General features: G+C 36.2%; 1 protein-coding gene and 1 pseudogene across 9 annotated transcripts; both read left to right on the forward strand.

Moving 5' to 3' along the window:
• Positions 1-6,084: 6,084 nt before the first annotated feature.
• Positions 6,085-243,439, forward strand: NEK1 (NIMA related kinase 1). 9 transcript variants are annotated; one of them, XM_086703869.1, is made up of 36 exons: positions 6,085-6,240; positions 6,548-6,671; positions 17,031-17,179; positions 17,606-17,702; positions 34,339-34,436; positions 42,840-42,923; positions 45,809-45,876; positions 45,993-46,079; positions 49,651-49,705; positions 52,242-52,442; positions 58,736-58,796; positions 61,068-61,219; positions 75,836-75,895; positions 76,149-76,208; positions 76,303-76,350; positions 76,513-76,587; positions 81,907-82,070; positions 108,156-108,258; positions 143,109-143,192; positions 143,621-143,708; positions 144,174-144,247; positions 144,822-144,917; positions 158,856-158,987; positions 160,890-160,955; positions 161,035-161,263; positions 177,123-177,275; positions 191,408-191,596; positions 194,940-195,060; positions 202,365-202,453; positions 203,351-203,598; positions 211,751-211,902; positions 215,093-215,301; positions 217,020-217,150; positions 217,428-217,560; positions 232,988-233,042; positions 242,218-243,439. In XM_086703869.1, the coding sequence occupies exons 3-36, from the start codon at positions 17,063-17,065 to the stop codon at positions 242,219-242,221; spliced, it is 3,783 nt and encodes a 1,260-aa protein (XP_086559995.1). In that variant the 5' UTR covers positions 6,085-6,240; positions 6,548-6,671; positions 17,031-17,062; the 3' UTR covers positions 242,222-243,439. The 9 variants fall into 9 exon arrangements, with proteins under 9 accessions (XP_086559995.1, XP_086559996.1, XP_086559991.1 ...); XM_086703870.1 differs by lacking the exon at positions 232,988-233,042; XM_086703865.1 differs by lacking the exons at positions 232,988-233,042; positions 242,218-243,439 and adding an exon at positions 226,959-227,071.
• LOC112858204 (cytochrome c oxidase subunit 5A, mitochondrial pseudogene) lies at positions 65,815-69,381 on the forward strand (annotated as a pseudogene).
• Positions 243,440-260,144: the final 16,705 nt, after the last annotated feature.

Raw genomic sequence — 260,144 nt, forward strand, 5'->3', positions numbered from 1 at the left:
TGTTTTATTGCAACACGTCTCTGTTTTCTTACTCACTATTGACCAGAATTGCTCTCTGCTCCTAGAGACCATCCTCAAGTCCTAACTCCATGACCTTCTCACCACATAGTAGTTTACCTCTTCGAAACCAGCAGGAGAATTTCTCTCACTTCTTTTTTAGGGGTCACTTAATTAAGTCAAGCCCATCCATCATAATCTCATTTTCTTATTAATTCACAGTCAATTGATTAATAACCTTATAATGGAAGTGAAATCCCTATATTCACAGTCTGGCCCACAGTGAAGGAGAGGCAATGATATTTTTGCATGTACTTCAGGGCATGGGAATCTTGGGGCCATCTCAGAATTTACCTCCCACAGTCTGCCCTCTAGCCCCTGATGATTTATAGATAAAATAGAATACATTCACCCTTTTCCAAGGTTCTGAAAGGGCTCATCCCAACACAGCATCAACTTGAAGTTCAAAACTTCCTCTTAATCTAAATATCATCAGCTAAAAGTCTAAAATTTCTTCCAAATCAAATGAAGATGATGTTCCTGCCTATAATCTATTAATTCTTCATCTGTGGACCTGTGAAACTAAAGAGGCAAGTTATCCACTCCCAACACTCCCAAAATACCGTGGTGGGATGGGCATAAGATAACAGTTGTAGGCATTCCAGTTCAAAAACAAAAAAGAGAGATAGGAGTCACTATTCTCAAATGCACAGCCACCTACCCAAAAGTGGTAAAAGAGTGCTCCTTCCTTCCCTGATACACTAGTTGGCTTGGGGTTTTTGTTTGTTTTGCTTGTGTTTGATTTTTTTGTTGTTGTTTTGAGAAAAGGAAATCCTCTTTGTATAACCCTCACCCAAAAGGGTTTTATGCCTTAATAGGCTTAAGCACCAGATTTTTTGGCTCATATATCTGTTTGTACCAGCTGACAACCTCACAGACTCAAATCACTATTTACATTGACTTCCTGATTCAGTGCGGGCATCAACCCACAAATCACATTTCTCTCAGTGTAACTTTTTTTCAAACCCCCCTTTGCCCTTCCCTTGTCTCTAGGTCTTACATGAAGTTATAGCTAAAAGATTACACATATTTCCACGAGTCTGAATTTCAGACTATACCACTTAAAGAAACAGGCAAAAAATTCCAAAAGTTCTTGCTATCTAATCCTGGAACAGTGAGGTCTAGTCACCCAGCATATGTAGTAATCAGTGGGCCACTCGAGTGACTTTGTAGGATCAAGAAATTTAGCTTCCTCCAATTAAAGTAAACTCTACTAAAATAAATATTCCAAAAATTGTTAATCTGGTTTATTTGGAAAATTTAAAAGATTAAAAATTCTTCTAAGGACATATCTTAGGACCTACCAAAATTAAGGATTCTTCCCTTGTTGCCAGCAAAGTCTGGAATTTTTTTGAGTGCAGAGTTAAAAATTATAGGATATTAGGCAAAAGAGTTGCACTCTTTTGAAATTCTTTATAACATACAATTCCAAGTAATATCCAGATAGTACCTGCTTGGTGTTGTGTGGGAAATTACATTCATACAATGATACCCCCCAAATATACTACCAGATAAGCTATCTCAGGGGTCACAAAGGCTAACATACCATGAGAAGCAAGAGGGAAAAATTAACACACTTCAGATAAGGTACAAGTCGAGAGGAAAGACACATGATTTGAAACATGTGGTTATGCAATGCTAATATGTCTTGTCTCTCTTTTTGGCATATTAACCTTTCTGTTCATGGTTAGGTAATTAGGACCAGAGTTGATATTTGAGCAAGGGTTCAGAGATGGAAGGTGCCTAAGCCAATGACACTCTGGATATTTTAAAGAGCTGCAGGGGCAAGAGTACCTGAGCACCTCTGTAGCTTGCCAGTTAACCCGGTGAGCAGGTACAGGTTTTGCACTTTTGGAGCAGGTCATGTGGGACACAGTGTGAATGTCACACAGGGCGACAGAATTGAGACCTGTGAATGTTGAGTGTTTCATGTATATTGAGTACGTCATGAGTATATTAGTGCTTAATGATTAGATGCCTCTCATATGTTTAGTGCCTCATTAATATTAGGCATCTCGTGGTCTTTCCAGACTTTTCTACCTATGTTCAAAAGTATATGTCCTGTTAACTTTACCTGTCCACCATATAACACAGGTTAGTAACTTATCTGCTTAACACGTGAGTGTTATTTCTTATACCATTTCTTTTTTTTTTTTACCAGGGCAGAATTGAATATTCTCAAATAATACAATTCTGGGCTACACAGTTTGTATTGTGCCCATGGTGGTAGTGGGAGTGCTCACAATACAGTCAAACTTCTCATGACTCTTTCATTTCTTTTATCAAGGTCAAATTCATGGCACTGTGATAATATCCAAGAACACTTTTATGTAACTTGGAACACTGTTGGACAAGTCTTACAAGAGATTTACAGACATTAGACGTTTTCTTCTGTGAATGCAGATATGTAGCCTAATTTTGGGAAGAAGCACATAGACTCTGAGAATAGTAGAGAATAGTCAGAGGCTATTAATCAATCATATCTGCTTTCTATGATCCTTTTATAAATAAATCCTAAATCCTTTTATGGTAGTGTATTAGTTTCTACATGGGGGATTATCCCAAGGATCTCTGTAAGTGGGCAACAATGAGTCTATTTGCACATTTGGTTTTCTGTAATATTGTTTATACTACACACTACCTTACTTTTTTGCAAGAACATGTTTATTTTAAAATCCATTTCTGACACACAACCAGCTTGTCAGTAGTTTTCAACCTTCACTCTGCATCAGAGCCACCTAGGGAGCTTCAAAAAAATACTCTTGCTTGGAATCCACTCTCAGAAATTGTTTTAATTATTCCAAGTTTGGGCCTCAGTATCCATATTCATAATTATTCCCAGTTAATAAGCAGCATTAAGTTAGAAGCACTACATTAGACATGCGCGATCTATCTAAACAATATGCTATGTGATATTTTGTGATAGAACAACAGATTCTATCCAGGGAAGAACCTTTTCTGTAATTCCTCTAGTATTTGTGTTAGAAGAATCTAGTGGTGTTAAACCTCCTCTTCAACAGACTTGGGTGTTTTACATGGTAAGGGCTATAACCAGATCCCTTGAACATTTTCTTTATGTGTTCTAATGTGAATACTTCCAGCTTGATTTTATTCCTTCTCAGCAAGTGTTCCAGAAGGGATTCTGTCTGGTTGGAGTTCTTACCAGATACTTTATGAAGCTGTGGGCTTTTCATATGCAATAAAAAGAATTTACCAGTCAGCCTGATCTACTCTGCTCCTGGAACCTTAAAAGAATATGAGTTTGTATTAGTATGCTATTACAACAGATTCCCAGAAATTTAGTGTCTTGAAACAACACAGGTTTATTATCTTAGAGTTCTGTAGCTTAGAAGTCCAATACAAATCTCACCGGCTAAAATTAAGATGGTAGCAGTGTTGTGTTTACTTCTAGAAGCTCTAGGGGAGAATCCATTTCTGTGCCTTTTGCAGCTTCTAGAGACCACTTGAATTGCCCCCTCCTCCATGTTCAAATCCAGCAGCAGTGGTTTGAATCTTTCTCATTCTGTTCTTCCTCTAAAGAGAAGTTCTCATTCTGAACTTCCTCTAAAGTAACATTTCCTTCTGATTCTGACTCTCTTGCCTTCCTCTTTCACTTTTAAGGACTCTTGTGATTACATTGGGTCCACCTGGATAATCCAGGCTCATCTCCCTATTTTAAGGTCAGCTGATTAGTAATTTTAATTCCATCTGCACCTTTAATTCCCCCTTGCCATGTAACCTAATATATTCACAGATTCCAGGGATTGGGGGGCAGGGAAATCACTGGGTGGCCTTTATTCTGCCTACTATAGGTTGTTTAATTTATCTTTTGACTACAGGTCTTAGTATCCATTTTTAAAAGCCCTTAGTAGGGTGGAGTGTGTGTGTTGGGGGGGGGGGGATTTGATAAGGTGTCAAAAGCTACAAACTTACAGTTATAATTAAGTACTGAGGATGTAATGTACAACATGATGTCTATAATAACAGTGCTATATAGTATATTTGAAAGTTGGTAAAAGAATAAATCTTAGAAGTTCTTGTTATTTTTTTACTTTTTCCATAAAAGTTCTCACAAGAGAAAAACAACTTTTTCTCTTTCTTCTTTATATGAGATAATGAGTATCAGCTAAACTAATAACTATTAAGGATAATCAGTTTATAATATATAAGTTAAATGTTTAGACTGTACACCTTAAATTTATATAGTACTGTATGTCACTTATATCTTAATAAAACTGGAAAAAAAAACCCAAACAAAAATTAATAAGAAGCCCTCAGTACATAGGAAATATTAGGAGGTATAGAATAAGTTATGTGAGTAAAATCAGTTTCTTGTACTGGAAATCATATTTTCTTTTGATTAAAACTGAGTTGATGCATTAGTAACAAAAACTCTACCAATACTCAAATTAGCTTTATTCCCTCCTCAGTAAGCAGCCAATAAAATCTTTAAGCCCTCAGGAAAGGGGAAAACATAATTACTCACAGTGGTAAGAGTTTATCTATTCAAAGCAGATCTAGAACTGCTACCCTGGCAGATACAGAGAAACAAATTGTAGAGCTTATCAGCGAGTGGAGGTTGTGTAAACCATTTCTTTCTGCCAGCAATTCTACCATTCTGGGCGGGGGGGGGGGGGGGGTGGGGGGGGTGGTGGTGGGGGGGGGGCATGTTGTATGGTGTTATTTTACACACTTAACAAAATAAGTCAAAAGGATATGCATATTGCTAGCACGGCTTCTACAAAGACGGTAGCAGTTTATATTCCAACAGTTTATGATAAGAGCCTGAAGAGTTATCTAAGGAGGTATCCGACTAGCCATTCTTCATGAATGCAGCAAAAGAGAATTTACTTAGATTAGCAATTGGCAACATTCTATGCTGCTTTGCTGTATAAAGGTACGTGGGTAGAACTGTCGTTATTGTGCATTCAGACACCAAAATTCCTGCTAACTGAGGGTGGGAGGGGCCAAAGGAGGTTAGCCTAGAAATGAGAAAATGAGGAAAACAAGTCTTTTGAATGGATGGAGATTGAAGAGGAGATAAACCAAAGCAGAGTCTCTCCAATTTGCCAGCTTGGATGACTTGCAGTGCCATCTTCTGGCAAAGAAGCCAAAAACTTTCAATTTCCTTGCCAGTAATAGTCTTGTCTTGTTTTGTCTTTTCTTCCTTTTAGTATTTCTTATAAGCCTGGCTAAACCACAGATTGGGAAAACTCACAGGGGTCTTGGGTGTTGATGTATTAGAGTATGAGAGAGAAGGAAGGCTATTTCTTTGAAGCACTGATCCGAATCTTTGACCTCTGTGGTCTCTGGCAAAATCTGTAAACTTTCCACCAGGCTACATACATCACATGTCCAACAGATACAACCTGGAATGTAGCTTACGTAGTAGACAAGCCACCGTCCTCCTTCGGCTTCAAGTTTGGATTCTCCAGCATCTCAGGAATACTCTAGATAAGGCAACTTAGCCATAGAGCTACTCATGACGATGATAGACTTGATCCCTTATTACAAGAAAATCTCTTCCTGTCTTTGAAAGTCCTGCCATAAAGAAGGGTACTTCAACCACCTTTGAATATACCGGCAAGTAATTTATACACACATTAGATGTAAATGTGTAGAAAACTACATTATAGCCTTAAAAAAAAAAGTCAAGGCTTAAAAATACTTTCTTGCTGTAATCATCCAAGATATACTAGAAACAAGCTTGCTTTCTAAAGCAAAATTACTTTAAAACATGTGGTATCCCTAAGGAACAACCTTCACGTTAACAGCAAAAAAAAGTGCCATTCTCTGTGTAGTATATGTGGGAAAAATGTATAATATGCTTTAATCAAAATTAGCTTCTATTTGTGAGTTCTAGCCCTCATCTCTGGCTCACTCTTTTCTTTCCCTTTCATCTCCTTTGCCTCCTTTTCCCATCCTCTCTCACCTGCTGTGCCTTTGCCCCGCCCTGCCACGCCGCGCCACTCCTTCCCCCCCACCCCCAATGCGCGCCAGCTTCCGCGTGCTGACGTCACACGCCAGCGCCAGTGACGCGCTGGCCGCTCCCCCTTCCTCTGCATTCGCGCTAGGGGTTGGGGGCGCTAGGGTGCATAGTCGTCCGCTCGGAGTCCTAAGCAGTTGTCCGCGTATCCCCGAGTCCAGAACAAGCGTCGCGAAACAGAAGGACGTGGCAGGCAGGTAGCCTCCCTGTCCCAGATGCCATCTCCCCACCCCCATCCCGTCGAGGCCACTAGCAACCACCTCTGTGAAGTTGCAGGGGCGGTAACCCGGGCACTCCCCCTGCAGCCGCCCGCCGTTTCCAAGGGGGCTCAGAAACCAATCCGTTTGCTCTGAGTAGTGTGGACCTGTTTCATGGGGCGTTGCCGGAGGCGGCAAGGAGGCAACACTGAGGGGTCAGCCAAAGTCTGGTGTCGGAGTCTCAGTGCACCCCTTTCAAGTGGTCTGTGAGCTGCTGCAGGTTAGACAGACTTGGTTTCTCTTTCAGGATGTCATTTTCAAAATGCGGGATGATGCCTCTGCCTCATTAATTGCCAAAGGAAGGTTGCTACACCTAGACCGATGCTTGTCGATCATCACCGTTATTTCGGCTAACGCCCTGTGTCATTGAGGTGAGTTGCACTTGGGGGAAGCAATGATATGCAAAATAGTAAAATCGTATTGGGAATGAGGAGATCTTGCTTCGACTTGCTTATGTAGAGCTTGCAGGGATACTAACTTTAAGTACATGGAAAATAATACCTTCATTTCATTAAAATTTTAATTCTCTCAAGAACAGTATGTAATACAAAGCAGTCCTCAGACATTAGTTAAACAGTTATAGTGATAACGGAGTTAAAATAATAATAGAAATCTTGGTATGGATAAACAGTCATTTACATTGCGTATATGTTGCCTCTGATTTTAAAGCACCTATATATTTTAATAAAAAATGAGTGAGAATTAACTGGTAGCTTATAGTTTTCTATTTCAATTTATGTAATTTGAAACAATCTCCTATGTAAGGCATTAAAAGTTATACTACTTTTGGAGTTCATCATAACTTTTTTTATACAGGCCTAATTTTTATTCTCTAAGCTCCACCCACAAGAAGCAGAAATTTTTTTTTGCCATGATGAGTAATAGAAATATTTATGAAGGATTAAAAGTAATATCCAATATAATAATAGTCTTTTCATGTGATGCAGCAGTATTGTAGAGATGATGGAGGGGAGCCAAATATGGAGAGAAGTAGTGTTTTGTTTCTAGTTTAGATTTGTTTGGTATTAGAGAGTCCACAGATCTATTTCATTTCAAATTGCTCTTTGTTCTAGGTGAAAGGTAAGGAGCATCTTTTGTGGGAAAACAGGTTTTTGCACAATAAGAGTCAGCATTAGGAGTTTAGTAAGGGTTATGGAACTTGGCCACAGAAGTTCTGTTGAGGTAATTTTAATACGGTGACATTGTATTCCTAGTACATTTTACTCCAATCTCTACCCTCTAAGTTGTGGACATGACACCATTTCATGAATATAAATTCTTTACTTACGTGTTGGTGGTTTCCATTAGGGAAGCCAGTAATTGTTGTCTGTATAGACTTACAGAGAAGAAAAATGTTTTGAAAGAAGTCTAATGGAATCCCATTTTTGCTGTCTGCTTTTTTGACTAATAGGAAATAGATCAGGGACTTGACTCACTGAGAAGGTAAATTGTCCTTCTCCCACCGTTCAAAATGTTATTTAATATTTGGAAAACCATATGTATGGATTGTAGCTGCAGACAGAACCATAAGGACTTCGTGAACTCAGTTGACATTCCTCTACCAGTGTTACTCTTAGTGAAAATTTGTCCATCAGATAGCTAAAAAAGAGCTGAAGAGATTTAAAATTTCCAGATTGGTGAAGATCTAGTTTTCGTTCATGTACTCTGGCATTTTTCATATTTGGTGCACAAATTTTATTTTGTTAAACACTCCCTATTGTGGCTTAAAAAAGTCTTAGTTAAATGTGAGAAAAGGTGTCTAATTTGACTAGAGGCTAAGATGTTTTTTTGGAACATAGTTGACATACTTGAAAAGTATGCCATGTAGGAGAACTTTGAATGTCAACGTTAAATGTTTGGAAATGGGTACTGTCTAAGGATTTTAACTGGAGAAATTGATTTAGCTAGCATTCTTCTTTCTGTCGGCATTTATTATTGTTTTTAAATTTTATTTATTGTTTTGAATAAATAATATATTCATATGGTTAAAATTTAGAAGGTACAAAAGACTGAAAAAAATCTTCCTCTTAATTACTCAGTTCCTGTCCCTAAAGGCAGCCAACAGTATACCAGTTCATTGTGTATCCCTTCGGAGGTATTACACATGCAAGGAATTATGTGTGTGTATACATGTAAGGATTTTATATATATATATGTATACTCACATATATAAGTAAGTATAAACATACATACATATATTTCCTTTTAATACACAAATGGTAGTATGTCATATTTATAATTTATAATTCTGGTACCTAGAAAATAATTCTTATCGGGGCATGTGGGTGGCTCAGTCAGTTAAATGTACGACTCTTGATTTCGGCTCAGGTCATGATCTCATGGTCCTGAGATTGAGCCCCCTTGCTTCTTTTTGATTTGCTTGTGGATATTTACATTTTATCATTTCAAACAGTGTTGCAGAGGATAAGTTTGTGTATGTGTCATTTTCATACATTTGGAAATACTTGTAGGGTAGATTCCTAAAAATGGAATTTCTGGATCAAAGTGGTAGATATTGTGGGATTTTATTTTTCTTTATTAATTTTTTTAATGTTTTATTTATTTTTGAGAGAGAGAGAGCGTGAGCAGGGGAGAGGCAGAGAGAGAGGGAGACATCCCAAGCAGGCTCCAGGCTGTGAGCTGTCAGCCCAGGGCCCGATGCCGGGCTCAAACTCACAAACCGTGAGATCGTGACCCGAGCCCAAGTCGGACACTTAACTGACTGAGCCACCCAGGCACTGCGATATTGTGGAATTTTATATTCCTTAGTATTTGTATCGATTTGTATTCACACCATATTCTGTTTTTTTATATTCCCCCCCAACATAGTACGGTAATAAACTTCCTGAATTTTGCCATTCTGATGGGTGAAAAATGCTAAGGCTTATACTTTTTTAAATTAAAATATACATAACAAAATTTATCTCTTGTATTATTATTATTATTATTATTATTATTATTATTATTATTATTTTAGGTAGGCTCCACACTGGGCATGGAGCCCAGGGTGGGGCTTGTACTCATGACCCTGAAATCTAGACCTAAGCTGAGATCAAGAGTCAGATACATGGGGAACCTGGGTGGCTCAGTCAGCCCAGGTCATGATCTCACCCTACCTGGGATAGAGCCTCCCCTCAGGCTCCCATGCTGGGTTTGGAGCTGCTTAAGATTCTCTTTCTCCTTCTTCCTCTGCTCCTCACCGTGTGTACTTGCATGTTCTCTCTTTAAAAACAGACAAAGGGGTGCCTGGGTGACTCAGTCGGTTAAGTGTCCGACTTTGGCTCAGGTCACCATCTCGCAGTTCGTGAGTTCCAGCCTCGCATCAGGCTCTCTGCTGACAGCTCAGAGCCTGGAGCCTGCTTCAGATTCTGTGTCTCCTTCTCTGTTCCTCCCCTACTCATGCTCTGTCTCTCTCTCTCAAAAATAAATAAAGATTAAAAAAAATTAAAAAAACAATCAAAAGTCATCCTATTTTTTTTTTAACATTTAAGTAGTTTATCATCTGGAATTTGCATTGATGTAAAGTGAAGAAAATGAATGTAAGCTTTGTGTTTTCCACACATTACTACCTAATTGTCTAAATATTATTTATTTCAAAATTTAATTTTTCACCACCGAGTTGAAATGTCACCATGCTCCTCCATCAAGTTAAAAAAAAATGTTTTTGATAGGTTTCTGGACTTTCTATGATTTGCCTGTCAATTTCATAGTTACTGTAATATATGTGTGTGTTATTGTAATATAATGTGTCCTTTTTTAAAAAAAGTTTTTTTTTTTTTTTTGAGAGAGAGAGAGTGGGGTGAAGAGCAGAGAGAGAGGTGGGGGAGAGAGAATCCCAAGCAGGATATGCACTGTCAGTGCATAACCTCACCCAGGGCTTGATCTCATTAACTGTGAGATCATGACCTGAGCCAAAATCGAGAGTTGGATGCCTAACCTACTGAGCGACTCAGATGCCCCTAAAAATGTGTCTTGATATCAAGTAGAAAAGTCTTCCTTCATTGGTGTTTTTTGTTTTGTTTTGTTTTCAGTATTTCTCTGGCTGTTCTTGCTTTTTTCTCATATTGACTTCAAATCAGCTTGTCTAATCACTGTGACCCATAAAGCTTGTGTTTTTATTAGGGCAGAATTAAATGTAGGGACTAAGAATTAAAAGTTTTCTGATTTGGGGTGCCTGAGTAGCTCAGTTGGTTAAACATCCAACTTCAGCTCAGGTCATGATCTCACATTTCATGAGTTCAAGCCCTGCATGAGGCTCTCTGCTGTTAATGCAGAGCTTGCTTTGGATCCTCTGTCCCCCCTCTCTCTCTGCCCCTCCCCCATTCATATTCTCTCTCTCTCTCTCTCTCTCTCTCTCTCAAACTTTAAAAATTAAAAAACAAATCTTTTTTTTTTTTAATTTTTTTTTTTTTTCAACGTTTATTTATTTTTGGGACAGAGAGAGACAGAGCATGAACGGGGGAGGGGCAGAGAGAGAGGGAGACACAGAATCGGAAACAGGCTCCAGGCTCCGAGCCATCAGCCCAGAGCCTGACGCGGGGCTCGAACTCACGGACCGCGAGATCGTGACCTGGCTGAAGTCGGACGCTCAACTGACTGCGCCACCCAGGCGCCCCAACAAACAAATCTTTTAATATTAAGTCTTCCCCCCTATTTTTCTTTTGTGTGCTTGTGTTTTCTTTCTATTTTCCTTTTTTTTTTTTTTTTTTAGTTTTATTCATTTATTTTGAGGGAGAGAGATCCAGTAAGTGGGGAGGGGGGTGCAGCGCTGAGAGAGAGGGAGGAAAAGGGAGAGAGAGGATTCCAAGCATGCTCCTTGCAGTTAGCACGGAGCCTGACGTGGGGCTCAGAAATCACAAACTGTGAGTTCATGACCTGAGCCGAAATAAAGAGTCAGACACTTAATCAACTGAGCTACTCAGGTGCTCCTTGAATATTTTCTGTTGATTCATTTTCCAGGTTAAAAACCTGTCTTCTACTATATCCTATCCTGTGTAAAAGCCATGTGATGCCTTCTTAATTTCAGATATCTTCTATTTTGGTTCTGGAATGTTCATTTACTTTTAAAAAATAAATTTTAGTTCTTTGTTGAAATTCTCCATCTTTAAAAAAAAATCACTTTTGTTCATCTTTTCCTCTTATTTTCTTGAACATACTATTCACGGTTATTTAAAATCCTCTATGATATGTCCATATTTGAGTCATTTGTAATTCTAATTCTATTGTTTATTTCTTTTGGTTTTGGTTATTTGGTTCTTTTTTTTTTTTTTTTTATGTAGGCCTCATAAGTTTTTAAAAATATTTGTTTGAGAGGGAGAGAACAGGAGTGAGAGTGGGGAGGGGGTACAGAGAGAGAGAGGGAGAGAGAGAATCCCAAGCAGGCTCCACACTGTCAGCGCAGAGCCGAACTCAGGACTGTATACCAAGAGTGTGAAATCATGGCCTGAGCCGAAATCAAGAGTTGGATACTTAACCCCACTGAGTCACCCAGGCTCCCCAGGCTCGCTTGCTTGCTTTCTTTTTCTTTCTTTCTTTTTCTTTCTTTCTTTTCTTTCTTTCTTTCTTTCTTTCTTTCTTTCTTTCTTTCTTTCTTTCTTTCTTTCTAGAACACAAGTGGAGGAGAGGGAGGAGGGGAGAGAGAGAGAGAGAGAGAGAGAGTCGTAAGCAGGCTCCATGCTCTGCATAAGCATGGAGCCTGATGCGGAGCTCCATCCCACAACCCTGGGATCATGAGCTGAACTGAAATCAAGAGTCAGCTCTTCAACCCACTAAGCCACATAGGTGTCCCACGCCTCATAATTTTTGACTGGGTACTGGATGTTGTGAATGAAAAGTCATAGAAACTCTGGAACATGTATCTTCCAAAAAATTTGTTATGTTTTCTGACAGGCTGATGGGAGTATTAGCAGATTACTGTCTTTTATCCTATCAAAATTGGTGTTAGGCTTTGTTAGGACTAGTCTGTTTTTTTTTTTTTTCAACGTTTATTTATTTTTGGGACAGAGAGAGACAGAGCAGGAACGGGGGAGGGGCAGAGAGAGAGGGAGACACAGAATCGGAAACAGGCTCCAGGCTCTGAGCCATCAGCCCAGAGCCTGACGCGGGGCTCGAACTCCCGGACCGCGAGATCGTGACCTGGCTGAAGTCGGACGCTTAACCGACTGCGCCACCCAGGCGCCCCAGGACTAGTCTGTTTTAATCTTGCTCTGAGTATGCACAACTTGGGAATGGGCTAACTGACAGGAGAGGAATTTATGTGCAGAATTTGGGGCTTTTTCTATTCTTTTTCCTTCTCTCCAGGATTTTGGCAGCCTTAAACTCTGACCTCTCTTCTCCTTAGCTCAATAGGATTGGTGCTTTCTACTTAAGCTCCATGGTGCTACGTCACAGTTTGGAAAATGTCTCTAGGGAGAAGGCTGGGGTGAATGTGGAACTTATTAGCATTTTCCCACCTCTCAATGATTATAGCCCCTCAATTCCTGTCTGTTGTTTTATATATTTTACTCAGTATTTTGGTTGTTTTTGGAGGTAGGATGGTCTGATACAAGCTACAGAATCATGGCTGGTACCATTTATTATGTAGACCTTCACTTAATCTCCCACATCATGGATGGTACCATTCTCAGCTGTGTTGGTATCCCTAATCTAGAGACATCTATAGTCTTTTGCCGGCATGAGAGAGGGGTGGTCACCTGATTAGGTGAGGTGGAGGAGGCAAACTGTGTGTCTCATGCTATTACACAGCCTTTCAACCAATCCTGTTTTAGTTCTGGTATTATCTTCCCTCACAGAGGCACCTTTTTCTTCCTGTTATTGAGCTAATTTGTAGTGGAAATTGACTTCTTTCCCCCTGCTGGGTTACAGTACAACTTTCTCTAGTTTCCTAAGTTGGTTGCTGCTTGTTCATGTGTTTGTCAGCTGCCAGAAATTTATTGCTGTTATTTTCTCTCCTGTTCTGCCATTTTGATCCATTTAAAGTTGTGTTAGGTCTGGGAAAGAAGTAGAGGCAAATATGTATGTTCAGTTTGATATGTTTAACTCCAAATTGTAATTTATTTTTTGACTTTTTAAAGATACAGGCTGAAGAAATTACTCTTGTGTTTTTTGATTTCTCTGAAAGAAAGACTTTGGCTGCATTTCTCTGTCATTCCTACTGTTTGTGGCTAATGGTACAATTCTAAACAATGTTGAAGTGTACTATTTTGTGACCTACTTTTTAATTTTCTTTGAATTATAGACTAGTAAAGTTGGTAGGGCCCTTAAGGTAGTATTATCTTTAAATTGTTAGTGTTTTTATTTATCTTTTTTTAGTTTTTAAAAATGTTTATTTATTTTTGAGAGAGAGAGACAGACAGAGATGGGGAGGAGCAGAGGGAGAGGGAGGCACAGAATCTGAAACAGGCTCCAGGCTCTGAGGTGTCAGCACAGAGCCTGATGCAGGGCTTGAACTCATGAGCTGTGAGATCATGACCTGAACCAAAGTTGGACATACAACTGACTGAGCCACACCAGGTGCCCTAAATTGTTAGTGTTTTTAGATGAAGGAAACAAGTTGCAGAGAAATCAGGTGGTTTGCTTTTGGTCACATAGTTTTTCCAGATCCATCATTTTATTTGTTATATCACATAACTCTTTGGAAAGCTCAAATATCAAAAACATCTTTGATTTTATGCTTTGAATATCTTTAATATCAGGTATATATTATAGAGATTACATTGATATAATTGTTAGAGACTTTAAGAATAGTGTCAAGTTGGTATTGTGATTTTCATTTGATGTTGGAAGCTGAAGCACAGAAAGGACAAACATTTGTAATTTCGGTGTATTACAAATATGAAATTAGAACACGATTATGATGGTCCTTCAGTTATACATTATGATGATTTTGGATGTGTAAGCCTATTGTACATTTTTTAATTCTTTTTCGTTTAGTTTGAAAAATCTTTTAGGATTTTAATGCAGCCGAGAAGTCTCATGACTAGGAAATAAGTAGCTTGGTTAAATATGTTGTAAGGCACTGAAAGTAGTCTATCTTTTCATGTTTTCCCCTTCCTCCATTGTACAACAGTAGTTTAGTGTAGACTCTGCAGAAAAGAAGGAGTTGTGAGTTGCTCTGAAATCCATTGACCACAAGCCTTTTATTGTTCAGAAAGCTTTCTGCACTTGACAGTATTTGCTGGCAATTAGAATCATCGTTCTTCACTAGCAGGAGCAGCAGATTCTCCTACACTGAGTTGTCAGAACCACAGTGCTCAGGAATGTGGTAGGCAGTAGGGTGTGGTACTAGGGACTCTTGGAACTTCTGTCTCATCAGTGTGGTCCCTGGAAAGGAATTGGCAACTGAATTTTGAGGCAGAGCCAAATTGACTAATTTTGTTTCTCTTTCTTGGCAGCAGTCACAGAATAATGATGGTTGTGAAATAATCTCATTATATGGTTATTATTTAATGTAATTTGATTTGTGAAATTTAGTTTTCTAAGATGAGTTTATCTTGCTATTTTTTCCTAAATAGCATGGTAATATAATATATTCATGTCTGGGAGAAATCATTAAATTCTGGCTGGTGCCCAGATAGCCATTATATTATGCCAGTTGACCATCTTGGACTTGAGAGTATGTTTGGAGTGACTTCTTTAACTCACTGATGATACTATATAGTTATTGTAATAGTTAATTTCCTATTTTTCTTAAAGTTGCTAAACGCCTTGTCATATCTTACAGAAAGTTTGAAATGTAATGTGGTTGTAGTGTTTTCTACGATAGAAGAAGGCTCTTTCCCACAGAAGTTCCTCAGGCATAATTATCCCATTGATTTTACCAGAGGCTGGGTTCTGGACTTTAGTCTTACAGGTCCTGAATATAAATTTTGTCATTTAGGGAGATTGGATCATATTTTAGAGGCAAAGTAAAATTAAACAAATTTAGTATTGATGGATGAAATGAGAACATGGATTTGTTAATTTATCATGAGAAATATGGTAAACTGTCACAGAAATATTTATGTGGTCTTCATGACAAGACCATTTTCTCCTAGAAGGGAATCCTACATTGAAGGCCTGCTTGATGTGAATAGACATAGAAAAGAACAAGTTAGATAAATTAAGTATTTATTAGTTTTAAATTAATACAGTGAATTAATTTACTATAATTTGGGGTAATCTTGCCAATAGACTGTGCTAATGATTGTGACCATTTCACTCTCTTTCCCTCCTCCTTCCCTTTGACTTTTTTTAAGCTTTCGCCAACTAGGATTGGACTCTGGCTTCCGTCCCACCCATCACTTTCCTGAAATTACTATTACTAAAGTTACTAATGACCCTAGTCAGGTACCTTGGTATGGTAAGGGTCTAATTATGATACCAAAGGCAGAAATACGAAGATTAATAACATGTTTAATTAATATCAAAATAATATCAAAATAAATTTTTATATGTAAATAAAATAGAAAGGCAGATAGCATATAAGGAAAAAATATTTATGATGGAGAGGGCTAACATCTTCATTAAAAAGGGACTTTTACAAATTAATAAAAAGACTATTCCAGTAGAAAACGAACAAAAAACATGAATGAGTAGTTCAAAAAAGAAGAAATACAAATGTTCAATAAATGTGGAAGAATTTTTCAAATTAACTGATAAGCAGCAGAAATTCAAATAAAAATGAGACACCATTTCCCTGTTGAATGTAATGAGTAACAGTAACAACAGTGACAGTGCTCACTATGTGTCAGGCATTATTCTACAATAGAATACTGAAATTAACTAATCCTCCCAGTAGTTCTGTAAGTATGTACAATTGTTATCCACATTTTACAGATGAGCAAACTGAGACACATAAAGCTGAGTAACTTGTCCAATGTCACATAATAAAAAAGTGATAAAGTCAGGATGTAAATTCAGGCTCCCCAACTTAAAGTTTTAGTGCTCATTAACTACTATCCTTTATGGCTTCTCAGAGATTTTAATAAATAATAACCGGTGTTAAAAGGGTATCTAGGAAGAGGTACTTTTGTACACTGCTGGTTAAAATATTAGTAGGGGTGCCTGAGTGGCTCAGTCTTGAACATCCGGCTGTTGGTTTTGGCTCCAGTCATGCCTTCAGGATTGTGGTATCAAGTCCCCTGTCATACTCTGTGCTGGGCATGGAGCTTGCTTGAGATTCTCTCTCCCTTTCCACCCATCTCCTGCACTTGTGTGCTATTTCTTAGGAAAAAAAAAATAACATTTCTGTAAAACATTTAAGCTCAATGTTTCAAAATTTTAACATGTACATATTCTTTGAACTAATAATTTATCCCAAGGAAATCCTTATAATAAGTACATAAAAATGTATGTACAGAAATTTTAAAGTTTTTCTATAATAACAAACAATGTAAATAATGTCTAATAAGAGAGAATGAAATAATTTTGGGAAATGCATTCTTATTGGAGATAATAAAATAATGCTGCTAATTAACTCACATAGGAAAAATTTTGTCTCTGTACGTTAAGTATATACAGTATTTGACTTTGCAAAGCATTCTTATAACATTGAAATGTCACTGTTTTTCTCTTTTGAACTATAACTAGGTTGTATGAGTAAAATTGAGATAAAGTTAATTTAATTTTAAGATTTTAAGTATCTTTTTTTAAAGTAAGCAAGTCACTAAGGAATTAGAATTGAATTTGACATAATTGTTATGGAAGACATGCTTTATCTCTGTTAACTGTTACTTTTCTTTAATGTCTAGTATATCTGTTAAGATGCCTTAGAAAAAGAACCATGGAGAAGTATATTAGACTACAGAAGATTGGAGAAGGTTCATTTGGAAAAGCTATTCTTGTTAAATCTACAGAAGATGACAGACAATATGTTATCAAGGAAATTAACATCTCAAGAGTAAGTATTTTTTTTCTTTGGTTATTCAACTAATAGTCTGGTTTCAGTAGGGCTCACCATTAGAGAACAAAAACAAACATGGCAGTGCATAACCCAAAGTGAAAGGCTGCCATAATCCCAAAGAGAACCACTAATTTCAGAATAGTCTGTATATCCTTTCATATTTTTTTCTGTGATGTGTGCTTGTGTTTATGTGTGTGTTTAAAAAAATACAACACCTGCTGTTGTGTAACTTAACCTAGTTTGAACATCTTAAAATGTTTTTACTTGTGGATTCAACTCATTCTCTTTAACTTCTGTCTTTATTTTGTTATTTGGACTGTGCTTTATTGGTACTGTTATATTTTAACCACTCTCTTACTGATGGACTTTTAGATTGTTTATTGATGGTTTAATTTAATGTTTTCTTTTTCTCTCCCATTTAAGATGTCCAATAAAGAAAGGGAAGAGTCACGGAGAGAAGTTGCAGTGTTGGCAAACATGAAGCATCCAAATATTGTCCAGTATAGAGAATCATTTGAAGGTCAGATAAATTTTGCAAGAGTTCACAAGAACTAAGCCACGTGACAACTTTTGGATATTTTCCTTCTAACATATTTTCAGGAAGAAAAGCATATAATTTTTGCTTCCATACATATGTATATGAGTATCAGCTTGATTCTAGGATAATACTAATGTTACCAGTGGGAGAGACTGCATTGTGTGAATGGAGGTCTTGGTCCTTGGATTCCCCACAAGGAGATTTACGTGTGATACTTGCTAGAATAAAGACAGCCAGGAGGGAAGTAACAAGCACAAAACAGTTTATTAAAGCAAAAGTACACTCTACCAGGTGGGAGAGCTGGTAGAATCTACCATAGGTTGTTTTGGGATTGGATGTTATTGGGTCTCTGTGGTTTGGGAGGCGCAGTGACTTACAGTGGGGTGGTCTCTAATAGGAAACTCCTCCCACGGATTGAGAGGGGTAGTTTTTGAGCCTACTGGGATTTGTACCTGAAACTCAAGGCAGCCCTTCTCCAGGGCAGGGCAGCACATCAATGCAAATGCATTGTAATAACTCTAGGGGTTATCCTGGGCAGAGGTGGTAGAGGAAAGGAGGAGAACACCCCAAGGTCTTGGAAGCCTGAAGGTGACGTTGTTGTGCCCCAGGGCTTTTAATGTGTGGCTCATCTGTCATTGTCCTTGCCTCTAGCTCTTGTCCTTGTCTTTCTCCTTTAAGGACTTGGGACTCTGTCTCAGGGCATTACTTCCACTGCTCCTGTCTCTTCTACCTAACACTAACACCACATTGTCTGTGTGTAATTTTATATTGCCTCACTGGTACTGTGATTGCTTAAAAAGAAGCAATGTGGTTAAATTTAAGAATTTGGACAAAGCAAAAACAGTAACATGTCATTTTATTTTTTATTAAAAAAAATTTTTTTTAACGTTTATTTATTTTTGAGACAGAGAGAGACAGAGCATGAACGGGGGAGGGTCAGAGAGAGGGAGACACAGAATCTGAAACAGGCTCCAGGCTCTGAGCTGTCAGCACAGAGCCCGACACGGGGCTTGAACTCACGGGCTGCGAAATCATGACCTGAGCCGAAGTTGGCTGCTTAACCGACTGCGCCACCCAGGCGCCCCAGTAACATGTCATTTTAAACAAAGCTTCCTTTGGGGCGCCTGGGTGGCGCAGTCGGTTAAGCGTCCGACTTCAGCCAGGTCACGATCTCGCGGTCCGTGAGTTCGAGCCCGCGTCAGGCTCTGGGCTGATGGCTCAGAGCCTGGAGCCTGTTTCCGATTCTGTGTCTCCCTCTCTCTCTGCCCCTCCCCCGTTCATGCTCTGTCTCTCTCTGTCCCAAAAATAAATAAACGTTGAAAAAAAAAAAAAAAACAAAGCTTCCTTTAACTACTACCACTACTGCCACTAAGAAAATGTTGTGGCTTTAGAAAGTATCCTAATCACTTGTGTTCTAGTATACCTCATTATTGTGATACTGAGGTATGTTGACCGTGTTCTCAGGTTCTTGAAATGTCATAGCTATAATGCTGTTTTTGGAAATATATATTTGGTAGTGCAGGAGCTAAGATAAAGCAAAGCTTCTCTAAAGGCAGGTGAAGATGGTTTGTTGAAGTCCTTTGGAAGTCTTTCCCATTGTTATCATAAATCCCTATAAATTATAAAACAAAGATTATTTGTGTATATATGTATGTATTTATTTTTTAGTTAACAACACTACTGTTTATTTAAGGAAATGGGTTGAAAAGACGAAAAAAAAAAAAAGAAACCAAAAAAAGCTACTTCAGCTCCTGATTTTCTGTTGCTTGAGTCCTAAATTTATAATCATAGTTTTTTTCTCCTTCCTCAACCAATTCCTTGTCCTCCTTTGCCCTCTGCAGCATCTTGGCTGGGTGTGGTCTGTTTTGCCAAGTGGAATAACTCAAACCATGATCACTGCAGGATCTAAGTGTTTGAAAGTCCTATATTTTTTGCAGTTTTTCATTAAATATGGCTATTTGGCAAGAGAGGAAAAGAGGAACCTTAACAAATCCATTGGGTTCCAGTAATAGCCTTCCTTGCCTTTATTGTGTTTCAGAAACACAGTTTCCCCTAATCACAATTCAGCACTTCAGCCAGCACAGTGATTCTTAACAGAAAGATAATTTAGATCGAAAGTAGTAGGTAGTTTAAATGTTTGTTTCAGGGTCAAATCGCATACCAGTTTCAGAGTCTGAATTAGAGCAAAAGTATCCTTGTTCCCAAATTAACATGGTACGTACTAAAGGAGAACATACTTAAAAAGATAGGGATCAATTAACACATATCATAAGGTACTCAGTTCATTTATTTATGATGGCAGTGAAGTGAGGATTTATACAAGTGAAAGGGTACAGTGTTAACCATCTTCTCCTTCCCATGAACCTGAATTTCCTTTATCTTTATCCTTGCTTCTCCTTTAGTTTAATTTCTCTTTCATTACCAGAATTTTAATATTTCAAATAAAAGGTTTGAATATATGTCAACAAATAGTCTAGTGGGTGTTTTGTAGTTATATAGAATGCTTCACATAGAAACATCTAAATGAGTCAAGAGGTAGCACATTCTTTAAATAAGGTTGTTTTCTTCTAATACTATTTAATTTTATTTATTATTATTTGTTAATCTTTATTTATTTTTGAGAGAGAGAGAGCAAGCAGAGGAGCAACAGAGAGAGAAGGAAACACAGGATCCGAGGCAGGCTCCAGGCTCTGAGCTGTTAGCACAGAGCCTGACGTGGGGCTTGAACTCACCATCTGCAAATTCATGACCTGAGCCGAAGTCAGATGCTCTACTGACTGAGCCATCCACACATCCCTAATACTGCTATTTAATTTTAAAGGAATACATGCTCATGGTAAACATTCAAAAAGTACAGCTGGCACGAGCCTAAATTCTCTGTTCCTCTCACTCCGTCTTCTTTCCCATTCCCCTAGGGGTAAATAGTCAGTGTTATGAATTCAGTGTTTCTTTATTGTAGTTTCTGGAACAAACATATACATACAGTTTTTAACATTTAGAAACAAGTGGGATGATATTATCTATTTCTGCATCTTGCTCTTTTCACTTTATATCTCATAGATTTCTTTCCATGTCATTATGTATTGATGCACCACATTCTTTATAACTTTCTTATAACAACGGCAGCATATCCCATTGTGTGCATTGTATGGTTCTATCACAGTTTATTTAGCCAGTTTTCTGTTAGGGACACTTAGGTTGTTTTTAGTTTTTCACTATTGCAGATAATGTTGCATTGAATATCCTTGTACAGGTGTCTGTGTACTATCATAGTATTTCTGTAGGAGTGGAATTGTTAGACTAAAGGAAGTAAGAGTTCCTGTGTCTCTCTCACTTTCCAACCTTGGCTTATAATTCATTCTATAATTTATATGATACAGTTTTATCTGGTGATTCATATATATTTCTACCTTACCTGAATGATCTCATTGTAATCCATGTAGTTCTTTGAACCTCTGTAGTTTCAGTAAAAGCTTTTAGAAGCCCTAAAATACAAATGTTGTTCTCTAAAATGATTAAAAATAACTTATATATGCAAACATTTAAAATCCGTCAATTTTAGGGGCGCCTGGGTGGCTCAGTCAGTTAAGCGTCCGACTTTGGCTCAGGTCATCTCACAGTTGGTAGGTTTGGGCCCTGCATCGGGCTCTGTGCTGACAAGCTCAGAGCCTGGAGTCTGCTTTGGATTCTGTGTCTCCCTCTCTCTCTGCCCCTCCCTCACTTGCGCACGCTCTCTCTCTCTCTCTCTGTCTCTCTGTCTCAAAAATAAATAAAAAATGTTAAAAACAAAAGAGGCATCAAAGAAATGAAATATTGATGTCATTGTTAGATACCATTGTAAGTAAATCTTATAAAGTCACTTAAAAGGCAGTATGGTTCTGTTGTGACAATCATACAAATAAGACCACCAGTGTGATTTTTTTTTTTTTAAGTCCCAACATTATGCGTATGGGAATTTAGGGCATAGAAAAAATTGCATTGACATCATAAACAGATTTTAAAAATTGCTGTCTTTGGGGTGCCTGCGTGGCTCAGTCAGTTAAGCGTCTGACCTTTCATTTTGGCTCAGGTTATGATCTCATGGTTCTTGAGATCTAGCCCAGAGCCAGACTCTGTGCTGAGAATGTGGAGCCTGCTTGAGATTCTCTCTCTCCCTCCCTCTTTACCCCTCCCCTGCTCTCTCTTTCTCTCAAAATAAATAAACTTAAAAAAAAAGTGCTGTCTTCAATTTAACTTAAAAGGAAAAATGAAGGCCATGTGTATTGGAAAAACTTATAGAAGAATCAATAAAAGACGCCTATATTGAAGACAGATGTGAAATGTTTGGATAAAATTATTCTGTAAGACATGTGAGTGGGGAGAAAATAGTATTTCCAGGCATATAAATATATAACTGGATTATAATACTACGTATTATAAGTATACACTTTACATCCCTAAATTTATAAAGTAAAATTTTAATCATTGAGAAAGTGAGGGATTATTTTGTATTACTGTATATTTGGGTATCTGGATTATACATTTTACTCAGGTATTTATGTACTGCTCTGTGTTTTTGCTTGTCTGTAGCTATCACCTTTTAATTTTGTTATTTTTATTTTCCTACATTCTGTGATTTTTATCCTCAAGTTTTATGTCTTACTGTTTCTGAAGTAATTTTTATATCTTTAATGGCAGCTTTTCTTTTTTTTTTTTTTTTTTCAACATTTATTTATTTTTGGGACAGAGAGAGACAGAGCATGAACGGGGAAGGGGCAGAGAGAGAGGGAGACACAGAATCAGAAGCAGGCTCCAGGCTCTAATGGCAGCTTTTCAATATCATACTTGGTTATAGGTGTCAGCATTCAGTTTGTTCCTCATTGGTGCTGCCAAAATCTAACTTCTGTGTCTACTTGAAAAAAGCTTTTCTTTGAGGCTAAATTTGGATTACTTTTTGCTGCAGGTAATAGAGAATCTAACCAGTATTGGCTTAAGTGGAAAAGATATTTAATTAACTCACCTAACACGAAGTCTCAAACATAAGCAGTCCTATAACGGGGCATGTCTGGTAGCTTAGGAGTGTTACCAAGATTCAGGCTCTTCTCTTCTGCATTCTTAGTCTAAGTTTTTCAGCCTAATGCTTTTCACCTTGTCCCAAGATGGCTCTTGGAATTTAGGCAGATGTTTTCATCTAAGGCTGAAAGAGGGAGGCAGTACCAGCAGGTGTTCTTAAATCTGTTCATTTAATAAGGTAAACAAATGCTTTTTTAGAAGCCATTGTTCAGATTTCCTCTTACGTCTTATTGGCCAAAACTGGGTCAGTGACCACTGTAGCTGTAGGGGATACTCGAAATGAGAAAATCTGGGATTTTTTTTCAGCTTCTCAGTTGAGGAGTAATGAAGGAGAAGAGGGTTATAATTAGCTATTGAGTTAGTCAGCTAAGTGCATGCTTTGCTTGTTGGTTGTGGTTCGTATCCTCATTACTATGTTTTTGTTAAACTCTTAGTCATTTTCTAACATGCATTGAGGCTTAGTCACTTGTCTTATAGTCTTTTTGCCCCAACTTCAAGCATTTTATGTGTTGGTGGTTTTTATGAGTTTCAGAGTGTGTTTCTCCATTATTGTGTGAGCCCATTGGCGATAATGGTGGGAATTATATTTCTGTATCCCTAGCATCTTGTGCAAAGTGCCTGGCACATAGTGGACACTTGGATGTTTGAATGTTTGAAGAAATACAAAACAGATCAGTACGTCCCTTGTGGAAAAAAGGCTTTTCTGTTGACCTTACATTTTAAGTAGTATTTATCCCAAAATTAATAATAGATGTATTATAAGCAGCAGAAAATATTACAGTTTATGTCCTAGAGCTTAAACATTTTACTTCACAAGTATCTTTTAAGTTTATTTATTTATTTATTTGAAGTGGGGGGAGAGAGAGAGAGACAGAGAAGGAAAGTGGAGGAGGGGCAGAGAAGGGGCGAGAGAGAATGCTAGGCAGGCTCTGGACGGTGCAGAGCCCGATGCAGGGCTCAAGCTCACAAACTGAGATCACCATCTGAGCCGAAGTCAGAAGCTTAACTGACTGAGCCACGCAGATCACCCTAAACATTTTATTTTAGAATCGCTTCTCCTCCATCCCTTTCTCAGGGCCTGTTTAACCTTCTCTGTCTCTCACACACATATATACACATTTTCACCTTTTTTTTTTTCTTTTGATAGTTTGGTTTTTGATACATGCATCTGGCACAAAATTCCCATGTTCTGTAACAATAAAAAGTTTGCCCTTTATTCCTATCTTTGAGCCACCTGTTTTACTTCTTTGGGTTTAACCATTGTTACCACTATCTTGTATTTCAGAAATATTTGAAACATTAATATAAAGCATATACAAGTGATAGCATACTGTACATGATTTATTGCTTTTTTTATGCTATATAAATGTTAACATCCTATACATATCTCTTTACAAATAATGGATTGCACATTTTTTGGGGCTTTTGTTTTTTTATTCACATTGTGGTATCTTATATGTTTATTTGATGTCATTCATAAAGAGTTATACAGATTCTTTTATTTATTTAGTTTTAATTTTAATTGCTGTATATATAGTGTTTAATATAGTGTTGTATTAGTTTCAGGAGTGCAGTATAGTGATTCAACAATTCTCTACATTACTCAGTGCTCATCAAGATAAATGTACTCTTGCTCTCCTTTACCTGTTTCACCCATCACCCCACCCACCTCCCTTCTGGTAACCATCAATTTGTTCTCTAGTTAAGAATCTGTATTTTGGTTTGTCTCCTTCTTTTCTTTGTTTTGTTTCTTAAATTTCACATATGAGTGAAAATATGGTATTTGTTTCTCTGTGACTTATTTCACTAGCATTATACTCTCTAGATCCATCCACATTGTTGCGAATTGCAAGGTCTTATTCTTTTTTTTTTTTTTTAAGTTTATTTATTTTGAGAGAAATGGTTCACGTGTGCAAGTGGGGAAGGGGCAGAGAGAGAAGGAGAGAGAGAATCCCAAACAGATTCCGTGCTGCCAGTGCAGAGCCCAATGCAGGGCTCGATCTCATGAACCCTGAGATCACACCTGAGCTGAAATCAAGAGTTGGATGCTTAACTGACTGAACCACCCAGGCGTCCCAAAAATCTTATTCTTTTTTGTGCCTAAGTAATATTCCATCACATGGAATATGTGTGTGTGTGTGTGTGTGTGTGTGTGTGTGTATACATTTGTGTATGTATATAGAGGTTTATGTGTGTATGTGTATATATACATATGTTTGTGTATGTATGTGTATGTATACAGATATACATACATATGTGTATAGATGTATGTATATGTGTATATGTGTGTATATATATGTGTGTGTGTGTATATATATATATTTATACACACATCTTTTTTATCCATTCATCTATTGATGGACACTTGGACTGCTTCCATAATTTGGCCTATTGTACTTAATGCTGCAATAAACATAGGGGTGTATGCATCTTTTTAAATTAGTGTTTTTGTATTTTTTGGGTAAATACTCAGTAGGGGACTTACTGAATCATATGGTAGTTCTGTTTTAATTTTTTGAGGCACTTCTATACTGTTTTCCAGAGTGGCTGTACCAGTTTTCATTCCCACCAACAGTGCATGAGGGTTCCCTTTTCTCTATATCCTCACCAACACTTGTTTATTGTGTTTAAAAAAAATTTTTTTTTTATATATTTCAAGGAGAGAGAGAGCGTGAGCAGAGGAGGGGCAGAGAGAGAAGGAGACACTGAATCTGAAGCAGGCTCCTGGCTCTGAGCAGTCAGCACAGAGCCCAGTGTGGGGCTCAAACTCATGAGCCGTGAGATTGTGACCTGAGCTGAAGTCGGATGCTCAACTGACTGAGACACCCAGATGTTCCTGTGTTTTTGATTCTAGCCATTCTGACAGGTGTGAGGCGGTATCTCATTGTGGTTTTGATTTTCATATCTCTGATGATGAGTGATGTTGAGCATCTTTTCATGTGTCTGTTGGCAATCTGTATGTCTTCTTTGAAGAAAGGCCTGTTCATGTCTTCTGCCATTTTGAATTGGATTATTTGTTTTTTTTGGTGGTGAGTTATGTAAGTTCTTTATATATTTTGGATAATGTTTATCAGATATGTCATTTGCAAATATCTTCTCCCATTCTGAAGGTTGCCTTTTAGTTTTGTTGATTGTTTCCTTTGCTGTGCACCCCTATGTTTATTGCAGCATTAAATACAATTTTGATGTAGTCCCAGTCATTAATTTTTGCTTTTGTTTCCCTTGGATCAGGACACAGATCTGGAAATATGTTGCTACAGCTGGTATCAGAGAAATTACTGTCTGTGCTCTCTTCTAAGGTTTTTATGGTTTCAGGTCTCACATTTACTTCCTTAAGCCATTTTGAGTGTATTTTTGTGTATGATGTAAGAAAGTGGTTCAGTTTTATTCATTTTCATGTAGCTGTCCAGTTTTCCCATCATCTTTTGTTGAAGAGACTTTTGCCAATTGCATATTCTTGCCTCTTTTGTCAAAGAGAAATTGACCATATAATGATGGATTTATTTCTGGGCTCTCTCTTCTTTTCTTTTTTTTTTTTTTTTAATTGTTTTTAACGTTTATTTATTTTTGAGACAGAGAGAGACAGAGCATGAACGGGGGAGGGTCAGAGAGAGAGGGAGACACAGAACCGGAAGCAGGCTCCAGGCTCTGAGCCATCAGCCCAGAGCCCGACGCGGGGCTCGAACTCATGGACCGTGAGATCGTGACCTGAGCTGAAGTCGGACGCTTAACTGACTGAGCCACCCAGGCGCCCCTCTCTTCTTTTCTACTAATGTATGTGTCTGTTTTTGTGCCAGTACCATACTGTTTTGATTGCTACATCTTTGTAGTAGATCTCGAAATCTGAGATTGTGATACTTCCAGTTTTGTTCTTTTTCAAGATTGCTTTTGCCCTTTGGCATGTTTTGAGGTTTCATACAAAATTTTAGGATTGTTCTAATTCTGTGAAAAATGCTGTTGGTATTTTGATAGGGATTGCATTAAATCTGTAGATTGTTTTGGGTAGTATGTACATTTTAACAATTTTTGTTCTTCCAGTCCTTGAACATGGAATATCTTTCCATTTTTTTGTGTCTTCAAGTTTTTGTCATCAGTGCTTTGTAATTATCAGAGTATAGGTCTTTCACCCTCTTGGTTAAGTTTATTCCTAGGTACTTTATTGTTTTGGGTGCATTTGTAAATGGAATCGTTTTCTTAAGTTCTCTTTCTGCTATTTCATTATCAGTGTATATAAATGCAATGGATTTCTCTACATTGATTTTGTATCCCATGACCTTCTTGAATTCATGTATTAGTTCTAGTAGTTTTTTGGTGGTCTTTTAGGTTTTCTATGTATAGGATCCTGCTATCTACAAATAGTGAGTTTTATTTTTTCCTTACCAGTTTGGATGCCTTTTATTCCTTTATCTTGTGTGATTGCTGTAGCTAGGACTTCCAGTACTATGTTGAATAAAAGTGGTGAGAGTAGACATCCTTGTCTTCTTCTTGACCTTGGGGGAAAAGCTCTATTTTTCACCACTGAGTATTATATTAGCTGTGGGTCTTTCATATATGGCCTTTATTACGTTGCAGTATGTTCCCTCTAGACCTGCTTTGTTGAGGGTTTTATCATAAATTGATGATGTACTTTGTGAAATGCTTTTTCTGCACCTATTGAAATAATCGTATGGTTTTTATACTTTGTTGATATATCACATTACTTGATTTGCAAATGTCAAACCACTCTTGCATCCTAGGGATAATTTCCACTTGATCATGGTGAATAATTTTTCAGTGTATTGTTGGATTCAGTTTGCTAATATTTGTTGAGGACTTTTGTATCTTTGTTCATCAGATATAGTGGCCTGTAGTTTTCTCTTTTTGTAGTGTCTTTTTTTTTTTTTTAATTTTTTTAACGTTTATTTATTTTTGAGACAGAGCATGAACGGGGAGGGTCAGAGAGAGGGAGACACAGAATCCGAAGCAGGCTCCAGGCTCTGAGCTGTCAGCACAGAGCCTGACGCGGGGCTTGAACTCACAAACCGCAAGATCATGACCTGAGCCGAAGTCGGACGCTTAACTGACTGAGCCACCCAGGCGCCCCATGGTGTCTTTTTTTTTTTTTTTTTTTAAACGTTTTATTATTTATTTTTGAGACAGAGAGAGACAGAGCATGAACAGGGGAGGGGCAGAGAGAGAGGGAGTCACAGAATCTGAAACAGGCTCCAGGCTCTGAGCTGTCAGCACAGAGCCCGACGCGGGGCTCGAACCCACGGACTGTGAGATCATGACCTGATCCGAAGTCGGACGCCCAACCGACCAAGCCACCCAGGCGCCCCTCTTTTTTTTTTTTAAAGAGGTTTGTTTTTGAGAGAGTGAGCAGGGGAGGTGCGGAGAGAGGGGGGGCCAGAGGATCTGAAGCAGGCTTCACCCTGACGTCAGAAAGCCCAATGCAGGGCTCGAACCCCCAAAGCATGGGGTCATGGCCTAAGCTCAACCAGTTGAGCCATGCAGGTGCCTCTGTAGTGTCTTTATCTGGTTTTGGTGTCAGGGTAATGCTGGCCTCATAGAATGAATCTGGGTTTTCCTTCCTCTTCTCTTTTTGGAATAGTTTGGAAGCATAGGTATTCCCTCTTCCTTAAATGTTTGGTAGAATTCACCTGTGAAGCTGTCTGGTCCTGGACTTTTGTTTGCTGGGAGGTTTTTTTTTTTTTTTTTTAATTGCTGATTCAATTTCATTACTGGTAATTGGTCTGTTCAAACTTTCTGTCTCTTCCTGATTCAGTTTTGGGAGGTTATATGGTTTTAGGAATTTTTCTGTTTCTTCTGGATTGTCCATATGTTGGCATGTAATTTTTCATAATATTCTTTTACAATCCTTTGTATTTCTGTGGTGTTGGTTGTTAATTTCTCTTCTTTCATTTCTGATTTTGCCTACTTGAGCCCTCTTTTTTCGATGAGTCTGGCTAAAGGTTTATCAATTTTGTTGGTACTTTCAAAATACCAACATCTGGTTTCATTAGTCTGTTCTGTTTTTTTTTTTTTTAGTTTCTATTTCATTTATTTCTGCTCTAATCTTTATTATTTCTTTCATTCTACTGTATTTAGGTTTTGATCCTTTTTTTTCTAGCTCCTTTGGGTGTAGGGTGAGGTTGCTTATTTGAGATTATTTTTGCTTTTTGATGTAGGTCTGTATTGGTTTGAACTTCCCTCTTAGAGCAGTTTTTTGCTGCATCCCAGAGATATTGGACCATTGTGTACTAAATTTCATTTGTCTTTATGTATTTTTTGATTTCCTCTTTGATTTCTTGGTTAACCCATTCGTTGTTTAGTAGCTTGTTATTTAATCTTCATGTAGTTGTGTTCTTGCCGGATATTTTCTTTGTGGTTGATTTCTCGTTTCTTAGGTTTGTAGTCAGAATATATGAATCGTATGATTTTGATTTTTCTGAATTTGTTGAGACATGTTTTGTGGCCTAATATGTGATCTTTTCTGGAGTGTGTTCTATGGGCACTTGAACGTGTATTCTGCTGTTTGGATGGGATATTTTGAATATATCTATTAGATCCATCTGGTCCAGTGTGTCATTCAAAGCCACTGTTTCCATTTTTATTTTCTCTTTGGATGATCTGTCCATTGATTTAAGTGCAGTGTTAAAGTCCCCTACTATTTTTATATTACTATTGATTACTTCCTTTATGTTTTATATTTTATAGCTGCTTTCTGTATTTGGTTGCTTTCATGTTGAGTGCATAAATATTTACAATTGTTATGTTTTCTTGTTGGATTATTTCCTTTATGATTATGTAGTGTCCTTCTTTGTCTCTTGTTATACTCTTTGTTTTAAAAATCTAGTTTGTCTGATTAGAAGTATTGCTACCCCAGCTTTCTGTTCAGTTCCATTTGCATGATAAATGCTTTCCATTCTTTCACTTTCAATCTGCTTGTGCATTTAGGTCTTATATGAGTCTCTTGTAGGCACCATATAGATGGTTCTTACTTTTTTATCCATTCCATGACTCTGTGTTTTTGATTGGAGTGTTTAGCCCATTTACATTCAGAATAATTATTGATAGGTATATAATTATTGCCATCTTGTTACTTGTTTTATGATAGTTTTTGTAGTTCTTCTGTGTTTCTTGCTTCTGTTGCTCTCTTCTCTCATGGTTTGTTGGCTTTCTTAGTAATATACTTGGATTCCTTTCTCTTTATATTTTGCTTATCTGCTACTGGTTTTTGATTTGTGGTTACTATTATGTTTGTATATAAAATCCTGTTCATATAGCAGTCTATATTAACTTGATGGCTGCTTCAGTTTGAACACATTCTTTACTCTCCCTCTCCCCCACGTTTTAGGTATATGGTGTCATATTTTACATCCTTTTATTTTGTGAAACCTTTCACTGATTTTTACACATATATTTATTTTGCTGCTTTTTTGTGTCCATTTTTCTTACTCATAGTTAAGGTCTTTTCTTTCTACTCAGAGAGTCCCCTCTAACATTTTTTGTAGAGCTGGTTTAGTGGTTAAGACTTTCTTTAATTTTTGTTTGTCTCAGAAACTCTTCACCTGTCCTTCTATTCTGATGATAGCCTTACTGCATGGAGTATTCTTGGCTGCGGGTATTTTTCTTTCAGCACTTTGAATATATTATGCCACTCCCTTTGGCCTGCAAAGTTTCTGTTGAAAAAATGCACTGATAGCCTTATGAGGTTTCTTATGTACTTAAGTATCTTCTCTTGCTGTTTTTAAAATTCTCTTCTTATCACTACTTTTTGCCATTTTAATTACTGTCTGTCTTGGTGTGGACCTTTTTTTTTTTAATGTTTATTTATTTTTGAGAGAGAGGGAGAGAGCGCAAGCATCAGCAAGAGAAGGGCAGGAAGAGAGGGAAACAGAATCCAAAGCAGGCTCCAGGCTCCGAGCTGTCAGCACAGAGCCTGTTGTGGAGCTCGAACTCACAAACTGCGAGATCATGACCTGAGCTGAAGTCAGATGCTTAACTGACTGAGCCACCCAGGCACCCCTTGGTGTGGACCTTCTTACATTGACTTTGTTGGGGGCTGTGTCTCCTGGATGTGGATTTCTGTTTCCTTTCCCAGATTAGGGAAGTTTGCAGCTATTTTATCTTCAAATACATTTTCTGACTCCTTTTCTCTCTCTTCTGGAATCACTATGATATGAATTATTAATTATCCTTGATGGTGTCACTGAGTTCCCAAGTCTATTTAAAAAAAATTTTTTTTATGTTTATTTATTTTTGAGAGAGAGTGTGAGCAGGGGGAGGGGCAGAGAGAGACAGAGTTAAGAATCTGAACTGGGCTTCAGGCTCTGAGCTGTTGGCACAGAGCCTGACTGTGGGGTTTGAACCCACAAGCCATGAGATCATTACCTGAGCTGAAGTTGGATGCTTAACCAGCTGAGCCACCCAGGTGCCCTGAAGTCAATTTTTTATTATTTTTCCTCTCTCCCCTTCGGCTTGATTGCTCTCCATTCCTCTGTCCTCCTGGTTGCTGATCCATTCCTCTGCTTCCTTTAGTCTACTATTTATTATATCGAGTACATTTTTTATTTCAGTTATAGAGTCCTTAATCTCTGATTCATTCTTTTTTTATGTTTTTTATCTCGATGTTAGGAGTCTCACTGAGGTCCACTGTTTTCTCAAGTCCAGTGAATAATATCCTTATGGTTATTATTTACTTGTTAATTTATATTTTAGAGAGCATGCATGTGCAAGTTGGGGAGAGGGGCATTGAGAGAGAGAGAATCTTAAGCACACTGTACGCTCTGTGTGGAGCCTGATGCAGGGCTCGATCCTACAACCCTGAGATCATGACCTGATCTGAAATCAAGAGTCAGATGCTCAACCAATTGGGCCACCCAGGCGCCCCCATCCTTATGATCATTACTTTAAATTCTCTGTTAGGTATATTACTTATTTCCATGCCTCTTAGTTCTCTTGCTATGATTTTCATCCTGTTCTTTCATTTGAGACATATTCCTCTGTCTCCTCATATGTTCTAATTCTGTGTCTATTTCTTTTTTAGGAAAGTCAGCTGCATTTTTGGCTCTTGAAAGTAGTGGCTTTATGAAAAAGAGGTCTTATAGTGCCCTGTAATTCAATGTCCCCTGTTCTCCAGAACATGGCACTTCAGGGGTGTCTCCTATGTGTGATATATATGCTCTGCTATTGTGGCTGAGTGGCATTTACCTTTAATTCAGTTGTCTGCAGTGGCTCTCTTTGCCTCTCATAGGCAGGGTTTGGACTCTGTGTTGTTGGTGGGCTGGTCTGGGGCTGTCTTGGGCTTGGGTTGAGTCAGACCAGGCAGTTACTAGCAATGCAGTAACACCAAAATGCAAGGCGCTGTCCCTTTGTTTTCTCCTGAGAAGCTTTCATTGGTGGGCAGGGCCTATAGTCAGACCAGGTGTCTGCTCCCAGCCCACTGCTGGGGTGCAGTCGGACTGGCTGTCTGCCCCTCAAGCATGAGTCACTTTGGAGGGATGCTAGTCCCTTTTGGGGCTCCTTTCAGCCTGCCAGTCTTATGGTATCTCTTTGGATGGGCTCTCCCAGAGGCATATTGAAAGGTAAAGGTCCACAGGAGAATGTGGGTGCAGGGTGCAGGGTGTTAGCAAGGTGTGCATGGGTCTGCTGTTGGAGGATGACTGGTATAATGCCTGGCTGGAGAGGATATGCCTGTGGAATGTGGGGCAGGTTGCACCATTAGCAGGCTAGGTGGAGAGTATTGGCACTATACTGGTTTCTTATAAGTATCCATGTGCCTACACTGCTGGACAGGGCAGTATTGTGGTGCCTGCCAATTCTTCTGCTCCTGGAGAAGTCTCCCAACATCCTGCTTGCACAACTCTGAGATTAATAAACCACTCTTCTTTATGCCCCAGACATTTTTCAAAGTGCTGCATCTGTTTTGCATCTCTGCTGGGCTATTTGTTGTGGTCTCTGTTTAAGGGTGGTGACAGTATCCTATTGCTGTTTTGCTTTCCTAGAGCCCAGCATGCTGATTTTTAATGTTCCGGTGTTAAGCCCCACTGATTGTTAGATTGTGTGAAATTATGCCCCTATTGTTTTCAACGCCAAATGTTATGGGGGATTCATCTTCCCCGTGAGGGTTCCCTGTGCCTGGTGTAAGGGTCTGTTTCTTCCCCCTCTCCAAACCATGGGTGTCCTCCCACCACTCCACACATTAGTCAGTCCCACAGGTCCTTTTAGCTCCTGACCATGTCTTCACCTTCCTATGTGGCCTCTTCCTTACATTTAGCTGTGGAGAGTCTGTCCTGCCAGTCTTCCAGTGATTTTCTGTATTATTTACATTGATGTGGCTGTTACCTACTTCTATCCATGGGAAGAGGTGAGGCCAGGATTTCTTAGAAGTCCCCATGAATTATGCAGATTCTTTTTTTTTATTTTATTTTTTTAAAATTTATTTATTTTTGAGACAGAGCATGAACGGGGGAGGGTCAGGGAGAGAGGGAAACACAGAATCTGAAACAGGCTCCAGGCTCTGAGCAGTCAGCACAGAGCCCAATGCGGGGCTCGAACTCATGGACCGCGAGATCGTGACCTGAGCTAAAGTCGGACGCTTAACCGACTGAGCCACCCAGGCGCCCCTACAGATTTTTAATTAGCTCAGTCATATAGATTCCCAATCCATGGCACGTTAAAAACGGTTTATCAAAAGGAGGTATGGTAACAAGAACACTACCACAAGGTGCAAGATGCAAGTACTGATGGAAATAAGGCTATAAGCACAGAAGAGTAAAAGAAATGAAAACTGTTCTTTGAGTTGCAGTAGTCTCACTAGTAAGTAGTAGCTTAGTAAATGTTACAAGTGATATCAGCTACTCTCTAATCTGGGCAGAATAAGCATAGTGATACTCTTACATAAGACTAAAGATGGAGGGAAGGATGAGAAGTGTTCTTCTAGTCCTGTCTAGACTAGATGTAGGTAGAGTCACAGAAATCTCTTTTCCTGTGGACTGAGTCATAAAGGGGAATAAGATAATGCCCTATTTTCATATTCACACATTATATACAATTTTTAAAAAGAGCAATAAAATCAAAGAAAGCTCCAAGAGTGTACAATCTTACTCACTGTTGAGTCCTCAGAATTCATTGCAACATCTGATATTTAGTAAGTAATTGATTAAGTGGATGAAACAAAGCTGAAAAGTAACGGTCAATTAGAAACTAAGTTATAATCCATCTTTGACAAATTGGTAGAAAAACATGTTTTTATAGATGTTTAAGAAAATATATCTATTAAATGAAAGCAAGTATGTTTGCCTGCATTTTGTCTGTGTTCCAGAGATGTTTAGACCAACGTGGATACTGCTGTTCAGTAAGATGCTGTATTCGTAGTAGAAAATCTTTAATGGTGGAGCTGCCTGTTAACCCAGATTATTATACAATCTGTATAACCGGATTTTGCACTCCAGTTCTTTTGAAGATGGTTCTGGTTTTTAGTAGAACATTATTAATTGCTGCATTTTAGTAAACCCTTGAGTACCTTTAGCTATACTTTTGACATACATTTTAAAAAATGAAATGTAATGTTTATATTTTGTAGAAAATGGTTCTCTCTACATAGTGATGGATTACTGTGAAGGAGGCGATCTGTTTAAACGAATTAATGCTCAGAAAGGCATTTTGTTTCAAGAGGATCAGGTGAGTTAGCATGTAGGAGATTGACTCTTACTCCTGATTATTGAGAAGCAATTCGAAGTTTATTTATATGTGTATTTATTTGTAAGTACAAATGCTTAATTGTAATTATTAGGACAGTTTTGTATCAAAATTCTAATATTTCAGTCACATTTCTGTTCTAGTTTCTATTAGTTCCCTGTCTGTTCTAATTAGTTTCTATTAGTTCCCCATCTCATTTCTTGTCTATAATATTATTATTATATTTGTAATATATTTATATCCTTTGCGTGTGTGTGTATAAATGCATATATTTATGTATATAACTTAATTATTCATTATGACTATTTTATATTCTGTCAATTTGGCTTACTGCTACCAGACCATATTTTCCTACAATGTGGCTTTCCTAAGTAATTGTAGCTCTGGAGGCCTTGCATTGGCAACTACATTCAATCTAATATCTGTTTTGACCTCAGACATCTCTAAAATATGACCCTGTCCTACCTGAGCAGTCTTTTTTTTTTTTCCTAATGTTTATTCATTTTTGAGAGACAAAGCGTAAGTGGGTAAGGAGCAGAGAGAGAGGGAGACACAGAATCGGAAGCAGGCTCCAGGTTCTGAGCTGTCAGCACAGAGCGCGACGTGGGGCTCGAATCCACAAACTGTGAGATCATGACCTGAGGGGAAATCAGACGCTTAACTGACTGAGCCATGCAGGCACCCCATCTTATTTTTTTTTCTAGTATTCTCTAATATGCACCCCTTCTCATTTAACAAATATTTATTGATCATTTATTCCCTGTTTGGCACTATTTGTGTTAAGGACACGTTTATATATCTCATTTTTCCTGTGTATTTATTATTTCTTTTATTTTGGTAATACTTTCTTGCCAACTCTCTATTATTAATATTCTACCTTTTTTTTTATTACCGTTCAGCTCAAGTCCCAGCCTTTCCTTTGATTTTCCATAAGCACTCTAATCTGTGATCTTTTCCTTCTCTAAATTTCTATTGCAGTTCTCATTATCACCCATTCTTAATTTTTATTATGTGCTTTTACAAAAGGAAATGGGGAGAGCCTTGTGCTAGGAATGTTATATTTTTTGTCTCTTTTAAACTTTATAATCCCCCATGAATTGTGTAGTTTATTTACTAGATAAGAAATCTAACACGTTAAGTAGCTTGTCCCAAATTGTATAGTTAGTGTTTGAACTTACTAGTATCTAACTCCAGAGTTTATTAAATATTTGTTTACAGGCTTAAATTGTAAAATTATTAAAAGGTTCAGAAATGGAAATAATTCTTTGCCCACTGTTCCATCCCTGAAGATTACTACGTTTTTAGGTGTCTTTTTCCAAATTTTCTTTTTCATACTTGCACATGTACATATATACATCAAGACACAGATATTCAGACATGGAATATTATACATTGCATACTCTATCTTGCTTTTGTCATTTAACAATTACCTTGAGTACCCAACTTATAAACTTATAAATAGAACAAACTGCTGGTTGCCAGCAGTGGCAGCAGTGGCAAGGGGAGGGATGTTTGGCAAGATGGGTAAAAAGCAGTGGGTGATAGGGGCTTCCAGTTGTAGAATGAATAAGTTACTGCAATAAAAGGCACAACATGAGGAATAGAGTCAGTGATATTGTAATGGCAATGTATGGAGATAGATGATAGCTACGTTTGTAAACATACAAACTTATCAAATCACTATGTTGTACACCTGAAGCTAATGCAACAGTGTGTATCAACTATACTCAAATTAAAAAAATATTTAGAAAGCAAGGGAAATGTTATTTATAATACAAGGGAAAAAATACAGGCTGTGTTAAAAAATTATCTTGATTATTGTCACATGTTTGTCCATGTTGATCAATTGTATTTGTTTTAATAGCTACATTATATCCCATTCCAGCAAAGCCTATGCTTTTTTGTTTCTTTAGGCAGCTATTTCAGTATCTGTAATGAATGTCTGTCTGTATTTTTTCAAAGTGGATATCATGGTCTTATATTTTTAATTTTTTAATTTTAATTTTTTAAAATTTATTTATTGTTTAATTTACGTCCACATTAGTTAGCATATAGTGCAACAATGATTTCAGGAGTAGATTCCTTAAGCCCCTTATCCATTTAGCCCATCTCTCCCTCCCACAAGCCCTCCAGCAACCCTCTGTTCTGTATATTTAAGAGTCTCTTATGTTTTGTCCCCCTCCATGTTTCTGTATTATTTTTACTTCCCTTCCCTTATGTTCATCTGTTTAGTATCTTAAATTCCTCATATGACTGAAGTCATTTATTTGTCTTTCTTTGCCTTCACTTAGCCCCTAGTTCCATCCTAGTACCCTCTAGTTCCATCCACGTAGTTGCAAGTGGCAAGATTCCATTCTTTTTTTTTTTTTTATATATGAAATTTATTGTCAAATTGGTTTCCATACAACACCCAGTGCTCATCCCAAAAGGTGCCCTCCTCAATACCCATCACCCACCCTCTCCTCCCTCCCACCCCCCATCAACCCTTAGTTTGTTCTCAGTTCTCAACAGTCTCTTATGCTTTGGCTCTCTCCCACTCTAACCTATTTTTTTTTTTTTTCCTTCCCCTCCCCCATGGGTTCCTGTTAAGTTTCTCAGGATCCACATAAGAGTGAAACCATATGGTATCTGTCTTTCTCTGTATGGCTTATTTCACTTAGCATCACACTCTCCAGTTCCATCCACGTTGCTACAAAAGGCCATATTTCATTTTTCCTCATTGCCACGTAGTATTCCATTGTGTATATAAACCACAATTTCTTTAAGATTCCATTCTTTTTGATTGCTGTGTAATACTCCATTGTGTGTGTGTGTGTGTGTGTGTGTGTGTGTGTGTGTGTGTACACCACATAATCTTTATCCATTCATCTGTCGATGGACATTTGGGCTCTTTCCATACTTGGGCTATTGTTGATAGCGCTGCTATAAACATTGGGGTGCATGTGCCCCTTTGAAACAGCACACCTGTATCCCTTGGGTTAATACCTAGTAGTGTAGTTTCTGAGTCGTAGGGTGGTTCTATTTTTAGTTTTTTGAAGAGCCTCCATACTGTTTTCCAGAGTGACTGCACCAGTTTGCATTCTCACCAGCAGTGCAAAAGAGATCCTCTTTCTCTGCATCCTCACCAACATCTGTTGTTGCCTGAGTTGTTAATGTTAGCCATTCTGACAGGTGTAAGGTGGGATCTCATTGTGGTTTTGATTAGTATTTCCCTGATGATGAATGATGCTGAGCATTTTTTCATGCATCTGTTGGCCATCTAGATGTCTTCTTTAGAGAAGTGTCTATTCATATCCTTTGCCCATATCTACACTGAATTATTTGTTTTTTGGGTATTGAGTTTCATAAGTTCTTTTACATTTTGGGTACTAACCCATTATCTCATATGTCATTTGCAGATATCTTCTCCCATTCTGTTGGTTGCCTTTTAGTTTTGCTGACTGTTTCCTTCACTATGCAGAAGCTTTTTATTTTGATGAGGTCCCAGTGGTTCATTTTTGCTTCTGTTTCCCTTGCCTCCGGATATGTGTTGAGTAAGATGTTGCTGCGGCCAAGATCAAAGAAGTTTTTGCCTGCTTTCTCGTCGAGAATTTTGATGGCTTCCTATCTTACATTTAGGTCTTTCATCCATTTTGAGTGTCTTTTTGTGTATGGTGTGAGGAAGTGGTCCAGGTTCATTCTTCTGCATGTTGCTGTCCAGTTTTCCCAGCACCATTTGCTGAAGAGACTGTCCTTATTCCATTGGATATTCTTTCCTGCTTTGTCAAAGATTAGTTGGCCATATGTTTGTGGGTCCATTTCTGGGTCCTGTATTCTGTTCCATTGATCCGAGTGTCTGTTCTTGTGCCAGTACCATACTGTCTTGATGATTACAGTTTTGTAATATGTCTTGAAGTCTGGGATTGTGATGCCTCCTGCTTTGGTTTTCTTTTTCAAGATTGCTTTGGCTATTCAGGGTCTTTTCCGGTTCCATACAAATTTAGGATTGTTTGTTCTGGCTCTGTGAAAAATGCTAGTGTTACTTTGATAGGGATTGCATTGAATTAATAGATTGCTTTGGTTAGTGTCGACATTTTAACAATATTCTTCCAATCTAGGAGCATGGAATGTTTTTCCATTTTTGTGTGTGTGTGTCTTTTTCAGTTTCTTTCATTAGCTTTCTGTAGTTTTCAGTGTATAGATTTTTCACCTCTTTGGTTATGTTTATTCCTAGGTATTTTATGGTTTTTGGTGCAATTGTAAATGGGATTGATTTCTTGATTTCTCTTTCTGTTTTTTCATTATTGGTGTATAAGAATGCAACTAATTTCTTTGAATTGATTTTATATCCTGCGACTTTGCTGAATTCATGGATCAGTTCTAACAGATTTTTGGTAGAATATTTGGGGTTTTCCATATAGAGTATCATTTCATCTGCAAAGAGTGAAAGTTTGACTTCCTCCTGGCCGATTTGGATGCCTTTAATTCCTTTGTGTTGTCTGATTGCTGAGGCTAAGGCTTCCAATACCATGTTGAATAACAGTGGTGAGAGTGGACATCCCTGTCATGTTCCTGACCTTGGGGGGTAAGCTCTCAGTTTTTCCCCATTGAGGATGATATTAGTAGTGGGTCTTTCATACATGGCTTTTATGATCTTGAGGTATGATCCTTCTATCCCTACTTTCTTGAGGGTTTTTATCAAGAAAGGATGCTGTATTTTGTCAAATGCTTTCTCTGCACGTTGTCTTGTGTTTTTAAATGCGTACCTGTTGTGTGATACCTCATTTAGTTCTGTTTTTCCCCTAGTACTGTTTCTGATCCATTTGTTTTGCTATCTGTGCATTTGTTGCTTCTACCTGCTATGTAATGCTCCATGGTATTCGCTCAACTCTACACGTATTTTTACTGCATCATGCACCCTTAATTAATGTAGTCGGAATAATTTCACATTAGAATTATTTCTTCAACAAGGTTGTAATTTACTGTAAAACAGAGATCACAGTTTTCACTAATGTCCTCTCAGGGTACTTAGGAAAGCTGTGTCTATAAATTGGCACAACTAATCATTTGTTTGATAATACTATGTAGATGGGGACTTATTGTTTGTTGGCAGTAACTTGAAAATATGATCAGATGAGATCTTGGGTTGTATTTTATTTAAGTACTATTAAATAAGGTAATGTCCTGTTTCTTACTTTACTTATCTCCTGTTTCCACAGTTAAGTGTACTAAATAGGGCACAGAACTTGGAGTAAGAAAACTTGGGTTTCAGTCATTGTTCTACTTACCAGCTTGGTAATTGTTATGTTAACAAATGACTTAACTGTTTTGAGTTTATTTCCTCATTCATTAATAGGGATGTTCATTCCACATAGCCAACTTCACTGTTGTGGTGAAGTCAAATAGTAATGTATGTTAATGTATAGAGTGCTATTTTTTTTTTATTAGAATTGTACCTAATACATTCCATTGCTTGTGCTCATTTTTATTCATTTGTCTTTACTGAACTTTAAAATGCTTGCTATTATGTTTTGTAACATTCTATAAAATACATTGATAGTCTGTGGATTTGGTTCTGGACTTGGATAAATGTTCTTAGTACATAATGATGTATGTGTGTGTACTATATATTATGCATCTTGTCATCCTAGAAATTATTATGGAGGTCTACTCTATGTATTTTTGTCCATCTCTGAAATTATTACATAATAAACAATAAGAATTTTGCAAGTCTTTTTTTTTTAATTAATAGCATTTTTCTACCCTTCAGAATGATGTTTTGTTAGCACAAATAAGAACATTATATATTTTAGCCTGTTTGAAATGGGAATTAGTTAAACAGAAACATCTTACTCCTACTACATCCTGCCACGCCCTGGGCCTTGAAGCATAAAAACATAGGGGCCAGAGTCCATGTTTTGTTTTAGACTGCAGGGTGGCTTGAGTCTGAGATGGTTTTGTTCATTTCTAGATTGGAAGTAGGAAGAGAAAGGCCTGTCTAACAAAATGATTTAGACTGGAAGTCTGATTAATTAATTATAGTAACCAATACTAGAATAAAATTTTCTATAGGGATATTTAATAAGGGCTTGATGAATATTTTCCTTAAGTGTAAATCTGGATAGCAAAGTCATTGGCAAATGTCTAGAACTTTCCCATTTTCTGAAATATTTGTTTAATAATAATTTCCTATACAAATTTAACCCAGGAAAGGCTGAGCTTCTTTTTGATTTGGCAAGTCTTACCATGCTGCTCTTACAACAATGTTGAGCTAATTAATATATTGATAGTGTATTTACTAATAGTAGTGTATGCACCTGAAAAATAATATATGGTTACCTATTTAATCAAAGGACAAAATATTTTAAAGTAAATATAGATAGGGAGGATTCTGGGAAGATGGTGGAGTAGGAAGCAGGAGGAATCTCTCTCCCCACCTACACAACAATTACAGTGGCAGAATCTATCCTGTGAAACTATTTTGGATCTCTGGAGTCTATTGTAGGCATGCAACCTCTAGGTGAAAGCTTAAATAATAAATTTTGTTTATTTTCAGTTAATTTTAGGTCTTAGCTAGGTAACAGTGGCTGCCACCCATTTCGCACCTCCCAGCACTCAGGCATTCAGCCCTGCATACTTTCCAGAAGCAGTGTGAATACACCTTGTGGGAACCAGGGTGAGCAAAAGGTCCATGTCCTCCAAATGTCAGGGATCTGTGCTCTGATTATTTATTATTATTATCATTATTATTTTATTTTAATGAGAGAGAGAGAGAGAGAGAGAGACTGCACAAGCGGGGAAAGAGGCGGAGGGAGACAGAGAATCTTAAGCAGGTTCCATACTCAGTGCATAGCCTGACGTGGGGTTCAGTCCCATGACCCTGGATCATGACCACAGCCTAAATCAAAAGTTGGACACTCAGCTGACTGAGCTACCCAGGCACCTCTGTTCTCTGATTGTTATTTGCAATTTCTGATCTTGGAGGTGCAGACAAGGAGGTGGACAGCCATTGTTGTACCTCCCCCCTGATTGAAAGCCCCACTCTTTCATGCTGAGGTGACTTCCATAGTATTTAAAGGGCTGGTGTCCCCACCCCCTTTTTCCCATCTTCATTTCTCTTTTTTCCCCTTTAAGGAAACATGGAAGTACTTAATTCTTTTCAATGGCTGTGTATCTAGTACAGTGATATCACAATATATTTAAATGTGTATTTAGGTGTTTATATTTTTTTGCTTTGATGAACATTGCTGGGATAAACATCCTTTTACACATCCTTTTGTATTTGTGATACTGTATCTGTAGGACAAATTTGAAATTCCAATTGCTCTTTCAAATGGTATGTGAATTTAAAATTTTTACATACTTTTCCAAATGACTATAATTAACTTTCTCACAAACAAGGTATGCAAAGACTTATTTCCTCACATTCTGGCCAACCTTGTGTGTTATTTTATTTTTCTCAAGTTACAAAAGTGTCTTGTTTTATTTAGTATTATTATTAAAAAAATTTTTATTAGTATTTTGTGTGTACATTTATTGGCTTATTTTTTCCCCATCATTTGCTTTTCTAGTCTTTTCTCCACTTCTTATTTTGACTGCCAGTATTTTTCTTAGTGATTTGGATGAACTTTTGCATATTACAGAATTAGCAGTCTATCAATTATGTTGCAAGTATTTTCTTAAATAATTATTATACTCGATTATATATTTTGCCCTGCAGATGTTTTAAGTTTTATATAGTGAACATGGTCAGTCTTTATTCTTGTAACTTATGGGTTTTAAGTCAGTTTTGAAAGTCCTTCAGTCAAAGATTATAGAAAATCAACCTCTATTTTCTTTTACCATCTTATAGTTTAATTTTTGCCTGTTTAAAAAAGCCATCTACTTGGAATTCTTTTGGTGTTAGGAACGAGATAGAAATTAAGCCCTTGTACTTTTAAGTAGCCAACTTCAGAGAGTATGTTTATATATGGTGAATGTGGAAAGAGATAAAACTCAGCTATGTCTTTCAAATTTCTAGCCTGATATTTTTCCCCTCGTGATTTTTATTTATGGAGAAAAAAGATGTATTTAAATATTAAGTCATTTACCCTCATAGTATTTTCATTTTTCACTCTTTTCTGGAAGTTTCTTTCTATATTCTGATTTATAAGAGATGCTTCAGTAGCAGTCTCTTACATTTTAAAGTCAGTGTGGACCCTTGCACATAATATATCAGCTTGAATATCTACTTAATGTTAGTGACATTAATTACAGTAAAGTTAAAAATTGTAGACTAAATTTCTTTTTTTAAGGACTTAGTTCCCTTCAACCCCAGATATTCCTGAATGCTTTTTTTTGGTTAAGAAAAGAATACTGTGAGATGTAAATTTTAAAAGAAATGACAAATCTGATTTTCCCTCTTAGATTTTGGATTGGTTTGTGCAGATATGTTTGGCCTTGAAACATGTACATGATCGAAAAATTCTTCATCGAGACATAAAGTCGCAGGTATGATTATTCTGTCACTAATAACTTCTAAATGGATATGGACTTGGAGCCAGTGTTGTCATAGGCTAAAATTTTTGAAACTGATCCAGTCTGCATCGGATTATCGGTTCTCTCTTCACTGTTCTCCCTTCACTATAATACTAGATATCCTCCTTATATGCCTTCTGTTTTATAGCTCCTGCCTCCTTCCTATATCCTCCTTCTGGGTTTACTCTCATAATGATGGGAAAAAAACCAAAAAATAAATATGTGGAAGGTATATTTTGGGGGGATATTTTATGCCTGAAGATGACTTTTTTCCATTCTCTTACTTTAATGATAATTTGGATATAAAGTTCTAGGCTGGAAATTTGTTTTCCTAAAGAACTTTGAAGATATTGCTCATTTATCTCTTGGCCTCTAGTGTTGCTATTTAGGAATTTAGTCAGTGGTTTCTTACCCTGTTTTTTCTCTTTGGATGACTGTACGATATTCTGTATGTCCCCATTGTTCTGAAATTTCATAGGGTTGTGCATTAGTGAAATTGTTTTTATTATGTTGTGTAGTTGAGAATGTATATTCACCTAGAAATGTTCTGCAAAATGTTTAGCAGAATTTTTTCAGATATTATTTCTCTATCATTACCTTCATGGTCTTCTGAATTATGTTTCTAGACCTATGTTGTAGCTTCTTAATCTAGCCCTTCCAAGTACCTTATTTGTTCTTTCACATTTTATTTCTTTGTCTCTCAGTTGCCTTCTAGGTGAATTTCTCAGCCTACTTTCAAGTTACCCAAATCCTTTTTTAATTTTGTCTAAACTGATACATATCTATTTACTTTTTATAATGACTATTTTTTTTTTCTCCAAGATTTCTAAATGGTTTTTCATATACCTCTGTTCTTAATCTGATTGGTTTTTATTTCATAATGTCTTGTTCTTTTTAAACGGATTTCTTTCATTTATCTGTTTGCAATTTTCTTTCTTTTTGTTTTTTAAAGATTTTATTTTTAAGTAATCTCTATACCCAACATGGGGCTCAAACTTACAACCCTAAGATCAAGAGTCACGTGCCCTAATGACTGAGCCATCCAGGCACCCCTCTCTTAGCTAAACATACTTATTTTAAAGTTTTTGTCACTTTTATAGAATTAATTCTGTCTGGAGTGAATTCTTGTTCTGATTATTTTATTGGCTTTTTTTTTTGGAAACTCTTTGTGAGAGATGTTTTGTCCCCATAGCTCACTCATCTGTGCATAGAGTTTCTTTCATGGATGCCCCACTGGGCTTTCTCAGTCCTCAGACTAGGTAGATCAGAGGGTATTTGTCTCCTGGTGTCAAGGCCATGTGTTTGTCTTACCTTCTTACACCTGTAGCCTCTCATATAGCCTGATTGCCTCCGGATGTGTAGTAGGAAGAGAAGGATCTGTGATGGGAGCTTCATACCTCATCCTTCCTGTCCCCCAACTCTCTGCCACCTAATCCCAATTTCACCCCATTTTACTCCATCCCCCTCATCCCTGCTTTGTGTCATCTTTGACTGTGAACATGTGTCTGAGTCAAGTCTCCTAAATGATGTGGAGTTTAATTTATGTGCCACAAACTCCTGCCTTTACGGTTTGATAGAGCATTGGGGTTATATATTTATGGGGTTAGCTATTACCCAAATTAATTGGGTAAATTATTGGAAAATTTTAAGATTCTTTTGTTATATTTAGGCTAATTGGATTTTTTAGGCATTTTTTTTTTTTTAGTGGGGGAGTCTGGGTTCATTTATTTGAAGTTATATTGAGATATATTTCAAATACCTTAATATTCACCCACTGGAAATGTATTGTTCAGTGATTTTTAGTATATTCACAGAGTTTTTGAAACCATTACCATTCTCTAATTCTAGAACATTTTTTTATAACTTCAAAAAGAAACCCTATACCATTAGCAATCACTTTCCATTCCCTCTCTACCTAGACTCTGGAAACCACTAATTTACTTTCTTTCTCAATGGATTTGCCTGTTTCTGGACATTTTATATAAATGGAATCATAGTATGTGACTTTGTGTATTGTAAGTGGGTTGTCTTTTGTTGCTAATGAATTGTAAGAGTTCTTTATTCTGGATACATGATTTGCAAATATTTTCTCCAGTTGTGTGGGTTGTCTGTTCATTTTTGATATAGTGTTCTTTGAACAAAAGTTTTTAATTTTGGTGAAGTCCACTTTATATTCTCTTCTTTGCTTGTGCTTTTGGTGTTATATTTAAGAAACCATTGCCCAACCCAATAACACAAAGACATACTCCCATTATATTCCTCTAGCAGTCGTATAGTTTCAGTTCTTATATTTAGGAATCCATTTTGAGTCAATTTTTGTGTATGGTGTAAGGACCTACATTCATTCTTTTGTATGTGGATATCCAGTTATTCCAGCTTTTTAAAAAACGTTTGTTTATGGGGCGCCTGGTTGGTGGCTCAGTTGGTTGTGTCCGACTTCGGCTCAGATCATGATCTCACGGTTCATGAGTTCAAGCCCTGCGTTGGGCTTTGTGCTGACAGCTCAGAGCCTGGAGCCTGTTTCGGATTCTGTGTGTGTCTCTCTCTCCTTCAAAAATAAACACTAAAAAAATTCAAAAAAATGTTTATTTTTGAGAGAGCGAGCATGTGCGCGCAGGGGAGGGGCAGAGAGAGGGAGATAGAGGATCTGAGTGGGCTTCCATGCTGATAGCAGAGAGCCCATTGTGGGGCTCAAACTCACAAACCATGAGATCATGACGTCAGCTGAATTTGGATGCTTAACCGACTGAGCCACCCAGGCACCTCCCAGCTTTTTTTAAACTAGATTTGTTTTTGTGAAAAGAGTTGTCAGGACTGGACTGTAACAATATTTCTGGCTTTTTATATCTCTTAAACAGAACATATTTTTAACCAAAGATGGGACAATACAACTTGGAGATTTTGGAATCGCTAGAGTACTTAATAGGTAACATACTAATTTTAAACTTTGTTTTGATAAAATGTCCATGGTGGTGTATATGTTTTCATTTATAATATATTTTAGTATCTTAAGCTTCTCCAATAATTCTTTTTTTGTCGTAGTACTGTGGAACTGGCTCGAACTTGCATAGGGACCCCATACTACTTGTCACCTGAAATCTGTGAAAACAAACCTTACAATAATAAAAGGTATTTAAAATGATATTCATTACATGATATATTCCCTTTAAATCTTTCTCTTGTGCTGTATTTACTGACCTCAGGATATTATTGCAAAATCATTAATGCTTATAAAAATATATATGTAAGTATATATGTATATACATACACACACACACGCGTACACCCATTTTTTTACTATACAATGAGGGGGGATTGCAAATAAGTTATTTCACTGTCTTTCTAAAGGAACTATAGAAAGTGTCACCTTATTGTTTAAGTTATAATTGGAAATAGAGTATTTACTTTGGTCTTTGTAATAGCACTTCCTATTGAAATATCTAATAGTTAATATTTATTGAACAAATTATATGCCCGGCACTGGTTTGAATGCTTTCTATGTATTGACTCCTTTACTCTTCACAATAATCTAGTGAGTTGTAAGCATTAATTATTCCTCCTTTTCCTTGTAAGGAAGCCAAATGCAGAGAGAGAGGGAAAGCAACTTGCAAGTCCCAGGCATCTGGCTCCCAAGCCCAAATCCCTAATCATTGAGTTGTACTATGGCTAACAGATTGTAGAAGATGTGACTGGGATGAAGAATTCTGCTGCTGAATTCTATTTACCATTTATTTTCTTTCTAACTGAAATATACTAGCCAAGAAATATTGGTCTTAAATTTGAAAGCAGGCGTACTTGGGTGGCTCAGTCACTTAAGTCACTGACTTTGGCTCAGGACATGATTTCGTGGTTCATGAGTTTGAGCCTGGGTTTGGGCTCTGCACTGACAGAAATAGCATTAAAATCTAAAATTACTTAAGCTCAGGGCATGGCTCAGTTGGTTAAGCATCCAACTTCTGATTTTGGCTCAGGTCACGATGTCACAGTTCGTGAGTTCAGGTCCTGCTTTGAGTTCCATGCTTGTTTGTGTGCATGCATGCTCTTTCTCTCTCAAAATAATAAGTAAATAAACTAAAAAAAACTTTGAAAGCACTCACAGAAGTTAAAAGGAAGAAAGCGATAGCTCCTTTTTTTGAGTGGGAAGGAAGCTATGTTTGAAACCTGAGCACTTGAGACTGAGAACATTAATGTATTTTTTAAATGAATTTAAATTACAATAATCAGTCTAGTTCATGGAAAGTATTATTTAGTGTATATTCTTTTTTTTTTATTTTTTTATTTAAAAAAAAATTTTTTTTTTCAACGTTTATTTATTTTTGGGACAGAGAGAGACAGAGCATGAACGGGGGAGGGGCAGAGAGGGAGACACAGAATCGGAAACAGGCTCCAGGCTCTGAGCCATCAGCCCAGAGCCTGACGCGGGGCTCGAACTCACGGACCGCGAGATCGTGACCTGGCTGAAGTCGGACGCTTAACCGACTGCGCCACCCAGGCGCCCCTTTTTAGTGTATATTCTTAATGATACTAGCATTTTCTTTGAGCTAAAGTAATTTTTTTAAGTTTATGTATTTATTTTGAGAGAGAGGGAGTGAGGGAGGGGCAGAGAGTAGGGGAGAGAGAGAATCCCAAGCAGGCTCCTCTGCTCTCAGCATGGAGCCCAAAGCAGGGCTTGAACTCATGAACTGTGACATCATGACCTGAGCCAAAATGAGAAGCTGGATACTTAACCAGCTGACCCACGCATGTGCCCTGAACTGAAGTGATTTTAGACTTTAATGCTATTTCTGTATCTTATGAATAAGTCAACTGTGAAAAATATCAGTCTTTATCTTTAAATTAGGAATGTATTTAATCCTTTGGTGAATTAAAAAAAATTTTTTTTTAAACACTTTATTTATTTTTGAGAGACAGAGTGTGAGCATGGGAATGGGAGAGAGAGAGACAGAGACACAGAATCTGAAGCAGGCTCCAGGCTCTGAGCACAGAGCACTGTCAGCACAGAGCCCAACACTGGGCTTGAACCCACCAACCATGAGATCATGACCCAAGCTGAAGTCAGAGGCTTAACCGACTGAGCCACCCGGGCGCCCTGAGAATTTTTTATTTTATTTATTTTTGAGACAGAGAGAGGCAGAGCATGAACAGGGGAGGGGCAGAGAGAGAGGGAGACACAGAATCTGAAGTAGGCTCCAGGTTCTGAGCTGTTAGCACAGAGCGTGCCGCGGGGGCTTGAACTCATGGAGTGTGAGATCATGACCTGAGCTGAAGTCGGATGCTTAACCGACTGAGCCACCCAGGCGCCTGAGAATTTTTTATTTTAATGTTTATTTTTATTTTTGAGAGAGAGAGAGTGACCGAGTGTGAGCAGGGGAGGGGCAAGAGGGAGAATCTGAAGCAGGCTTCAGACTCCCAGCTGCAGCACAGAGCCCGACGCAGGCTCCAACTCAGGGAACCGTGAGATCATGACTTGAGCTGAAGTTGGACACTTAACCGACTAAGCCACCCAGGCACCCCTGAGTATTTTCTATAAAACTAATTTTGTGGGGAAAATAGTTTAAAAATGTCATGGATGAGCATTGTCAGTATACTTTAAAATTCATATTTTTCTAAGTATGTTTTAAAGCATTTTTAAAATAGGATCATTAGTGTAATGGTTTTGATTATACATGTTACATGTACTAACATGTACAAGTTACTAAATGGCTTAATTACTATTCACACTTTTTTGCTAGTTGATTTTGAAACTAAATAAATTTTGGGGGTTACAGATTTATATTTGTAGCTTTTTGTGAGTTTAGTTAAAGGTAACTTCGGGATTTCAGTATTGGGTTTTCTTTTTTTCCAATAAGTTCAGCTTTCAGGAGTAGTGGTTTTTGTTTTTATTGACTACTAAGGGCAACTGTTGCTCTGAACTATGAGATTTTTATTTTTTCTTTTTAAAAATGGAAGGTAGCATTTATTTAATTATAAAAATATGTATAAAAGAGAGGAAGAAACTATAAAGGAGACATTATAACTAAGTCCTTAAGTTAAGATTAAATAAATATATTTACCTTATATAATATTTCAGTTGGCTGTCCTATGTTTCAGATAAATTTGAGTAAATTAATATTTTCTTGTTCATCATGAAAATAGTATTTTGCTTTTATAAGATATAGATTTTTAATTTTATTATTTTTAAAAGATGTTTATTTTGAGAAAGAGCACACACGTGCATCTGGAGGTAGGGCAGGAGAGAGGGAGAAAGAGAATCCCGAGTAGGTCCTGTATTGTCAGCGTTATCCTGATGTGGGGTGGGGCCCGATCCCATGAACCTCGAAATCATGACTTGGGATGAAATCAAGAGTCGGATGCCCAACTGAGCCTCCCAGGTGCCCCTTATATTTTTTTAAATCATGGTATTTCATAAATAATTGAATAAAATAACTAGAATATTCATGAAATTTACTGATTTTGTTCTTTTAAATATTACATTTCTTTAATAAAACTTTAAAATAATTGCTTGGGCAACTGCTTCTTCTAATCTGGGATAGCTACTTTTATCATTTGGATATGGTTGAAATTTTGAGTTTTAAAGGATATATTTTATGGAACATATATTTTTGGAAAGCATTTTCATTTTGCTTTTGTTTCCTTTAAATAAAAAAAAAAAATTAAACTCTGATACTTAGAGAAAATTTCTCATTTTTCCCTTTTCTAGTGACATTTGGGCTCTGGGGTGTGTCCTGTACGAAATGTGCACACTTAAACATGCAGTAAGTAGAAGTTTCTGAAATATTTTAAAAATTATGTCCTGACGTACCTATAATATTTCTATATTTTAAAAATCATATGCCATCTTTCAGGGGGCCCACTTGTACTGGAAATTCTTCTCTGTCAGTTTTTAAATTTCTCATCTTTCAAGTGTAAATTTAAATAGATTTTCCTTTAATATATACATATATTACATATGTATGTTATATATTTATTATTATAATAGGTATATCATACTTTTTTACACGAAATTATTCCTAATGAGAAAAACAAATTTGCTGTCTTTTTAATGTTATATTCATATATGAATTTGGTATTTTAGCTTATTTATTTCATCTTGGTGATTTCTCTCAAAACACCCAAATTATTTGAGTTTGGAATTGAAATTGAAGAACAATTTTTTACCATATTCATTGAGGGATTTTATCAATTCAAATGCTCTTTAATTAAAATTTTTATTTTTTAGACTTTGTTGAGATGGCACATAATACTCCCAAAAGGGGGAGTTTTTGTCTTAAATAAGTTGAGTTTTAGCCACTTTCCATTTCAAAATTTTGCTCTTTAAAAATGCTCCCCCCATTAAACAGTAATGTATTTTCATTACAGAAAACTTAAGAAAATAGGTAAAAATAGAAAGAAGTGAATGAATATCAAAAGCAGTTCCTCTAATTGGTAATAAGTACTTGTAATATTTTGTTGTTTCCTTCCAGGCTTTCTTCTACATTAATTTTTAAAAGGATTTTTTTCTCTCTGTCTAAAGTGTGATTATATTGTATAAGCAGTTTTATAGCCTTGTTTGTATTTCCTGGTATTATTTGGGGGGTTTTTTTTGTTGTCTTTTTTAATGATTGCACACTCTTCTACTGTATTGTCTTAGCTGTTATTTTTCTTTCTCAAGGTAAAAAAGCATAGGCTGCCAAAGTGATGTGGAATGGTAGTTATCAGATCTGTATTTGAAAGAATTGGTCAGTTTTTCTGACATAACAGTCATTTTAGGTCTAACTCAGTGCATTTTCTTTCATTTTTCATCTACATTGTTCTGTCACCGTTGCTTCTGTATTTTGGAGCTATTTACACTTAAGTAGACACATGAAGTTAAGTAATTCACTCACCTTTATGAAAAAAGCTTGTCAGTTAAGAGATAAATGAAAATTGATTGTAGGGAAGGAATAATTTATCATTCTGCATTTAGAATTCCTTCTTAGGTACATAGATATTTCTAGATATTTCTAAATTTCTATTTGAATTGTACTCAAATTTTAATAACCTGAATATCATATTGTAATTGTCTAGGAGAATTCAACATTTAACAGAACGTTTTTATACTTGGTATAATTATCAATACCTAATTTATAGCAAGTTTTGTTTTGTTAACGTGTATGTTAAGAACATGTTACAGTGTGTAACTATTCTATACTATTTTAGCAGAGATATCAAAAGCTTAATTTTACTTTGAAAATGAAAATTAAATCTTTAGATTTTAAACTGCCCTCTTTTTTTTTTTAATTTCAGTTAGAGTTTATAGTGTGTTTACTCTTTTTTTTTAATTTTTTGTTTTTAATGTTTATTATTGAGAGATAGAGCATGGGAGGGGCAGAGACAGGAGAAGACACAGAATCCGAAGCAGGCTCCAGGCTCTGAGCTGTCAGCACAAGAGCCTGACGTGGGGCTCGAACTCACAAACTGTGAGATCATGACCTGAGCTGAAGTCAGATGCTTAACTGACTGAGCCACCCAGGCAACCCTGTTTACTCTTTTTTTTTTAGTTTAGTTATTTATTTAGAGAGAGACAGAGACAGTGCAGATGGGGAAGGGCAGAGAGATGGAGAGAGACAGTCCCAAGCATGCTGCCAGTGCAGAACCTGATGTGGGGCCTGAACCCACGAAACTACCAGATCACGACCTGAGCCAAAACCAAGAGTCCGATGCTTAACTGACTGACCCACCCAGGGGCCCCTATTGTGTTTACTCTTAAGATATATACTATTCCCATTGATATGGCTTATATTCCTCTTTGGAATATTTGCCAAATTGCTCCTTACATGGCTTTTGGAAGTATCACACAGTTCATAATAATGAGCAGTGTTTAAAAGGAAAGTAATTAGTATTTTTATTTATTATATTTTTCTCAGATACTTGTCATTTCGTAGTTAATTTCCTTTCCCAGTTACTGCAACAAGACACAGATAGGCAGGTCTTAAATGAAGACTACAAGGTTTGTTTGTTTTTGTCTTTATTATTATTCTTATGTTTTCATAAAATCTTTAATACCTTTATTCCATCTTTCAGTGTGTTGAATAAGTAAAAATTAATCTTTTAACAAGTTATGATGTTTTGAGGACTATTAATCTCTTTTAAGTATGTTTATAAATAACCAAGTGAACTTTGTTCTGAATAACATATGCTAATATATACATATATGTACATATATATATTCTGATTAAAATATTTGTAATATAGTTCTGTTCTTTAGGAAAAGAACTATTTCTCATTGTTTATTCCTATTTTCAATTTATGTATGTTTCTTCTGGATTTTAGTTTGAAGCTGGCAGTATGAAAAACCTGGTACTGAAGATAATATCTGGATCTTTTCCACCTGTGTCTTTACATTATTCTTATGATCTCCGCAATTTACTCTCTCAGTTATTTAAAAGAAATCCTAGGGATAGACCATCAGTCAACTCCATATTGGAGAAAGGTTTTATAGCCAAACGCATTGAAAAGTTTCTCTCACCTCAGGTATGTGTTTTTTGTTTTTGTTTTTACTTTAAAATAGTAAGATTATGGTGCTTAATTAGGACATGGCCTATGTTTTGTGGAGAGCACAGCACAATTATGGAAGATCGAAATAGCTTTTTCAAATTATCCTGGAGTCACCTTTCTTTCCATTTTCATACAGTTCTTCCCCTTTGTATTTGTTTTCTAGTTGTGAATCTGTGGTAGAGAAAACATTCCTCCTGTGTTCCTCTTACCAGTTAATTTTTACACTTCCAGTCACCAAATATGTGGTTGTTTCTCCCACACCAAGCAATTCTGCAACATAGCTGGGTGTCCTGAAATTTAGTTCAGTCTGGTACTGTCCACCTGGAGATGTATATCATCATATCCCACAGATTAAGGGCTCAGTTCCCCAAGACTGCCCTGCTTCTGAAGCCAATGGCAAGTTCACGTTGTCACCTGTGCTTTTGACTGGCCAGCTATAAATCAGAGGTTCCCACAACCCCCTCCTCTGGTTTGGTTACTAGAGTGGTTCACAGAATTCAGAGAAATATTTACTTAAGTTTACCAGTTTATTGTAAAGGAGTACTAACTATAAAGGATACAGATGAACAGCCAGGTGAAGGGATACATAGGGAAAGGTCTGAAAGTGTCCTGAGTGCAGGAGTTTCTCTTCAGTGAAACAGATGTGTCACCCTGCTGGCATAGTCACCAACACAGAAGCTATCTGAATCCTGTCGTTTAGATTTTTTATGGAGGCTTTATTATGTAGACATGATTGATTAAATCATTGCCCCTTAGTGTTTGATTCAACCTCTAGTCCCTTTCCTCCCCCGGAGAGGAGTAGGAATGAGAGTTCCAACACTCTAATCACGAGGCAGATTTCCCTGGCAATCAGCTTCCATTCTTAGGGGCTTTCTAGATGTCACCTCATTAACATAAATTCTGAAGTGTACTTGAAAGGGGCTTGTTAAGGGATATAGGAGTACTGATGCATAGGGGCACTTGTACCCCAATGTTTATAGTAGCACTCTCAACAATAGCCAAATTACGGAAAGAGCCTAAATGTCCATCAACTGATGAATGGATAAAGAAATTGTGGTTTATATACGCAATGGAATACTATGTGGCATTGAGAAAGAATGAAATATGGCCCTTTGTAGCAACGTGGACGGAACTGGAGAGTGTGATGCTAAGTGAAATAAGCCATACAGAGAAAGACAGATAACATATGTTTTCACTCTTATATGGATCCTGAGAAACTTAACAGGAACCCATGGGGGAGGGGAAGGAAAAAGAAAGAAAAAAGAGAGGTTAGAGTGGGAGAGAGCCAAAGCATAAGAGATTCTTAAAAAATGAGAACAAACTGAGGGTTGATGGGGGGTGGGAGGGAGGGAAGGGTGGTGATGGGTATTGAGGAGGGCATCTTTTGGGATGAGCACTGGGTGTTGTATGGAAACCAATTTGACAATAAATTTCATACATTTAAAAAAAAAAAGAAAGAAAGGGGCTTGTTAGTGGGAATGCAAGCTGGTGCAGCCACTCTGGAAAACAGTATGGAGGTTCCTCAAAAAATAGACTAAAAATAGAACTACCCTTTCTCCTCATTGAAAACTTAGGATATTTTCTTGAAGTAATATGATCAATGACATTTATATTTGTAAACCAGAAGCCTATGCTTCAGCAAAAAAAAAAAAAAAAAAAAGGAAACTGTATTATATTAAACTCATGAGCCATTCAATGTTTAAGTTCTGTGAACATTCCATGTACTTTCACATTCATGATGTTCTGCCATGCTGTTTGCGCTGTAGGATCCTACATGCCTTGTTAACATAAAATCCCCAGTGTGGCATAAAATAAATGTCTCTTGTGTTTGTGGCACAGTGTGATGAGGAAAAAAAAAAAAAAAGAACTACCCTGTGACCTAGCAATTGCACTACTAGGCATTTATCCAAGGTGTGCTGTTTCGAAGGGACACATGCACCCCCATGTTTATAGCAGCACTATCAACAATAGCCAAAGTATGGACAGAGCCCAAATGTCCATCGATGGATGAATGGATAAATAAGATGTGGTATATATATACAATGGAGTATTACTTGGCAATCAAAAAGAATGAAATCTTGCCATTTGCAACTACGTGGATGGAACTGGGGGGTATTATGCTAAGTGAAATTAGTCAGAGAAAGACAAAAATCATATGACTTCACTTGTATGAGGACTTCAAGAGACAAAATAGGTGAACATAAGGGAAGGGAAACAAAAATAATATAAAAATAGGGAGGGGGACAAAACAGAAGAGACTCATAAATATGGAGACCAAACTGAGGGCTACTGGAGAGGTTGTGGGAGGGGGGATGGGCTAAATGGGTAAGGGGCACTAAGGAATCTACTCCTGACATGATTGTTGCATTATATGCTAACTAATTTGGATTTAGTAAATTTAAAAAAATTAAAAAAAAAATGCAGTACAATATTAAAAATAAAAGAAAGGGGCTTGTTAGGCATAACAAAAGACACCTTTATCCTTTTTGGATTTTGATACCTTTATTCTTAACCACTTAGGTACTTTAAGAGTTTTAGGAGCTGTGTGCCAGGAACTGGACACCGAATATTTATTTCTTAATATAAATCACCATATCACAAAATTATCCCTCTGTCTCAGGTTTCTGTTATTGTATTTTCCAATTATTTTATCATGGTACAATGTGCATAACATAAAATGCATCATTGAATGCCCTGTTTAGTGGTATTAAATAGACTTTCACTTTGATTTAGTGCCACCATTCATCTTCACAGCTCTTCACCTTGTAGAACAAACTCATTGCCCAATAACTCCTGTTCCCCTCTTCCACAACTCCTGGCAGCTGCCTGTCTACTCTCTGTCTTCTTGGGTTTCTAGCTGTAAACTTACTATTAAAAAAAAAATTTAAATCCAGTATAGTTAACACACACAGTGTTATTATTAATTTTATGTGTATGATATAGCAATTCAATGATTCTGTACAATAGTGCTCATCAAGATGGGTGTACTCTTAATCACTTCACCTATTTCACCCACCCCCACCTACCTCCCTTCTGGTAACCGTCTCTAACTGTAAAATTATTAAACCTTTCTGTGCCTTACTTTACTGACCTGTAAACAATCGGATTACAAACATATCTGCATCATGAGGTGGTTATTTTAAAAAATCTTAATTTTTTTAAAGAATTAAAAAAATGATAATGTTTGTAAACTGCTTACTGTCTAGCATGTAGTAAGTGCTCAATATATTCAATATAAAATATCAATATATTGTTTTATTATACTAATATAAATATATTAATATCAAGTTATATGATTATATTCTATTTAATAATTCTTGGAAACCGTTCTGTGGGCATTTGTATGTATAAAAGATTGTGGACTCATGATTTTTTTCTCTATTACTCACATATAGATGCGTAATAAATACTTATTGAGTTGAACTAAAATTTTAATTTGATGGGATTTGTTAAATATTTATATCAAATCAATTAGCACAGGTTATTGATATAATTTCCTGAAACTGCAATTATTTTATATGAAGTATTCGTATGGCCTATGTTAATTTAAATGACCACTGTTAAACTCTTTTTTTTTAATGCTTATTTATTTGTTTTGGGGGGGGTGCATAACTGAGGCAGTGGCAGAGAGAATCCCAAGCAGGCTCCACACTTTCAGGGCAGAACCAGATGGTGGGGCTAGATGTCATGAACTGTGAGATGACCTGAGCTGAATTGAGTGAGATGCTTAACTGACTGAGCCACCCAGGTGCCTGTTAAAATCTTCTGTAAATCACATACCTAGCAAAGTCATAGTTTTATTACATTTTTTTAATTAAAAAAAAATTTTAAGTGTTTATTTTAGAGAGAGAGAGAGAGTGTGTGTGTGCCTGAGAAAGGGAGGAGAAGAGAGAGAGAGGGAGACAGAGAATCTGAAGCCGGCCCTGCATTGTTAGCGCAAGGCCTGATGTGGGGCTTGAACCCATAAGCTGTGAGATCATGACCTGAGCAGAAGTCAGATGCTCAACCAGCTGAACCACCCAGGCACCCCTTATTGCCTTTTTTTTTTTAAATAAGTTTATTTATGTATTTTGAGACAGAGCGAGAGAGGGGCAGAGAAAGAGGGAGAGAGAGAATCCCAAGCAGCCTCCACACTCTGAACACGAGGCTGATGGTGGGGCTCAGACTCACAAACCATGAGATTATGACCCCAGCCAAAACCAAGAGTCGGATGCTTAACCTACTGAGCCACCCAGGCACCCCTAGTTTTATTACTTTTATGTACTCATGAGATAACTATCCATATTCTCTGGCTTAATAGAACATCTGTGTGAACAAATAATTTTCAGAAAACAGGTATGGATTTAACTATTCCTACAAGGAGAATACATTAGTAATCAAGAAAGCCAGTTAAAATGTGTAGATTGAAGGTTACTTATATAGGATATAGCAAGAATCTCTGAAATGTAGGTGTCTTATAATACTCCTTTGTTATAAATAACATTTTCAAGGATGATTTATGATGCAATATACTATTGCTTTTTGCACCTACTTCATTGAATCTTGCTGCAGTTTCCCCCCACCCCCACCCCACCGCATCCCAAAACCAGTGGTTAGGACATGCAGTGTCAAGCACTAGAATTCAACTAGCCAGCAATGAAAGAAAATATTCAAGCCTAGTATGTCAAGATTTATAATATGGAAAGAAAAAAAAAAGCAGATTATGATTATTAACAAGTAGAATATTGGATAGTATGTGTTTAGTATATGTATAGCTTCTTGTTGCTATTTAGATATCACTTAGATTTCATTTTTCATGAAAGCTCTTCTTTGATTCCTAAGGTCTCTTTTCTGCTATATATCACTAGTTCAGTATTCTAGTGAGAAAGTTTATAATACATGTTTTATGGCTTAAACTTTGAAACAATTTATGAGCTTTTTTATATGAACTACAATAATATTCTGTAGGGTTTTTTTTTTTAATCTCTTCTTACTTCTCTATCTACCATCAGCCAAGGTTTAATAGGACTTAATTCTCAATCTTGCACACCCTGGAAGAAGCTTGACAAATCATGGTTAAACTCTACTTCGTTAGGAGTATAGGTGCTGTCCAATAGTGCTTTCTGTGATGGGAGTATTTTATATATGCATTGTCCATTATTGTAGCCACCAGCCATATGTGGTTATTGAACAGTTTGGATGTGCCTAGTGTGACCAATGGGTTGAGTTTTAAGTTGTATTTATTTAAATTGTTAATCTAAATAACTACATATGGGTGGCAACTATGTTGGATAGCACAGCATAGAGATTTCAGAATCTTCTCGGGTTGTATATGCCACATCTCTTAGTTCATATTGCATTCACACAAAAAAGTAAAACTCACATTCAAGCAGTGAAAGAAACTTGCCCGGTTTGGGGCAAGTTGGAGTTCATAAGTCACCCATTTTTTTTCTACGAAAAAGGAAGGGACAAAATGCAAATGTTCAGAAGAGAATATATATTTACACAGTTGCTCTGAATTGCCTATGAACCAGACCTTCACTTAATTTAATTTATCTTTTGGTGAAGTGGTTCTCAAGGTTCAGCATACATAAAAAGTCATTTGGAAGACATTGGTAGGTCCCATTGCTATAATTTCTATCTTAGTGATTCTGAGGTGGGAGAGCCTGAGGATTTCCACTATTGAATACGTCCCCAGTGGTGCCATTTCTGCCAGTATGAGATTGAAAACTGCTATATGGGAATCCTTAATGGGACAGATGACCATCTCAGTCATGGTTTTTTTGCCTGTTGGAGCTTCTGTTCCACTGCTACTGTGGAACTGTTTTCTCCAGGAGGCCTCATTTCTCTTAAAGAGAAAATTCACTTGCTCTCCCCTACCCCACCCAGTAAGAAACAAAACAGACTGAAAATTGAGTTAAATCTTTGTTGACATCATCGTTTTGCACTTAAAGAGGGAAAAAAATTTAGTGAGAGAAAATGACTTCAGGAAATGTGATTTTTGGTTCTCAAAATATGCTTATGAATGCTAGGGAATAAAGTATTAGAGTATTTTAGTAATAGTAAAAAGAGATATATGTTGAATTATGTAAGAATTTTGTAAGAGTGGAAGGGAATTAGCATGAGATGAATTTGGTGAATGGGTTACTTAGGTTTAGTAAGTATAGTTTATCTGATAGCATATTTGTGACTGAAAAAGGGAGAAAATGTAATCTGATTAATGGATAGGTTTCTTGTTTTGGCAACTTAACATCTTTTCTAACTTTTTCTTTGTCCTCTTTCAATCTAAGCTTATAGCAGAAGAATTTTGTCTAAAAACATTTTCCAAGTTTGGAGTGCAGCCTATACCAGGTAAGTGAAATTAATGTGAATCCAAACAGGTATGTTTGCAGTAATTAATACACTGATGCTAATTAGTAATTCTCTCTAATTGTATTAGAGATATACGTAGGTATAATAAGTTGGGATAATTGTAGATAACTTTAATTCAGGGGAAATGCATCTTTAAATTATTTTTGAGAGACGACAATATATAACACTTTCTGATGAATTAATAACAAAATTTCCATTTCTTGTCTGCCTTATTTAATGAAATCTATCTTGAAATTGTCCTTCTTAGCTGCTGTTCTAAGATTGTTGTAGAATGCTGTAAAATGTCTTAGGTGTACATCTTTATGTGATATATTTTTCTTTGAGAAATACTTCATATTCTAAAATTTTTAAAAAGTAAGTTAATATGAAGTTGGGTACCTTACCAGCGATAATTTTCTTTTAAATGTGGCCAACAGCAGCAGAATATTTATAAGAATATTTATAAGTGGGTGTGGTTATGTACTATGTGTATGTATATTTGTATGCAAAGGACACTGTATTTCTTCTTCATAGAATGATACCGGAATGGATTTCTAAAGTCAGTGGAAGTTATGTAAGATTTGAAGAGTATATTGTTTTTCAAACATAATGCTTTGTGTGTCTCCATTTTGAGTTTGAGTCAGTTACTAGAAAAAAATACCCTATTATAAAACTGAGCCCATGGAAGCTGGAAGTGGGATGGCAGTGTGTTCTTAGGAAGGCCAGCAATATTTGCCTCTTCCTAAAGACACTTAGACTCATCTTCTCAGGGTGCAGAGACTGTCAGTCCCTGGGAAATCAATTCACTCTAAACGAAATTCACAAGAGACAGACAAACAGCAGAATCAGCATGTCTCTCCTGGAGCTCACGCCTCATGAGAAGTCACATCTTGATCAAAAAGCTTCATTGTCACAAAGACCAAAATATTCCGTGTCAGCACATTCTTTCCATGTAGATAAGCCTACATAGGAATTAGAAAGTTAATTTGTTGTAAGAGCAGTTGGATGAATGAAATGTTTAATATCATGAGGCTCAAATAGGAGTTGTATTGCTGATGGGCCTGTAGATACTTTGTGGGCTCCAACTCCCCATATTAAGCTTTATCCTGCTGGTAGCCTTGTCACTGAGCCTGAAAAGGACCACCAAATCAGTGACGTAATTCTCCCTCTTTTCTGGGTGTGAATGGGAACTATTCAATATTTTTCTCTTGGGAATCTCCATTTTTACACTTTTGTGACTTTATCTCCTTTTCCAGTATGTATGCCAGTATGTGTACTGGTATACATAGTATTTCTTTGGTTATGTTAATACATTTAGCCAAGTTACGGTGTTGTGATGTTGTATATATGTGTTCTGATTTGATCTTACAGTTGAACTTTCAGAGGGAAATTGTTTCTTTCACTTTTCTTAGTTCCTAGTTAATGTCTCTGAGAGACATAAATAGTAGACTTTCCTCTAAATTTCTTCAATTTAAACGTTTTTCTTGAATTTATTATTGTTCTAAGATTGACTTCACCTTGTCTAGGTTTCAGTAGTAATTGAATTCATTATTGCTGTAGTACTTACCCTTTTTATATATCTCTTCTGATTATTTCTTTAAAAGTAGTCCATAAACCTTATTCTTGATACAGATTCCGCTCCAAAAAGTTTGACCATTTTATATTCCTACCATTAGTGTTTGAAGGTACCCATTCCATTAAACCCTGAGCTATAATAATTGTTTTAAAGTCTTTGTTCTTCTGTAGGTCTGTATCGTTCAGATTATATAGATGAAGAAAGTGTTAATGTTGCTCAAAATGATGGTGTTAGTGTTTAATAGTTACTCTTAAAGTTTATGTGCTAATTTTGAAAGTAATTTCTAAAACAGTAAGTGTTCTTTTACAAACATTTTTAACAGCTTTGTTAATTATTCTATACCCTTCAATTACCTATTTACAGTATATAATTCAGTGTTTTTTTAGTATATTCACAGATTTATACAGTCATCACTCACAGTCAATTTTAGGGATATGCTTTTTTTTAATATGAAATTTTCAATATCTTAGAGATGTGTGGCCTTTTGATTTTTTTTTTCCAAAAAGTGGCTTTAGAATCAAATAGTTTATAATGAAGGCATTGACATGTGCTAAGGCGTGAATAAGATGTTTAACGAAAAGTCTCAAATGTTGTCAATGATGGTAAAAATGAAAAAGTGCTATCTTGAAGAATTTTGAAAGTAAAGATTTGATATAAACAACTCTAGAAAAAACTCTTTGTATCTTTCCATGTAGCTAAAAGACCAGCTTCAGGACAAAGCTTGGCTTCTGTTGTGTCTGCTCAGAAAATTACAAAGCCTGCCGCTAAATACGGAGTACCTTTAACATATAAGAAATTTGGAGATAAAAAATTACATGAAAAGAAACCACTTCAAAAACATAAACAGGTATGATCATATTACAAACTGTGTTAGTAACAAATTAAATTTGATCTTTTTTTTTTTATTGCAGCTCAATTCAGTTATCTTGATACTTATAGGATTGTTTTCGTTAAGTTACTAAAGAACATTGCTATTCCCTGCTTCATCAGTCTTCTAAAACCGGGAAGACTTACCAAAATCACAAGGAAACATGAAGTAGATATATTAAGTAGTTGGTGCAATAAAGAGAAAGTGATGTTATCTGTGAAATCACTTTTGAACAACCTGAGCAGAGCGTTTGTTTTTGTGCCTAAAACAAGTAAATGTAATACACTTGTTGAAAATGTGGGAAAAATTTGTATTTGAGAATTCACAATCAGATAAATAAATCAAAATCATAGAGCTGGAAGGAATGTTACTGTATAGTCTGCTTTGTAGTATTTAATTATATATATATATTTTTTTCTGGGGGACAGAGCAAGAGAGAGCACATGTGTGTCCTCCCACGCACGTGCTGCCCCCTCCCTCCCCCCGCCACGTGCATGGGAGAGAGGCAGAGGGAAAGGGAAAGAGAATCTTAAGTAGGCTCGATCTCATGACTGTAAGATCATGACCTGAACCAAAATCAAGAGTTGGCACTTAACCAACTGAGCCACCAGGCACCCCTACTTGGTAATATTTCATCTGAAAAAATTAAGGCCTATAGCATTTAGGTGACATGCTTAAGAACACAGTGTTAGTTGCAGGAATTTGTCATTTTTCTTCATGTCAATAGCTGCATGCTTTGGCATATGAAACCTGTTTTGTTTTGGACTACATATGTACCTGTATGCATACATACATATATATGTGTTTAGGCACATGTGAACACATTGCTGTAAGATAAACTTCATGGTAGGAATCATCAGTCACTTTGGTTAAAATCTGTCATAAGGTAGTTCAAATGATTATTGTAAGTTAGTCTTCAAATAACTTGTATAAGTCAGCATCCAGTCAGGAGAAAAAACACATAATAATTTTATCAAGGGAAGTTTAATATAAATAATCAATAACTATTTTTAGGGAATGAACTTTAAGGGATAAAGAACTCTAAAGAATATAGGAATAGCAGATCATAGGAAGCAGCCACTCTTCCTAGGGCTGAGACAGAGTACCCAAAGAAGGAATAGACTTTGGAAGATCTCCCCAGTCCCATCCTTAAGGCTGAGATTCAAATTTTATTGCTTGTGGTATGGCTGTAAACCACTGGATGGTGGAGTTCACTGATGTGCCATAGGCCGAGGCTGGCAAACATGAAACTGTCCACTGTAGAGCTGATGAAGCTCCTGGGAACCTGCCTAGAGTGCCAGTGAAATGTACTGGGGAGCTGCTTGAAGGATCGTTGAATCTTCTGGGAAGCCTTTTGGAGTGCGGGTGGGAGTTGCTAGAGGTTGCTGAACTCTTTGGGTAGTAGGCTGGGGTGCCAGTTGGGTCACCAGCAGAATTTGGTGGGAAGCTGGCCTTGGGGTTGCTGCTAAAGTTCACAGGGAAGCTGGCAGGGGCACCAGCAGAACAATCCTGGCAGCTGCCCACAGGGTAAATGTCACTGTGTGTCCCACATGCAGCAGGAACAAGAAGAAAGGAAGCATGCTAATCAGGAATAGAGGCTGTTTTCTTCTGCATTGTCCTTCCAACATTGTCTGCTGACAAAGCTTAACATCATGATAGCAAGCAGAGAAGACGTGTTTATATTGTCCACTTTCTTCTCACAAGGAGGACAACGGAGGGCGAATTTGTGGCTGGGGGGCAATATAAGTGGCATACCAGTTTTTCTTCTTCCTTCCCTCTTCCTTCCCTTCCTCCCTCCCTTCTGCCCTTCAGTATAACATTTATCTAGGCCTAATGGACCATTTCCATCATATCTTTTATTCCTCTTCTATAATCACCAGAAGCCCTGGATTCCAGACTTTTCCCTCTGGTCATAACCTAATCTGACCCCCACCCTCTGCATACCTCCCTAAACTCTTCCAGAAAGCCCTCTTGTTGCACATTATCAGCAAAATCCCTGTGTTCTACACTTCTTCACCTTTTTTGCTCTAAAACCTGGCTTGTCCCTGCACACACTATTGTACAACTTTCTTACATAGTGACTGTTTTCTCTCTAATCCCTTAATACCGCTGGGTCTTGAACTAGGATGAGGGAGGTGTTTTCCTTGCTTCTCACTGCAAGAGTCTCCCCTGCTCCCTAACTACCCCCCAAAGGTTTCTGAGGCTTTTCCTGCCAGACTATACACCTGTTAACCTTCTATGTTAGGTTCATCTGTAGACCCTCATTTTTTGAAAAGTTTAACACTTGACTCCCTGTCACTCTTCCGAACACTGTCTTAATTCTTGGTGATTTCAGTATCCAAAACAATGATCCTTCCAATAGTACACAGTCTTTTATTTGTTCTCTTTCAGTGATTTTGTCCACCACCCTTAGAACTCTCACCTGTAGTCATACCATCACGTTTATCATTGTTGATAATAGCAACTCTTCCATAGTTTCAATTATAAGCATCCCATGACTTACCATTACTTCCTGTCTTTCCAGCTTATTCCTCAAGGACTCTACCTCCACAACTTCTTTGTCCTATTTGGATATATGGGTTTTACTAGTTGTTTTTCTTTCAGTGTCCCTCTCTTCATTTTTATTTTCCTGTTTTGGCTTAAAATCCATATACTTTCATTATAATTTACAAAGCCTCACCTCTCTTGCCCTTGTCTTTCACTATTACAAATTACCTAGCAAAAACTAACTTTGTGAAATCCAACTCTCCATCTCTTTTGTGCCTGAACTCGGGCAGTGGAATGTGGTTGGAGACAGCATACAACTATTCTGACTGGTCTCACTTTAGACTTATAACTAATAATGTCAAGTGAGCACCTTCTGGCCATCCTATTCTATTTCCTCAGTCTAATTACTCCCCCACTTTCTAGATGGTTATTTCTTAACCTTCTTGTTTTCCACTTCAAGCAAATGACCTTGCTTCCTCTTTTACTGAGAAAATAGAAGCAATTGGAAGAAAATTTTCCCATGCTCTCACTACCACTACTTGCAGTCAGTCATATCTGTTTATAAATATCTGCTTTTCATCCTGTTACTTTGAGTGATCTGTCTCTGGTATGATCTGAGTCAAACCTTCCATTTTTTTAAATATATGAAATTTATTGTCAAATTGGTTCCCATACAACACCCAGTGCTCCTCCCAAAAGGTGCCCGCCTCAATACCCATCACCCACCCTCCCCTCCCTCCCACCCCCCATCAAAACCTTCCATTTTTTTAAGGTTTTTATTTAAATTCCAGTTAGTTAACATGCATATTAGTTTCAGGTGTACAATATAGTGATTCAACACTTCCGTACAACACCCAGTGTTCATCACAGCAAGTATACTCCTTAATCCCCATTACCTATTTAACTCATCCCTCCACCCACCTCCTCTCTAGTAACCATCAGTTCTCTAAAAGTGAAGAGTCTGTTTCTAAAATAAAAGAGAATCTGTTAGTTTGTCTCTCTTTCCCTTTGCTCATTTGTTTTGTTTCTTAAATTCATCCTTGCCATTTGTATACTATTTTTATTTTTTCTTTGCCTACTAAAGAACTCATACTCTTTTCTGCATCATATTTTTCCTATTACTGAATCATTTCTGTTAGCAATCGAATATGTTGTGTCTTCCTTCTTTAAAGCAACAACAACAACAAAAAACCCCAGACCCTTTCCTTATCTCTCATATCTCTTTCCAGCTACTTCCCTATATCTCTGCTTCCTTTAACAGCATAACTTTTCCAGAACATTGTTTATGCTGTCTCCACTTCTTCTCCTCATTTTGTCTTGAACCCATCCACTCAGGGCTTTGTCATGCTGTTATAAAACCGCTCTTGCCAAGGACATCGGTGAGCTTTGTATTATTAAGTCTAGGGGTCAGTTCTCTTCTTCCTCGGCCTCAGTTTTTGACTCACTTGATTACCCCCTCCTTCTTTAAGTATTTCTTCACTTGAGTTCAAAGTATTGCACTTTTCTGATTCCCCTCCTACCTGATTGACTGCTTTTCTCAGCCTCCTTGGTAAGTTCCTCCTCATGTTTCTGACCTCTCTACATGCTGAAATGCTTAAATACTCAGTCCTTGGGTATCTTTCCTCTTGTGCCATGCTCACTTTCTAATTGACAGCATCTGAAAACTGACACCCAGATTTTTATCTGCAGCCAATACTTCTTTCCTGAACTTGAGACTTACATCTGTCTTACCACCTTTAATTGAATTTCTAATAGGCATCTCAAAATTCACATGTGTAAAACTGAACTGCTGATTGCACATCCTCCACACATCCCTTCTGAATTTGGTAAATGCTAACTTCATCCTTCCATTTGTTCTCATCAAAGACTTCTGGAGTTATCGTTGACTACCCTTCCAACATCACGTTCTGTTGACTCTGCCTTCAAAATATATGCAGTGGTCTTGACTATTCCTCATTATTTCTGTCGCCAAATTAGTCCTAGCCACCCTCACCTTTCACCTTGGTTATAATGTTTTGGCTGATCTCACACCTTCTAAAATTAACTTCAGTCTGTTCTCACTTGAGCAGCCTAATACTTCTTTTACCATGAAGGTCAGATCATTGCACTTTACTGCTTGAAACTTTGCATTGGCTTTTCATTTTACTCAATAAAAGCCAGAGTCCTTATAGTGGTCTGCAGAGCCCTCTGATGCCCTTATTACCTCTCCAAGCCTTGTTTTCTACTCCCCCATTTGCTACCTACCTACCCCCAACCCCAGCCTGCATTCTAATTAACTTTGTTGCCTTCAAACATTTCAAGCACTTATTTGAAAATGTGTTTTTACTTCCTATTCTCCTTTCCTAAAGGACTGTCCCTAAAGAAGACTGCACAGTTTTCTCCTTAACTTCCTTCAGATTTGTATTCAGAACTCAACTTATGAATAGAGCTTTCATCCTTGATCAGTCTATGTCATTTAACTGTCCCTCAACCCTACCCCCACAGTTTTATCTACTTTATTGTGCTTTATTTTTCTTCACATTATAACTATCTAATGCACTGTGTATTTCTTACTTGTTTATCGCTAGTCTTTTTTATTTCAGTGTAAGCTCCGTGAAAGCAGGAATTTCTTGCTTGTTGTTATGTTCACTGGTTCCTGGCAAATGATTCTTGGCAAGGAGTAGGCACTCAATAAATACTTACTGCATGAGTGAATAGATTAATGAATAGGAACTTAGATTTTGTCAAGTCAGTCAAATGTTAATTCTTTAAAAGAATGAATAACAACAAAAATTGTAGTAAAACTATTTACAAAAGCCTTTTTGTTACTGTTTTTAGCAAATTGATAAATAATAAAAAAATAAAACCTAGAGACGAAAACAATGGTCAACTTTCTTGAGAACACTGGAGTGTGTCTTTATTCCATGAGGTGAAGACTGGAAATAAAAAAGTTTTAATAACTGTTTTCTTTAGTTATATAAATAGTCTGCTAAGATTATTATCAATAATAGCACTAAGGATACTAACAATTAATATAATTCCTTTACCTGTCCTACCCAAGAATTCAAATCTAAGCATCATTAGACCCAGGCTTATCGACATAAAAAAAACAAAATATATTCATGTAGCAAACATTCAGTGGCAAAAAAAAGTACTGCCCTACCAAATAAATGTCATATTCACGTTTGTGTATTGAACACTTTCCAGAACCTGCATTCAATCCACCAATGTCAATAATGCTCCAAAATTGCAAGTCTGATCTAAATTGGACTTGGCATTAGTTAATGACTAGTATGTACTTTTTTCTTTCTTTTCGTTATTCATTACATATCCCTTCTTCCTTTTTAAATGTTCTTTTTTCTTTGACTCTCTTTCCTGTGTAGGTACATGTGATATCGATACTGTATTATTATGTGAGCACTTGGAGAATACAAACTAAAGACTATATTTCTTTTGCCCTCACATGTTACAGTTTAACTAGAGTCGTAGGCCTGAGAAAAGGCAAAAGGAGTAATTTGTATGGTAACTGTTCACATTGTTAGCTTGTAGGTTAAAGAATGTAATATTGGCATTATTTCCTGGAACACTACTATGCTGGCAGTGTGAATTGATGTTTATAGTTCTTGATTGTTCTAAGGGACTTAGGGAACACTAGGATAAATTTTTTTCCAGAGGCTTTCCTTGTTTCTTCCCCAGTTGTCCCTTTTACCCTCTAAAAAACAGGAAACAGGACGGTAACTCCTTTAGTACCTCATATGTATCTTCTTAATGCTGTTTTATTAGACTGTCATCTCTCTGAAGTTAGGGGCTGTGTTTTACATTTTGCACAAAGTGAGTGTTTAATAAGACTTTTTAAAAAATCAGTGAATAAATGAGTAAATGAAATGAATTCCAGCTTAGGCTGTGTGCCACCATTGCCGTCTTGCTGAGGGCCACTCTGTTGCAACAGCCACAGTCTCCTATGCCAGCCCTTGAGGCCTCCTGTACCTGGATCTGGGCCCTGGTTCCCAGCTGCACTGTCATGGGCCACTGTCCAGTCAGTTCACTGCTACTCCCCTGAGTCACATGAGACAAATGAGGAGTTTGATGCCCACTGGATAACATACTTCAACAAGCCAGATACTGATGCTTGCGAATTGAGTAAAGGGATGAGCATGCTTGTGGGCTGTGACCTGGTTCCAGAACCCAAAATCATTGGTGCCGCTTTGCAGGCATTCAGACAGCTAAAGGATTTTGCTAGTGCATATCACATCCTAGAGGTTAGGACAAAGCAGAGCCTCATAAGGAAATCTACTTCTGTGTCATCCAGGAACTTAGACCAGCTTTAAATGAACTGGAAATCTGCATTCCAGAGGAGCTGGGCCTTGACAAAGTGTAAACCCCATGGATGGCTTCTCAAGGATTTATTCATAATGCTGCCTGATTATAGAAAATACTGATGATAACATATTACTTTATTTGAACAAGTTTTCCTCTATTCAGTACCAAACGATGTCATGGTAACTAGAACTTTAATAAAAGGGAAATGAGTTTGTACTGAAAAGGAAAAAAAAAAATGAATTCCAAATCAGGAAAGTAATATTCTTTAATATTTTAACAGTACTTAATAGGGTTAAAGGCCCGATAACAAGTCTGCTTTTAGGTACAAATAAGGCCAGTGTTGTTGAGTTTTTATTCTCAGTGCTTAAAGGTGACTACTTCAGTGTGAGGTCATGAAGAGAAAGCTTTAGAGCACTGAAATCAATTTATTTATTTATTTATTTATTTATTTATTTATTTATTTTTTAACGTTTATTTATTTTTGAGACCGAGAGAGACAGAGCATGAATGGGGGGAGGGTCAGAGAGAGGGAGACACAGAATTTGAAACAGGCTCCAGGCTCTGAGCTGTCAGCACAGAGCCCGATGCGGGGCTTGAACTCATGGACCACGAGATCATGACCTGAGCTGAAGTCGGACACTTAGCTGACTGAGCCACCCAGGTTCCTCGAAATCAATTTTTTTATATACATCTGTAATTCTTGAGATGGAAACTTCATTTCTGTTACAGTTTTTGGTTCTTCAAAGTAATTTAAGCAGTATAACTTTGATTTGCAGGTTTTTTTTTCCTACAAAGTATGTATTCTAATAAACATGCTGTAGTCTTTTAGAATAGTTTTGAGAGTTAAGGAAAGTAACATTCCCATTATCCAAACACTGCATTTAATTTAAATTAATTTTGTGGTTGGCCCCTCCACATTTGTATTCAAATATACGTTGCCTGTATTTTTCATGTGTATCTGATAGTTTATAGATAACTTGTTATGTTTTAATTTAATATTATATATACTTAATGTAAATGTTTATTATTACCATCAGTGGTTGTATTATAATTCACTGATATGAAGTCAGATTGATTACATTCTTATAAACGTCTCCTTTGTTTTGATTTAATGAGATATAATTGACATATAATACTATATTGGTGTCAGGTATACCATAGACTGATTTGACATTTGTGTACATTGTGAAATGGTTACCATAATAAGTCAGTCTGTCACCTTACTAAGTTCATGCAGTGTTTATTGACTGTATTCCCCCTGTTCACATTACCAACCCATGATTTAATTATTTTATAACTGGAAGTTTGTACTTCTTAATTCTCTTCACCTAGTTTGTCCCCTACCACCCCCACCCCTTCCCTTCTGGTAACCATCAGCTTGTTCTCTCTAGCTATGAATCTGAGTTTTGTTTTTTGTTTTTTAGATTCCACATATAAGTAAAACCATGCAGTATTTGTCTTTCTCTGACTTTTTAACTTAGCATCATACCCTCTAGGTCCATCTGTGTTGTCATATATGGTAAGATTTTATTCCTTTTTTATGGCTGAGTAGTATGCCATTGTATATATACACCACCTCTTCTTTATCCATTCATTTACTCATGGACACTTGGGTCATTTCCATATCTTCACCATTGTAAATAATGCTGCAGTGAACATAGAAGTACATATATTGTTTCCAATTAATGTTTTCATTTCTTTTGGATAGATACCTACTAGTAGAATTACTGGGATCATATGGTAGCTCTAGTTCTGTTTTTTTGAGGAACCTCCATTCTGTTTTCTGTAGTGGCTGCACAAATTTACATTTCCACCAGTAGTGCTCTGAGAGTTGGTTCCCTTTTTTCCACATCCTTGTCAACACTTGTTATTTCTTGTCTTTTCGATACTGTCCTTTCTCACTAGTGTGAAGTGATAGCTCATTGTGGTTTTGATTTGTATTTCCCTGATGATAGTGATGTTAAGCATCTTTTCATGTGCCTATTTGATGAGTTTCTTTAATGTCATGTGTAGTTTTTTTTCTCATTTTCTTTTGTGCATTTACTATAAGCTCTTGCATTGTGGTATTGTGAGATTCACATTGTATCATCTTGACATGTATGAGAGCTTAGGTTGATAGCAACTTAAATTTGAACACCTTCCAAAACTACATTTTTCTTTCCCCTCCACATGTTATATTTTTAAGTCACTCTTATGTTTTTCTTATTTTATGTATCCCTTAACTAATTATTGTAGTTAATTTTACTTTTTTCTTTCAAGCTTTTTAGAATCTTTATAAGTGATTAATCCTATCTTTGCCATTTCTAGTGAGATTTTTACTTTTGATGTCTTCATGTTATTAATTATTGCCATTTCAGTTGAAAGAAATCCCTTTATTAAAACACGGGGACAGGACCCATGGCCAGAAAGAACTGCTCTGGGGTTATAAGGAGTGACTGGTTATATACTGTGGAGTTGGGGAGGAAAAGCCAAAAGGGAGGTTTCCAAAACGAATTTCATATGCTAAAGAAGACTCTTAAGATATTGGAGGCCTAGCTATTGTCAAGCTAAGGTTGTTTTTCCCTCTAGCAAAACATTAACATTAAGACTGTAGAGAGTTCCTAGAGAAATGTTTTACTCTCCCTGCCTCAAGTTTTTGCCATTGGGCAGTAAATTTAATTTTATCTACATTTTCTTTTCCATTTTGCCACATCAGCACCAGTACACTTGGGGGTGTTTTGGGGCAGCTGGAGTTGAAATAGGCATCAGCTGGGAGGTCCCATAATACCGTGCACCAGGGGTGCCCTAGTAAGCTGTCTGAAGCCAGAGTGATCTGGGCCTGGAGTGTTCCAGGGTGCTTTGCACACCTATGTCACCTTGACACAAAAGCTGGAGCTATAGTAAGTGCTGACCAAGAGTGTCGTGTTCACGGCCTGGTGGCTGCGTTGATGTGGGTTAGAGGTCCAGGGTCCACTCAGGTGGCAGACAAGCTTACTAAAGTGGAGGGGGAGTGTAAACTGTGTTGCTCACTAGCCCCTCTGTCTTGGCCCAGAAAGGATACGAGCAGCTCTCCTGCCCTTGGTAGAGTTTTAGGGCTGGCTCTTTTATGTGCTAGTTACTCTTCTGAAGCCCCAAGCCTCTGGGGGATGGTGTGGAGTAGGGACCCAGGGCATGCTGAGGCAAGTAGGCAAGTGTGGCTTTTTGTCTGTACTCCAGGGCAGACTGATTTGCTCCTAGCTCCTCAGTACTATCCGTCCCCACTGTAGTTCTCAGCATTGGGGTGGGGATTCCCTGTTTTTGTTTTTGTTTTTTTACCATGTCTTTTGTCTCTTTTGCTGTTCTGTCTTTTGCTATGCAGAAGCTGTTCAGTCAGCCCTCAGTTCTTCAGGAGGAATTGCTCCATAATAGGTATACATTTGGTGCGTTCATGGAGGAGGTGAAAGCTTCATAATGAGAAGTTTATAAGAAAAACCATAAACACTTAATGATATTGTCTATCATTTGCAGTTGTAAAAATTTAAACTAATAATGTATTAAGTTATTACTACCCAACAAATTTTGGGAATATTTTCATAGAAACTTTCTTTGCTCCAGTTCCTGTAATAATGTTATTTTTTTTTTTTAAGATTCTGTTATTGTGCCACCAGAGGGAGCTCTATGAATATGTTTTAGTGTTTTGGTTCAGATTTTTTTTTTTAATTTTTTTTTAACGTTTATTTATTTTTGAGACAGAGCATGAATGGGGGAGGGTCAGAGAGAGAGGGAGACACAGAATCTGAAACAGGCTCCAGGCTCTGAGCTGTCAGCACAGAGCCTGATGCGGGCTCGAACTCACGGACCGCGAGATCATGACCTGAGCCGAAGTCGGACGCTTAACCGACTGAGTCACCCAGGTGCCCCTGGTTCATATTTTTAAAAAGAAATACAGAACAAAACATTTGTCTTAATATGGATGTTTTATGTTACCATATTTTTCTCTTCTGTATAGATACAGTTGAAAATACCTGTGTGACAAAGAAACAGCTTGATATATATATATTTTTAAGTTTACTTATTTATTTTGAATGAGAGCAGGGGAGGGGCAGAGAGAGAGGGAGAGAGAGAATCCCAAGCAGGCTCTGCTAGCACAGAACCTGAATCGGGGTTCAAATTCACAAACTGTGAGATCATGACCTGAGCTGAAACCCAGAGTCAGAAACTTAACCGACTGAGCTACCTAGGACCCCAGCTTGATATTTTTATTTCACAAATATTTGAGTATCTTGTATATGTGGTAATGGAGCATTAAAAGATGAATATAATCGGTGTCTTCATTTAACTTACCTAAGAGTATGTAGGTGTGTTAATTAAACATTCTCTTCTTACTGCTCACTATTGGGTAATCTGTTTAAAAGCTGTTTGTTTATAGTGAGATCTGTGTTACTTGTGTTAATACATTTAATGTTTTGTTGTTGTTTTCTTTTTTAATTTTGAAAGAGAGAGAGAGAGAGAGAGAGAGAGAGAGAGAGACCTTGAGCGGGGGAGGGGCAGAGAGAGAGGGAGAGAGTGAATCCCAAGCAGATTTCACTCTCAGCAGAGAGCCTGACGCAGGGCTCTATCTCACCACCATAAGATCATGACCTGAACTGAAATCAAGAGTCAGATGCTTACCCGGCTAATCCACCCAGGTGTCCCCTTTGTTAATATTTTTAAATTGTTTGGTGTTGTGGTTCACAGATGTTGAAACCAGTGCTAGACCTGATAGATTGAGTTAACCTGTGTAACCTTTCAAAATATATAATGCAGAGCTCTATGTCCAGAAATTATGATTCTGCAACTCTTAGGGTTGTGTATATTTTTAAAATAGCTTTACTGAGATTTATTTCACATACTGTACAATCCATACATTTAAAGTTTAGAATTGAATAGTTTTAGTGAGATCAGAGTTGTGCAGCTATCACCACAATCAGTTTTAGAACATTTTCATCATCAAAAAAATTCTTTTCCCATTAGCTTTCGCTGCCCATTCTTCCCCTTAACCCCATTGCCCTAGGCAACCACTAATCTACTTCTGTCTCTGTAGATTTTCTTATTCTGGAAATTTCATGTAAATGAAATCCTATAACACATGGTCTTTTGTTACTGGCTTCTTTTACTTAGCATAATGTTTTCAAGGTTGTAGCATGTATCCATGTTGTAGCATGTATCAGTACTGCATTCCTCTTTATTGCCCAATAATATTCCTTCTTATGGAAGGAATGGAAGGAGTATGTATTTTTACAAAAATTCTGTGTAACATTTCCCACTAGTTTAAATTTTATATACACAACATGCTTTGAAATATTAACTGCGTGTTTATACTATGAAGAGCATTATCTCCAATTGTATTTTTTTCTTACACATCAATAGCAGTGGCCCCAGTGCCCTCCCTTGACTATTTTAAAATTTTGGGTTGCTTTTAGTGATGGAAAAGTCTGGTTTGGAAATAAAAAATGGGTCCTTTTTTTAGTAATAGATGGAAATAAAACCAACTATACATACTGTGTATCTTTACAGGGTCTGGATGTGAATTGTATTTCTTACTCTTGGTTACTTTCAGAAAAAATTCAAAAGTTACTTTTCTTTAAATATTTCACTATTATTGTCATTTCATTGACCCTAGTGCCATTTCTGGAGTTAAGTGCTGAGATACATGGTTAACTTAAGTGAAACTTGAAGTAACTAGCCAAAATTGGCAGTTAGGAGTTAGGACCTAATAATACGGTGAGGGGGTGGGATGATTCTGGGAATGTACCACTTGGGTCTTCTCAGGTAGTAAACTCACTGTTTGGTTACTTATGGTGTGAGATTTAGTACCACTTACTGCACTGTTTTGCAGCTTTAAGCTAACTTAGACTGTATCAATAAAATGGATTTGGTTTAGGGGCACCTAGCTGATTCAATGGTATGTAAGCATGTGACTCTTGATCTCAGGGTTGTGAGTTCATGCCCCACATTGGGCATAGAGCTTACTTAAAAGAAGAAATTAAAATGGATTTGGTTTATGATGGTCATGAATTAAACTGGCAAAGCACATTATAAAAAGAATCATTCGTATTTTATCAGGTTATCAATATGCTGGGTAGTGTAATATACTAAATAGCATTATTTTATTGTGCTCATATTAAATAATGTATCCATTAAAATAAATTAGTTGCATTTCATAAGGAGAAATTCTATATCATGTTGCTTTCTGAAGAAGAAATCAAATATCTTCTGAAATCTTACTATAAATAAAGTTTGTGTCTTCCTGGTTCTTTTTTATTAATTTTACTAACTTCATATTAATTCACAATCATTTATTTTATTTATTCTGAGTTGCCTTTTAGAATTTTAGTGCTTACCTCTGGATAATTTTATAAAATTTAGAAAACTGAAATAATGATTGGTATATACAAGTAATTTCATAACATTGGCTTTTGCTAAAAGACAGCTGCTATTGATATGGAATTGTTACCAAAAGCACTTTTTAAAAAAAAGTTTATTTATTTATTTTTGAGAGTGAGAGCACATGTGTGAGCAGGGGAGGGGGGAGGAGCAGGGAGAGAGAGAGACAGAGAGAGAGAGAGAGAGAGAGAGAGAGAGAGAATCTCAAGCAGGCTCCTTGATGTCAGCACAGAGCCTGACATAAGGCTTGATCCCACAAACTGAGATCATGACCTGAGCCAAAATCAAGAGTTGGATACTTAAATGACTGAACCACCCAGGCGCCTTCACCCAAAGACACTTTTCATGATTTAATAAGTTAAATTAATAAAATTTAATATTATTTTGATAATGCAAATGATCATTGAAGTAATTTTTTTTGAAGTAATTTTTTAAAATAACATTTTCTTTCCTTTATAATTAAAATCAACAGGGCATCTTTACGGGGGGTGCCTTGGGTGGCGCAGTCAGTTGAGTGTCTGGCTGTTGCTTTCAGCTCAGGTCATGATGTCGCAGTTTGTGAGATCGATCCCCACATTGGGCTCCGTGCTGACAATGTGGAGCCTGCTTGAGATTCTCTCTCTCCCTCTCTCTCTGCCCCTCCCCTGCTTGCTAGCCTTCTCTCTCAAAAATAAATAAACATTTAAATAAATAAATAAATAAATAAATAAATAAATAAATAAATAAAAAATAAAATCAACAGGGCATCTTTATATATAAAGTTAGGTTGTTTATTTGAGATTTTTCTTGTTTCTTGAGGTAGGCCTGTATTGCTGTAAACTTCCCTTTTAGAACAGTTTTTGCTTTATCCCAAAGATTTTGGATTGTGTTTTCATTTTCATTTGTTTCCATGTATTTTTAAATTTCTCTTTAAATTCTTGGTTGATCCTTCATTATTTAGTAGCTTATTATTTAGCCTCCATGTGTTTGTGTTCTTTCCAGATTTTTTCTTGTGATTGATTTCTAATTTCATATCATTATGGTTGGAAAGGATGCATGACATGGTTTTAATCTTTTTGAATTTATTGAAACTTGTTTTGTTGCCTAACATTCTGGAGAATGTTCCATGTGCACTTGAAAAGGATGTGTATTCTGAAGTTTTTGGTTGGAATGTTTTATGTGTATCTGTTAGGTCCATCTGGTCTAATGTGATTTTCAAAGCTACTGTTTCCTTGTTGATTTTCTGTCTGGATGATCTATCTATCCATTGATGTAAATGAGTGTTGAAGTTCCCTACTGTTGTATTACTATAGGGATAATATATTTTGAAACAGAGTCATGGCAGTATTGACTACCTTTTTCTTATTTTGAATTTCCTTAAATTTGAATTTTTCCAATGAGTACCTCAAAATCCTTATCTAATTTGTAGTTTTACTTTTTGTCCAGGCCCATCAAATTCCAGTGAAGAAAGTGAATCCTGGAGAAGAAAGGAGGAAAATGTTTGAGGTATAAAGACATCTGTCTGCTTATTTTAAAGCTTTGCAAAAACAATTATAAGAAAAGAAACAAAATCTTATAAAACCTCCAAACCTTTCCTCCTTATTTCTTTCAAACAGAAACCTTTAACTTTAATTCTTTCTTTTTTTTTTTTCCCCTAATCTCTCTGGGCATACCTCTACTATTGGTGCACTAACTTTCCTTATGAAACCAGAAAAAAGTAGCAATTATTTTTGATGAAACTGTTCTTTTTTTATTTAAGGAAGCAGCAAGAAAGAGAAGGTTGGAATTTATTGAAAAAGAAAAGAAACAAAAGGATCAGGTAGTTTTTTTGCTTTTATTTTTCTTCCCTTGCCAAGTTGTAGATGATAATAGTTTTAAGAGCTCTAAGAAGTTTGTCTTTAAAATTGTTACAGATTAGTTTAATGAAGGCTGAACAGATGAAAAGACAGGAAAAGGAAAGGGTAAGAATAATCCATTTTTCTTGGTACGTTCCACCTCCTCCTCACACACGTACTTTTTTTTCCAAAGGAATACACTGATTTCCATTGTATTAGTAAATGTATTTCATGTACTTTATATTAAATACTTGAAATTGTGTTTTGTTTGTTTCTTTTCCCCAAAAGTTGGAGAGAATAAATAGGGCCAGGGAGCAAGGATGGAGAAACGTGCTAAGTGCTGGTGGAAGTGGTGAAGTAAAGGTAGGCATTTGATATCAGTATGGTTACACTATTGCAGTGTTTTCTCCAGTTTCACCATGCTCTTTGAAATGTATATAATGGGCTTTTTTGGTGGGGAAAGGATTAACTTCATACCTAAAATTCTTCATCTATTATGAATTCTTAGTTTTCCTGCATGTACTTCATATATAACTTGTATTGATAACTAATATCTGACACAGTTAAAATTGCTTAAAAAGTTTGGTGTGGAGGCTATGATATACCTTTTTTTCCAGAAGAATCTTTTTTAAATCAAATAAAGTTTGTCACACCTCTGCCTTAAATCCTTCTGTTGCTTCATCTAGCCTTAAGGATTAAGTTTTCGTAAGATCCTTTTTACTCTGGACCCTGCCAGTCTTTCCAAGCTCATCTCCATCCCTTCCCTACCACACACTGTGTGCTCAAGTGAGGCTGAACTAAAGACCATATTTTGTAGTTTTCTTATTCTGTGTAGTCTGCCTGATTTCTGTCTTTGTACTGTGTTTCTTTTTACTTGATAGCATGCCTCCCTGCCTCCTCACTCTTAGTCCAACATCCAACCATTTACCTAGGTAACAAATTACCTAGCTAGCTAGTTACCTAGGTATGTTAATTCAAACATTTCTTTTGGGTAGATCCATACTATATAACAAATGGCAAGTTACTTTTCTGAGACTTCTTCATTTAAAAATAAAGAAAAAATTCAAGAATAATGCCTGGAGTGTGATTAGCAAGGATTCATAGGTTAACTTCTTGTTTCTTTCTTTGTTGTGCTTATCTGAATCCTATTATTTCCTCTTTTGCTCTTGTAGCATTCTTTACATATCTATGATAGGCCAAATTCTAAGATGGCCCTCCAAATTTCTGATGCCTAGTGTAGATACCTTGTATTCCCTCCCCTTACGTGTGGGTGGAACCTGTGAATATTGTGGTGTTATAGCTCCATTGATTAGGTTATGTTACATGGTAAACGGTAATAGGATAGTCACTCCTGTGATTACCATTGACATTTGATGAGATTCCTTTATAGAAGACTAGAGAGGAGAAGAAAGTCTGAGAGACATGCTTCTGCTGGCCTGGAAAAAAAGCATTCACATGGCAGGGAAGTATAGGTGGCCTTTAGGAGTTGATAGTGGCCTCTGGCTAACAGCTAGCAAGAAAGTGGTGACCTTAGCTATTACAGCCACAAGGAAGCGAATTCTGCCAGGAACTAGTGAACTTGGAAGAGGATCCTGAGCTTCAGATGAGAATTGTCCTGGCTGACACCTTGATTGCTTCCTTGTGAGATCCTGAGCAGGGGACCCAGCTAACTAAGTCCAGACTCATGAGCCAGGGAAACAGTGAGATAATAAATGGGTATTGTCTGAAACTACTAAGTTTGTAGTGATTTGTTACACAGCAATGAAAAATGGATAAACTTTTTTTCCTCAGTATTATAATTTTAACATATGTTACCCAGTCAACTTTTAGTTAACGATGTTATTTAGGTGCCCAATAGAGTTATCAAATTGACTTGATTACCATTTTTACTTCTTTTCTCCAAAGGTTATGATTTGAATAAAAGTTTTATGTAGATATGTGTGTTCTGTCCTGGTTTTCTTGATTTTTCATATTACATATTAATAATTCAATAAGTTTTTCTAATTCTGTATTAATATATTACAGGTTGTAGTAATATAATTTTATCTTTAAAATTATACTTTACCATTTTTGTACTGCACTATCTACTTTACTCTGAAGTAGAACTTCTGAATGATAAGGAATGACTCCGAATTCAGCCCATTCTAAAATGACTAACTCTGTATCTTACCCAGTTGGAAAGCAAAACTTAACAGTTGAAGTGTGGGCCCTCACATTTTGTCAAGCATTTTATATCAAGTCCATGACTAGTGTTGAGAATTTGATTATTTTTTCTTTTCCTTTTGAATATATTTTCTGATATGCAATAAAATATCTTTTTTCCTGTGATGTTTAATATTTAATCCTAAAGTCCTATCAATGTTGTTTGATAACTGATTGAGACAGTTTTTCAACAGTATTAGATAGTATGTATTTAATAGGTTTCTGCTTTACTTTATAAATTTCTATGATGCTTTCATTAAGGATTAATAAAATTATTTCCCATGACTTAAAGCAAATTCTGTTAGTTTCTGTACTTATTTCCCATGGGGTTTGAAATATTTAACTTCTTAGGCTGTTTCATTTCTGTGCAGGTGATAAGGACCTGGAGGCTCAGTATTATGTCAGTCAACTTAAAGAGATCCCTTAAATAAAGATAAAACAGAAACTAAAGGATATATTTCAAAATTAATACTATTATTATAAACTGCTAAATAATAAGGCATTATTCACGGTATAATCAGTTGTCTTTGATTATTTACTATCTGTAAAATCTGGGACTTACTGCTTCCAGTAATGGATGATATGGATATCATCCATATCTGATTTATTTCTTATGAATGTGTTTTTTTTTTAATTAGGAAATGTTCCACATACATAATTACATCATATGGTAATCATAATGTGTAAGAGGCATATCAGTGGTTTGAAAATATATTGCAGGAAAAACACATTGGAATACTACTCAGCAATAAAAATGAATAGCCTGTTAATACACGCAACAACATGGATCAATCAAAAACATTATGCTGAGTTAAAGAAGCCAGACAGAAGAGTACATATTGTAGGATTTCATTTATATGAAATTATACAAAAGGCAGTCTAGTCTATAACAGAGAGCAGATCAGTGGTTGTTGGAATGAGGGGACATTGACTGCAAAGGAACAGAGATCATTTAGGGTGACAGATATGCTTTTTATTGTGGTAGTGGTTATACAAGTGTATATATTTGTCAAAACTCATTAACATATGCTTATAATTAGGGAAGAAGGTGATTTTTGAAAGACAATATTGCATCAGTATTCTAGTACAGTATTTTCAGCATTGTTTTCAATATAAACATCTTCAGAGATGTTAGCATACTTTTCATTTTTGCTAAAGAGAAACATTAGAAGACTCAAATTCAGGTCAAGGTGATATTAGCACTAGACTAAACACAGAGAGTAGCCAATCTCATAGGAGATGCAACTGCCTTTTATCAGAATTCTGATTCTGATTCTTGCCTTGGGATGCACTTTTGAAGATATGTGTGAGGACTGCTTTAATGGAGTTTCCTGCCTAATTAGTTATCTTCCTATTTCTGACAACTTTCATCTCTTGCTACTCAAACATCTTATCTGTAGTCATCTTAGGCTGGTTTTTAAAAAACTCATGCTTTCTTATAATGTATGCAACTTACCGTGTCAAAATGTTGACACAAATTTTATCTCATTGGGTACACTGAAATTTTTTGTTATTTGATTCCAGTAGTTTTCTTTGCATCATTTCTTTGCCAGATTTCTTCCTTAAGAAATTATCACTTAGAAGTTCTTCTTTTACTTTACTTGTCAGTGTTCTGACTTCTATTCTCATCACTTCACACACAAGAAAGGTTTTTATTTTTTTAACTTTTTTTTTTTTTTTCAATGCGAGAGAATGTGTACACTCACACTCACGCCTGAGCGGGGAAGGGTGAGAGGGAGAGAGAATCTTAACCTTAACCAGTGTGGGGCTCCATCCCATGACCCTGGGATCATGACCTGAGCTGAAATCAAGAGTCGGTCACTCAACTGACTGAGCGAGCCATCCAGGCGCCCCCAAAACAGGTTTTTATTTATTTAAAAAAAATATTTTTTTAATGTTTATTTTTGAGAGAGACAGAATGCGAGTGGGTCAGGGGCTGAGAGAGAGGGAGACACAGAATCTGAAGCAGGCTCCAGGCTCCGAGCTGTCAGCACAGAGCCCGATGTGGGGCTTGAACTCACGAGCCATCAGATCATGACCTGAGCTGAAGTCGGACGCTCAACTGACTGAGCCACCCAGGCACCCCCAAAATGGGTTTTTAAATGCTACCACTCAACTTCAGTCCTTTGAGTTTTATTTTCAGTATTGTTGACCTGTGCATTTCCTCTTGGTAGTGAAATTTTTTCACCATGACTTATGCAGCATTACACATTTACTTTTAACTCTTATCCTTGTCTGACATCTGTTTTCTGAGTTTTCCACATGCTTAAGTTCTTATGTCTCAGTGGTTGTGGCCTTATAAATCTGCCCTTACCCTGTGTTATTCCTGTAGAGAATCCACAAGTCCCTCCCCTTTTTCACTAATTGCCTTTCTTTGCTCCTAGGTTTGTGGCTTGGTGTCAGTGTAGTAAGCCTTCTGATTAGTTCCTCTACCTTCTTCTCTCTCCCATTCCTCTTTATCATGCACAATATGACTCACCTTCTTAAAAACAGTTTTCATATTCTACACCTGTCAGAAAATTTATAAACGCTTTCTGTTGTTGTTTATTATATGAACTCAAACACCCAGGCTTGATAGCAGTTAGAGATACCAGCCTCTTGTGACTGATGCCTGCCTTCTAATCCTATTTGTTTGCATACTTCCTTCCTCCTCCTGCTGTCAACACTCAAATATTATACATACATAGCTCATTTTTACTTTAGTACCCTGGTTCATATTGAATCATTTAATCTCTCTGTTGTATTGCTTTCAAGGCTGGATTGAACAGTATCTTTCTCCAGTGCCATTTTTTTTTTTTTTTGAGAAATTTTTACTTCTGATAAGCTTTTTCTGTTTTGTGAAAGTCAGTTTCAATACTTAACTACTTTAAAGTGTGCCTGCTACCATTCATTTACCACAGGCAGGACATCGTTTTCTAGTTTTGTGCTTTGTTTCCCAACGTGTTTATAAACTGATTAAGGATAGATAAAATGTTTTGACTAGTATGTTTCTAGACTATGTTTCAGTGGTGTTTATGTCTTTACTGTTTGTTGAGGGATTTGAGATCTATTAAATGCCATATGTAAATGTTTTTGTTAAGTATACTTTTGAGTGTTATAAAGGTAGGCTCTACCTTACATATGAGCTATACATATTTTAAACTTAATAGAATGGTACCATAAAATGTGTACTAGAAACTTGTTTCAAAACTAATTAAGACCAGACTTTTCAATATTTATGTAACTTTAATGGCTTTTTATATTTTTGTTTGTTAAATTATGCTTTATTCTTAGTAACAAGGGATGCTACTTTTTGATTGTCAATGGTTATAACACAGTAGGAAAACATTTTGCTTTAAGCTGTATGTTTATTAATATGTTCAAATTAGGTAATTGCTTTTTAAAAGTCAAGTGTTGAAATAATTTTTTTCTTTTGAAGGTAGTACAGATCTTTTGGGTCTTATGAGATAAACATGTGAGAGCTGTTTGTTTAATTCCTAGGCTCCCTTTTTTGGCAGTGGAGGGGCTGTGGCTCCATCACCTTTTTCTTCTAGAGGACAGTATGAACATTATCATGCTATTTTTGATCAAATGCAACAGCAAAGAGCAGAAGATAATCAAACTAAATGGAAAGGAGAAATATATGGCCGAAGACATCCAGAAAGGTATGGCTATGTTCTGCAGAAGTTGCTTATGCTTTGCTTCAGAGAAAATAATAAAAGTCATTGTGATGTGGAAAATTGTTGGGGTTTGGAGCCAAAGGCCAAGAAAGAATTCTTGAGAAGTCTTCGGTAAAAAGAGTTGGTTTTATTAAAGCACGGGAATAGGACCGCTGGGCAGAAAAAGCTCCCTTGGGATTGTGAGGAGAGATTGATTACATACCTGGAAGTTGGAGGAGGTAAAGGCAAGGGGAGGTTTCCAAAAGGATTTTCATACGTTAAGGAAGACTTATAGAATACTGAAGCGCTAGCTATTGTGAAGCTAAAGTTGTTTTCCCCTCTAGCAAAGCATTAACATTAATGGGGGGTGGGAGAGAGGGGAAAGTGGGTGATGGGCATTGAGGAGGGCACTTGTTGGCATGAGCACTGGGTGTTGTATGGAAACCAATTTGACAATAAATTTCATATAAAAAAAAGTCAGTTGGGAGTTCATGGAGGAATGTCCTACTCTGCCTGTCTCAAGTATTTGTCAGTGGGCTGCAGGTTATAAGGAAATTTAATTTTATCTATCATTTCCTTCTGCCTATGTTTCCCACACCAACTGTGCATGTTTATCTACAGAGGAATTTCACCTGGACTACATCTAGGATTTCCTAATGGGGCTATAGGTCATCACCATTTCCCAAATCCTGATGCTATTAGAAAATCTTTGAAAAGATTGAAGATTGTATCTAAACAAGCCAATACAAACAGGCTGAACTATGATGATCCATAAATTCATCCTCATGTGTAATTTTGTTTTATGTCATGTATAGCTTAGTACTTATACTTTTCAGATGTTTTCTGTATTGATTATACAGAATATGTCTTTGCCTTTTAGATGCAGTAATTTTCTTAGGTACAAATTTGGCCTTTGACTGCATGTGGCAAACATGCAGCTTTTTCATTTCAGCCTAATTTTTGTAGCTTATTTATATGTTATAGTCTGAGCATATGTAAAAGAACGTGATAACTTTGAGCCAACATATGGTTGTAATAATTTCACCCACTTGCTTTAAATAAATCTGAATATATTTAAACGGAATCACACTTTATGCAAAATTCCAAAGTATGCTTTTTTTGTCTTTTTTTCCCATATCACTTAGAATCCCACTTTTTTCTCTTTGTTGTTTGTGCTTGTTTTCTCTTTATATTCATCTCTGATTTATGGCTTTCTGTGATACTGTTCATCAGATTTTTCTTTTTCATCCATTGAATTAACTTAATGTGATAGCAGTCAGTAATTTTAATTTGCATGGTTCCTTTTGTCTTAAGAACGCACACATGTTTGTGGGGCATCTTGGTGGTTCACTCAGTTAAGCATCTGGCCCTTGGTTTCGGGTCAGGTCATGATCTCGCAGTTTGTGAGTTCACGCCCCATATTGGGCTCTGTGCTGGCAGCATGGAGCCTGTTTGGGATTCTCTCTCTCTCCCTCTCTCTCTGCTTTTCCCCTACACATGCTTATACACAAAGGATTTCTCTCTCTCTCTCTCTCTCTCTCTCTCTCTCTCTCTCTCTCTCCCCCAAAATAAATAAATAAAAAGATGCATATGTGTTTCCTTAGATATTCCCATTTCTTCTATAAAATGTCTGTTTAAAAAGGAGCAGATACTGGGGCACTTGGGTGGCATAGTCAGTTAAGCATCTGCTCTTAGGCTCGACTCAGGTCATGATCTCACGGTTTGTGAGCTCGAGCGCTGCATCAGGCTTTGTGCTAATGCTGTGGAGCCTGCTTGTGATTTTGTCTGTCCCTCTCTCTGCCCCTCCCCAGCTTGTGCTCGCTCTGTCTCTCAAAATAAATAAACTTTAAAAGATGTAAAAAAAAAAAAAAAAAAAAAAAAAAAAATAGAACATGTATATAAAAAAGAGCAGATACCATTTTGTGAAAATTTAGTTATATTGCCTTCTTCTTGTCATTTTAAGGAGAATCCTTTCGAATGTAATAAAAATCTTTATGATCCCCCCCAATTATAGAAGATGATTTAAATGTAGGTGAGCAGAGGTAAATAATTGAGGTGAGGCTCAGTCGGTTAAGCGTCCGACTTCGCCTCAGGTCATGATCTCGTGGTCTGTGAGTTCGAGCCCCGAATCAGGCTCTGTGCTGATGGCTCAGAGCCTGGAGCTTGCTTCAGATTCTGTGTCTCCCTCTCTCTCTGCCCCTCCCCCATTCATGCTCTGTCTCTCTCTCTGTCAAAAATAAATAAACATTAATAATTGAGGTGAATATAAATTAATTTTATGAATTATATACGCTAGCCTGAAGTATTAAGCTAATCGTAGATTCTGTTTTTGAGAGAGGAAGGCTACTTACTGACTCACAAATATGCATTTTTTTTTTTTTTATGAAATGAGAAAGCAAATTTTGTTCATGGCTTTTATCCTGTGGTGTTATTTATCTTTATAGTATAAAATTTGGCTTTATTTAGTTTTATATTAATCAAATCTAAAATAAATATGTATAGTATGATGTAGAAAATGTTGGGATTCTGAGCTGATGGCTAAGAAAGAATTCTTGAGACATCTTCAGTGTAAAAAGGTGGTTTTATTAAAATATGGAAATAGGACCTGTGAGCAGAAAGATCTGCACTGGGGTTGTGACAAGTGGGATTAGGAATAGTGTAAATCTAAGGTATTTTGGAAACAAGGTGTCTAGGACCTTGAGAGGGGTAGCTGATGTTAGGAAAAGGTCATTTATTACTGTTTAATAAAAACTCAGTCATGAGACCTTTCAGATTTATATCAGGGGGCCATAAGCTTCGAGTATGATTGCCAACATATATGTTGGGAGGGTGGTTGAGATAAAAAGTTTCCAAAGGAATTTTTATATGTTAAAGTAGACTTACAGGATCCTGGAGGTCAGGATAATGTTAAGCTAAGATTGCCTTTCACCCTTAGCAAAGTGTCATCATCAAGGCAGCTGAGTTCCTAGAGGAATGTTACTCTGCCTGTTTCAAGGACTTGTCAATGGACTATAAGCTGTAAGGAAATTTAATTTTTCATTTGCCTTTGTTTCCCACATGATAGTATAAAGAAAATAGAGAAAACTATGTTATGTTTCTTCACACTGTTCATCTTCCACAATGTTTCTTGATTCTGCACACTTGGAATGACAAACTGCACTATGTTGGGCCATTTGCATCAAATTCCTATTATAACCTTGAAATGTTTGCATATATTTGAGTTTCAAATTGTCTTAAATGGCTCTGTTTCTCAGTTGCCTTTTCCAATATGCCACATCTTCCATTCAATCTTTGTTTTGCATTAGATATATTGTCACTATTTTAATTTTCAGTTTTTAAATCATTTGTGGTTATAAGATCATTTTTATTTCATTTGTGTCAACTCTGTTGGCTTAGTGGTATTCAGATATATAGTATGCATTTTCTTATGTTGCATGAATTTATTGTTATTGATGGTAGGTATTATTGAACTCTTATTGTATATCAAGTTGTATTTATTCATTACAGCAACCCTATGGATTAGTTATTATTCTTTTAGTAAAAATGAAGAAATTAGAATTTATAGAGATTTAAAACTTATGCATGGTCAGGCATCTAGTAAGTGGTAGAGTTCGGATTTAAACTAAATCCATCTGACTGTAGAATTCTTCTTAAACACTCTGTTATGAAGATACTACTCAAGATACTACTAGTGAATAAGGTAAAAAGTTATTGCTTTGGTTGGTTATAAAATTTTAAAATATTGGGTTAACATTAATGATGATGCCAAGGATTGCATGAAGTTTTATATATACTCAGTGAATTTATTTTGGTTTTGTTTGAGGATATGGAAAACAGAAGAATTGGCAGACAACCAAAGATCATCAAGTATCATATAATTTTCAAAAAACATAGTCTGTAAACTAGACCAGTTTTCTTTGTGTTGATCCCTGGCAAGGTTAAAAGTGATGCCTGCAAACGTCTTAGGAGGAAGTAGCAATCACTTGGACAAAGTATAAATTCACACAGAATATATTATGTCAAATTTTTTTGTTTTGTTTTGCTTTTTAGGATTATAGGCTAGAACTTTAGTTCTCAAACTGTGTGGTGAGGCAAACTGGAGCATCGTAGTGCCATGGATATTTTATAATTTTGAAGGGAAACACAACTACATCTGTTGGACAAAGCACAGACCACTACTCAAACAGTTTGGTAGTAATTAATTAGTAAATAGAACTACTAGGTATTTCTGTTGGTCTAGAAGCATTGTGAAAAAATTAGATACCTCGTAGAGTAGATAAACCAAAGCAATTTATTGTTGCCAGGGTGTCTCAATGTAGATAAGGTGAAGAAATATAAATAAAGATTGTTAGGTGGGTTAGTAACTGGTTAAAGAATTATATGCAGAGGCTGCTGGTCGGTATTTTCATGTCATCCAAATAAAAATATGTAGAAGCTTGTCCTCCTCAAACTAACCTTCATTTTTAAGGGGTGCATTAAAAAACATTTAAAGGATACAGTCATCACATTTCCAGAAGATGTAAAGTGGAAAGAAATAGTAAATATGTGGTATGATTGATCAGGAAACAAAATAATCTCAGTAGACCATAGCTACTATGAACCTGAATTAGATATAATTTAACAGGAATAAATTTGATGAACTTTTGAGTCTGAAAAATTATCTGACCAAAAAATTTATACCTAGAAAAAAAAATTTATACCTAGAAAAGGTTTATAAATAGCACACATTGAGAGAAATTGAGCTAATGACCCTTCCTTGGCCCCTGGATCAAATAATAGCCTTTAAATGGCCTACAAGGTCTCATAGAGGCCTGTATACTTATTATTTTTGTGCTCCCTCTTTCTGTACTTCTGGGAGTGGAGAAGTAAAAGACATGTGTTTTCTCATCCTTGTTCCTTTGCATCTCCTGCTCCCTCTGCCTAGCATGACTTTGCCTCTGCCCATTTTGCCAAAATAAAATAAAATAAAATAAAATAAAATAAAATAAAATAAAATAAAATAAAATAAAATAAAATAAAATAAAATGAAAATAAAGGACCTGCTTGAGGAATTCAACTACCTTTTAATTTTGCCAAGTTCATTTTATTTTTTTTTTTTTTTTTTTTTTTTTTAATTTTTTTTTTCAACGTTTATTTATTTTTGGGACAGAGAGAGACACAGAGCATGAACGGGGGAGGGGCAGAGAGAGAGGGAGACACAGAATCGGAAACAGGCTCCAGGCTCCGAGCCATCAGCCCAGAGCCTGACGCGGGGCTCGAACTCACGGAGTGCGAGATCGTGACCTGGCTGAAGTCGGACGCTTAACCGACTGCGCCACCCAGGCGCCCCTGCCAAGTTCATTTTAAAAAATTTATCAGCCCTAATTCCATCCTTTGATAAAAGAATGGACATTTTGATGTGAAAAATGTAGATTGATGCCATCTTAGAATATAGATTATCCTTTTGGATTAAATAAATTTGGATTTGTAGAAAATATGTAGTCATTTCTTTATATTGTTGACAACTATTAAAAATTGGTGATAGAATACCACTGCTCAGAGAATGAACACTCGCTAGTCACAACTGCTGTTCTGAGCCTGAATTAGTTGGTCCTTTGGGGTGCTCTCACATCTTGACATATGAGTCTGTATAGTAGAAATAGGCCTGTATGAAGAGGTCTCGAGGCTGAGTTGAGCATCTCCTCCCTTGGTCATTGTTTGGATGGTTGCAGGGGGAGCTTTTTGGGCATCCTTCATCTCTCTCACCATTACTTTTGCATCTAATACTATCATCTCAAGTTTTTTTTTTTTTTTTTTTTTGTACATATTAATGCAATTGGGTCTCAACAAAAACCTTGCCTTTGTCTCACAATAGGGTAGCTTTACAGCTCCCCCACCTTTTATTAGTGTGTTGATTTTACAGTTTAATACTGAGTTGTCCAATTTATTTCTTTCAATTTCAGATCCTGTAGAGGATATATTCACAATAGGTTAAATTAGGGGAAAAGAAGCAAGTTTAAACATGTTTCAAAGGTTTGCTTCTCTCTTGCAAACTCCTTGTAAATGAAAAAGAAAAATAATAGAAAAGCCTTCAAGCTGGTATAATTGTGCTATAAGAATTTATTTTTTCAACTTTTTTTTTTTTTTAATTTATTTTTGGGACAGAGAGAGACAGAGCATGAATGGGGGAGGGGCAGAGAGAGAGGGGGACACAGAATCGGAAACAGGCTCCAGGCTCTGAGCCATCAGCCCAGAGCCCGACGCAGGGCTCGAACTCACGGACCGCGAGATCGTGACCTGGCTGAAGTCGGACGCTTAACTGACTGCGCCACCCAGGCGCCCCTGTGCTATAAGAATTTAAATGCCCTTATTTTTGGGGACACCTGGGTGGCTCAGTTGGTTGAGTGGCTGGCTCTTGATTTCAGCTCAGGTCATGATCTTGCAGTTTGTGAGATCAAGGCTTGCATGGAACTAGGGATTCTCCCTTTCTTTCTCCCCTCCCCTGCTCATGTGCTCTCTCTTTCAAAATAAATAAACTTAAAAAAAACAAAGGCCCTTATCTTTTTTCTTTTTCTTTTTCTTTCTTTCTTCTTTTCTTGTCTTTGCCCTTATCTTTTATAGCTAGTCATCATTGGTAAGGAGAAGATTTAACTACTGTGTGTGTGATATTCTCCTAATTCCATGCTTACTAATACCCAGTGTCTCATATTTACATATATATCCTATTAAATGGATCAACAACTTTTACTCCTCCCTCATACTTAAGCTGTTGTCTTTGCCCCTCAATGTTTTGCTTTACTCAAAGGCATTTACTCCTTTTTTTCCTTGTTATCCTCAAGTCCCCCTTTAATACTGCTTCCTTTGCTTAGTTCAGAGCTGCTCACATATTTCCTGTTTTAAAAATACTAGAAGCTAACCATCTTGTCACATCCCTTTTATAGGATTCTTAACCAAACATTCATCCCTCTTTTCTCCCCTGTTTGCTCATGGGAAAAGGAAAGTCACAAGTGGCTTTTTTGTCTAGCCTTTCTGCTTGCCGAAGTGATACAGGTGTTTTGGAAAAACTGTGAAGTATAGCAGGGTTTTAGGAAGCAGGAATGGAAATCACTACTGCTGTCTACAGAGGCAGTTACTGTGAAGACTTTGATCTTTTTTTCTTGCACTTTTTCTTCATATATTTTTCCTTAGTCACTGGAGATCAAGTCATGTATACAAATTTGTATCTGGTGGGGTTTTTTTTTTAATCTAACATTTTTTACTATAACATTTTCCCATGCTGAAATCATTTGCAAGGGAATTTTTATGTCTGTAAGATTCCAGTGCCTGAATTACCATAATTTATCCATCTTTTGTAATTTTTCACTTTTTTGGAATATTTTTTGCCAAACTTTATGTTTCTCATTTCTATATAATAGAATCTTAGAAGGGCAGTTAGTGGGTTAAAGGAGTTGGTCAGTTATGTTCTTGGTAAAGATCCTAGAAATAAACATTAATACATTTATCAAATTTATTTAACTAAATGCATTTATTAACTAAATATTATTAAATTTCTGGCTGGAAAAACTACCAATTTATGTTCATTCTAACAGTATATGATAGTGTCCCTTCCAGTACCAGTAGCTTTTTAAGAGCTGAAGTGTTTTTTTGTTTTGTTTTTTAATGTTTATTTATTTATTTTATTTATTTATTTATTTTTTTAATTTATATATGAAATTTATTGTCAAATTGGTTTCCATACAACACCCAGTGCTCATCCCAAAAGGTGCCCTCCTCAGTACCCATCACCCACCCTCTCCTCCCTCCCACCCCCCATCAACCCTTAGTTTGTTCTCAGTTCTCAACAGTCTCTTATGCTTTGGCTCTCTCCCACTCTAACCTCTTTTTTTTTTTTTTTTTTTTGTTCCCCTCCCCCATGGGTTTCTCTTAAGTTTGTCAGGATCCACATAAGAGTGAAACCATATGGTATCTGTCTTTCTCTGTATGGCTTATTTCACTTAGCATCACACTCTCCAGTTCCATCCACGTTGCTACAAAAGGCCATATTTCATTTTTTCTCATTGCCACGTAGTACTCCATTGTGTATATAAACCACAATTTCTTTATCCATTCATCAGTTGATGGACATTTAGGCTCTTTCCATAATTTGGCTATTGTTGAGAGTGCTGCTATGAACATTGGGGTACAAGTGCCCCTATGCATCAGTACTCCTGTGTCCCTTGGATAAATTCCTAGCAGTGCTATTGCTGGGTCATAGGGTAGGTCTATTTTTAATTTTCTGAGGAACCTCCACACTGCTTTCCAGAGCGGCTGCACCAATTTGCATTCCCACCAACAGTGCAAGAGGGTTCCCGTTTCTCCACATCCTCTCCAGCATCTATAGTCTCCTGATTTGTTCATTTTGGCCACTCTGACTGGCGTGAGGTGATATCTGAGTGTGGTTTTGATTTGTATTTCCCTGATAAGGAGCGACGCTGAACATCTTTTCATGTGCCTGTTGGCCATCCGGATGTCTTCTTTAGAGAAGTGTCTATTCATGTTTTCTGCCCATTTCTTCACTGGGTTATTTGCTTTTCGGGTGTGGAGTTTGGTGAGCTCTTTATAGATTTTGGAGACTAGCCCTTTGTCCGATATGTCATTTGCAAATATCTTTTCCCATTCCGTTGGTTGCCTTTTAGTTTTGTTGGTTGTTTCCTTTGCTGTGCAGAAGCTTTTTATCTTCATAAGGTCCCAGTAATTCACTTTTGCTTTTAATTCCCTTGCCTTTGGGGATGTGTCGAGTAAGAGATTGCTACGGCTGAGGTCAGAGAGGTCTTTTCCTGCTTTCTCCTCTAAGGTTTTGATGGTTTCCTGTCTCACATTCAGGTCCTTTATCCATTTGGAGTTTATTTTTGTGAATGGTGTGAGAAAGTGGTCTAGTTTCAACCTTCTGCATGTTGCTGTCCAGTTCTCCCAGCACCATTTGTTGAAGAGACTGTCTTTTTTCCATTGGATGTTCTTTCCTGCTTTGTCAAAGATGAGTTGGCCGTACGTTTGTGGGTCTAGTTCCGGGGTTTCTATTCTATTCCATTGGTCTATGTGTCTGTTTTGGTGCCAATACCATGCTGTCTTGATGATGACAGCTTTGTAGTAGAGGCTAAAGTCTGGGATTGTGATGCCTCCTGCTTTGGTCTTCTTCTTCAAAATTACTTTGGCTATTCGGGGCCTTTTGTGGTTCCATATGAATTTTAGGATTGCTTGTTCTAGTTTCGAGAAGAATGCTGGTGCCATTTTGATTGGGATTGCATTGAATGTGTAGATAGCTTTGGGTAGTATTGACATTTTGACAATATTTATTCTTCCAATCCATGAGCAGGGAATGTCTTTCCATTTCTTTAAATCTTCTTCAATTACCTTCATAAGCTTTCTATAGTTTTCAGCATACAGATCCTTTACATCTTTGGTTAGATTGATTCCTAGGTATTTTATGCTTCTTGGTGCAATTGTGAATGGGATCAGTTTCTTTATTTGTCTTTCTGTTGCTTCATTGTTAGTGTATAAGAATGCAACTGATTTCTGTACATTGATTTTGTATCCTGCAACTTTGCTGAATTCATGTATCAGTTCTAGCAGACTTTTGGTGGAGTCTATCGGATTTTCCATGTATAATATCATGTCATCTGCAAAGAGCGAAAGCTTGACTTCATCTTTGCCAATTTTGACGCCTTTGATTTCCTTTTGTTGTCTGATTGCTGATGCTAGAACTTCCAGCACTATGTTAAACAACAGCGGTGACAGTGGGCATCCCTGTCGTGTTCCTGATCTCAGGGAAAAAGCTCTCAGTTTTTCCCCGTTGAGGATGATGTTAGCTGTGGGCTTTTCATAAATGGCTTTTATGATCTTTAAGTATGTTCCTTCTATCCCGACTTTCTCAAGAGTTTTTATTAAGAAAGGGTGCTGGATTTTGTCAAAGGCCTTTTCTGCATCGATTGACAGGATCATATGGTTTTTCTCTTTTTTTTTGTTAATGTGATGTATCACGTTGATTGATTTGCGAATGTTGAACCAGCCCTGCATCCCAGGAATGAATCCCACTTGATCATGGTGAATAATTCTTTTTATATGCCGTTGAATTCGATTTGCTAGTATCTTATTGAGAATTTTTGCATCCATATTCATCAGGGATATTGGCCGGTAGTTCTCTTTTTTTACTGGGTCTCTGTCTGGTTTAGGAATCAAAGTAATACTGGCTTCATAGAATGAGTCTGGGAGTTTTCCTTCCCTTTCTATTTCTTGGAATAGCTTGAGAAGGATAGGTATTATCTCTGCTTTAAACGTCTGGTAGAACTCCCCTGGGAAGCCATCTGGTCCTGGACTCTTATTTGTTGGGAGATTTTTGATAACCGATTCAATTTCTTCGCTGGTGATGGGTCTGTTCAAGCTTTCTATTTCCTCCTGATTGAGTTTTGGAAGAGTGTGGGTGTTCAGGAATTTGTCCATTTCTTCTAGGTTGTCCAATTTGTTGGCATATAATTTTTCATAGTATTCCCTGATAATTGTTTGTATCTCTGAGGGATTGGTTGTAATAATTCCATTTTCGTTCATGATTTTATCTATTTGGGTCATCTCCCTTTTCTTTTTGAGAAGCCTGGCTAGAGGTTTGTCAATTTTGTTTATTTTTTCAAAAAACCAACTCTTGGTTTCGTTGATCTGCTCTACAGTTTTTTTAGATTCTATATTGTTTATTTCTGCTCTGATCTTTATTATTTCTCTTCTTCTGCTGGGTTTAGGCTGCCTTTGCTGTTCTGCTTCTATTTCCTTTAGGTGTGCTGTTAGATTTTGTATTTGGGATTTTTCCTGTTTCTTGAGATAGGCCTGGATTGCAATGTATTTTCCTCTCAGGACTGCCTTTGCTGCGTCCCAAAGCGTTTGGATTGTTGTATTTTCATTTTCGTTTGTTTCCATATATTTTTTAATTTCTTCTCTAATTGCCTGGTTGACCCACTCATTCGTTAGTAGGGTGTTCTTTAACCTCCATGCTTTTGGAGGTTTTCCAGACTTTTTTCTGTGGTTGATTTCAAGCTTCATAGCGTTGTGGTCTGAAAGTATGCATGGTATGATTTCAATTCTTGTAAACTTATGAAGGGCTGTTTTGTGACCCAGTATATGATCTATCTTGGAGAATGTTCCATGTGCACTCGAGAAGAAAGTATATTCTGTTGCTTTGGGATGCAGAGTTCTAAATATATCTGTCAAGTCCATCTGATCCAATGTCTCATTCAGGGCCCTTGTTTCTTTATTGACCGTGTGTCTAGATGATCTATCCATTTCTGTAAGTGGGGTGTTAAAGTCCCCTGCAGTTACCACATTCTTATCAATAAGGTTGCTTGTGTTTATGAGTAATTGTTTTATATATTTGGGCGCTCCGGTATTCGGCGCATAGACATTTATAATTGTTAGCTCTTCCTGATGGATAGACCCTGTCACTATTATATAATGTCCTTCTTTATCTCTTGTTACAGCCTTTAATTTAAAGTCTAGTTTGTCTGATATAAGGATGGCTACTCCAGCTTTCTTTTGGCTCCCATCGCATGATAAATAGTTCTCCATCCCCTCACTCTCAATCTAAAGGTGTCCTCAGGTCTAAAATGAGTCTCTTGTAGACAGCAAATAGATGGGTCTTGTTTTTTTATCCATTCTGATACCCTGTGTCTTTTGGTTGGCGCATTTAGTCCATTTACATTCAGTGTTATTATAGAAAGATATGGGTTTAGAGTCATTGTGATGTCTGTATGTTTTATGCTTGTAGTGATGTCTCTGGTACTTTGTCTCACAGGGTCCCCCTTAGGATCTCTTGGAGGGCTGGTTTAGTGGTGACAAATTCCTTCAGTTTTTGTTTGTTTGGGAAGACCTTTATCTCTCCTTCTATTCTAAATGACAGACTTGCTGGATAAAGGATTCTCGGCTGCATATTTTTTCTGTCTAGCACACTGAAAATCTCGTGCCAATTCTTTCTGGCCTGCCAAGTTTCAAAAGAGAGATCAGTCACGAGTCTTATAGGTCTCCCTTTATATGTGAGGGCACGTTTACCCCTTGCTGCTTTCAGAATTTTCTCTTTATCCTTGTATTTTGCCAGTTTCACTATGATATGTCGTGCAGAAGATCGATTCAAGTTACGTCTGAAGGGAGTTCTCTGTGCCTCTTGGATTTCAATGCCTTTTTCCTTCCCCAGTTCAGGGAAGTTCTCAGCTATTATTTCTTCAAGTACCCCTTCAGCACCTTTCCCTCTCTCTTCCTCCTCTGGGATACCAGTGATGCGTATATTATTTCTTTTTAGTGTATCACTTAGTTCTCTAATTTTCCCCTCATATTCCTGGATTTTTTTATCCCTCTTTTTCTCAGCTTCCTCTTTTTCCATAACTTTGTCTTCTAGTTCACCTATTCTCTCCTCTGCCTCTTCAATCCGAGCCGTGGTGGTTTCCATTTTGTTATGCATTTCGTTTAAAGCGTTTTTCAGCTCCTCGTGACTGTTCCTTAGTCCCTTGATCTCTGTAGCAAGAGATTCTCTGCTGTCAGCTATACTGTTTTCAAGCCCAGCGATTAATTTTATGACTATTATTCTAAATTCACTTTCTGTTATATTATTTAAATCCTTTTTGATCAGCTCATTAGCTGTTGTTATTTCCTGGAGATTCTTCTGAGGGGAATTCTTCCGCTTGGTCATTTTGGATAGTCCCTGGCGTGGTGAGGACCTGCAGGGCACTTCCCCTGTGCTGTGGTGTATAACTGGAGTTGGTGGGCGGAGCCGCAGTCAGACCTGATGTCTGCTCCCAGCCCACCGCTGGGGCCACAGTCAGACTGGTGCGTGCCTTCTCTTCCCCTCTCCTAGGGGCGGGATTCACTGTGGGGTGGGGTGGTCTGTCTGGGCTACTTGCACACTGCCAGGCTTGTGATGCTGGGGATCTGGCGTCTTAGCTGGGGTGGGTAGGCAAGGTGCACAGGGGCAGGAGGGGCAGGCTTAGCTTGCTTCTCCTTAGGTGATCCACTTCAGGAGGGGCCCTGTGGCAGCAGGAGGGAGTCAGATCCGCTGCCGGAGGTTTGGCTCCGCAGAAGCGCAGAGTTGGGTGTTTGCGCGGAGCGAGCAAGTTCCCTGGCAGGAACTGGTTCTCTTTGGGATTTTGGCTGGGGGATGGGCGGGGAAGATGGCGCTGGCGAGCGCCTTTGTTCCCCACCAAACTGAGCTCTGTCGTCCGGGGGCTCAGCAGCTCTCCTTCCCTTTGTCCTCCAGCCTTCCCGCTTTCTGAGCAGAGCTGTTAACTTATGATTTCCCAGACGCTAAGTCGCGCTTGCTGTCGGAACACAGTCCGTCAGGCCCCTCCGCTTTTTGCAAGCCAGACTCGGGGGCTCTGCTTGGCCGGCGAGCCGCCCCTCCGCCCCGGCTCCCTCCTGCCAGTCCGTGGAGCGCGCACCGCCTCGCCGCCCTTCCTACCCTCTTCCGTGGGCCTCTCGTCTGCGCTTGGCTCCGGCGACTCCGTTCTGCTAATCCTCTGGTGGTTTTCTGGGTTATTTAGGCAGGTGTAGGTGGAATCTAAGTGATCAGCAGGACGCGCGGTGAGCCCAGCGTCCTCCTACGCTGCCATCTTCCTATTTATTTATTTTAGAGAGAGGAGGAAAGAAAGAGGAGCACCAGTGAGCCAGTGGGGGAGGGGCAGAGAGTGAGAGGGAGAGAGAGAATCCCAAGCAGGTTCTGTGCTGGCAGCACAGAGCCCGACACAGGGCTCGAACTCAAGAACTGTGAGATTATGACCTGAGACGAAACCAAGAGTCGGATGCTTAACCAACTGAGCCATCCAGGTGCCCCAAGAAGTTTTCTTTTTTAAATGTTTACTTTTGAGAGAGAGAGAGAGAGCACAAAGAGAGGAGGGACAGAGAGATAGAGGGACAGAGGATCAGAAGCACGCTCTGTGCTGACAGCAGAGAGCCTGACGCTGGGCTCAAACTCACAAATTGTGAGATCATGACCTGAGACGAAGTCAGACGCTCAACTGACTGAGCCACCCAGGCACGCCAAGAAGTTTTTAAAATATATAAAATTAAAGTAGTAGAGGAGTTGAAGTTTTCACTGTATTCTATACTGGTTCCACAAAAGGGTATTGACACACTAGATACCTATAAAAATAGTGATTTGTAAGGATAACGATAATAAAAATAGGAGCTAATATTTAATTGGACACTTCCTTCCAGGACCACTTTCAAGTAATTTACATATATAGTGAATTCTTATTACTTATGGATTGCGTGTTTGTGAATTAGACTACTTGCTAAAATTTATGCATAACCCCACAATCAATACTCCCAGTGCTTTCATGGTCATTCATGGACACGCACAGAGCAGCAAAAATTTGAGGCACCCAATGCACGTATTCCAAGCTCAGGTTGAAAAGACAATGTTCTGCTTTCTTGTTTCAGCACTCATACACAAATGTGTTTTTTGTGTTGTATTCACATTTTTTTTTTTTTTACACTTGTGTGCATATTCTTGGTGATTTCACTGTTTAAAATGGTCCTCAAACACAGTGTTGAAGTGTTGTCTGGTGTTCCTACGTGCAGAAAGGTTATGATGTGCCTTGTGGAGGAATTATTTGTGTCAAATGAGCTTTGCTCCAATGTGAGTTATAGTGTTATTGGCTGAGAATTCAGGCTATATACATTGAATAAAGTGTCTTTAAATAGAAACACACATAAAACAATGTTATATATCAATCCATTGTCAAAGATGTTGTAATAAGAGGCTAGCAGGAACATAACCCTGTATTTCTCCTAGGGGATAATGATTTAGTATTCTCTAATTCAGTACTCATGGTGACTTTTTAGAACATAACTACTATGAATAATGGCAAGTGCCTATGGTATTTACTTATTTATTTATCACCAATGCTATGGAACAGGTATTATTATTCTCCCTATTTTACAGATGGAGAAATTGAGGCACTGCATAAACAAATAATATGTTGGAGGCCACATAACTGTTTATTAGTAAAACTAGCATTTGAAAGTGGACAGTTTGTTTCCAGAGTTCACTCATTTAACTGTTGTGCCATGTTGACTTTAGTGAGGATTATTTATTAGGAAAATTAAAGGAGCTGGGAGAATCCAGCCACCACTAAAGAAAATATACTTAAAGGAGGAAGCTTGGAAGAATTGGATGGCTTTTCACGTAGAAGAAGAATCAGACTTATTTATATATTTCCACAGTGTAGAATTACTATGACTAGGAGAAGTAGACAAACAGATTTTAGCTAATTATGAGGGCTGTTCAATGGGTGGACCATCATGCGATTTAGTGAATGTCCTCAAGCTGAACCTATTAAACTAGAGCTTTGAATGGCCATGTGCCAGGTATATCCAGGTGGGACTAGAGGAATGGTTTATTCAGCAAGAAGTTAGACTAGTTAATACTTAAGGTCTCCTCCAATTTAAATATTATGATTCTTTTGCCTTGTACTTTTTAGTGGTCATTGGCATTAAAGAACATTGTCAAAGCATCTGGTTTTATTAAAATTTGTATGTCATTGTTGTTCCTGGTCAGTTCTTTTCCCTAATTCAAACTGAATCAGCAAACTGAAATTTATACACAACTAACTCTTTCACATTCTCTTTTTCTTATATTTTGCAATGCCCACATTTGCCTGCTCTTTTATGACTTCACTTATCTTTCCTCTTCCCTTCTTATCAGCAACTCTGGCCAGTCTGACTTTGCTTATATCTGTGTCTTACGTCTTAACATACCTCTTCAATTAGATTTTTTAAAAAAGACTTTCTTATTTTAGAGCAATTTTAGGTTCACAGCAAAACTGAGGGAGAAGGTACAGAGATTTCCTATATATTATCCCTGTCCCCCCATATGCATAGCCTTCCCCCTTATCACCATCCCCCACCAGAGTGGTACATTTGTTGCAAAGGATGAACTTCCATTCAATTAACTTTTTAATATTAGAGCTTCAGCCATGTAAGACCATTTTATAAAACTATTGAGCGCCTCTTAACATTTGTGTTTTATAGATGCTTTTACTTTTCCAAGTCTTTTTCTCTGTATTGTATCATTTAATTTGAGTAAAGCTCACACCAATTCCATTCCATCAGATAGACGTTATGCCACCGAACAGAGGAGGAAACTTAATGAATAAACTCCATATATTCTTTTCCTATCTCATTAACTCTGTGCCATCCTAGCTCTTCTACCTTAAACCACACTGACTCGTTTTTTATTTCTCTGATTATTTCTTCTACCTAGATTGTTACATGTTTTTGTGTTATTATTGCCTCTTAAAATAATCACTCATAATCATCCCTCCAAAATTTTAAATACCTCTTACCTGTAAAAGATTTGAGCTGTGGATGTGAAGTAACCTTGGCACTTATTCATGCCTTTGTATGAATAAGAAAAGGATGTAAAAGAATGTATAAGAAAAGGAAACGAAAAAACTTACTCCTTTTTTCCCTCCCCTCTTTTCAAGATGGAAAAAAATGAGTTTGTCTTAGAATAATTACTTCCTTTTAACCCATTTTAATGTCTCTGCATTTTCCCCAAATTCCTAGTTTATTACTATATAATTGTGGTTTATACAGTATTTATATTATCATTGCTATACTATGAATCTAGAATACTGTTTTACTTATTTTAGGCGGTATAATTTTGGAACTCAAAAGATAGAGTGTTTAATTTGTCTAGAACAGTAAGTGTCTCTGAATTCTTAATAATGTTTAATGAAGAAAATCACTATTAAATAAATTGACTATTTCTGACTTATCTCCATGAGTCTAGGACAAATAGTTTGTGTCCATAGTTTAGTATAGTTTTATTATTTTAGAGAGGAATATGAATATGAGTATGGATTTTTCTTTTGGTGTATATGAAGTAGTTAACAGAAATGCATGTGAAAAATTAAGACAGTTTGTAGGTTTTTAAGCATTATGAGGGGCTATAGAATCAAACTAATTTTTGTCTTTTGTTATTCTTTTAATAAGGTTTATTGCTCTGATTTGTATATATCGAATCAACCTCGCATTTCTGGAATTCTGTTTTATACAGCTTTACATCTTCAAAGATCGATGTAATATTGGCAAATAGTTGACAATAAGTATTTGTTTAATAAATGAGAGGGGAAAAAGAAATAATGTTAAACAAAAATTACTGCACGTTGTAAGTTTGTGATGGAAGCAATGAGTAACGTAAACCTGCTTATTTAAACCAGCTCAGGAAAAGATTATTCGAGAAGCAAAACCTATAAATGATATAAATAAATACAACAGATAGTACTTTATATATGTACTATGAAAATATGTAAATCAAAACTGTTATACATACGATCAGGTTTTAGTAAAATAATTCTAAGTATTAATATATGTCGTTTGCAGGTTTAGACTGACACACATTGAACATGGTATCTTAGGATGGGAAATCAAACATGTTTTACTTCTACAAAGGTTTGAGATGTGGTCAGGATACATAGCAGTGAGATCAGCAATTTTACTTAATTGCAAGTGGTTGTGTAAGCGTCCAGGACTCCCCAAAAGAGCCTGGAAGACATACAGTTTCATATCACACATCCGAGTATCATATTCTCTTAAAGTTTATCCTCCCTTGTTGGACCCAGCCTTGTATAATGGGCCTATAGCCGACTAGAATCAAGCCTTGCCTGGACATATGTAGGAGATATGTTGCATCCAGACTAGATAATAATCTTATAATTATACAGTGTATAATATGACGGCTAGAGTATAGCACATGTGTACTACAGAGGCATATACAAATTTCTCATTATTCTTTTTTTTAGTATTTTTTATTTTTATTTTTTAATTTACATCCAAATTAGCATACACTGCAATAATGATTTCAGGAGTAGATTCCAGTGATTGATCCCCTATGTATAGGGGATCAGTGCTCATTCCAGCAAGTGTCTTTCTTAATGCCCCTTATCCATTTACCTCATTCCCCCTCCCAAAACCCCTCCAGGAACCCTCTGTTTGTTCTCTATGTTTAAGAGTCTTTTATGTTTTGTCCCCTCCCTGTTTTTATATTATTTTTTGCTTCCCTTCCCTTATGTTCATCTGTTTTGTGTCTTAAGTTCCTTATATGAGTGAAGTCATATGATATTTGTGTTTCTCTGATAAATTTTGCTTAGCATAATACCCTCCAGTTCTATCCACATAGTTGCAAATGGCAAGATTTCATTCTTTTTGATTGCCGAGTAATACTCCATTGTATATATACACCACATCTTCTTTTTATCCATTCATCCGTCAATGGACATTTGGACTCTTTCCATACTTTGGCTATTGTTGATAGCACTACTATAAATATTGGGGTGCATGTGTCCCATCGAAACAGCATACTTGTATCCCTTGGATAAATACCTCGTAGTGCAGTTGCTGGGTCATAGGATAGTTCTATTTTTAATTTTTGAGGAACCTCCATACTGTTTTCCAGAGTGGCTGCACCTGTTTGCATTCCCATCGGCAGTGCAAAAGAGATCCTCTTTCTTCGCATCCTCGCCAACATCTGTCATTGCCTGAGTTGTTAATGTTGGTCAATCTGACAGGTGTGAGGTGGTATTTCATGGTGGTTTTGATTTATACTTCCTTGATGAGTGACGTTGAGCATTTTTTCATTTGTCTGTTAGCCACCTGGATGTCTTCTTTGGAGAAGTGTCTATTCATGTCTATTGCCCATTTCTTCACTGGATCATTTGTTTTTTGGATGTTGAGTTTGATAATTCCTTATAGATTTTGGATACCAACCTTTTATCTGATATGTCATTTGCAAATATCTTCTCCCATTCCGTTGGTTGCCTTTTAGTTTTGCTGATTGTTTCCTTCACTGTGCAGAAGGTTTTTATTTTGATGAGGTCCTGATAGTTCATTTTTGCTTTTGTTTCCCTTGCCTCTACAGACATGTCAAGTGTTACTGTGGCCGAGGTCAGAGACGTTTTTGTCTGCTTTCTTTTCTAGGATATTGGTGGCTTTCTGTCTTACATTTAGGTCTTTCATCCATTTTGAGTTTATTTTTGTGTATGGTGTAAGAAAGTGGTCCAAGTTCATTCTTCTGCATGTTGCTGTCTAGTTTTCCCAGCACCATTTGCTGAAGAGACTGTCTTTATTCCATTGGGTACTCTTTCCTGCTTTGTCAAAGATTAGTTGGCCATAAGTTTGTGGGTCTGTTTCTGGGTTCTCTATTCTGTTCCACTGATCCGAGTGTTTGTTTTTTGCCAGTACCATACTGTTTTGATGATTAAACCTTAGCAATACATCTTGAAGTCCGAGTCTATGATGTCTCCAGCTTTGGTTTTCTTTTTCAGTATTGCTTTGGCTATTCGGGATCTTTTCTGGGTCCATACAAATTTTAGCGTTGTTTGTTCTGCTCTGTGAAGAATGCTAGTGTTATTTTGATAGGGATTGCATTGAATTAATAGATTCCTTTGGGTAGTATTGGCATTTTAACAATGTTTGTTCTTCCAATCCAGGAGCATGGAATATTTTTCCATTTTTTTCTGTGTTCTTTAAATTCTTTCATAAGCTTTTGATAGATTTTTCACCTCTTTGGTTATGTTTATTCCTAGTTATTTTATGGGTTTTGGTGCAATTGTAAATGGGATTGATTCCTTGATTTCTCTTTCTGTTGCTTCATTATTGGTATATAGGAATGCAACTGATTTCTGTGAATTGATTTTATATCCTGCGACTTTGCTGAATTCATGGATCAGTTCTAGCAGTTTTTTGGTAGAATCTTTTGGGTTTTCCATATAGACTATCATGTCCTCTGCAAGGTGTGAAAGCTTGACTTCTTCCTGGCCGATCTGGGTGCCTTTAATTCCTTTGTGTTGTCTGACTGCTGAGGCTAAGACTTCCAATACTATGTCGAATAACAGTGGTGAGAGTGGACATCCCTGTCGTGTTCCTGACTGTAGAGGGTAAGCTCTTAGTTTTACTCCATTGAGGAGGATATTAGTGTTGGGTCTTTCATATATGGCTTTTATGATCTTGAGGTATGATCCTTGTATCCCTATTTTCTTGAGGGTTTTTATCAGGAAAGGATGCTGTATTTTGTCAAATGCTGTCTCTGCATCTGTTGAGAGGATCATGTGGTTCTTGTCATTTCTTTTATTGATATGATGTGTCACATTGATTGTTTTGCAGATATTGAGCCAGTCCTGCATCCCAGGTATAAATCCCACTTGGTCATGGTAAATAGTTTTTTTAATGTATTGTTGGATCGGTTGACTAGTATCTTGTTGAGGATTTTTTGCATCCGTGTTCATCAGGGAAATTTGTCCATAGTTCTCCTTTTTAGTGGGGTGGGGTCTTCGTCTGGTTTTGGAATAAAGGTAATGCTGGCTTCATGGAAAGAGTTTGGAAGTTTTCCTTCCATTTCTATTTTTTGGAACAGCTTCAAGAGAATAGGTGTTAACTCTTCCTTAAATGTTTGGTAGAATTCCCCTGGAAAGCCATCTGACCTTGGACTCTTGTTTTTTGGGAGATTTTTGATTACTAATTTTGTTTCTTTACTGGTTATGGGTCTGTTCAGATGTTCTGTTTCACTAGTGTATATGTTTCTAGGAATTTGTCCATTTCTTCCAGATTGCCTATTTTATTGGCATATAATTGCTTATAATATTCTCTTTTTATTTGTATTTCTGCTGTGTTGGTTGTGATCTCTCCTGTTTCATTCTTGATTTTATGTATTTGGGTCCTTTCCTTTTTCTTTTTGATAAAACTGGTGAGGGGTTTATCAATTTTGTTAATTCTTTCAAAGAAACAGCTCCTGGTTTCATTGATCTGTTTTACTGGGGTTTTTTTTGGGGGGGAGGTTCAGTAGCATTGATTTCTTCTCTAATATTTATTATTTCCTGTCTTCTGCTGGTTTTGTAATTTATTTTTTCTTTTTTCCATCTCTATAAGGTGGAAGGTTGGGTTGTGTATCTGAGACCTTTCTTCCTTCTTTAGTAAGGCCTGGATTGCCATATTCTTCCCTCTTATGTCTCCTTTGCTGCATCCCAGAGGTTTTGGGCTGCTGTCTTATCATTTTCATTGGCTTCCTTGTACTTTTTAATTTCCTTTTTAACTTCTTGGTTAGCCCATTCATTCTTGAATAGGATGTTCTTTAGTCTCCAAGTATTTGTTATTTTTCCAAATTTTTTTAATGGTTGATTTTGAGTTTCATGGTGTTGTGGTCTGAAAATATGCACGGTATGATCTTGATCTTTTTTTACTTGTTGAGGGCTGATTTTTGTCCCAGTATATGATCTCTTCTGGAGAATGTTCCATGTGCACTCGAGAAGAATGTGTATTCTGCTGCTTTAGGATGAAATGTTCTGAATATATCTGTTAAGTCCATCTGGTCCAGTGTGTCATTCAAAGCTATTGTTTCTTTGTTGATTTTCTGTTTAGATGATCTGTCCATTGTTGTAAGTGGGGTGTTGAAGTCCCCTACTATTATGGTGTTATCAATGAGTTTCTTTATGTTTGTGATTAAATGATTTATATATTTGGGTGCTCTCATGTTTGGAGCATAACTGTTTATAATTATTAGATCTTCTTGGTGAATAGACCCCTTAATTATGATATACGGCCCTTCTTCATCTCTTGTTACAGTGTTTATTTTAAAATCTATATTGTCTGATATAAGTATGGCTACTCTGGCTTTCTCTTGACGTCCATTAACATGATGGATAGTTCTCCATCCCCTTACTTTTAATCTGAAGGTGTCTTTAAGTTTAAAATGGGTCTCTTGTAAACAGCATTTAGATGGATCTTGTTTTCTTATCCATTTCTATTACTCTGTGTCTTTTGATTGGAGTGGTTAGTCCATTGATGTTTTGAGTGAGTATTGAAAAATATAAATTTATTGCCATTATATTGCCTGTAGAGTTGGAGTTTCTGTTGTTGTTCTCTGGTCCTTTCTCGTCTTTGTCGCTTTTGGTCTATTTTTTTTTTGTTTTTTAATCTTTTCTTCCCTCAGAGAGTCCCCCTTAAAATTTCTTGCAGGGCTGGTTTAGTGGTCATGAACTCCTTTAGTTTTTGTTTGTCTGGGAAACTTTTTATCTCTCCTATTTTTAATGACAGTCTTGCTGGATAAAGAATTCTTGGTTGCATATTTTTCCAATTCAGCACACTGAATATATCCTGCCACTCCTTTCTGGCCTGCCAAGTTTCTATGGATAGGTCTGCTGCAAACCTGATCTGTCTTCCCTTGTAGGTTAAGGACTTTTTTTTTCCCTTGCTGCTTTCATGAATCTTTCCTTGCCTGAGTATTTGGTGAATTTGACTATGATACGCCTTGTTGATGGTTGGTTTTTGTTGAATCTATTGGGAATTCTCTGTGCTTCTTGGATTTTGATGTCTGTGTCTTTTCCCAGGTTAGGAAAATTTTCTGCTCTGATTTGCTCACATAAGGTTTGAGACCCCTATGATTCTGATGTTAATTCCTTTTTAGTGAGTCACTAAGTTATCTAATTCTTATATCCTGCTCTTTTGCCTTAGTCTCCCTCTTTTTTTCTGCTTCATTATTCTCCATAAGTTTGTCCTTTATATTGCTGATTTGCTGCTCTGCTTCATCCGTTATTGCCGCCACTGCATACATTCGAGAACAGCTCAGTTATAGCATTTTTGCTTTCATCCCGCCTAGCTTTTACTTCTTTTACCTCCACAGAAAGGGATTCTAATCTATTTTCAACCCCAGCTAGTATTCTTATGATTGTGATTCTAAATTCTTGTTCAGATTCTAAATTCTAAATTCTATCTTGCTTGTGTCTGTGTTGACTAAGTACCTGGCTGTTATTTCTTCCTGTTCTTTCTTTTGGGGTGAATTCCTTTGCTTTGTCGTTTTGAAGGAAGAAAAGGAATTAATAAAGTAAAGAAAATAAAAATTAAAAAATTAAAAACAACACACAAAAAATCAAATAAAGGATGCCAGATCCTAGGTGTGTTTTGGTCTGGTTGTTGAAAGAAGCTTGATAGAATAGAGAAAAAAGGGAATGAAAAGAAAAAAAAGGAGAAAAAAGGAAAACATTAGAAAATTTGAGAAAATGAATACAGTAAAATAGAATAAAAGGAGATGATGACAATAAAATAGTTTTAAAAATTTACAAAAAAGTGAAAAATACCACAGAAAATATTTAAAGAACAATCTTTTTATGTAAAAATGGAAAAAAGAATTAATTTTTTTTCTGTCTTTATTCAAGAATAAAGAAAGAAAAAGGAAACAAAAATTGAATAGATGGACCGGTGAACAGAATGAGATACGATTGAAATTACATACAGTTTCCCCTAGGAGTCAAACTATGAAGCACTTTACAGTCCATAAACTAAGCAGGTGGAGAGACTTATGGTGTTCTTCAAGACTTGTGGTTGGCCCAGTTCGGGGTGTGGGGAGGCTTAGTTTAATGGCTCCATTCTCCACTAGATGGCACTGCTTAGCTTACTGGGGTGGATTGTTGTGGCGCATGTAGGTGTGTATGTTCATGCGTGGGAGGATTGAAAATGGTGTCACCAAGGTACCCAGTCTCTAGTTTCAGAAGTCTGTGCTGCCCTCAACCAGCACCCCTCCTTTGTCTCTGGCTTCTGTCCACTCCCCATTTCTACACTGTCCATGACCAAACCATCAGGCTGCCAGGTGGCACCTCCCTCCTGAGTTTTATCTCAGATGGGGCTGTGTTTACCAACACTTTACTTCTGAGGGACTGCGGCCTTGACCTGCTCAGACCCTCTGGGGGTGGGTCTTGCTCAGCAATGGCCAGATGCCAGCTGCACCAAGGAACATTCATGCAACCGTGCTACTGCCAATATTCAGAGACTGAAGCCAGGCACTAGCCTGCTCCAGAAAAAGTTCCTGTGATCATGTGGCAGCAGCATTTCAGGGATTATGGCAAATCACAACACACATCTGGTGCCAGGCTTCACCCCCAACGTCCTTGTTCCAAAATCAGTGAATGTGGCTGATCTCTGGGGTCTGTTGGGACTCTTTCCTGTCGGATATCGACACAGCCTCTACCAAATGTTTCATCAGGGGAACCACCTCTCCCCGTGTTACCTGAGGACCCCTGGGACTTCTCTCTTTGCTCCTGGGGATTCACCCTTCCTACCAGAGCACTGCCAGGTATCGAGCTGTGGTGTTTTAGACTCTGTGCTCCCCTGTTTAGAGAGTGTTAATGGAATTTAAACCCTCTCCTCTCTCCTTTCTCCTTTCTCCCTTCTCCCTGTTTTGTTCAGTCCCTTGCAGCTGTTTCCACTCTTCCTCTTTCTCTCCAACTGCTTTTGTTGGGGGGATGCTTTTCCCATACTCTTCCCCCCGTCTCTGTCCTCTCTCCACAAGCAAAGACAGCTCCCTGCCCTCCACAGCTTCTCTCTCCCCCAGTTCACCTCTCCATGCTGCATACCTGCTGAGTTCTGTGGTTCAAGTTGTGCAGCTTGTTGTGTTAATCCTCAATCAGTTTTCTAGGTGTGCAGGATAGTTTAGTGTTGGTCTGGCTGCATTTCAGGGAAGAGAGATGCAAAAAAAACCTTCCATTTTGTTCCACCATCTTGGCCCCCTTCTCTCATTCATTATTCTTAATCTACTCAATCTACCAGGGGTTATGTAAAGAGTACATTTCTGAATTTGATGATGTGACACTAGATTAAGAGTTAGCTACCTACACATACCTGACAGTCATAATAAAAGGCTCTTAACCAGCTATAGAGATTATCTAACCCTATAAAATTCCAGTGATGGGAATCAGAAAGTGTTTAAACCTATTGGAAGACAGAAAGTGCATTATTTCCTGTATTTTTCAGAGCATAACTTAGTTATGGTCTTGAAGAAAGGCTGTAGGAAGTTTGTGTGCCTTAGTAGCCAAAATTTGAGTAGAGGCACAGCCAGTCCACTTGCTCATCTTTCTGACTCACCTCCAAAATTAACTGCAGTTGATACTATGGTATGAGTTCTCTGATTATTGGAGCTGGGTTTTATTCATTTTTCTATCTCTCAAAATATACAACAGGCATAATATGTGAAAGGCACTGTATATATTAGGTACAGAATAACAGGCACAATGTATATTAGATGTTCAATAAACGGTTGTTACTTGTAGTTTTTATTTGTAGCCTAAGCTTAACATGTTTACATTCTTTAATAATTGTCAGAGAAAGATACAGTAATATAACCTATCCATTTTACTTTTTAATATTCAAGGAATTCAGACACTGCTTTTTGTCTTTGAAAGCTCACACAAACTTTTTATTCCTTTCATTTTTGAAATTGCTGCTATGCTGCTTTAATTTTACTTCAATATTGTTGAAAGAAGGTTTTTAGGTATATTTGATACAGAATTCTGAAAAAAGCTTAACTTCTGGAAAATATTGAGATTCTTCTATAATGAAGTATAATCTAAAATAATTTTATATGTAGAATAAATAAATATAAGAGAAACCTTGGTAAGATTTGGAGTAGTAAAATAGATTTTACTTTTATTTAAAATAGTAAAGAACGGGGCACCTGGGTGGCTTATTCAGTTGGCTGCTCCTGGTTTCTGCTCAGGTCATGATTTCACAGTTTTGTGAGTTCGAGTCCCACATTGGACTCTGTGTTGGCAGCACCGAGCCTCTTTGGGATTCTCTCTTCCCTGCCTCTCTGCCCCTCCCCAACTTGCACTCTCTCTCAGATGATCTTAAAAAACAATTTTAAAATAAGTAGTAAAGAAAGGGGCACCTGGGTTGCTCGTTGGTTTAGTATCCCACTCTTGATTTCCGCTCAGGTCATGATCTTACAGTTGTGAGATGGAGCCCCATGTCAGGCTCTGTGTGGGCATGGAGTCTACTTAAGATTCTCTTTGCCTCTCTCTCTGCCCCTTACTTATTCGCAGTCACGTGTGCATGTATTCTCTCTCTCAAAAACAAAACAAATAAAAGAATAGTAAAAAACGTGATTTAGGTAGTGAATACTAATATATATGTAGCTATTTCTTCATTAAGAAGGTTTTATTTCACATCAGTCTTCATATTCTGCAACAAAGAAAACATTTTGAATAAGTCTAATTTTTAACTTTTTGAAATATTTAATGTTCAGAATTTCTGATTTTGCTATTTGTCCGAATTACTTAGGCAAAAAGGGCAACTAGCTGTGGAAAGAGCTAAACAAGTGGAAGAGTTCCTACAGCGAAAACGGGAAGCACGGCAAAATAAAGCTCGAGCCGAAGGGCATATGGTATGATTTTTCTTTTTTTTTGAGATTTTGAGCATATTAATATTCAGAGTGAAGTTCTGGAACAAGGTAGGTATAAATGAATTATATTTCTTTACAAACATTTAAACATTTACTGAATAAAAAGTTGTGACATATCTTAACTTCTCTTCTGCCTTATCTTTTATACCAAGGTGAAATTCTGTTGATGGTTTGCTTAATTAGGAGTAAGTTTACAGCTCTATCTTTGCTTTAAAAAGGGTAGAAGTAGACATAGCAACCCAGATATTTATATTAAAACAAATGAGTTTTTACATTGTTGCCTTTGTTTTTTCATACATGCTTTTGGTTTTAAATACTTTTAGGTAGCAAAGAATTGTAGAAGAAAAATGGGAAACCTTCAGATAAATATAACTACATATCTTTTCAAAAGCACATTAGAAGCAAAAGTATATTAAAACCTCCAATTATTCCAGCTAATTAAATTAAGTCACATATCCAAGAAGATATTAATGGTTTTTAGGTAATCATTTTAGTACTTAATAGTTTTGACTTGTAGAGGTATACAAATGCCTTTTGACCTTTTGTCCACAGAATAACTGATTGTTTCTATCAGCTCACCACACCATGAGGCATCCTGCTAACCTAGGAAATAAGTCAGTGATATGGTAGTATATTTTGATTAGATTTATAACTTAGAGTAGATCCTAACTGGTATCGATGTGAGTTAATTCATGTAGTTATTTCAAATTTTAGCAGTTTTTTTCTTTGCAATGTCATTGAAAGATACTTAGATGTTTTAATGGTTACCCTTTATATTTTTAACACATGCATTTGTTTTTTGATTTTGGAATTAATTTGTGCTTGTATCCCTCCTGTAGATAGTAGAAGAGAACCTCCTGTGTTTTCTCTTACCCCATATCTCCAAAGTTAATAGCATCTGGAATTTTAGTTACAGATTTTAATTTGAAATATTTTAAAACAATTATTAGACTTATCAAGATTTATATATTTCTTTCCTCATCACTGTTCCTTATATTCTATTCTGCTCTCACTTTGTTTGTCTTTATGGTAGAATATTCTCTGGCAATTCTCTTGGACAGAAACTTCCCAAGATTTGTTGGGAAATGTCTTTATTTTGTCCTTTTGCTTGAATAATTTGTAGTGGTGGTTATTTGGTGAATTTGGTTACCATTTGTATGTCTGAAAAAAATATTTTGCCTTCATTTTTGAGAAATATTTTTGGTGAGTATAATATAGGTTGAAAATTTTTTCTTTCAGTACTTTAAAGATGATTCTCCAGTTATCTTCTGGCATGCCTGTTTCTGACAAGAAGTTTGCTGTCATTCTTATCTTTTTCCTGTATATGTAATGTATCTTTTTTCTCCACTGACTTTTAACATTTTATCACTGGAAGCAATTTTTTTTAATGTTTATTTTTTTATTTTTGAGAGACACAGCATGAGTGGGGAAAGGGCAGAAGGAGAGGGACAGAGGATGTGAAGTGGGCTCTGTGCTCAGAGCAGAGAGCCCAATGCGGGACTTGAACTCAATGAACTACAAGATCATGACCTGAGCTAAAGTAGGACCCTTAACCGACTGAGCCACCCAGGCATCCCCACTAGAAGCACTTTGATTACAATATAGTTTGGTGTAGTTTTCTTCATGTTTATTTTGTTGGGATTCTTTGAGCTTCTTGGATCTGCGAATTTATAATTTTCATCAAATTTGGAAAAATTTTATGTATTATTTATTCAAAACTTTTTTTCTGTTCCCTCTCTTTGATTCCAGGATTCTCATTACCCATCCACTAGACTGTGTGATGTGCTCTCCACATCCCTCTGTTCATTTTTTTTCACTCTTTTTTCTACTTTTCATTTTGGATAGTTTTTATTTCTATACCTTCAGCCTTCAGGTTCATTAATATTTTCTTCTGCTTTGTCTAATCTATTAATCCCATCCAGACATTGTATTTTTTTCATCTCAGAAATGTTTCTCATCTTGTATTTTTTAATTTACAGTTTATTTGGGTCATTTCTATACTTTCTGCATCTCTCCCTATAGTATTTATGCTTTTCCTCTACATTCTTAAATTTGAACATAGTTAGAGGCGCCTGGGCGTCCAAGTTTGGCTCAAGTCATGATCTCGAGGTTCATGAGTTCATGAACCTGTTCATGACAGTTCACGAGTTCACGACAGCTTGGAGCCTGGAGCCTGGAGCCTGCTTTGGATTCTGCATCTCCCTCTCTCTCTGTCCCTTCCCCTCTTGTGCTCTCTCTCTCAAAATAAACATTAAAAATAAAAATTTGGACATAGTTATAATAGATGTTTTAATGACCTTTTGTAATAATTCTGTTATTTTTGTCATTATTGATTGATTTTTATCCTCATTGGAATCTTCTTTTCCTGCTTTTTCATACACCCGGTAATTTGTGATTGGATGCCCAGCATTGTGTATTTTATCTTTGATTTCTTTGTATTTAAATATGTTGGGGCTTTATTCTAGGATGCAGTTAAGCTACTTAGAAACGATTTGAATCTTTCAAGGCTTGCTTTTAAAATCTGCTAGGCAGGTCCAGAACATCCTTAAGTCTAGAACTAATTTGGCCCCATTTTTTCAAATACTGCTTCTTCTCCTTTTTCTCTTTAAGAGAACTCATATTAGATGGTTAGCTTGGAACTTTCATCAAAGGTCCCTTTTTCTGTGTTTCTTTTTTATCCTTTTTTATCCCTTTCTCTCTTATTATTGTGTTTTAGAAGTATTCCTAGGCTTAAATTTCAGCTCACTAACATATTCTTTTGTTTTGTCTACTCTGCTGTTCAGCCCATCTAATGAATTTCTTTTCATTTAGAAACTTATGTTTTCATGTCCATGAATTCTAATTTGTTTTCCCCTAAATCTCGTTAATTATATTCTCATTTTTCTGATAATACTATAGTCATTGATTAGTCTTTTTTTTTTTTTTTTTTTTTTTTTTTTTTAGTGTGCTATTGGCCTTCTTACCTTGGTTTCTTCTGTTTTTAACTTCTCTATTTCACAGTGTCAGCATTCATCAGATGTTTGGTGTTCACGACACTGTGTTCATATTTGGGAGTATCTTTTATTGCTCCTTACCTTTGAGTGGCCCCCTGGTGAGATGGGAGAGTGCTACTGTCTTCTGTGCAGTTTTCAGTGAGAGTAGAGAATGGATGGGACATATTGATATTCTGCAGACAAATACCTTGACAGTTTATTTTCTGGGCTTAGGAGACTCTCATTCTTCTTCGTTATAACCAGCCACCCAGAGGATTGGCCTGACCTTTACCTCTAAGCCCTCTCTGATCACTCCTATCTGAAGGTAACTAACTGTGCTTTCTGGCTTTTGGAGATGAATAATACGATGGAAGTAATACTCTTACTGTAACCACTGTCTTTTCCTAGACCTTTTCCTATTCTTAGCTTCCAGAAAGTCTTAGGGCATGCTTCATGTTGCTCACACCTTCTGTGGTAGTATTCTTTCTGACATGCTTTTGCTAATGAAGTTTCTCACTTAAAACTGATTTTCTGGACTTTTCTTTATCTCTGGATTCCTTCTGTTCTTGGGACTACTAAGAGTTTTGCTGGTTTTTGAGCACTGATGTCTATTCACTTAAAACAACAACTTTATTGTAGGATTTTGCAAGAAGGGAAGCTATAGAGTCATTTTGCCATCTTGCAATCAGAATTTAGTATTTTTGTTTTAATTTTTAAAAAACTTAAAAAAAACTTAGAGATAGCAGTGCATTTTGACAGGGATTTTTATATGATCTTTCAAGATTCACTTTGTTACTCTATATAGAATTTCTTCATTCCCTTGATGGCTAAATGTATACATAAAACTTTACCTTAGAAAGATGCAGATAAGAGTAAAAAAATTTTTTTTTTAGTTGGGTGTGTACATTATATATTAAGTTTTTTTTCTTTTTTTTTTAAATTTTTTTTTTTTTCAACGTTTATTTATTTTTGGGATAGAGAGAGACAGAGCATGAACGGGGGAGGGGCAGAGAGAGAGGGAGACACAGAATCGGAAACAGGCTCCAGGCTCTGAGCCATCAGCCCAGAGCCCGACGCGGGGCTCGAACTCACGGAGCGCGAGATCGTGACCTGGCTGAAGTCGGACGCTTAACCGACTGCGCCACCCAGGCGCCCCTATTAAGTTTTTTTTCTATCTGCTAATTTAACAACAAGGCAGTTTGTTAAATACTTTGGAGGTAGTAGGTTAATTAATTAAACGTTGCTTAATTAAAGCTTCATCAGACATAGTTTGTCTCTAGAGTAATTTATAATCTTAATATTGAATAAGAATACATATACTAGTAATGTGAGGCAGTGAGTAGAAGTGAGAGCTGAAATTAACTGTGGGGAGTCTTCATAAATGTTAAGTTTGAAATTGGAACTTTTTTATGATGAGATAGAGATACTATTTAAAATTGGTCTCTCTGTGTTAGTTTTCTGTTGCTGTGTAAGAAATTATCATAAACTTAGTGGCTTAAAGCAACACAGATTTATTACAGTTTCTGTGGGTAAAAAATCTGGCATGTTTTAACTGGATCCTCTGCTTATGGTCTCGTAAAGCTAAAATCATGGTGTCAGCCAGTTGTGTCCTCATCTGAGGCTCAAGTAGGGTAAGACCTTCTTCACTGCTTAGAGTGTTGGTAGAGTGTTGGTAGTGTTAGAAATTCACTTTCTTGCTGCTATAGGACTGAGATCTTCATTGTTTGACTAGCTTTTAACAAGGGATCAATAATTCTAAGAGACCACTGTCAGGTCTTTGCCATGTGGCCCCCTTCATCTCAGCAACAGATGACTTCTTGTGCATCAAACCCCTCTCATGTTTCAAATTCCTGACTGCCACTTCTGCAGCCAGCTTGAGAAAATTCTGATTTTAAAGAGCTCATGTGATATCACTTCACACCTGTCAAGAAAAATGCCTAGTACCAAAAAGATATGAAATAGCAAGTGTTGGTGGGGATGTGGAGGAAAGGGGCCCCTTGTGCACTGTTGTAATGTGAATTGGTGCAGCCACTGTGGAAAATAGTATGGAAGTTCCTCATAAAATTAAAAATAGAAATACCAGCTGGCTTAGCAATTCCATTTCTAGTTATTTACCCAAAATAAACAAAAAGAGTAATTCAAGAAGATATATGCCCCTATGTTCATTGCAGCATTATTTACAATACCCAAGATACTGAAGCAACCTAAGTGTCCATTGATATAGTGTACACACACACACACACACACACACACACACACACACACACACAAGAATATTACTCAGCCATGAAAAAGAATGAATCTTCCCATATGAGACAACATGGGTGAACCTAGAAGATGTTATGCTAAGTGAAATAAGTCAGAGAACAACAATATACTGTATGATTTCACTTATGAAATCTAAAAAACAAAATACATGAACAAACAAAACAAAATAGAAACAGACTCATAAATACAGAAAACAAATTGGTGATTGCCGGAGGGGCAAAGAGTGAGAGAATGGGCAAAATAGGTGAAGGGGATTAAGTGGTATAGACTTAAAGAAGTGATGGGGATGTAAAGTATAGCATAGGGAATATAGTCAGTTATGTTGTAATAAGTTGTATAGTGACAGATGATAACTAGACTTACTGTGGGATCATTTTGTAATGTACATAAATGCTGACTCACTCTGTATACACATGAAATTAATATAATATTGTGTGTCAACTATAGTTGAATTTTAAAGAAATAAATAGCTCACGAGTATCTCCTGTCAGTGAATAAATATGTAAACAAACAAACAAACAAATAAATAAATAAATGGCTCATGTGATTTGGTCAGGCTCACTGCATAATGTCATAATGTCATTTATTTATTTATTTATTCATTTATTTATAATGTTTATTCATTTTTGAGAGACAAAGCATGAGTGAGGGACAGGCAGAGAGAGGAAGAGACACAAAATCTGAAGTAGGCTCCTGACTCTGAGCTGTCAGTACAGAGCCCAGTGAAGGGCTCGAACTCACTGACTGTGAGGTCATGACCTGAGCTTAACCGACTGAGCCACCCAGGCGCCCCACTTTAAAAAAAAATTTTTTTTTTAACGTAATGTCTCCATTTTAGTGTCAGTCATCTCATTTAACATAACCCAATCATGGAGATAAAACCCATCCTATATAAAGTCCTGGGGATTATGTAGCATTTGTGAGTCTGGTGGAGCAGCAAGGAATTAATAAGAAACCTTGGAGCTTCTCTCTCTCTCTTTCCCTCCCTCCCTCCCTGCCTTCCTTCCTGAAAAATAATAAAAGCTTAATTAAAAAAAAAAAAGAAAAGAAAAACTTTAGAGCTTTTAAAATTCTGCCTACCATACTCTGCCTATTATTTTAGAGATTACATCTTGGGACAGTAGACTAGGCTAGGTGAAGGAAGCTCCTTTTAAATGCTGTCTTTATCAACATGCTTGATAGAACTTTATACTCAGGTCTTCAATTAAAGAACTTTTTAAAAATAGGTTTTATTAAGATATAATTTAAATACAATGAAATTCACCACTGTTGAATGTATATCACAGTGAGTACTGAGAAATGCATATAGTCATATTACTACTGCCACAATCATGGTATAGCACTATTCCAGCATCACTTAAGTTTTAACATCTCACCATAAGAAAAACAAAATTTGTAACTGTGTAAGATGATTCACGTTAACTAAACTTACTGTAATAATTATTTTTCATATGTATGTATGTATATATATCAAGTCATTATGTTGTACACCTTAAATTAGTACAATATTAATTGACACTTATATCTCAATAAAACTTGGGGGAGGGTTTTTTTGTGTCCCTTTGCAGTCAGTCTACCAGAAGCTATAGGAAACCACTGATGTACCTCCTGTCACTATACTTTTGTCTTTTTAAAAATTTTATGTAGGGGGGCGCCTGGGTGGCGCAGTCGGTTAAGCGTCCGACTTCAGCCAGGTCACGATCTCACGGTCCGTGAGTTCGAGCCCCGCGTCGGGCTCTGGGCTGATGGCTCAGAGCCTGGAGCCTGTTTCCGATTCTGTGTCTCCCTCTCTCTCTGCCCCTCCCCCGTTCATGCTCTGTCTCTCTCTGTCCCAAAAATAAATAAACGTTGAAAAAAAAATTAAAAAAAAAAAATTTTATGTAGGGGCACTTGGCAAGCTCAGTGGCAAGAGTATGTCACTCTCAATCTCAGGGTCAGGAGTTCGAGCTCCACATTGGGTGTAGAGATTCCTTAAATAAAAAGTTTTAAAAATAAAACTTGTATACAAAATTATCAGTTATATATGTTTTTTTTTTGAGGCTGATGTGTATCAGTAGTTTCTTTTTTTATTCCATGTTGAGTCATATTCCATTGTGTGGATGTACCATAATTTGTTTATTTATTCCTCAGTTGATGGACATTTCTGTAGTTTCCAAAAAAGATGTCTTTAAACTTGTTGGAATAATGTGAAAATTAAGTTCACAGACATATGCATACCTGTATAATTGACTGGCCTGTCCTTAGGGAGCCCTCCTTTCTGAGTTGACATATCCCTCCTTATTATGTGTTACTTAGTTAGTGACTATTTTACATTCAAGCTTCTGAACGTTGCTGGAGGATATTAAAGCTACAGTGATTAATGTCAGGTCAATTTTTGGTCTCTGGTTTCAGCCAAGCTGCTGAATCCTGCTAGCAATCCTTTTATATCTTCATGTCAGCAGCCTCTCCCATTGTCCACAGTGGAAATTTTCCTCTATATATTTGTCCCTTATCTATCTTTCTATGAGGATAATCATTATTTCATAGAGAAAATTAGGCTTAAGAGTCCCACATTTCCTCATATTATCTGCCTCCAAACTTATACATTTATTTGTAATTGTACCAAATCTTTCTTTGTTTTCTCTAGTCTCAGGAAAGGATAGAATTTCCTCTGTTCAAAAGTCATCTTTCCCATTCCATCCTATTTGATAATTTTAATTCTAATAATTATTAATATCTCATTTATTGGGTACTTTATGTTAGGTGTGGTTCTACGTTCTTCTATTAACTCTAATCTCACAACAGTGCTCTGGGGTAGATCCTGTTACATTGCCAGTTTATATCCTACTGAGGCATAAAGAAAAATTAACTAGCTCAGGTTTTATAGCTACTAAATGATAGAATAAGTATTTAAATTTCTGTAGTCTGACTTTAGAGCTCACACTTTCATCTGTTTACTTAAGGACCTTCCTTATCTAACCATCAGTTATTTCAGACTCTCTTTTCTGAATGTTCCTTCTTTACTGGTAACCCTCCCTAGCCTACAAATATATTTGTGTTCCTCACATTTCTACGTAGTCATCATCCTGTCCTCCTCTTCCTCTTTATAGCCAGGCACTTCAAATTAATGAAGAACCTGTTGTCTCTTACTGCTTACCTACTATTCAATTTTCCATTCAAGTCCACAGCTTATTATGACAAAATCATCTTGAAACTTGACCATTCTGCGATGTTTGATCTCATGACTACTTCGGTATTTGCTCCTTGGCTTCTGTGATACCATATTCTCTTTATTTATCCGTTACTTCTCTGATTACTATTTCTAAATATCTTCTATAGGATTCTTCTCAATCTTTAAATGCTGATATTCTCTGGGGTTCTCTCCTTGGTTATTTTCTTTCTGTAAATAATATCCTGGGGTGCTCCCACATATTATTTAATCAGGGGCTGATGATTTCAATATCTGTACCAGTTATTCAGACATCTCTCCTAACTTCTCTCTAGCTGCCTCTGGAATCATTTCCTCGGTGTTGCATCAGCATCCTGTTTTTAAGAACTTATTTTATTTTAAAAATTATCTTACAGTAAGATTAACTTTATTTTTCTTTTCCACTAGTTTGAATTTTAACACATGTATAAATTCATGTAACTACCACCACAGTCAGAACATAGAACAACTCTTTCACCCCAGAAATTCTCTTGTGTTATTCTTAATATAGTCTGCACCCCCCATCTTGGCAGCCACTGATCTATTCTCCATTACTATAGTTTTGTCTTTTTAAGAATATCTTATTTTGTATGGATGTGTACACACTTATATAACAGCATATAGCCTTTGCAGTTGGCTTCATTTATTTTAATGATATTCATCCAAGTTTTTGCCTATATCTAGCTTTATCTTTTTTGTTGGGAAGTAATATTCCATCATATGGATGTGCTACATTTGTTTGTCTATTCACCCATTGAGCATTTGGGTTGTTTCTAGTTTTTGGTAATTATGAATATTTTTGTCATATTTTATTGGTTGGAAGCAAATCACAGATTCTCCCCACGCTCAGAGGGAGGGGATTACACAGGGGTGTCAACCTCATGAAGCAAGGTTTATGGAGGCTACCTTAGAGTCCATGTGCCACATTCTTGTTAATTATTTTTGCTCTGAAGTTTACTTTCTTTGATATTAGTATAACCATTCTAGTTTCTTTTGATTAGCGTTTGCATCGTACATCTAGTTTCATCTTTTTAAACTACCTGTAATGACTGATTTGGTAAGATTTTTGTAGTGAATCTGTAGTTGGTTTGTGAACTTTTTTAAGTCCATTCTAACAATTCCTATTTTTAATCAGTGTGTTTATTGTAATTGAATTATATTATTATGTTTAATGGCATTTAATATAATTATTGATATGTTTAGATTTATGCATGACATTTTTTTTGTAATTTTTAAAAATGTTTTATTGATTTTTGAGACAGAGAGCACAAGTGGGGAAGGGACAGAGGGAGGGGGACAGAAGATCCAAAGTAGGCTATATGCTGAGAAGAGCAAGCCCAGTGGGGGACTTGAATTCACGAACTGCGAGATCATCACCTGACCCAAAGTCGGACATTCATCCGACTGAGCCAGCCAGGTGTCCCACACTTTATTAATTTTCTGTTTGTTCTCTCTTTTTGTTTCTCTTTCCAAATTCTTGCCAACTTTAGGTTATTTGAACACTTTTTATTACTTCATTTCAGTTAATCTCTTCTGATTTTGGCTGTATTTTTCATTTATCCTTTCAGTGGTTGCTAAAGGGAATTAAAAGCATACTTTACTTTTCATAATAAACAGCATTTTACTACTACTTGGAATGTAGAGATCCTTCCACCATAAAGGTCCCTTTATGCTTTTGCATTTTATGCTATAGTTGTCTTATCTGTTATATTTAGGTGCATTTACATCCCTACCAAGCAATGTTATAATATTTGCTTGCAACTTTAAATATATTTCAGAACTCAAGCAGACAGGAATACTTTGTTACATTTACACAAATATTTACTGTTTCTTTTGCTGTTCCTTCATTCGTAATGTTCCAGCTTTTCTTAAGTCATTTGTCTCTAGAAATTCCTTTAGCAGTTCTTTTAGATCAGGCCTGTTAGCTATAAATCCTCATTTCTATTTCATCTGTATTTGGAAGCAATATTTTCACTGGATGTAGTATTTTGGGTTGACATTTCATTTTTTTATCATTTAAAAAAATGTCACCTGTCTTCTTTTGGTCCTCCATAGTTTTTAATGAGAAATCCTCACCTACTCAAATTATTTTCCTCCTGTAAGTAATGTCTTATTTTTCTCTGGATGCTTCAAAATTTTGTGGTTTTTTGTTTGTTTGTTTTTTGTTTTTGTTTTGTTTTGTTTTTGCTTGTCTTTAGTTTTAGCAGTGTAGTTAAGTTGTCTCTGGCATGGATTTCTTTAGGTTTATTCTGTTGTTAGTTTGCTTGGTTTCTTGGACTTGTAGATTCATGCCTTATGCCATTTTGGAGCCATTATTTCTTCAGATATTTTTTTTAGTACTGAATCTTTCTCTTCTCTGGTTCTCTGATCACATGAATGTTAGATCTTTGTTCTAGTTCCATGGGTTTGTGAAGCTCTGCTCAATTTTTGCCAGTTTCTTTCTTTTTTTTTTTTTTTCTTTTTAGAGAGTGGGGAGCAGAGGGAGAAGGAGAGAGCGAATCCCAAGCAGGCTCTTTGCTCAGCAGAGAGCCCTATATGGGGCTTGATATCATGACTGTGAGATCATGACTTCAGCTGAAATCAAGACTTGGGCCCTCAACCAGCTAAGCTACCCAGGGGCCCCTCCAGTTTCTTTTCTTTTATTTAGATTGGATAATTTCTATTCCCTTGTCAGGTTTTCTTACTCTTGCCCCTTTCATCATCATTATGCTTATTTGATCCATCTACTGAATGTTTTATTTTGGTGATTGTATGTTTCATTTCTTGTGTTTCCATTTGATTTTCTTTATAACTTTTTTTTAATGTTTATTTTTGAGAGAGAGAGAGAGAGAAAATGAGCAGGGAAGGAGCAGAGAAAGAGGGAGACAAGGATCCGAAGTGGGCTCTGTGACAGCAGCAAGCCTGAAGTGGGACTTGAACCCATGAACTATAAGATCATGACCTGAACCAAAGTCAGATGCTCAACCGACTGAGCCACCCAGGCACCCCTGGTTTCCTTTATTTCTTTATATCATTTTATTCTTCGCTAACACTTCCTATTTTAATCTTTTTTCACCACTGTTCATGATTACTTTTCAAGCACTTTTATAATAGTGTCTTTAAAGGTTTTGTCAGATAATTATATTAATATTATAATATAATTATATTATGTAACATGGTAGTGATATAATTATAATAATAATTAATGTTTAATGTCATTTAAATAATATGTTAATTGCATATTCCCAAGTAAATTGAAATTTTTTTTCATGGTTCTTCATGCGCTGATTAATTTTGGACTATATCTGAACATTTGGGATGTCATAGTATTAGATTTTGAATTTTGTTTAAATCATACAGAGATTGTTGATTGCTTTTGTTTTAGCAGACAGTTGACCTATGAGGCCCAGGTACAAGTACCTACTTTTCTGCAGTTCTAGTTAGACTTTTTTTTCTCAATGTCTTATAGTCCCTTCAGATGTGTCCTGCATGTATACTGCCCAGTGTGATCTGTCTGAGATCTGCGTAGAGGTCTAGCTGTTAGCTCTATTTTCAAAGTCTTTGGTGTATAGAACAGGATTATATCCATACATACACAGGTTACCAGTGAGCCCAGGATTTTATAAACAACTTATGAGGTCATTTTCCTGAGTTCCACCCAATTTGCCATCAACTTGATGTTTTCCTTTCCCTGGGGCTCCACTTTTCAGTCTTCCTGGTATAACCTTCCTGTCTAGGCTCTACCTTTTTGGCACGTCAGTGTCTTAGGAGACAAAGGTTCCCCTCCCTTAGAGTTTTGCTTCTTGTAAGCTCCTTTTGCTGTCTCAGCTGCCACCACAGTGGTGAGCTTTCCTGAGAGCTACAGCACATGAGAAAGTTTAAAAAAGGAGAGATAAAGAAAAAAAAAAGTGGGAGATTTCCTCCCTTCTCAAGTTTTCCAAAGAGTTCCCTCTGCAGTTCGTAAGCTAGACCTAGAAATTTTCTTCTCTACCTGTCATTACCAGAGTGCTTAATTCCAGGTTTTTGGCCAAGTTAGATTTAAGCCAGAAGAAAGATTGTTTTAAAAAAATGATAACTCACCATGTGCTTGGTGGTACTTTGAGTTCTGGTGTTCTCTAATTTACCTCCTTCTATTTACTTTTCAGAGTCCTCAAATGTTGTGTCCAGATTTTATAGTTCTTTTCAGTGGGAGAAGAGGGGTAGCATGTGTTTATAACATCTTACCCAGAACTGGGCTTTCCATTCCTTCTTTCTTAACATTTTCAAAACTAAACTTGTTTAATTATCGTCACATGTACGTCCCTTTCTGTATTACCCATCTTACTGTAAAGAATCACCATCAAAGATGGTTTGACTTTGAGGTTTTGATTTCAATTGCTGGGAATTCAAGTGCTCTTTCAGAATCTTCTCCCTGTCACTACCCATCTAGCTCATATCCAATCAGTGACCAAATCCCATGTTTTCTAGCTTCTGAATATCTTGTGTTCTCTTCTTTTCTATTTTTATTATTTCTGCCCTTGTTGAAATTCTTGTCACTTGCTATTCTTTCCATCTCTTTACTTCTTAATCTTGGATCTTTCTAATGCATCTTTTACTTGAGCTGCCAGTAATCTTTCTAAAGCAAAACTGAATGCATTGCTCATTTGCTTGAAGTTATTCAGTGGTTCTTTATTGCTTGGAGGGTAGATTAAAACCTCTTTAGCTTAGCTGAAAGCTTCCATCCTTAGGCTTTCTTACTGTTCTTGATTTTCCTCTCTTTCTTACTTTCTTCATCCCTTAAACTTCAGCAATACTGCACTATTTGCAGTTCTCAGAAAGTGCTGTCTCTAGTTTTTGCCTGAAATCGCATTTCCCTTATCTTCTTGACAAGAGAGTTCATGGTACTTTTTTTTTTTTTTTTTTTTTTTTTGCCTTGTTTGCTTGGGCACTACTGCAGAGGATGAGGGAGAGATTCAGTGGGGAAGAGTAAATTGGTTTCCTACTGTGAGGGGAATGGTGATTAACTATAGACATAATAATTATTATATACAGCGTGTTATGTAGCTTACAAAAAACTTGCTGATTTTTTGACCTTCGTTTATCTTCATAGGAACTTCAGAGTACAGACATTGTATTGTCACCATAGGGAAGAGTTTATCAGCTCTAATAATTAGGATTGAGAAGAAGAGTGGGAGAGGAGTATGGTAGATAACTCAAGGAGTTCAGAGTCTACTCTGAAAACACAATCAAAAGTCTTTGGGAACACTCATTCATAATGTTACGTGCTGTCTCTGAGCAACCCTGTCTCCTGTAGGAGACTCTCCTTAGCCCAGCATTATTGGTATTGAAAAAGATCACTTTAAAGTAGACCTAACTAAAATAGAGATCCACATTTTGTAGTAAAGAGTGAAAAAGAGGTTTGATGGGGGTTTTACCTTGAAAAATGCAGTTTAAAAATTATTTTGTTTTATATTTTTATCAGAATTTTGGTTATATTTGCAAGTCTGTATTAATTTGAAAGTAATTAATTTGAGGAGGATTATAATATTTGACAGAATTGTGTAATGAATACAGTATGCATTTTATCAAAACCAAGATACAACTGTAAGTCATATTGTTATTTTACATCTGACTAAAAGAGAAAAACTGTTGCCAATTTAATTGATACATTGCTTTTTTGTCACTTCATTTTTTATTTTATATTTGCTGAATTAACTTTTGAATTTACATTTTTGATTATATCATTCTTGTGAATCCATAAAAGGGAAAATATGAATGAAATAAATTGATAAAGACATTCATTCCTAAATCTACTTCACATTCATAATTTGCCTTTCCAGTCATTACTTTCTTAAATCAGGGCCATTGATGTTCATATTTTCTCAAATAATATTATTCTCTGTAACACCAAGTGTTGCATTGAAACTTCAGCATTTCTTAAAAGAGTACTTCAGTTTTATCTCTTGGATTTTGTCTCAACAAGTCAACACCAGTCTGCCAGTTTTATTGCTAGCATTTTCTTGCTCTTATCAAAAGGAATCAATGAGAGGTTTTCAACAACTAGTGGGGGTCATGTTTCCTCTTGAGCAAGCTCATAAGTGATATTTTATATCTAAACTTCAAGGAATTAGTTGTCCGATTATGACGCCAAGAAAGAACTAACAAAATTTAGACATCACTCAGATATAACATTTATGTTACAACTGATGTCTGGCCGAAAGTTGATAAGTTTATAACAGATTGTAAGATGCCATGGACTGTAAGATGACCCCCATTTAAAAAATGTTAGAATGTTGGGGCGCCTGGGTGGCGCAGTCGGTTAAGCGTCCGACTTCAGCCAGGTCACGATCTCGCGGTCCGTGAGTTCGAGCCCCGCGTCGGGCTCTGGGCTGATAGCTCAGAGCCTGGAGCCTGTTTCCGATTCTGTGTCTCCCTCTCTCTCTGCCCCTCCCCCGTTCATGCTATGTCTCTCTCTGTCCCAAAAATAAATAAACATTGAAAAAAAAAAAAAATTTAAAAAAAAAATGTTAGAATGTTAAAAATATTCATATTAGAATTGATGAAAGATGGTACACCTTCACTTCATAATTTTACATGTTCTACTTTTATAACTGTAATATAAAAAAGAACCATTTTTTCAGAAATGGCAGAGACTGGCAGTTTTCTCAAGATGATTTCTTAATTTTTTAATACCCAAAATATTTTGAGGAATCAACATTATAATGCTTTGCAATTTTCTTTTATTCACTTAACTTATCTAATCCTGTCATATTTATAGATGATTTTGCATCTGATTTGAATAATTTTATAATATTACTATCATCATCTTTATGAAATCCTTTATATTTGGCAAAATTTGCAATTTCCTTTGTCATTCACTTTGCATACCATCCAACAGTCAGGGAGAGATTGATCAGCAAGGACCTTAATGTGATGAATGTGAATAGGAACTGGTGTTAGGTGAGGATGGAATAATATGTGGGGACTAACTTTATAGTGGTCATTAATGCATATTTTGGGACGGTGAAACATTTTGTTTCTCAATTCAACATTGTAACTGCTGACATCTTTATATAACTATACCTAGAACATAGTACAAAAATGAATATTTACACTGACTCTTCAGGAAAAAAAATTAACCAGTGATTTAAGGCAGTATTATTTATTAATAAGTATTAATACTCATTTATTTGTATAGTTTGAAAATGTATATACATTTACATTGTGGTTTATCCTTAAAATCACTCATAAAAATCTCCATTTTGCTGATGAAGAGAAGCAATTTTAAAGAGGTTGTAACAGATTTAGGTCTCAAACCTGATATGTATTAGGTAATACATTTACAAATCACATTATAAATAGACAAATCTAAACAGGATTAAGTTCTGAGTCTTAAAAATTAATTTTTTGTAATTGGGAAACTGTAAATTATTTGCTGAATATATTTCATTAAGTGCTTTGGGAAATCATAATGAATTATAACATTGTTTCTATGGCAAAATGAAATTAAAGTCTCCTGACTTATGAATAAACCTTTGGAATGCAAATTAGTTTTAGGTTGAATTGAAATTTAAAGAAACTGGATTTAAAAATAATTTTATATGCTTGTGTATGTATTCAAAGTTTTCCCTGTTTAGGTCACTGAAATTTTCAAAAACTGAAATTTTCAAAGGTTAGGGAAACTAACAAGGAAGACTTTCAGCCAAATAGTTTGTTTTCCTGTATGTAAACAGTATGAATAAAAAGTAAAGTAACTGAGAATCTAATTCTGACAATAATTCTTTGGAGTAGGAATTATCACTACCAAGTTACAGGTTTTGAAACCAGCTCGCAGTCCTTAGTACTCTGCCTAACATCATGTAGTATGTTCACAGACAGGATACAAGCCCAGTGCTTGTGACTTTGGAGATTGTGCTTTCAGGTCTTTGACTATGCTTTTTGCTCCTTTTTAAAATCTCATATTAATATTTGCTTTAATTTAGGTAAACTTTTAGACGTGGTAATTTTGTAGAGCAACGGTAGGCAAACCTTTTCTGTAAAAGGGCAGGTAGTAGATACTTTGGGCTTTGCAGTGCATATGGTGTCCTACAAAACAAACGAGTGTGGTGCTGTTTTAGTAAAACTATATTTACAAAATCAGGCAGCAACTTAGATGTAACCTGGGTATTAGAGTTTGCTGATTCTTGTTAAACACTATCCTAATAGCAGGTTAGTTCTTCAGTACTAAGTTGTTGATTTTAAAATATTTTTTTCAGTTCTTTAAAAATTATTCTCTTTTTATCCTTCTAAAATATAATGTTTGGTACATAGGAAAGAATAGATGTGTAAATTATGAAGCAAAATACTATGCTTAGGAGGTACAGCACTACTAATTTCAGTCCGTATGCTGCTTTCTAATCTAGGTATTGGCAAATGTTTTTCTTTTTTTTTTTTTTAATTTTTTTTTCAACGTTTATTTATTTTTGGGACAGAGAGAGACAGAGCATGAACGGGGGAGGGGCAGAGAGAGAGAGGGAGACACAGAATCGGAAACAGGCTCCAGGCTCTGAGCCATCAGCCCAGAGCCTGACGCGGGGCTCGAACTCCCGGACCGCGAGATCGTGACCTGGCTGAAGTCGGACGCTTAACCGACTGCACCACCCAGGCGCCCCTGGCAAATGTTTTTCTATAAAGGGCCAGATAATAAATACTTTAGGCTTTATTAGCCATAAGGTCTCTGTCATAACTACAAACTCTTCATCATAGCACAAAAGTAACCGTCAACACTGTGTAAATGAATGAGTGTGGCTGAACTCCAGTAAAACTTCATTTATGAACAGTGAAATTTGAGTTTCTTGTAATTTATGTGTGGTCATGAAATATTCTTCTTTTCATTTTTTCCCACCATTTAATAATAATGAAAAACCATTCTTAGGTTATGGACCATACAGAAATAGGTAGTAGGTTGGATTTAGCCTGTGAGCAGTTGTTTGTCAACCTCTGTCCTAACCTTTTTTTTTCTGCCTTCTCCTAGAGGTTGCCATTATCCTGAATTGTGGATTTATCATTACTGTGGTTGTTTTAAAATAATTTTTTCCACTTACGTATACGTACCTACACAATATATTATTCTTTTTTGTTTTTGAGCATTATGAAAATTATACTATATATAGACTAGGACTTGTTTTTTTTCATTCAACATTATTTTTTAAAATTCATTCAGTAGTTGAGTATAACTGGATAGTAGTGTGTATATGCCACAATTATTCTCCTGACAGTATTTATTTAGTTTGGTTTGATTCCTGCTTTGAACATTCTTGAACATGTTTCCTGGTACACGTGTGCAAAATTTTTCTTGGTTATCAATTTTCTTCTGTTGAATTACTTAGAAAAACTTCTGAATTATTTCCCTTGAGAAATGTTACTGTCTTATTAACTGATCTTAACTAATTCTGTATTTATTTATACTAATGGAAAACTGCCTTGAAAATGTTCAGTTAAGTGTTAAACATTTCATTTATTCTTTCATTCACTTATTTAGTATTATATAAACATTTATTGACTATAGTATGTTAGGTTTTGTGCCAGCAAGAGAATGTAAGATAAGCAATAAAGTAGATAAATAGTTAAACCAGCAGTTTAATAATAACAGTGGGTGTTTATTGAAAGCTTACTATGCCAGGCCTTATGTTAGATCTTTTATATGCACCACCTCTGTGTTAGGCCACTAGGGCTGCTGTAACAGACTGTCACAAAATAAGTGGCTTACCAACAGGAATTTATTATCTCACAGTCCTGGAGGGTAAAAGTCCAGGACCCACACGTCTACAGGGTAGGTTCCTTCTGAGGACTGTGAGGAAGAATCACCCATGCCTCTTCCCTATCTTGTGGTGGTTGGCTGGCAGTCTTTAGCCTTCCTTGACATTAGCATCATCACCCTAATCTCTGCCTTCACTTCATATAGTTTTCTCCCTGTATGTGCATCTGCTCCACATTCCCTTTTTATAAGGTCACCAGTCATATTGGATTAGGGCCTACTCTAACAATCTCATTTTAACTTGATGAAGATGCTATTTCCAAATAGTAGGGTAGTAGGCATTAGTACTTCAGCATACGGATTTTGGAAGATCAAAGTTCAGCCCATAACAGTCTCTTTTAAACTTTACAACAGTCCCAGGTAACTCTTTAGAACCTTAATGATAGTAGTCCCATCACAAAGTATATTACATTATAAAAACCCTAGATACTAAAAAGTAACTTATACACAGTTCCAGAACAAGATGGCATAAACCCACTTTTCCTGGCTCCTCCCCTCTAAATATAGTTAAATACTCTGGAAACTAGTTAACATACAATTATGGTAGAATTCTATATGCTGGAAGGAAGAAGATGAGCTAACTAGGGACTTCAGGACTTAGGAATAACAGTGTGGTATGTGGTTCCCTGTTTGTTTTTTGTTTTTTTGTTTTTTTTAAGTTTATTTGAGAGACAGAGACAGAGAGCGTACACATGCACACACAAGCAGGCAAGGGACAGAGAGGGAGAGAGAGAATCCTAAGAGCCATGAGATCATGACTTGAGCCAAAATCAAGAGTCGGACATGTAACCAACTGAGCCACCCAGGCAATCCTCCCTGGTGTTTCTTTTTATTTCCCATTTTTGTGGGCTGGGCCTGCATCCCAGATCCACTGTAGATGAAAAAAAGCAAAAACAAAAACCAAAAGCCTGATCTCACTTTGCCAAATTAATGGAAAAGAGGAATATCAGCAGGATCCTGTTGTAAGCTGTGGGCAGCAATGAAGTTTCAGGCTGCCCCAACCTCATTCCACAACTAGAGCATGGGCAGGTAACTCGGAGAGCATTTTGACCCACATTGGCAGCAAAGCCTTGCACCTTCCCGGTTCTACTCAACATCTAGGGCACTAGCAGGTGATTTTATCTGACCACAGCAGTAGTAGCCGTGAATACCTGTGTCTCCATACCCTCTGTCTAGTGATGTAAGAAGACCCAGACCCAGTGTCACCTGCCTCCCACCCTCAGGAGATCTTCCAGTAACAGCACATGGATCAGGGAGACAACTGTCATCATCACAAGATAGCACCCGGAGGGATTGAGCAGGAGAGCCATCAGCACCAGAACAATGAAGCTGGTTAGAATAATATTACAAGGATTCAGAGAGGCAAACTGTTATCAGTACTAAAGCCCACGAAAGTAGGCCAGAACCGAAATGCTAATCCTAAATGGGCCTACTGCCTGCTACAATTGAAGACATTAAGAGTCTTCTACTATAATAACTAAAATATTCAGAACATAATAAAAAATCACTTGTCATACCAAGAACCAGGAAAACCACAACCTGAATGAGTAAGGCCACTGAGCTGCCACTCATATCAAGATGAATTACATACTGGAATTCTCAGACAAAGATTTTAAAGCTGCTTCAAACAAATGCTTCAATGAGATAAAACTCTCTTGAGTGAATAAAAAAAAGGAAAATCTCAGTGAAGAAAGAGAAGTTATAAAAGATAAGCAAATAGAAATTATATAATTGGAAAATATAATAACCAAAGTTGAAAATTCACTGGATAGATCCAGTGATAGTGTGGAGATGACAGAAGATAGAATTACTAAACTTGAAGATCAACTTAATTTACTCAGTTTGTACAACAGAGAGAGAAAAGACTGAAAAAAGTATTTCAGTCTTAAGTATCTGTGGAACAATAAGAAAAGATTTAACATTTTTATCATTGGAGCCCAAAGGACAAGAGAAAGAGTGTGAGATTGAAAAAAGTATTTGAAAACTTTCCACATTTGGCAAAGGACATAACCTACAGATGTAAGAAGCTGAGGAAATCCCCAGCTAGGATAAACAAAGAAATCTTCATCAAGCAGTATTATTAAATTTCTGAAATTAAAAAATGAAACAAATCTTTAAATATACACAGAGAGATGACATATTATATTACCTATAAAGCAGCACCAAATTGAATGACATCAGATCTTTCATCTGAAACTGTGGAGTATAGGAGGAAATGACGTAACATTTTTCAAGTGCTAAAGGAAAAGAACTCTCGATGCGGAATCTTTTATCTGATGAAACTGTCCTTCAGGAATGAAGGGGAAATAAAAATATTCTTTTTTTTTTTTTCTAAATATATTCTATTTATTTAAGGATTTTGATTTTTTTTTTAATATATGAAATTTATTGTCAAATTGGTTTCCATACAACACCCAGTGCTCATCCCAAAAGGTGCCCTCCTCAATACCCATCACCCACCCTCCCCTCCCTCCCACCCCCCATCAGCCCTCAGTTTGTTCTCAGTTTTTAACAGTCTCTTATGCTTTGGCTCTCTCCCACTCTAACCTCTTTTTTTTTTTTTTTCCTTCCCCTCCCCCATGGGTTTCTGTGAAGTTTCTCAGGATCCACATAAGAGTGAAACCATATGGTATCTGTCTTTCTCTGTAGGGCTTATTTCACTTAGCATCACACTCTCCAGTTCCATCCACGTTGCTACAAAAGGCCATATTTCATTTTTTCTCATTGCCACATAGTATTCCATTGTGTATATAAACCACAATTTCTTTATCCATTCATCAGTTGATGGACATTTAGGCTCTTTCCATAATTGTTGAGAGTATAACATTGGGGTACAAGTGCCCCTATGCATCAGTACTCCTGTATCCCTTGGGTAAATTCCTAGCAGTGCTATTGCTGGGTCATAGGGTAGGTCTATTTTTAATTTTCTGAGGAACCTCCACACTGTTTTCCAGAGCAGCTGCACCAATTTGCATTCCCACCAACAGTGCAAGAGGGTTCCCGTTTCTCCACATCCTCTCCAGCATCTATAGTCTCCTGATTTGTTCATTTTGGCCACTCTGACTGGCGTGAGGTGATACCTGAGTGTGGTTTTGATTTGTATTTCCCTGATAAGGAGCGACGTTGAACATCTTTTCATGTGCCTGTTGGCCATCCAGATGTCTTCTTTAGAGAAGTGTCTATTCATGTTTTCTGCCCATTTCTTCACTGGGTTATTTGTTTTTCGGGTGTGGAGTTTGGTGAGCTCTTTATAGATTTTGGATACTAGCCCTTTGTCCGATATGTCATTTGCAAATATCTTTTCCCATTCCGTTGGTTGCCTTTTAGTTTTGTTGGTTGTTTCCTTTGCTGTGCAGAAGCTTTTTATCTTCATAAGGTCCCAGTAATTCACTTTTGCTTTTAATTCCCTTGCCTTTGGGGATGTGTCAAGTAAGAGATTGCTACGGCTGAGGTCAGAGAGGTCTTTTCCTGCTTTCTCCTCTAAGGTTTTGATGGTTTCCTGTCTCACATTCAGGTCCTTTATCCATTTTGAGTTTATTTTTGTGAATGGTGTGAGAAAGTGGTCTAGTTTCAACCTTCTGCATGTTGCTGTCCAGTTCTCCCAGCACCATTTGTTAAAGAGACTGTCTTTTTTCCATTGGATGTTCTTTCCTGCTTTGTCAAAGATGAGTTGGCCATACGTTTGTGGGTCTAGTTCTGGGGTTTCTATTCTATTCCATTGGTCTATGTGTCTGTTTTTGTGCCAATACCATGCTGTCTTGATGATTACCGCTTTGTAGTAGAGGCTAAAGTCTGGAATTGTGATGCCTCCTGCTTTGGTCTTCTTCTTCAAATTACTTTGGCTATTCAGGGCCTTTTGTGGTTCCATATGAATTTTAGGATTGCTTGTTCCAGTTTCGAGAAGAATGCTGGTGCAATTTTGATTGGGATTGCATTGAATGTGTAGATAGCTTTGGGTAGTATTGACATTTGACAATATTTATTCTTCCAATCCATGAGCAGGGAATGTCTTTCCGTTTCTTTAAATCTTCTTCAATTACCTTCATAAGTTTTCTATAGTTTTCAGCATACAGATCTTTTACATCTTTGGTTAGATTTATTCCTAGGTATTTTATGCTTCTTGGTGCAATTGTGAATGGGATCGGTTTCTTTATTTGTCTTTCTGTTGCTTCATTGTTAGTGTATAAGAATGCAACTGATTTCTGTACATTGATTTTGTATCCTGCAACTTTGCTGAATTCATGTATCAGTTCTAGCAGACTTTTGGTGGAGTCTATCGGATTTTCCATGTATAATATTATGTCATCTGCAAAAAGCGAAAGCTTGATTTCATCTTTGCCAATTTGGATGCCTTTGATTTCCTTTTGTTGTCTGATTGCTGATGCTAGAACATCCAGCACTATGTTAAACAACAGCGGTGAGAGTGGGCATCCCTGTCGTGTTCCTGATCTCAGGGAAAAAGCTCTCAGTTTTTCCCCGTTGAGGATGATGTTAGCTGTGGGCTTTTCATAAATGGCTTTTATGATCTTTAAGTATGTTCCTTCTATCCCGACTTTCTCAAGGGTTTTTATTAAGAAAGGGTGCTGGATTTTGTCAAAGGCCTTTTCTGCATCGATTGACAGTATCATATGGTTCTTCTCTTTTTTTTTGTTAATGTGATGTATCACGTTGATTGATTTGCGAATGTTGAACCAGCCCTGCATCCCAGGAATGAATCCCACTTGATCACGGTGAATAATTCTTTTTATATGCCGTTGAATTCGATTTGCTAATATCTTATTGAGAATTTTTGCATCCATATTCATCAGGGATATTGGCCTGTAGTTCTCTTTTTTTACTGGGTCTCTGTCTGGTTTAGGAATCAAAGTAATACTGGCTTCATAGAATGAGTCTGGAAGTTTTCCTTCCCCTTCTATTTCTTGGAATAGCTTGAGAAGGATAGTTATTATCTCTGCTTTAAATGTCTGGTAGAACTCCCCTGGGAAGCCATCTGGTCCTGGACTCTTATTTGTTGGGAGATTTTTGATAACTGATTCAATTTCTTCGCTGGTTATGGGTCTGTTCAAGCTTTCTATTTCCTCCTGATTGAGTTTTGGAAGAGTGTGGGTGTTTAGGAATTTGTCCATTTCTTCCAGGTTGTCCAATTTGTTGGCAAATAATTTTTCATAGTATTCCCTGATAATTGTTTGTATCTCTGAGGGATTGGTTGTAATAATTCCATTTTCATTCATGATTTTATCTATTTGGGTCATCTCCCTTTTCTTTTTGAGAAGCCTGGCTAGAGGTTTGTCGATTTTGTTTATTTTTTCAAAAAACCAACTCTTGGTTTCATTGATCTGCTCTACAGTTTTTTTAGATTCTATATTGTTTATTTCTGCTCTGATCTTTATTATTTCTCTTCTTCTGCTGGGTTTAGGCTGCCTTTGCTGTTCTGCTTCTATTTCCTTTAGGTATGCTGTTAGATTTTGTATTTGGGATTTTTCTTGTTTCTTGAGATAGGCCTGGATTGCAATGTATTTTCCTCTCAGGACTGCCTTCGCTGCGTCCCAAAGCGTTTGGATTGTTGTATTTTCATTTTCGTTTGTTTCCATATATTTTTTAATTTCTTCTCTAATTGCCTGGTTGACCCACTCATTCGTTAGTAGGGTGTTCTTTAACCTCCATGCTTTTGGAGGTTTTCCAGACTTTTTCCTGTGGTTGATTTCAAGCTTCATAGCATTTTGGTCTGAAAGTATGCATGGTATAATTTCAATTCTTGTAAACTTATGAAGGGCTGTTTTGTGACCCAGTATATGATCTATCTTGGAGAATGTTCCATGTGCACTCGAGAAGAAAGTATATTCTGTTGCTTTGGGATGCAGAGTTCTAAATATATCTGTCAAGTCCATCTGATCCAATGTCTCATTCAGGGCCCTTGTTTCTTTATTGACCGTGTGTCTAGATGATCTATCCATTTCTGTAAGTGGGGTGTTCAAGTCCCCTGCAATTACCACATACTTATCAATAAGGTTGCTTATGTTTATGAGTAATTGTTTTATATATTTGGGGGCTCCAGTATTCAGCGCATAGACATTTATAATTGTTAGCTCTTCCTGATGGATAGACCCTGTAATTATTATATAATGCCTTTCTTAATCTCTTGTTATAGCCTTTAATTTAAAGTCTAGTTTGTCTGATAGAAGTATGGCTACTCCAGCTTTCTTTTGGCTTCCAGTAGCATGATAAATAGTTCTCCATCCCCTCACTCTCAATCTAAAGGTGTCCTCAGGTCTAAAATGAGTTTCTTGTAGACAGCAAATAGATGGGTCTTGTTTTTTTTATCCATTCTGATACCCTGTGTCTTTTGGTTGGCACATTTAATCCATTTACATTCAGTGTTATTATAGAAAGATACGGGTTTAGAGTCATTGTGATGTCTGTATGTTTTATGCTTGTAGTGATGTCTCTGGTACTTTGTCTCACAGGGTCCCCCTTAGGATCTCTTGCAGGGCTGGTTTAGTGGTGACAAATTCCTTCAGTTTTTGTTTGTTTGGGAAGACCTTTATCTCTCCTTCTATTCTAAATGACAGACTTGCTGGATAAAGGATTCTCGGCTGCATATTTTTTTCTGTTTAGCACACTGAAGATCTCGTGCCAATTCTTTCTGGCCTGCCAAGTTTCAAAAGAGAGATCAGTCACGAGTCTTATAGGTCTCCCTTTATATGTGAGGGCACGTTTATCCCTTGCTGCTTTCAGAATTTTCTCTTTATCCTTGTATTTTGCCAGTTTCACTATGATATGTCGTGCCGAAGATCGATTCAAGTTACGTCTGAAGGGAGTTCTCTGTGCCTCTTGGATTTCAATGCCTTTTTCTTTCCCCAGTTCAGGGAAGTTCTCAGCTAAAATTTCTTCAAGTATCCCTTCAGCACCTTTCCCTCTCTCTTCCTCCTCTGGGATACCAATTATGCGTATATTATTTCTTTTTAGTGTATCACTTAGTTCTCTAATTTTCCCCTCATACTCCTGGATTTTTTTATCTTTCTCTCAGCTTCCTCTTTTTCCATAACTTTATCTTCTCATTCACCTATTCTCTCCTCTGCCTCTTCAATCCGAGCTGTCGTCATTTCCATTTTGTTTTGCATTTCGTTTAAAGCGCTTTTCAGCTCCTCGTGACTGTTCCTTAGTCCCTTGATCTCTGTAGAAAAGATTCTCTGCTGTCCTCTATACTGTTTTCAAGCCCAGCGATTAATTTTATGACTATTATTCTAAATTCACTTTCTGTTATATTATTTAAATCCTTTTTGATCAGTTCATTAGCTGTTGTTATTTCCTGGAGATTCTTCTGAGGGGAATTCTTCCGCTTGGTCATTTTGGGTAGTCCCTGGAGTGGTGAGGACCTGCAGGGCACTTCCCCTGTGCTGTGGTGTATAACTGGAGTTCGTGGGCGGGGCCGCAGTCCGACCTGATGTGTGCCCCCAGCCCACCGCTGTGTCCACAGTCAGACTGGTGTGTGCCTTCTCTTCCCCTCTCCTAGGGGTGGGATTCACTTTGGGGTGGCGTGGCCCGTCTGGGCTACTTGCACACTGCCAGGCTTGTGATGCTGGGGATCTGGCGTATTAGCTGGGGTGGGTAGGCAAGGTGCACGGGGGCAGGAGGGGCAGGCTTAGCTCGCTTCTCCTTAGGTGATCCACTTCAGGAGGGGCCCTGTGGCAGCGGGAGGGAGTCAGATCCGCTGCTGGAGGTTTGGCTCCGCAGAAGCACAGAGTTGGGTGTTTGCGCAGAGCAAGCAAGATCCCTGGCAGGAACTGGTTCCCTTTGGGATTTTGGTTGGGGGATGGGCGGGGGAGATGGCGCTGGCGAGCGCCTTTGCTCCCCACCAAACTGAGCTCTGTCGTCCGGGGGCTCAGCAGCTCTCTCTCCCTTTGTCCTCCAGCCTTCCCGCTTTCTGAGCAGAGCTGTTAACTTATGACCTCCCAGACGCTAAGTCGCGCTTGCTGTCGGAACACAGTCCGTCAGGCCCCTCCGCTTTTGCCAGCCAGACTCGGGGGCTCTGCTTGGCCGGCGAGCTGCCCCTCTGCCCCGGCTCCCTCCCGCCAGTCCGTGGAGCGCGCACCGCCTCGCCGCCCTTCCTACCCTCTTCCGTGGGCCTCTCGTCTGCACTTGGCTCTGGCGACTCCGTTCTGCTAATCCTCTGGCGGTTTTCTGGGTTATTTAGGCAGGTGTGGGTGGAATCTAAGTGATCAGCAGGATGCGCGGTGAGCCCAGTGTCCTCCTGCGCCGCCATCTTCCCTCTCTCCTCGCCAAAATCTAAAAATATTCTTAAAGTAAGCTAAAAGAATCTGTTAACAGAGCAAATAAGATTGCTTAGGACAAAGAGAGAGATAAAGAGAGACATTATATAATAAGATCAGTTCGATAAGTCATTTCAGGAACACCTGGGTGGCTCAGTCAGTTAAGTGGCCAACTCTTGATTTTGGCTCAGGTCATGATCTCACAGTTGTGAGTTTGAGCTCCTCGTTGAGCTCCGTACTGACAGCATGGAGCCTGCTTGGGATTTTCTCTCTCCCCCTCTCTTTCTGCCCTCACCTTGCTCATACATATGAGTGCACTCTCTCTCTCAAAATTAAAAAAATATATATATTTTAAAAATACTATTGCAGTTGTAAATGGCTGTACAACAAACAGTGGAGTTTCAAAATATATAAAGCAGAAACTAACAGCTAAAAGGATAAATTCACAAGTGTAGTTGGGGACTTTAGCACTCCATTCTCAGTGATTGATAGAACTGCTAGACAGAAATTAGCAATGATACAGAATAGCTAAACACCATCACAAGCTAACAAGTTGTAATTTACACTTACAGAGCATTCTACCCAACAGTAGCACAATACACTTTTTTTTCAAGTGGAAATGAGTTAACATGCAATAATACATTCACCAAGAAAGACTATATGCTAGATCATAAAACAAACCTTATATTCAGAAGACTCGGAATTACAGAGTACAATTTTTGAACATCATGGAATCAAACTAGAAATCTATAATAGAAAGATGACAAGAAAATCTACAAACAGTCGAAAATTAAAACACTTCTAACTAATATGGTATCAAATAGGAGATATAAAAGAAAACTTAAAAATACATAGAACCAGGGGCACCTGAGAGGTTTAGTTGGTTAAGTGTCTGACTTTTGATTTTGCCTCAAGTCACAGTCTCATGGTTTTGTGAGTTTGAGCCCCCACGTTGCTGAGCCAGCTTGGGATCCTCTCTCTCCTTCTTCTCTGCCCTTCTGTACTCATGCTTGCTCAGATTCTCCCTCTGTTTCTCAAAATAAATAAATAAACTTAAAAAAAATTTATAGAACTGAATGAAAATAGACATACAACATATTAACATTTGTGAGATGGAACTAAAGCACATATATTTGTATTTATTCCTATAACGGAAATTTATAGTACTAGATGCTTATAAATTGGAAAAGAAAAAGGTCTCAAATCAGCACTCTAAGTTCCTATCTCAATCCTAAAAAAAAAAAAAAAAAAGAAGAGCAAAATAAACCCAAAGCAAACAGAATGAGGGAAATCATTAAAGTAGAAATCAGTGAATTTGAAAAAGGGAAAACTGTTGAGAAAGTTAATGAAGTGAAAAGCTGGTTCTTAGAAAATAATGAATGAAATTCATAATCTCTAGATTGACAAGAATAAAAAGAATAACACAAATCACGAGTGTCAGGAATGAAACAAGGGATATCACTACAGATCTTATAGTGAGTAAAAAGATAATAAGCAACTTAACACTCATAAATTCAACAACTTTTAAAGATGGAATTTGTGATTTAAAAGCTGCCAAAAAAAGAAATCCCTAGGCCTGGATTGTTTCACTGGAGAATTTTACCAAACATTCGAAGAATTAACATCAATTTGATACAATGATACAATCTCTTGCAGGAATTAGTAACAAGGAATATTTCCCAACTCACTTTGAGGCCTGTATTACCTTGATACTCAAGCTAGAAAAGCACAAAAGAAGAAAAGTACAGACTAATGTATCTTGTGAACCTAGATGGAAAACAAAATTTTAGGAAATCTAACCCAACCATGACCAAATGGAATTTAGTCTTGTTTCAGTATTAGAAAATGAGTGTCATCTACCATATCAATAGGTTAAAGAAGAAAAATAATATAATCATATCAATTGATGCAGAAAGTCTTTTGACTAAGTTCAACATGCACAATAAGAAATATCAGTATACTAGAAATAGAGGGGAACATCCTCAGCTCCAAAAAATCTACATCTAACTTCATATGGGATAGAAGACTAAATGCTCTCCCTCTACAGTTGGAAAAAAGGGAAGAATGTTTGCTCTCACCAGTCTAATCAACATAGTACGGGGTGTTCCAGTTACTGCAGTAAGGCAAGAAAAAGAAAAGGTATATAGATTTGAAAAGAAGGAAAGAGTAAAATGATTGCTATTTCCAGTTGACATGAAGAATTTGCTTAGAAAATCCCAAGGACTCTACAAAAACTCTCCTCAAACTAAAAAAAATGAGTTCATTATAGTTAACAGGATACAAGATTCAATACATAAAAATCAACTGAATTTTTTCCAGTGTTTATTTATTGAAAGAGAGCAGGGGAGGAGCAAAGAGAGGGAGAGAGAATCCTAAACAAGCTCTGCACTATCAGCATGGAGCCCAATGCAGGGCTCGATCCCACAAACTGTGAGACCATGACCTGAACTGAAACTGAAACAGAAACTGAAACTGAGCCACCCAGGTGCCCCTCAACTGAAGTTTTTTAAAGTTTATTTATTTTGAGAGAGAGAGAGAGAGAGAGAGAGAGAGAGAGAGAGACAGATCACAAGCAGGGGAGGGGAAGAGACAGGGAGAGAGAATCCCAAGCAGTCTCCGTGCCATCAGTGTAGAGCCGAGCGTGGGGCTTGAACTGAGAGATCGTGACCTGAGCCAAGATCAAGAGTCGGATCAAGAATTGGATGCTTAACCAACTGAGCCACTGAGGTGCCCCTGAATTTCTATAAATTGACAGTGAAAAAGTGGAAACCAATACAAAAAAATATAATACCATTTACAATTGCTCCATAAAAATGAAAAAAATTAATAAAATATGCAGGCTAATTTATGTGTTTAAAATGACAAAATGTTGTTGAAATTAAAGAAGACCTAAATACTTGGAGAATCATACCATGTTCATGAATCGGAAGACTCAATGTAATAAAAATGGCAAGTTCTAAATTGATCTGTGTTTATGCAATTACTAGTAAAATCTCAGGAATATATATATATATATTTTTTATAGATGTAGACAGACTTGTTTTAAAATGTGTATGGAAAGGGGCATTTGGGTGGCTCAGTCAGTTAAGCATCTAATTTTGGCTCAGGTCGTGATCTCCCAGCTCGTGAGTTCAGCCCCGCCTTGGCCTCTGTGCTGACAGCTAAGAACCTGAAGTCTGCTTCAGATTCTGTGTCTCCCTCTCTTCTGCCCCTCACTCACTCACACTCTACATCTCTCTCCTTCAAAAATAAATAAACATTAGACAAATTGTTTTAATAAAAAAATTAAAAAAATTAAATGTATATGGAAAGAAAAGGATCTTAAAACAGCCAAAATAGTTTTTTGTTTGTTTTATCTAAGTGATTTCTACACCCAACATGGTGCTTGAACTTATGATCCTGAGATCAGGAGTCACATGCTCTTCCCAATTAAGCAGTCAGGCACCCCAAAATAGCCAAAACAGTTTTGAGAAGAATTAAGTGGGAAGAAATACTCTTCCATTTATTCAGGCTTACTTACAGGGGCTCCTGGCTGGCTCAGTTGGTTGAGCAGCGGCTCTTGATTTCAGCTTATGTCATGATCTAGAGGTTTGTGAGTTTGAGTCCCCCGCTTTGGACTCCACACTGCCGGTGTGGATTCTCTCTCTCTGCCCCTCCCCTGCTCATACGTGTGCTCTCTCTCAAACAAACAAACAAACAAACAAAAAAAACCCTTAAAAAGAAAAAAAGGCTTATTGGGGCGCCTGGGTGGCGCAGTCAGTTAAGCATCGGGCTTCGGCTTAGGTCATGATCTCACTGTTTGTGAGTTGGAGCCCTGCACAGGATTTGTGCTGACAGCTTGGAGCCTGGAGCCTGCTTCAGATTCTGTGTCTCCCTCTCTGTACTCCTCCCCTGCTCATGCTTATGCTTGCTCTCTCTCTCTGTCTCTCGCTCTCTTAAAAATAAACAAACATTAAAAAAAATTTTTTTTTTTAAAAAGGCTTAACTTACAGCTATGGGAATCAAAACAGTATAGTACTAGTGGAGGGATAGACACATAGGTAGATTCATGGAACAGTATGGAGAACACCCTAATAGACCCATACAAATATGCCCAACTGATTCTTGAAAATGAAGCAAAAGCAATTCATGGAGGAGGGTTTGCCTTTTTAGTATTAGTGCTGGAGAAATTGGACTTCCACCCATAGGCAAAAAATGAACCTTGACCTAAACCTCACCTCTTATTAAAAGAGATCGTGCACTCTAAGGGAAAACATACAATTATAAAGCTTTTAGAAGAAGGAGAAAATTTCAGACCTCAGACTAGACAAAGAATTCTTAGACTTGGCATCAAAAGCACAGTCCATAAAAAGAAAACTTGATAAACTGGACTTCATCAGAATTAAAAACTTTGGTTCTGCAAAAGACCTTGTTGAGAGGAAGAAAATACAAATTACAGATTGGGAGAAAGTATGTGTAAACCCCATATTCAACAAAGGACTTGTATCTAGAACACATGAAGAATCACCAAAACTCAACATTAAAAACACAGAGTATCCAATTAGAAAACATGCAAAAGAGTAGCCAAAGATTTCATTGAAGAGAGTATACAGATAGCATATAAACTGTTGAAAGACAGTTCATCATCATTAGCTATGTGAGAAATGCAAATTAAAACCACATTAATGTATCACTACCCACCTATCAGAATGACTAAAATTAAAAGGTGATAAAAACCAGGGTCGCCTAGGTGGCTCAGTCAGTTGAGCATCTGACTTCGTCTCTGGGCATGATCTCATGGCTCGTAAGTTTGAGCCCCACGTCAGGCTCTGTACTGACAGCTCAGAGCCTGAAGCCTGCTTCAGATTCTGTCTCTGTCTCTCTCCTTCTCCCTTCCCTTGCTCCTGCACTATCTCTCTCTCACCCCTTCTCTCTCAAATATAAATAAATATTTTTTTTAAAAAGTGGTCAAAACCAAATGCCAGTGATGATGTGGAGAAACTGGATCAATCATTCCTAGTAAGAACTTAAAGCCACTCTGCAAAATAGCTTGGTAGTGCCCTTTAAAACTAAAAATGGATTTACCATACCAAGAACAAGTAATTCTATTCTTGCATGTATGTCCCAGAGAAAAGAACATATTTTCACTCAGAAACTTGTACATGAATGTTCTCAGCAACTTTAACTCCTAATAGTCCAAAACTTGAAACTACCCAAATGTCCTTCAGTGGGTGAATTAATGAACAAATTATGGTATATTCATACTATTGAATTCTACTTAGCAGTAAAGTGTAACAAACTATTGATTTATGCATCCAATACCTTGAATGGACTGCAAGAAAATAATACTGTTATAAACAGTGAATCTCAAACAGATATGTACTGTATGATTCTAATATGTAAATTTTGTTTGTATTAGTTAATGGGTGTTAGGTATGGGAATAGTGAATGTGTCTGTGAAGTGTTAAAGTAATGGTACAATTGAGTATCTTGATTATGGTGATGATTACATAAATCTATATGTATAATAAAATTACATTGACACAGATACACAATTATGCATGTATAACTACTGAAATCAATTTCCTGGCTTTGATAGTGTACTGTCCTTATTAAGATGATAAAATTGGGAGAGGCTGGATGAAGGGTCCATGAAAACTCCCTGTATATTTTACCTTTCTGTGAATCTATAATATTTCAAAGTAAAATGTTAAAAAAAATTGCTTCAAAGTAACTCAGGTTTTTTTACTTAAAGTTCTTAAATACCATGAAAGGAAGGTAAGAGTCTATAGCAGTACTCAGTTCTCCACCCACTCTCCTGTAACTCTGTAGATATTTCATTCATCTTTTCAGAGTTCACTTCACATATTTACCCAGCCCTGCCCATTTCTTGTTTTCTTTCACCTTCCTAGTCTCTTACTTCTATCTCAAAAGCTCAAGTATCTGATAAGCTAATGCCAAGATTGCTTTGAAGAGGGGCAGTAGTCTTTTGTCAGACTGGAAGAGGAGAAAGAGCACATTCATATAATAATGCTTTTTGTTCTAGTACATGCACAGAATCGGCAGTATTATTATGTCTGAGCTTACAGCAAGTAATTTTGGTGAAGGTCAGCAATGGTAGGTGACACTGATGAATGTGTGAACTGACAGAATTTGGAGTCTACCATAGTCCATGTTCTTAACCATCAGAGTATACTGCCTGTCCACCATTATATTGTATTATAATACACTGATGAGTACTGCTGCAGAAGGTATATATAAAAATGGCATGGCACGTCACACTTAATTGACTGGAAGAGGTATGAGCAAGGCTTTCCATGGGTGAGATGTTTGATTTGCATTTCGGAAGAGGAGTAGAGTTAGCCATTTTAAGAAGATGAGATTAAGAAGATCATGGCATAGTCTGCAAACCACAAATAGTTGTCGTGGCTAGAATGTAGGCTTTATGATTAGGTCATTGCAGAGATGAGAATAGATATGGTTAGGTCACAAACAGCCTTATCTGTTATGCATCAGAACAGAATGTGGATTATATTATGAAGATAATGGGAACCATTGAAAGATTTAGGTGGGCTTTGATGTGAAAGAGACTGTTAAAAAGGTTACTCTGCAGTGTAGCGAGTAGACTGGGGTATAGAATAGATTAAGAGGCATAATGATAAATTAGAAAGGTCTTGGAAATCCAGGAGTCAAGAGAAAAGAGCATGAGCTAAGGCAGAAACTAAGGGGATAATTAGAGAATTCGGATGAGGTAGATTGGTAATTTGACAGTCATTTGTATTTGGCAGAAAAGAGAAAGAAGTAATGATAACTCCCATCTCACTGACTTGGGTGGTTGACTGTGATCAGTAACTGAAATGGGAATAAAATCATATAGTAAAAAGAATGATGAGGTCAGGTTTGTAAATTGTTTGAAGTAGCTTTGCTACATAAAGAGTGGCGTTGTCCAGACGTCAGTTCAAGTAGTTCAAGAGAAGAGGGCTGCGACGTTGATTTAAGATTCGGGAATTGGCAACATATGTTACAGCCTGGGAATGAGTAGAAAAGAAGACCAGAGAATGCATCTTGACAAAATATTGACATTAGTGATGAGCCAAGGAAAAGAAAAGCCTGTGAAAAATAGTGAAGATTGATTGGAAGAACCCAAGAGAGAATGCTAATATAAATATGAAAGAGAAGAGAGATTTTTTTTGTGTGTGTGTTATTTAGAGAACACTATTTGGTGGTGTATTATGAATATCATATAGTCAGTTAATAATGTTTTTAAGGATATTGAATATGAGGAGGGACTCAGAATATTAAAATTAATATGCTAATTAATATTAAGGTTAAATCAGAAAAACTATAGTAAGATTCAAGTGTTATAAAGATAAGATGCTTAAGTATTTGTACATATGCACAGAAATTTGGAAGGGAATAACAGACTTTAGGTGTTTCAGATGGTAGAACTGTGATTTATATTTTATAAGTTTTCTACAGCGAACATATATGTTTTTATGAGACAAAAAATACTTCTGTGGATTCAAACTAATTTCCAGTGGAAATGTTAATTGCAAAATTTGCTCAAAAGAGTCCATTTGAAATGTTAACTAGGAAGTCAGTGGTGACCCTAGAAAATTTTCAGAGTCATGGTGGGATTGGAAACCAGATTGCAGTGTGTTAAAAAGTAAATAGGAAAAAAAAAGTAAGTAGGAAGCAGGAAAATAGAAGTCATGAATGGTCATGTATGTAGAAAGTATGCTTTCAGCAAGCTGATAAAAAGACATTAGATAGGGAAGTGAGACACTGAGGATTTTTTTTTTTAAGGAAAAATCTTATAGCGTGGTTGTGTGCTGAAGGAAGAGAACATGGATAGTTTGGCAATCTGATACTTTTTTAAAGGATACTAATAATTTCTGATAAGAACATAATTCCATGTTTATGATAAACTATGTTTAAAAATGATGTCAGTTTGTGATTGAGTATAATCATTTGCAGTATAGTAATAGGACATTCCTGAGTATAGAGTTTGAGTTCAAATATTTAATATTATGTAAATACTATATATTTAGTATGTAAACAAATTTGTAGAAATGATTGGACTTTTACAGAACAAAACTTTGATTTGGGGTTTAGCTAACCTCCAAAGTAGTTTTAAAAACCTGATCACTTAAATGGCTAATAAAAACATACCTTATCTCTGTTTTGAATAATTATGTTTGGGGTTTAATTGATTCCTTCAATGTTCTCACTGAATGTATTGGTTAAATCGATAGAGGAAAATGCCAGGGTTTATCTAAGTTTATCAGCTAGAAATGATCAGTATTTGCCAAAAGAAATAAAGTGGCACCTGGATATTCCTAGGTAAGATGCTGATGTAGCCTTAGTCATTCTTTAAACTTAGTACATTAAATGATGAACAGGGAATCCTGCAAAACCTGGCAGCTATGTATGGAGGCAGGTCCAGCTCTTCAAGAGGAGGGAAGCCAAGAAACAAAGAGGAAGAGGTATGCTTCCCGCATGTTCGCTACCTCCGTCACATAGCCATTTTTGAGTTTATTGCCTTCCTTTCTTGCATGGTTTAAATTCTTAACAATTATTTAAGGATTTTGTAGGTCTAGAGGGACCTGTTAATATAATTTGACTGACCTGCTGTGTCATAATTTTGTCCCATAACTGATATTCAGTATTCTGAGTTCAATTTCTTTTCTTTTGATAAAATTAAAAATTCATAATGTATTTCTTTTCAGAAATAAGTTGATCTAAATTAAACACTTGAAAGCTAATATTACATTTCCATTAACCAGATTTCAAAACTTTTATTTCTTGTATTCAGATTAACACTTTTCTTTAAATTACAAAAAAAATTTTAGCAATAAAAATGTTTATTTTTTTTTAAATTAAAATATTGTGTGTTCTTTTTCTCTCCTTGTAGGTTTATCTGGCAAGACTGAGACAAATAAGACTGCAGAATTTCAATGAGCGTCAGCAGATTAGAGCCAAACTTCGTGGTGAAAAGGCAGGTTGAAAAATAACTTTTTAAAAAGTAGTTGAATGGAAAAAAAAAAAGTAATTGAATGACATTATAATCGAGGAAGATTAAAAATGCTATGACACTAACACAAAGTCTGATGAAGAGAGTGAAAGTCAAAGATCAGAAAACTATACATAGAGAAAAAATAAATTTTATATGTTGGATTTACAATCAATAAGACCATTTGTTCCAGAGGAATTCTGAGAGGAAAACATAGGTAGTACCCATGGACATTTTATATCATTCTATTTTTGTCTTTTTTTTCCCATTCATTGTCCGTAAGAGTTGATAGTTGTAGAGAGTTCACTTGCAGCTGTGAGAGAAAATTAATAGTGTTGAACAATTTACCATTTTATATTTTTAGTGTTAGTCTGTTCATATTATCTTCTGAGCTCTGCCCTCAATTTGAGGCTCTGTCCTAAGTGGTTTGCTTATCTACTTGCTTTGTAGAAAGAAGCTGATTGTTCTGAAGGACAAGAAGGAAGTGAGGAGGCTGACGTGAGGCGTAAAAAAGTTGAAGCACTTAAGGTATAGACTAGAAATAAACAGATTTTCTTTGAGAAAATTGGAACCTGGGGTAGACAATTGTGTTAAATCTTGAATAGTTATTCTCTTGCCTTAATTTTACATTCCTATTTATCCCTCACTCTTTGGTTTCTGAAAAATAAGTGTCTTCTTCTCTTCATATCTTGTATTTATGGGGAACAATTTGATGAAATCATAACATAAGTGTATGAAGCTATTACACAAGTAACCTTAAAAAGAATAAATGATAACCTTAAAAATGAAAAATATGATTGTCCATTTCTCTGAAGATAAATAAAGTCTGTACATAATAACCATAGTTTAAAACTTTTACATTTGTATTTCCATTAGAATGTGCCTGCATTTATTTTCATTGAGCTGCTGTGTGTTGAGCCCTGGTTTAGGTGCTAGGGATATAAAGTGAGCTTATATTTTTACTCTGGAAATTCTCCCTCCCACCAAACTTTTCTTTTTTGGCTAATAAGTATCTTTATAGACTTGGTGGGGGAAAACAAAAACAAAAACCTATGCCCTTCTTTCTGGTAATTAACTTTGTTGATTGGTTTTTTTTTTTCAGGCCCAAGCAAGTGCACGTGCTGCTGTACTAAAAGAACAATTAGAACGAAAGAGAAAGGAAGCATATGAGAGAGAAAAGAAAGTATGGGAAGAGCATGTAAGATTTAACTCATATTCTTGATCCTACTCATGTTAATGTTCTTATATCTCCTACTGGATAGTATATCACCATTATAACTTGGTAATTCTGTTTTTTCCCATTTTTTATTCTCATTTGTTCTCCCTCTCTTCTCTCCTCCCCCACTTTCCCTCACTATTGCTCTCTCTCTCATATTTATGGATGATCAGTATGGAAGTTATTTTGGGATTTGATTTATGGTGAAAACCTAATTTACTTATTCATTTTAGTTTTTATTATTGCCAAGTACCTAATCAAAGACCCAGCATCATTTAATGGCTACACTTTCCTTCTGCCACTGATTTATAAAGCTACTTTTATATATTAATATAAATACCTATATATATTAAATTCTTATATATGCTAGAGAATGAATCTATAGTATACATGCATCAGGCTCTCTCTTCTGCTCCATTACTCTGTCTGCCAGCACCTCATTGTATTAATAATTATGGATTTAGAATATATTTAAATTTCTGATAGAGTTCTTTCCTCATTTCCTTTTTACTCTTCTTTTTACAGTGTTTGCCTTAGTTACATGCTCTCTTTTTCCTTACCAGACACATTTTTGGGTAATTTTTGTTCTTTTTTCTTTCTTTTTAAATTCTATTGGAATTTTTATCAATATTACATTTTTTTTAATTTTATTTTTAATTTTTTAAAATTTGCATCCAAGTTAGTTAGCATATAGTGCAACAGTGATTTCAGGAGTAGATTCCTTAGTGCCCCTTGCCCATTTAGCCCATCCCCCCTCCCACAATCCCTCCAGTAACCCTCAGTTTGTTCTCCATATTTATGAGTCTCTTCTGTTTTGTCCCCCTCCCTGTTTTTATATTATTTTTGTTTTCCTTCCCTTATGTTCATCTGTTTTGTCTCTTAAAGTCTTCATTTGAGTGAAGTCATATGATTTTTGTCTTTCTCTGAGTAATTTCACTTAGCATAATACCCTCCAGTTCCATCCACATAGTTGCAAATGGCAAGATTTCATTCTTTTTGATTGCCGAGTAATACTTCATTGTATATATATACCACATCTTCTTTATCCATTCATCCATCGATGGACATTTGGGCTCTGTCCATACTTTGGCTATTGTTGATAGTGCTGCTGTAAACATGGGGGTTCATGTGTCCCTTCGAAACAGCACACCTGTATCCCTTGGATAAATACCTAGTAGTGCAATTGCTGGGTCGTAGGGTAGTTCTATTTTTAGTTTTTTTGAGGAACCTCCATACTGTGTTCCAGAGTGGCTGCACCAGCTTGCATTCCCATTTATCAATATTACCTTAAACCTACAAATTAACTTATCCTGGGGCATCTACATTTACTCATTTTCTACATTTACTCATTTTCTTCTTTTATACACGATTTTGATCATTTTAAGCTCAAACTTGTTACATTTCTTGTAAAGGTGATTTCTTGATAGTACATAATTGTAAATTTCTGTTTTACAGGGTTTTATTTTTTTTTCTAATACTATTGCTGATATTTGGAGAAATCATTGGTTTTTGCTATAGAATGAGTTTACCTGTTCCACCAATTCTCAGTTAGTTTTCTGGGTTTTTAGTATGCAGCTGTGTCATTTGCAGGTAGTCATGATATATACATCATAACAATTATTCCTACATTTTATTATTTTTTTAATGTCTGTTTTTGAGAGAGAGAGAGAGCGACAAAGCACGCACATGTGCATGATTGGGGGAGGGGCAGAGAGAGAGGGAGACACAGAATTCAAAGCAGGCTCCAGGCTCTGAGCTGTCAGTACAGATCCCAATGCCAGTCTCAAACTCACGAACCGCAAGATCATGACCTGAGCCAAAGTTGGATGCTTAACTGACTGAGCCATCCACGTGCCCCCTTACAGTTTATTGTATGCCATGCACATTATAAGCACTGCACATGTTTTGCTTTGCTTAATCTTTACAACTTTCTGAAGCAGATGTAGAAAGGATAAAACAATTAGATGAGGTCATAATTCCAGTAAGTATGGAACAGGGATTTGAACCTGGGTCCGCCCAGTGTTGAAGTCATTATTCTTATGCACGACACCTTAATTTCCCCTGCTTTCTTTAAGTTGTACCTTATATTATTATTTACTTTAATTAAATTGGCCAGATCTTCTAGGACAACATTAAATAACAATGTGGATAATATTTTGTTCCTGTTTTTAATGGAAATAGTTTAATCATTTCTCTGTTATGTGTGGAAAAATAATAAGGAATATAATTGTATCTCTAGGTTGTACAGTTTTTATCAGAAATGTGTTTTAAAAATCCACCAGTCAGGAAATCTTATCTTATTCCCCCTTTTTTTCCCTGACTATAGACATAGCCTGGACAAGGCTTGAGTGTGAAACAGTAACTGTGGTAATGTATTCCATCTTCCTCAAGAGTATCTAGTAATTATCTCCTGGACCATTGACAAAATTTACCTGGCTTTAGATTGCAGTGCTTTTTAAATGTTTTATGTCTGGTGTTCCTGAATTCCCTCTTTTCTTTCCTTTATTATAGATATAGAATTAATAGGGCAAGAGTATGAAATAATTACCATGCTAACTTATTGGCAGCCAAATTTGTCAGAAGTAGAAATAACTCATCTTCATAGTCAGAGCCAATGATTTCTTCTATTACCCAAATCTCTTTCAAGCTTACCCTCATCTGGAAAATAGTACGAGCCTACTTTTGGTGACATACATATATAGCAATTGGGAACAATCTGCTTTTCTTCTCTTGGGTTTGTATCTTCAACACAAGGAACAGGGACGTTTCATCCTGTGCTGATTTGCACAGTAGGGCAGAGATTATATCAAGATGAATTGGTATGAAACTCCCTGTGTGTTCTTTTTTCAGTCAGCTTTCCTCATGATACACCTGCTGCTATCATCCTTGTGTTCAGCTATGATACCACAGTTGCAATTGACCTTAAGAGTTTTTAGTTTAGTCTTTAATAGTCTATTCTAGCAGTCTACATAGCACCCGAAGGTGATTGGCATAGTAATATATCCATTAAATATGATAAGCTTATGCTTAGTGCAAATCAGCCTTATTTTTAAAATGTGATCCATTATGCAAAATTACATGGGGGCATCAGAGTATTTTATAATAGCAGTCTGCATGGCTTTGATTATGTGATTTCCCTTTAGTCTTAGAGATGAGTCAGCTACTCCATATCAACTGCTGTCAGTATGCATGCATAGGCCTATCTTGGCAGCAGGCTTATATAGCCACCTGCCACTGTACCAACTATGTATAACCTTGTGTTTTTCCCCCAAGGTAAAGTGAATGGCTGTGTCTTAACTCATGTTGTGATTGGCATGGGGGATATACAAGTAGTACATTTATCAATGGGAAATGTTTCTTTTTCTCCCAGTCATGTAGGGACTGCTCATTTTAGTGATTCAGAATATTATACTTCCAACAGCTCAAGTTAGTATATATCAGAGAAAACATAGCATGAGCTTTGTAATTACATTTCTTTCCTGAAATCTGCTTTTGGTGGGCTGAAAACGGCCCACAAACACCTTTAAAATGTGGTCTTGGGGCATCTGGGTGGCTCAGTCAGTTAAGTGTCTGTTGATTTCAGCTCAGGTCATGATCTCATGTTTCGAGAGTTGAAGCCCTGCATCGGGCTCTGCACAGGCAGCACAGGGCCTGCTTGGGATTCTCTCTTTCCCTCTCCCTCTCTGCCCCTTCGCCACTCATGCTGTCTCTGTCTCAAAACAAGTAAATTTGAAAAAATTTTAATGTGGTCTTAAGTACATCTTGTATAATGGTTTTCAAAAGCCCAATTTCTCTTTATAGCATTATTTCTTAAATGCCCTGCTCATTCATCAAGGTCATAACCACTGTCCAAGAGTCAGTATAAATATTTGCTTGATCACTCAGCATCAGTGTATAAAATCTACCTATTGGGTTGACTGTTTCATTTATTTCTTTGCCTTCTTATTCTCATTGGTGCTCGATACTTCATTGACGTCTCTGGATTACAGTCCTACAGTTGTAAATGGATCTGTTTTACCTTATTTTTTACCTAAATTATCATAGCAGCGTCCTCAATCTGCATATTTCTTAGCATCAATTCAGGCATCGTACCTGTGGAAGTCTGTTCTTTGATTAGGTAAGAGACTATAGTTTGCATATCATGTGTTCCTCCTGCTTTGCATTTCACTCTTTGTTGTGTATTTCATTTCTTTCATTGTCTCATTCTTTGGACCTGCCATATAGACCTATATGCCTTCTGGTGAACACACTTCCCATCTCTGCCTACCTCAGAATGTTGTTATTCTTAGTCTTGCCACACAATCTCATCCATTTAAATAGACACATCATGAGATCAATGTGGAATCATGCTCCCTGTTGGAAGTGTCCCATACACTAAAACAATGTTTCAGAGTGGTCTGCAGGATATGATTCAAAGAGAATCAGGATGCCTCTTAGGTTGAGAGCCCCTATTTCAAAGCTGCTCCTCTGATGACCTTCCTAGCATTAAGCTAACTTTCCCTAAGCAGAAGGAGCAGAAGTTTCACAGGTGGTAGTGGTAATGGTGGTAGAAGAGGCAGAGGGAGGGGAGCAGGGAGCATCTCTGGAAGCATGTTAGGTTTTATATGTTAACAAGTACATTTTACAAATTATGTCCAACAGTGATTCAGCTTTGAGCTCTACATTCTCATATAATGCTTTTATTACTAGGCAGCTGTATAATAGCATAGTTCTGTTTCCACAGATAACCAACTGGAGCCAGGTTTCTCTACTTCCAGAAGGCTGATTAGAGCTCATAAACCCATCCAACACACTTTCAGTAGCATTCATATAAATAAAATACAGTCCCAGAAAATGCAAAGAGTCCTTGTTCTTTTAAGGGATGTAAACCAGTACAAATACCCACTTTTTTGTCTGTATTTTGTTTGTTAATGGTAGATCTGTCTTAGTTCTAAAGTGTACACAAATGACAGCTTTTATGATTCTATTAATGATAGAGAATACTAGTTTCTAGTATTGTACAACTTTGTATTTCCTCAGGTTCTTTCAGAAGTATTTTTATGGTGGCAGCATTAAACTGTGGTAGTGAGTCTGACTTTTGAGGTCCAATAGGCAAGCAACCCATTTTCATTTGGGGGAATTATTTTATTGTTTGCTGTTTCAGTAAGACTGTCAAACAAGGTATTCTGGCTTCTTCTAGCTGAAGGATAGGCAGGTCATAGAATGTAGATCAGTTGAATCATCTCCCAGAGCTTGAAGCTTGAGCAGAATATCACAGGATTTGAAGTTTACTTAATCCAATAAGAGAACCTGATGAAACAATGAATTCATTTCTGCTACCTAGATCCATGCAGCTACTCTGGTTCCTGTTCTTTTTAGAGGGCTTCCCTTTGCTTTTATAATCTTACTTACCATTCTGTTTTCTTTTCTCCTTTCCCCTACCCACCTCCTCCTTTCCCCCAGAATTAGTTTCTGTTGCTTTCAACCAAAGAACCGTGATTCACCTTGTAAAATGCTAGCATGGTATCAGGCGAACAGTAACACAAATAAATGCATTGGGAAATCTGTGGCTCATGACATTTCAGAATTATGTGTGGAGGAATGTTCAAATATTGGTTTACTGAATGCATCGTTGTGTAGTGAGAAAAAAAAATGAGTCTGGGAATCCAAATACTTGGATTTTTAGTCTCAACTCTGCCAATGAATTTGCCTTCTTGGGGAGCTGACTTCTGTTTGTGGGCCTTTATTTCCTTATCTCCTAAATGAAAGGCATGATCTCTAATATTGTTCTATCTAAATTGCTTAGAAAAAGTCTTCATAATATAAGTACTTAAGTTCAGTTTAATCTCTAGAAAATGAGTTAAAGTTATTTTACCCAGTAATTATTTTAAAAGAAGTTCTAATTTAACATAATCTAGATGCAGTATGGGGACTTCATATATCTGTATTTATTTATTGACTGTTACTCTTAATGTTTGTTTTATTTATTTTGAGAGAGAGTGCAAGCAGGGATGGGCAGAGGGAGAGGGAGAGAGAGAGAGAATCCCAAGCAGGCTCCATGTGGTCTGCGCACAGATCAGCATAGAGTCCAGTGCAGGGCTCGAACTCACCAAAATTAAGAGTCAAATTCTTAACTGACTGAGCCACCCAGGCCTCCCTATTGAGTGTTACTCTAACTCAGGAGTGGTTAACATGTTATTCACAGTTAGAATTAGCATTATTAACTTCCTGAAATGTTAATTTAGTTTGATTGCATATATGTTGATGCATTTTTCTAAAGTAAGACCAAATGTCTTTCATTGGATTATCAAAGTATCTTTGATCTAACAAATGGTAAAAATCACTGCCTTAATTATTCTGATTCTTTGGTATGTAAGACCCATTTTTAAAAATTTTGTCTTTGACATATTTCATTGTAAAAATTATAATAAAACATAGGACTTTAATATGAAGAATAATTTTCATGTGTGGTAATAGGGTTTTTTCCCCCAAATAATACAGTATTGCCTTTTTCAGTCAACCATATAGACTCATATTGTGAGTGAAATATAAAAAAGATAGATTGAGTTTTTTAAGAGTAGCAGTGCATTTAATAATTAAAATTAAATGAAAAGTAGAATTAGGGAAATTCTGTCTTGGTGAGAGACTATTTTTGAGTGTGAGGAATTCCTTTTTCATTGTGTTTAGCTCTTGTGTATTTCATTTCTGTTTATGTCTTTGTTCTTTTCTTTGGACCTGCCATACAGTTCTATATAGCTTCTTTAAGGGTGGAGACATACTTCCTCCTGGTGGCCATATTGGAATGTTCTTATTCTTAGACATTCCTATAAATAGAGTATAGCAATACTAGCTCAGAAAAGTTATTCAGATAAAAATATATTTTTAGTTCTTCAAAGGTAAGATTTTGAGAACCTAAATGTAAATTTGATAAAATTTGACCATTTATTTTCAAGCTATATAGAATTATGTATGAAATTGCTCTATAGTCAAAATATGTATGTAGTCAGGCCTTTTAATATTTTCCTAACATATGTTAAATCCTTAAATCATTCAGCATATAGAGATGAAATAGTATTTGTATTTATATGTGTTTCAAGAATAGGTAAACAGTTTCATGTGTTTATAAACCTGGCCTCACTATTTGGTAAAATTTTGCATTTTGTCATTTGGTGGAACTGCTGATTAATTTTTTAGCAAAATTAAACAGATACAATTAGCAGATATAATAGAAGCAATTTTACAGTGATAGTTAAAAACATTTTTTGGAGATATAAGCAATGTAGAAAAGTCTTGAATTTATGAACTTAGTGAGAAAATGGCTAGGAAAAATAGCTCCTAAAGCAGTTTATTTTTTTAACTTCACAATGAAACTTTCAGCTCATTGTTCTATTTCTGTTGCAGTATTTTTTTAAGTTTAATTTTGAAAAACTGTTTAGAATGAAATATATATACTACATGTAACTGGGTGATCAATTTTAACAAAATTGTTTGGATTTTTTTTTTAGGTTTTAATTTTTTATCTTATGTAAAACTTTGTTTTGTTTTCTTTTTAATTTTAGTATTGTTTATCATATTGGATCAACTTTCTGAATTAACTCAGTCTAGTGTTTTCTCTTTTAACAATTTAAAAATATGTTATTTTTTTAAAATCTCGGGATCTGGTTCACATTGAAAGCCTTAACATCCAGGTTATAAAAAATATATCCATGATGTTTACTTACATAGAAGGCCCTGCTCCTGTTGTACTGATCAGTTAGTGGTGTGTGTTACCTGGGCTTATAATGACATCTCACTAGTTACTAGAATTACCTTTACATTTTTGTTAACTGATATAGTTTTGTTACTAAGTAATTGGATGAGTTAGTAGGGCAGTCTTTTTGTCTGTATTCTTTGGTTTAGATTTCATTATGTCTGGGTTTCTTTGTGTGTTTTTTATTTCAAGTTCTTATGATCTGTTTAGTTTAGTTGACCCAGGGGAGAGGTTAGTATATATTTGGTTATGAAAAATAACCATTTACTGAAGGCTGGTGAAGATCATTATTATGAAGGTGCCAATAAGTTTCTCTTACACAATGAATCAGGTATCTTAGGTATTAGACTATATACCAGTCATTAACCATATATATGGCAGCCAGACAAATTTTAATATAATACAAACCACATTTTTAATAGTAATATGTGTCATTCTCTTCATTAAAAATATATTCTCTTGATTAAAAGATGTGCTTACGTAGGTACAAAAATGAACAGTGTGAAGAGAATTTAGTAGAGATTTTCCATGTTTTAGCATAATCCCTACTGTACTGAATTTGATTATTTTTGGTCTCATACCAGTTTAACTCATAGCACTTTATCAGTAAACACTTTTGTCTCTGTTACTTTAGATTTCTCTTAAGGTTGAGATTAATACAGAAATATCTCTATTTCATATAAAAAATTTAAGAATATATTTAAGAACATTCACAATTTAAGAATAGAAAGTCAAGATAAAGGGGTTTCAATTCCCTTATGTGGCTTTTGCCATTCTTAACTAAAGATAAATCTGCTAAGTATTCCCTAGAGGTTGCAAAATTTTTCTTTGGCCACATGTCTACAGTTTTAGAGAGTTATGCCAGTACCCTGTTTAAATTGTATATGAATCATGTGTGTATGTGCATAAGCATCAAAAAAGTATAAAAAATGAAATACAGTAAGTTGGAACTATAGGGTATGGGTGACTTTTTAATTTTATTATGAGTTTCCTTAAGGTCTAAGCATCTGCATAGTAATTTTGGAAATAACTTTGCAATAATCTTTAAAAGCATAAATGAAAATTATGTCATAGGCTGAGAAAGGCAGTTGGTTTTATTCTTTAGCAAAGTTAGTTAAATACATGTTATTTCTCCTGTTTATTTATACAGTTAAATTCTCTTTCGATCATTCTTTAAAAATCTTAGGCTTTTTTGAATTTATGATGGCAACTATTTGTCTTTCAGATTTCTGCTTTTTTTAAAAACATTTTTAAAAGTTTATTTACTTATTTTTGAGAGAGAGAGAATGAGAGAGAATGAATATGAGTGGGGACAAGGCAGAGGGAGAAGGAATCCCAAGCAGGCTTTGCACCATCAGTGCAGAGCCTGATGTGGGGCTCGAGCTCACAAACCATGAGATCATGATCTGAGCTGAAACCAGGAGTCAGAGGCTTAACCAACTGAGCCACACAGGCACCCCTCAGGTTTTGCTTCTTACCAACTTCTGTGTCATAAAACTTTATGCAGTGTTGGAGCACTTGGGTAGCTCAGTTGGTTAAGCATCTGACTCTTGATTTCTACTCAGGTAATGATCTCACCATTGTAAAATAGAACCCCATGATGGGCTCTGTGCTCAGCGCAGAGCCTGCTTATGACTCTCTCTCTCTCTCTCTCTCTCTCTCTCTCTCTCTCTCCGTCCCTCCCCTGATTGTGCACACATGTGCATGCACACTCTCTCACGTGCACTCTCTCTGTCTCTCAAAACCAGTAAATTAAAAAAAAAAACAACCTTATGCAATGCAAAAATTTTAAACTCTGATTATGCATAGATGGGCAGTTATTGTTTTTATTCTGCATTCTGGAGATTAAAAACTAGCTCTGGGCAAAGCCAGTTTCTTCATTTTGTTAGGGTCTAAAATCGTAGTTTCAGTGTTTAAGCCAAATAACGTTACTTAGTAGAAACTAAATAAATGTTTGCTGAACTATAATTACTACCATTTATTAGGCACACAACTGTGCACTTTACATAAATTATCACATTTAATCCCTGCAGTAAGGAGACAATGAGTACACACCATTCCCATTTTAGTGAGAAAAAGTTTGAAGTTGAGAGAGGATTAGAAACAATGAAAAATCACAGGTCCCTAGTCAGTGAGATTTGGGGATTTGAGTGTAGAACTGTCCTACTTGAACTGTATTTTATGACCTTCTTAAACAATGAATGGCTGTTCAAACTGGCTACTCTACGAAGGTCACTCTCACCTTCTCCCCTCCCAGGAGTTAGTTCCTTCTCTGGTTTTATTTTGTTTGTTTTTCTCCCAGACCATTTAGCACACATCTCTCTCATTTTATTTCTCTGTAACATACTGATAGATTTATGTGTTTCCCTTTCTTTTATAGTTTATAATCCTTTGAGAGAAATCATCAATTTTGTTTTGTTTTTGTCTTTTGTTTGAAAATTATTGCAGCTAGTTCTGGTCTACAACATACTGGGTTTTTTCCCCAACTTTCTGAGATATAGTTGTGTGACATTGTGTTAAGTATGCAATATACAATGTGATGATTTGACATAGGTATATACTATGAAATGATTACTACAATAAGGTTAGTTAACAAATCACTTCACATAGTTACCATGTGTCTTTCAGTTTGGATATCCGTTATCTGGCACTGTGCTTGGCACTTAATACATATTTTTTAAAATATTTTTTTGTTTTATTTTGAGAGAGAGAGTGTGCACATGCACATTCACGTGAGGGAGGGGCAGAGAGAGAGTGGGGGAGAGAATCCCAAGTAGGCTCCATGCTGTCAGTGCAGAGTCCCACAATGCAGGGCTCAATCCACTGAACTGTGAGATCATGACCTGAGCTAAAATCAAGAGTTGGATGCTTAACGGACTGGGCCACCAAGGCACCCTGACACTTGATACATTTTTGAATATGTTGATTAAATTTTATAAAATATTATATATTTGTTTTCTCACAAAAATCACATCAAGTTTATTTATTAAAATAGCAGAAATCATTTCTTTAAGTGAATTTAAACATTCACAAGATTATACAGTGGATAAATATGATATGTGATTAGAGAAGTAATTACTGATTTAAATAAATATGATAGAATTTGTACATTCAGATTAATGTGTTTCCTTCAAAATAATCATCTAGAGAAATAATATACTTCTCTAAAAATGCTGCTAGTGTTTCAGAACCAATTGGAACTTGTTTCTATTTCCTCAGAATTTGTTACCTTTTTTGAATATACCATATGGAAGGAAGACCATGGTAAAGTTTCAAAATATTTCTATGTCATCTTTCAAGATGACACCCAGATAATACCCAGCTGTGTTAGCTTTAGATTTTTAAAATTATTTATAACATCTTAAATATCAGTATACTTTTCAACGGTGCTGAACTATGGATTAGAGCAATGTTTCTGCCCTTTTTTAATAAAGACTTAATTTTTTTAGAGTAGTTTTAGGTTCACAGGAAAATTGATAGGAAGATACATATTTCCAGTGTATCCCCTGTCCCCTCACATGTATAGCCTCTCCCATTAATCAACATCCTCCTCCAGAGTTGTACATTGTTACAATTGATAAACCTGCATTTATGTATCATCACCCAAGGTCTGTGGTTTATATTACAGTTCCCTCTTGGTACTGTACATTCTGTGGCTTTGGACAAATGTATAATGACATATAACCATCATTACAGTATCATACAGAGTATTTTCACTGCCCTAAAAGTTCTCTGTGCTCTGCCTATTCATTCCTCCTACCACTCCCCTGCGAACCTCTGGTGACCATGCATCTTTGTATTGTCTCCATGGTCTTGCCTTTTCCAGAATGTGATATGGTTGGAATCATACAGTATGTAGCCTTTCAGATTGACTTCTTTCATTTAATAATATGCATTTAAGTTTCCTCTATGACTTTGCATGGCTTGATAGTTCATTTCTTTGTAGCACTAAATAATAATCCATTATGTATCAGTTTTTTGCTTTTTTAAAAAAATCTATTTACTTACTAAAGGACATCTTGATTGCTTCCAAGTTTTGGCAATTATGAATAAAACTGCTGTAAACATCTGTATACAGGTTTTTGTGTGGACATCTGTCTTAAACCCTTTTAGGTAAATACCAAGGATTGTGATTATTGGGTCACATGGTAAGAGTATGTTTAGTTTTGTTGGAAATTGCCAAAGTGTTTCCCAAACCATTGTACCATTTTGAATTCCCATCAGAAATGAATGAGAACTGTTGATCCACCTCCTCAGCAACATTTGGTGTGGTCAGTGGTTTGGATTTTAACCAATGTTGTAGATGTGTAGTGGTATCACATTATTGTTTTAATTTGCAATTCCCAGGGGTGCCTGGGTGGTTCAGTCAGTTGAGCATCTGACTTCGGCTCAGGTCATTATCTCATGGTTTGTGAGTTTGGGCCCCACGTCGGGCTCTATGCTGACGGCTCAGGGCCTGGAGCCTGCTTCCGATTCTGTGTCTCCCTCTGTCTCTGCTCCTCCCCTGCTCACACTCTGTCTCTCAAAAAAAAAAAAAATAAAAAGATTTAAAAAAATTTTGATTTGCAAATCCCAAATGACCTAGGATGTGGAGCATTTTTTTCATTTGCCTGTTTGCCATCTGTATATATTCTTTGGTGAGGTGTCTGTTCAGATCTTTAGTACATTTTTTTAACTGGGTGGGTTTTTTTTTTTTTTTATTGTTGAGTTTTAAGAGCTCTTTGTATATTTTAATTAACAGTGATTTAAGTCTTCATGTCTTTTGCACATGCTTTATCTAAGTCTGTGGTTTATCTTATTCTCTTGACAGTGTCTTTCATGGAGCAAAAGGTTTAAATTTTAGTGAAGTGTCCAGCTTATCAATTCTGTCTTTCCCGGCTTTGCCTTTGGTGTTGTATCTAAAAAGTCTTGTCAAACCCCAAATCATATGGATTTTCTCCTATGTTACCTTCCAGGAGTTTTATAACTTTGCATTTTATGTTTGGGTCTGTAATGAGTGAATTTTTGTGAAGGGTGTATCGTCAGTGTTTGTTGAGATCCTTTTTCTGGGGGTGGGGGGAACAACTGGGTTGTCCAGATGTTCTAGTATCATTTGTCCTTTCTCCTGGCAACTCCTGTCCATTGAGTTGCCTTTGCTCCTTTGTTAAAGTTCATTTGGCTCTATTCGTTTGGGTCTGAGTTATGTTCTATTCCATTGATTTATTTGTCTATTCTTTCACCAGTATTACACTGTCTTAATTACTGTGGTTTTATAGTAAGACTTGAAGAAATTACGTATTATCATTCCTTGAACTTTGTTCTTCAGTATTGTGATGGCTGTTTCCATCTTCTTTTGAAAAACATAGGTATTATGTTAAATGAGAGTTCAGAAGACTAGATAATATAATTGAATTGCTACCTTATATTTACAAGTGCTCAGTAAGTGTTGCATTTGAAATGTATACTCACCAGAAATGTATACTCACCAGAAATATTTGTTTACTGGTTTGAAGGAGAACAAAGTAGGGAACAGACTTGCTGTCATGTTACCATGAGCATACCTGTAAATGCCATTTCCTTATATTGATAAATGGTTCAGTGGTTCAACATGTCTTATTTCATATTGTTTAAAGTCTAAACAGCAAGATAAAAAAAGACACATGTTTGAATATAACTTGTGATATTTTTAATGACATTAAATCTTATTACCTGTACCTTCATTTCTCCCATTCTCCCATTCTTTCATTCTTCCATTATGTTGACATTTTTATAATGAGGGCTCTTATGTTGGGTGATTGATGTTCAAACTTTTAGAGATTACGCAAGCATTTCTTTTTCAAGTTTAAGATTAATAAGTAAAATATTTTTTCTTCCCATCAGATGTTGTAATGAATTAAAATTAAAGTGGAGGAACTGATGTCATAATCTTTTAGAAATCAGGTTTTTTTTAAAAAAATTATTAAACATTGTTAATGCAATGGAAAGGAGTTATTTAGTACTACATGAGACTTGATTATGTTTACATCTCAGGCCAGAGATGTTCTGTCTTTTCTGATCTTTCCTCAGACCTAGCACATTTTCTTACACAATAAAAATTGAGAAATGAAAAAACCGTAACTTTGGATAGAGTAGATAAACAGTGATTTGATAAATACCATTTTATTCTTCATACAAATATAAATTTGCAAATGTATTTACATTTTTTATTATAGTTGGTGGCTAAAGGAGTTAAAAGTTCTGATATGTCTCCGCCACTGGGACAACCTGAAGCAGGTGGCTCTCCATCAAAGCAACAGATGAAATCTGTTATTTCTGTGACTTCAGCTTTGAAAGAAGTGGGTATGGTAAGTTCCCTAAAATTTAGAACTCCTCAAAGCAAAAAGTTATTAGAAGGACTAAATTTAATGAAATTACATTAATTCCTAGTGTTTCATTAAATTTTTTCTAAAAAAAATTACTTGTTAAGATTTTTGTGTATAGTTTACTCTGGGTATTGGAGCCTCATTGCTGATAGGTTTATATCTAGGACCACTTAATACATAAAAATAGATTTAAGTGATTGTCTCTCATTTTCACTTTAAAAGAATATTGAACAAATAAATTATATATAAAAATGTACAGAAAATAGTGCAACAAACATTTGTAATGGAACAAACATTAACAAACACTCTCACAATTAACAGTTTCATTTTTTTAAAGAAAGGTTCATTTTTTAAAAAAATAATGTCTCTTTGGTGCTTAAATTAACTCTAAGAATAAAATCCAAGGCATGTTTACATTTATTTGAAAATCTTTAGCATAACAAATGTTGGAAGATTCAGTATAATTGCACTTACTCCATCAATTATTTCTTTTCCCTTCTACTTATAAATCTCTGTCATGCCAAATGGATAATGAAACAAAGAAATATGGGCAAATAAAAAGCTTAAACTTGGAAGTATGTGTCAGGTATTCGTCTAAAATGTGAAAACTCTGTTGTGGAGTAAAGGAAATAGGCTCATGGTATGGGATTTCAGCCCAGAATTCAACACAGAGAAGGGAGAAGTCTACTGAATCATGTAACACATTAACCTGATTCTCTCCTATCTCATTAATTAATGTCTCTGCCTTTTCATTGCTGGCTGAGTTTCATTAAGTTTTTGCAGACAACACTAATGTTACTGATACACCATTTTTTTTTTATAGCCTTTGTGTTTATCTTGAAAATAAGACTGAGTAGGAAAATACAAGTTTCTTGGTAACTCTCAAGAACTTCGTGTAAGAAATTACTGTTCTTTAAGTAGGTTTAGTCTCTTTTTCTTTCTGATAACGACTTTGCGTGTGCTGCGTTGTTCACTTCAACTTTAGATACCACTGTGTGGTTTCCTTCCTGGTACCCAGTCTCACATCTCAAGTAGCTGTTCATCTCTCTGGTTATAGCAACTGCTAATTCCTGACTACTTTATGGGGTAAAATGCTCTTTGTCTCATTTACATGTATTACTTTAAAACTGACCACTATACTCTTTTGTATTTTCCTCAAATCTTACAAAATTTGAGGTAATCTATGTAATGAAATGGTTTTTCTTTATGTGTTGTCTTGGTAAATATTGCTACTTAAAACTTTGAAAACTGCTGTTTCTTACTCTGCATTTTTCAGATTATTTTTGCTCTCGTAGCATTCATAACTACTAATTTCGTCTTTGCGAGCGTTTAAAAATTCGAGTTGGTCTAGATCACTATGATTATACTAATCAAAGACAGAATTTATATTATTGTTGGTATAAAGGACTCAGAACTCATTACTGTTACTCTCTTTGTTTACTGAGAGAAACCAGTTCTCAATTATGTTTAGTAGTATGGCTGAGCAGGAATATATGTACATGAAACATGAAGACAATTTCAAAATAATACAGCCTATCCTGAGTTACTCTATCCACTAAACTCCCTAGCTCCAATTAAGAGAGTACATCAGTTAATTTTCTTTTTATTTCTACCATTGACATAAAATTACCAAAAATCAGATGACAAAAAGGAAGAGGATTTAGTTAAATATGTGATCAGTAATCTAAAAATAAGACAAATAATTGAGAATTGGCCCTTCTGCTATTAAGTATAATGAAGGAATCTGTGTTAACATTTTACAGGAATAAAAAATTCACAAGGAACAATTTAATAAAAAACAAAAAGTAACAAAAATATGAAAGTTTTTAAGGTAGGCATTTAAAATAACATTATTTCTTACTCTGTAACTGTCTGTGTTTATAGGACAGTAGTTTAACTGATACCCAGGAAACCTCAGAAGACATGCAGAAGACTAACAATGCTATTTCAGTAGGTACAATTTTCAAACTTTCTCAGTCATTTTACTTAATTGTATACATATTAAAGTATAACTTTTTAACTGTTTCAGAGTAAGCGAGAAATACTCCGTAGATTAAATCAAAATCTTAAAGCTCAAGAAGATGAAAAAGGAAAGCAATGTCACTCTGATACATGTGAAGTGGTCGTTAGTGAAGATGCCAAAGAGCCCGAAAAGGAAAAATCGGTTTCATCTGATCGCAAGAAATGGGAGGCGGGAGGGCAACTTGTGATTCCCCTGGATGAGTTAACATTGGACACATCCTTCTCTGCAACTGAAAGTATGTATAAAATCTTAATAATCTGTTTTGGTTTAGCACACATGTAAACTTGAATACTCTGAAAGAACAAACACTTAGAGGGATTGAGAGAGGCTGGAAAATTTCTTTGTATGTGAAAAATGGAGAAAACTATTCAACCTTACGAATAGCAAGGATTTGGGGGCACCAGGGTGGCTTAGTTGGTTGAGCATTTCACTTCAGCTCAGGTCATGATCTCATGGCTTCTGGGTTTGAGCCCCACGTCGGGCTCTGTGCTGACAGCTCAGAGCCTGGAGCCCACTTTGGATTCTCTGTCTCCCTGTCTGTCTGCCCCTCCCCTGCTCATGCTCTGTCTCTCTCTCACCTTCAAAATAAATAAACATTAAAAAAAAAAAAAAAGAGTAGCAAGGATTTTTATTACAAAAGTGTGTGGTATGAGAGAAGGAACTAATGATACATATGTAAATTGTATTACTTTAACTCTTTCTACTATGTTATATTAATCTTTTACCAGGAATAATTCTTGATGAGAACCAAAATGGCAGCCTTTGACAGAATCTCAGAAAGGTCCTTTAAGTATTTAGCCAGGAGTATTGAAAATATCTCACTTAATGATTCATCTATTCAGCAATAATTATTGAGCAGCTACCATTTTCTTGCATTGTCCTATGCACCAGAGGGAGATACAATAATAAATAAAAACCTGTGCTCTTGTGGAGCTTACGTACTAAAAGGGCAAGTCTGATTATCAACCAACTAAATATTTTTAAAAAAAAAAATTTAATGCTTATTTATCTTTAAGAGAGAGAGAGAGAGAGAGCAAAGAGAAGGGTAGAGAGAAAGGGAGACACAGAATCCAAGGCAGGCTCCAGGCTCTTAGCTGTCAGCACAGAGCCTGATAGGGCCCAAACCCATGAACTGCAAGATCATGACCTGAGCCAAAGTCAGACACTTAACCGACTAAGCCTCTCAACAAAATATAGTTTTAAGTAATTTTTTTAATGGACTCTTTTCATAGAATTCTTTCTTGCACTGGAGAAAAGCTCAAAGAATCCAACCTGTGGTGTCTTTTATTTTGTTTACTTATTCAGTAGTTCTTCATGGAGTCTTATTAAATGCCGCACACTCCTCAGCAATGAAGATACTATAATGGTTGAGACATAGTCCCTCCCCTTAAGGAGCTTAGGGTCTAGTGGAAAGGGAGACAAATATAGAGGCAATTATAGTTCACAAGGAATATACTAGAAATAATCCTGGCTACTGCCAGAATGTGTCGGGACATAAGTCTATCTTGGGGAAGCCAAGGAAATGATTTCTGAAAAAAGGGATGAGCTGAGGGATAAGTAGTTAGCTAAACCAAAAGCTGAACCAAATATTGTAGGCGTAGAGTATCCAGGACCCAGGTGAGAGAGGGTGTGTAATTCAGGGAACTTGGTATAGTTCAGCATGGATTACTAACTTTCAGAAGTCAAGACAAAGAGTGGCAAGTAAAAAGCCATGGAAGAAGTAAGCAGGGCAAATCATGAAGGGTACTGTACCTTGGCTCTCTCAAACATTATGAACTTATTCTGAATGCAGAGAACAGTTTTTGAAGCAGGGATTAGCAAATGTTTTCTGTAAATGGCCAGATAGTGAATATTTTAGACTTTGCAGGCCATAGGAGCTCTGTTGCAACTTCTCTATTCTGTCACTGTTGTGTAAACCCAGCAAGAGACAATATGCAAAGGTATTAGCATGGCTGTTTCCAATAAAATTTTGTTTAGGCACACTGAAATTTGAATTGATTAAAATTTTCTTTAAACCTTCTATTTCTATTCTCAGACTTGCTATTTTTTCATTGCCGTAAAGTACATTCATATCATGATTATTTCCTGGAACATTTTTATAATAACTTTTAAAATCTTTGTTAGATAATTCCAATATCTGTGTTATATCTGTGCTCATTATTAATCATTAGCCATCTTTCATGAGAGTTAAAATTTTCCTGGTTCTTCTTTTTCTGAGTAACTTTGAAATATGTCCTGGACATTTTGAATATTCCCTTATGAGACTCTAGGCCTTATTTAAATCCTGTGGAGAATGTTCATATTTTTGCTTTAGCAGGCAGCTGACCCAGTTAGGTCACAAGTTTCTATCTGCCTCCCGTGGCCTGTGGTTCTAATATCAGTTCATTTTTCAAAGCCTGTCAATGCTGTTTTGGTCTACTAGCATGTGTATCATCCAGTGACTGGGCTGGGGACCTTGGCAGTTATCTTTTTGTTAATTCAATTTTCAAAGTTTTGGATATACTGAATAGGATCAAATCCATGGGTGTGCATATGGCAGGTGAGCCCAGATGATAATAAACAACTTTATGGGGTTGCTTTCTTGAGTTCCTTTGTCTTTATTATCTTCCTGGGATTTTCTCGTTGCCCAGGGCTTCTCTCTTTGGTTATCTGGTCAGAAAACGGAGGCTTTACTTACTTTGTTCTATTGTATACTCAGAGCCACGTGGCTAGAAGACAGAGAAAAATAGCAATGGGAACTTAGCTGCATCTTCTAGGTACCACATCTCTACCAAACAGAAAGGAAGCTTCCTCGTCCTCAGTTTGATCCTCTGTGTGTTCTGATTACCAACTACTGCTCTTGTCACTATGGGGTTTTTGGGGAGGAGAAAGGAGATGACAAAGTAAAGAAAGAAAAGAAAAGCATTGAAGGATTTACTCACGCCAAGTAGTAGGATTTCCCTTCCCCATTCCTCGAGCTGGAAGTGGAAGGCCTGTCCTAGAACTCTCTCTCAAACCCGGTGCCATTTATGGATATCTGACATGCTGAATCCTGACAGGGTAATGTCTCCTTCCGTAATCCATCTGCTACTCTTTCTAAGAGTTCTCAAATAGCCACTTCATATATTTTGTTCTGGTTTTCGTAGCTGTATTCAGTAGGAGACACAGGGTAATATGTGCTTACTCCATCTTCCCAGGAACTGAACTCATTTAATTATCCTTTAAAGAGATTTAAATACCTTTTAAAGAAAGAAAGTCTTTTTGTATTTATCTATGTAGTTACCATTTCTGATGTTCTTAACTTCTTTGTTTGAAAGGATTTCTTTTAACATTTCTTGTGATGCAGGTGATAGATTATTTCAACTTTTGTACACTGAAAAGTATTTCACCTGAATTTTTAAAAGGTATTTTCTCCAAGTATAGAGTTCTAGATTGGCAGTATTGTCTTCCAGTGCTTTAAAGATGTTGCACCATTGTCTTCTCACTTGCATTATTTCTGACAAGAAATCTGATTCTTAGTTCCTTCTGCATAGCACAGCGTTTTTCTCTGACTGCTTTTAAGATTTATCATTATTGGGGCGCCTGGGTGGCGCAGTCGGTTAAGCGTCCGACTTCAGCCAGGTCACGATCTCGCAGTCCGTGGGTTCGAGCCCCGCGTCGGGCTCTGGGCTGATGGCTCAGAGCCTGGAGCCAGTTTCCGATTCTGTGTCTCCCTCTCTCTCTGCCCCTCCCCCATTCATGCTCTGTCTCTCTCTGTCCTAAAAAATAAATCAACGTTGAAAAAAAAAATTAAAAAAAAAAAGATTTATCATTATTATTGATTTAGAGCAATTTGATTGTGAAGAGCCTTATTGTACTTTCTTCTTGTTCTTTTCCCTGGGGTTCATTGAGCTCTTTGGTCTATTGATATATAGTTTTCATCAAATTGGAAGTTTCTTTGTTATTATTTCTTCAAATGTTTTTTTGGGCCTCCTCTCCCCTCCTTTGGGTACTATAATTTCGTGTTTATTAAGCAGCTCAAAGCTGTCAGTCTTATAGCTCAGTGATGCTCTTTTTCATTTTTTAGATTCTTTTTTCAGTGTGTTTTGTTCTAGATAGTTTCTATTATTCTATCTTCAAACACACTTATTTTTCTTTTCTGCATTGCCTAAGCTATTAATTCCATCCAATATATTTTTCATCTCAAATAATGTAGTTTTCATCTCTAGAGGTTCACATTTTGTTTTTTTTATCTACCATATCTCTACTTATCTTTTTGACCATATCTACTTATCTCTTGACTGTACTTATGGAGTACAGTTGTAAAAACTTTATTAATGTCCTTGTCTGCTAATTCTAGTATCTCTCTCAGTTCTGGCTGATCTATTTTTCCCCTTGTTATGGGTCATATTCTTCTTCTTTGCATCATAGGCATTTTTTGATTGGAGACCAGACATTGAGAATATTGCTTGTTGAGTGATAGATATTTTTGTGTTTCTATAATTATTCTGGAGCTTTGTTCTGAAGGTAGTTAAGTTAGGTGGGCTCAGTTTTATCCATTCATGTCTTGTTTTTGAGATTTGCTAGGTGAAATCAGAGCCATGTTTAGTCTAGTGCTAATTTCTTTTCCTCTACAGAGATAAAACCCTTCTGTGTACCCAGTGCACCATGAATTATGACATTTTCCAATCTGGCTTCTGGAAACAGGGAATATTTCATGTCCTATTTTCTCTATAATCTTTTTGGGTGGTTCTATTCCTACCTTGGGTGGTTTTCTCACATATTTGCTTGTCTCACAGCTCTGCTGATATGTAAGGGCTACCCTCATAAACCTCTATAATCCTCTTTCTACTTTCCTTGGTCTTCCAAAAATCTCATTCCTGTCTTCCAAACTTGAGGTAGCCTCTTGTCTGGGTTCCCCTTTCGGACCTGCAGTTTAGAAACTCTGAAGGCAGCAAGCTTGAATACTCATAGGGACCATCTTGTTTGTTTCTTTTTACTCAGTGGTCTGTGTTCTTTATTACATTTTGTCCAGTGTCTTAAATCTGTTGTTTGTGTATTTTGTCCAATTGGTTTGGATATTTAGGCAATAGCATAACTAGTTACCTTAGTCCATCTCACTCAGAAGTGGAAGTCCTTCAGACCATTTTTTAGAGGTCTAGGCAAAAATCATTGATGAACATAACTAAGTTACTGAAAGGTAATAAAGAGAAGAGGACATATTTAAGAGATACTAGGGGACAGACTTGTAAGGGCTTCCTGTGAAACTCTTCTAAGAGTTTGTCAGAGAAAGGAGAACTTTGAAAAGAAAATGAGAAACAATCAGAGTTAGGAAAGTTGATGGGTTTAAAAGGAAGAAGAGTACTTCAGGAAGAGAAATGACAAGTTTAGTGCTAAAAAATTTACCCTGGATTTGTCTGGAAAGAGGCATTGTGATCTTGATAAAAGTAGTGTCATTAGAGTGTTAGGGACAGCAATAGAATCCAGGAGTTAAGAAATGAGTGGAAGGTGAGGAAGTATAACAGAGAGAGAGAGGGAGGGGGAGAGTTTACAACCTTTTAAGGAAGCTGAGCTGTAAAGGAGAAGAAAGATGTAAAGTGTTATTACTTGGGATATAGAATCACGGTAACCTTAGAGACCTGAAAATTATGCTAATTAGAAGGGCAAAATTTTTAAATCTAGTTGATTTTGTTGCACTTAGAATAAAAATCTGAAGCCCTTTTCATAATTTACAAGGCTCTCCTGTGGTTCCCTCTGTATCCTCACTCTGTCCATTTTTTTCTACCTATACTCACTTCTTAATTTTCACTTCTTAAAACACGCCAAACTCTTTCTTTTTCACAATCCTCTTCCCCTTGTCTCTCTTCTAAGTTCTTTGCGTGGCTGCCTCTTTCTTTTTCTTTTTTTTTTTTTTCTGTCCCTGTTGTTCAACTTTCACCCCATTTCTGAAGTCCTCTTTATAGCAGAGCTCCTCAAAGCATTACCTTTTTACAACTCCAGTTCCTTTTTTTCCATTCTCCCTGAACTTTCCCTCTCTACTGCATGCATCAAAACCCTTCTAAGTGTTTCCAAAGATGCTCATGTTGGTAGTTAACTATCCTTATTTTATGTACCTGCAGCATTTGATGTACTGGATTATTGTCCACTGTCTCTATCCCATTTTTCTTGAAACCCTTTGTTCAATTTTCAGCACTCTATTAAAAGTAGACCTCTTCTAAGATTATTTTCTAAATTATAGGATATTATTATTTTTAAGGAACTAATTACATGCTGTAATTATTTTCTTCATTTGTTTAATATATTTTACCTATGTTCCTTTTTGTAATATAAACTTTTAAAATAAGTTTGTCTGACTTGTATTGCATGTTTTATGTTTCCTATCATGTAGCACAGACTTTATGAATGAAGAGTGGTCATTAATTACATATATATGATGTTAAACACAACTGATGTTGTGAGATCTCTCAGGTGATGAGGCTGTAAATAATTTAGAGCACTTCTGAGGCAATAAACTATCACCAGTATGACAGGATGGGATAGAGGCAAAGGTAGAGGAATGCAAGCAAGTCTTATACAAGATAAAAGAAATCTCTGCCATGTTTTCTTAAAAAGTAGGAAAAAAGGTCATATGCAGACCATACAACAATTGAGTAATCTTGAATGATCAGATAGCCCTATCTCAGAAAAATATATGAGGACATATGAGGACCTTATTACCTTATTAAAAGCACTTTTATATGGAAAATAGCATGAGATTGAGAATACTGTAACATAAATAATACTTTGTCTCATGAGTTCAAAAATCATGTTTAACTTGAGTAGGCAAAGTATTTAATGTGGTAAGTTTTTACATAGTATAAACAGTGTATAAAATTATTCTTCACCTCAACGTATACTCCATTTCCATCCCTGTTACCAGGTAACCACAGATACAGTTTATTGTTTATCCCTCTGAGCTCCTTCATATGTGCATGTGTGTGGGTGAGCGTTATGTGTGTGTGTGTGTGTGTGTGTGTGTGTGTGTGTGTGTGTGTGTAGACACATATATATATACATACATACATACATACATACATACATACATACATACATACTATATCTTCTTTACCAGTTCATCAGTCGATGGACATTTGGGCTCTTTCCATAATTTGGTTCTTGTTGATAGTGCTGCTATAAACATTGGGGGGCATGTGCCCCTTCAAATCAGCATTTTTGTATCCTTTGGATAAAGTAGTAGTGCTATTGCTGGGTTGTAGAGCAGTTCTATTTGTAATTTTTTGAGGAAATTCCATATTGTTTTCCAGAGTGACTATACCAGTTTGCATTGCCGTCAGCAGTGGTAGAGAATCTTAAGCAGGCTCCATGTGGAACCCGCTGTAAGGCTCAATCTCACAACCATGAGATCATGACCTGAGCCAGAAGGAATCGGATGCTTAACTGACTGAGCCACCCAGGCACCCCTATTTTTTGATGCAATTTAAAGTTCATTGCAGATATTGGTACACTTTGTCCTAAGTACTTCATAACATACATATCATTAAACAGAGTTCAATATTTTTTTAGAAGTTTTTTTCTTTTTAATGTTAAATTTAAATACAGTGAAATGCAAATATTTTAAATGAACATTTGCTGAGTTTTAACACAAGCCTATATCTATGTAACCCAAACCTCTAGAACATCACCATCTTCCCAAACAAAAAGTTTCATACCTCTTCCTGGTCAGTTTCTGCTTCTAGCAGAAGTCCCAGAGGAGAATTTTTCTGAATTTTTTCTTAGATTAATTTTCTTTATTCTAAATATATATATATATATATATATATATATATATATATATATATATATATATATAAAATAATTATTATTTTTATTTATTTATTTATTTTGAGAAAGAGAGAGACAGAGTGTTAGCAAGGGAGGGGCAGAGACAGAGGGAGACACAGAATCTGAAGCAGGCTCCAGGCTCTGAGCTGTCAGCACAGAGCCTGATGCAGCGCTTGAACCCATAAAATGTGAGTTCATGACCTGAACCAAAATCAGACACTCAACCAACTGAGCCACTGAGGTGCCCCTAACTTTCTCTATTCTAGAGTTTCATTTACACACTGTAACGGTTTGTATTCTTTTGTGTTTAGCTTGTTAAATTCAGCATAATGCTTTTTGAGATTAATCTGCATTGTGATTATCAATAGTTCAGTTTTTAGAAAATTATTTTTTTAATTTACTTTGTTATTAATAAAGTCACTTTTACTTTTTTTTACTCAATATTAGCTGGTATATCTTTATCCAGCCCCCCCCTTCCCCTTTTAGTCTTTTTGTGTCTATATATCTAAAGTAGGTTTCTTGCAGCCAGCATGTTGTTAGGTTTGCTTTTTAAATCCATTCTTAAAATCTTTAACTCGGTTGTTTAGACCATTTATACTCAATGTGGATGTTAAGATGGTTGGATCTAAAAATCACATTTTGCCATTTGTTTTTTTGTTTGTCTTATCCATTCTTTGTTTCCTTTGCCCTTTTGTTTTTCTTTTGGATTGAGTATTTTTATGATTTCATTTTATCTCTGTTATTGTTCAGTTTACTGTTATTTTAGTGTTTGCTTTAGACATTATAGCACACATCTTTAAGTTACAGTCTATCTTCCAGAGATTGATTACATTTCTCATATAGCATAAGAACCTTCCAACAGTATACTTAGATTTGTTTCCTCCCAGTCTTTATGCTGTGTCTTTGTTTGTTTGTTTGTTTACCTTATGTGATAAACCCCACAATACATTATGGTCATTTATCCTTGAAGGAATTTTAAATAATAATAGAAACAGTCTTTTGTATCTACCCATGTAGTTACTGTTTCCAACAGTCTTCATAATATTTGTATAAATGAGATTTCCATGTGTTACCATTTTTCTTCTGCCCGAAGGACTTTAACCTTTCTTGTTATGTAGTCCTGCTGGTGATGATGAGTTCTTTCAGCTCTTGTATGTCTGTAAAAGTGTTTATTTTGCCTTTCTTTTGCAAAGATTTTTTTGGTGGGATAGAATTCTACCTTGACATTTTTTTCTTTTAGTACTTCATGATATTGCTCCAATGTCTTCCAGTTTGCATTTCTTGTGGTGAGAATCTTCTATCATCCTTGTTATTCCTCTGTATGTAATATGTTTTTTTTCTCCTTGATGTTTTTAGCTTTTTTCCCTAAGCCTTGGTTTTAGTAAATTTGATAATTATGTGCCTTGATGTCATTTTCTTCATGTTTCTTTTGCTTGGGTTTTGTTGAGCTTCTTGGATTTGTGAGTGGTTTTCATCAAATTTGGATAATTTTGGCCATTATTTTTTCTAGCGTTTTTTTGTCTTTTCTAGAAGTTCATATGGAGCTTGTTAATGTTTTCTTTTTCTCTAGTTTTTATCACTTGTCTCTGTAGCTTAATAAACATACAGAATTTATTTATGAAAATTATAAACATCCTCTCTACTAATTAGGTCATCTGTAATTTTTAGGTTGATATTAATTGGTTGAAATTTTTTCCTCTTTATTAAAGGTTGAATTATTTTGCTTCTGTGCATGGCTTGGTCATTTTTTGTTTGGTAGCTAAAGCATGAATTTTACCTAGATGGGTGGCTATATATTTTTATATTCCTATAAATATTCTTGACTTTTGTTCTGGGATACAGTTCAGTTATGTATAAATAGATTGACCGTTTTAGGTTGTGGTTTTAATCTTTATTAGGTAGAACTAGAGCAATATCTATGGCTAATCTTTCTCCTTTTACTGAGTCTGAAACCTTTCTGAATAATCTACCTGATGACTTGTGAATTAAGAAGACATTTTTTTCTGACTGGTGGGAAGAGGGACAATTTTTGACCCTGTTTGAACTGCAAGTATTATTCCCTATACTCCATTTGGATGATCTTTTCCCTAGACTACAGTAATTTACCATGTGTGTGCTAATTCCAGAGACCTCTTTATAGTTCTGAGTTCTCTTTGTGTAGCTTTCTATTCCTTAGTACTCTATCCTTCCAACATGAGCCACTTTTACCTCCTAGACTTACAATTCTGTTACCTCAGCTCAGACCATCAACTCCACCTGGTTTTCCCTTCCTGCATCAAAGGGAACAAAGTTCATATTGTTTCATATGGACATTTAGTTTGTCCAGTTTTGTTTATTACTTTCTCCATATTGTTTTGGCACCTCTGTCAAGTAGCACATGGCTGTAAGTAATGGGCCTATTTATGGGTTTTCCACTTTATAACTATCCTTTTAAAAGTTAGTTCCCTACTGGGAATCATTTTTGCTTTCTAAAACTGATTATTACCTGCTAATTTGTAGATTCTTTCAAGGAACTGGTACATACAAATTTGTATCAACATTTTGTATTTGGTTACCATTAAATTTTAAATGACTTATATATACTGTAATATGTGAGATTGCATCTTGTCTATTAATGCTTTGAGCATTCTTACAAAAGGCTTCAATAGCTAATTTCCCATTTTTTTGCTCTGCTAAATTTTATTTAAAAATTTTTTAATGTTTATTTTTGAGAGAGAGAGAGACAGAGTACAAGCAGGGGAGGAGCAGAGAGAGAGGGAGACAGAATCTGAAGCAGGCTCTAGGCTCTGAGCTGTCAGCACAGAGCCTGAAGGGGGGTTCAAACCTATGAACCATCAGATCATGACCTGAGCTGAAGTTGGATGCTTAACAAACTGAGCCGCCCAGGTGCCCCTCTGTTTTTATTTTCCTTCAAACTACAGAGTTTAATTTGTAACTATTTTATTTACTTTTTTTTATTGAAACATAGTTGACATGAAATATATTACTTTCAGGTGTGCAGCATGGTGATTCAACATTTATATAAATTACGAAGTAACCACCAAGATCTATCTAACTTACCATCTGTCACCATACAAAGTTGTTACATGTAATTGACTATATTTTCTTTGCTATACATTGTATCCCCTTGTTTTATTTATTTTATAACCAAAAGTTTGTACCTTTCAATCCCCTTCTCCTATTTTCCCTATCTTCCCTACTCCCTCCACTCTAGCAACCAGCAGATTATTCTCTGTATCCATGAGCCTGTTTCTCTTTTGCTTTATTCATTTGTTTAGTTTTTTGGATTCCACATATAAATGAAGTCATACAGTATTTGTTTTTCTTTCTCTGACTTACTTCATTTAGCATAATACCCTCTGTGTGCATCCATGTTGTTGGAAATGGCAAGATTTCATTCTTTTTTTGTGGCTGAGTAATTTCCTTTGTGTGTGTGTGTGTGTGTGTGTGTGTGTGTGTGTGTGTGTGTGTGTGTGTATATATATATATATATATATATATATAGTTGATCCTGAACAATTCAGGTGTTAGGGGCCCTGACCACCCCTGTGTGGTCTGAAATCTGCATATTACTTTTGATTCCCCAGACATTTAATTGCTAATAGCCTACTGTTGACTGGAAGCCTTACCAATAGCATAAGTAGTTGATTAACACATATTTTGTGTTTATATGTTTTAGGTAATGAATTCTTATAGTAAAGTAAGCTAGAGAAAAGACAATGTTATTTGAAAAATCATAAAGAATGGAAAACATACCTACAGTACTATGCTGAATTTATTGATAAAAAAAATCAACACATAAGTGGACCCAAGGCTGTTCAAACCTGTGTTGTTCAAGGGTCAAATGTACACCACATCCTCTTTACCCATTCATCTATTGGTGGACACTTAGGTTTCCTCCATATCTTGGCTATTGTAAATAATGCTCCAGTGAACATAAGGATGCATAATATTAATTTTGGGCTTTGTTTGTTCTTAGTAGCTCCTTTAGGTGTAGGATTAGATTGTTTATGTGAGATTTTTCTTGTTTCTTGAGATGGGCTTGCATCACTATAAACTTCCTTCTTAGAATTGTCTTTGCTGTATCCCATAGATTTTGGAGCATTGTATTTTTATTTTCTTTTGTTTCAAGGTATTTTTTGATTTCCTCTTTGATTTCTTCTTTGACCCATTGGTTTTGTTAGCCTTCACATATTTGTGTTTTACAGAGTTCTTCAGTTTTAGTTTCATACTCTTTTGTTGTATTTGTAAAAGATGCTTGATATCTCAGTTTTCTTAAATTAATTGAGATTTGTTTTGTGACTTAATATGTAATCTGTCATGGCGAATGTCCCATGTACACTTGAAAAGAATGTCTATTCTGCTATTTTTGGGTGTAATGTTTTGTATATACCTATTAAATCCATCATGATCTATTCATCGATGTAAATGAAATATTAAAGTCCTCTACTATTATTGTATTACCATCAGTTTCTCTCTTTATGTTTGTTAATATTTGCTTTATGTATTTAGGTGCCCCTATGTTGGATGCATTGATATTTATAGATGTTCTGTCCTCTTGTTTGATGTATGTATTCATTGTGTAGTGCCCTTCATTGTCTCTTGTTACAGTCTTTCTTTTAAAATCTATTTTTTCTGGGACACTGGGGTGGCTCAGTTGGTTGAGTGTCTGACTTCGGCTCAGGTCATGATCTTGCAGTCTTTGAGTATGGGCCCCACATTGGGCTCTGTGCTGACAGCTCAGAGCCTGGAGCCTGCTTCCGATTCTGTGTCTCCCTCGCTCTCTGCCCCTCCCCCATTCATGCTCTGTCTCTCTCTGTCTCAAAAATAAATAAACTTAAATATATTTTTCCTGCTGTAAGTATTGCTGCCTCAACTTTCTTTATGTTTCCATTTGCATAGAATAGCTTATTCCAACCCTTCACTTTTAGTCTGTGTGTGTCTTTAGATCTGAAGTGAGTCTTGTAGGCAACATACATATGGCCTTTTTTTTTTTAATCTATTCAGGGACCCTATGTCTTTTGATTGAAGCATTTAGTTTATTTACATAAACCTTCACTTATACATGTAAATAAAGGTATTTGGTATGTGGTTACCATAAGGTTCACATAAAACATCCTATGTATCTAGTGGTCTGTTTTAAGTTGAAGGCCATTTAAGTTCAAGCACTTTCTTTTTATTTAAAAAAAAATTTTTTTAATGTTTATTTATTTTTGAGAGAGACTGAGACAGAATGCGAGTGGGGGAGGGGCAGAGAAAGAGGGAGACACAGAATCCAAAGCAGGCTCCGAGCTCCGGACTGTCAGCACAGAGCCCAATGCGAGGCTTGAACTCATGAGCTGTGAGGTCATGACCTGAGCCGAAGTCAGGTGCCCAACCGACTGAGCCACCCAGGCGCCCCTAAGTTCAAGCACTTTCTAAAAGCACTACATTTTTACCATCCTCCAAACATTTTATGTTTTTGATATCATGTTTTACATCTTACTATTTTGTGTATCTCTTGACTAATTATTGTAGGCCTAGATGATTTTAATATTTTTATCTTTTAACCATCATGTTAGATGTGAGGGCAGTTGATCCACAGCTTTGGTTTTATGCTTACTTTTACCAGTAAGATTTTTTCGTTCTTAATTTTCTAATTTTTGGTTTTGATCTTTTCTTTTTTTGTTTAATGAAATCCTTTCAACATTTCTTGGAGGGCCAGTTTGGTATTGATGAACTCCTTTAGTTTTTGCTTGTCTGGGAAACTTGGTTATGCCTGGCCCTCAGTGTGGCTTGTGATATCTGGCTGCAACTGTTGTAGGTGTTTTAGTGTTTGGGACTAGCCCTCTCACCCCAGTCCTGGTTAACTTAGGAGGGGCTGTGGTGCTTGCTGAGGGTGCCCTCCAGGAGTGGTGGAACAACTCTGAGTGATAACTTTGCCAGATAGAGTATTCTTGTTTATAAGTTGTTGTTTTTTTTCCTTTCATTACTTGGAATATATCATGCCACACCCTTCTGGCCTGTCAAGGTTCTGCTGAAAAATTAGCTGATAGGTTTTGGGGGTTCCTTGTAAGTAACTAGTTGTTTTTCTCTTGCCGCTTTTAAGACTCTTTTTTCTTTTTCTTTTATTTCTTTTTCTTTTTTCTTTTTCTTTTGTTTTAGTTATTTATTTTGAAGACAGAGTGAGTGCAAGCAGCGGAGGGGCAGAGAGAGAACCCCAAGCAGCCCAGAGGCTGATGCAGGGCTCAATCCCATGAACTGTGAGGTCATGGCCTGAGCCGAAATCAAGAGTCAGACACTCAACTGGCTAAGCCACCCAGGCACCCCAAGACTCTCTATCTTTAACTGCTGATACTTTGATTGTAATGTTTTGGTGTGGGTCTCTTTGAGTTCATCTTATTTGGGACTCTGTGCTTACTGGACTTAGATGTATACTATCTTTGCCAGGTTAGGATATTTTCAGCCGTTGTTTCTTCAAATAAGTTTTCTGTCCCTCTCTCTCTTTTCCTTCTTGGACCCTATAATGCTAATGTTAGTACACTTAATGTTGTCCCAAAGGTCCCTTAAACGATTCTCATTTTTAAAACTTCTTTTTTCTTATTATTGTTTTGAGTGAATAATTTCCACTACCCTGCCTTCCAGATTATTGATTCTTTCTTTTGCATCATCTGATCTGCTGTTGATTCCCTCTAGTGTATTTTTTGTATCAGTTATTGTATTCTTTAGCTCTGATTGGTTATTGTTTTATATGTTCTATCTCTTTGTTGAAGTTCTCATTCTGTTCTCTTCTTCGGAGTTTAGTAAGCATCTTTATGACCATTACTACTTTGGACTCTTTATCTGGTGGACTACTTTTCTCCATTTTGTTTAGTTCTTTTTCTAAGGTTTTGTCTTATTCTTTTACTTGGAACATATTTCTCTTTCTTCTCATTTTGCCTCACTGTGTTTCTGTGTATTAGGTAGATCAGTTATGTCTTCAAGTCTTGAAGGAGTGGCTTTATGCCAAAGGGGCCTACCAGTCACCTAAGCCAGGTTCTCATGAGTGGGCTGCCTGAACCCTCCTGTTGTGGCTGGGTCAATATTTTGCAGACTTGCTGGTGTACACAGCTGCCTGTGAGGTCTGACTTTCACTACTACAGGTGTACTGTTGAATGAGGCTGGCCCTCAGTGTGGCTTGTTGTGATAGCTGGCTGCAACTTTTATAGGTGTTTGAGTATTTGGGACTAGCCCCCCCTCCAACCAGGTTAACTTAGGAAGGGCTCTGGTGCTGGCTGAGGGTCCCCTCCAGGAGTGGTGGAACAGAGAATTGCTTGGAAAGGGCTCCTGACCAACCTACGCTGCTTGCAGGGTATACTAAGGTAGGGACTCTGGGCCCGGGTGGGCATGTTGGGTAGGGCAAGCCCACAGGGGAATGCCAGGGTGGAGCTAGTGGTGCTAGCACAGTAGGTAGAAAGTGTCAGAAATGGCACCCACCGGAGCTGGGTCAGCTAGGTAGAAAGAGGATAAGAAAAACTATACCCCAGCACTTTGATCCCTGGAAAACTTTCCAACAGATCCCTGCCCTTTGGGCATGTATCTGAAGTTAGTGGATTTCCTTCAGGGAGTTTTCAAACTGCTACACTGTCCTGGGACTTAGAGTCAGTGGCATTGTGCATACACCCTGTAAGAGTGGAGTTGCAGTTTCCTGCTGCTCTCTAGCTCTCCCAAACATAAGCAAGCCGCCTTGGTTTTCAAAGCCATACATTATGGGTGCTTGTCTTTCTGGTACAGATCCCCTGGGCTCTGGAACCTCATGTGGAACTCAGACCCCTCAGTCCCCAGGGAGGGCCTCTGCAGCTGTGATATCACTCACTGTGGGTCACCGTGCCAGGGATGCGAGTCCTGACTAAATTGCATCTCCACCCCTCTGCCCATCTCAATGTGTCTTTTTCTTTGTATTTTTAGTTCTTTGTGATCTGTTCAGCTAGTCTTCAGTTCATTCTCAGAGATAGTTGTTCTACATGTAGTTATAGATTTTGGTGTGTCCCTAAGAGGAGATGAGTTCTTGATCTTCCCATTCTGCCATCTTGATCCTGCCCCCCTTAGTATTTTAAAAGTATTTTAGTAGCTCTATAGTTTTATTACTACTGTTAGTAATATCACTCATCATCCGTTCTTTCTGTTCATCATTCATTCTCTGAAAGTCTTTTAAAGTATCAGCTTACGTTCTTTGTGATACAGCCTTTTTTCCCTTTGATGTGTTCAGTTGGATAGATCTTAAATCTGCCTTATAAAACAGTAATAGTGTTATGTTCTATCAGTGAGATTTGTTTTTTTGTGTCTTTTTCTTATAGAACATACAGTGGGAGAGGTTATCAAATTAGATCCTGGTGGGTCTCCAAGAAAAGTCTGGGGGAGAAGCCCTACAGATTCAGTTCTGAAGATACTTGGAGAAGCTGAACTACAGCTTCAGACAGGACTACTAGAAAACACAAGCGTTAGACGTGGTAAGCAGAAACAGATTGTTTTTCCATACTAGAAGTAACGTTATTAAGAATTAAATTGTATTTTTAAAGATACATCTATTTGAAGTGAATTGTTTATAATAGGTTATCTTTTTGTTCTAGTTAGATGGACATTAGTCGTATTTTCTGAAGAGTTGTCTCAACATTGTAGTCTTGAATTTTGACCTGACATAACCTGGATGCGATCTTAAAAGAAAAGGAAAAGGAAGTGTTCATAGGGTGAGCCAGAAAAGTACAACAGTCAAAATGTTGTTTTACATGAAGAGAGAGATAGGAACAATGCATGTGGATTCTGGAATTAGGTTGAATAAAGATATCTGTAGTAGTTATGACAACATTATCTTAGGACTGGGGAGGGTGAATTGTGAGGCAAGAGGAAAACACTTATGTTCCATGAGTATTGTGCATCTTGGTATTACAGCTATGCATATGAAGAGTGTCCATGTATAAAACAGGTGTTTTCACATTTAAAAGCTTATTCAAATGAGAGGCTGAATATGGTTTTTCTTTTTTCAGAATCTGTGTCTAGACATGAATGTACGTCACTATTGTGTTCTCTCTCAATCTATCTCTTTTTTCCCTGTCTCTCCTTAAGTTTGTCTCTGACAACTTTGTGCACACTTTTATCCTTGCCTTTTTCGTGCAATATCATCATTTACTTTTTTTCATTTGTGTCTGTCCTCTGAGAGCAAGGATGATCTTTTTACTCTTTGTAGCTTTCCTGCCTAACACATAGTAGTAGGAACAGCTAATTAGTGTTCCATAAATAGTTGGTAAATTGAAGTTAAAAAAAAGGTAAGACAAATCATAAATGACTTTTCAGTTCCAGTTCTCTGAAGATGGATTATTTGAGTATGGAGAATATTGAATTTAGAGAATTATTTGAATTAGAGTGATGCTCATATTTGAAACTGACAAAAAAAAAAAAAAAACATAGGTGGTAAAGTTTTTCGAAGTGTGTATAAAGAAATTAGCCAGATGCTATTTTGCCAGTGAGATGAGCCTATACACGTTATTAAAGTGTAAAAAGTAGATTATTTTCTTTTTAAGGGTGAATCTCCTAGCCATTAATCATTCTAGCATTTTCTTTAATATTAAAAGAAAGCAATTTCAAGAGAAAAGTATATACAATTACTTGCTTGAAAAAAAGGGTATACAAACTGCATGTATTTGTAATTAATTTGTTCCCATTCTTGTATCTGAAAATTGTATAATTGTATGCCAGACACTAATCAAAAACAAAATGCTAGTAATTTAGTATTCTTACATCTTAGTCTGATCCTGTTGTCAGAATACCTCAGGCTTTATTGAGGGGAAAAAAAGTCTCCAGGCCAAAATCTTTTCAAAAATAACGATAAAAATTTTATATTATTTTGTAAGCTAAAAATCCTTTATGTGTTTATATTAGAACCATTACTTTAAAAACATCAGATTCAGACTCTTTTTATGTAAGATCATTATTGCTTAAATGTGTGCAATTTGGTGTACAATAATACTTAGGTAATGTGGAAGCAGGCCTTCTCCATATTCAAATAATCCATCTTCGGAGAACTGGAACTGAAAAGTCATTTATGATTTGTCTTCCTTTTTTCTAACTTCAATTTACCAACTATTTATGGAACACTAATTAGCTGTTCCTACTACTACGTGTTAGGCAGGAAAGCTACAAAGAGTAAAAAGATCATCCTTACTCTCAGAGGACAGACACAAATGAAAAAAAATACTTGATAATATTGCATGAAAAGGGCAAGGATAAAAGTAGGCACAAAGTTAAGAGGTAGTGCAGACATGTTTAAATAACTAACCGTATCTTGGATAGTTAAAAAAAAGACTTCTCAGAGTTGTCCTCTGCCCTCTTTTTAATTTTTCCCTAATGCTCTGTGCTAGGATTTTAACACAAAGAAGTCACAGTTTCTTACCATTAGGAAATCCCATGTGGCAAAATCTTTGTTGGAAGTGTATGTGTAATGGTATGGAGCCACAGATTAGGAGGCTTTATGTTGTCAATATCGTATAGTTTCCTAAGTATGGTAAGTCCCTTTTGGGTTAGACAAAGCCACAGAGAGAGGAAGTGATCTTGAGCTAGGCCAAAAAATAAAAAAGAGCTCATTGGGTAAATAAGGGGGGGAAGAATGAAGTTCCAGGCAATACACAATCCCAGTATATGCAAGGACAAAAAAAGTTTATTTAATATGTGTGTGGGAGCACCTTCATGCTGTGGAAGGATAATGGGCTTTGGTTCCAATTCTGGTTCCGATCACTTGCCCCGCAGCCATGGGCAAGTTGCTCTGACTTTGACATTCAATTTCTCTATGTGTAGAATGGAAACACTGTTATTAAGGATTGTTTTGTGGATTTAATGACAAACATAAAGGACCTGCAGTGTTCTCTAGGCTCCCAACCTTTATGTAAGTGTCTCATCAATATGATTGTCTTAAGCCCTTTTTGTAATAGAAGGCATGTGAACAATATGAGAGATTTTGTATGTTCATAGCAGTTTAAGATTTTATTCTTGAAAGTCAGTTTGGCTGAATGTAAATCTTTGGTTTATATTTCCATTCCTTGAATTTCTTTACTATATGAAACTCCATTGTTTTCTGCCATAAAGCAAAGCTATCAAGAATCTGATGACAATCTTATTTTCTCTTATAAATGATTTGGTCATTTTGCTTGGATACTCAAAGGATGTCTTTCTTTTTCCTTAAAGTCCAGTAGTTTTTAAAAAATACATTTGGTGTTATCATTATTTTCCTGTAGGTTCTGTGTTTTTTTAATAGTTACTTTTGTTTTAGAGTAATTTGGGGTTCATGGCAATATTGATTAGAAAGTACAGTTTCAGTATATCCCCTTCTTTGACCTATGCATGGCCTTTCCAACCAACAGCATCCTCTCTCCAGAGTGGTGCATTTGTTAAAATTGACAAACCAGCATTGACACATTATGATCACCCCAAATCCATAGTATAAAGTCCACTCTTGGTTTTATACCATTCATGGATTTTGACAAATATAAAGTGATACACATACACTATAATATCATACAAAATATTTTATTGCTCTAAAAAATCCCTGTGTTCTACCTATTTATTCCTCCCTCCTCTCAAACTCCTAGCAACCACTGGTCTTTATAGTGTCTCATTAGTTTTGCCTTTTCTAGAATGTCATGGCTGGAATCATACCATATGTAGCCTTTTCATACTGGCTTCTTTAGTAATAGGCATTGAAGTTTTCTCCCTGTTTTTTCCTGGTATGATACCTTATTTCTTTTTAGTGCTAAATAATATTGCATTGTAGGAATATGCCACAGTTTGTTTATATAGGTTATTCAGTAGGTTATTCGCCTATTGAAAGACATTTTGATTGATTGCAAGTTTTGGCAATTATGAATAAAACTGCTATAAATATCTATGTGCAGGTTTCTGTTAAGACAAAAGATTTTACTTCTTGAGTAAATACCAAGCAATGTGAATGCTGGTTCATGTGTTAACAGTTTGTTTAGTTTTACAACACTCTGCCAAGCTGTCTTCCAAAGTGGCTGTACCATCTTGCACCCCCATGAGAAACGAATGAGAGCTCTTATTGCTCCACCTCCTCAGCAGCATTTAGTGTGGTCGGTGATTTGGATTGTAGCCATTGTAGTAGACGTGTAGTGGTATCACATTGTTTTGATTTTCAATTCCCAAATGGCATGTGATGTGGCGCATTTTTTCAGATGCCTGTTTGCCATCCATGTATGTTTTTGCTGAGGTGTCTGTTCAGATCTTTAGTCCATTTTTAAGTTGGGCTGTTTAGTGTTGTTTTTTTTTAATTGTTGAGTTTTAAGAGTTCCTTGTATGTTTTGGTTAACAGGGCTTTAAGTCTTTATGTCTTGTGCGAATATTTTCATCCACTCTGTGGCTTGTCTTCTCATTTTCTTGACAGTGTCTTTTGTAGAGCAAAAGTTTTAAATTTTAGTGAAGTCCAGAGTCGCCTGAGTGGCTCAGTCAGTTGAACATCCAACTCATGATTTCAGCTCAAGTAATGATCTTACCATTCATGGGATTGAGCCTTGCGTTGGGCTCTGTGCTGACAGTGCTGAGCCTGCTTGGGATTCTTCCCCCCACCCCCCTTTGCCACCCCCCTGACACACTTGCACATGCTTTTTCTCTCTAAATAAATAAATAAAAATTTAGAAGAAAAATAAATTTTAGTGAAGTCCACCTTATTAATTCTCTTTTTCATGGATCGTGCCTTTGGTAGTGTATCTAAAATGTCATTGCCAAACTTGAAGTCATCTGGATTTTCTTCTGTGTTATCTTCTAAGGGTTTTATAATTTTGCATTTTACATTTAGGACTGTGATCAGTTTTGAGTTCATTTTTGTGAATAGTGTAAGGTCTGTATCTAGATACTTTTTGGGGGAGAGGGGAAATGGGATCTCCAGATGTTCCCGTGCCATTTATTATAGAGTCTATCCCTTCTCCATTGAATTGCCTTTGCTTTTTCATTGAAGATCAGTTGACTGTATTTATATGGGTCTCTTTCTGAGCTATGTTCTATTTCATTTATCCATTACCATACTGTCTTGATTACTGTAGCTTTATACTGAGTCTTGGAGCTGGGTAGTATCATTCCTTGAACTGTGTTCTCCTTTAATATCATGTTGGCTTCTCTGGATCTTTTGCCTCTCTACATAAACTTTTAGAATCATGTTAAATCAACTTTTAGATATCAGTGTTGATATCCGCAAAATAACTTTCTAGGATTTTGACTGGGATTGCATTGAATCCACAGATCAAAATGGGAAGGACTGACGTTGTGACACTATTCAGTCTTCCTATTCATGAACATGGAATATCCCTTTACTTAATTTTTCTTTGATTTTTTTTATGAGAGTTTTATAGTTTTTTTCATTGTAGTGTATCTTTATAATATGTGGTTTCCAATCCTTCCCCCACCCCAATTTTAGGAAAGTGTTATTGAATTATAGTTTTTCTAGTTTTCTCTTCCTTAAGTCTATTTCAGGAACTTCTGTTTGTATTTTTGATATTTTTCATCTTTCTCTGATATCTGCCACTTTCTCTTAAATCCTTTCTATCACCTTTTTTCTATTGAAATTTTTCTCTCCTGTTCTCTTTTTATATCTCTTATGACATTATGTGTTTTGTTTATATGATTTTGTGTTTATTCTATTTATTTTTAAGATTTTTTTCTTTTTTTCCCCTAGTTTTTCTCTAACTCTGTCAACTGCCTCATTTCTGATTACTTTCTCATTATAATTTATATTCTCTAATGTCTTCCATGATGTTCTTAATTTTACTAACACATTTTTTAGTACGTTATAATTTTAGTTTTTTGGTAGGTTTTAATTTTCTATAGCAGTGGTTCTCAAATGAGGGTGATTCTTCACACAGAAGACATTTGGCATTGTTGGGAGACATTTTTGGTTGTTAACTGGGAAGGGCACTATATATCTAGTGGGTAGAGGCCAAGGAAGCTGGTAAATCTTCTACAGTGCATACTATAACAGGTGCTCTCCAAAACAAATAATTATCTGATCCAGTAATGCCAAAGTTGGGAAACAGCAGTCTTTGAGGACATTATTCTACTTCATACTCTTTTTTTTTTTCTGATAACTTGTACAGAATTCAACAATGATCCTCTGTTACTTATTTTTATGTGAAATTAGATTTATTAAACTTTTAGGCGCATGAAGTCAAAATAGCTTTTCTAACTTCATAGCCTATTAGGGCTTCCTTTTCGGTTATTTTCATGTAGTGTTTAAAAATTAAAGCCTAGGGGTCCCTGGGTGGCTCAGTTGGGTAAGTGTTCTGACTCTTGGTTTCACCTCAAGTCATGATCTCACATTTTATGAGTTTGAGCCCCACATTGGACTCTGTGCTTACAGTTTGGAGCCTGCTTGGGATTCTCTCTCTCTCTCTCTCTCTCTCTCTCCCTCTCCCTCTCCCTCTCCCTCTCCCTCTCCCTCTCCCTTTCTTTGCCCCTTCTGCATGCTCTCTCTCTCTCAGAAGAAATAAATAAGTTTAAAAAATTAAAATAAAAATTATTGCCTTGTAGTTTCTGAGCTCTTCTGTCTTTGTTCCTTTCCCCCACTTTTCTCTTTCCTTTGTTTCTCTTATACCTGCACAGATCAATTTGGATTCTCCTTCCAGCAATTTCTTCAGAGTCTGAGGCTTTGTTCTAGGAGGGAGCTTTAGTTGGTTAGTTTTCAGAATTCTTAGGACCCAGACTTCTCCCACCCTTTCTGACCTCCCCATTGACCCTTTCCATTTACTTGCAAATTAAAATGTGTAAAAATTATTCCCATTTCAGCTGCTTTTCTTAAATTGACCCATCATGCTTGCTTGTAAATACCTGCTGTCTCTTTTGGGGGTTCTTCTGACTTGGGGCCTCTTAAGTGCCCTACTGTTTTCCTCTTTTGAACAGATGCTTTTACTGAGTCTGGAGGCTGTCAATGATTTGTCCCCATTCATATGTACTTGGGGGTTTGTGAGGATACCTTGTCGCCTAGATTTGGTTTAGATGTTATTCATGGATATATGGTTTTGCTATCCTGATTTTTTCTGTTTTGTGCAGGAATTCAGGGAAATAAAACAAAACAGCATTCTTTGCTCTCTTCCCAGATTTCTTCATTTGTCTTTAAATACTTGATCCATGTATGATGTTGCTGTAAAACTTTTTCTCCCATTTGACTGTTCCTTCCTACAACCACTGCCAGGGAAAATAATTCATAAGAGATTCTCACTTATGATTTTCCCTTTTTGGTAAGGTGCTTGTAGTGTTTGGGTATCAAGGTTTTTTCTGAGCTTACAAAACAAGTTGGGGAATATTCCCTTTTTCCCTGTTTTCTGGAAAACTTTGTAAAAAATTATTACTTTTTCCTTGAGTATTTGGAAGAATTCAACTATGAAGCCATAAGACTGTGGAGTTATCTCTGTGAAAAGATTTCAATTATGGATTTAATTTATATTGTAATTTCTTTTGAATATTTAGATTATTTGCAAATATTTTGCATTTAATTTGCTGACATTTTGGAGTGTTTCTAGTTATCTTTTTGTTATTGCTTTCTAGTTTCATTGTGTTGTGATTACAGAACATCATACTGTGCATAATTTTCATCTTGAAATTTTTGAGACTTGCTTTATCACCCAATGACAATCTGTTTTGATGTTTCATGTATACTTGAAAAGTTATTCATTATAGTTGTATGTATGTATGTTCTTTGTCAAGTTGTTTGTTATATGAAAGTCTTCTATATTTTTACTGATTAATTTCATCTGGTTATTGTATCAGCTACTTAGAGAAGAATGTGAAAATCTCCAATTGTATTTGTGGATTTGTTGTTTTCTCCTTTTAATTCTATACATTTTTGCTACTTGTTATTTAGTGCATATCAATTTAAATTGTTGCAGTGATTGTTTAGATTGTTGCATTATATTGTTTAGGTGATTGCATTGACTCTTTTATACATCTTCCTGTTGTATTGACCATTTTTATTATTATGACTTCTCTTTTTATCTCTAGTAACATTACTTCTTTTAAAGTCTACCTCACATTATATAGCTACAGCATTTTTTTGGTTAATGTTTGCTCATTATGTTTTTTCTGTATCTTCTTCTAATTTCTCTGATTCCTTATGTTTTTCTGTGTCTTGTATCTCAAATCCAGGCTGCCCATCTTTGTCTTTTAATCTTGATTGTTTAACTTATTCATGCATAATGTAATTACTGATATGGTTTGCTTTTTAGTCTGTGTAGCAATCTCACAATGTTTTTTATATGTCTCATTTGTACTTTGTTTCTTTATTCTTGTATTTCATTTTTTATTCCCCTTTTTGGACTAACCAAGTATCATTTTTCTCTTCTGTTTTTAATTATATAGTTTTCATTTACTCTTTTGTTGTGATCCTAGATGACAAATTCTATCCTTAATTCTACCGTAATGCTAATTCACATGTACCTTAATTTAGCATTTATATTGTTTCTCAAACCATGTATGAGCCTTTTAACAATATTACTCTATTTATCCCTTCTAACTCTTTTGCTTATTGTCATCATATACTTTAATAATCTTATATAGCTCATAATGCAATATTATTATGCTAAGAAATCAATATTCATTTACATTTACCCATATTTTATTCTTTACAGGGTTCTTTATTCCTTCCTGAAGTTACACACTTCCATTTGATATCTTTTTCCTTTGAACTGCCTTTAGTATTTCCTGTAGTGCAGATATGCCCTGTATAAATTCTCTCAACTTTTGTTTATCTGAAAAGATCTTTATTTCACCTCTATCTTTAAGGATCATTTTCAGTGTATACTAAATGCTAAGTAGGTAAGGTTTTTTTGTTTCGTTGGTTGGTTTTGGGTTTTTTGTGGGGAGGGGGAGGGTGGGCAAGGGGATTGCTTTTGCTTTATTTTGTTCTTTGCATTTTAAAGATGTTAGTATATTTTCTTTTGGCATCCATAAATATATGTCATTTGTGTGTCTTATTTTTGTTCCTTATTTTGTTCCTATGTTTTTCTTCAAGCTTTTTAAATATTATGTCTTTGATTTTCAACAGTTTTACCATGATATGTGTAGATGTAGTGTCCTTTGTTTTTAACATGCTTTGGGTTATTTCAATTTGGGGGAGCCTGTATGCATTAGATCTTTCTATATTGCTTCTTCCCAATTCTTTTTCTTTGCCTTTTTGGACTTTAGTTACACAAATATTAGACCTTTTGAATTCATCATGTTTGTTATTGCTCTGTTCTGGTTTTACACATTTTCTTCCTTTTTGCTTTACTATGAATACAGGTATACCTCTGAGATATTGTGGGTTCAATTCAAGACAACCACAGTAAAAGCAAATAACACAATAAAGCGAGTCTGATGAGTTTTTTGGTTTCCTGATGCATATAGAAGTTATGTTTATACTATACTATGGTCCATTAAGTGCATATACTATGGTCCATTAAGTGCATAAGTCCAATAATAGCATATTCTAGAAAAGCAATGTACATACCTTAATTTAATAGTGTTTTATTGCTAAAAAAATGCTATCATCTGAGCTTTCAGTGAGATATCACTGATCACAGATCACTGTAACAAATATAATAATAATGAAAAAGTTGGAAATATTGCCATTACCAAAATGCAGCAAAGACACAAAGTGAACACATGCTATTGGAAAAGTGGCGCTGACAGACTTGCTCATGCAGGGTTGCCATAAACCTTCCGTTTATAAGAAAATACAGTTATCTGCAAAGTGCAGTAAAACAAGCTATGCCAGTATTTCTACTGATCTGTCATTTCACTAAATCTGTCTTCTGTGTTCTCTAATCTTCTGCTGTCTTCTCAGTAAATCCAGTGAGTTTGTAATATCAGATATTGCATTTTTCTTTCTTTTTAAAATTTTTTAATGTTTATTTATTTTTGAGAGATTGAGAGAGAGACCAATCCTGAGCAGGGGAGGAGCAGAGAGAGAGACACAGAATCCGAAGCAGTCTCCGGGCTCTGAGCTGTCAGCACAGAGCCGGTGTGGGACTTGAAGCCACGAACCACAAAATCATGCATGACCTGAGCTGAAGTCAGATGTTCAACCGACTGAGCCACCCAGTGCCCCATATATTGCATTTTTCAATGTTAGAATTTCCATTTAATATTCTTTTATAGATTTCAGTTCTCTGTTGAAAATACCCATAGATTTAGCCATTTGGCCCATCTCTTCCTCTGTTTTCTTGAACATATGCATAGGCTTATCATGTTGGTTTCTTTAGGATTATATTGAATATACACATTGGAGGAAATTGATATCTTTACTATATTCACTTTTCCAGTCCATGACTATTTATATCCTCCTATATATCTAAATCTTTTATTTCTCTCAACAGTAGGTTATAGTTTTCTCCATAGAGGTATTTTATATATCTTGTTAGATAATTCCAAAAATTATATAATTTTTGATGCCATTGTTTTATTCATCTGTTTTGAAATTTTACTTTATAACTGTGGCTCATGTATAAAAGCGGAAATATAATTTACTTTTGTATATGACTTTATATTCAGCAACTTTGCTTAAGTTCCTTCATTAATTCTAATAATGTATTGGTAGATTCTCTTGTTATTATTTTTGTAAACCCGTAATATTATGTTTTATTTGGGGCACCTAGGTGGATCAGTCGGTCAAGTGTCCCAACTTGGTCTCAGGTCATGATCTTGTATGACCTCTTGAGTTTGAGCCCCACATTGGGCTCTGTGCTGACAGCTTGGAGCCGGAAATTGCTTCAGATTCTGTGTCTCCCTCTCTCTCTGCCCCTCCCCTGCTATGTCTCTCTCTCTCTGAAAAGTAAATAAACATTTTAAAAAACAGTTATTTTATATTTTACAATTCTTACACTTCTTATGCTAAGACTTCCAATAGAATGCTGAATAGAGAAGTGCCATGGTCTTGACTCAAGGAGGTAAATATATCATATTAGCTCAAGTCTTTTATTTAAATATCCATTGTATTGGGGTGCCTGGGTAGCTCAGTTGGTTGAGCATCTGACTTTGGCGAGGTCATGATCTTGTGGTTCGTGAGTTCGAGCCCCACGTCAGGCTCTGTGCTGACAGCTCAGAGCCTAGAACCTGTTTCAGATTCTGTGTCTCCCTCTCTCTCTGCTCTTCCCCCACTCATTCTCTGTCTCTCTCTCAAAAAATGAATAAACATTAAAAAAAAAATCCATTATAAGATTAAGGAATTCTCTTCTAGTCTTGTTTTATGAAGAGCATTAAACTTAAACTCTTTTTCTGAATCAATTGAGATGATTGTATGATTTTTCTTCTTTATCATATTAACGTGGAAAACACCGTTGATTGATTGTCAAATATTAAACAGGTTTTGTCAGTATTAATCACTTTTTTTGTTGTTACCAGTCTTATAAATGGATTTCATTGTAATTTTCTGATTGTAGTTAATTCCCTTGTCATATTCTTCTGGCCATTTTGATTTGCTTCTTTATAAATTGTATTTATATTCTTTGCCCTTTTTATATGGCATTGCCCATGTTTTTTTGTGTGTGAATTTTTATCTGGGATAGATAATCTATATCTAGTATATCAACACAGGTTTTTCCCACATGCTGCTAATTAACTTATGCTTTTTTTGGCCATAAGGATTTTTTTTTAATTTTCATGCAAATATGTCTTTTTCTTTATATCATCTGAATTTTCTTTAATGGGTCAAAAGGTTTCCAAATTTTTAAATCCTTTAGATAGACAACGCATGCATGTGAGTATGCATTGGCACTCACACACATGCATGACACTTAATCTAATTGGAAATCTAACATTTTTCTGGATTATTTTTTTGATAGTTACTATTCAAACGAATTTTATTTTATTGGGTATTTTGATTAGAATTAAATTTGGGGCACCTCGGTGGCTCAGTCAGTTGAGCCTCTGACTGTTGGTTTTGGCTCTGGTCATGACTTCATGGTTTGTGAATTCAAGCACCATGTCAGGCTCTGTGCTGACAGCACGGAGCGTGCTTAGGATTCTCTCTCCCTCTCTCTCTCTCTCTCTCTCTCTCTCTCTCTCTCTCTCTGCCCCTCCCCTGCTTGTGCTCCCTTTCAAAATAAATAAATAAACATTTAAAAAAAGAATCATATTAAATCTATATATTGATTTTTGGAATGTTATTTTTATGCTATTCAAGAATTTAAGTATGTCTTAATCTTTGTGCCATCTTGTTTTGTGTTTGTCAGTAACATTTTGTTTTCTTCATTTAAGTTCTTACAGCTTTTTCAGTAAATTGATTCTTGTGCAATGTGTGTATTTTTGTCTTTATTATGGATGACATTTTTCCTATTTCCCTTTCTAAGTTTTTATTTCTAGTTTATCTTTTTAAAATTTTTTAATGTTTATTTATTTTTGAGAGAGAGAGAGACAGAGACAGAGACAGAGTGTGAACTGGGGAGGGGCCAATAGTGAGGGAGATACAGAATCCAAAGCAGACTCCAGGCTCTGAGCTGTCAGCACAGAGCCCGAGGTAGGGGGACTCAAACCCATGAACTATGAGATTATGACCTGAGCTGAAGTCAGATGCTTAACTGACTGAGCCACCCAGGAGCCCCTATTTTAAATAAAGTGATTCTTTCTTTCTCTGTGTCTATCAATGTAAAATTTTATATGCAGACAGCTTACTGAATTATTTTTTTAAATACATTATTTCCTTTGACATTTTAGATCTTCCAAATGTCTGGGCAATATCATCATTGATAAGAACTAGTGTTTTTTTTATCCAATATTCTATTTCTTTTCCTTCTTACTACATTCATTAGGCATTCTAAAGCAATCTTTAATAATGGTGCTAACTGGCATCCTTGTTCCTGATTTTAGTAGACATGATTTTATAGCAGAACAGTAGCTGAATGAGCAAAAACACAGATGTGACCTCTATCACAATTTGTTGATGAGGCATTGGTATAGGGAAGATATTCAAAACATGAGCAACACTATAGTTTAGTTCTTGATTGACTAGGAAGAAATACAAGGTAAAATAACTGAAATACACTCATACACAACTTGTTTTCCTAAGGAAGTTAACCGAAATAGGCACAGTTCCTGGTATTCTGGTGTTATGGTAGGACTACCAGCAACACAAAGTGTCCACTTAACTTTAGTGATAATGATTTGAAATTGAGAACAGTAAGCCAGACTCTTTTTTCCCCCACTTATTTCAGCCATGTATGTGCAAACATAATACACAGAAAATTGAATATATAAGGGGTTGGGATTTCTCCATGTGGGTAAAATGAGTTGAAGACACATGTCAGAAAGTGGGTTTTACCATAAGAGACTCTTAAAACCTGAGAATAAACTGAGGGTTGATGGGGAGAGGGGGCATGGTGGGAGGGAGAGGAGGGTGAGTGATAGGTATTGAGGAGGGCATCTGTTGGGATGAGCCCTGGGTGTTGTATGGAAACCAGTTTGACAATAAATTGCATATTAAAAAAAAAAAAAGAAAAGAACTTAAAATGCTTATATATATATATATATATATATAACACACACACATATATATATACACACACATATATATGTGTGTATATAAAAAAACTTAAAATGCTTATATATATATACACACACATACATATATATATATATATATACACACACACACATATATATGTGTGTATATATATATGTAAACATTTCTATATGTTTCTATAGTATCAGGGCATTGTAGGTACGGTTGGGTAACATTTTTAAAGTTGGGGTAGTAGAGGGAGATAAATGGAAAAATAGGATGTTAGAAGGTAGAATATTTAACACTGAAAATTCCTCATTAGAGAGGAATTGAGAGGCCCAGACTGGAAGGATTCTTGATGGAACTCCAGCAATCAACTAAATTAGTTAAGAAAGAATTAGTGTTGGGGAGATCTCCTGACTATGAGCTAGAAAGTAACGTCTTCAAGGAATGAATGAGAGTGACCTGTTTGTCTTATAGATAATTGCAATAAGTTGTTCTGAGGTAAATCCATTCTCTCCTGGCATCAATTAAAAGTATGGGGGGGGGGTGCCTGTGTGGCTCAGTCAGTTAAGTATTCGACTTCAGCTCAGGTCATGATCTTGCGGTTTACAAGTCCGAGCCCCACATTCGGCTCTGTGCTGACAGCTCAGAGCCTTTAGCCTGCTTCAGATTCTGTATCTCCCTCTCTCTGTGCTCCTCCCCCTCTTATGCACTGTTTCTTTCTCAAAAATACATAAAAACATTAAAAAAAGTTTAAAAAAAAAAGTATGGGGAATTTCTGAGCAATTGGAAGTAGTTAGCAATTACCAGAAACAAATAAAAGCAATTCGTTAATGATTTAAAATACAACATTTTGGTCCATAAATATTAGTTTCACCAAAAGGAGAGAGAAAGTAAACTATATGTTACTCACCCTAAACATCATTAGGTATAATTAAAATGAAATTTAGCTATCACATGCCTAATCATTTATCAATTTTTATACATAACCGTTTACTCTAATTATTTGTTGTAAGAATGAGATTTTTGAATTTTGCTGTAAATGCTGTTACAGGTAAAATTCAAGTTATTTTGAGAATGTAGCATGATTTTTCTTTTTTGTTGTTGTTGTTTCAGAGATTTCTCCTGAAAGGGAGAAGTACAAACCTTTAATTACTGGAGAAGAAAAAGTAAAATATATTTCACTTGAAATGAATCCATCAGCTACTGTTGATTCTTCTGTTGAAACAAACAGTCCAGAGTTTAATGAGGCATCTCCACAGACGTCACTGAAACCAGAAGGAAATGTGGATGGTATTTTAATAGGTCAAAATGAGCTGTATTCAATTTAATAATACCTTAATTTCTTCTATATAAACAGGTCTTTATAAACAAATCATCAAAACATGTGTATATGTTTGGGTGATTCATCCCAAATTAGGTTCATGTTTTTCTATGTTTAATAACTGGTGGATTTTTAAACGCTGCATAATAAATCACCCCAAAACTTAGTGTTAAAACAACAATGATTTTATTATATCTCATTATTTTGTGTATCAGGAGTTGAGTCAAGGCTTGACTAACCTAATTTTTGTAATTCATGTACTTTTATCTCTGGTATCACTTAGTGGTATTTAGTCAGCAACATGGTCTGATGGGTTCAAGATGGCTTCACTGTTGTCTTTGCAGATATGGCTGGAAGGCTGTGTTAAGACTGCCCCCCCTCCGCTCTTCATGTAGTCTCCATACCTTTTCCATATGCTCTTTCCAGCAAGGTAGTCTGACTTTTTATATGGTGGGCCAGGGCTCACGGATCCTAGGCAAAAGCTATTTGAACTTTTAAAAGCTAATCTCAACTGGCACAGTATCACTTCTGCCACTTCATTGGTCAGAGCAGTCACAAGGCCAGCCTAAAGCCACACGGAGATGAAGCACTCTCCAAATTAAGAGTGTTAAATAATTTGCAGCTGTTAATATCCCATAGTCTGCCACTAGCCAAAAATTGTTTACATTTTCCCTCACGTGCACAATGCACTCACCCCTTCTTAAAGCCTCATCTTATTATTTAAAGGGCTTAAAGCCTAGGGGGCATCTGGGTGGCTCAGTCAACTAAGCATCCAACTCTGGATTTTGGCTCAGGTCATGATCTCATAGTTTGTGAGATCGAGCCTGATGTCATTCTCCATGCTGCAGAGCCTGTTTGCGATTCTCTCTCTCTCTCTCTCTCTCTCTCTCTCTCTCTCTCTCTCTCTCTTTCTCTCTCTCTCCTCCCACCCCTTGGTCTCTCACTTTTTCTCAAAATAAAGAAATAAACTGTAAAAAAAGGTTGGGAGCTCAAAGCCTAAAGATGTTATCCAAGTCAGGCCTATATAGAGATGAGTTTTCTTGGGTATAAGTCTTTGAGTATAGTTACTCTTAATCTGAAGACCTATAAGCAAAAAAGAGAAGTTACTTGCCTTCTATATATCTAACATTCAGTATTGAAAGAAAAATAGAGACTACTTTTCACAAATGAGGAAAATGGGGGACACATATCAATCATTGGTCCATAGAAATTCTGAAAGGCAGCCAGGCGTAGCAATTTAGCTTGCTTTCTTTGCACCAAAGTTGGTGCCCTCAAGGGCTTTTCTAAACTATCTTTCTTTCCTTTGCCATCCAAGCTGATGGTGTTTCTGCAAGTTGAAAATTAGTAATTTTGTGGGTTTTGTATGAATGATATCGACATTCACTATATTTGACCACTCTTCTTTTTTTTTTCTTCCTTCTTTCCTTATTTTCTTCTTCCTTCCTTTCTTTTCTTCTTTCCTTTTTCTTTGGCCCCTCTCTTCTTTCAGTTGCCCATAGGAAGCTGTGAGACAGTGCTGTTGAGATTCTTAAAAATCCTTTTGTCTAGCAAAGAGAGTCTGGGAAGCATGCCTTTAAATCTTTCTGTGCCATAACAGAAGGTCTTACGTCTATACACTTGACTTCATCTTTGCCCTGAGACCACATTTTACTGCCCTGAATTCAGTATTTGTTTTGAGGCCATGTTTTCCCGTAAGCTCCTGTTGCCTGGAAAGAATTAACTTAGGCTTTCTCTTCTAAATTGTTGCCATAAACTAAATAGTTCTTTCTTCAATTAATCTCTGTCTTCTTGAGCTTTATCAGAGGCTACTGAAGAAGCTAGTTGACATTTTTAATATTCTGCTTACATAGCACCATAGCTAGATCATTAAATCTCTTTGGTATATTTTCTATCATCATTGTTATTGTAAGTACCAAATTTTCTGCCACTGTATAACAAGAATCTCCTTTTCTCTAGCATCCAGAAATTTTTTTCACTGTCCAGTCTCTCATCAACAGTCTCCTCTTGAAGCACTTTTAACTTCTGCCTGCTGCCAAGTCCCAAAACCAGTGCACATGTTTTAAGCTTTTGTTGTGTTAGCACCCTATTGTCAGATACGAAATTCTGTTTCAGTTATCTGTTCCTGCAAAACAAATTATTCCCCACACTTAATGGCTTAAAATAACTAATTTTATCTCATGCTTTAGTGGGTTAGGAATTGGGAAAGTTCTTTCCCACGTGGCATCGTTACCACTCAATGCTATTCACCTGTCAGCTGGACTTATGCAGGAAGGGGCAAGATGGTGTCATTCCCATGCATGGTGTCTTGGCAGAGCTCACCTGGGCCTGTTTAGGTGGTTCCCTCTCCTTATTTTAGTCTCAGGAACTTGCCATGTGGTCTTCCCAGAATAAACTTCTTTCATGGTGGCTTGCAGAGTCCATTGCAGAAGCTGCCAGTTTTCTTGAAGACTAGAGCTGAAACTGGCATAGCAACATTTCAACTATACTCAATTGGTTAAGACAGTCACAGTGCCAGACCAAATTCAAGGGGAGGGGAGGTAGAGGCCCCTTCTAGATGAGAGGAATGTTAGACCTTGCTAGATGTGTAACCATCTTTAACTCACCACAGCAACTTAAATAGTTTTACTTAATAGAAGTATAGTTAGTAGGTACCTTATGCCTTTTATTAAAAACAACAACAACAACAACAACAACAACCAAAACCCTGTTAGGCATATAATAGAGGCTATACAGCTTAGTGCAAGTTGGCAAACATTGTCTACAAAGAGCCTTAGGCTTTGAGGGCAATACAATCACAAATCTAGTTTGTAGAGTAAGTCATATTGGTATGACTTAAGGTACTAATTAATAATTATTCACTGAAAAATAAAAGATTTTTTCCCCAAGTGCTTACCTCGTACAAGTAAGCAAAAAAAATAATCATTTGAATAAAGGATAAAAACTTTAAGGATTGGCACAATATCAATTATCTTTTAGGACAAGCTATTTGGAAACTTTAAAAATAGAGAATGAAAGATTACCGGGATTCCAGGAAAAAAGAGAGGGTGATGGTGGCTTAAACAAGAGCATTGAGAATCTGAATTGGAGAGGAAAAAGAGAAATCAACAAATGAAGACAGTAACTTTTCTCATTAATATTTACTGTAAGAAAATATCAACCAGGAGTTAACAAGATTAAAGATCTACAGATAAAATATTTAATTTTTTGTTATAATTAGTATGTTAGCCTAAAATTAGGTAGTGATCATTTGTAGAAAATTTATACAAATTTCTATATATGGATTTTGCTTTGAGACATGTTTATTGTTATGTTTTTGCTTTTCAGAACCTGATGGCTTGGAAACAGAAGTTCTACAAGAGCCAGATGGAGCAAACAAAAATGGTAGCTTGCCATGCACGATTATTGATGTATGGATTAGTGAGATAAAAGATACAAAGGAAACTGAGTATGTTGCCTCTTTTTCCTTACATTTCAAAATGTGGGTCCCTTTTGTAATACCTTTATCTAAAATACTGTAATAACCTAATACTGCCTTGTATCCTATTATTATAATACCTTATAAATAATTTAATATTTGGAAAAGTATTACACTCAAGTGGTTCAGAAATCAAGTATATAAAGTTATAGAGAAAAAAGTCTGTTTTCCTACTCTGTCCTCATCCAGCAAATTCCCATTGTCTCCTCCTTCCAGATATTTTTAATCTATACAAAGCAAAAGTGTATAGTCTCCCTCCCTTTTAAATAAAGTTGCTAGTATAATGGATACAGTACTTTCACCTTTTTTACGTTTAGTCAGTAACCTGGGAATTTTTTCATATTAATACGTAGAAAACTTCATCTTTTTTTCTTATTTTATGGCTACTTGGTATTCCCTTGTATGGATATACCACAACTCAATAAGTTTTCCACATTAATTGTTATTCTACACTAATTGATCTTGCAAATGATGTTGCAATGAATAACCTTTTGTGTATATATCATGTAGGATAGATACATAGAAGTATAATTACTGGGTCAGTTGTGTTTTTATAAATTGCATTTGTAATTCATTTATTGTTCTTCCCAGGGTTTGTACCAACTTACATCCTCAGAAAGAATGTATGAAACCTCCCATTTCCCATTTCCCCTAGCCTTGCCAAACTTAGTATCAAAGTTTTTTATTTTTGCCAATCCGATAGGTTAAGAAATCATATCTTAGTTTATCTCTTATTATTGGTAAAGTGAGCACATTTTTTCAAATGTTTAAATTTCATGTGTATTTCCTTTTCCGTGAGTTCTCTGTATATATCTTTAACCCATTTTAAAAATTTGGTTGTTGGTCTTTTATAAATTAGTAAGAACTCATTAAATATCAGAAATACTTATCGCTTCTCGGCCTTTTGGCTAAAATCAAGTGTAAATATCAGAAATACTTGCTGTGGTTATTATGTGAGTTGCAACACTTTTCCCCCTGTTGACCATTTATATATATATTTTTTTGCCACGCAGAAGTTTGTTGTTTGTTTGTTTGTTTTAGTTGTCATGTTTACCTGGATTTTAATAATCATTCAGAAATACTTTGTTCTTTCTAAGGTTCTCAAGAAATTTTTCAATCTTTTTCTCTAGTACTTTTACATGGGCACTTTTTACATTTAAATCTTTGATCTATTTGGAATTTATCCTGGTGTATGGATTTAGTTTTTCTTCCAGATGGCTACCCAGTTGTCCAATTCCATTTATTAAAAAGTCCATCTTTCCTGCACAGATTAAAAATGCCACTTTTAATATGTACTAAACTATCTTAATTATTTGAGCTGTTCTTATGCTTTTTTCCCCCTATTCCATTGATCTGTCTTTATTTTTTCTCCATTGGTCTTTATACAATGTGCTGGTACACACTATTTCAGTTAAAATGTAAAATATATTTTAAGATCATTTAAGGCTAATTCCCTTTCATTGTTTTTCTTTTTTGGTTTTCTTGGCTATTCTTGCTTGTGTCATATTTCATTTGAATTTAGAATTTACTAAATTTCACCCACTTTCCCCTAGGAAAAAATACCACTTGGTATTTTAGTGGAGTGTTAAATTCATAAATTAATGTAGGGAAAATCAACTGTTGTTTTCTTCCTGTCCATGAAGAACATGATAGAAGTTTTGAGTATTTTTATAGTTTCCTTCATCTAGGTTTTACGCTTTTATTGGTAAGCTTGTTACTAGATAAATTATCTTTTGTTTGGTGTTATAAATGGTCCCTATTCTTCTATGAGATCTTGTAACTAGAAAGTTGTAGATTTCTTTACATTGATTTTGTACCCCACTATTGTTCATGATAGATTTTCAGTTGAATCTTTTGCTTTTCTCAGATATATAATCATATGAAAAAAGTGATGATTTTATGTCTTTCCAATTTTTTTAACACTATTTTTTTTCTGTAATTGTCTTTGTATCTTTTATACAATGTTAAATATTGGAAATAGGGGGTATCTGTGTGTTTTTCTTGACTTTAGTGAAGATGATTCTGTTGTGAATCCTCATTAGGCATAACTATACTTTTTAACTGAGATAGGTATCAGTATTTTATTGGTTTAAAAAAAATTTTTTTAATGTATTTATTTTTGAGACAGAGAGAGACAGAGCATGAGCAGGGGAGGGGCAGAGAGAGAGGGAGACACAGAATCAGAAGCAGGCTCCAGGCTCTTAGCTGTCAGCACAGAGCCTGATGTGGGGCTTGAACTCACGGACTGTGAGATCATGACCTGACCTGAAGTCGGATGCTCAACCGACTGAGCCACCCAGGCTCCCCTATTTTATTGATTTTTTAAAACGTCAGGAATGAATTTTATTGAATGACTTTTCAGCTTCTATAGAACCGTTCATATAAATGTTTTCCTTTATTTATTAGTACAGTTAGCCTTTGAACAACACTGTTTTGAACTGCATTGATCTTTTTATACATGGTCTTCATATACTTTTTTTCAATAAATATATTGGAAAATTTTTGAAGACTCATGCTAATTTGAAAGAAGTTGTAGGTGAACTGTGTAGCTTGAAATACTGAAAAAATAATTAAAAGTTAGGTATTATTTTAAAAATATGACACATAATACATGTAAAATATGTATTTATCAACTGTTTGTTATCATTAACACTCTGGTCAACAGTAGTCTATTAGTAATTCAGTTTTGGGGAAGTCAAATTTTTAAAAAAAATTTTTAACGTTTATTTTTTGAGAGACTGAGAGAGAGCATAAGCAGGGGAGGGGTAGAGAGAGAGAGAGAGAGGGGGAGAGGGAATCACAGAATCAGAAGCAGGCTCCAGGCTCTGAGCTGTCAGCACAGAGCCCAACGTGGGGCTCGAACTCAAGAGCTGTGAGATCATGACCTGAGCTGAAGTCGGACGCTTAACCGACTGAGCCACCCAGGCGCCCCAGGGGGGAAGTCAAATTTTATATGCACATTTTTGATTGCATGGGGGAATCAGTACCACATCCCCCATGTTGTTTAAGGGTTAACTGTATAATTAATTATATTAATATATTAATATAAACTATTCTGCATACCTTAAGTAAACTCTTCTTGGTCATGACATATTATTTAATGCACTTATGTATTTTATGATTTTTATATTAATATTTGCAAAGAATCATCTGCAGTTCCTTTTGTTATGAGAAATCTTTGTTAGATTTTGTTATTCTTATTATGCTTCCTTCATAAAAAGTAATTAGAAGTTTCTTCCTTTGCCATGATCTATAGCAGGGACAGTTGATCTTTTTCTATAAGAACCTGTTAGGGGGCGCCTGGGTGGCTCAGTCGGTTGAGCATCCGACTTCAGGTCAGGTCATGATCTCAGTTTGTGAGTTCGAGCCCCACGTTGGACTCTGTGCTAACAGCTCAGAGCCTGGAGCCTGCAGCCTGCTTCGGATTCTGTGTCTCCCTCTCTGTCTGCCCCTCCTCTGCTCATGCTCTGTCTCTCTCTGTCTCAAAAATAAATAAAAAATTAAAAAAAAAAAAAGAAGAAGAACCAGTTAGTAAATATTTTAGCCTCAAATAGACGATTTGGTCTGTGATGTAGCTATTCAGCTCTGCCTAGGTATTGCAAAAGCAGCCATAGATGATACATAAACAAATGAGTGTGGCTGTTTCAAGACAACTTTATATATAAAAACAGGAGATGGGCTGGATTTGAAGATGGGCAAAAAGGAATGTATGCAAGAATGCTTATCATAGCAAATAATATAAAATAGTCTAAATAATCATTAATAAGGAAATTGTTAAAAAATACTGTGTTTCTGTATACTACACAGCATATGCAGCACTTAAAATAACACGATTTGGAAAAAAAAATGTTAGTTTTGTTTCTAACACCATTCAACAAAACAATATCAAATTTATTAAAGACCTAAATGTCAAAAAATGGGAGGCAACCTAATAATTAATATCCAGAATTCATAAAGAATTCATGTAAGTTAATAAGAAAAAAGACAAAAAAGTCCAAGAGAAAAAAGTGGGAAAATAATATGAATATAGTTGTTATCAAAGGAGAAAACCATATTATATGGTTAGTAAATACAATTGTATGGTACTTTATGGATTATAGAGAGTCAATACTACTGAGGAAAAAAAGACATCACACTCCTAAGTTCTGACTAACTTTACTCAGTGAAGAACTATGGATGTATGAATGTCAGATACTTGTTCTCCCTCAAAGGAGAGAAGTAAATAAAAGGCAGACCAGAGTTTAGGTGTATCCAGTGAAAGTTTCTTCATAAAATAAAATGAAGCCAGGAGGAAGGGAAGTAATAGCATCAAATATTGGTGAGGGATTGGGAATTAGGTGCTTTGAAACATTATGAATATGAATATTAATTGGGAGAGCCAACTTGGAGATCCATTTCCCAGTTTTGTTAGTTTAAAATGTACATTTTGGGGGCGCCTGGGTGGCGCAGTCGGTTAAGCGTCCGACTTCAGCCAGGTCACGATCTCGCGGTCCGTGAGTTCGAGCCCCGCGTCAGGCTCTGGGCTGATGGCTCGGAGCCTGGAGCCTGTTTCCGATTCTGTGTCTCCCTCTCTCTCTGCCCCTCCCCCGTTCATGCTCTGTCTCTCTGTGTCCCAAAAATAAATAAACGTTGAAAAAAAAAATAAATAAAATGTACATTTTGTATAAAATATATCTTTTATTTTTTGGTATCTACTCTAAGATTACTCACACATGGGTACAAAGAGGCATATGCAAGAATGTTTATTGTAGGAAAGTCAACAAATAATCTGAAAGAATCTAAATAATCAATAAGGAAGTCGCCAAAAATAGTTTCTGTATGCTGCATTATGTATTGTATACAGCACTTTAAATAGTAAAATGTTACTTCATGTATTAATATGTAAATATGCCCCAAATATCAAATAATTAATGAAATAAAATGATATTGGGTAAAAAAGCATTTCTGTATATTAACACTATATTATTTTTATGTAAATTTAAAATGGAAAAATGGAAATTTAAAATTTAAAATGGAAAAATATGGTAAGATATATACCAAACTGATAACAGTAAAGTCAACTAGGATTTGAGCAGTTAGGGGAATTCTAAAAGGAATATTACTTTTTTTTTTTGGTTGAGGTGAAATTCATATAACATAAAATTACCATTTTAGCCATTTTAATGTGTATAATTCAGTAGTATTTAGTACATTCACAGTGTTGTGTAGCCATTACCACTATGTGCTTCCAGAACATTTTCATTTCCCTAAAAGGAAACCCTGACTCCCATTAAGCAGCCACTTTCAGTTTTTCCCTTCCCCCAGCCTTTGTCAACTGCTAATTTCCTTTCTGTCTATGGATTTGCCTATTCTGGATATTTCATATGGAATCATATAGTACGTGGCTTTTTGTATTTGGCTTCTTTCACTTAACCATACATAATGTTTCCAAAGTTTATTTTGTAGGATATACACTGCTTCATTCCTTTTTATGGCTGAAAATCCATTATGTGGAATATACCATATATTTTTATCCGTTCAGCAATTGGTGGGCATTCAGCAGATGATGGTGGGTCGTTTCCAGGATTGTTGCTACCTTTTGTCAGTTGTAAATAGTGCTGGACCTCCCACTAACCCTCATCCCTTTTTCCCATCTTCTCACCTCCCTTCCCTCTGGTAACTACCAGTTTATTCTCTGTATTTATAGGTCTATTCCTGGTTTATGTTTCCTTCTGTGTTCTTTTTTTTTTTTTTTTTTTTTTTTAGATTGCACATATAAGTGAAATCATATGGTACTTGTGTTTCTCTGTCTTACTTATTTCACTGAACATAAATACCCTCCATGTCTACCTGTGTTATGCAGGTGGCAAGATTTCACTCCTTTTTATGGCCAAGTAATATTCCAGTATGTGCATGCGTGTACACATTCATCTGTCAAAGGACACTTAGGTTGCTTCCAAATCTTGGCTGTTGTTAATAATGCTACAAAAAACATAGGGAAGCATAGATCTTTTTGAATTAGTGTTTTTGTTTTCTTTGGATACTCAGTAGTGGAATTACTGGATTGTATTATATTTCTGTTTTTAATTTTTTGAGAAATCTCCATACTGTTTTTCATAGTGGCTGCACCGTTTGCATCCTTACCAACAGGGCACAAGGATTCCTTTTCTTCCACATCCTTACCAACACTTAGTTCTTTTTGATAATAGCTGTTGTAACAGATATAAGATGATATCTTTTTGGAGGTGGTTACCAGTTCATATTTATTGAAATGATTCCTTTTTTCCATTTTTATTGAGAAATAATTGACTTGTATCACTGTAAGTTTAATGCATACAGCATGATGGTTTAATTTGTATATATTGTAAAAGGATTACAATAGATACAGCTAATATCTATCTTTGTTATGAGATGATATCTTATTTGGTTTTGATTTGCATTGTCTGATGGTTAGTGATATCAAGCATCTTTTTCTGGATTTGTTTCAAATCTTTGGACCGTATTATTCCAATCTTTAAATTTTTGTTAAAAAAATACATGAATTTAATTCCCAGCTATATTGAAATAAAAATTGTTAGTTCTTCTTTACCTTTTTTCCCTTAATTAATTCACTGTCTTCAAGAACTAAAACATTTCTGTGCATATCATTCTATTTTTTTTGTACTGTGCTACACACCATTTTTGAAACTTAACACCATTTAATACTAACTGATCTGCAGATTACTTTGCTTAGCTAATAATATATTAACTATCATTCTATATAGCATTTCAGATAGATTTCTGTTTCATTTTTTTTAACAGCTGCATGATATTTTACAGTATTCGTATAGCATGATTGTTTTATATTCTCCACTCTTAAGGGGCATTTTGATTGCTTAAAGTAGTGGTTCTCAGACATTAGCAAGTATTAGAATTACTTTGGTATTCATTAAAATCAATTGGTGGGCCTTATCTCCAAAGGTTTGATTTATAGGTCCAGTCTAGACCCTGAGAAATTGTATTTTGAACAAGTTTCTGTGTGTTCCTAATGTCTAGAGGCCACATTTTGAGAACCACTGTTACAAGAAGTGGTGAGGCTGGCTTTTGTGACTGACTGATTGGTGAAGGTTTTAATAGGGTAAAAAATACAATGTGCTTATGAAAGAAAAATATGTATATCTGTACACACATGAGGAAAATATTATGGAAGAGGGATCATAGAATTCTGGTGAACTTGTACTCTTTTTTCTTTTTTAATTTGCGAGTGCTTTTATTTCTAGTAAATTGTATTTTTACTGATGTATCCATTTTGGCAGGTTGGAAGATAGGATCATTGTTCAGCAAGATGAAGTTACTGAAGATGGAATCCCAAGGAATGTGGACCACCTTAGTGAAGTTGATATAAGTAAGCCTTGTTGTGCTAGACTAAATACTTTCTGGAAGGTTGTTAATGTGAATCTTTTATTTGGACAACATATTAATAGACAGCATTTCTTGTCAGTTACCTCATTCATTTAAAAAGTGTAGTAGTCATAGAGCATTAGGTTCTCATTAATAAACCTGGATTGTTTGGCAACATGGGCAGTAAAACTTTTTGGGCAAGGGGCATCTGAATGGCTCAGTTGGTTAAGCATTCAACTTCAACTTAGGTCATGATCTCACCACTCGTGAGTTCGAGCCCCTCATCAGGCTCTGTGCTGATGACAGCTCAGAACCTGGAGTCTACTTTGGATTTTGTGTCTCCCTCTTTCTCTGCCCTGCCACTGCTCGTGCTCTGTCTCTCTCTGTCTCAAAAATAAATAAATAAATAAATAAATAAATAAATAAATAAATAAATAAATTTTTGGCCAATTATTTTATTGAATGTTCAAAACAAAAAGAACTGCTTGCTAAAATTAAGCCAGTATACTAAGAACATTAAGTAAATTGTCTTGTTTTTAATAGTATTAATTAAAATATGAGAAATATAATTTTTCCTATCTAACCTATAGGAACAAAGATAAACTGGGGGTAAATATGAGTGTCTAAACAGTGTGTTTTCACATTTCCTTACATTTGTGTCTACATATTTTGCATTTAATGGAAGTATATAGCAAATTAATCTGCTTTCTGAAAATAAAACCTAATATCCAAAGATTATTTATAAGGTAATATAATCACATAAATACTTTGGTTTTGTTTTCTTGATAGACATGGAGGTTTTTGCTAGAATCCATGTTAAATACTGTGCCTTTTTCAATATCACATAAAACTATTTAAGTACTATATAGACTTATCACAAAATCTTTCCTTTATACCACAGGAACTGAAATAGATGATTCTCAGCACTCCAAATGTGATGTAGATAAATCTGTGCAACCAGAACCAGTTTTCCAAAGAGTGGTTCTTTCAAAACACTTGAACGTAGTCTCTCAAATTCAATCAATTATGTGTTCACCAGAAGAATCCTTTCCACTTCGATCTCGCTCTGATTCACCACCAAAAAATAAAAACAAGAATTCCTTGCTGATTGGACTTTCAACTGGTCTATTTGATGCAAACAACCCAAAGGCAAGTATGCACCTCAAATAGAAAATATCTATTTTAATAACATTTCTTATTTATTTTCTTTGATAAACCATAATGTTGAGTTTTAATCTCTTACACACACACACACACACACACACACACACACACACACACACACAACAGAAGGCCTCCATCTTCTCTTCTGGGATTCTAAAAAGAAGTTGCTATTGAGAGTACAACTAGGACAAAACCTATTTCATTGGTTCCTTGTTCAGGATTCTTTTTATAGGGTCTACTTTTATTTAAGCAGAAGATCTCTCTTACACCCTCTTACATTATCTCCTCTCTTCACTACTCAACCCTACCTCCTTTTTTAGTCTGAGACTAAACTTAAGTAATATATCCTTTCTTTTTTTAAGTTTATTTATTTATTTTGAGAGAGAAAGAGAGCAAGTGTACACATGGGGGAGGGGAAGAGAGAGGAAGAGAGAGAATCCTGAGCAGGCTCCACGCTGTCAGCCCAGAGCCCAACATGGGGCTGGATAGTGAGATCATGACCTGAGCCATAATCAAGAGTTGATACTTAACCGACCAAGCCATCCAGGCACCCCAAGCAATATATCTTAAATGGACAGAAGTACTAATTGCCTAATTTGTATGTAGAAAGACTAATAGATAAGATATTCATATGCACTTTCTGGCAGAAGATTTTCAAACCTCTTATCTTTTCTCACTTGCTATCTTTTTCTTATTTTGAAATTGCAATAGTATCTCTATAGAACATTTTAAAATATAAAGGAGTCACATATTTTGTTATATTACGTTTTATATGTGTAATTTTTACATTTATAAAACTTTTTGCCAAAATGAATTATTAGGCATATTTTTTGTAACCTGCTTTTCTGTTTAATAATAATTACAAAATTATTACAAATGTTACTATTGAAAACTATATTATTATAAAAATTGCATTTTGTCATGGGCACCTGAATTGCTCAGTCTGTTGAGTGACCAACCCTTAATTTTGGCTCAGGTCATGATCTCAAGGTTCATGAGATTGAGCCCCATGTTGGGCTCTTTACTGACAGTGCAAAGCCTGGTTGGGGTTCTCCCTCTCTCTGTCTCTCTGTCCCTTCACCACTCATGTGTGCTCTTTCTCTTTCTCAAAATAAATAAGCATTTTTTAAAAATAACATTTTGCCATATTGTCAAATAATCTCTCATATCATCTATAATGACCATAAATTCCATTGTGCTGCTATGCTATATATAATTTTTTAAACTAATCTATTTTTATTGCTGGGCCTTAACTACCTACATGTGTATCTTTGACAATAGCCACAGTTATTTTCATAAAGTAAATTTCTGTAAGTAGAGTTCAAAAGGTTATATCGTATACCGCCTGTTTTCCCTTTAAGAAATAGCTTATTATGGGGTCGCCTGGGTGGCTCAGTTGGTTAAGCCTCTGACTTTGACTCAGGTCATGATCTCACAGTTCGTGAGTTTGAGCCCCACATTGGGCTTTCTGCTGCCAGTGCAGAGCCTGCATGGGATCCTCTGTCTTCTTCTTTCTACCCCTCTGCCGCTTGTGCTCGCTCACTTTCTCTCTCTCTCTCTCTCTCTCTCTCTCTCACTCACTCACTCTCTCTCTCTCTCTCTCTCTCTCACACACACACACGCACACACACACACAAATAAAATAAAGATTAAAAAGTAGCTAATAATACCTCAATAGTATATGAGAGTCTGTACTCTAAAGAGCACCAACTGTTATCATTCACTTAAAAATTGTGTATTTAATGAATGGGTGATGGTATTTTTAAAATTTGTGTTTCTATGTTTGCCACTGATGTTGGACATTTTTTATATGTTTAGGTCTGTATAGGAATGCATTACCTGAATTCTTTCATCCTTGGCTATTTTTTAAATATGTCATTTTGATTTTCAATTTAGTTTTCCAGTTGGATATGTTTTTACTTTATGGAGTGTTGTCTTAATCTTATTTTAAATGTAGAGATTGCTAAATTCTCTTACTTGTCTAATAGCATTCAAACTTTCAAAGATGTAAACCATGAAAACAAATGTTATGATCTTCAGAGTTAGAGAATAAGGCCTACTTGTGGAACAGAGAAGGATTATCATGTAATTCATACACTTTCCTTTCTAGTAAAGGTGTATAGCTAATTGTCTTTAGCCTAGAGATTTTTAATAATTTATTCTGTGTATAAAGTTAACATTCCTGGAGAGCTTGGGTGCTCAGTCAGTTAAGCATCTGACTCTTGACTTTGGCTCAGGTAATGATCTCATGGTTCGTAGTTTCAAGCCCCATGTCGGGCTCTATGCTGACAGTGCAGAACCTGTTTGGGATTCTCTCTCTTTCCTTATATCTCTGCCTCTCCCCAATTCGCATGCTCTGCCTCTCTCTCAAAATAAAGAAATAAACTTAAGAAAAAATGTTAACATTCCTTGCATAATACATTTTAATTTTTTATTTTCTTTCATGACCTTAGTTCAGCCTTAGTAGTTCTATAGAAGTACTTGCTTCGGAAGTAAGCACAACAAAATAGATTTCATGTAGGGGAATGACTGTAAGAGGAAGGGCAAGAAAGAACCCTAGAAAGCCAAAGCAGTTTGTAGCCATTTAAGGCAAGGACAGAAGGCCATACCTCCCTATTCCTTAAATCTTTGAGGTCATGAAAGTTCATCACTGGGCCCAAATAGTAAATACTTGGTGTTCATAATGGTCACCTTAAAATGTGGAGAAAAAGTAAAATTTATTTTGAAACATATAGATAATCTGTCTACTAAGTGGAATAATTTGAGCTCTTAACAAGGATTTTTGTTAAAGGTCTTTTTTAAAAATGTTAATTATGCTACTTACCTGTTTTTTAATGTTTATTTTTGAGAGGGAGAGAGAGTGCGTGCACGAGTGTGTACAAGGCAGGGAGAGACAGAGAGAGAGAGGAGAGGGAGAGAGAGAGAGAGAGAGAGAGAGAGAGAGAGAGAGAGAATCCCAAGCAGGCTCCACACTCAGCAAAGAGCCTGACCCTGAGTTCAGTCTGATGATCACGAGATTATGACCTGAACCAAGATCAAGTTGGATGCTTAATCGTCTGAGCTACCCAGGCAACCCTGTGGCTTTTTTTATTATTATTGTTAAAGGAAATTCTCCTTGTACTTTGAATCCTAACCTCTCTCACCTCAAGGAATAACTCCTTTACTTTGGTCACACTTGTATCAACTTTTTCCTCTATATTAGATCATTTCCTCAACATACATGTTCTTGTAAGTCCCCTCGTAATTAGCAAACTTCTCTTCTCTTGACAACATGTCCTTCTCCAGCTACCACCCCTTTTCTCTGTTCCCTTTATAACCAAACATCTTCAATATGTTGTATCTTTGCAGTCTCCACTTCCAAATACATTCCAATATGACTTTCATCCCACTCCTCCATTAAAACTGCTCTTGTCAAATTAGTTACTAATACATTGCCAAATTCCCTGTACCTTTTTCTCTCATCTTTCTTGATTTTTTTCTTCCAACAGAGTTGATATACACTTTATTTGTAAAATCATTTTTATATCTTGGCTTGCTTTATATCACATTTTCCTCGGCGCTCATGACTCACCCTTTAGTCTCCTTTACTTGTGGCTTCTATTCTAACAGATCTCCTTAAAAGAATGTGTATTCTATCATTGTGTGGAATGTTTTGTAAATATCAAGAATTAAGTCAAATTGGTTGCTAGTGTTGTTCAAGTCTTCTTTATCTTGTATTTTGTCTAGTTGTATCATTTGATGAGAAAAGATTGAAAAAACTATACTTGCATAATTGTCTTTTCATTTGTGTCTATTTTTGTTCCATGTATTTTGAAACTTTGCTCTTGAGTGAATAAAAATTCAGTATTGCTGTCTTTTGGATATTGAATTGATAGGTTTATTGTTATGAAGTGTCCCTTTTTGTTTGATAGTGGTGTCCTTGCTAATTGTCTTTCTACTTATTTATCAATTACTGAGAAAGGAGTGTTAAAATTTCCAGTCAATTTAATGCATGTTAATAATCTTTATATAGTCTTAAAAAATTGACCTCTTTAATCGTTATGAAATGACTCTCTTTATTCTTGGTCATATCACTTTGTTCTGAAATCTGTTTTGTCCAATTTTAATACAGCCATTCCAGCTTTCTGATGATTAATGTCTATGAGGTATATATATTTTACATCCTTTACTTTTAATCACACTGATTTTATATGTAAAGTGGATTTTTTGTAGCTATCATCTAGTCAAGTCTTTTTAACCAGCCTGACAATCTCTTTTATTCAAAGTGATTAGACAATTTACTTGTTATGTAATTTTTTATATATTATTGATATGATTAATTTTAAACCTACCATTTTGCTATTTGTTTTCTATTTGTCTCATCACTTTTTCTTCTCCTATTTACTTTAATTCTCCCTTCTTTTGGATTGAGTATTTTTAGCATTTTATTTAATCTCTACTATTTGCTTTTAAAGATAGACCTTTTCAAATATTTAGTTGTAATTCTCAGTTTTCAACATACAGTTTTAGCTTTTTACAATCTTTCTTTAATATACCACTATATTTATTTAACATATTTAACATAATTAATATACCACAGTATTTATTTAACCTAGTTAACAATATACTTCCATTTCCACTCTCTTGTCTGTCCTTTTGGCATTGTTGTCGTATATATTATGTCCATATGTTATAAACACCACAATAAATTTTCATCATTTTTGCTTTAAACGTTATCTTTTACAGAAAGTAAAAATTGAGAGTCTATGTATTTACCATTTCGGACATTCTTCATTACTTTGTGTAGAATTCAGGTTTCTATCTGGTATCTATCATTTCTGCACCTTTTAAGAACTTCCTTTAACATTCTTGTGCAGCCCTGTTGGTGATGACTTTTTTTCCTCTTTTGTTTATTTAAAAACCTTTTTGTTACACTTTCATTCTGAAAAGCTATTTCTAGTAAGTCTAGAATTATATTATCTTCTGGGTTGTATTATTTCTGACAACAAACACTGTAAATGTAGCTTTCATAAGGTAGTAGTAATAGAGTAACTTGATTTATCAAGTAAGGTAAGGTAAATTTGTAATAGTTCCAAATGAAATCATCTCAAGAGGTGATCTTCTCATGCTATCACTTATATAAGAACAGAGTCTAGGTTACCAAACAAAATAGTTATTTGTCCTTCCCCTTAGACCTCCCTCATTTTAGAGGATGGTGAATACAGGGTGGAGAGAGACCAGATGTGTTCCACCAATAGTTTTCTGATCTGCGGAGTGGAGTGGAAAACTAATCTCTATAAAAATATTAAGAATTTCTTTACTCATTATAGCAAATGGAGAATGTGGGGGTGGGGGGAATATTGATGTGTAATTCACCAGTAGCGTATATGTCTTAAATGTCTTGTTTTAATTTGCTAAAATATCAATTCTTATATAATGTCTATAATTTTTGCCTTTGCTAAATGTTCATAATTTTTTTAATGTTTTAGATCCACTTTTCACCTGGTTTATGGGTTGAAATGAGGATATATTTGTAGAAGCTATTTTATTTATTTATTTATTTATTTTAATTTTTTTTTTCAACGTTTATTTATTTTTTTGGGACAGAGAGAGACAGAGCATGAAAGGGGGAGGGGCAGAGAGAGAGGGAGACACAGAATCGGAAACAGGCTCCAGGCTCTGAGCCATCAGCCCAGAGCCTGACGTGGGGCTCGAACTCAAGGACCACGAGATCATGCCCTGGCTGAAGTTGGACGCATAACCGACTGCGCCACCCAGGCGCTCTGTAGAAGCTATTTTTAAGAAACAGTGTTACAGTTTAATTTTAGTAAGCAGAAGTTAAATAAATATGTTCATTATAATTCATTCTGTACTATAACCAGAGTATTGCTAATTCATAATTTTATTTGAAAAATACTACAGATGAAACTGTGAGTTGACAGAATTCTTTTAAGTACAATTTTATGTGGAGTTCTATTATTAGTATACTTACTACTTAATTTATTCACTATCTTATGTGGTTCTCTTCATTTTTGAGAAAAAGAACTTAACCAACAAACAAAAACATCTAAAAAATCTGTCAAAGAAGACTGTGAACATAAAGGGTTTTCAATATAGGATAGATAAGCTGTTGGATTGAGGGTACATAGATCTATTCCAGGAGGAAAGTTGTGAAATTACATACCTCTTAAAATTTCTTTCTAACTGTATTATGTTACATTAAGTTAGGAAAATTATTTTTTTAATGTTTATTTTTGAGAGAGAGAGAGACAGTGTGAACGGGGGAGGGGCAGAGAGAGGGAGACAGAATCCGAAGCAGGCTTCAGTCTCTGAACTTTCTTTTCTTTTTTTTTTTTTTAAATTTTTAACGTTTATTTATTTTTGAGACAGAGACAGAGCATGAACGGGGGAGGGGCAGAGAGAGAGGGAGACACAGAATCGGAAGCAGGCTCCAGGTTCTGAGCCATCAGCCCAGAGCCCGACGCAGGGCTCGAACTCACGGACCGTGAGATCCTGACCTGAGCTGAAGTCGGACGCTTAACGACTGAGCCACCCAGGCACCCCTGGGCTCTGAACTTTCAGCACATTGCTGGATGTGGGGCTCAAACCTGTGAACCAGGAGATCATGACCTGAGCTGAAGTCAGATGCTTACTTAACCAATTGAGCCGCCCAGGCTCCCATATTAGGAAAATTATTTTAACTAGTGAAAGGAATAAACTAGAATTGAGACTATTTTACCAGAGTTAAAATTTATCTCAGCCTAAAAAAATACTGCATCTTTATGTCGAGTCCCCTTGAATTTAGGTATATAATGCATATATGCTGTATCTATTTAGAGAAACTGTTACTGTATGCATATTTTGCATACCGCTGGTTTATAATATACAGGGTTCAAACCATTAAAATAATAAACAAGTCAAGCATAAATTCTGCTGACAGTGAGAGATTCAGAAAAAGAAATACTTTCAGTACCATTATTAAGTGCTTTGACAAGCAACATATCTTACCATCTTGTAGTTCATAACCATTTTTTTCAAGTGCTGTAATATGTAAATTATGTTCAAGTAATGGAAATCTATGCTTTTTTTTATTCTCAAAAACAGATTGTACCAATAAAATTGGCGACGAATATAAATTTTCATTAATATGCTAAACATTGTTTTCTTCACAGCCTCCAATCTGGTGTAGATTCTTACCAGGGCCTTAGGAGTTATGTTTCAAATCTCACAGACTCCTTTAGGGTTATTAACCCAACTCTGAGACTTATATATGTAGATATTTGTTTCATTGCTCTGTCTATCCATCATATTCTAACTGCTGTTAGGTTAGTGGCCAGAGGCTATTTCTATTATTTCTGGTCTTATGCAAACAAGTTCAAATTTTAAATACCTCAGCTGTGCATTTTTTCTTAAGTCAGTTTCTTCTCACCTGATCTCACATGATTTTCAGTATGAACATCAAGTACCTGTCTTTCTAGCCTTGCCTTCTTGTAGGAAAGGCTCTATTTACAGTCCATTATTCAGGGAAGCCATGTTAGGTTTTTGTTTGTTTTGTTTTTTGTTTGTTTGTTTATTTTGCACTAATATGAAGTTCCTTGTTTAACCAATGTGGCCCAGCCAACAGCTCCTAGGATAAATGATACAAAGGGCCACCAATTTATGTGTGATGGTTCTTTGCCAAGCTTCAGACTCAGTCCAGGATTTGGGAAAGATATATGGGGAGGATTGGCCATAGGAAAGTGTGAGAGGAAGACTTAGCAGAGATACAGTAAAAGAGTGACAGTATAGGTCCTGAATGAGAAGGAGCAAATTAGCAGTTTCTGGCACTGCCTGATTTCTGACAGATTTCTAATTCCATTCCCTGGGCATACCCCAAGTAAGCACCTCTATCCTGCCTTTGAACGATGACTTAAGTGAATCCTTGTATGTTGAAACCCAGGCATAACTTGAAAGTTTAGTTTCCTCACTGAAAAAATACAGAGCTGAAATTCAAGAGAATTAGGTTCTAACCTTGGACAAGTCACCTCTGGAGCTTCTAGCTCTAAATATATGATATAAAAATAAAAAATTAGTATTAGCTCTAACTTTCTAATTTTTTTATCTCGATTTTATTTTCTAATGATCTCACTCCTACTAAGAAGTCTGTTAACTTTTTTAGATGTTGAGGACATGTTCACTTCCAGATCTCTCAAAATTGTTCAGAACACTGATGGATGTTCCCACTGTAGGAGATGTATGTCAAGACAATCTTGAAATAGATGAAATTGAAGATGAGCATATTAAAGAAGGACCTTCTGATTCTGAAGACATGTGAGCATGATGTCATTAACAAATACTAGCACTAACAATTTTTGAGTTTATAGGAGTTCTAGAGATGTGACTCACCTAGGCAGTTTTAAAAAATGATCTATAACTGATTTTTTCACTACTTCTTTACCTTTATACAGCATTTTTAAAGTACAGTCATGCAAGTTTTGACATGTATAGTTGCCTCTAAGTAATATAATGACTTACTCTCACTTTGAAGAATATAAGAAAATGATTTCTATGTGTGCTGTCTGTCTTATTCACTACTGAACATGTAGGACCTTGACTTGGCCATGGGGGACATGTGTAATAAATTTTGCTTAAATGAATGAATATTAGGGTGATCATTATTTAACAGTTTAATGCCACATGATACAAGGATTGAAGTGGGAAATTGTGAAATATGTACTATTCTACAGTTCACCAGGGAAAAGACCAGAAAGCCTCTATATCTCTCTCCTGCCATGTATGATTTCAAAACTATGGCAGTGGAGAGTTAGCAGGTAGACTAGTTGTTTTATTTGCATATGTATGTGCACATACATTTAATTGCTTTCCCAAAATTCCTTTCTTCATGATCCACAGGGAATCTAGAATCCAAGAGAAATTTAACCAACACTTCTGAGAACTATGGGAAGTGATAGCCCCTTAGACAGTAATCTTTTTCCACCCTCTTTGCAACAAGTAAGCCCTCCTATGTTACTCTGCACTGTCAGCGCAGAGCTTGATGCAGGACTTGATCTCAAAAACCATGAATGATATGACCTGAGCAGAAACCAAGAGTCGGTTGCCCAACCAACTGAACCACCTAGGTGTCTCTAAAATCACCATTGTTTTAATCTGACTGCCACAATAGCTTGTTTGTGACTTGTGTTCTTTTAACTACTAGTTGATGACAGAATTTTAAAATTTAAGTTAGAAGCTTTTAATATTAATTTAAAATTTTGAAAACCAAGTTAAAAAAATGAAATAAAAAATTGAAAACTAAGCTATTTTTATTTTTTTTAATTTTTTAAGATATTTATTTATTTATTTATTTTCAATATATGAAGTTTATTGTCAAATTGGTTTCCATACAACACCCAGTGCTCATCCCAAAAGGTGCCCTCCTCAATACCCATCACCCACCCTCCCATCCCGCATCAACCCTCAGTTTGTTCTCAGTTTTTAAGAGTCTCTTATGCTTTGGCTCTCTCCCACTATAACCTCTTTTTTTTTTTTTTTCCTTCCACTCCCCCATGGGTTTCTGTTAAGTTTCTCAGGATCCACATGAGAGTGAAAACATGGTATCTGTCTTTCTCTGTATGGCTTATTTCACTTAGCATAACACTCTCCAGTTCCATCCATGTTGCTACAAAGGGCCATATTTCATTCTTTCTCATTGCCACATAGTACTCCATTGTGTATATAAACCACAATTTCTTTATCCATTCATCAGTTGATGGACATTTAGGCTGTTTCCATAATTTGACTATTGTTGAGAGTGCTGAACTAAGCTATTTTTAAAAGTAGGTTAGTGCATACCAGGAAATTTCACTTAATGTTTTCCTTGGGAAAAAAACATTTCTTTTTGTTGTTATTCAAACTTCACTCAAGGTCATATAATAAGAAAATCTAAAAAGTGAATTCAGGGCCACATTTAAAAATATATATAAGACAAATTTTTGAGTGCTTCTTCCAAAAAAGATGTTAGTCTTATACTTTTCTTATAATGGCAGACTTAGCAGCCCCACTGACTTTTAATACCATCTGTGGAGGGTACTAATTCCTCCAGGCTGGCCACTAGAAGATTTAATCAACAGATTAATGTTTACTCATTGTTACAATGGTACATTGTGGATGTGCAAGCTATGTTAGTCTTTTAATTAAATACTAAGTTAAATGCTAATAGTAGGATGAGCCAAAATTTTAGATATGCTCTCTTTCTCGTTCTAATGAGGAGGAATGCTTTTCTATACCTGCTACAAAGTGTAGAAGTTTGTACACATAAATAAAAACTAAAGATATTTCTACATTAAAAGATTATTTTCTTTTTCCATTGATGGAAAATTTATTTAAGATCTTGCATAATACCATTTATATTTTAGCTCTTCAGTAAATACTTGTTTATTTGATTGGAATCTAAACTTAAATCAGCTTTTCTAGTGGATGAAATCCTCAGCATGGGTACATAACCTCTTTCAGAAGATCTCATATATCTAAGAGGCAAATCATAAAAGAAATAAAGTCAGTGAGTATGTTTTGGGGGTATTATAGAAGTGGTGAGATTTCAATCCTTTCTGTGCTATTTATTGACTGTGCAATTGAGTGTATAGCCTTGTGCAAGACATATAAACACTTTGATTCAGTTTCCATGTCTCTAAAGTGAGTTATATGTAGGTAAAATTTTAGTAATAGAATAAAACTGAATAAACTAAATAGAATAAACTAAAGTACTATATAAAGGTAAGGTATTATTGGCCTAAATTAATTAGTTCCAGCATCTTTAATCCCATGAAAATAAAATTAATATCCTGAGCAATGCCTTGGAAATAAGATAATCTAGCAAAGATTATTATGGTTAATATATTCTAATTATGTGGTAAAGTTTACTTGCTATGTATTTTAGAAATGTTTTCAAGGATAAACATGTAAAGATAAGATTTCTGGTGACTATTTTTATTCACTAGATCATCCTGTGAACCTAAATGTAAAATTCTGTAAGTATTTTCATTTCTAAAAGTTCAAATGTCCAATGAATATTTATATGAAAAGCCTTTCATATAGGATACTACCATTATACATCCACGTGAATATTCTGCTGAATTTTCAAAATTACAGAGAAGAAAAATATTTGAATATTAAGTATTTTTTTTGAAAGCAAGTGAAAAATCTCTTTAGTCTGGCCTTTTAAAACACTGAAACATTCTTTCAAAATTTAAGCAGTGAATAACATCGATAGTTTTATAATTCTCTTTCGGCACTCAGGATCACACAAGTCATCTTTGGGCTTATGTATTCCAGAATATGTACCATGTGCTGTATTTTATAATTGTATCAGTCCTCATTTACTTTTACCTCTGTAAGTTTTTTCAGATTTCTTTTTATCCACTATTAGTACTTTTAAGTAGAAAGGAACACATGTATATTGAAGTAAAATTTCAAAATAAGGTAACATTTTGGTAACGTTTACTTTAATCTTTCAAAATTTCAGTGTATTTGAAGAAACTGACACAGATTTACAGGAGCTTCAGGCCTCTATGGAACAGTTACTTAGGGAACAACCTGGAGAAGAATACAGTGAGGAGGAAGAATCCATCTTAAAAAACAGTGACATAGAGCAGACTGCAAATGGGACAGATGTAGCAGATGAGGATGACAATCCCAGCAGTGAAAGTGCCCTAAATGAAGAATGGCATTCGGGTACGTGGTCATGATCATGGACCTTTCTTTTTTCAGTGTATACAATTATTTCAAGTAGAATATATTTTTCTGTTATCTGATACAAACCATTTCCAACTTTAAATAAAACTGAAGTATGCTTCTGTGTCTCTGACTTTATTCATGCCTTTTCTTCTCACACAAATGTCCATATACATTTGTTCCATTTCTTTCCTGTTAAATTTTAGAAATGCTTTTGAAGCAGGGTGCCTGGGTGGCTCAGTTGGTTAAGTGTCTGACTCTTGATCTAGGCTCAGGTCATGATCTCACGGGTTCGTGAGTTCGAGCCCCACATCGGGCTCTGTGCTGACGGTGCAGAGACTGCTTGGGATTTTGTCTCTCCCTCTCTCTGCCTCTTCCCAGCTTGCACTCTCTTGTCTCTCTCAAATAAATTTTAAGAGAAGAAATGCTTTTGAAGGATTTTCATTGTTTTCTTATCTTCCTTGACTTATTTTTCTAGTACTAAAGATAATAGCCTAGTTTTCCTAGCACTTTATATTTTACAAAGAGCTTCCACATACAGTGGTTAACCAGCAAGGTTAATACTAAAAACAGTTTTTAAAACGTTGACACTTTTTTTTTTAATTGTTGTTTGTTGATAGCATTACCCCCAAGATACATAGAAAATCTGCGTAATCAAGAACTATATTATGTTTATTTGGGAAGAAGAGCTAATGTGAAAAGGAACAATTCTTCAGTAATTTTGTCTTTTACTAGACTATTTCCAAGTGTCTTGGGCATATACATGACATAAAACATAGATAGCATTTGTATTTTCTAAGTGCTTTACTAAAGTTTTATGATACGTAGCATAAGTCCCTGCCTCCTGTGTGCTTTTTCATGTTTTGGCCCATGTTTAATATCAACTTTTTAAAAACAGTAGTTAGGGTTGGTTGCCTCAGTACAGAACATATGGGTATGCTTTTTTCATTTTTTACTCAATTAGAATGTTTTTATTCTAGTTTACTGTTTATGTCTATAAAAGATTCCCAAAGTAACGTTCCTCTTTTTTTTTTTTAAGTTTGTTTTTATTTATTTTTGAGAGAGAGAGAGAGACCATGTGTGCACACCAGCAGGGGAGGGGGCAGATAGAGAAGGAGAGAAGGAATCTCCAGTAGTCTCCACGCTGTCAGCACAGAGCCCAGTGCAACGCTCGATGCAGGGCTCAATTGCACCAACTGTGAGATCATGACCTGAGTCGAGATCAAGAGTGGAACTCTAACTGACTGAGCCACCCAGGTGCCCCATCCCAAAGTAACATTCTTGTTAAGACAGATTTACAGGGGCGCCTGGGTGGCTCAGCCGGTTGAGCATCCGACTTCGGCTCAGGTCACGATCTCGCGGTCCCTGAGTTCGAGCCCTGCGTCGGGCTCTGTGCTGACTGCTCAAAGCCTGGAGCCTGTTTCACATTCTGTGTCTCCCTCTCTCTCTGACCCTCCCCCGTTCATGCTCTGTCTCTCTCTGTCTCAAAAATAAATAAACGTTAAAAAAGAATTAAAAAAAAAAAGATTTACATATACACTGATTTCCTATATAAATGGCAATAATTATAATGATAAAATCTTTATAGTGAAAGTACAAGTAGTCTGTTTCAGTGACCTCACTCAGTTGTGAAAAAGAATTTTAGTCTATTAGGGTAAGAATTATTTTATTCATTCTTTTTAGTCTTAAAATATCTTCTTTTTATTTCTGCATTTTAGATAACAGTGATGGTGAGATTACTAGTGAATGTGAATATGATAGCGTCTTTAATCATTTAGAGGAACTGAGACTTCACCTGGAGCAGGAAATAGGCTTTGAAAAATTCTTTGAGGTTTATGAGAAGATAAAGGTAAGTAAAATGTCAATTAAAACATTTAACTTTGGGTCACCTGGCTGGCTCATTTGATAGAGCATCTGACTCTTGACCTCAGGGTCATGAGTGCAAGCCCCATGTTGGGCATGGAGCCTATTTAAGAAAAAATTTAACTTTGAAATATGCTCTTTTTGGATTACTAGTGAAATGTCAGTGATATTTATAGGTCAATAGATTTATCATAAATAATAAAGTTTCCAATTAGAGAAAGTTAATATTCAAGCATTAATTTATATTTGGAAATTTGGTATAGGCTATTCATGAAGATGAAGATGAAAATATTGAGATTTGTTCAACAATAGTTCAGAATATTTTAGGAAATGAACATGAACATCTTTATGCCAAGATTCTTCATTTAGTCATGGCAGATGGAGCCTATCAAGAAGGTAAGATTTCCTCAGTCTATTTTAAGTAAATGTGCAAAAAACAGGATGTAAATTACTGAGCTTTTATCACATGCATTTTGGTGAAATCTATATTGGAATCATATCCAGTACTTATGAGCAATTATAAAATTAACCATGTCATATACTGTTACTGATTCTACCATATTTTCATTGACTTAAGTCCTTTAGGTCCATATTTTTACTGAATTTATAAGTAACATTTGAATGAGATTTTTTAGAAAGACTCCTTATTGGTCAGTTCTAGAAATCAGAATGTTTTAGTAAAGTTTTAAACATACATGCTTCAGCAGTATGTACAGTTTCTCCTAATACCAAATGTAATCTCTTCCATTCACAGTAAGTGGAGTTCATTTATAGTGGTTTATATGTAAACCATTTTTCTATTTGGAAAATATTTACCTACAGAATGACACAAAATATATTTGAATTTTATGGAAAATTATTAAAGTTAAAAATGGTGTTGCCCCTTAAATTTAGTCAATTTAAACATGGAACAAGACCAGTGGTATAGTCCTAACTCTGTGACAAGCTAGTAATGTGACATTAAGTAATTTATTTGAAATTTCAGTTTCCATTGCTATAAAAGGATGATCACTATTCTAATGTACTGTGAACTGTTTTCAAAATACTTATTGAGTGCTTCCTGTAACCTAGCACTTTATTACTAATTGACTTTAAACGACATAGTGTTTTATTTACATGTTGTTTACAGTTCCCTTGGGAGATGAAACCTAAGTATATGAAAGTGTAAAACTATATGTAAAAAATGCATATTCTAAAGTACTTTTCAGTGCAGTAGGAATTAGAGAAGGGAAGCTTGGATTGTGAAAAATGGAAAGAAATGTAGAGCCATACTTGTCAAAAAACAGAGTGAAAACTAATTGATGTGTATTAGAGTTAAAATCACCTTATCAGAAGCTTCTTGTTGTAAATAGTCTTTGTTGTAGGGAAGTGTTGAATCACTATATTGTACATCTGAAACTAATATTACACTGCATATTAACTAAAATGTAAATAAAAACTAAAAAAAAAAACCCAAAGTAGTCTTTGTGATCAGATACTATGAAATGTTTATTTATTTTTTTTTCAACGTTTATTTATTTTTGGGACAGAGAGAGACAGAGCATGAACGGGGGAGGGGCAGAGAGAGAGGGAGACACAGAATCGGAAACAGGCTCCAGGCTCTGAGCCATCAGCCCAGAGCCTGACGCGGGGCTCGAACTCACGGACCGCGAGATCGTGACCTGGCTGAAGTCGGATGCTTAACCGACTGCGCCACCCAGGCGCCCCTGAAATGTTTAAAATATATAGAGGAAATCAGTGAAGATTTGTAAACTGACAAAGTGAAGATGTTTTATAAAGTTCAATCTAGCAGCAGTATTCTGGATATCTTGGAGAGTACCGAGATTGCAAATAAGATCTTTTTTGAAACTGTAGATGTGTTTGGGCATGGGAGGTGAATACCTGGATTTAGTGTTCATAGGAATGGAGCATCAATATTCAGCTCAGATATTTCAGAATCAGGCTTTTAATAAAAATATTTGATATTTTTATTAATCAAGTTTCCTAAAATCAAATTCAAGAATTTTTTTTATTTTGGGAGCAGCTTCACTTATTTAAGGTATAAACTTATTTATATTGACCAAAAAGCTCAGCCAAAAAAAAATGTTTTTTTTTAATTTGTTAATAAAAATAAAAATATTTTAGGGGCGCCTGGGTGGCTCAGTCGGTTAAGCATCCGACTTCAGCTCAGGTCATGATCTCACGGTCTGTGAGTTAGAGCCCCACATCGGGCTCTGTGCTGACGGCTCAGAGCCTGGAGCCTGCTTCCGATTCTGTGTCTCCCTCTCTCTCTGACCCTCCCCCGTTCATGCTCTGTCTCTCTCTGTCCCAAAAATAAATAAACGTTGAAAAAAATTTTAAAAATAAAAATCTTTTAAAAATTCTAATAGTTATCATTAAATCAAAACTAGAAAATCTTAAGGTACAGTGAGTACTCTTACCATATAGCTTCAGAAACCACTGTGTCTTCATTAGTATTCTTAACAAAATAATAACTGTCAAGAAAATGTTAGGGCCATTAGCAACAAGTAATGGATTGAATATAAGCCAGTAGATAGTGCTGCATATATTCTTCAATATGATTTCCTTTAGCCCCCTTAATCACAAACAGGCAAAAACAAAGCAATGTGTCCTATTTATGGTGGTGCAATGAAACCTATCAATAGAAACTTAAAGGAGCTCCTTTCTTTTCAATTTTTTTTTTACTTGAGTATAGTTGACACACATGGTCATGTTAGTTTCAAGTGTACAATATAACTATTTGACAAGTTTATACTTTATGCTGTGCTTACCTCAAGTATAGCTACCGTTGGTCACCAGGCAACACTACTGCAATATCATTGATTGTATTCCTTATACTGTGCCTTCTTCCTATGATTTATTCATTTAATAACTGGAAGCCTGTATTTCCCACTCCTCGTTAACCCTTTTGCCTATCCTCCCAACCCCACCCCCTTCTCTGGCAATGATCAGTTGTCTATATTTATAAATCTGCTTCTGCTTTTTGTTTATTCATTTTTTTTTTAGATTCTACATATGAGTGAAATCATATGGTATTCCTTTTTCTCAGTCTAACTTATTTTACTTAGCAGAATACCTGTAGGTCCATCTATGTTGTCACAGAGGGTACAATCTCATCCTTTTTTATGACAATGTGATATTCCAGTGTGTGTGTATGTGTGTGCACTCGTGCATACACACATCTTCCTTATCTATTCACATATCAAAAGATACTTAGGTTGCTTCCATATCTTGGCTATTGGTAATAATACTGCAATAAACATAGGGGTGCATATGTGTTTTCAAATTAGTGTATTCTTTTTCTTTGGGTAAAACCTATTAGTGGAGTTACTGGATCGTGTGGTATTTCTATTTGTGAGTTTTTGAGGAACCTCCATTATGGTTTTCCACAGTAGCTATGCCAGTTTACTTTCCACCAACAATGTACGAGGGTTCCTTTTGCTCCATACCCTCACCAACACTTATTATTTCCTCTCTTTTTGATACTAGCTATTCTGATGTATGTAAAGTAATATCTCATTGTGGTTCTCATTTGCATTTCTCTGATGACTAGTGATGGTGAGCATCTTTTCATGTGCCTGTCAGCCATCTGTATGTCTTCCTCAGAAAATGTCTATTCAGGTCCTTTGCCTGTTTTTTAATTGGATTGTTTGATTTTTTCATGTGGGGTCATATATGTTGTTAACATATGACAGAAATGTCATTTGCAAATATCTTCTATTCATTAGGTTGCCTTTTTGTTTAGTTGATTGTGTTGTTTACTATGCAAAAGTTTGTTATTTTGATGTGGTCCTAATAGTTTATTTTTGCTTCTGTTTCCCTTGCCTGAGGAGACGCATCTAGAAAAATGTTACTATGGCTGATGTCAGGGTAATTCCTTTCGGTGTTCTCTTCAAGGATTTTTATGGTTTCTGGTCTCATGTTAGGGCTTTAATCTATTTTGAATTTATTTTTGTGTATGATGTTAGAATGGGTCCAGTTTCATTCATTTACATATATGTAGCTCTCTAATTTTTCCACCATTTATTGAAGAAACTGTCTTTTTCCCACTGTATATTCTTGCCTCCTTTGTCATAGATTAATTGACCATATAATTATAGGTTTATTTGTAGACTTTGTATATTCTTCCATTAATCTTTATGTCTATTTTTGTGCCAATACCATACTGTTCTGATTACTACAACTTTCTAGTATATCTTAAAATCTGGAATTATGATACCTGCAGCTCTGCTTTTCTTTCTTAAGATTGTTTTGGCTATTAGGGGTCTTTTGTGTTTGCATACAAATTTGAGTATTCTAGTTTTATGGAAAATGCTGTTGGTATTTTGATAGGGATTGATTACATTGAATATGTAGATTGCTTTGGGTAATACAGAGCTTTTGGCATTATTAATTCTTCTAATCCATGAGCATGGAATATCTTTCCATTTGTGTCATCTTCAATTTATTTCATTGGTGTTTTATAGTTTTCAGAGTACAGGTCTTTCACTTCTTTGGTTTATTCCTAGATATTTTATTATTTTTGGTGCAATTGTAAATGAAAATTATTTTCTTAAATTCCCTTTCTACTACCTAATTTTTGGTGTATAGAAATGCTACTGATTTCTGGGTATTAATTTTGTATCCTGAAACTTTACTGAATTATTTATTTCATCTAGTAGTTGTTTGGTGGATTTTCCGTGTATACTATCATGTCATCTGCAAATAGTGACAGTCTAACTTCTTCACCAGTTTGGATGCCTATTACTTCTTTTTCTCATCTGATTGTTGTGGCTAGGACTTTGAGTATTATGTTGAATAGTAGAGGCAAGAATGGACATAACTTGTCTTGTTCCTGATATTAGAAGGCTCTCAGTTTTTCACCATTAAGTATGATAGTAGCAATGGGTTTTTAATATATGTTCTTTATTATGTTGAGGTATATTCCATCTAAACCTACTTTGTTAGGAGTTTTTATCTTAAATGGGTATTGAATTTTATCAAATTATTTTCTCCATCTATTGATGATCATATGATTTTTATCCTTTGTTTTGTTAATGTAGCATATCACATTGATTGACTTGTGAATATCAAACCATCCTTACATCCCCAGGATAAATCCCACTTGATTGTGGTAAATGATCCTTTCAATGTATTGATGAATGCAGTTTGTTAATATTTTATTGATGATTTTTGCATCTGTGTTCATCAGGGATATTGACCTGTACTTTTCTCTTTTTGTGGTGTGTTTGTCTGCTTTTGGTGTCAGAGTAATGCTGGCTTTGCAGAATGTACTTGGAAGCTTTCCTCCTTCTATTTTTGGAATAGTTTGAGGAGAATAGGTATTAATTCTTCTTTAAATGTTTGGTAGAATTCACCTGTGAATCCATCTAATTCTGGACTTCTATTTTTTTGATTATCAATTCAGTTTATTAACAGTGATCTGTCTTCAGATTTTCTATTTCTTATTCAATTTTGGAAGATGGTATGTTTCTAGGAATGTATCCATTTCTTCTAGTTGTCCAATTTGTTGGCATATAATTTTTTGTAGCTTTCTTATAATCCTTTGTGTTTCTATGGTGTCATGGGTTACTTCTCTCTCATATCTGATTTTATGAATTTGGGTCTTTTCTCTTTTTTTTTCTTGAGGAGTCTTGTTAAGGGTTGATCAATTTCCTTTATCTTTTCAAAGAACCAGCTCTTGGTTTCATTGATTTTTTTTCTATTGTTTTTTTAGTCTCCATGTCATTTATTTCTGCTCTGAATTTATTATCTTCATTCTGTCTGCTCACCTTGGGATTTGTTCTTTTTCTGATTCCTTTAGGGGCAAGGTTACATTGTTTATTTAAGCTTTTTCTTGTTTCTTGATGTAGGCCTCTGTTGGTTTATTTTCTTCTTTGAACTGCTTTGGTTGTGTGTCCCAGAGATTTTGGGCCATTGTGTTTTCATTTTCATTTCATTTCATTTGTCTCCATGTATTGTTTTGTTTCTTTGTTTCCTTAACCCATTGGTTTCTTTACTATCATGGTGATTAGCCTTCACATGTTTGGGTTTTTTTCCAGTTTTTATCTTTGATTTATTTCTAGTTTCATATTGTTGTGGTCAGAAAAAATGCATGGTATAATTTCAGTTTTCTTAAATTTATTAAGGGTTGTTTTGTGGCCAAACGTGTAATCTATTCTAGAGAATGTTCCATGTGCATTTGAAAAGAATGTGTATTCTGTTGTTTTAGGATGAAATGTTCTATATATATCTTTATGTCCATCTGGTTTAATGCCCTTCAAAGATGCTCTTTCCTTTTGGTTTCCTGCCTGGGTGATCTAGCTATTGATGTAAGTGGAGTGTTAAAGTCTCTTACCATTGTTATATTACCATTAATTTCTCCATTAATGTTTGCTTTATGTATTTAGGGTGCTCCAGTGTTGGGTGCATGGATGTTTACTATTGTTATAGCCTCTTGTTGGATTTATCCCTTTATCGTTGTGTAATGCCCTTTTTGTTTCTTGTTAACAGTCTTTGTTTTAAAGTGTGTTTTGTCTAATATAAGTATTGCTACCATGGCCTTTTTTTTTTTCCCCCTTCCATTTGCTTGGTAAGTGATTTTCCATCCCTTCAATTTTAGTCTGTATGTGTCTTTAGGTCTGCAGTGAATCTCTTGTCAGCAGCATGTAGACGGGTCGTTGGTTTTTTATCCATTCCATCACCTTATGTCTTTGATTGGGCCATTTAAAGTAATCAATTGACAGATACGTACTTATTGCCATTCTGTTGTTTTCTGATTATTTTTGTAGTTCTCTGTTACTTTCTTCTTCTCTTGCTCTCTTTGTTTTTTATTTTATTTTTATTTTTTTATTGTTTATTTTTGAGAGAGAATGTGAGCAGGAGAGGGGCAGAGAGAGGGGGACAGAGGATTTGAAGCAGGCTCTGTGCTGATAGCAGCAAGCCCCATGTGGGGCTGGAACTCACCAACTGTGAGCATGACCTGAGCCAAAGTTGGACACTTAACCGACTGAACCACCCAGGTGCCCCTGCTCTCTTTCTTTGTTATTGATGAGTTTTTGTAGTATTATGTTTGGCTTTTTTTTTTTTTTTTTGTCTTTATTTTTTGTAAATCTGTTACAGGTTTTGGGCTTGTAGTTATATGAGGATCATATATAACATCTAAGTGTATAGCAGTCTATACTAATTTGATGATCATTTAAATTCAAACACATTCTTTTATTTTTATTTTTTTTAAAGTACTACATCTTTTATTTTTTATTTTTATCTAAATCCAAGTTAGTTAACATATAGTGTAATAATGGTTTTAGGAGTAGAATTTAGTGATTAATCACTGACATGTAACACTGAGTGCTCATCTCAATAAGTGCCCTCCATTTGCCCATCACCCATTTAGTCTGTCCCCCCACCCAACATTCCTCCAGCAACCATCAGTTTCTTCTCTGTATTTAAGAGTGCATTTTGGTTTCCCTCACTCTGTTTTTATCTTATTTTTCTTTCTTTTCCCCTATGTTCGTCTGTTGTATTTCTTAAATTCCACATATGAGTGAAATTATATGATATTTCTCTTTCTATGACTGACTCCACTTAGCATAATACATTCTAGTTCCTTCCATGTTGTTGCAAATGGCAAGATTTTTCATTCTTTTGGATTGCTGAGTAATATTCCATTGTATATGTATACCACATCTTCTTTGTCCATTCTTCAGTTGATGGATATCTGGGTTCTTTCCTTAGTTTGGCTAGTGTTAATAATTTTACTATAAACATTGCGGTGCATGTACCGCTTTGAATCTGTATTTTTGTATCCTTTGGGTAAATACTTAGTAGTGTAATTGATGAGTCATAGGGTAACTCTATTTTAACTTTTGGAGGAAACTCCATACTGTTTTCCAGAGTGACTGCACCAGTTTGCATTCCCACCAACAGTGCAAAAATGTTTCCCTTTCTCTACATCCTTGCCAACATTTGTTGTTTCCTGAGCTGTTAATTTTAACCATTCCAACAGCTGTGAGGTGGTGTCTGTTATGTTTGATACGTATTTCCTTGATAATGAGTGATGCTGAGCATCTTTTCATTTGTCTATTAGTCATGGAAAAGTGTCTGTTCATGTCTTCTGCCCATTTTTTCATTGCATTATTTGTTTTTTGGGTACTAAGTTTGATAAGTTTTTGTATAGATTTTGAATACTAACCTGTCTGATATGTCATTGTAAATATCTTCTCCCATTCCATTGGTTACCTTTTAGTTTTGTTGACAGTTACCTTCTCTGTGCAGAAGCTTCTTGTCTTCATGAGATCCTGGTGTTTCATTTTTGTTTTGTTTCCCTTGCCTCAGGAGACACATCTAGTAAGAAGTTGCTGTGGCTGAGGTCAAAGAGTTTGCTGCCTGTGTTCTCCTCTAGGATTTTGATGGTTTCCTGTCTTACATTTAGGTCTTTCATCCCTTTTGAATTTATTTTTGTGTATGGAGTAAGAAAGTGGTCCAGGTTCATTCTTGTGCATGTCGCTGTCCGGTTTTCCCAACACCACTTGCTGAAGAATATCCTATTGGATGTTCTTTCTTGCTTTGTCAAAGGTTAGTTGTCTATACATTTGTGGATTTATTTCTGGGTTCTCTATTCTGTTCCATTGGTCTGTGTCTATTTTTGTGTCAGTACCAGGCTGTCTTGTTGATTACAGCTTTGTGATACAGCTTAAATCCAGAATCGTGATGCCTCCAGCTTTGCTTTGCTTTTTCAAGATTATTTTGGCTATTCTCAGTCTTTTCTGGTTCCATACGAATTCTACAATTGTTTGTTCTAGCTCTGTGAAGGATGCTGGTGTTATTTTGATAGGGATTACATTGAATTTGTAGACTGTTTGGGGTAGTGTAGACATTTATTTTTACTTTTGTTAAAGTTTTTTTTTTTTTTTGAGAGAGAGAGAAAGAGAGCATGAGTGGGGGAGGGGCAGAGAGAAAGGGAAGCACAGAATCCTAAGCAGGCTCCAGTCTCTGAGCTGTAGCACAGAGCCCGAGGCGGGGCTCAAACTCACAAACCATGAGATCATGACCTGAGCTGAAGTCAGATGCTTAACTGAGCGACCCAGGTGCCCCAAAGGTACTGTGGACATTTTAACAGGATTTGTTCTTTCAGTCCATGAGCATGGAGTGTTTTTCCATTTCCTTGCATCTTCTTCAATAAGCTTTCTATAGTTTTCAGCATACAGATCTTTTGCCTCTTTGGTTGGGTTTATTCCTAGGTGTTTTATGGTTTTGGGTGCAATTGTAAATGGGATGACTTCATTGATTTCTCTTTATGCTGCTTCATTATTGGTGTATAGAAATGACACAGATTTCTGTACATGATTGTATATCCTGCAGCTTTGCTGAATTCATGTACCAGTTCTAGCAGTTTTTGGTGGAGTCTTTCAGGTTTTCCACATATAGTATCGTGGCATTTGCAAAGAGCGAAAGTTTGACTTTTTCCTTGCCAATTTGGATGCCTTTTATTTCTTTTTGTTGTTTGATTGTTGAGGCTTGGACTTCCAGTACTGTGTTGAACAACAATAATAAAAGTACACATCCCTGTTGTGTTCCTGACCTTAGGGGGAAAGCTCTCAGTTTTGTCCCATTCAGGGTGATATTAGCTGTGGGTCTTTTGTATATGGCCTTTATTGTCTTGAAGTGTGATCCTTGTATCCCTATTTTCTTGAGGGCTTTTGTCAAGAAAGAATGCTGTATTTCATCAAATGCTTTGTCTGCATTTGGTGAGAGGATCTTGGTTCTTATCCTTTCTTTTATTAATGTGGTGTATCATGTTGATTGATTTGCAGACATTGAACCACTCCTGCAGCCCAGAAAAAAATCACACTTGATCATGGGGAATAATTCTTTTAGTGTATTGTTGGATTCGATTTTCTAGTATCTTGTTGAGAATTTTTGCATCCATGTTCATCAGGTAAATTGGTCTGTAATTCTCCTTTATAGTGAAGTCTTTATCTGGTTTTGGAATCAAGGTAATGCTGGCTTCACAGAGTGAGTTTGGAAGTTTTCCTTCCATTTCTGTTTTTTGTTTTTTGGGTTTTGGTTTTTTAAAATTAACATCTTCATGAGGAGGGCACCTTTTGGGATGAGCACTGGGTGTTGTATGGAAACCAATTTGACAATAAATTTCATATATAAATTAAAAAAATAAATAAATAAATAAATAAAATAAAATTAACATCTTCAAAAGAATAGGTATTAACTCTTCTCTAAATGTTTGATAGAATTCCCCTGGGAAGCCATCTGATCCTAGACTCTTGTTGGGAGATTTTTTTTATTACTGATTCAATTTCTTTACTGGTTTTGGGTCTATTCAGATTTTCTATTTCCTCCTGTTTCATTTTGGATAGTTTATATGTTTCTAGGAATTTGCCCATTTCTTCCAGATTGCCCAATTATATCCTCTTATTATTATTGGTGTTTCTGCAGTGTTGGTTGTCATCTCTCCTTTCTCATTTGTGATTTTATGTATTTTGGGCCTTTCCTTTTAAATAACGTTGGCTACGCGTTTATCCATTTTGTTAATTCTTTCAAAGAACTAGCTCCTGGTCTCATTGATCTGTTTCTACTGTTTCTACCGATTTCTGCTCTAATCTTTATTATTTCCCTTTCTCTGCTGGTTTTAGGCTTCATTTGATGTTCTTTTCCCAGCTTCTTTGGTTGTAAGGTTGGGTTGTATATTTGAGAGCTTTCTTCCTTCTTTAAGAAGGCCTGGATATACTTCCCTCTTATGACCACCTTTGTTGCATCCCAGAGGTTTTGGACTGTCTTGTTTTCATTTCCATGTACTTTTAAATTTCCTCTTTAATTTCTTGGTTCACCCATTCATTCTTTAGTAGGATGTTTTTTAATCTCCAAGTATTTGTGGCCTTTCCAAATTTTTTTCTTGTGGTTGATTTCATGTTTGGTTTTTTTTTTTTTTTTAACGTTTATTTATTTTTGAGACAGAGAGAGACAGAGCATGAACGGGGGAGGGTCAGAGAGAGAGGGAGACACAGAATCGGAAGCAGGCTCCAGGCTCTGAGCCATCAGCCCAGAGCCCGACGCGGGGCTCGAACCCACGGACCGCGAGATCGTGACCTGAGCTGAAGTCGGACGCTTAACCGACTGAGCCACCCAGGCGCCCCTTGATTTCATGTTTCATAGTGTTGTGGTCTGAAAATGTGCATGGTATGATCTTAATCTTTTTGTACATGTTGAGGGCTGATTTGTAACCCAGACTGTGATCTATTCTGGAGAATGTCCCATGCGCACTCAAGACAGATGTGTACTCTGCTGCTTTAGGGTGAAATGTTCTGATTATATCTGTTAAGTCCATCCAGTCCAGCGTGTCATTCAAAGCCATTGTTTTCTTGTTCATTTTCTGCTTAGATCTGTCCATTGTTGTAAGTGGGGTGTTAAAGTCCCCTACTATTATTGTATTATTATGAATGAGTTTCTTTATGTTTGTAATTAATTGTTTTATATATTTGGGTGCTTTCAAGTTGGGGGCATAAATATTTATAATTGTTACGTCTTCTTGGTAGATAGACCCCTTAATTATGGTATAATTTCCTTCATCTCCTGTTACAGTCTTTGTTTTAAAGTCTAATTTGTCTGATATAAGTATGGCTATTCTGGCTTTCTCTTTTTGGGGAGGAGAGCACAAGTGGGGGTGGAGCAGAGAGAGAGAGAATCCAAAGTGGGCTCTGTGCTGAGAGGCTCACAGCAGCAAGCCCAATGTGGAGCTCTAACTCGGGAACCACAAGGTCATGAACTGAGCCAAAGTCAGATGCTCAAAGACTAAGCCACCCAGGTGCCTCTGGCTTTCTTTTGACATTCATTAGCATGATCGATGGTTCTCCATCCCCTTATTTTCATTCTTCAGGTATCTTTTTGTCTTAATGAGTCTCTTGTAGGCAGCATATAGGTGGGTCTTGTTTTTTAATCCATACCTATGTCTTTTGATTGGAGCATTTAGTCCACTTACATTTAGAATGATTATTGAAAGATAGGAATTTAGTGTCATTGTGTTTTCTGTAGAGTTGATGTTTCTGGTGATGTTCTCTGGTCCTTTCTAGTCTTTGTTGCTGTGGGTCTTTTCTGTTTTGTTTTGTTTTGTTTTCTTCACTTGAAGAGTCCCCCTTAAAATTTCTTGCAGGGCTGGTTTAGTGGTCATGAATTCCCTTAGTTTTTGTTTGTCTGGGAAACTCTTTATCTCTCTTTTTGTTCTGAATGATGGCCTTGCTGGATAAAACATTCTTGGCTGCATATTTTTCCAATTCAGCACGTTGAATATGTCCTGCCACTTCTTTGTGACCTGCCAAGTTTCTGTGAACAGATCTGCTGCAAACCTGATCTGTTTTCCCTTATAGGTTAAGGACTTTTTTTTCCCCTTGCTGCTTTCATAATTGTTTCCTTGTCTGTGTATTTTGTGAATTTGACTATAATATGCCTTGATGATAGTTGGTTTTGTTGAATCTAATGGTAGTTCTCTGTGCTTCTTGGATTTTGATGTCTGTGTCCTTCCCTAGGTTAGGAAAGTTTTCAGCCATAATTTGCTCACATAAACTTTCTGTGCCTTTTTCTCTCTCTTTATCTTCTGGGACTCCTATGATATAAACGTTATTCCTCTTTAATAAGTCGCTGAGTTCTCTAAGTCTTGTATCGTGCTCTTTTGTCTTTCTTTCCCTCTTTTTTTGTGCTACATTATTTTCCATAATTTTATCTTCTATTTGACTGATTCACTGCTCTGCTTCATCTGTCCTTGCTGTCACAACATTCATTTGCGATTGCATCTCAGTTACAGCATTTTTAATTTCATCCTGACTAGATTTTACTTCTTTTATTTCTGTACAAAGGGATTCTCTGGTGTCTTCTATGCTTTTTTCAACCCCAGCTAGTATTCTAGTAATCATGGTTTTAAAGTTTGTTTACTTATTTTGAGAGAGAGAGTATAAGCGGGGGAGGACCCGAGAGAGAAGGAGAGAGAGAAAATCCCAAACAGGCTCCTAACTGACAGCATGGAGCCTGGTGTGGAGCTCAAACCCACGAACCATGAGATCATGACCTGAGCTGAAACCAAGAGTCGTATGCTTAACTGTGACTAAGCCACCCAGGGGCCCCGAGTAATAGTGGTTTAAATTCTAGTTCAGATATCCTGCTTATAAATGTGTTGATTAAATCCCTGGCCATCATTTCTTCCTATTCTTTCTTTTGGGGTGAATTCCTCCATCTTGTAATTTTGGGGGAAGAAAAAAAATTAATAAAATAATTAAATATAAAACATAAAAACAAAACAAAAAATATCAGATAAAGGAAGCTAGATCCTAGGTGTTTTTCAGTCTTCTTGTTGGGAGAAGCTTGATATAAAAGAGAAAAAAAAGAAAGAAAAAAAAAGTTAAAAAACGTTTAAATAGGGGCACCTGGGTGGCTCAGTTGGTTAAGCGTCTGACTTCAGCTCAGGTCATGATCTCATGGTTTGTGAGTTTGAGCCCCACGTCAGCCTCTGTGCTGACAGCTCAGAGCCTGGAGCCTGCTTCCGATTCTGTGCCTCCCTCTCTTTCTTCCGATTCCCCACTCACAGTCTCTCTCTGTCTCAAAAATAAATAAATGTTAAAATTTTTAAAAAAAATTTTAAATAATGAAATTGAATAAAATAAAATAAAATAGAATAAAAAAATTGTTCTTTTGTATCAAAGAGAAAAAGAAGAAAACAACACAAACAAAAGCAGAAGCAAAGAAAATGAACAAATAAACCAGCAAACAGAATGAAACTTGAATGAAGTTACATTCAGTTTCCCCTATAACTGAAACTTTGTAGCACACTGTAGTCAATAGACTAAGCGGTGGAAGGGATTTGTGCTGGTCTTCTAGGGGTGCAGGTAGGTAGGGCTTGGTGTAACAGCTCTGTTCTCTACTTGGTGGCACTGTTTAGTTCACTGGGGTTGATGCGTGTTGGCCTGCTCTGAAAGTGAACATGGCTTCACCTGGCTCTCTAGTTTCTAGCCCAGTAATTATATTCTCTCACAGACATGCAGTCAAGCACCCCTTCTTTTTCTCTGGCTTCTGTCCACTTCTTGCCTTTACCCTGTATGTCTCCAAGCTGCCTTCCAGGTGGTGCCTCCAGAGTTTTATCTCAGGAGGGACTGTGTTTTAAAACCCAACACTTTAGAGACCCCCTTGGCTTGGACACACACTGTTTCTCTGGGGGAGGGTTTGCTGTTCTGAGTAATGGCCAAGTGCCAGCTTGTCCCAGAAAACGTTTATGTGATCGTGCAGCAGCAGAGGCTCAGAGTTTATGTTAAATCACAACACATAGCCATTACCAGATTTTGCTGCATTCTGGCATCTTTGTTCCAGTATCCCTAAACATGGCAGCTCTCTGGATTCTGCCAGGACTTTTGCCTGCAGGGAGCTATATGACCTCTACCAAATGCATTCCAAGCAGAGAAACTGCTTCTCCCCATGTGGCACATGGATCCCTCAGACCCTGCTGCCTGCTCCTAGGGATTCACTCTGCTTCTTCACTGGAACACCACCAGACACTGAACTCCAGAACTTCAGACTCTGCTCCACTGTTTATAGAATCCTGGTGGTACTGAAAACTCTCCTTTCTCCCCATCAATGGTTTTGGGAAACAGATTTCTTGTCTAGTCCCCTGCAAGTGTTTTCACTCTTTCTCTCCAGATACTTTCGGGGGGAGTGCTTTTCTGCACAATCCCAATGTGCTGCACTCTCCCCCTTTCTCTTTCTCTCTCTGTCCTCTCTCTCTCAAAACAGCTCCCTACCCCTGTGGCTCTTCTCTCCCTCAGTTCATCTCTCTGCATATCTGCTAAGTTCTCTGGCTCTAATGATGCAGATTGTTGTGTTAATCCTCAGATCAATTTCCTAGGTGTCTGAAATGGTTTGATGCTGATCTAGCTGCGGTTCAGGGACAAGACAAACTCAGGGTCCACATACTAGTCTACCTATTTTTTAAAAAGTGATTGGAGGGGCGCCTGGGTGGCGCAGTCGGTTAAGCGTCCGACTTCAGCCAGGTCACGATCTCGCGGTCCGTGAGTTCGAGCCCCGCGTCGGGCTCTGGGCTGATGGCTCAGAGCTTCGAGCCTGTTTCCGATTCTGTGTCTCCCTCTCTCTGACCCTCCCCCATTCATGCTCTGTCTCCCTCTGTCTCAAAAATAAATAAAGGTTAAAAAAAAATTTAAAAAAAAAAAAAGTGATTGGAGCAGAGCCAGTATTTTTTTTAATGTTTGTTTGTTTGTTTATTTGTTTGTTTAAAGAGAATGTGCATGTGAGAGTAGAGGCAGAGAGAGAGGTGAGAGAGAGAATCCCAAGCAGTCTCTGTGCTGTCAATATGTGGCTTGATCTCATAAACTGTGAGGTCATGACCTGAGCCAAAAGCAAGAGTCGGATGCTTAACCAACCCAAAAGCCCCCAAATACATTCTTAAAAAACTTATTTTTTTCTCCCTCATGATTTTATGTCTAATTATAGCTATTTCTTTTCAGCTTAATGAATTCCCTTTAACATTTCTTGTAAGGCTGGTTTAGTAGTAATAAATTCCTTTATTTTTTGTTTATCTGAGAAACTCTTTCCTTCAAATATGAATGATAATATTGCCAAGTAGAGTATTCTTTTTCATAGGTTTTTTTTCCATTCAGCACTTTGAATATATTATGCTACTCCCTTCTGGCTTGTAAATTTTCTGCTGATAAATTAGCTAGTAGCCTTACTGGTTTTCCCATATAGGTAACTTATTGTTTCTCTCTTGTTGCCTTTAATATTCTCTCTTCATTCTTAACCTTTGACATTTTAATTATTATGTGTCCTGGTGTAGGCCTCCTTGGAGTTCCCTGTGCTTCTTGGACCTGGATCTCTACTTCCTTCCCCAGGTTAGGGAATTTTTCAGCTGTTACGTCCTCAAATAAATTCTCTACCCCTTTGTCTTCTTCCTCTTGGACCCCTACAATATGAATGTTTATTCACTTGATGTTGTCCAAGAGATCCCTTAACCTGTCCTCATTTTTAAAAATCCTTTTCTCTTTTTGCTATTTAGCCTGGGTGCTTTCCATTACCCTGTCTCCCAGATTGCCACTGGGTTCTGCATCTGCTAATCTACTGTTGATTCTTTTCTCCTCCTTGAGTGTGTGTGTATGTGGGGGGGGGGGGGGTGTCCAAATTTAGGTAGCCAAATAAATAATAGTTTCTTCAAAGTAGAGGTATAGACTTATCTAATGAAGATGCTCTATGACACAAAATATCTTGATAGTTCTGGAATTTCACTGACAGCTTATCTACAGGATTCTTTTGACTTTTTTGTATGAATATTTATTCTGGGCACATTTGTTTTTTGTAAAAAGTTTAAAGTTTCTGAAACCAAGTTTAGTGAATGAAGTGGGTGATCAAGATAAATAATTTGTGGTCTTTGGTTTTTAGGTATCTCATCAGGAAGTAACGAGCCTAATATTTTAAGTGAATTTGTTAACTGATTCTGAGTATTCTGAATAAGAATTCCATTCTAGAATGTCTGTTACTGTTAATCCTGTTATTTTAAAGATATTTTTATATGCTAAAATGATATGAGGATTTAAAGAATGTTTAAAATGTTCATGCTTAATTTTTAACAATATAGATTTTCCTAAGTTTTATTTGTATTCTATCTTGTCTCAAAAAATTTAACACTCCACTTAAAAATATATACAGTACAAGATAAAATTAATTTAAAAAAATGCTTGGGAAAGCCTATCAGGCAAATTAGCATAAGCAATGAATATTAAGCCAAGAATGAGGTGAGAATACAAACTTAATATTCAGAGGTTCTCCACATTTAGTGGAGACTATGTCATAAATTTGGTGCTTATCTTTCTAGCAAAGCAGGAAACCTAGTTAATTACATGAGTCACAGTATTCTTGAGACAAAACATGTCACTCAGAGGACAGCTATTTTTGGTATTAAAGTAACAATTTTCCCATGATTCTTGAAAAAAAGGCACAACAATAGTGTTCCTCAAAGTTTAATAACTTGTGAATTCCTTTAAAGGGGAAAATTTCTTTAAGAATCTAAGTCCATAGACCTCAGTGAAAAACTCAAGTGTTAGTCTTTCAAATATGTGTCAGTTGATAGTTATTACTGTAAAATATGATTTTCTTCTAAATATTGAAATAATATTTTTGCTATCAAAATTAACATATAAAAATTAAACATCTGGAACTTGAAGATTTCTGATTTTATTGAGATCTTGGACCCTATTTTATAAAATAGTACTATAATAAACTAAAAGTTATCTTCAGTAATTTTTACAATGTTTGGATTTCATGGGCCTCTTTCTCTTAGTAGGACATGGATAAGCCAGAGAATGACTCCATTTATGTAAATCTGTGAATAGTACCAAACTAGTTATATTCAGACTGTTTATCCTTTGGTCAGTTCTCCATAGGTATTATTTCAGTACTGCTTTTTTTAGGTAATCAACAATGTATTTGGGGTTCAACTCTGCTTGATAAATATTTGGAAAACTTTTCTTTGGTATTCTTTTTTTTTTTTTTTTTTTTTTTTTTAGTATTTATCTTGAGAGACAGTGTGTGCACAAGAGGGGCAGAGGGAAAGGGAGAAAGAATCCCAATCCCATGAGATCACGACCTGAGCTGAAATTAAGTGTCAGAAACCCAACCAACTAAGCCACTCAGGCACCCCTATTTGTATTGCTCCTTAAGTGGAGAATTATAACTGTGGACTAAGCCACAAGGTAAAATTGACACTTTTTTTGTTGGTGTTGGATAATTGAGTGGCTTCAAAAGGATATATGCCTACACAGAAGTCTGTCTCTCCTGCAAAACACCAGAAATCAGGATAGGGTTATACTCTTTTCAAGAAGTGATATCAGGGAGAGAGTTCAACATGGCAGCATATGAGGATCCTGAACTCACCTCCTCCCACAGGCACAACAAATCCACAACTCTGAAATAATTCCCTCTGATGAAGGGGACTTAGAAAGTGGAAGAATGGAGCCTCCACAACAAGGGGCAGCACTGAGATGTATAGAAGAGGGAGAGATAGGGTCTCACTACAGAAAAAAACCCACACTCTAGTTGCAGGACTCCATGGTCAGGAGGGATATCACAGGTAAAGAACTTTTTCATGAGGAGTGATTCTCAACATCAGGCACCTCAGCCCTTAGATTCTGCATAAGAGAGACAAGCCCCCAAAACATCTGCCTTTGGAAATCAACGTAAAGCTATACAGAAAGGAAAACCCAGTCTTACAGGTGTTGAGTGCAGACTCATTAGACCTGGAAACCAACACAAAACACCATATAAAAAAGCACATAGACCACAATTGAAGGAGAATACTTAACTAATCTCAGAGCAATTGCTAGATTCTCTCCAGGAACAGATACACGCACAGCAGCCATTTTTACTAACTTATTCTGCCATGCTAATGCCAGCACTGGCAGGAGCCATTATGGAATCCTTCCTGTGCACAGCTAATGCCAGGGGTCATGCACCACTCTGAGTTCTGTAGAACCCTGTTTCTTGGCTGGGCTTCACTGCCATCTGGACCAGAGACAAGCCCCACCCACCAGTGTATCCACAGCAGTGAAGATCCCACAACAGGAGGACATATGCAGCCCTCAAAGGTGCTCCCTGAAGCACCTGGCTCTGGTGGCCAGGGGTGGGGGTGAGATCATGCTTCTGGGCCCCACAGGACATCTACATAAGGCCCTACTTCAAGACCAAGAGATGTATCTGATCCACCTAATACATAGAAACAGATACAGAGAGTTAGGCAAAATGAGAAGTTGGAGGGATATGTGCCAACAAAAGAACAAGGCAAAACCCTAGAAAAAGAACTAAAGAAAATGAAGAAAAGCAATCTACCTGATAAAGAGTACAGCATAATGGTCATGAAAATGCTGACCAAACTCAGGAGAATGGATGAACACAATGAGAATTTCAACAGAGATAGAAAATAAAATGCCAATCAGAGAGGAAGAATACTTTAACAGAAATGTTAAACACACTAGAGAGAATAAATAGATTAGATGATGCAGAAGAATAGATCAATGAACTGTAAACAGATATTAGAAATCACCCAAACTGAACAACAGAACGAAATAAGAAAACTAGGATCCTTGAAGGAACCTCTACAATAACATCAAGTGTACTAACATTGGCCATTATAGGTGACTCAATAGGAGAAGAGAGAGAGAAAGGGTCAAAAATTTAAGAAATGATAGCTGAAAACTTCCCGTAGCCTAGAGAAGGAGACACATCCAGATCTAGGAAGCACAGAGAGTCCCAAACAAGATGAACCCAGAGAGATCCACAGCAAGACACATAATAATTAAAATGTCAAAAATTAAAGATAAAATCTTAAAAGCATCAAGAGAAAAAGTTACATGTAAAGGAACCCTTATAGACTATCAGCTGATTTTTCAGCAGAAATTCCGAAGGCCAGAAGAGAGTTGGAAAAAACAAACAAACAAACAAACAAACAAACAAACAGGAATAGTCTCCCTGCCAAGGTTAGCATTCAGAATTGAAGGGGTGATACAGTTTCCCAGACAAAAACTACAAGGATTCATCACTACTAAATCAGCTTTACAAAGAGAAATATTAAAGGGCTTTATTTAAACAGGAAAAAAAAGGCCATAACTAGAAATAAAAAATTATGTAAAAGAAAAAAATCTTACTAGTTGAGGCAAACATATAGAAAAGGTAGTGAATCAGTGACTTATAAAGCTAATATGAGGGTTAAAGACAAAAACACTCAACTAAATTTACAATAATTACTTATGAGATAGTAAAGAAAAAGATGTAAAATAAAGTATGACATCAAAAACTTCAAGATGACGTGGGGGAAGTAAAAATGAGTTGTTATATATGAACCTCACAGTAACCACAAACCAAAAACCAATGATGCATGCACAAAAAAATAAAGAGAAAGGCATCCAAACTTAACTCTAAAGAAAATTATCAAATCATAAAGAAGAGAGCAAGAGAAAAAGGAACAGAGAAGAACTACAGAAACAGCCAGAAAACAGCAGAATGACAATAAATATATACTTACGTATAATTGCTTTAAGTGTAAGTAGCCTAAATGCTCCAATCAAAAGACATAGGTAGGCTATTATATATAATGTATTTATAGGCTATGTATATATAGATATGTATATAAAAAGAAGAAAAAGTGGGATGCCTGGGTGGCTCATTCAATTAAGCATCCAGCTCTCGATTTCAGCTGAGGTCATGATCTCACAGGTTCATGAGTTTGAGCCTCATATTGGGGCAGTGCAGAGCCTGCTTGGAATTCTTCTCTCACTCCCCTTTCTCTGTTCATGCTCTGTCTCTCAATAAATAAATAAACAAAATAAAAAGAGGAAAAAGTCCAGAAACTCACTTCAGATCTTAAAATGCACACAGGCTGAAAGTTAAGGGATATAAAAGATATTGCTTGCAAATGGGGGGAAAAAAAAGAACAAACCTGAAAATATCAAACTGCCTGATGTTAAACTATTCTACAGAGCAGTAGTAACCAAAATTCGCACAAAAACAGACACAAATATCAGTGGAACAGAATCGAGAGCCCAGAAATGAACCCATGCTTATATGCTTGTATCTTCAATTAACATACAACAAAAGAGGCAAGAAATTAACAGGGCAAAGACCATCTCTTCAATAAGTGAAATTGGGTAGGGCACCTGGGTGGTTCAGTCAGTTGAGCATCTGACTTCAGCTCAGGTCATGATCTCACGATGCATTGGTTCAAGCACCATGACAGGCTCTGTACTACAGCTCAGAGCTTGGAGACTGCTTCGGATTCTGTGTCTCCCTCTCTTTCTCTGCTCCTCCCCTGCTTGTATCCTCTCTCTCTCTCTCTCTCTCTCTCTCTCTCTCTCTCTCAAAAATAAATAAACATTTTTAAAAAATTTTTAAAAATAAGTGAAATTGGGAAGACTGGACAGGTACATGTAAAAGAATGAGAATGGACCACTTTCTTATACCATATATAAAAATATACTTAAAATGGATTAAAGACTGGGGCACCTGGGTGTTTCATTTGGTTAAGCCCCAACTTTGGCTATGTCATTAATGATCTTGCGGTTCATGAGTTCAACCCCCACATCAGGCTCTCTGCTGTCAGTGCAGAGACTGCTTCGGATGCTGTTTGTCCCTCTCTCTCTCTGCCCCTCCCACATGGGCATTAAATTTTTTTTTAATTTTAAGAAATGGATTAAAGGCAAAATAAGACCTCAAACCATAAAACTGCAATAATAAAACATAGGTAGTTTTTGGATCTGTCTCCTCTGGCAAGGACAACAAAAGCAAAAATGTACAAGTGGCTTCACATAAACTAAAAAGCTTTTGCACAGTGAAGAAAACAAAATGAATCAACAAAATGAAAAGGCAACTTACTGAATGGGAGAAGATAGTCACAAAGGATATATGCAATAGGGGATTAATATCAAACATATAAAGAATTATATATTTTTTAAATTATATATTTTCTTCATAAAATCAGTATGGAAAAAAATAGATTAAAACAAGACTGAGAAACTGTACGGCTACTTTTCCAAAGAAGACGTAAAGATAGCCAACAGGCACCCATAAAGATGCTTCACATCACTAATTACAAATCAAAACCACAATAAGATACCACCTTATGCCTGTGAGAATGGCTGTTATCAAAAAGATAGGAAATAGCAAGTGTTGACAAGGAAGTAGTGAAAAGGGAACTTTCATGCACTGTTGGTGTGAATAAATTGGTTCAGCCATTATGGAAATCAGGACATTCCTCAAAATATTAAAAATTGAACTACCATACAATCCAGCAATTCCATTTCCAGGTATTTATCCCAAGAAAAGGAAAATGCTAATTTAATAAGACATGCATTCATATGTTTTTGCAGTGATATTTACAGGAGCCCAAATATGGAAGCAATGTAAATGTCCATAGATAAATGGATAAAGAAGATGTGGCAGGTGTACACAGTAGAATACTGCTCAGCCATAGAAAGAGTGAATTATTGCCATTTGCAACAACATGGGTGCATATTGTGCTGTATGAAATAAATCAGAGAAAGACAAATACCATATGACTTTATTTACCTGTGGAATCTGAGAAACAAAAGAAACAAATCCTAGCAAAAACAGACTCATAGATACAGAGAACAAACATATGGTTGCCGGAGGAGTGGGAAGATGCGAGGATGGATGGAATAAGTGAACAGATTAAGAGGGACAGTCTTCCGGTTATTAAAGATGACAAGGGATATAATGTACAGCATAGGGAATATAGTTAATAATACTATAGCATCTTTATATGGTGACAGATGGTAACTAGACTTATTGTGGTGACCATTTTGCAGCATATATAAATACCAAATCAGTGTGTCGTACACTTGATATTAATACAGTATTGTGTGTCAGTTAGTCTTCAATCTAAAAAAAGAAAAAGAAACAATCTCAGAATTTCTGTATTATACAGTTGAAAAGGGAATGAGGACCATGAAATTCTGTATCATAAAGCCTGTCAGTAATTCCTTTAGCTTAGAAAAAGTATAAAGCAGATAAAGTCAGATGCCTACCCTGGAAACCTTTCTAAAAATATCTTACTGAAGCCCCTAAAACATTACAACTTATTAATATATAAACTCACTAAGCTGGTTATAAAATTATATGGAACTATATGAATAAATTAACTTGCTATTTTGTTTTGTTAGTCATTAGATAGTTAAAAGACAGTAAATGGATTTAGAATAACTATTTCAGAGTCATTCTTATTGGAAATACTTAGACCCTCGATGTAGTTATTCTTTTAGGCCACATTAGAAAACAATAATTAAGGGCGCCTGGGTGGCTCAGTCGGTTAAGCATCCAACTTCGGCTCCGGTCATGATCTCACAGTTCGTGTGTTCAAGCCCCGTGTCGCACTCTGTGCTGACAGCTCAGAGCCTGGAGCCTGCTTCGGATTCTGTGTCTCCCTCTCTCTCTCTGCCCCTCCCCCACTCAAGCTCTGACTTTCTGTCTCAAAAATAAATAAACATTTAAAAAAAGTTTGAAAATAGTAATTAATTGTGTCATCTGCAAAAGGTGCTTACACACTTTTATTTTCTGTTTTAGGAGAGAGGGAGATTAATGAAGGGAGAGGATAGGTAAATTATATCTAGTTCACCCAAAAGTGGTATCAGTGTCATTAAGAAATAAGTTAAAAATAAGATTGTCTGAAACATTTCTGTTTTATTTCATTGGAAATGATCTGAGTCCTCAAAAGATGGCCTGTCTTCAGCTGCCTGAAACTATTAGAGTATAGGTTTGGTAAACATCTACATCTGCCACTGTTGGTAAAATCAATGCTGTTTAGGCCATAGCTAAGTACTATCCAGAGTCAGAAGTCAAATAGAACTAGTAAAATGTGTTAACTATTTTATATTATTCCTAAAAAATTCCTGTAAGAAGGAAAGGAGTATAACTGGCCAGCCGTAGAAGGGCAGAGGCCACCAGCTCCTCATGTAGAATATCAATCTTGGCAGTCAAAGCTTATAAATTCTTAAAAAGGAAACACGTACCTTCCTTCCACATTCATTTTAGCTAGAATATTGTGCTGTGTTGATGTAATGAAGCTCTATATATCAGTTAAAACAAATGAAATAAGTTTTTATCAGTATAGGTAAACCCCACAAATGTGATGAATGAAATACGTAGGAAAGGGTACCATTTATATAATGTTTAAAAGCAATTTTATTTAGCTGTGCATATATGCAATAAAAGTAAAAAACCATGGGAGGAAAAAGATACACATCACTTTGGGGATACTGATAATGACCTTGGCCAAGAAGAAAGGTCAAGAAGACTGGAAAAGGGTACTCTCTATCTGTAATTTGTTTTTCTTAATAAATAATCCAAACCAATATGGCCCCAAATTAAATTTTATTAATTCTAGTTATTATGTACATGTGTGTTCCTTAATTTTCTCTCTGTACTTTTCTATTTGAAACCTTTTGAAAGGGTAAAAAGTAAATTATAGTACAGAGTGATAAGTATACCATTGGAAGCAATAACATATGTGTTGCCTGAAGTAATGATCCAGCAACATTGGAATAAATGTTCTCCTAGAGGAGAGGACATCAGATTTGGATTTTGAAATATGAATGGGAATTTACCCCCAAATCAGTATGTGTACTTAAACATAGAGCCATGCAAAATTTATTAGGGGAACTATTACCAAGTCAGTGTTACTAAAGTATATATTCTATGGACAATTGGAGAAGATGGGTGATGAAACTAGATAAGGCTGGAAATATTTAAAAGGTCATATCATGAAGGGTTTTGCAATCCACGTAAGGAACATGGGTTCTATGCTGGGGTGGTGGGGAGTTGGTGAAGGGTTTTAAGCAGTACAGTGATTTGAGTTGATGCTTGGATTTTAACAAAAGATCACTTTTGCTAGAGTGTGGAACATAGTGATTATTGTGTAGGATTAAACCAAGCAGTCTGTTTAATTCATTCAACAGTGTTTTTTTAGAATAAAGAAAAATTGGAAGCAACCAAAGTGTTTATAAGTAGAAATGGCTAATTTAATTATGCCTTATCCATAAAATAAAATAATATGCACAAACTGAAACTGACATGGAGTATATCCATGATTTATTCCTTCTCAACATACTTTAAATTTTCATCATATATAAAAGTTGAAAGTTTACATTTATCACCCACATATCTAACACCTAAATTCTGCCATTAACATTTTATAATCTTGCTTTAGCACTTATCCATTCATCCATCCATTATGTGCTTTAAGGAGGAAATATAACAAGATTTACATAGAATTACTAACATTGGTTATCTGTCTTATAGGTGATTTTTATTTCCCACTTTATTCTTCATTGTATTGTTTGCATATTTTACACTGAGTATGTGATATTAAATAATATTAAGTGTTATTAAATAAAAGCTACATTTAAACATTAAAGCTCTTTTAACATGAAAAAGAATGAGTTTTTTGCTAAGAAGATTTATACTGTTTGATTTGCAATGAAGTGAACTAGTTTTTTTTCTTTTCTACAGATAATGATGAATAATTATTGGAAAATTCTTTAATCCTCAACTGTATGAAAGCATTTACATTTGGCTCATCAGAAAAACAAGCTGCAGTGGGAAATAGAGCAATTTTTTACAAATATCAGATTTAAGGTGGGCATGCTGACTGCATGAAAAAGATGGAGAAACATGCCATTTTTCAATTAAGATTCTAGTATTTTATCTATTTTATTTTGTTCATTAAGTTCTATAGTTACCTCTTACAGAATATTTATTAAATTATCCAACCAAAGCATAAGAGACATTGATCCAGAACTGGACTTAATGGTTTTGAAAAAGATTTACCAGTGCAGTAAGGTAACTTTCAATTTCAGCAAGTGTGTTTAGGTTGAAAGAATTACTTAAGTTATGGAAGACTTGCCTCTGGTTTTTCATTTAAATATTTAAGCATGACCTTTTTTTCTGTCTACATGTTTTCATAGCCAGCAATTTGGTGTTATTATAATAACCTTGTCAAGGGCTCTATTTAAATTTTTACATTTTAAAGATGGAATTTTTAGCCTTAAAGTTTATATTCTCAGTCCTTTTTCAACCAGTGTGTCTCCTGAACTAGCTCAGTGGAACAGGCTATAGAAATGGTCTTAGAAATCATTGAAAAATTTGATTATGGAAAAATAGCAAAATTTCATTTCCTGATATTGAAAAAAGTTGGTTAATTGTTTCTTTTTAAGGACCAGAATCAGGAATATTATATCTAAAAATCAGTCTGTGAGTTTTAACATCGACATAGCATATATCATAAAGTTGCCCTTTTTGCTTTAACTTCCTCTCGTGTATATGCTTCCAAGGCAGTACAGAAAAAGGAGAAAGGAATCATTTTTATTTTGATACTGTGACAGTTTGGGTAACTAATATTCCAAAGGGGGGAAATGTTTGCCTATTTTATTTCCATTATGGTCATTAAAATGATGGTCACACAGTTTCGACTGCAATATGCCAGGTTTCATTAGAGATGTCTTAAGTCCAGATGCTTTTAGTAATAAAAGCATAATTTTTGAAACCCAGAGTACAGAGCAGCCCGATTGGCATAATCTGTAATTTGAACAGTAAAATCTTATCTTGCAGCACTATCAGGACTGTGCTGAGTTTATTATGTATATTATTTCTAACATCCAAAACTAAATACTTGATTTTTATATGTTTGTTTATTTTATGATATTACTATTAAAATTTATATTCTCTACCTGAAGTACACTATCAGTTGTCTTATGCTTATTTGCACTTAATAGAATGCTTTTATAATGAGCTGAGAATACTTCTGTGTGTTGGTTTACCTGATGATTTCCATTATTTTTTTTTTTTCCAAAGAAGAATTTGAATTCTACACTTGAATTTTCTACAATCCCGAAAAATGAGAATGATCTTTTAGGGAGTTGTTTTCTAATTCTTCGCCTATTAGAACTATTAGAAAAGCTACTAAGGATATAACACAGTAGAAATGTTGTCTAACTATATTTCAGAAGATAAGAACAGAGATGACAAATAGGATTTGTGCCATCTCCAGTCAATTGGTAGCAAGTGGCTCTGGGTTGTTATTATGGAAGGATTGTGCCAGTGGGAAGAGGACTATTATTGTTTCATAAGGTCTATTATAGGTGTTGAGGTGAAATGTGGAAGCATCTATAGATTCATAAAAATTTTAGAACTAGAAAGAGCAATGAAGATAATTTAGTATTATCTCCATTTAACAGGCAAAGACATTGAGTTGTAACATGAATGAAGTCACTTGCATAAAAGGCCAGGGTCAAATTAGTTCCAGGTCTAAAACTGTGCTATTAGCAGCACATTGGGCTTTTAAAAATTTATTTCCTCTGGAGAGTGAAAAAGAACAGATTCAATTAGAAAAAGTATATTTAGCATTAATGCATTAAGAATTTGGCAGAGATTTCCTGTTCTTAGGAATATCACACACCATTATAATTAACCTCCCTGCTGAAAATTTTTTACTGCTAAATAAAGAGTTTTTTTTCTCATAAGTTAAAAAATACTCTACGTTTTATCACTGCATTGCCGATGGATCTTGAAAGATTACATGTGCATGTCTTTAATATACATCTGAAAATACAGAAGATGAATTGCAAGGCCAAACTTTTGTGGAAAACCCTAACCCAGAGCTGAGCGACTATGGAGAGAAACAGGCAGTTTTGACCTGAAAGTGTCTGACACCTCCCACTTTGATACAGTGGCTCATGGAGCAAAGGAGGTAAAAGGCAAAGACAAGTGCCCATTCAGGTTGGAGAATCTTATAGGAAATCCTACATTAAGGTGGACTCCAAAAGTTTACATCTTCACAATAACAGAGAAGTAGAACTAAACCCAGCCCCAAATTCAGGGACTATAGAAAAAGAAAAGGACAAAAAAATTTTTAGGAAGTTGTGACCTCAAACAGGACTTAAACTGATTTTGTACCCCGAAAGCACCAGAATCTGAGTGAGCCAGGTAACTATACACTCAAATATAATTTGAGGTGGTTCCCAACTGGAAGTTCCCCCCATGAACCATGCAGAAGCCATCCCAATACTTCTCTGAAGGAAGACATTTATTTTGGGTCTTGAAAAGCACCAAAAGTAAATTTTGAAGTGCAATCATGGACACAGAGTCAAAGATAAAAAGTACACAAGGTAATACAAGTTAGGGGATAGGGACAAAATTTGCACAGACTTTAGATTTGGATTTATCAGGGGTGTCTGTGTGGCTCAGTCAGTTAGGTGTCCAGCTCTTGATTTTAGCTCAGGTCCTATCTCATGGTTGTGAGATCAGGCCCTGTGTCCAGCATGGAGCCTGCTTGGGATTCTTTCTCTCCCTCTCGCTCTGCCCTCTGCCCCCTCAAAATATATAAACTTAAAAAATTATCAGAGATGTGTTTTTATACTTACTGGGTTTAAGAGGTTCACCTTGCTGGCTCAATCAGTAGAGCATATGATTTTTTATCTCAGGGTCATGCATTCAAGCCCCACATTGAGTGTGGAACCTACTTTAAAAAAAAAAAGGAAAACACTGGGGTTTGGGGGGTGCCTGGCTGGCTCAGTTGGTGGAGCATGTGGCTCTTGATCTCAGGTTGTGAGTTCTAGTCCCACATTGAGTGTAGAGATTACTCAAAAAAACCACTCTACTTACCTATGGGGTTTAAAAAATGATCAACAAACTTGAAAATACCTGCAGGGAAAGAAAAACTAAAAAGTGGTACAGATTTGAAGAACTAAATAGAGTTACATGAAAAATACAGTAAGCAAAGTTTTAAAACTCAGTGGACATGTTTGGCAGTTAACTATGCATAGCAGAAAAGAGAAAGAAGTGGAAGAAATTATCTTTGATAAGCGATTTCACTCGTGTGTGGAATTTAGGAAAGAAAACAGATGAACATATGGGAAGGGGGAAAAAGAGAAGCAAACCATAAGAAACTCTTAACTATAGAGAACAAATTGAGGGTTATGGGAGGAGAGGTAGTGGGGAGGGGGAATGGCTGATGGGGATAAAATGGGCACTTGTCATGATGAGCACTGAGTGTTATATGTAAGTGGTGAATCACTAAATTCGACTCCTGAAACCAATATTGTACTATATGTTAACTAACTAGAATTTAAATTTTTTTTTTCAACGTTTATTTATTTTTGGGACAGAGAGAGACAGAGCATGAACGGGGGAGGGGCAGAGAGAGAGGGAGACACAGAATCGGAAACAGGCTCCAGGCTCTGAGCCATCAGCCCAGAGCCCGACACAGGGCTCGAACTCACGGACCACGAGATCGTGACCTGGCTGAAGTCGGACGCTTAACCGACTGCGCCACCCAGGCGCCCCATAACTAACTAGAATTTAAATAAAAATTTGGAAGAAATAAAAAATAAATTTTCCATGATATAGCACAGAGAAAAAAATTGTGGAAAATATAGAAGAAGGTAAGATTCAATGAGAATGTCTGATATATCTTTGATTGTGGAGTCCTAGGGAAAAAGGAAGAATGGGCTAAAGTTAATTGGAGGGATAAAGGGTGAGAATTTTTCTGACCTATTGGAAGATACCAATCCACAGATTGAAGAAGCCCAGTGAATTTCAAGCAAGGTAAAGTAAAAGAAATTATTTTAGTGTGTTCAGAGTAAAACTGTAGAAATCAAAGAAAAAGAAAACCTTAAAAGAATTAGAAGTTAAAAACATACTACTTTCAAAGGAATGTTAAAGTTTAACAAGTGTCTTTTCAACAGAGGTAATGGAACAATGGGATAGTATCTTCATTGGCCAGAGAAAATAATAATCATTCAGAATTATATATGTAGCAAAAAACATGTTTCATGAATGAATAAAAATGAATTCTGACTTCCACAACTGGCCATGAAGAAGTAGAGGAGATTTGCCTTCCAACTTTTAACAACTCAAACACTGGGTAACATACAATGACCAGTACTTTTCAGAGAGCAGGCAACAGACAACAAAGGTCCATGAAAGAAGAGAAACAATGAGGTAAGCCCTGTGATTGCCCGAACTTACTGCATAGAAATAACATGCGAGCCAGGAAACCCACACAAACCCAGTATTCTCCTTAAATTGAGGAGAGAGAATTTAGAGAGGCGAAAGCAGAGATGAAAATCTGAATAGCACTATATCTAATGATAAAATTTAATTTTAGCTTGAAATTTTCCTACAAACAGAACTTCCGGCCTAGGTGGCTTCATTGATGAATTCTACCTGACATTTCTGGAAGAAATAGTACTTGTTCTACACAAGCTGTTGCAAAATGTAGCAATAGAGTAGAATAACGTCCCACTTATTCTAAGAGCACAGCATTACCTTACCTCAAAACAAAATAGGAAAGATATTACATGAAAACTACATACTCCTAAAACTCGAGAACATGGATGAAAAATTCTTAAAATTTTTATCAAGTCAAACCAAACAATATCTAAAAAGGACAATGCATCATAACCAGAGGAGTATATGCCAGAAATGCAAGACTGGTTTAACATTGAAAACTCAGTGTTAACTCATTTTATTATCACACTAAAAAAGAATAATTATATGTTCACCTCAGTAGATGCAGAAAAAATATTTGAGAAAATCCAACATCCATTTGTCATAAAAGTTCTCAACAAACTAGAAGTAAAAGGGAAATGCCTCAATCTGATCAAGGTTATCTTAAACAAACTTGTGAAAACAAAATTTTCTCCCTAAATGGAAAAAGAGCAAGTATTTGTGCTGTCATCACTTCTATTCTATTTCGTGCTGGAGGTTCTAGCCATTGCAGTAATGCAGTCAAAACATGTCTACAGATTGAAAAGAAAGAAGTAAAAACTGCCTTTGTTCACAAATGATGTGATTGTAAAATCCTAAGAAAGCCACACAAATGCTACAAGAACTAAAAGGTTAAGCAAGATTGCAAGCTACAAGGGTCAATATTAAAAATCGATTATTTTTACTAACGAACAATCAGAAATAGAAAATTTTAAGATACCATTTTTAATAGCATTAAAAATTATGAAGTACTTAGGATAAATTGGACTAAAAAGATGTGCAATATCTGTGCACTGAAACTACAAAACATTGCTGAAAAAAATTAAAGATGACCTAAGTGGGCAAATATATTCATGGATCAAAAAATGCAATATTATTGAGGAGAGGAAAACAGGAGAAACCTTAGTTACTTTGGGTTTAGCAAAAGTTCATTAAACAGACTTTTAAAATATTAACTATAAAATAAAAAATAAATTTGACTTCATTAAAATTATGAACTTTTACTTTTCAAAGGACATTGTTAAGAAAATGAAAAGGCAGAAATTGTGGTTTATATACACAATGGAATACTACGTGGCAATGAGAAAGAATGAAATATGGCCTTTTGTAACAACGTGGATGGAACTGGAGAGTGTTATACTAAGTGAAATAAGTCATACAGAGGAAGACAGATACCGTATGTTTTCTCTCTTAGGTGGATCCTGAGAAACTTAACAGAAGACCATGGGGGAGGGGAAGGAAAAAAAAAGGTTAGAGAGGGAGGGAGCCAAACCATAGGAGACTCTTAAAATCTGAGAACAAACTGAGGGTTGATGGGGGTGGGAGGGAGGGGAAGGTGGGTGATGGGTATTGAGCAGGGCATCTGTTGGGATGAGCACTGGGTGTTGTATGGAAACCAATTTGACAATAAATTTCATATTTAAAAAAATTAAAAGAAAATGAAAAGGCTAGCCACAGAGATGTTTGCCAAACATCTATTGAAAATATCCTATCTATAATATATAAATGACACATATAACTCAACAATAAGACAGACAATCCAGTTTGACACAATCAAAGAAGATAAATAGATGACAAGCTCATGAAGAGATGTTACCATTATTCATTAGGGAAATACAAATGAAAACCACAATGTGATGCCACCCTGTGCTCTAAAATGATTAAAATTAAAGATTGTTGAGAATGTCATGCAGCAGAATTCATACACTGCTGTGGGTATATAAAATATAATCACTTTGGAAAAACCAAGTATGTGAATGTTCATACCAAATTTATTCATAATAATCAATAACTGTAAAAAACCCAGATACCAATCAACAGTCGATAAATGTATAAACTGTGACATGTCTACAAAATGGAATACTACTTGGCAATGAAAGTGAATAAGCTATGGATACAATATATTTGAGTCACAAAAATAAGCTGCGTAAAAGAATAAAAACAGCACATACTGTATGATTCCATTGATTTGAAATTAAAAAAGACTGATCTTCAGTGATAGGAAGCAGACCGATGGTTGCATGGGACTAAATAGGGTAAGGAATAAATGGGAAGAGATAAAATAGAACTTTTTTGGGGTATTGGGTGTGTTCTATGTTTTTGTTGTGAATTTGGTTACACAAATGTTTACATTTGTCAAAATTCATTATACTATATTCTTATATGGGCTTATTCCCTTATATGTAAATAAACCTCTGTCAAGTTGGGTGCCTGGGTGGCTCAGTCAGTTAAGTGTCCATCTCTTGATCTCATCTCAGGTCTTGGTTTCAGGGTCATGAGTTCAAGCTCTGCATTGGACTCTGCATTGGGCATGGAGCCTACTTAAAAATTAAAAAAAAAGTTGATTTTTGAAAATGTATTTGACATGCCTAAAAAACACAAAAATGCAACTTATGCTTAAAAGGCCATGGTAAACAATTTTTTTAGATAAATGCAATTGGGAAACAAGGGCTCTAAAGCAGTTATTACACATATGTTCAAGGGTTTGAAGGAAAATTCAATTGGAATTAGTGAAAAAGCATAAAATTTTTACAGATGTAAGTTTCCAACTTATTTTATGACTGTATTACCCTGACACCAAAGTCGGACAAACAGTGGGGTGGGAAAGAGGTGGAGAGGAAAGGAAGAAAGAAAAAGACTGAAAAGAAGGGAGGGAGGGAGAAAGGAAAACAAAACAACAGACCAATGTGTCTCATGAGCTTAGATGCAAAAATCCTTAACAAGATTTTAGCATATCAAATCCAACACTGTATAAAAAGTTATACACCGTGACCAGATGGGATTTATTCCAGGTATGCAAAGCTGGTTCAGCAATTCAAAAATCAATGTCAACAGGCTAAGAAAACTACCCATTCATGACAAAACCTCTTAGCAAGTTAGAAAGGAACTACCTCATCTTGATAAAATCTAAAAAAAAATCCTACACCTACAAAAATCTACATCTACAAAAATCCTACAACTAACATCATGCTTAATGGTGAGCCACTACAGGTTTTATTCTAAGATCTGGAATAAGGCTCTCAGTAATCTTATTTAACGTAGAACTGAAAATTCTAGCCACTAGAATAAGACAATAAAAAATAAAGACATGTATATTGGAAAGGAAGAAATGCAGAAACAAAACTCCCATAACTAATAAGTGAGTTTGGCACACAAGCAGTATACACTATCAATACACAAAAATTTATCTCATTTCTATACAACAATGAACCTGCAGAAACTAAAGGTAGAAGAAGCACAATTCCATTTATAATCACTCCAGTGTGAATTAAATACTTCCCAAACCACATACAGGATTGACATTTCTATAATGAAAATTATAAAATGTATATGATAGAAATCAAAGAAAACTTGGATAAATGGAGAATCATACTGATCTTGTGGATTTAAAGATATAATGGTAATTATGTCATTTTTCCTTAAGTGGGTCTATAGGCTTAATGAGATTTTTATCAAAATCTCTCTAAGGATTTTTGGAGACAGATGAGCTCATTATAAAGTTTATATAGAAAAGCACAGCCCTAGAATAGCTAATACAATCTTGACAAGAATAAAGTGGGAGGATTAAGTCTACCCAAGTGAAGGTTTACTATATAGCTACAGTAATTAAGACAATGTAGTATTGATGAAGGGATAGACACATAGATCAATGAAACAGAATAGAGAAGCCAGGATTGAAGCCACATGTAATGTCCAACCGATTTTTTTTTTTAATTTTTTTTTTCAACGTTTATTTATTTTTTGGGACAGAGAGAGACAGAGCATGAACGGGGGAGGGGCAGAGAGAGAGGGAGACACAGAATCGGAAACAGGCTCCAGGCTCTGAGCCATCAGCCCAGAGCCCGACGCGGGGCTCGAACTCACGGACCGCGAGATAGTGACCTGGCTGAAGTCGGACGCTTAACCGACTGCGCCACCCAGGCGCCCCAGTCCAACTGATTTTTGACAAAGATGCAACAGCAATTCAATAGGGGAAGGATAGCCTTTCAACAAAAGCTGGAGAAAATGGAAATCTATAGGGGAAAATAATGAAACTTGACCTAAACTTGACAACTTATAAAAAAAATTAACTCAAACGGACTGTGGACTTAAATGTAAAACATGAAACTATAGAATTTTTAGAACAAAACAAAAGAAAATCTTTGGAATTTAGGTGTAAGCAAATAGTTCTTAGCCTTGACTCCAAAAGAATGATCCATAAAAGAAAAATGTAATGACTTGAAACTGATCTTGCTTTGTAAATACCATGTGAAGTGGATGAAAAGACAGGGACTGGGGAAAATATTTACAAACCATACATCCAACAATGGATTAATACCTATAATATATAAAGAACTCTCAAACTCAACATAAAAGTCAATCTGGAGACACCTGGGTAGCTCAGTGGGTTAAGCATCCAGCTTCAGCTCAGATCATCATCTCACGGCTCATGGGTTTGAGCCCTGCATTGGGCTGTCTGCCGTCAGCACGCAACCTGCTTTGGATCCTCTGTCTGCCTCTCTATCTGCCCCTTCTCCACTCCTGTGTGGTGTTCTCTCTCTCTCTCTCTCAAAACAAACATTAAAAAAAATGTGAAGTGCCTGGGTGGCTCAGTTAAGTGGCTGACTTTGGCTTGGGTCATGGTCTCAGGGTTCATGAGTTCAAAACCTACATCAGGCTCTGTGCTGACAGCTCAGAGCCTGGTGCATGCTTCAAATTCTGTCTCCCTCTCTCTCTGCCCTTCCCCACTCATGCTGTGTCTCTCTTTCTCAAAAATAAATAAACATTATAAAAATTAAGTCAATCTAATTAGAAATTGGTGAAAAACCTGAACAGATATTTCACCAGAGAGAATGTACAGATAGCAAATATGCACATTAAAATATGTTTAAAATCTTTAGGCATCAGGGAAATGCAAATTAAAACCGTAATGAGATATCCCTACACACCTTTCAGAATAGCTAAAATTTAAAAAAAGAACACCAAATACTAATGAGGGTTCAGAGAAACTAGATTGCTCATACATTGTTGATGGGAATGTAGAATGTTAGACACTTTGGAAAACAGTTTGTCAGATTCTTATAAAACGTAACATATTACCCAAATATCTCATGTATTTATCAAGAAAGCCATTAAAACTTACATTTTCAAAAGTTTATTTTTTGAGAAAGATAGGGCACATGAGTGGGGAAAAGGCAGAGAGAGAGAGAGGGAGAGAGAGAGAGTCCCAAGCAGGGTCCATGCCAGCAGGGTAGAGCCCAGTGTGGCCCACTTCACCAACTGAGCCATCCATGTGCACCCAAAACTTAGATTGTTACAAAAACCTGTATGGAAATGTTGATAGCAGCTTTATTTGTAGTAGCCAAAAGCTGTAAAGAGCCTAAAGAAACAAAGATAATGGTAACTGGGGAGTTCTTATTGGAAATAAATTAGCAAGAAGATAGTAAAGCAACATTTTTGAAGTACTGAAAAAACAAACTATCAACCAAGATTCTCTATGTAATGAAAATATACTGAAAGCAAAAGTGAAATGAAAATATTTAAGACACACAAAAGCTAAAAGAATTCATCACTAGAAGACATATTAAAAGAAGCGTTAAAGGAATTCCATTAGGAAGAATGAAAAGGATACTAAATTGAAATATTGGTCTGCACAAATTAATAAAAAGCACCACATATGGTAAATTCATCACTACATATATATATATATAGCTACATATATATATATATATATATATATATACACACGCACACACATAAAAGACATTATTTACACAAAAATAATAGCAATGTTCTGTTGTGTTTGTAACACATGTAAAAGGAAAATACATTAAAAAAAATAACACAGCAGGGAGTAGTTAACATGTGGTGTAGTAGGAGGACCCTAGGTTTGCCTCATCCCTTGAACACAGCTAGATAAATATCAAATCATTCTGAATACCCAAGAAAATCTGAACACTGACAGAACAAACTGCACAACTAGAGGGAGAGAAGAGATCACACCATGGAAGGTAGGGGGTGCAGAGACATTTTGGGGAAGAAATGGATCATGAATGCTGTGGAGGGGAGGGAGCTCTGGTCACAGAGAGAGGCAAGAGAGAGAAGAATTCATACGGGATCACACAAGGAAAACACTTTCCCCAAAGCCACTGACTGAGAAAATGAGAGGGACTGATTTTTGTTAGTTTTGCAACCCTCGGGGCTCAAAGACTAGGGTTTTAAAGGTTTGTGGTATGGCAGGTGTGGAGTCCAGAGGGCACTGCAGTGATCCTGTAGAGAAGACAAGTAGGTAACCCAGAGGCAGACAGTGCGATCTGTGGATCGCCTGCGAAACACTGGGAGAGATGGCTCCCTTTTCTTGGAGCACATCTGAGAGAGGTGGCATTGTCTCTCTGGGCACAAAGGAGCCAGTAGGCACAATTTCCCTCCTCTACCCCTCCAGCATAGGCACATATTCACCTGCTGAGGATGGCTAACCCAGACACTGGCCATTTAGTGTGCTTTGCCCCAAATCTCATACTTCTGCACTCTGGTGTAACTGCCTTTCTAGGTCAAACCTGACTCAATCCCAGTGCAGCAAGACCCTTCCCAGAAGACCAGTGCAGGTCCCTGCCACACCATGTCCCTAAAGTTTGGAGTTTTAAAACTCAGCTGACCTAGCTGGGATAGAACCTAAAGTGCACTGCACAGCTCCAAGCAAGCAACCCAGACACAGACTGTGAAAATAGCAATCTGAAAATCACCTAGGACACACAAGGGGAAATGATTTGCTCTTCTGGGAGGGCTTCCCTGACAGCACTGATACAAACTCCCCTCTCTAGGCACAGAGGAGCTGGCTGGTACCATTTTCCTCCCCTACTCTTCAGCATAATCTAACTCCAAAGAGCACAGTGCCAACGCTGGCTACCTAAACTGCTTACACCAAGTCGCACCACCCTGTGCTTTGCTGGTACTGCTTTTCTCAGGCAAGTAGGCCTGAGAACCAGAGCAGTGGGCCCCTCCCCAAGAAGACCAGCATAAAATCCTGCACACGCCACTTCTGGCCACAGAGTTCTGCAACACTTCAGCTCTAGTGGAAATAGTATCAGTCTCTTAACCATACCAGAGCACACCTAGTTGAAACTCCCTACACTCTGGCCAAAGTCCAAACACTCCACTACAGGCAAGGAGAAACTCTGAAGAGGCCTAATCTGAAGGATAGAGCAGCCATAACACAGCAGCAGAGTGCACTCAGCATATGCCAGAGATACTTCCTGAAGCACTAAGCCCTGGACAGTATATGACCTCTTCTGCATAAAGCTATTACTCTCAGGAGCAGGAAACATAACTGGATTTCCTAACATGCAGAAGTTAGACAGAGACCTAGACAAAATGCCATGACAGAGGTATTCATCCCAAAAGAAAGAATAAGAAAACGTCACAACCAGGCATCTCATCAAAACAGATATAAGTAATATGCCTGATCTAGAATTTAAAGTAAAACTCATAAGGATACTAGCTGGGCTTGAGAAAAGCATAGAAGACATGAGGGAGTCCCTTACCATAGAGATAAAAGAGCTAAAAATCAGGCTGAAATGAAAAATGCAATAATCAAGATTTGAAACTAACTGGATGTAGTGACCACAAGGATGGAACAAGCAGAGGAATGAATAAGTGATACAGAAGATAAAATTATGGAAAATAATGAAGCTGAATAAAAGAGGGAAAGAAAAATCTGAGATCATGAAAGTAGACTTAGGGAACTCAATTATTCAATAAGGCATAATGACATTCCTATCATAGGGGTCCCAGAAGAAGAAGAGAGGGCAAAGAGGGCAGAAGGTTTACTCAAGAATATTATAGCTGAAAACTTCCTTAATTTGGGAGGAAGCAGTCATCCAAATCCAGGAAGCACAGGGAACTCCCATCAAAACCAACCAAAGCAGGCCAACATTAAGACATATTGTAGTTAAATTTGCAAAATATGGAGATAAAAAAATCCTAAAAAGCAAGACAAAAGAAGTCCCTAACTTAGAAGGGAAAACCAATAAGGTTAGTAGCAAATCACTCCACAGAAATTTGCTGGGTCAGATATATTCAACTTGCTGAATGGCAAAAATCTGCAGCTAAGAATACTCCATCCAGCAAGGCTATCATTTAGAATAGACATAGGGTTTTCCAGAAAAAAAAAAAAAACTAAAGGAGTTCGTGACCACTAAACCAGCCTTGCAAGAAATATTAAAGGGTATTCTTTGAGTGGGACATAAATACCAAAAGCAACAAATGCAACATTCCTAGAAAGGAATGGAGAAAATCTTGAGAAACAATGACAAGTAACAAAATAGCACTAAATTCATATCTATCAATAAGTACTCTGAATGTAAAAGGACTAAATGCTCCAATCAAACACATAAGGTGTCAGAATGGATTAAAAAATCAAGACCCATCTATGTGTTCCCTACAAGAGACTCATTTTAGACCTAAAGACACCTGCATTGAACGTGAGGGGTTCATGCAAATGGACATCGAAAGAAAGCCAGAGTAGCAATACTTATATCAGACAAACTAGATTTTATTTTATTTTTTAAAATCTGCCTGGTTGATTTTTGTTTGTTTGCTTTTAGAGAGAGAGGAGAGAGAGTGAGAGCAAGAGAGCATGTGCCAGTGGGGGAGAAGAGCAGGGGGAGAGAGAGTTCAATTCCATGACCCTGGGATCACAACCCTGGGATCACAGCTGAAATCAAGAGTCAGATGCTTAACTGACTGAACCACCCAGGAACCCAAGACAAACTAGATTTAAAACCAAAGATTGTAACAAAAGATGAAGAAGGACACTATATCATAATAAAGGGGTTTATCCAACCAGAAAATTGAACGATTATAAATATTTATGCCCCCAACTTGAAAGCATCCAAATACATAAAACAATGAATCACAAACGTGAACCCATTGATAATAATACAATAATAGTACAGGACTTAACACCCCACTTACAACAATGGACACATCATCTAAGCAGAAAATCAACAAGGAAACAATGGCTTTGAATGACACACTGGACCAGATGGACTTAACAGATACATTCAGAACGTTTCATCCTAAAGCAGTAGAGTATGCATTCTTCTCAATTGCACATGTGACATTCTCCAGAATAGATCACATACTGGGTCACAAATCAGCCCTCAACCAGTACAAAAAGATTGAGATCATACCATGCATATTTTCAGACCACAACACTATGAAACTTGACGTCGACCACAAGAAAAAATTTGGCAAAACCACAAATACATAGAGGTTAAAGAATATCCTTCTAAAGAATGATTGGGTCAACCAAGAAATTAAAGAAGCAATAAAAAATACATGGAGACAAATGAAAATGAAAATACAACAGTCCAAAACCCTTGGGATGCAGCAAAAGAAATCATAAGTAGGAAGTATAAAGCAATATAGGCCTACTCAAGAAGCAAGAAAAATCTCAAATATGCAACCTGACCTTACACCTAAAGGAACTAGAAAAAGAACAACCAATGAAGCTAAAGCCAGCAGAAGAAGGGAAATAGTAACAATTAGGGCAGAAATAAATGATACAGAAAAAAATCCTGCAGTAGAACAGATCAATGAAACTAGGAGATGTTTCTTTGAAAAAATTAATAAAATTGGTAAACTCCTAGTCAGACTTATCAAAAAGAAAAGAAAGGGGCACCTGGGTGGCTCAGTCAGTTAAGCATATGACTTCAGCTCAGGTCATGATCTCACGATTTGTGAGTTGGAGCCCCACATAGGGATCTGTGCTGACAGCTCAGAGCCTAAAGCCTCCTTCAGATTCTGTGTGTCCTTCTCTCTATGCCCCTCCTCTGATCACTCTATCTCTCTCTCAAAAATAAATAAAAAATTTAAAAAAAAGTCTTTATACAACTCAACACCAAAAAAACAAAATAATCCAATTAAGAAATGGGCAGAAGACATGAATAGATGTTTTTCCAAAGAAGACATTCAGATGAGTGCTCAACATCACTCATCATCAGGGAAATTCAAATCATAATTATAATGAGATATCACCTCACAATTTTCAGAATGGCTAAAGTTAACAGTACAGGAAACAATGGATGTTGACAAGGATGTGGAGAAAGGGAACACTCATATACTGGTGATGGGAATGCAAATTGGTGCAGCCACTCTGGAAAGCATTATGGAGGTTCCCTAGAAAGTTAATAATAAAACAACCCCGTGATCCAGCAATTGTACTACTAGGTATTTACCCAAAGGGTACAAAAATACTGATTCAAGGGGCGCCTGGGTGGCGCAGTCGGTTAAGCGTCCGACTTCAGCCAGGTCACTATCTCGCGGTCCGTGAGTTCGAGCCCCGCGTCGGGCTCTGGGCTGATGGCTCAGAGCCTGGAGCCTGTTTCCGATTCTGTGTCTCCCTCTCTCTCTGCCCCTCCCCCGTTCATGCTCTGTCTCTCTCTGTCCCAAAAATAAATAAAACGTTGAAAAAAAAATTTAATAAAAAAAAAATACTGATTCAAAAGTGTACATGCACCCTGATGCTATCAAAGCAGCATTATCAACAATAGCCAAATTATGGAAAGAGCCCAAATGTCCATCAACTGATGAATGGGTAACAAAGAGAAGGTATATTTATACAATGTGATATTGCTTAGTGATGAAAAAGAATGAAATCTTGCCATTTGCAACAACATGGATGGAGCTAGAGAGTATTATGCTAAGTGAAATAAGTCAGAGAAAGACAAATACCTTATGATTTTACTCATATGTGTAATTTAAGAAATTTAACAGATGAACATAGGGAAAAAAAAGAAAGAGGCAAACCATGAAACACACTCTTAACTATAGAGAAGAAACTGAGGGTTGATGGCAGGGAGGAGGGTGAGGGAATGAGTTAAATGGGTAATGGGTATTAGGGAGGACACTTATGATGAGCACTAGGTGTTTGTAAGTGATGAATCACTCAAAGCTAGTCTGAAACTAATATTACACTGCATGTTAACTAACTGCAATTTAAATAAAAATTTGAAACTGCAAAAAAAAAAAAAAACCCCACAATAACACAAAGGTTTGGAAGGGGAAGAATGGAAGTAAACTATTATAAGGATCTGTAAGCGTCTTGTATGTCAAGTGGGAGAATATCACTTGAAGTAGACAATGATAAATTAATGGTATGTAACATAAACTCTAGGGACACCGGGGTGGCTCAGTTGGTTAGGTGTCCGATTCTTGATTTCAGCTCAGGCCATGATTTCATGGGTGCTGAGATAGAGCCATGCATCTGTCTCTTTGCTGACAGCATGGAGCCTGCTTGGGATTCTCTCCCTCTCTCTCTGCTCCTCCCCTGTTCTTTCTCTTTCTCTCTCTCAAAATAAGTAAATAAACATTTAAATATATACATATAAACTCTAGAGAAGCCACTAAAATAACCAAAGTAATTTCTAGCTGCTCAGCCAGTAAATGGAATCATAAAAGCACTCAATCCACAAGAAGTTAGAAAAATTTTTTTAAAGGAATAAAGGGACCAAAGAACACATAAGAGAAATTGAAATTAATAACAAGATGATATTTTTAAATCTAACTATACTAATAATAAAGTAAATGTAAATTACCTAAGGGGCACATGGGTGGCTCAGTCAGTTAAGCATCTCACTCTTGATTTCAGTTCAGGTCATGATCGCACAATTTGTGAGTTCAAGCACTGTGTTGGGCTCTGCCCTGTCACATGGAGCCTGCTTGGGATTTTCTCTCTCCCTCTCTCTCTGCACCTCCCCTGCTTGTTCTCTCTCTCTCTGTCTCTCAAAATAAATAAATAAACTAAAAAAACATTAAAGGTAAATTAGCTAAATACCCCATTTAAAAGCAGAGATTGTCAGATTGGGTAAAAAAGTAATAACCACTATATGTTGCCTGTAAGAAAGCTCCTCACATATAAAGGCAAAAATCTAAAAAGAAATATTAAATGATTGAATAATCACAGAAAAAGCATTTGAGAAAATACATCACCAATTCCTAATAAAAACTCTAAGCAAATAAGAATACAAGGGAATTTTCTCAACTTGATAAAAGACGTCTATGAAAAACCCGACAGCTAATACCATATTTGATGAAAATTTCAATATTTCTTCCCTTTTGACATTGTACTGGAGGTTCTACTTAGTACAGTTAAGAAAGGAAAGAAAATAGAACTCATCCCGTTTGGAAGGAAGAACTGAAACTGTCTTTATTTAAGATAACATGATTATCAGGGTGCCTGGGTGGCTCAGCCGGTTGTGTCTGACTTCAGCTCAGGTCATGATCTCGTGGTTCATGGGTTCAAGCCCCATGTCAGGCTCCATGCTGACAGCTCAGAGCCTGGAGCCTGCTTCAGATTCTTTGTCTCCCTCTCTCTCTCTGCCCCTCCCCTGCTTGCACTCTGTCTCTCTCTCTCTCTCAAAAATAAATAAACGTTAAAAAATTTTTAAAAAAGATAATGTGATTATTTATGTAAAAAACATGACAGAATCTACAGAATAGTTCCTAGAATTAATAAATGAATGTAAAAAGTTTGCAGGATAAAAGGTAATGTATAAAAATCAACTCTATTCCTACATTATAGCAACAATCAGAAATGAATTTTTCAAATTTCCACTTAAATTGCATAAATTATTTGAAGTACTTAGGATACGTCTGACAAGATATATGAAACAACAATATACACTGAAAAGTAAAAAGTGTTGCTGAAAGAAATTTCAAAAGACCTAAACAAATATATAAACTGTCACTGAAGACTATTCTCATTTCTACTCAACATTGTATTGGAGGTCTTGATGAAATAATGTAAGAAAATTATGTTTTGAAAAGGAATAAAATCATTATTATTCACAGATAAAATCATCTTATGCACAGAAAACCCAGAACATCTCAAATATATTTTTAGAATAAATAAATTATTTTAGTCAGTTTCCTGGATACAAGAACAAATTACATATAAAGTTTTTATTCAAATTCCTTATTTAAAATACAGTGTAGGAGCACCTGGGTGGCTCAGTTGGTGGAGGATCCGATTCTTGATCTCAGCTCAGATCTTGATCTCAGGGTCTTGAGTTCAAGCTCTGTGTTGGGCTTCATGCTGGGTGTGAAGCTTACTTAAAAACAAATGAACAAACAAACAAACAAACAAAATATAGTGTAATATTAGTTTCAGGTGTACCTTATAGTGATTCAAC

This window comes from Puma concolor, chromosome B1 (genome assembly GCF_028749965.1).
Source record: "Puma concolor isolate L17-30 chromosome B1, mPumCon1.1.hap2, whole genome shotgun sequence".
NCBI lineage: Eukaryota > Metazoa > Chordata > Mammalia > Carnivora > Felidae > Puma > Puma concolor.

Excerpts from the sequence above, each read along its gene's own strand:
- NEK1 (XM_086703865.1), top strand. The coding sequence starts at position 17,063 with ATGGAGAAGTATATTAGACTACAGAAGATTGGAGAAGGTTCATTTGGA. Across the intron at positions 177,276-191,407 it reads AAACACAAGCGTTAGACGTG|AGATTTCTCCTGAAAGGGAG; the intron begins GTAAGCAGAAAC and ends TTGTTGTTTCAG. Across the intron at positions 191,597-194,939 it reads TGTGGATGGTATTTTAATAG|AACCTGATGGCTTGGAAACA; the intron begins GTCAAAATGAGC and ends TTTGCTTTTCAG.